General features: G+C 41.4%; 44 protein-coding genes across 54 annotated transcripts; 30 read left to right on the top strand and 14 right to left on the bottom strand.

The window, feature by feature from the left end:
* Positions 1-2,931: 2,931 nt before the first annotated feature.
* On the bottom strand, positions 2,932-4,654 carry LOC132263923 (WD repeat-containing protein 20-like; the record flags this gene model as incomplete). The annotated part of the gene is made up of 2 exons (XM_059763942.1): positions 4,261-4,654; positions 2,932-3,117 (listed from the first exon to the last, which is right to left on the bottom strand). Coding segments are annotated over exons 1-2 (507 nt in total), but the record flags the coding sequence as incomplete, so codon positions are not given.
* A 394-nt stretch (positions 4,655-5,048) lies between these two features.
* Positions 5,049-6,306, bottom strand: LOC132263916 (RNA-binding protein 34-like). Its single transcript, XM_059763931.1, has 3 exons — positions 6,038-6,306; positions 5,217-5,980; positions 5,049-5,156 (listed from the first exon to the last, which is right to left on the bottom strand). Exons 1-3 carry the CDS (start codon positions 6,234-6,236, stop codon positions 5,067-5,069), a joined length of 1,053 nt encoding a protein of 350 aa, XP_059619914.1. The 5' UTR covers positions 6,237-6,306; the 3' UTR covers positions 5,049-5,066.
* Positions 6,307-6,424: 118 nt separating this feature from the next.
* LOC132263958 (isocitrate dehydrogenase [NADP], mitochondrial-like) lies at positions 6,425-11,949 on the bottom strand. Its single transcript, XM_059763980.1, has 3 exons — positions 11,712-11,949; positions 6,912-7,816; positions 6,425-6,844 (listed from the first exon to the last, which is right to left on the bottom strand). The coding sequence occupies exons 1-3, from the start codon at positions 11,803-11,805 to the stop codon at positions 6,512-6,514; spliced, it is 1,332 nt and encodes a 443-aa protein (XP_059619963.1). The 5' UTR covers positions 11,806-11,949; the 3' UTR covers positions 6,425-6,511.
* A 4,060-nt stretch (positions 11,950-16,009) lies between these two features.
* Positions 16,010-21,360, top strand: LOC132263912 (NAD(P) transhydrogenase, mitochondrial-like). The gene is made up of 7 exons (XM_059763926.1): positions 16,010-16,139; positions 17,274-17,387; positions 17,705-17,961; positions 18,023-18,318; positions 18,381-19,669; positions 19,730-20,998; positions 21,066-21,360. Exons 3-7 carry the CDS (start codon positions 17,759-17,761, stop codon positions 21,207-21,209), a joined length of 3,201 nt encoding a protein of 1,066 aa, XP_059619909.1. The 5' UTR covers positions 16,010-16,139; positions 17,274-17,387; positions 17,705-17,758; the 3' UTR covers positions 21,210-21,360.
* Positions 21,295-23,972, bottom strand: LOC132263913 (arginyl-tRNA--protein transferase 1-like). 2 transcript variants are annotated; one of them, XM_059763928.1, is made up of 7 exons: positions 23,768-23,972; positions 23,567-23,693; positions 23,014-23,500; positions 22,791-22,934; positions 22,257-22,602; positions 22,048-22,196; positions 21,295-21,707 (listed from the first exon to the last, which is right to left on the bottom strand). In XM_059763928.1, the coding sequence occupies exons 1-7, from the start codon at positions 23,859-23,861 to the stop codon at positions 21,612-21,614; spliced, it is 1,443 nt and encodes a 480-aa protein (XP_059619911.1). In that variant the 5' UTR covers positions 23,862-23,972; the 3' UTR covers positions 21,295-21,611. The 2 variants fall into 2 exon arrangements, with proteins under 2 accessions (XP_059619911.1, XP_059619910.1); XM_059763927.1 differs by lacking the exon at positions 22,791-22,934 and having other exon boundaries at positions 22,257-22,752; positions 23,768-23,971.
* A 60-nt stretch (positions 23,973-24,032) lies between these two features.
* Positions 24,033-24,916, top strand: LOC132263914 (small ribosomal subunit protein uS13). The gene is made up of 3 exons (XM_059763929.1): positions 24,033-24,077; positions 24,296-24,481; positions 24,551-24,916. Exons 1-3 carry the CDS (start codon positions 24,075-24,077, stop codon positions 24,818-24,820), a joined length of 459 nt encoding a protein of 152 aa, XP_059619912.1. The 5' UTR covers positions 24,033-24,074; the 3' UTR covers positions 24,821-24,916.
* A 1,894-nt stretch (positions 24,917-26,810) lies between these two features.
* Positions 26,811-30,364, bottom strand: LOC132263918 (endophilin-B1-like). 3 transcript variants are annotated; one of them, XM_059763932.1, is made up of 8 exons: positions 30,177-30,364; positions 29,835-30,071; positions 29,559-29,755; positions 29,431-29,494; positions 29,255-29,290; positions 28,925-29,115; positions 27,151-27,313; positions 26,811-27,086 (listed from the first exon to the last, which is right to left on the bottom strand). In XM_059763932.1, the coding sequence occupies exons 1-8, from the start codon at positions 30,252-30,254 to the stop codon at positions 26,976-26,978; spliced, it is 1,077 nt and encodes a 358-aa protein (XP_059619915.1). In that variant the 5' UTR covers positions 30,255-30,364; the 3' UTR covers positions 26,811-26,975. The 3 variants fall into 3 exon arrangements, with proteins under 3 accessions (XP_059619915.1, XP_059619917.1, XP_059619916.1); XM_059763934.1 differs by lacking the exon at positions 29,255-29,290; XM_059763933.1 differs by lacking the exons at positions 26,811-27,086; positions 27,151-27,313 and adding an exon at positions 27,998-28,624.
* Positions 30,365-30,701: 337 nt separating this feature from the next.
* On the top strand, positions 30,702-37,627 carry LOC132263938 (cilia- and flagella-associated protein 43-like). Its single transcript, XM_059763959.1, has 8 exons — positions 30,702-30,733; positions 30,793-31,058; positions 31,115-34,466; positions 34,530-34,896; positions 34,972-35,259; positions 35,322-35,449; positions 35,516-35,833; positions 37,516-37,627. The coding sequence occupies exons 1-8, from the start codon at positions 30,702-30,704 to the stop codon at positions 37,625-37,627; spliced, it is 4,863 nt and encodes a 1,620-aa protein (XP_059619942.1).
* A 4,546-nt stretch (positions 37,628-42,173) lies between these two features.
* LOC132263910 (protein unc-13 homolog 4B) lies at positions 42,174-53,757 on the top strand. Of its 4 annotated transcripts, none has more exons than XM_059763921.1 (10): positions 43,720-43,810; positions 44,715-44,954; positions 48,136-48,397; positions 50,239-50,346; positions 50,440-50,669; positions 50,728-52,783; positions 52,839-53,102; positions 53,170-53,339; positions 53,404-53,582; positions 53,649-53,757. In XM_059763921.1, exons 2-10 carry the CDS (start codon positions 44,872-44,874, stop codon positions 53,744-53,746), a joined length of 3,450 nt encoding a protein of 1,149 aa, XP_059619904.1. In that variant the 5' UTR covers positions 43,720-43,810; positions 44,715-44,871; the 3' UTR covers positions 53,747-53,757. The 4 variants fall into 4 exon arrangements, with proteins under 4 accessions (XP_059619905.1, XP_059619904.1, XP_059619903.1 ...); XM_059763920.1 differs by lacking the exon at positions 43,720-43,810 and adding an exon at positions 43,863-43,957; XM_059763922.1 differs by lacking the exons at positions 43,720-43,810; positions 44,715-44,954 and adding an exon at positions 42,174-42,295.
* On the top strand, positions 45,765-48,038 carry LOC132263911 (succinate-semialdehyde dehydrogenase, mitochondrial). Its single transcript, XM_059763925.1, has 3 exons — positions 45,765-46,427; positions 46,643-46,931; positions 46,999-48,038. The coding sequence occupies exons 1-3, from the start codon at positions 46,131-46,133 to the stop codon at positions 47,943-47,945; spliced, it is 1,533 nt and encodes a 510-aa protein (XP_059619908.1). The 5' UTR covers positions 45,765-46,130; the 3' UTR covers positions 47,946-48,038.
* Positions 53,758-58,760: 5,003 nt separating the features above from the next.
* LOC132263928 (zinc finger protein 155-like) lies at positions 58,761-61,039 on the top strand. Its single transcript, XM_059763948.1, has 3 exons — positions 58,761-59,002; positions 59,065-59,139; positions 59,199-61,039. The coding sequence occupies exons 1-3, from the start codon at positions 58,847-58,849 to the stop codon at positions 60,930-60,932; spliced, it is 1,965 nt and encodes a 654-aa protein (XP_059619931.1). The 5' UTR covers positions 58,761-58,846; the 3' UTR covers positions 60,933-61,039.
* A 138-nt stretch (positions 61,040-61,177) lies between these two features.
* On the bottom strand, positions 61,178-62,371 carry LOC132263939 (4-hydroxybenzoate polyprenyltransferase, mitochondrial). Its single transcript, XM_059763961.1, has 2 exons — positions 62,110-62,371; positions 61,178-62,055 (listed from the first exon to the last, which is right to left on the bottom strand). The coding sequence occupies exons 1-2, from the start codon at positions 62,369-62,371 to the stop codon at positions 61,178-61,180; spliced, it is 1,140 nt and encodes a 379-aa protein (XP_059619944.1).
* On the bottom strand, positions 62,368-97,371 carry LOC132263931 (coiled-coil domain-containing protein 174). The gene is made up of 5 exons (XM_059763952.1): positions 97,223-97,371; positions 96,646-97,161; positions 96,364-96,574; positions 62,612-63,714; positions 62,368-62,529 (listed from the first exon to the last, which is right to left on the bottom strand). Exons 1-4 carry the CDS (start codon positions 97,262-97,264, stop codon positions 62,840-62,842), a joined length of 1,644 nt encoding a protein of 547 aa, XP_059619935.1. The 5' UTR covers positions 97,265-97,371; the 3' UTR covers positions 62,368-62,529; positions 62,612-62,839.
* On the top strand, positions 67,854-94,849 carry LOC132263936 (uncharacterized). Its single transcript, XM_059763957.1, has 3 exons — positions 67,854-68,987; positions 91,475-91,678; positions 92,604-94,849. Exons 1-3 carry the CDS (start codon positions 68,951-68,953, stop codon positions 93,017-93,019), a joined length of 657 nt encoding a protein of 218 aa, XP_059619940.1. The 5' UTR covers positions 67,854-68,950; the 3' UTR covers positions 93,020-94,849.
* A 127-nt stretch (positions 97,372-97,498) lies between the features above and the next one.
* LOC132263924 (uncharacterized) lies at positions 97,499-102,349 on the top strand. Its single transcript, XM_059763943.1, has 5 exons — positions 97,499-97,686; positions 97,758-100,442; positions 100,507-100,659; positions 100,941-101,996; positions 102,062-102,349. Exons 2-5 carry the CDS (start codon positions 97,797-97,799, stop codon positions 102,305-102,307), a joined length of 4,101 nt encoding a protein of 1,366 aa, XP_059619926.1. The 5' UTR covers positions 97,499-97,686; positions 97,758-97,796; the 3' UTR covers positions 102,308-102,349.
* Positions 102,350-103,085: 736 nt separating this feature from the next.
* On the bottom strand, positions 103,086-104,022 carry LOC132263937 (uncharacterized). Its single transcript, XM_059763958.1, has 2 exons — positions 103,836-104,022; positions 103,086-103,777 (listed from the first exon to the last, which is right to left on the bottom strand). Exons 1-2 carry the CDS (start codon positions 103,864-103,866, stop codon positions 103,200-103,202), a joined length of 609 nt encoding a protein of 202 aa, XP_059619941.1. The 5' UTR covers positions 103,867-104,022; the 3' UTR covers positions 103,086-103,199.
* An 83-nt stretch (positions 104,023-104,105) lies between these two features.
* On the top strand, positions 104,106-106,060 carry LOC132263930 (RNA polymerase II-associated factor 1 homolog). Its single transcript, XM_059763951.1, has 3 exons — positions 104,106-104,254; positions 104,317-105,279; positions 105,348-106,060. The coding sequence occupies exons 1-3, from the start codon at positions 104,187-104,189 to the stop codon at positions 105,982-105,984; spliced, it is 1,668 nt and encodes a 555-aa protein (XP_059619934.1). The 5' UTR covers positions 104,106-104,186; the 3' UTR covers positions 105,985-106,060.
* Positions 106,061-106,078: 18 nt separating this feature from the next.
* Positions 106,079-107,224, top strand: LOC132263934 (small ribosomal subunit protein uS3A). The gene is made up of 3 exons (XM_059763956.1): positions 106,079-106,184; positions 106,392-106,588; positions 106,656-107,224. Exons 1-3 carry the CDS (start codon positions 106,155-106,157, stop codon positions 107,158-107,160), a joined length of 732 nt encoding a protein of 243 aa, XP_059619939.1. The 5' UTR covers positions 106,079-106,154; the 3' UTR covers positions 107,161-107,224.
* An 8-nt stretch (positions 107,225-107,232) lies between these two features.
* On the bottom strand, positions 107,233-110,854 carry LOC132263927 (dihydroxyacetone phosphate acyltransferase). Of its 3 annotated transcripts, none has more exons than XM_059763945.1 (5): positions 110,634-110,854; positions 109,636-109,960; positions 109,010-109,316; positions 107,523-108,948; positions 107,233-107,457 (listed from the first exon to the last, which is right to left on the bottom strand). In XM_059763945.1, the coding sequence occupies exons 2-5, from the start codon at positions 109,831-109,833 to the stop codon at positions 107,328-107,330; spliced, it is 2,061 nt and encodes a 686-aa protein (XP_059619928.1). In that variant the 5' UTR covers positions 109,834-109,960; positions 110,634-110,854; the 3' UTR covers positions 107,233-107,327. The 3 variants fall into 3 exon arrangements, with proteins under 3 accessions (XP_059619928.1, XP_059619930.1, XP_059619929.1); XM_059763947.1 differs by lacking the exon at positions 110,634-110,854 and adding an exon at positions 110,031-110,200; XM_059763946.1 differs by lacking the exon at positions 110,634-110,854 and having other exon boundaries at positions 109,636-110,200.
* Positions 110,855-111,072: 218 nt separating this feature from the next.
* LOC132263925 (ribosomal protein S6 kinase delta-1-like) lies at positions 111,073-113,598 on the top strand. The gene is made up of 3 exons (XM_059763944.1): positions 111,073-111,309; positions 111,378-113,276; positions 113,486-113,598. The coding sequence occupies exons 1-3, from the start codon at positions 111,214-111,216 to the stop codon at positions 113,594-113,596; spliced, it is 2,106 nt and encodes a 701-aa protein (XP_059619927.1). The 5' UTR covers positions 111,073-111,213; the 3' UTR covers positions 113,597-113,598.
* A 99-nt stretch (positions 113,599-113,697) lies between these two features.
* Positions 113,698-115,704, bottom strand: LOC132263929 (zinc finger protein 883-like). Its single transcript, XM_059763950.1, has 2 exons — positions 114,775-115,704; positions 113,698-114,709 (listed from the first exon to the last, which is right to left on the bottom strand). Exons 1-2 carry the CDS (start codon positions 115,699-115,701, stop codon positions 113,741-113,743), a joined length of 1,896 nt encoding a protein of 631 aa, XP_059619933.1. The 5' UTR covers positions 115,702-115,704; the 3' UTR covers positions 113,698-113,740.
* Positions 115,705-116,079: 375 nt separating this feature from the next.
* LOC132263933 (large ribosomal subunit protein eL6-like) lies at positions 116,080-116,976 on the top strand. The gene has a single exon (XM_059763955.1). The coding sequence runs from the start codon at positions 116,138-116,140 to the stop codon at positions 116,921-116,923; it is 786 nt and encodes a 261-aa protein (XP_059619938.1). The 5' UTR covers positions 116,080-116,137; the 3' UTR covers positions 116,924-116,976.
* An 8-nt stretch (positions 116,977-116,984) lies between these two features.
* Positions 116,985-119,248, bottom strand: LOC132263940 (glycine receptor subunit alpha-4-like). The gene is made up of 8 exons (XM_059763962.1): positions 119,178-119,248; positions 118,971-119,115; positions 118,608-118,917; positions 118,404-118,538; positions 117,974-118,074; positions 117,710-117,870; positions 117,508-117,652; positions 116,985-117,443 (listed from the first exon to the last, which is right to left on the bottom strand). The coding sequence occupies exons 1-8, from the start codon at positions 119,246-119,248 to the stop codon at positions 117,177-117,179; spliced, it is 1,335 nt and encodes a 444-aa protein (XP_059619945.1). The 3' UTR covers positions 116,985-117,176.
* An 895-nt stretch (positions 119,249-120,143) lies between these two features.
* LOC132263941 (odorant receptor 85c-like) lies at positions 120,144-121,554 on the bottom strand. Its single transcript, XM_059763963.1, has 3 exons — positions 120,505-121,554; positions 120,282-120,437; positions 120,144-120,215 (listed from the first exon to the last, which is right to left on the bottom strand). Exons 1-3 carry the CDS (start codon positions 121,552-121,554, stop codon positions 120,144-120,146), a joined length of 1,278 nt encoding a protein of 425 aa, XP_059619946.1.
* A 266-nt stretch (positions 121,555-121,820) lies between these two features.
* LOC132263932 (flotillin-2-like) lies at positions 121,821-130,736 on the bottom strand. Of its 2 annotated transcripts, XM_059763953.1 has the most exons (7): positions 130,551-130,736; positions 128,631-128,769; positions 126,238-126,454; positions 126,027-126,162; positions 125,641-125,855; positions 125,374-125,557; positions 121,821-125,303 (listed from the first exon to the last, which is right to left on the bottom strand). In XM_059763953.1, exons 1-7 carry the CDS (start codon positions 130,638-130,640, stop codon positions 125,124-125,126), a joined length of 1,161 nt encoding a protein of 386 aa, XP_059619936.1. In that variant the 5' UTR covers positions 130,641-130,736; the 3' UTR covers positions 121,821-125,123. The 2 variants fall into 2 exon arrangements, with proteins under 2 accessions (XP_059619936.1, XP_059619937.1); XM_059763954.1 differs by lacking the exons at positions 128,631-128,769; positions 130,551-130,736 and adding an exon at positions 127,355-127,834.
* Positions 130,737-134,817: 4,081 nt separating this feature from the next.
* Positions 134,818-137,038, top strand: LOC132263915 (glucose dehydrogenase [FAD, quinone]-like). The gene is made up of 3 exons (XM_059763930.1): positions 134,818-135,028; positions 135,091-135,261; positions 135,321-137,038. The coding sequence occupies exons 1-3, from the start codon at positions 134,818-134,820 to the stop codon at positions 136,820-136,822; spliced, it is 1,884 nt and encodes a 627-aa protein (XP_059619913.1). The 3' UTR covers positions 136,823-137,038.
* Positions 137,039-137,176: 138 nt separating this feature from the next.
* On the bottom strand, positions 137,177-139,183 carry LOC132263942 (glucose dehydrogenase [FAD, quinone]-like). The gene is made up of 3 exons (XM_059763964.1): positions 138,450-139,183; positions 137,609-138,386; positions 137,177-137,551 (listed from the first exon to the last, which is right to left on the bottom strand). Exons 1-3 carry the CDS (start codon positions 139,181-139,183, stop codon positions 137,177-137,179), a joined length of 1,887 nt encoding a protein of 628 aa, XP_059619947.1.
* An 809-nt stretch (positions 139,184-139,992) lies between these two features.
* LOC132263943 (glucose dehydrogenase [FAD, quinone]-like) lies at positions 139,993-141,848 on the top strand. Its single transcript, XM_059763965.1, has 3 exons — positions 139,993-140,032; positions 140,092-140,228; positions 140,289-141,848. The coding sequence occupies exons 1-3, from the start codon at positions 139,993-139,995 to the stop codon at positions 141,846-141,848; spliced, it is 1,737 nt and encodes a 578-aa protein (XP_059619948.1).
* Positions 141,849-142,563: 715 nt separating this feature from the next.
* On the top strand, positions 142,564-144,539 carry LOC132263944 (glucose dehydrogenase [FAD, quinone]-like). Its single transcript, XM_059763966.1, has 3 exons — positions 142,564-142,717; positions 142,775-142,908; positions 142,965-144,539. The coding sequence occupies exons 1-3, from the start codon at positions 142,564-142,566 to the stop codon at positions 144,537-144,539; spliced, it is 1,863 nt and encodes a 620-aa protein (XP_059619949.1).
* A 6,269-nt stretch (positions 144,540-150,808) lies between these two features.
* LOC132263945 (glucose dehydrogenase [FAD, quinone]-like) lies at positions 150,809-152,790 on the top strand. Its single transcript, XM_059763967.1, has 4 exons — positions 150,809-150,956; positions 151,025-151,158; positions 151,225-151,990; positions 152,600-152,790. Exons 1-4 carry the CDS (start codon positions 150,809-150,811, stop codon positions 152,788-152,790), a joined length of 1,239 nt encoding a protein of 412 aa, XP_059619950.1.
* A 343-nt stretch (positions 152,791-153,133) lies between these two features.
* Positions 153,134-155,096, top strand: LOC132263947 (glucose dehydrogenase [FAD, quinone]-like). Its single transcript, XM_059763968.1, has 4 exons — positions 153,134-153,278; positions 153,336-153,486; positions 153,545-154,734; positions 154,810-155,096. The coding sequence occupies exons 1-4, from the start codon at positions 153,134-153,136 to the stop codon at positions 155,094-155,096; spliced, it is 1,773 nt and encodes a 590-aa protein (XP_059619951.1).
* Positions 155,097-155,532: 436 nt separating this feature from the next.
* Positions 155,533-157,505, top strand: LOC132263948 (glucose dehydrogenase [FAD, quinone]-like). Its single transcript, XM_059763969.1, has 4 exons — positions 155,533-155,686; positions 155,741-155,874; positions 155,937-156,918; positions 156,961-157,505. The coding sequence occupies exons 1-4, from the start codon at positions 155,533-155,535 to the stop codon at positions 157,503-157,505; spliced, it is 1,815 nt and encodes a 604-aa protein (XP_059619952.1).
* A 441-nt stretch (positions 157,506-157,946) lies between these two features.
* LOC132263949 (glucose dehydrogenase [FAD, quinone]-like) lies at positions 157,947-159,894 on the top strand. The gene is made up of 4 exons (XM_059763970.1): positions 157,947-158,076; positions 158,131-158,264; positions 158,326-159,266; positions 159,588-159,894. Exons 1-4 carry the CDS (start codon positions 157,947-157,949, stop codon positions 159,892-159,894), a joined length of 1,512 nt encoding a protein of 503 aa, XP_059619953.1.
* Positions 159,895-160,587: 693 nt separating this feature from the next.
* LOC132263919 (glucose dehydrogenase [FAD, quinone]-like) lies at positions 160,588-167,550 on the top strand. 2 transcript variants are annotated; one of them, XM_059763935.1, is made up of 4 exons: positions 160,588-160,674; positions 161,415-161,606; positions 161,671-161,804; positions 165,830-167,550. In XM_059763935.1, exons 2-4 carry the CDS (start codon positions 161,453-161,455, stop codon positions 167,459-167,461), a joined length of 1,920 nt encoding a protein of 639 aa, XP_059619918.1. In that variant the 5' UTR covers positions 160,588-160,674; positions 161,415-161,452; the 3' UTR covers positions 167,462-167,550. The 2 variants fall into 2 exon arrangements, with proteins under 2 accessions (XP_059619918.1, XP_059619920.1); XM_059763937.1 differs by lacking the exon at positions 165,830-167,550 and adding an exon at positions 164,036-165,679.
* Positions 161,872-164,053, top strand: LOC132263920 (glucose dehydrogenase [FAD, quinone]-like). The gene has a single exon (XM_059763938.1). It carries the CDS (start codon positions 161,997-161,999, stop codon positions 163,686-163,688), a length of 1,692 nt encoding a protein of 563 aa, XP_059619921.1. The 5' UTR covers positions 161,872-161,996; the 3' UTR covers positions 163,689-164,053.
* Positions 167,551-168,556: 1,006 nt separating the features above from the next.
* Positions 168,557-170,912, top strand: LOC132263950 (glucose dehydrogenase [FAD, quinone]-like). The gene is made up of 4 exons (XM_059763972.1): positions 168,557-168,628; positions 168,816-168,983; positions 169,047-169,180; positions 169,244-170,912. The coding sequence occupies exons 2-4, from the start codon at positions 168,830-168,832 to the stop codon at positions 170,828-170,830; spliced, it is 1,875 nt and encodes a 624-aa protein (XP_059619955.1). The 5' UTR covers positions 168,557-168,628; positions 168,816-168,829; the 3' UTR covers positions 170,831-170,912.
* Positions 170,913-172,280: 1,368 nt separating this feature from the next.
* On the top strand, positions 172,281-174,493 carry LOC132263922 (glucose dehydrogenase [FAD, quinone]-like). Its single transcript, XM_059763940.1, has 3 exons — positions 172,281-172,550; positions 172,612-172,745; positions 172,808-174,493. The coding sequence occupies exons 1-3, from the start codon at positions 172,397-172,399 to the stop codon at positions 174,392-174,394; spliced, it is 1,875 nt and encodes a 624-aa protein (XP_059619923.1). The 5' UTR covers positions 172,281-172,396; the 3' UTR covers positions 174,395-174,493.
* A 248-nt stretch (positions 174,494-174,741) lies between these two features.
* LOC132263921 (glucose dehydrogenase [FAD, quinone]-like) lies at positions 174,742-176,774 on the top strand. The gene is made up of 3 exons (XM_059763939.1): positions 174,742-174,898; positions 174,958-175,094; positions 175,170-176,774. Exons 1-3 carry the CDS (start codon positions 174,745-174,747, stop codon positions 176,772-176,774), a joined length of 1,896 nt encoding a protein of 631 aa, XP_059619922.1. The 5' UTR covers positions 174,742-174,744.
* Positions 176,775-180,069: 3,295 nt separating this feature from the next.
* LOC132263951 (glucose dehydrogenase [FAD, quinone]-like) lies at positions 180,070-185,130 on the top strand. Its single transcript, XM_059763973.1, has 3 exons — positions 180,070-180,563; positions 183,287-183,537; positions 183,606-185,130. The coding sequence occupies exons 1-3, from the start codon at positions 180,070-180,072 to the stop codon at positions 184,955-184,957; spliced, it is 2,097 nt and encodes a 698-aa protein (XP_059619956.1). The 3' UTR covers positions 184,958-185,130.
* Positions 185,131-192,168: 7,038 nt separating this feature from the next.
* Positions 192,169-194,183, top strand: LOC132263952 (glucose dehydrogenase [FAD, quinone]-like). Its single transcript, XM_059763974.1, has 2 exons — positions 192,169-192,315; positions 192,402-194,183. The coding sequence occupies exons 1-2, from the start codon at positions 192,169-192,171 to the stop codon at positions 194,118-194,120; spliced, it is 1,866 nt and encodes a 621-aa protein (XP_059619957.1). The 3' UTR covers positions 194,121-194,183.
* A 10,152-nt stretch (positions 194,184-204,335) lies between these two features.
* LOC132263953 (glucose dehydrogenase [FAD, quinone]-like) lies at positions 204,336-206,234 on the top strand. The gene has a single exon (XM_059763975.1). It carries the CDS (start codon positions 204,336-204,338, stop codon positions 206,232-206,234), a length of 1,899 nt encoding a protein of 632 aa, XP_059619958.1.
* A 2,757-nt stretch (positions 206,235-208,991) lies between these two features.
* Positions 208,992-211,712, top strand: LOC132263954 (glucose dehydrogenase [FAD, quinone]-like). The gene has a single exon (XM_059763976.1). It carries the CDS (start codon positions 209,394-209,396, stop codon positions 211,263-211,265), a length of 1,872 nt encoding a protein of 623 aa, XP_059619959.1. The 5' UTR covers positions 208,992-209,393; the 3' UTR covers positions 211,266-211,712.
* A 4,132-nt stretch (positions 211,713-215,844) lies between these two features.
* LOC132263955 (glucose dehydrogenase [FAD, quinone]-like) lies at positions 215,845-218,910 on the top strand. The gene is made up of 3 exons (XM_059763977.1): positions 215,845-215,899; positions 216,835-217,047; positions 217,382-218,910. Exons 1-3 carry the CDS (start codon positions 215,845-215,847, stop codon positions 218,908-218,910), a joined length of 1,797 nt encoding a protein of 598 aa, XP_059619960.1.
* Positions 218,911-220,092: 1,182 nt separating this feature from the next.
* Positions 220,093-220,753, top strand: LOC132263956 (glucose dehydrogenase [FAD, quinone]-like; the record flags this gene model as incomplete). Its single annotated transcript, XM_059763978.1, has 2 exons — positions 220,093-220,462; positions 220,532-220,753. Coding segments are annotated over exons 1-2 (592 nt in total), but the record flags the coding sequence as incomplete, so codon positions are not given.
* Positions 220,754-220,765: the final 12 nt, after the last annotated feature.

Genomic DNA, 220,765 nt, shown 5'->3' on the forward strand with positions numbered 1-220,765 from the left:
ACACGATATATTTTTAAATTACAATTTCAATTTTCATTTTGAAATTCTAATCCCTCAATAAAACGTTTTTCTGCATTTTGCAATATCTCTGCCTCAAATCTGATCTGTTTTGGACTATAAGTTAAGATCTTACTTAATAAAATAAATTGATTTATTGTTTTTTCAGGCAAAATCTTAATCATAGACACTCAATCATTACTGTAATTTTGTATTAGTAGAAATTTGATTAGCAGAATTCTCGCATGCGATGAGAAAGTGCAGCAAAATTGAAAGATCCATGATTGAACTTGAAAAGTTGTGAATTAATAATTCAATTTGATGAATGAAAAGTGGAAACTCTCAATTCACCATCGCAAATTTTGTAGTGGAAGAGAGAAAAGTCGGGATTTAATGTATATAAATTCTCTGCATTGAGCTTAAGAAGAGTCTAGAATAGAATTGTGGCGGCACTCAATCAATTAATAGGCACAAATTCTAATTGCTTTTAATTAAAAACAAACAACACACTTCCTCTCTTTCTCCCTCACTCTCTGAACATTGTGATGAAGAATGGAAAATGCGAAACTGTCGCGTGATGATGAGTCAAATTTTCCATTCATCGTGATGCACTTCGAGAGTCGGCTTTGATGAATGTGCATTGCGAATAATGAAAAAAAAACGGAGGGATGAAAATATTCTCTGGTAATTTTGATCTATTTTTTCTCTTTTCTTTGCACTTCTCAATTTTTGTGCAAAGAGATTGGAAAACACAGAACATGTTTCTGTCTCAATATCTTCAGCAGGAATTAAAATAATTGTGATTAGAGAATATCTTCTATCATTTTTCTCTCTTTCATTCTTTGTACTCAAATTTTTGCTGATTCTTCGCTATCATAATTGTTCAGAGGAGGAATTTTTTCCTTTGATGTTTGGTGAAATTGATTAATTTGCCATTCGCAACAAGCGAGAATTTTAATTAATATTCATATGATAATTTATGAAATAAATTTCTTTACATTAATTTTTACGACAATCAATTGTGTTTCTGTGTGCGTGAATAAAAGAGAATAAAAGTGTTTGACAAACGGGAGGAGAAGGAGAAAGAGAGGAAAAGGAATTTACTATTTGGATTGTGTTTTAAATTATTCTCGCGGGAGTTGAATGGCTGTAATGTTATATAACGAAATCCTGTGGGGAAACATTAATGCGTAATAGGAAAATTTACATGAAATTTTTAATACAATCCCCAATATGGAAAATGTCTTTTGTGTGTCAGCGCCAAAATTGCTGCTCTATTTTTCCCTCATCTCAATTTTTGGAAGAGTGATAAATGAATTCATGTTCAAAGTCATTATCAGTTGAAAATATACAACAAAAGCCAATAGATTTTACCAGTGAAACTTCAAACTTTAATGCTGATAAAACTGTTGGAATGTAAAATGTCACTGTTTAGAGAGAGAGAGAGAGAGAGTGATTGTTCAAATGAATTTCGATTCATTAAACTCACCACGAATTTATTAAAAGCCACTCATGTTATTTACACTAAACAGTAACATGTGAACGATTCTGGATAAATAGAATCAAATTAACGCGTTAGATTGTAAGCAATATAATTGAATGATACTCCCAATTAATTACGGATCATTTGTAAACTAATTGCAGTGCAGAGAAATTGATAGTTTTGCGCTGATATGATGAAAATTAAACTATTTCTCTATATGTGTGTGTATTTGTGGTTTATCAGGTGATAATTTTGCCTGTGGTGGAATTGAAATTAGCTATGAAGTCGTTGCAACTTTATATTCATGACATTTTAAATATGCTGTCAAAGTTATGAATTCATAACATTTACGAAAGCATGAAATTTATTTTCTGTGAAACATGAAGTCAAATCATATATTTCAGATGTTTTTCGGTTATTAAATCTGGCCATTCATGTATTTTCGGAAATCCTTCGATAAATACTGAAAAATACGATTCACTGACATTAAAGAACATTTCCATACGTCAACGTGGAGGAAAATGGACAGAAATTGGACGGAAGTTGAAATATTCTGCCTTAAAAAACTCTGAAATTATTTTTTGACAACTGAAATTCATTCAGCGCCGCCTAGCGGTCGCCAATATAAGATATTGAAAGTGTAAAGTTGCAACGCAAAATTGTAGCTTTTATGAACTAAAATACGAAATCTGTAAAGTTGCAACGACTCCTTATTGGGATTTAAGTATGATTAACAGTGCAGAGCTTGAAATTCTATAGACAGACTTTAGAACCACATTCTCCAGACGGTGTTCATGTTGTGTTATGCATTGAAAGGTGAACGAAAAATGGACAGACTAGATAAAAAGTGTAGAGTTACAAAAATTGAAAGACTTTTTAGAGCTTCTGGGCACCATGAATGAAATGGCAAATAATATTTTTATATCACCGTCTTTTCTCTCTCTTTTCCCTTGAAAGAAACTCGTGTGTGTTTGTGTGTAAAATGACACGAAGAGAGATCAGCGTGCGGAGCAAGTGTCTTCCAAACGCCACTCGATTATTTTATAGAGAAGCTCCGAGAAGAGGTGATAAAATATAAAATTTGAAATGGTTTTCCATGTCACTTCTCTCTCTTTCTCTCTCCGCACTATAGATTAATTGATCACTAACTATAAAGTCATCCCATAGTTTCGTTACGAGTGAAAATTGGCACCTCTTCATCGAAAACCGCAATGAAAAATCCCCCGAATGAAGAGACGAAAAACCAATGATTCATCCCAAACAATAAACCAAAAGCATTATTATAGAGAGAAAGTTTCTCCACACTCTTGTAATAAGACAGAAAAGACGAAGGAATACATTTTCCATCCCGCATTCCCGTGGTTAGAATGGCAAAAGAAAATCAATACAAACGGATAAAACGCAGAAATAAAAGTGCAAGCATTCTAATGGGATTTTTCTCTCTTTTTTACCTCCTCGTTGTACAATTTTCCCGGCTCTCGGCGGCCCGGCTGAACCAACTGAATCTGTCCGGTGGTGAAGCCCACAAGAAGTGGAGCGCCTTCGCCCATTGCGTTGGTCGAATTGAAATCATGGCAACTCGGATTGGTTCCCTTGTACAGTTTCTTATCAATGGGCTTGCTCAGATCCGCCGTTTGCTGCAAGAAACAGAGGCAAAATATCAAGACACTGGATTAGAATCTCAGTTCAATAAATATTGTGTCAATTGACGGGTGTAAAAACCTGAAATTGTACAATTTGTCCTCCACAAAAAAACGATAAAATAATATTATTGCAATAAATTGTAATAGAAAATATATTTATGACCAAGAAAATATGATCAGCACGTGATAATTGTGTGTAAAATGCTTCTTATTCTCTGTCTCATGAATAATTTCACTTCTCAAATGCATTTCCCTTTTGACAAGGAAAAACCTTTTTCCCACGAAACACGTAAGAATTCTTAATGAGACGAAAATATCCCCTCAATTGTCTTCTGTCCTCTAATCATGAATTTTCAATGTCAACCCCCCATTTGTGGCGGTTTTGTTATTAAGAGAGAGAGAGAGCGGAGAGATGACAAACTATCCAACTTCCGACGGTTTATTTTCGTCTTGTGTAACAATTAAAAAAGAGTTGGACATGAAAATGCACTTTTTGCAAAACCCATCAAAAATATTTCCATTGATATTATCACGTGTAGATTAAATATTTGTGATTAGAGAACTTGTAATCTCTTAAAAGAAAAAAAGATTGCTTTCTTCCATTTCCACAGATAACAATCCTTCTAACACACACTAAAAATATCATTCTATCCACCTGTGTTTGCCTCTTTGTCACTCCATGGAAATCTTATCTCTCTGTACCAAAATACAAAAATACTAAAAGAGGTCTTCAATATATTATTTTTAGAGGAAAACAGGGCCCAATTGGACTGTCTTTAGCCACAGATTCTTGCTTAAAGTCTTTAAAATGCTCAAAAATCAGCGTGTGTAAATCAAAGTGTGCTGATAAGGAGGAAAACGGTGGCAAATCTGGCCAATTGACGCGTTCCCGGACAGCGAAACCACCCTGAGGGCCACGTGACCGTCCTGGGAAACCCCGAGAGCGCCCCCAAACCGACCAACGCGGCGTATGTGGCGGAAGCGGCGACCCTCAGTGCACGCATTAGCGCTGCATTGTGTGTCAATTGGCCGATCCGGATGTGCCAATAAACACATGACAAATCTCGCTGCGGCGGCGAGACGGTGGCAAGAGGCGGTGGTTCTGGATTATGTAATGGCTCGCGACGCTCTGAGTACCTTCTTCACGCCGCGGTAGGCGTACACGAAGAGCTCCTTGCCGAAGTTGTAGCATATCCGGTCGCCTCCGGCCGCCGCCAGGGCGTACCCGGACGCCTCCTGGCCGTTGGTGGTGGCGGGCGGCGGGGGTGGCGCCGTCGCCTGGTGGCTGGGCAGCGACACGATGGAGACGCGCACCTGCGGGGAGCTCTGGTTGCTGGTGTAGCCGACGCGATTGGGCCGCGAGTACTCCGAGAGCGTCATGAGACGATAGGTGCCCTCCCGCGTGACGAACTGCGTCTTCAGGTCATCCTTGCCGTTCTGGTCCAGTTGCACAGCCATTCCGACACACTGCTGACCACTTCACACCACAAGCTCATCCACGATGCCCGCGGCCACACCACTTTTTCCTCCTGCTGAGAGGGGGGCGCCCGAGATGCTCCGCGCGGACGAATGGCGAAAAATCACTGTCTTTGCACGTCCCTGCACACTGCCTCAGGGCATTCCTGCTGCTCCTGCACGAGGCATACTGCCCAATTGACCCGATCACGCACTGCACAGTGCTGAAAATCCCGTGAAAATCTACAAAATCCCAAAATTTGCCATCAAAAAACTCCTGCTCACACTGTCACTGTCAGACTCTCGCCCAATCAGGAGCGCGCAGCGAAATCCCACGGACCACCCATGGAAGAGCGCCGGACAATTCTCACCATCGTCCAACTAGCCGACACTCAATCTCTCCTCACTTCACTGTGGTCAATTTCAAATCGCAATGGTGTGAATCTCGGGAAAAATTGATAATTTCCTTAAAAAATCATTAGAATCCTTTATTTCTTCTCCTTCTTGGGCTTCTTCAGCTTCGGATTGAGCCTCTTGGCCAATCCCATGTTCACGGAACTGCGATGTTTCTTGTTTTTCTGTAAAACACGTGAATTATTAGTCAATATTAGACCTTAAGAAAGGATTTTAATTCTCACCTTAGCTTTTGCCTTTACTTCAGCACCTTTTGTCGTTTTTCCTTCTGGTTTTTGCTTCTGAACACCCTTTGGACCCTTCTCAAGGCGCTTCACATTCTTTTTCGCTTGGAATTCCGTCTTCGCCTTTCCACCGCTCTTCTTCTGCGGCAGTTTCTTTCCTCCAGGCTTCGCTTTTTGTCCCTTTTGTTTCTCCGGAGCGCCTTTCACAGCCTTCGGCTTGGATTTGTATCGCTCCACACGAATTGGCCGATCATTCATCATTGTCTGATTCAGTTCTAGTGCCAAACCCACGGATTCTGGGTTCTTGAAGCACACATAAGCCGTTCCCTTGCATCCCAAGGGACTCCTCAGCGTCCTCACGTACTTAATTTCCCCGCACGACTGGAAGATTTCGTACAGATCATCATCAGTCACAGCATAGGTCAGATTTCCCACGAAAATCGTCCTCTTTCCATCGAAGTACTTCTTCTTCCCGTCAGCCATCATCACGCGAATGTGAGCCTTCCGGAAGACCTTCCCGCTGGCCTCCTGAGCCCCAATTGCCGCCTCATCCTTGTCGAACACCAAGTAAGCAGTGATGCACGGATGATTCTTGATTTGCCGACAATTCTGGATCTTTTGGCCATGAAATGTCCGCAGACGAATTGTTTTGACAGTTCCAAAACTCGCGAAGAACGCCTTCACCTGGCTTTTCTTCGTGTTTGTAGGCAGATTCCCGACAAAAATAGTCCTGCTGGCTTCAGAAGGATCATAAGCCGGTGTGTCTGTGGGGAAATGATTCATCAGTGCCAGGAAATTGGGAAAATCACCTCAAACACTACCTTTCTTCCGTGGCGTGGAATCCTCATCTGACTCGTCAGACAGTATTCCATCGTTTTCTTCCAGGATTTTCTCATCTATGTCTTGTTCCACTGATTCCACGACTCTTTCAACTTCATCCGACTCAGATTTCTTCACTTTCTTCGCCTTCTTCACCACATTTTTCTGCTCTTTTGCCTCCTTTCCCGATGTTTTCGCCATGCTGCTTTTTCAGGTTATGTCTTGTGTGTTTACATCTTCATTTCGTCACCCAGTCACCAACGGCGCTGCAGGCGCTTGAGGTCATCTCGCAAAACCCCACAGGAGGCGCTGAACTCGCAAAGTGTTCTACAATCTCCCGCCAAAAAACCCAAAGAAAGAAAAACCACGAAAACCACTCAAATATGGGGGAAATTAAAAATGTATTCAATTAATTTACATTAATCTCGGTGTGTGTGTGTGTGAACTGTGTAAAATTCAGTTACGGATGAAGTGCTTTACTTCCTCATTGTCTTCTCCAGCTGCTCCGCAATAGCGGCCAGGAAGTCCTCAGTGTTGAGGTACATGCCCTCCTTCACATTGGGCAGTCCGTGAATGCAGCCGGCTAAGTCTTTGGTCATCTTGCCCGACTCCACGCAGTCCACGCACGATTGCTCCAGCGCCAGGGCGAACTTGGCCAAATCCGGCGTGCCGTCCAGCTTGGCGCGGTGCTCCAGGCCGCGCGTCCACGCGAAGATCGACGCCACGGGATTCGTGGAGGTGGGCTGGCCCTTCTGGTGCTGGCGATAGTGACGTGTCACGGTGCCGTGAGCGGCCTCGGATTCGATTGTCTGCGAGAAGAAAAGGAAATTGCGTTATGAGCGCGTTTTAGGGCAGGAGAACGAAGGAATTGCTCACCTTTCCGTCGGGACACATGAGGACAGAGGTCATCATGCCGAGCGAACCATATCCCTGAGCCACGACGTCCGACTGCACGTCGCCGTCGTAATTCTTGCACGCCCACACGAAGCCTCCGGAAGACTTAAGTCCCTGCGCCACCATGTCGTCGATGAGGCGATGCTCATACCAGATCTTCGCGTCGTCGAACTGCTTCTTGTACTCGCTGTCGAAGATCTCCTGGAAGATGTCCTTGAAGCGGCCGTCGTAGCGCTTCAGGATGGTGTTCTTCGTGCTCATGTACAGCGGCCACTTCTTCTGCAGCGCCACCTGGAAGGAGGAGTGCGCGAAGGCGCGGATGCTCTCGTCCGTGTTGTACATGCCCATGGCCACGCCGCCGGCCTTGAAGTTGAACACTTCCTCCTTCGTCACCTTGCCGCTGCTGGACGTGAAGACCAGCTCCAGACGTCCAGGCTCCGTCAGCACCAGATCCTTGGCCTTGTACTGATCACCGTGCGCATGGCGACCGATCACGATGGGCTTCGTCCAGCCCGGCACCAGGCGCGGAATGTTCTTGCAGAGGATCGGCTCGCGGAACACCGTGCCGCCCAGGATGTTCCTGATCGTGCCGTTGGGACTCAGCCACATCTTCTTCAGCTTGAACTCCTCCACGCGCTGCTCATCTGGCGTGATTGTGGCACACTTGATGCCCACATTGTGCTTCTGGATCGCATGGGCGGCATCGATGGTCACCTGATCGTCCGTCTGGTCGCGATAGGGAAGCCCCAGATCGTAGTACAGACACTCAATCTTCACGTACGGGAAGATGAGCTTCTCCTTGATGAAATGCCAAATGATCCTGGTCATCTCATCGCCGTCCATCTCCACCACAGGCTTCACCGCCTGAATTCTCGCTCCCGAAGCATCTGCGAACACAACCAATGAAGGGTTAATTTCCACACAGGTTTCCGCGTCTCTCTGTGTTGATCCATTTCATAAGATTTGACCGTGAAAATGTTTTATCTTCGCGTGTGACGCGATCTCGCGAGTCTCCCAAAAAATGTGCGTGTGCGAAGAGAGAAACTTGTTCCTCAATTTCAACCTAAAATATTCTAATTTTACTTCTCTGGACTCTCGCGGCGCTTGATCAACTTCGGCAAATTTACACAGCATAAGTGCCTGACGTCAGCCAAGATCGCATTTATCTTCCTTTTACATTGACTTGGAGATTGATGAAAAGCGAAAGAGTGTTCAGAAACTGTGCGATTTTTCAACATTTGTGAGTTTATCAATGAGTTTTCTCCTGCGTAGAGAATTTAATTTGGGGCAATGCCATCACACGTCATCGAGCATGTGGCAAATTCAAGTGTTCTGAAGCACAATTCAAAACTCAGAATCGTTAAACAAGATTGATTGAGTAAGAAAACCCACAAAGAGACAATTTGGAGGTTATGATTATAACTTTTCACGCGATTTGCAGGAAAAATATCACGCCAAGAGTGAGGAAAATACTCTGAATAACACATTTATGGCAAATTTGCGTGAAGAAATGCCGTGAAAAGTGTGCAGAGTGCGAAAACTGTCAACACGAGCTGTCATTTGCTTCATTTTTGTGAAAAAAAACTCGCCTAATTTCCACAAAAATCACAGTAAAATGCACTTTAATAGCCACAATAAACTTAAATTCTAATTAAGACGTACGCAATATTTTGCATTATTTGACGATAAAAATTTAATATGAATACAGAGTCGATTAACGATCTTCTAAAACGATACCGAAAAAATAGGGTAATTTTAGCATAATCTCATTGCAGAAAATCAAATTAATTTTCTTCCCACTGAATATTTCAATTCTTTAACAAAAAATGCATCAAATTTATTAAATTCCAAGAACTAGGATGATGGAAAATAGCATTTCAATGCCACAAAAATAAATAATTCAGCTCTTATGTGCAATTTTATAGGACACTAATTGCACTTCATTTCAATATTAAACTCACTATTAATTGTGGTTTTTCAGACTGAATAAAATTGATTTTATTTGCAAAAGTAATGAGGAATTTGCCATGCAGACTTTTAATGAAATTCCAAATGAAACTTGTAATATAATTTGTATGATAAATAGACAAAACATTGCCGTGAAAATTGCGAACTTGAACTCCTCATCATTCGTCTTAGAGTGAGAAGAAAAGTCATAAAGGCATTGAAATGACATCTCACATTGACTTGTGTTCTTTCTCACTTGGAAAAATGTTAATTATCACTCACAAGTGGTTTGGCGACTTGTTTTTTCTCTATTCAACTCAACTCTCGCGATCAGTGATATTTGCAAAGAAGTGTTGGCAATTTTCAACTGAATGAACATCACAGCCCTATCAATTTGTCAATTGCACGAATACAACCATGATAAAAATTGCTACAATTTCAAATTTACGACACTCTCACGCGGGGTCATGATAATTGATCGTGACGCGCTTTTTTCCTTTAGTCGCACACAATTTTATATCAGCAACCAAAGAAAAAGTGTCTCTGTTTTTTTCATTCGCACAATTATTATTATTTTTCCGCATTGAATTTTGGGGAATTTCCAGAAGAAACTCTTTTTTGTTTTTCAAGTGGAAAGAAATCCTTCGAAATCTCTTCTTCTAAATCATTAGGACAACTTTCAACTCTCTTTCTCAAATGGTATTTAATCGACAAAATTTATGAAACCACGACACCGAATCGGATCACATGCTCTCGACTGAGATCACTTAATAATACGTGATCATGACGTATTTTTGCGAGTGTTCGCATTTTGCCCACAGAATTTCAGACAGGCAATTTTCATCGTATCAACTGGCACACTGTGTAATTATAAAAGCCAGCTAAGCAAGCGTTTTTGATAAAAGAAATCAAACTATATACATTAATTTGCCAGCACTACAATTCGCAGGTGACCTTCGTTGGATATTCACTCGAAAATATGTGAACAACTGACATAATCCAGATAAAAACTAAATATTCAGCAGACACATTTCTGCTCTGCCACTCTTTTATTTCTTCAATGCCCTCAGATGTTTGCTCATTCAACCGCAACCACGACAGCTCGAAAATAATTCTGTCTGAGGGAAAAGAGCCCAATTTACCAAGCGAAAACTGTGATGTTCTAATTTTCACATCAGCATCTCTCTCTCCTCGCCAATCAATATCAAGTCACGGCATATTTTCAGGCAATTCAATGTCACAGGCAAGAGTTGAGATTTGGTCACTCTTATGATGATGAACAGTGATAATGATGAGAATCCAGGCAGAAAAACCCATTCATGAGGCGACAGAGTTGTAGACAAAATTAATTATATTTCTTCATACGTGAAGGAACAATTAAAGAATTCAATTTCGAGGCAGAGACGCGATGAAGAAGCCAGACAAAAATTTGATTTGGAGGACGAAAAAATTAAAAGGAAATCCTACTTACTCTATTATGGGTTTATCAGAGTTGAGGCATAAGAATTCACATAGAATTTAGATAGAAAGTCAACTTATCTAAGAAATTACTGAGCTTCAATTGCATGATTTCCTGGAAGGTTTCTTAAGGTAGTTCAACCATTCTTGCATGGGTAATTTGCCAAAGGTGCCAAGAGTTAATCGTTTTCTCTCACCCTTCTTAATCTAGGAAAATTTCCAACTCTAAGCGTCTCTTCAGAGACAAAACCCATCGCAGAAATTCGTGATGATGATCGTGATGAAAGTTGACACCATGTGGGCGTCTTAATTAAACTTATACACAAATTGTTAGCCGGCACAGTGTTTTAGTACTCAACATCCATCAAGCCTTTTGCTCTGTCACACACATTCCGCCGATGGAGGAATTCTCGAGCGAAGCCAGAGAGAACAAAGAGTGTGTGTCTCAACACGCGGAAGAAGGAGGGACAATAAAGGGCTCCCGCGAGGCTCTGGCGATTGGATGGAATCATCTGGGGCTGAGGGCATTTTTCAGCACACCGTGATTCTCAGTCTGAAGAGGTGAACAACCCCAAAAACAGCGAAACACGTGAAGCCAATTCGTGAGATGCATTTTTGACCAAAGAGACGTCTTTTCAGGGCATTTTTAATGTCCGAAAAAGAACTCGTTTTCCGGGCGAAAAAAAAGCCATTCAGGCCAACATTTTCTTCCTCGTGCGCGCATCGTCAATGCGAGTTGATCATGATGAGAATTCAAGTCAAGAAATGGGCACATATCGTGTTCTTGACATCCAAATGCAACTGCGAAGGACAGACATTAATATTTTGCATCTCTCAATTCCAACATCTGTGCGTTGTTGCGAAAGATATGAAGAGAATAATAATTAATCTTCTCACAATGACTCGATCAATGCGACAGAGACTCTTTCCCGCCACTACGCATTTCCTCTCTCGCTCTCTCCGGATGCACTTGGTAGGTTTCTGGAGAATGAGTTCAAGGATGCAAATGTTGCGGCATTTGGCATTAGAAATTAAATAGAGACACAATATTATGATGAGCTGTCTGTGGACCGTGAGTGCAGCTGATAAGCAATGTATATCAATACTGGGTATGTTTGAGAAGGAGAGCACAAAGGCAAAAATAGCACAACAAGGGAAATAATATAGTGCAAAAAAACGTGATTGCTTTAATTGCTGTTGAATGGTTGTGAAATTTGACAAACACCCCAAATGCGTCGCATTACTTCCCCTCCCAAGATGCTTCCGCACCGGAGGACATTAAACTCCCCTTCGAAAAAGCCACTCTTTGGCGCGAGAAAGCCCAAAAATCTTATCGCATTTCCCCGTGATGACGTGCAAAATGCCCAAGATACTTACAGTTCCGCCTCGTGGATGCCGATGAGGCTCCACAGGGAAGAGCAGCCGCGTTGGGCGTGAGGAACTTGGAGAATTTCGTGAGAGCTCGAGCCATTGTTACCACAAATCGCCACGGAAATGCAAAGGGCACACGATGAACGGTAGTAAATGCAGTAGTAACGGAAATCCCGTCGTGAGATGCTTGACAGATCGTGAAACACCACAATATATCACACACAGAACACAGTCACTTCGCCGGTCGGAAAGAGACTAACGAGAAATGGCCAAAAAGATAGCTCCCCACCCGGAGAGCGTCTCTCTCACGCACACTCAAGCGCACTTGCGAGCGAGATAGTGAAGAGAGAGGCACGATGGATTTTGAGCAGAGCAAGAAGGGGGCATTCAGCAGGGATGTTGAGACCTAAAGGTGCAGATATTCGAGATTTGGCACCACTTTTGTCTAACTTATGTCCATGTAAACTCGCTAAATATTGGAGTTCTGCGATTAAATCATAATTATTAGCTATAAACTATTTTCATTACAATATAAAGTGGGAAAACTCCCTCAATTTCGCAAATTATGTATAAATGAACTCGATAAAGGACTTGAAAAGAATCTTTTTAGGGAAGCAAAACTGGAATTTCTCAAAATATTCGCTACAATCTGACGCAAAACAGCCGAAAAGTAGAAGATTGTGCTAGAGTCTCTCAACAGATTACCCCCTTATCTAAACCATTCTCCAATAAATTCGAGTCCCGTGTTCTCACAAATACCAGAAAAGCCACCTCTAGTGCGTCTCAATGGCGCAAAAATCATGTGGTTTGGGAAGCCGTCTTCAATCCCCCCAAAAAATCCACCAAAAATTCTCCCATAAAATATGTAACAACGCGCGTGAAGCTCTGGTTGAGTCCACTTTCAATTTCTCCCTCAAAAGGTGGAAAAAGTAGGTATAATTCAGCTTTTGCGCACAATGAAAGTGAAAAGAGTCGCGCTCTCTCTTCCTGTTTTTCATCAATGGGAAATATCGACATAATTTCACTAGATGTTTAGCATTCTGTTTAGCAATTCCTATGCACGGTTTTTGTGCTGAAGAGAAACGCCTTTCTTCAGAACTCTGGGGAATGACATTGATTGTTTGTTCTGAGAAATCGCGAGATGAGCAAACATTTGTAAGAAGTTCATCGTCCTGATTAAGTGGATAATATCCAGTCTCTTCTGCTGGCTTACCTTGAAAGCGAACACTAAAATCGCGCAGAAAATGATCGCAAAACAAGATGAGAATTTTGCACGAAAATCTGTTGAGAGATTCTTTTTGTCCTCATTCGTCACTGCTGTCGATTATATAAGCACAAGAGGAGGAAAAATATTAAATAATCTATTTATCAGCCAGAGAATATTGTTACATAACCACCCAAGAACCTGACGCAGTTCCGACGCCACGCAAAAAAGTATACAGATTTTTCCTAGAGTAAGTCAAACATTCTTCCCAGAGCAATATTGCTAGCTGATAAGCCATCATATATGTATAAAGAAACTAATTCAACGAATCTCTCTCTCGCGCGCTCTATATGGCACTTTTTGCCGCGAAAATCGCCTGATTAGCGTGTGTCTGGTAATTTATTTTCAACAATTTTTCCTCATCTGAAAATATTTATACATCTTCCGCGCTGATCCATGAAATTTCGCGGGCGGACAACGGCTAGTGTCGGACAAAAAAGTGTAATTTTGGCAGTTTAGTGAAAAATTCGACCTTGCGTCAATTTCTTCTACACGCACAAAGTCTGTTCTGGTCCACCCGCAAATAATAATCATCTCTTGCATAATGTTTGTTGGCAAAACAACCACTCTTGGTAAATATTTACTACGGCAATTCGCAATGAAAACTCCTTCCATGAGCAATTTCTTCCCAGAGTTGTGCGGGAATGTTTTTTATGCACCACCATTAAGAATTAAGATCATAAAGCTGACGCGCGGGGAATTATTGCACATTTGCTGGAGACAGTTTAGGAAAACATATTGAATTTCCAGTGATAAGACACACTTTATGGCTCTATTTTTAACCCAAAGCAAAGCAAAGCATTACAAAAACGCAAAGATCCTCAATGACTTTCTCGGAAAAATTATGTAGCATTTTGCAACACAGCTAATCGTTCAGTTTGAGCTCTGAAAATTTTTAGAGAATATTTGTCAGAAATACGGCAGTTTTTTATATGGAAATGTTGATGAATACACAAGCAAAAGAGACCTTGAATCTCTCTCGCTCTTCTAGGGTTAAAATGTGGCAAAGCAAGACTCAGATTCCCAAGAAAACATTCAAACATTCAAAATCAGTGGACAACAAAAAAAATGTTCGCTCCTCAAACTCAAAAACTCCTCGCAGGTTTTCTCATGGTGGAGTTCTTTTGCGATGTCTTTTCGGGCAAAAAGACGTGAATTTCTGACAAAAATAAATTGCCATTGGTTTTTTTCTCCTGTCTCTGTCTCTCTGTCTCACTGTTCATCACAAATACAAACTCGCCACGAAGCTTTTTGTCCACCGTTCCTGTTCCCACTCAGAAAAAAATCCACTTCGTAAATCATTACTTGTGTCAATAAATCAGTGAATTGGCTCCAAAATGTACTTTGCGATGAGATATGCATCGAGAGGCAAAGAGAGATGGTGAAAATTTATTCAATTCCACACCATATTTGAGGATGATTGATCAGGTGGAAAAATTGGGAGGGAATTCACTGATAACGGCAGGTAAACTCGTGAGAAAAGTGATAATTCATGTGACTCTTTTGAGGGGCTTTCCCACAACGTGGCTGGCGTTTATCTGCGCCACACTGGAGAGGATCTGTTCACCCCTTGGCGAGTGTGCAGAGTTATTAGATATATCCACTCCAGGCAGAATCGCGATAAGCTGCCACAAGAGGCCCAAAATTGCTTCAATTGCGCTCTGTCAGTTCAAGTATAAGTTTGTTTAATCAAATGAATTGCGCAACTGATAACACAGTCGATATGGAATCAGATGGCATCAATATTTTTTTTCTTATGCCTACAATTGGCCACGCAAAGCACAATTTGCCATTGAAGGAGAACTGTTGAATTTTGTGTGATATGAAAAGCCCTTGAGCATGATAAGGTTTGTCAACCTAAAAATATATGTTGGACAGCGTGAAACTGCTTAAAAATAGTATACTATATCTTTGTCATGCTGAAAAATATTTATACAACGCACTCTCACAACTCCTCCAAAAGCCATCGGCAAATATTTCCCCAAAGATCCTGTTGTTGAAGAGTTGAAGAAGAAAAAAAATGTGAATGAAACATGAACAGCGTTGTTGAAGTTAAGCCGAATGCAAATTTTAGCAGAGATCAGCGAGAATTTATAATTCTACACTGATAAGCGAACCAAAACGAAGGCTTTGGCTACGATTTGTAGAATGTGGTTCTCATAGTTATTCAAATATAAATGTAATTTAGAGGTCAATGGCTATGGAAATGCTCGAAATACTAGAGAGTGATGCTATTTTATATACCTACCAAATACTGCAGAATTCTTGTTCAATCTCATGCATCTTTTGCGCTTTATTAGTCCTAAACTCAACTTAAAAATGCATTGAAGGCAGGTGGACAGAAAGCAGCGAAACCTTCCTCAACAAATCCCCATTTGTTCCACGTCAAATGGTTCTGCAAGGAATCTCAAGGGGGAAATAATACAGTGAGAAGTGGTGTACAGCTCAGCGGGAGGATTATGAAATGCACTGCAAACTCTGCTAAGATCGTACATAAACGCAAAAAGAGTAATTTGGACACTTTGGATTTGATTTTGACTCGGAATCGGCGATTTTAAATTCATTGGCAAATCATAACACATGATTTTATGATCTTATAAGCTTCCAAACGGAGTCCTTAAGGATTTTTCAGTGAAATTTTTAGGTTATGGTTGAAAAAGATGTTTGAAAAATAGGTTTAAGTGGATTTTTAGTGAAATATCGAATGGAAACTTAAGAAATGCACAAACAGTCTAAAAATTTCAAGTATTGGAAGTGGTGTACAGCATTAAGGTCTATTATCTCCCCCTTGAGAAATCTGAGAAATTCCTCAGGTAGATTTTCTCCGTAAAATCCTCCCTTGTGCATCTGAAGGACCCTTTTTATTTTGCTTTCTTGGGCCAAAGGGGGAAAAAAGTAGTCTTGTCTCTGTCAGCTGAGCCGCGAGAGAGACTGCATGTCATATGACGCGCGCGCGTGTGTTGGTGAGAGAGAGAATCGGCCGGCTTCCCCATCGACAGAGAGAGAGAGAGAGTCTCTGGGCTCTTCTCCTGAGCGGGCTCGTCAGTCGTGAACGGTGACTCGAAGAGGTCGCTCGACGGCACTTTATTTCCATGTTCTTTCGTGTGTGAAGTGACTATCGCTCAGTTCTTCTGCAGTCCCACCTGCCAGGATTCGCCGTGACCACCGAGGTGAGTGTCTTTCATCCCCAAAATCCTCACAATGTGGTGAGCAATTGCCCCAAAACCCGCCCCTAAAGCCACGCTGTCGTGCACGAAGGAGAGAAAAAAAGAGCGAGAAACTTCCGCTGCGGATGGCGTATAGAATACACATTCCCAGCCACGCCAGTGAGAGAAAGAAGCCATTCTCAGACCACTGAAGTCCCGAGAGTTTGTGGAGAAGGAGAGGGGAGAGAAGGAGAAAATTCCACTGAAACTGCGAAGGGCTCGTCTTTTTTTGTTGCTTCCATTTTAGTACTGAAAATCTCGTCTTTTTCGCCTCAAACACTCTCGCGAACGAGGGAACATTCGATGGCTTCTCGAGCCTGAATCGCGCGCTCTCAATTCTTCACTCCGGACGCAAGCGCCGTTCTCACCGTCCCTTTCGATGGGCCCCCGCTTTGCCGGCGCGCGAGAGAGCCGGAGGGGAAATGCTCTCCGGCAATCTCTCGCGAGAGCGCAGCGCGAGAGAGAATTGACGGGGAACTGGCAAAAAGTGACCGAACAACTCTCACGATCCAGGATGACTCGAGATATGAAATTTTTACAGTTTCTCAAAACGTTACTGATTATTTGAATAACTGATTATCAAATTTGATGTGGAGAAATGCTTTATTGTTAGCATAATATTTAACTGATTCTTTTCTGCATTTCTTAACTAAACTCAGACTTTTAAAAAATGTTATGTTTTAGGGCAAGAATTCCCAAGGAATTTATGTATTATTTACCTGAAGAATACCTTTGCCGGAAACACGTGGAGAAATTGAGGCATGAGTTTAAACTTGAAAGAAACAAATCCAAAGTGGCACTTGAAAGAGAAGAGACGATAATAGAGTCAAGTTTCTCTTTCTGCGTCTGTATTCTAGCATAATTTTGTTAATGTTCTGTCATGTTTTTGTTTATTTTTTAAAAAGCGATAAAGGAGCGAGATCGGCCATTTTGGAAATGTCAATTCTAACCTTACTTTTACCATAACGTATTGCCAAGTCCTCTTACTGTACCTTTATTTTTCGTTTTTCATCCTTATCTTACTTGTAATTCAATCATACGCTAAATTTGCATTCGAAATGTGTTTATGTTTTGTAAAACTCCACAACTTTCTCGCAGGTCTGCATATAGAATCATTCTGTGATTAGGATCATATTCTTCAGCAAAGATAACACTGAAGAAGTTCTATGCAATTCAAGGTCACGCTCAAGAATTGGTTGTAACGGCATTTGGGTAAGTATAACACACGTCATCATTCAGAATTAAAAAGAAAAAAATGTCCTTTTTCCTCCTTCCGTCTGGTCACACTTTGCATGCGCGAATTGCGATGATAAAGCTTTTCAATTGGAACCTTTTCATCAATTCATCTCACACTTTTGCCTTTATCGTTGAGAGTGCGAGATGCTGACATGTCTCAGTGACCCAGAAGATGGTTCTCGGTCGGGGGACAATATTCCTTATCTTGTATATGAGAAAATGGGTCAGAAATTGATTGGCCAAAGTTGGTGCTCAATCTGACTCTTTCTCTCTCTCTCTCTCTTGCTCTGCAGATATAATATTGCGAACGCTCTTTTCGCGGTGCAGAAAGTGATTTCCAGAGAAAAATGACACGAGGCGTTCTTCGACTTTGCACGCTCAGCGGTGAGCATTTGCTGCGCATCCCGCGACCAATCCATCCGCTGAGACTCTTTTCGGGATCTGTGAAGCTTCTGCAGAAGGATGGGAAGCCCGTGGAGGCTGTGAAGGGGATTGCCTACAAAAATCTCACAATTGGCTGTCCCAAAGAGCGATGGAATAATGAGAGACGGTGAGAAGACTCAAAATTACTCCGTAATTGCTGAATTTCATGGACTCTTTGTCTTCCTCAGTGTGGCCATGACGCCTGCCGTGGCGGCGACGCTGGTCAAGAAGGGATTCAATGTGAATGTGGAATCCGGAGCGGGATTCGAGGCGAAGTTTCGCGATGATGAATATGTTCAAGCTGGCGCTAAGATTGTGGACTCCAAATCCATCTACAATTCGGACATTTTGCTGAAAGTTCGTCAGCCAACGAATGAAGAAGTGCCACTGCTGAAGCCCGATTCCACCCTCATTTCCTTCCTCTATCCGGCACAAAATAAGGATCTTATGAATGAACTTGGCAAAAGGAAAATCAATGCATTTGGTGAGGACAATTGATTAATGCAATTTTTCCGCAATTCCTGATGATTTTCATCCTTTTTTCAGCCATGGATTGCATTCCACGAATTTCTCGAGCACAAGTCTTCGACGCACTGAGTTCAATGGCCAACATTGCTGGCTATCGAGCTGTCATTGAGGCCGCCAATCACTTCCCGCGCTTCTTCACGGGACAAATCACGGCGGCCGGCAAGGTTCCGCCGGCTAAGATCCTCGTGATCGGCGGTGGAGTGGCTGGATTGGCGGCAATTGGTCAGGCTCGTGGCATGGGTGCCATTGTGAGGGCTTTCGACACGCGTTCCGTGGTGAAGGAGCAGGTGGAGAGCATGGGCGCTGAGTTTCTCACCATTGACATTCAGGAGGAGGGCGGCACCGCCGGTGGCTACAGCAAGGAGATGAGTCAGGCCTTCATCGACGCCGAACACGCACTGTTCGCCAAGCAGTGCAAAGAAGTGGATGTCATCATCACCACCGCCCTGATTCCCGGCAAGAAGGCACCCGTGCTGATCCTGGAGGAGCACGTGAAGTCCATGAAGCCCGGCAGTGTGATTGTGGACTTGGCGGCCGAGGCGGGCGGCAATGTGGCCACAACGGTGCCTGGGCAGGTGAAGGTGGTGCACGATGTGGTTCACGTGGGCATTACAGATCTGGCCAGTCGTCTGCCCACGCAGAGTTCCACTTTGTATGCCAACAACATCAGCAAATTCCTCCTGTCCATCGGCGAACAAAACCACTTCGACATTCGCCTGGAGGACGAAGTTGTCCGTGGCTCAATTATCCTGAAGAATGGCGAACTCATGTGGCCACCGCCAGTCATTCCCGTCTCCGCTCAGCCCGCCGCGGCTCCTGCGGACACCAAAGCGCCCGCCAAGGCGGAACCCGTGCCAGAGGATCCCTTCCAGAAGCAACTCAAGTCCAGTCTCACGTACACAGCGGGTCTGGGGACATTGCTGGCTCTCGGCGTGGCTTCTCCGAATCCCGCCTTCACGACCATGATGACCACTTTCGGTCTGTCCGGCATCGTGGGCTATCACACCGTGTGGGGCGTGACGCCGGCTCTCCACTCGCCCTTGATGTCCGTGACGAACGCCATCTCGGGCATCACTGCCGTGGGAGGATTGCTGCTGATGGGCGGCGGCGTGACTCCCTCGAACACGATCGAATCGCTGGCAGCTGGAGCTGCTCTCATCTCGTTCATCAACATCTTCGGCGGCTTCCTGGTCACACAGCGGATGCTGGACATGTTCAAGAGGCCCACAGATCCACCAGAGCACAACATGCTCTTCGGCATTCCAGCCGCCGTCTTCCTGGGCGGCTACGGATACGCCGCCATGACCGTGAGTGTCTCTAATCCCTGACAAATCTCTGAATGAATTCATGCTTGTTTTCCTCCGTAGGGCTTTCCGGAGATCCACCAAATGGCTTATCTGGCGTCCAGTTTGTGCTGCGTCGGCGCCTTGGCTGGACTCTCGTCGCAGAAGACATCGCGTCTGGGCAACACTCTGGGCATGATTGGCGTCACTGGCGGAATTGCCGCCACTCTGGGCTACATGGCGCCTTCCACGGATGTGCTGATGCAGATGGGCGGCGTGGCGGCTTTGGGCGGCGCCCTGGGCAGCATCATCGCCAAGAGGATCCAAATCACAGATCTGCCTCAGCTTGTGGCTGGTTTCCACAGTCTGGTGGGTCTGGCGGCGGTGCTGACGTGCGTCGCCACGTACATGCACGACTTCCCCACTCTGGCCACAGATCCGGCGGCCAATGTGCTGAAGACGGCGCTCTTCCTCGGCACCTACATCGGTGGCGTGACCTTCAGTGGCTCGCTGGTGGCCTACGGGAAGCTGCAGGGTATTCTCAGCTCAAATCCTCTGCTCTTGCCCGGCAGACATTTGATCAACGGCGGTCTGCTGGCCGGAAACGCCCTCGCCATGGGCATGTTCTTCATGGAGCCCACGATGGCCGGCGGCCTGGGTCTGCTGGGCGCCACATCGCTCATGTCCACCGCCATGGGAGTCACTCTGACGGCGGCCATTGGCGGCGCCGACATGCCCGTGGTCATCACCGTGCTCAACTCCTACTCCGGCTGGGCGCTCTGCGCCGAAGGCTTCATGCTCAACAACAACCTGATGACAATCGTGGGTGCGCTGATCGGATCGTCCGGAGCCATTCTGTCTTACATTATGTGCAAGGCCATGAATCGCTCACTGCCCAATGTCATCCTGGGCGGCTACGGCACGCTGTCCACGGGCGGCGGCAAGGCCATGGAGATCACGGGCACGCACACGGAAGTGAATGTGGACGGATGCGTGGACATGATCAAGAATGCGAAGAACATCATCATCACGCCCGGTTACGGGCTGTGCGTGGCAAAGGCGCAATATCCCATCGCCGAAATGGTGTCCATCCTCAAGGGCAAGGGCAAGAAGGTGCGCTTCGGCATTCATCCCGTGGCGGGCAGAATGCCCGGACAGCTGAATGTGCTGTTGGCCGAGGCGGGCGTACCCTATGACGATGTGCTCGAGATGGAGGAGATCAACGATGACTTCACGGACACAGATCTCGTGCTGGTGATTGGCGCCAATGACACCGTCAACAGTGCCGCTGAAGATGATCCCAACTCCATCATTGCCGGAATGCCGGTGTTGAGAGTGTGGAAGGCCGATCAGGTGAAATTCTTGTCCTGAAATTGAATTAATGCAGATTTTCTTAACTTCTTTCCTCTTTTTTGCGCAGGTTGTCGTGATGAAACGATCGCTGGGCGTTGGCTATGCTGCCGTGGACAATCCCATTTTCTACAAGCCAAACACATCAATGCTGTTGGGCGACGCCAAGAAGACTTGTGATGCACTCCTGACGAAGATCAAGGAGGATCACTAGGAGATTTGTGTACAAAAGAACTCCCAATTTTACACCCTTTTTCCTCCCCATAAAAGTTCTTCCTCAACACAAGAAAATTCAATCGTCTACTGTAGATTTTCATATTAGAGAGATTGGATGTAAATTATAAATATATTTTATACACAACTTTACAGGCGGAACAAGAATTCACTGTATTTCTGCAGAAAACACACAAAAATCAGAGCTACAAAAGAGTTCATCAAAAGAGTTTTTAGAGACAATTTTTGTGTGTGTAAATTAGACGAAAGATGAAAAAAACAACAGATTTTTAAAGCAATTGTCGCGCATAAACAGCATTTAAACTCTAAATGAGATGTTAATTTAACGAATAAACTTTAATTTATTTTAACTAAACTCCAACTCTTTTCTTTGCCTCTTGCATCAATTTTTATAGAGCAGAATCCTTCGTGAACAAGGACTTCCCACCAAACGACCATACTCGAGGGTCAATCGCCGCTCCTCGTCGCCGGCGTGCAGCTGAAAAGCAGAAAAAGTTGATAAATAAATCACATGATCGCTCAATAACAGCGCAATTTATCAACCACTAATTGCTCTGAATAAATCTGAGAAAATCCCACGCATTAAATCACGAGTTCTACACGAAATCAGTCGTTTAAGAGGCGAAATTCGGAATGATTGATGTGTTTTATCGATCAAAATATGGTAATATTTTCAATCTAATGTTTGTTTGCAAGCTCTGATGTGATTAGGAACAAGCGATGAATGTCGGTTATCAGCTTATTTTGCAATTCGGGGGAGTTGAATGTGATCAGAAACACTTAATCTCAAATGGGATTATTTTAAAAGACTCTCTCACATGTATGTAATCCTCAAAGTACATAATAGTGTTGTCGTACAAGCAAACAACACTCTCGAGATGCCTCAGCTGGAATTCATCCTTATCTCTCGCCTGCTCATCTTCATTGAATCTTGAATACTTTGATCGATCGAGCTTCTTCAGAAGATCTGCCAAAGACAAGAGTGTTCAATTACAAGGAGCGCAGGATGGAAAGGATTTCAGCACACCTTCCGTTATTAAATGCCACGTGTAGACCTCTGGGCAGAGGAGATAGGACGGCTGAAGCTTCCCTTTGTAGCGCATCTTCGGGCATGAGTGGATGTAGAAGCCCATGTAGTAGTACTTGAGCTCCGGACAGGACTTCTGCAGCTCGCGCATGAAGGCGATCTCACGCAGCGAGCTGTACGTGCCGAGAGAGAGGAAGCTGAACTCCGGATCGTAGAAGAGATAGACAGAACTGACGCAATTGCGCAGCACATCAATCACACCCACGGCAATGAGACGATCGTCCAGCCAGTACTGCTGATGGAAGGATCCGTAGCCCTTCGGCGGCGATGTGCTGTTCAGCTTGAGCTGCAATGGGGAGTGTTGCAAGAAACTCTGAAATTCATCCACATCTTCCGGTGGCTCCCTGTGAATCACTGTCTGGTATTTCTGATACAATTCATACTCCCTTTCCACACTGGACAGAAATTCACGCGAAGTGGCGCACACCAGTTTAATCTACAAGAGAGAGAGACAACAAGAAAGGGAATAGAAACCTGAAGTGGTGATCGACAGAGGAATCGTGTAAAGGATTCTCCGGTGTTCTTGGCCGGCGGATCACGATGGATCACAGTTTGGTACTTTCGATACAGTGCTAGTGCTTCACCTGTGGCCCCTTTCGCGGATGGAATGAGTTTCACCTGGAATTTGGGGCATACAGAAGAGTTCTAGGATTATTGCCGGGGCCACAGAGAACCCGCCGCATCTTCTCTCTCTCACCTTCAGCTTGTGCTTCCCATCGACTGGCTGCTCGCCCAGGAAGTCCTCCAGGCTCTTCTCCACATTCTTCGGCGCCTTGGCAAGAGGCTGCACAGAGATTCCCTCCGCCTCTCGCTGTGCCATCTTCGCCTGCTTCCGCTCCAGACGCAGAACCTTCGCCTTCTTGCACGGCGGCTTTGACATGTTCTGACCAGCACTCCTCGGCAGACTATCGCCACTCTCCATCGCCTGCGAAGGCTCAACCTTGTGTGCTGATTCACTAGGCGGCCTGTCGCTGCCTTTGGGCAACTTATTCACTATTTTACTGATATCTATCTTAGTGGCGGAAGCCGGTGGAATCATCTGAGGCTCACTGGCCACGTCAGATTCCCCATCATGGGCAGATTCCTTCTCTCCACACTCCTTTATCCCATCTCGCAGGAACTTGTTCATTCGCTTGAGGATTTTCTTGTGTGATTTGGACAATTTGAAGTTCAACGCGTCACATCTGCAAAGTTAGAAGTCTTAAGAATCTCTTTCCTTGAGACTTTTTCTTGCCTCTGATCTCTCTAACCTTATTGTGTAGGAGGGACAGCAAGTTGTGGCATTTGTGGGTTTATAGCAGAATGTACCAGAACGCCTCCAGCCTCGATCAATGAGATCCTGATAGTCATTTACGGCCATTACGTGTGCCGTCATCCCTGCAAGAAATGCCCCAAAAAGGACTCGCTCAGCATTGATTTGCATGACAAAGAACTCTACGCGACATTCTCACCGTGAGAATTGCACGTGTTCTCCTTTTTGCAGTATCCACAGCGACTCTTGTTGAATTCACCATGATACATCACAATCGAATATTCATCAGACATGGAGTTTTCGTGGATTTTCCGTTTTCTTACCCCGAGAAAGCACAAATTTTCCTAGCATACAAGCACTTTGTTTTGACATGCGAAACCTGTTGACGGCAACTTATCGATAGATACCGTTTATGGGTTTCTTGGTATAACAGTTTGTATGACAGTTGAGCTTCCGCTCGGCCATGTCTCTTTTCCTCCCGAAGCAGTCACTGTGAAGACGGAAACATGGTTTGTGGCGCAGTTTTTGCACTTTTCCTCGTGATTTTTCACCATTTCCTCACTGGAAATATATCACACTCGTAAATGAATAGTTTATCTATGAGTTTGTGATGAGATTTTGTGGAGCAATGAGTGAAAAATGCGTGAAAATCACGAAGAAAAATTTCACATGATATTGAGGTTATGTGAGCCGTCGTGGAAATAAATGATTTTCTTTTTCTCTGCAGTCGCTGATAATTCCGGAGAAATTCCAGCATATTCTGCGTTTCATGAATACAAATATCGATGGCAAGCGCAAGGTGCCCATCGCTATGACTGCCATCAAGGGCGTGGGGCGTCGTTACGCCAACATTGCCCTGAAGAAGGCCGACGTGGACCTCTCAAAGCGTGCCGGAGAGTGCACGGACGAGGAGGTGAGTTCAGCAAATGCCCCCCTGGGGAATGAAGGGATTGTAATTTGTGTGCGTGTGAATTGTTTGCAGGTCGAGCGAGTGGTGGCCGTGATCCAGAATCCACGCATCTACAAGATCCCGGACTGGTTCCTCAACAGGCAGAAGGACGTCACTGACGGCAAGTACTATCAGCTCACCTCGGCCGTGCTGGAGTCCAAGCTCCGTGACGATCTCGAGCGACTGAAGAAGATCTGCGCCCACCGCGGTCTGCGCCACCACTGGGGCCTCCGCGTGAGGGGTCAGCACACCAAGACGACCGGTCGTCGCGGAAGGACTGTCGGTGTGTCCAAGAAGAAGTAAAAATGCCCTCAATCTGGATTTATTCCTGGGTCCGGAATCATCGCTCTGGAGCGTGTGCTTGTGAGGCTCTTGGAATAAATTTTGCTATGCGAGAAATTGTCTTTTTCTCTCCTTTTAAACACATCACAAATTTATTGTTTTTTTTTCTCTTCTGGTAAATAAAACAAAAAATTTCTGCAAGATTCGTTAACATCCTTCACAAGTCACTCAGGCAGGGTCTCTAAAAACAGCTTTTTTTTATAATTGAGTTTCTTCTCTAATTTTCCTTCCTTCTTATAATCAATGAAAAATCTCTAGAAATCCAACGTGTGATGGTAAATAGATTCAAGAACTGTGATGCCTATTTTTTGCTTATTGCCACACAACACCCAACAAAACAACACCCCACCCCACTGTACGAGAGGCACTCTCAACAATTGAACGAAGCGATCCTTTTCTTTTGCACTGTCCTTGATAACGCTAAATAGTTTGTTTTTTGTTTTGTTTCATTATCTTCAGGAGAATATAATTGACAAACAACATACATGGCGACAAAAGCTAAAAAGTAATTTCTTCTCTTTGCCTTTAAATATTCCACTATAATTCGATAATATAAGTAATTTTTATAGTGAGTTTCTTAATGTGTCGCTTTTACGAAGATAAAGTGTTTTTTTTTCTTCTCTTTAAATATATAGATTCACTTTAATAACAATTACAATGGAAGAATGTTCATTAAAAGTTAATTAGATTTAGAGAGTTTTATTAAATTTAATGACATTAAAGAGTTCATCCCGAGTTTTTTTTCTCTCTCATCTTCTCAGTGAAATATAATTGAGACAAGGATTAATATAATTGAATAAATTTTGATACATTATTATTATTTTCTCTCGTTCTCCTCATTTAACTCTTCTCGAAAAAAGAAAAAAAGCACATCAAGGAATTGATAAAAGCCTTAATAGATGATTTTCAATACAATAATTTGACTTTAAAAGTGTCTTTTTTTCACAATATTCATATTAGTTTTTTTTTTAAACAAAAATAAAAAATTAGATCAGAATAAAACACGATAAACAAATATACCACAGCTTTTCCAAAGGAATTATGCAATTTTTAATAGCATTTCATGCGACACTTTTCAGAAATTTGGACATTTTTTAGCTTCTCTTCTTTATAAACTCTTTCACAGAGAATTGAAGTTGTAATGAATGAATGAATCTTTTTTTTCAATGAGAATATACAAAAAAATATTGAGATCCAAATTTGGTCGGCAGTGTGATTGCATTAGTAATGCAGAATTGAATTAAATCAATGAGATAAAATCTGTGGAAACACATTTCTTTTGAAGAATTGATAAAGAAAGGAAATATTAACTTCAGGAGGGCAGCATTTTCATTTGATGACGTTTTTTTTTAATTGAGGCTTAGAAATGATCTTTTTCGGTAATTTGAGGAAAAAATCACCGAGCATTTTGGACTGAATAATTCAGTTTGAAGAATAAATGTTGCGTCAATTAAGCCAATTAAGCTCATTATATCTTCTAATTTCAGTGATAATTTCTCGTGATTATTCAATTTGTCACTGAAAGTGTTTAACAAACTAACTAAAGTCACTGCTCAACATGATTTCTCATCATCAGAGATTCTAAACAAGTCTATTTTTCGCTACACTTTCAACTCTGCATTTTGAGGTGAAGGTGAAAGAAATGATGTGTTAAATAAATTCTAAAGTCTCTCCTCAATTGTGTGTTTCCAATGTGATTTCTTGGTTAATTGCATAAGAATGACACTGAATATTTGTATGGAAAATGTTTTGTGAGTCTATTCCAGGGAGTATTGCGTTGCATTAAGTAATATTGTTCTCTTCCTTACTGTTAATCCTTTTTTTTCTTGTTAAATTATTCGCTAAATCATCTCACAACTACACCGACTGCGTGTCTCACATGCTTTCGCCAACATCTTCTTCTCCATCTTCTTCTTCTAAATATAAGTAAATATTTTTTATATCGTTAATATTCTTTTTCTTTTTGTATAGTGAATAAATTATTTGTCCTCCACAATAAATGTGTCTTTTTTTGTCCTCTCTGCATCCTATGAATTTTCTCTCCTTTCACTCACTCACGCGCACACATTTCCTCCGCCAGCAGAGCCTGGAGAAACACACCCGCTGCTGTTGCTTCTCAATCGTCGAGCATCTCGAGGAAAGCGCGTGGCACGAGTCCCTTGAGCAAACCTTGCTTCCCATGCATATAGTCGGGATTCGGTGGATTACATTCTGAGACAAATATCACCTGAAAAACCCGAGAGCAGAGCAGAGTGAAATTGTGCAATAAAACACACACGCAATTTACACACCTCATTTGCCGTCAAATTGAGCTCTGTACTTCCGCTGGCGTCATAAGAACACAGGACACGAGCCCGCCTCATGTTTCCTCCACCCACTTCGCTACCATTCGCATCGCTGTTGGCCTTTTCATCGGGCAGTCCAACGGGAACATACGGATTGGGGCCTCCCAAACTAATAAATTCACGTTCATAGGAAAATTATATACAAAAATCATCCTCATTTGCACTTTTTTTTGGGAAACTCAAGAAAAGGAAAAAAAAATCATTGGCTAAATTCCAGGAGGGAAATTCAATTTTGACACGACGCTGCTAAAATCCTACAGAATTTCTTCAATCTCAACGATAAAATTCTATTCTTGCAAAGAGCAAAATAAGGAAAAAATAAAGAGAAAGCATTGAAACTAAAATAAAAGATTGTGTGACTATTTGAAGCTCGAAATAAATTCCAATTTTACGTTCATTGAATATCAACGAGGCGTGTTTTTGATTTATAGCAATTTAATACACATCAATTGCAGAACTTTTAAATTAAATAAAATCATCTATCAATTTTATTTTAATAACTACGATACGAAACAAATCGGTATGAAATCACCTCTAATTTTGATGTATTTTCAGTGTTTATTGGAAATCAATCCTTGAAGATTAAATGACTGCTTTTAGGAAAACAATTCAATGCCAATCAACGAAGAACGAACAGTCTTAAATTGCTTTAAAAACAAACAAGAATCAACTTTACGCCCCATTAATATCCAATGAAACATTTATATTCTACTGTAAATTCATCCAATTGCATATAGATTCAATGTAATTGAAGGCAATTAAATGTGAAGAGAGAGAAGTTTATATTGAGATTAGAAAGATGTAAAAAGAAGAAGTTTCAGAATTCAAGTAATTTCTCAATGAGCAAAAGAGTCTCTTCTGTCAAGAAATTGTACAAATATTTACAACAACTTTTAAGGCATGATTTCATGATATGATAATTTCACAATAAGTCATCATATATTTTATAGCGGAAATTTACCGAAACATCTTATTTTTTTCTCTTCTCTTTTCTTTCCAAACATGCCAATATGAATATGTGTCTCACAAAAACCATATGGCGAAAATCAATAACTTCTTCTTATGCAATCAAACTGTTGTCTAATCGCCACCCACATCACAAAAGGAAAAACCAGACTCTTTTGCACCCCAACGACTTTCTTCTCTCTCTCTCTCTCTTTCTCGCCAATTCTAGACACTAGAAATATTCTCAGTGTGGCCAATTGAAGCAAAAGCATTGATAATCTCGTCATTATCGCCCTGCAAGTTCCTCATCGTGGGTGTTTCAGCAATGAAAGCATTCAATTGTGGCGACTGACTGTGGATGGCGGACAAGGAGGAAGTGGCATTGTGGGTGGTTAGCATAAAGGGAGGCCCGGACGCGTCACAATCTACGAGATCTTCACTATTGACACGCAAGCGAGGCGTTGGAGGACGCATGCTGTACGTGGAAGGATTTCGGAAGAGTTGTTTTAAGATTGTTTTTCAACGTTTGTTTGTTCACGAACAAAAACACGGAACAACATCGAGACATAAGTTGGATCACAACGATTATTTCGGGGTTGGTTTTTGTTCAGAAGAAGAAGAAGACAGGAAGAGAAAAAGAAAGAAAGTTGAAGAGAAAAAAAAACAGGGAATTAACGACAAATTAATAGAAAATATAAACATTTTTCGGGGTTATTCTTACGGGGGAAAAAGTACTGAACATTTTAGGGGCAGGAGACTTCTGGGATGAACTCACCTGGCCAATTCGCGCTGCAGTCCATTCATGATTTCCACGCATTGATTGAAGTAGCGCACTTGAACCTCCACGAAGGAGTGAAGGTGGCGCAAATGACTAGACTGTGATGTGCTGATGCCTTCCAACAGGAGTTTCGTGATCTCTCCTTGGCGATCAAACTCAGACTGCGCTATTCGAAGATCACGTTCGGCCTGAAAAACACAACAAAACACATTAGTTTTGAGAGAGTAAAGTCAGGGGAAAAAGTCCAATTGTTAGTTGGAGTAAAATTGCAGGAATAATTGTGAACAAATCAGCAATTGGAGGAAGGAATGTTAGCGAGATTAGTACCTGCTCCAGAGTCACCTCTGGCGGAATTCCATCTTTCTATAAAACGCATTTTTTTGTTAATTTGCCAGCAGCATTTGAGAGCAATGTTTACCAAGACAGAAAGCGCTAGATTAGTAAATTACATTGAGGGGAGAGACACAGTTTCAGTGACTGCAGTCTTGGCAGGAATGACTCACCGTTTGCTGTCCCAGCATGCTTCTGGCCTTCCTCACGCGATTCTTGCACGCATCGAGATCCAATCTGCAAAGGGGAAAAAGGACACTTTACAATTGCACTCTCACGACAAAGCACTTGCAGCTCTCACCTCTTTGTCTCCAGGATGCCCTTCTCCTTGATGATGGTCTTCATTTCGCCCTCGAGGAACTTCTTCAGCGGCTGCGTGTAACACATCCCGGCCGATCCGATAAAGTCCCTCTCGCACTGACCCAGCTTTTGCTCCGCCTGTCCCACCTTGATCAGCGTGCTCCCGTATGCGCCGTCCTGGCCAAACTCCCCGCCCGCCTACGGAGGACACAAGAGAGATGCGGATTTTGCGTCGTATTTCCCTTCTCCCCGGCTCAGTGGAAAATTTCACACTCACTTCAATCATGTCAAGGCCGAGGTACTCCAAGTTGCTGAGGCGGTTGGGCTTCTTCTTCTCGATCTTCTCGAAGATGAAGTCCTCCACGCGATTGCCCGGATTTGGGATCAGCACCGCCTCTGTGTTCCGCACCAATTTCTCCGTCCATAGCTTTGTGCACTCGGCGCGCTCGCTGAGATTCTCAAAGTGTGAGTCCAATTCCGTCTTCTCTGACGTGCCCAGCTTCTCTTCCGTCAACTGTGTTTTGCCATAGCGCGAGAAGAGGAAAACACAAACAAACCGATCAAGCTCGAGTGCTCGCATGACGAAGTCATCACCCAGGAAGCCCCCACTCAGACTCACCTGCACCACCCGCGACAGGGTGCTGCCCGCCTCCTTCACCAGCTTCTTCACGTTGAAATCCGGCATTTTCACGTTCATCTCGACCACAATGAGCTCTCTATGTACACGGATTACGCCTTTTTCCTGCTCTCTTCACATTTATCAAACAATTTCGATTTTTCTCTGCCTAATTTCTTGACGTCTCCCCCGCACAGTCACCAAATTTGCCGCAGTGGCGCTGCGGACGCTGATCGACACGATGACTGTGTGTCGAAAAGCGCGCAAACTGAGCCAAAAGTGAGGTTACACTTGAATTAGGAAACCGGCTCTGGTTTTCTCTATAAAATATCACTTTAAATCCCACAATAAAATTCTCTGCTGTGCAACAAAGCGCAGAATAAATACAGTAGTTCTCAGAATGAAGAGAATTCGAGATTCATTGAGATGAGCGAGTAAAATTGCGTTTCCAAGACATTTATTTACTTGTTTGTTCGATGATCTTTCCTGTTGTTCCTGTTTTCTCTTCTCTATAAAAGAGTGTGAATAATGCCCTCAATATCCTCGCTGATTGAAGTCTCGTAAGTGTTTATCTCTTCACCTGTTATCACTTTACTGATCACTTTCTGAATATCCGCAGTTGGGTGAAACACAAACATGTTGAATCATCGTGCTTCCTGGGAAAAGGAATTCTCTTTTCCGGACACAGCAACTCCATCGTCTTCACCGACACATCCACCGGAAATGAGAAGACTTACCGAGCGGACTCCTTTGAGAGAGGTGACGGCATATCCTGCATTGCAGGGCACAAATCCCTGCAGATCTTCGCTCTCGCTGAGCTTTCGCAATCACCCTCAATTCTCGTGCAATCTTATCCGTCTTTCGAGACAATTTACCGGCTGCAGAGTAAGTTTCCCACTTCTTAGGCGTGCTAGAAGTTTTCAGATAATTTTCCTGCACAGGTTCTGGCGTGACCAACTACCTTTCCTTGGCATTCTCTGAGACAGAATATCTAATTGCTCTCACTGGAATTCCGGACTTTGTTCTGGAGATCTGGTGTTGGAGATCTGGACAGCTTTTGGCCACCCGCAAGAGTGGAATATTTGCCAGCGATCAGATTATCCTCTGTTCACCATCTCAGCCTCTGAGTCTCTGCCAATTGGCAACGAGAGTTGGAAAACTGACCATTTGGGACATTCACGTGTGCGTCGATACGATGAAATTGATCGAGAAGAAGATCAAACTGAGCTTCGATAGAGAATCCAGTCCCTTCACAGCCACTTATCTCTTCAGTGGTGCTCTTCTTGTGGCCACCAGGAAGGGGAGCGTTCATCAGATCTATCCTGGAAGCAATCAATCGCTTTGCATCGTTCAGGAGACCAAACAGGAAGTTTCTGCAGACTCCACGAGCCTGATCGCTCCGCATCAGGGTGGATTTCTTCTCTCAGTGAATCACACTATTCGCCTCTTTCAGCAGAATGGCACAGCGTTCACGGAAATGTGTTCTGTGTCTCCGGAGAATCTCCATTTGCGTTTCTTGGGCACGCATTCAAGTGATTTAATTGCTGGAGTGGATGAAACAGGATCTGTGTGGAAAATCCTCCTCACCGAGGGCAAGATTGACACCAAAGAGGTGAAGAAGCGCGAGAGAATCTTCCACATGATGAGCTTGATTAATCCTGGTGGAACTTTCTTAGCCACAATGGACAAAAGTCGAGGAGTTTCAATTTTCGAAGTGAGTTCCGGCAAATTGATATCGCAGTATTTGAAAGTTGGAGTTTCTGCTCATGATTCTCATCCACTCTTGCCAGTAATTTGTCTGGGATATTCTTCAGGACATGTAGAGTTGTTGTCTTTGTACACGGCGGAAAATCCTCAACCTTTGGTTGGCTTTCACGTCTGTAATTCCCCAATAAGAATGATCAAGTTCTCCGCAAATGCATCACAAATTGTTGTCTTTGATGCTGAAAAGGAGATGTTTGTGATAACAGGACAAATTGGTGGAATTGTAGAGATCAAGAGACACTTTTCCCTCCCAAAGGACCTTCTGGATTTTGTCATTGCGGAAAATGGTGGGAATTTCTGGAAGATTTTCGCATTACTCAAAGCTGATGGCTCAAAAGTTGCCTCTGATAAGACACTTTTGACCACAATTACTGAAGAAGACATAACATTTCGTCCTGTTTCGCATTGTGATAAGAAATTGACAGCAATTACTGAAATGCGAAATGAACAGGACATTTTCGTGGCAACTTTCTATCTAGATTCCAATTTGAAGATCCTCAAATTGGCCGAAAATGCTGATCAATTGGAATTTGTGGTGCTGCAAGATGTGAAAACCGATCATCTCTTGGAGTACGTGAGAGTGAAGACATGTGGAGATTTCATCCTCTCATGGGGACTCGATGGCCAAGTGTGTCTCTTTGATTCTCGCACAATGACTTGCATCACAAGCTTCATTTCTCACCACCGCAGGACTCACGGTGTTCAGAGGGCTGTCGTGAGTCACTCTCTGGAGTATGTTGTCTGCTTGGGATTCACCGGGAATCTCATTTGCTTCCGGCCGAATCTCAAAATCATGCCTCTGAGCCACGCAGGTGGGAAGTTCGAGCTGAGTCGCCTGGAGATCCGCGAGAAGTGTCTCTGTCCGACAATAGGACACACGCCAGCGGCCACATTCGGCGACGCCTCGTGGCTGGAAGTGCAGCGAATGGAGCAGAAGAGTCGTGAGAGGCAAAAGTATCAGGAGAAGCGTGATTCCATTCTCAGGGATTTGGACAATCTCAGGCGAGAGATTGGCAAACTGCTGGACAACAATGAAGTGTGTCCTGACGAGGAGAAACTGCCCATTCACGAGTTCAATTTGGACTCAAATCATGTGGAGAATATGATAAAGAGAGCCGAACGCGATCGACAGGAGGAAATTGGGAAGATGCAGGAGTTCATAGCGGCTCAGAATGAGATAACAGAATGGATCAGAAAGTCGTGCTGGGATCAGATGTCTGTGAAGAGCACAAAAGTGCGAGGGATTTTCTCCAGTCTGTTCATTGAAAACTATCCAGTGCTGCAGATTGATGAGATCTGGGAAAAGCGACTCAGTCAAATAATGATGTGGATTCGTCTGGAGAATCTCACAAATTCTGACAAATTTCTCCCGTGGAAACCCATTCCCACCAGTCAACTGGAGTATGTTCTGGCCCAGGAGCCGAGAATTTTGTCACTGGAGAAAGTCAAAGTGGACGATGGCAAGGCAACAAGAACTCCATTGGCTTCTGGAACGTCTGCACGTGAATTTATCACCTCTCAGTTGCCACGGTACAATCAATTGGAAGTTGTGACCTTTGAGCAGATGCACGTGGAGAAGATCTTTGGATATTTCGATGCACTGGCGCTGAGAGAGTTCTTCAACGAGCAATTTAACGATTTGCAGGAGCGCAAGGAGCGAGAAATGGAGATTGTGAAGGAGAGAAACAATCGTTTGCGAGACATTCAGAGTGAATTGAACATTCTCTCTGAACTCCTTGAGACGAATATCGTGTATGAGGATGAAATCATCGATCCTGAGTACACTCCAGAAGAGAAGCCGCACACAATTGTCCAGGTGACCGATGAGGAAGTGCCCGTTGAGCCGTACATATCGCCCAGCATGCGGGAATTGATGGAGAAGGAGGCTTTTGAGGCCGAACAGAAGCGCCTGGCGTTGATGGCGGATGACTTCCGTGAGAGGGCTTTGCAGCAAATGATGGATGGTGTTCTTGAGATTCGCTGGGAGGATGAGATCAAGAAGATGCCCGTCATCCCGGCGGCTGTGCAGACAAAGAAGGATCTGCGGGAGTACGATGAGCATGATTGGAGAGCAGTGAGAGAGTATGAGGAGAAATTGAATTTCCTCGATGCTGAGCGGGAAAAATATCGAGATCAGTTGCTGTGCGAGAAGCACAAGCTGCAGGAGACTCTGGATCGGCAGATTTACGTGTTCAACAGGAAGTTGGCAGAAGTGGCGAAGATCAAAGTGAAGGTGCAGATGGCAATCAATCAGGAAGATCTGAAGATTCTCCGCAATGCCATGTACAATTACAAGAGGATTCAATTCACGAGGCAAGAGCATGAGATTCGCCAGGAGATCATCAGCATCAAGAGGCAGATTAATGCCCTCACCGCCACGATGCATGATGCCGAGAAGAGAGCGATGGACTGTAAAGTGAATTATGACGCTCTTGAGTCGAAAGATCGCCTCCTGGACAAGCAGTTCAAGAATAACTTCGGCGAATTTGCATCCATATCGATAGTAGATCAAGCTTATAAGCTGTTCAAGTGAGTTTATCACTGAGTATTACTTTTTAAGACGGAGAAAACTTGTAGCTTTTGCTCTTTTAGGCGTCGGCCGAGGTGGACAATGAGAGCCTGGGCGACTTCTGTGATCCTCATGGATCTCGCGAGGAGAGTCATAAGTCGGAATGTGTCAAAATCCGGTCCTCCACTGCCGCAGGAGTGCTTCGACTACCTGAACCTCATCGAGCAGATTGATCAGCCGGCGAATTGTCCCACCATGGATGAGAAACTGTGGGATCTTCTGTGTCGAATGCGTCGCATTAAGATTGAGAGTGAATTCAAGGTGCGCAGCTGTGGCGTTCAGCTGGCTGAAGCGGACGCTTGTGTGGATGCTTTGGCGCGGGAAATTGGCGCACGCAGAACCACTTTGGCAGCCCTTGATAAGAAGCTGGAGGATCTGAAAGAGAATCGAGTATAATTAGATTTAGAAAGGGTGTATTTTAATGTATGTCTCCTCAATTAATGATGCAATTTTCTTCATGCACAGCAAAAGAATTCCGTCAATCGCACCATTCAACTTGTGATGAAGCGTGGAAATGTTGAAATTCCACTGACTGGCAAAATTTCTGACTTTGACGACGCAATTTTACTCTCTGTGATTGATGTCGATGACATCAATCGGGTGATTAAGAAATCTGGCCAGAAGAAATTGGTGGCCATGTCCAATGCGGCCGTCTTCCGGCGAAAGCTCATTCACAAGGAGTGGGAGCACAGAGTCCTCAAGATGACCATCAGAGACATGAAGGACTTCGTCAGGGTGATTGAGAAGTGCAAGGTATGAAAGGAATGTGGGCCAATTTTCCGTGTCTAAATGAAGTGCCACTCTTTCACGGCTAGATTACAAAAGAGGTGCAAACGTGGTTGAAGCGGAAACAGAAGGGCTGGACAGAGGATGTCAGCCAGGCGGCGCTGAATCGTGAAATAGAGGCGATGATTGCTTCCTGTGAGAAGTCATTTGGTGACATGTGAGTTCATCAATGGGGGCAGTTTTCCCCCAAGTTCCACTTAATATTCCAAAAACCCATTTTCAGGAGGAAACAAGTGACAGAGATGGAGGAGAAGATTGAGCAGAAGAAGCGTGAGAATGATAATTTGGATAGGAAGATTCAAGAACTGAATTTCGATGTTTCTCAGCAACATGCTCAGCGTGATTCTACGCTGGAGGAGCAGGAAATTGAAGCACAAAATCTCAGGCTTGAGATTATCGCCGAGCGAACGAGATTAGTGCGAAAGGTTCAGCGTCAGCACACACAAATTCTAGAGTTGAGCACATTGCTGGAGTTGCAGCGTCTTCGAACTTATCCGACACTCTCAATGCCCCAATCGTCGGCGCATCTGAGGAATGCACAGTAAGCGCGTGAGTACAAAGAATTTCCTTCATTTGCTGCTTAATTGACCGACGGAGATGACTGATGAGATGCAGACGTTTCGTCAATGATGCTCTTGATAGATTAACAGACAAACTCAATTAAGAAAAATCAATTGAGGTAAACAATTCACAAGTTTTACTGGGAATCATTTTGGTAAGCATGCTCTCAATTGATACCAATTGATGGACAAAATTCCCGGGAAACTCATTTATGTTGCTGGTTTATCCACTCTAAATGCGATGGGAAATGATCTATTTCTGCCGTATTTCGATTCTCAGAAGAGTTAATAATTCTAGTTGATCTTAACATGATGATAATTAGGAAAAATGTTAGAATTTTAGAGTCTCCGTGAAGATGAGAGAAAAGCCTTGACCACGAGTTGAGACAAAAGGAGGGAAATTTATAAATTGTGCCGCTGTTTAGAGGTCAAAGACCGTGACGTCTATTGTGTGTCATGTTCACGATGGGAAGTGCTGCACGTGTTCCAGAACAACTAAAGACTCTCTCAGAATTTTCTCCACCAGCATAAATTCATCATCTGCAAAATTTCTCAAGCACTTGATATCAACATGAGTCATAAGCTGATAAAAGTGTCTTCAGAGAATGTTTAATTCGTGGTAGTAAAACGGAGTTGTAAATATCACGACATTGCTCCACTTTTCACTTCTTTTGCACTTCTTTATCAGTCGAAGCACTCGCTAATCGATCAAATCTAATACTCAATATCGGTGAGCACTTGAAGAGTCACTCACTGGGGGTGTTTATCAATGAAAATAACTCTTTAATGACAAGTCAAATATTATGATTTTCTTGGCCAAAAAGGAAGCCTCGAAAGACGGTCAAATTTTGTGTCTTTTTTGCCTTGCTTTGAACTCTTTATCAATTCCGACTCTTTCACCAATTTCTTTACTGTCTTGGCCTTTGTGCTTGATTGTATAACAAAGCAATCGTGCACATTTAAACGATGAATTAATTACATTTCTTGGGCGTTTTCCTCAGCAGAATTTGTCACATTTTGTCGTGTGACAATTTTTACAGTTCATCACGAAGAAAATATTCTTATAATAGATTATTTTAGTGGCGGTTTATGAGTCTGAAAATTTGAGGATTAGAATGTATAAGATTTCGTGGGCGAGTAATTATTATGATATTTTTACGAAAATAAAGCTCTAATTACGAAATTTTTCCGCACATAATTTAACCATAAAAGAACTAATGACCTTTGCGTTTAGAAATGTGTAGTGAAAAATATGAATTTTATGGTTATTATCCAAATACTTCAAATTTACAACAACAAAAGAAATCCAAGAAATCATTGGGAGGAATTTGAGGGGCAAAAGAAAGATCTCTCAATTAATTCCACTTTAATCCTGACGTCAATTTGATCAAGTGCGACAGAGTTTGCACTTTTGTGTTATCCATTATTCTGTCTTATTCACTTGAATTCTTTCTGCCACCGCATTTGACTGCAAATGATCTCTTTTTTCCAGGCAAATTGCGCCCGGGAGGCAAGAGAGGTAAATCAAAACACCGATCGTTGTTTATGCTCCGATGATCGGGTAGAAATTGAATGAAAAGAGGCGAATTTGTAGTGTGGGTGATGGTTTTTAAGGGGATCCCGGTGAATTGACCAATTCACCTGCTAAATGTGTGTGGTGGAGGTGCATTGAAACGGTGGAAGAATGGGCCCCCAGCCTAGACGAACAGCACTTGTGGGGAGGAGGAACAGCGAATGCCACTTCCACTGGAGAGTCACCAGCAACAGAAGCGTGACCAGAGAGTATTGTACAATTGTCGATCCACGGAGTGATTCAGTTTTCATTTCGCGATCACTCAGTGTGTACACGCACTGCGAACCAGTGACAGACGCACACTTTTCTCCACACTTTCCTCCGGGGATGTTAAGAGTAAATGTCTGCAGCAAGTGCGGAAAACCGCGGTGGTGAATTGCTCAAGAGAACGCGAGATCATTGTACAGTGATCGTGAAGTGAATGACCAAAAGTGTGTGGCGAAATAGACGAATATCTTTCCAAATGAGTGATTCTTGGCGTATAATCTCAGTTTTCCATCGAGAAATTATGCAAATATCGCTGAAGAGTAAAATTCCATAGCAGGAAAAGAATGCAGATGAAATTGCTGAAGCATTGTTCATTGACAATTTAGGAGAAAACCAGTGAAATTCCTGAGAATTGCAGTGATAATTCCAAGACAGTGACTATTTGCTACTTAACGTGTGAACTGTTTTTATTTGGTGGTGAATTAATTATAAATAATCACTGAATCACCTGTCGGATCACCTGTTTTGCCATACAACTCGCACACCAGCCGCTCCAAAAGCGGCACATAAACACTTAATCCGCGCGACGAGATAATGAGAGTGTTATATTTGCATTATTATCACCTTCTCTCTTATAATTTCTACAAGATTGTGAAGTGAGATTTTTTTCTCAATATTTTTGCCGTGTTCTAGATAGATAAGCAAACTAAAGTGATTTCTTATGTGTGATTCTTGAGGATTTATATTCAAAAAAAAATTGCGAAGTAAATCGCCAGAAAGCAGGCAAAACTGTACGATTTGAAAAGAACTCCAAAGAAACTGAAGTGAAATGGATGATCGCAAAGAAATGACGGAAAATACTATGAAATCCTACAAGAAGTGGAGAATCTACAAGAGGCCAAAGATCAAGAAGACTTTTATTAGCAGAGGACAGCAATATGAGCAATTGGACGCGGAGAATGATAAGCCAGTTAGAAGGTGATGATCTCAAGTGAAATTGCCCCATAAATTATCCTCAAGATCTCTAATTGAGATTTTTTCTGCACACTTTCTCCTTGAACAGATCTTCGACATCGCTAATTGAGAGCTCCTCGGCGACTGGATGTGTGGCAAAAATTGTGGGAACTCTTGAGAATTTGCAATCAAATAAATCAACATCGTGCGAGTCTATTTTCGCGGATCAGGCGCAATCCTCCAGTGAGAGTGAGGCCAATAAAATCCGTGTCCATGCCGATGCTGGCCATCAGTTCGACCAGCCATTTCGACGACGAAGAGTCGTGGTGCAGAGGAGGTACAGAGAGAGTGCCATTGATGTTCCGCAGGACTTCGAAGAGGCCGCCTATGCCAAGAGAGATTCACTGCCAGCGCCAAAGAAGCGGAACAGATTCAGTCGACAATGTAAATCGCAGGTAATTCTCCCTGACGCTATATTGTAAAATCTAATTCTTGGGCTCGGCTCGCGGGTGGTGTTTACTTACGCCGCCACCCCCTTTTCGCCATGGAAACATTGTGAGGTGCGCCGAAGGATTCGAATGCCGGGAAAGCAGGTGCTTGTTGAGTCACTCTGTCGTTAGCTTGTGTATTAATCGATAACCAATGTGGCACTCAGGATGGTTTTTCACTGTGGAAAGAGTGTCGACTTTCGCGTGTCCGTGAAAACGCTATTTTTGGCAAAGCGAGCAGAGAGTGTTGGCCAATTTTTCCATCAGTAGTGTTACTCTTGCCTCATCGATAAGACACAACGACGACCTTCTCTCAGAATCAGGAAATTCTAATGAGTTTCTCCCTTCCTTGGGCTTCTCACAGTTGGTTTTCATTAAACTCTGCGTGTGTGTGTTGACAAATTGGTGGATTTTGCAAGAACTAACATTGATCTTCCGCTGTTGTGTACTTTCAGGAAGATTGGCCGAAAATAGATGAGGAAGCGACTGAGTGTGAGATACACCAGACTCCGGCTGAAGTTCACACCAGCACTGCTCGAGAGTCTTCCATCCGTCCATTTCAGGGCAGTTCTAATGCACCATTCAACCGTTTAGCGTCTTCGGTGGAGAATCTCTGTGCAATGGGGAACGTTAAGGCGAAGCAGAGCACAGTCTTTGGCCGGACTGACACTGTGGCTCCTGCCATTAGTGTTCCAGAACTGAGAGAATCCCCAGAGGACACGCACTTCATCCGCGTGAAGTCCTGCGATGAACCACGCGAGATGCTGCCACTGCGTGACGATGAGAAGAGTGCCACGGCGCTGAGGAACAACCAAAGAAACTCTCTCTCGTCAGCTCTCTACAGTAGCACTGAACACTCCAGCACCATTGATCTCAACTCCATTCTCCATCGCAACAGTGAGTTCTTCATCACGAAGAGCAGCAGCTCGAAGAACTTCCTCTACTCCAGTGTCGATAAGTTGGACAAGATCGAGAGTGTGAATGATAATCTCGCCACAGCTGCTGCGCACAATATCAACAAACTCAACTTCAACAAGAACATCTTCTTCCTCAAGAAATTGAACAACAGCACAGTCGCTCCGGTTGAGGATTCTGGCACAAAGACTTTCAGCAAAGTGAACTTAAGGCCAAAGAATGTTGCCACTGAGCGCAATTGTGAATCCCTCAAGTCGCGATTCAGTGGCAGTTTTCAGAATCTCTTCCGCTTCAGTGACTTTAAAGTGCGCAAGAGATGCTCTAGTGAAGTGAATTTATCAGCAAAGCCCATGAACAACGATGAATCTGCACCGAGATTCATCTTCTGTCCATCTATGATTTTCCCTCGTGACGACGACAGTGTTGAAAACAAAGCGACGGACAAGAGCAGCGGCCCGAAATCGTGGAGAAAGTTCCTCACGTTGGGGATTCTGAGGAAGAAATCCAGAGGATCACAGTGAGTAAAGTCATAAAGCATGAATAATTTGTAAAATATACATTTCCCCATATTGGGCGGACATTCATCTGCCCATGATTCATTCTTTCCGTGGCCTGAGAGACACAAATCTACGTCAGAGTGCCACTTTAAATCACCCGAGAAACTCTGCAAATATTTGTCCACACAATTATGTTGAGGAATTTCGCTGTTTCGCCGTGGCAAATTCCCACAAATTTTGTGTATCACCTTTCCCGCTGAGGGCTTTTATTTGGGAAAGCCACTCATAAATGCAAGATTCTCTCATAACCCGAAAGTGAGGAAGTGAAGCCCCAAAAAAGCGTGGTTTATAGCCAGTCGAGGGAAAAGTGAAGAAATGTTGATTGATAGTAAATAAATGATGAAACTGAAACTGAAAGTGAAATAACAATCGTGTAAGTAATTAATTAGGCACATTGTTGAAGATATCGATTGTTGAAAACATTGCGATAAAATGCCCGAAGAGAGGAAGTGTTTAGTTGAAGTTATTTTGATATTAAAATTCTATAAAATTTGTACAGTTAATTGGAGAAATTTATCAATTTTATACAGACCATTGCCTTCTGCAAATGAGGAAATTCTATATAAAATCTTTATTGTGCACATTTTCTAACCAGTCTAATTAATTATGTAAATATGAGTTATCAATATGACATTAATGAAAAAAAATCAACATTTAATGGTTATTTAATTTGTCAATTATCACACTCTCAATTACAATACAATGCAGAATTTTCCCTCCGTTCGCTCGTGTGGCAATTCCACGCTTTTCACTTCACTTCTGATTCACATCCTAAAAGTTGTTTTTGTGATTGTAACATGTAATAAAACAAAGATTGTTTGGGAGAAATGAATGAATGGGAAGAAAATCCCAACGCAACATAACAAGTCAATTTTCAAATTGAATTCTATGTCAATTTTCCGGGATTCTCACGGTAAAACTGGATTTTTCACTGTCGCATTTGGTGGGTATTTTTAGAAAACCGCAAGGAAAAAAGTTCAGAGCAAATTCAACATGTTGACAAATCCAATAAAAATTATCTGATGTCTTAAATCCACCAGAATGATTTGATTGAATATGTAGAAACACTCATAAAGAAGTGACACAGGCAAAAGAAAAAAATCGATGATCTTTTTGTCGCGTATCTTGAACTAATTAAATAAACTAACATATCAACCACACTTCGGAACAACATGTTGCGCAATCGAGCAATTGTAAAATGTCTTTATTGAGGAAAATCTAATGGAGTTTTCCCAACATACTGTCTCACTTTGTGGTTGAGGCAAACTTGCACACGCGGAGCGATCGGGGGAGAAGTTCTGCTGGCGTGCGACTCTCATGATCAGCAATGCTTCTCCAACTCAGTTGCTCCGAAGCCCGTGAACCATGTAAACACACCCGAGGAGCGAATTTCCGTGTGTGTTTGCCACAAGTTGAAGTTGGAATTTTGGAGACAAAAGCCAAAGTTTAACCTGCGCAACAGTGGTTGAAGTACAAATTATCTCGCGTGCTCGGAAACAAGATCATTCTAATCCACTTGCTCGTGGTGCAAAGACGTCGTGTGTCGACTGTGTGACTTTTTGTGCAGTTGGATTAATTGAGAAGATCACAATTTGTCAAGACAAATAGCATTTGTTTAGCGCTGCATTTGTAGTTACCAAGTGGAGTTTGTAAAGTTTTTCTCCTAATTGTGGAAAGTATCTTTAAGTGATAGAGTTTTAGTGATTCTTCGCCGCTGAAAATGTTCTCCAGAAAGATGGATAGGAAGAGGTGCGTTTTAAGAATTGTATTTCATAGAAAAAATCCCTAAATTATTTATAAGTAAGTGGTGTTCATGATGTTCCAAATGGATGAAACTTCGGAAGGTCAAGTCTTTGCCACGGTTTTGTGTTTGATAGTGAACGGAAATGATTATGAAATTAGAAGATCTTGAGCGCGTGTCGCATTAATCATCAAGGAAAATCTCCAGTGATTGCCTGGAAAATCACTGGAAAATGTATGTTTAACCAATCCATTCACACTGACTATTCATTTCTTAATAAAATACACTGATTTTATAATTAATTCATGTGTGAAAAAAAACTATTTATCAGGAAATAAGAAATGTGTAATAATTTCTTGACTTTATTTATCACTAATAACAACAGAAGTAGGAAAAATAACGACAATTTAATTGATCTCTCTGTACAACTGGTAATGGAAATGCAGGAGAATTGCTTTGTCTTCGAGCTTCTTGTGAAAGAAAAGATGATCGCGTGCGATTACACCGACACGTGGTGAAATGTTGAATAAGATCAAAAAAATCCCCGGTTAATTAACTCTTTCTCGTGGAATTTCCAGCATTTAGGCGAAAGACTTTGACTAATGCAGCGGAAAAACACATTGCCAAACATGCAAACTGTTGAATGATAAGGAGAATATTCACTGATAAATGTTCTTCAGTGTCTGTCTATTGCGTGAAATCCCCGAAAAGGCATGCAAATGACAATTTTTCTCACAAAACGCTATTATGAGTGAACTAATAATGTGTGCTTATGTATGAAACTGCGGGATTTTCAAGGTTGATCCCCAAGTATTTGTGCGAAGTTTATATATTTTTCCATAGTCAACAATGAACGCAATTCAGAGACGGCGTGCTTCTTAGAAGACCACAAGATCAGATGCGAAAGGGAGCTCGCACGGTTGTGATGTCTTAGTCATGTGTAAATAACGCATAATTCTATGTAATTATATTGCATAAAAGATTTGATTAAAGAGGTTAAGCGCTGCCATGTGACGTCGAAGGGAAAATCCAAAAGTGCGTTCATGTTTGACTGCTCTTGAACTGACTAATATGCAAACGATTCACGAATATCAAGTTGCATGAGTGAATTTCCTTTCATTTAGCCCACAAGTCAATCTATTAATAGGCTGAGAAGTCGGTAAATATTCAACAAATGTCTCTTGTAGCTCCAGAAACAATTCCACAGTTATAAATCAAAGACTCTACCTTTCCATCTACCTTCATGTTTCATCAATTACCGCGGAGAAGAAAGAACGCTTTTCTCAAAATTGTTCGTCATGAAATCCGCGAGATGTTAATTCGCTTCATTACTCACCGAAAACTTCCCTCACTCTGAGAGTTTGAAGAGTTTGAAGCTCTGCGCGAAAGCAAAGCTGAGCTCTGCGGCCTGAGAGACGCCTCAGTTGTGATTTTGCCGGCTGAGTCGAAGTGTGACAGTGGGTTTGACTTAATCCCTGGCACGAGATTTTGCAGAAAAAATCATCCCAAGTGTCATTTGACGTGTTTGTGACTCAACTAATCAGCTTAATTATAATTCACTATAATTTTCTGCATTGTTTTCAAGTGACGTTGGGGGAGTTTTTTTTGTGCGCTTGAGATTATTGCCTATAAATAGTTCCAGAGATTATCAAATAGCAGAACATTTGAGAGTAGGGCAATTGATTTTCTCTGCTCGGTGAAATGCAATGTTTTCCCACTGTCTCTCGCCATGAAGTCGCGTTGGAGAAGTTAAAATGATGAGATTTCTGGGCGCAATCCGTGCGTCTTACCATAAAATTCACCGGTGCGAAATATACTACCGGATGTCAGAATGGTGTTTTTGTCCAATGAGCATTTTTTCTTATATAAGTTCTTCTCAAATCTTGAGCTCGTGAATCTGTCGAGTGCTTGGAAATTTCTTAACTCTAAATTGAACATTGTATTGCGAGGATTGCTCGTGAGAGTAATTTTTCTTTATTTGTATGCTAAACACAATGCCAAACACCCTTGGCTAATTTGCAAGAGAATATTTTTTTTCTCAAGAACTAAAGAGCTCAGTAATTTGCAAAAAGAACAGCGGTTTTTTTTATTGCAAAATTGCTGTGCCATAAAGAGAGGGAGAAAGAGTAAAAATGCAATTAAGCGATTTGTTAAGTGAGTCAAAATAATGTCTCAGAAGAACGATGATTAATTCGGGAAGAATTTGTCATCCTCCAAAAATATGTTGTGGAATTGAATAAGGAGATAATATAATCTTCATTATTCGTTGTATGAATTGCAAATACATTCTTATCCAATTTAGTATATTTGCACAATTAATGATGAACTGTCCATGGCAGATGCAGAGAGAGATTGAGGGAAAATGTGGCTCGTTTGCCGGCTTCATAGAGTTGTGAATAAGTTATATTGTTGTGATCTGTTTGTCAGCGAAGCAACGTGTTAAAAATACTCGTGATATCACTTTGGTGCAAATTTCTTCATTACTTCCACACTATCTCAAGTAAAGCGAGGCAAGAGAAGAAAGATTCGGTGGATTGCATATTAAAGATTTTGAGGAGGTTTATAATAAGCACAGCACCCAAAAATGGATGAAGAGTTGATGTGGAAAGGAATCTACGAGAAACTCCAAGAGATCAAAAAGAATCCACCCACTGAACATGAGTCCAAGTAGGTTTCTTCTCTCAATTCACACAATGGTTTCTTTTAGCAAAAAATCCCCGCTCTCATGTTGTTCTGCGTCCAGACAACATGCCGAGAATTAATCTCTAAATTCTCTATGATGAGACTGAAAAGTGCCAAAAATTATGCCGATCCACGACATACACGTGACTAATCATATTCGCCATGTGTCTAAATTATGCTTTTTTTTGGAAAGCTTTGACCTTCACACGAAGATATGAACTACGACAAAGAGAGATTCTTGCATGTTTTTTGCGGAATCCAACATCTGAACATTATTGAGCATGACTGTGACGCAATTGATTTTCTTTCCTCATTCTAAGCGGTGATTAGTAATGCGATCACACCTTTCCGGGCGCGGAGAGATCATCAGGGCGTTTTGTCATCCAAACTGCGATTCAATTGGATTGTGACGGAACACGCGGCGTTCCTCGAGCTCTTAACTGTTTAATATTTTGTCGCAATTGACAAATTGCACGCACATCAATTTCTTTGTGAATTGAAGAATCGACGCTGTTGAATTTGAAGAATTATTCTGACTTTCATGCACGAATTTGGCCTAAAAAGACTTCCAGCATGAAGATTAAGTCCCAATTGTTCAAACTTGAAACTTTCCTCTTGACAGTAAATATTTACCTCGCTATTTATAAATCAAACATCACAAGCTGAGACAGAAGCAGAGTCAATTAAGAAAGCCCACAATGATTCACCACTCGCGAATGGGATGCGCGGCGATGGCAAAATCGTGCTTTTGGTGAATTAGAGAGAGTCAGAGGTGTTTTGCACAGCAATGCCAAAGCAGAAGAGTGACGAAGACGAGTTGTGTGGCCTCTTGGTGTCTCTCTTCCTCACTCAGCTGTGTTTATTGATTCAATTTAAATGACCTTGCGCCAAGAGTGTCGTCACAGATCCAAGTGAAAAAATGTAGCATTTTCAATTGATCCGTCAGTGAAATGCTCTCGGTGGACTCGGAGAGTTGCTTCGCCGGGAGTTTATCACCTTATCTCTCAGTGTCAACAGCCCACTTTCTTGTGAGCCCAGAGATTCAGACTCGGCGATTAGAGGGAAGCAAATAAAGCGACCGGTTGTTCGGTGACTGAGCAAGAAAAAGTGTGTGTGCGTGAGGGAAGTGAGAGAGATAAATAACAAAAGTGGTGAGGAAAAATGCTGAGTGTCAGTAGAATTGTGCGGTTCGTGGTGAAACCAGGTACAATTCCTGCGCTGCAACACTCGCGAACGATGAGCCTCTTGCTGAACAAAGGATTGATCAATGGGGAGTGGGTGGAGGCGCTGAACAAGAAGAAGTTCGACGTCTTCAATCCCGCCAGTGGCGAAAAGGTGGGATCCGTGCCCGATATGGGCGTGGAGGACACCAATTCGGCCATCCAAGCGGCCTACGATCGCTTCCAGTCCGCCGAGTGGCAGAATCTGACCGCCAAGGAGCGTTCAGGACTGCTGAAGGTGAGTTTTTGAGAAGAATTCGTGACTGAACGAATTCAATGCTAAAGACATTAAGATTTCTAAATTGCTGTGCAGAAAAATTAAGTCAGCCCATGAAAACTCGCTTGTCCTACCCAATACAAATTGCTCAACACTCTTTAATGGTCAAATAACTTCTCGTTCAGTCACTTTTCTTATCAAATTGAATATAGATATATTTCTTCCTTTTATTTTAGAAATGGTATCAATTGCTCAACGAGAATGCCGAGAAAATCGCCCAGATTATGACCTCAGAATCCGGGAAGCCTCTCATTGAAGCTCGCGGCGAGAGTGTCTATGGAAACTCCTTTGTGGAGTGGTTTGCCGAGGAAACGCGTCGCATCTACGGAGAGATTATTCCTCCGCCCTTTCCCAATCGCCAGATGATGCTGACCAAGCAACCAATCGGCGTGGCAGCTCTTATAACGCCCTGGAACTTCCCTCATGCCATGATCACGCGCAAAGCCGCGGCGGCTCTGGCGGCTGGTGAGTGTAATTTAGACCGTCTGTGAGATGTGGCAATTTTAATGGGAGTCAATTGGTGTCATTGCAGGGTGTACTGTGGTGATTAAGCCAGCCGAAGACACGCCGTTGACGGCTCTGGCCATTGCCAAGCTGGCTGAGGACGCAGGATTCCCGAAGGGAGCGATCAATGTGGTCACGTGCAGTCGACAGAATGCCGCTGCCGTTGGCGAAGTGCTCTGCAAGAGCCAAAACGTCGCTGGAGTGTCCTTTACGGGCTCCACGGCCGTCGGGAAGATCCTGTACAGTCACTGTGCGCAGGGAATCAAGCGCCTGGGCCTGGAATTGGGCGGAAATGCGCCCTTCATTGTCTTCAACTCGGCGAGTGTGGACAAAGCTGTGGCCGGAGCGATGGGCTGCAAGTTCAGGAACTGCGGACAGACGTGCATCTCGGCCAACAGATTCCTCATTCAGGAGGACATTTATCCAGCCTTTGTGGACAAGCTACGCGCGGTGGTGGAGAAACTCGTCGTTGGAGATGGCAAGAAGGATGGCGTTAACTTGGGACCGCTCATCAATGAGGCGCAATTCAAGAAGGTGTCAGAAATTGTGGAGGACGCGAAGAGCAAGGGAGCCACAATTCTGGTTGGTGGCAGAGCCAAGAGTGACCTGGGAAAGCTCTTCTACGAGCCGACAATAGTCAGCGACGTGACGCCCAACATGAGAATGTACAATGAGGAGATCTTCGGGCCAGTTGTCTCGCTGATCAAGTTCAAGACGGAGGAAGAGGCTCTGACTGTGGCCAATAACACAAACAGTGGCTTGGCTGGATACTTCTTCAGTGAGGATGTGAGCCAGATTTTCCGCGTGGCCAGGAAAATCGAGACTGGAATGGTGGGCATCAATGAGAGCGCGATTTCCTGCACCGAAGCGGCATTTGGCGGCGTGAAGGAGTCTGGCCTGGGACGCGAGGGCTCACGGCATGGCATTGATGAGTTTGTCTACACGAAGTATCTGTGCCTGGGCGGTCTGAATTAATTCAGCAGCAACACTTTGCCTGATTAAGTCTTCCAAACATGGTTATATCAGCACTGTTCTTAGAGGCACAATAAATTACTCTCCAAGATATTACACCATATTGGCTTTCAACACTTCGCCCTATCGCCCGATTGTCTCGAATTCTTATCGCGCAACAGTGTTTTCATGATGGTTTTTATTCCCTCTGCAGAATTCAAGACTTGGACGGTGGATTCTTCGAGAAGTTCGGCTCTCTGCTGCGCCAGAAGTCAATTCACGATGAGGAGCGGATGGCGACGCCTCTGGCGCCTCTGCCAGAAGTGGCCGAGGAGGCGGTGGCCGTCGAGGCCAGATTCCTCGGCGAAGAGGCTGAGAGTGACAGTGGCAACGAGACACTTCACGATACAGACAGCGAGCCGGAGGACGCCGAAGTGAAGTCACTGGAGTTTGTGGAGGATGCCATTGGATGGAATGTGAGTGTATTTTTAGATGTTCGTGACTTTCAAGATCAAGATCAAGGACGCATTTCACTTTCTCGATAGCATATCACGAAAATTTACTGGGCCAAAGGTTTGCTGATTAAATTCAGACACTTTTTATCTATAATAATGCAGAGAATTCTAGTAAGAAACAGTTTAGATATTCAGTCAGACTGTAGACAATAATTTCATGGTTGATTCTTGCCAATCCTTTGCTCCGCCGCACGCGATTCCTCACTAACGACAACGACCCATTAATTTGTGTTGACGAGAATCTGGCACAGAGAGCAACGTCGGCGGCGATTCACGTAAATTTCCCTTTCAGCGCTCAAAGTGGGCCAACGAAGAGGGTCAAGGGCGTTTTTCTGGGCCTCTCCTGACGAATGCACTCCTGCCAGGAGTTTCTCAGCGGCGAATTGACGATTGTGAACGAAGTGAGGGAAGAATTGTGCAAGTCTGTATGGGAATTTTTCTCTGGCCACTCGTTGGCTTCTTCTCTGGTGTGATTTTATTCTTAGAATAGATTTTTGGCAAATCCGCGCATTTCGCTCCCAGCGCGATCATCAATCGTTTTCACAGTCAGTTGTCTCACGATAACAGATCGCGCGGCGCTCCTCTCGGGGGCTTGAATTAATAAAAATTGATCCGCGAGGGTGATCGCAGGGTGATCTTCAGTCCATTCGTCTCTGGAGGAAGATCGTTGACCGTGTGTTTGTGTGTTTTTATTGTTGTTTCGGTCATTCTCTCTGTGAATTTAATTTTTCTATAAATAATCCTATCTTTCTTTCTGTCACATAAATCTGTGAAAGAGCTAAAAGGTGTTGAGACTATTTTTAAATATAACATCTGAGAAATCATCCTGAAAAATCAGTGATTCTTCAATTCACTCATTTTCGTCAGATTTCTTCGAGTTCTTCTTGAATGAAGTTATGCAACTTGTGATGATTCTATAGAATCAACATTCTATAGTGTTTTGTGATCTTTTTTCTTCTTCCTTTTGAACATAAATTCGTGAAAGGATGAACACTTATTCTCTGCCGAGAGTTATGAATGGTGCCAATGGCGTGAGTAAGAAGTTCAAATACGCCACCTTGAGTAGAAATGCAAAACTATCGCCAGAGTCTAATAATGAGTATGTGAAGAAGGTGAGAAGCAATCTCCTGAGGAGCAGCAGTCTTGGCAAGAATCAATTCAGGGGCATCAGAAGAGATGCCCTCGAGCACCAGAACACCCTCATTGCTCACTCCATGACGGTATTTCGATCGTGATTTTCTGTTTGAAAGCTTTTTTTCTTTGATTCTCTCGCATCTGGGATGGAAAATAAGACGAATAATCAGTCGAGAGAGTGTGAAAAATATGTTTTTAAGCAACTGATGGTGCAGAAATAACAGTGATGTTCAGTATTTTTCGCCATGTGAATTTCTTCGGGGAAATTGTCGTTCCCCTTTTGACCCACTGCATGATTCACAACGACAGTTTAAGATCGCAAGTCTATTTTGAAAGAGTTATTTTAAAGTTTAAATGAGGTGAAAGATCATTCAATGTCCCTTGAAGAAGTTCTCCTTTTATTTGTTTTTCCTAGAATCGCACTAAATAAACAGACTCTCGCTGATGAAATTCTTTGCATCACGCATGCAAATTTTCCTCGTTAATTTCCCATAAATTCCAATCAATCAACTGAACTCTTGAGAAACAACTTTTCGGCTCTCAAGTGTGCATCAAAAACTCTGGTCAAAAGTGATATGCAAGTCGAGAGAGAGAGAGAGAATCCTTGAAAATCTCAATTGTGTGATAAAACATGAAGATTCCATCAATCAAACCGTGCTTTGTTGCAGTTGGAGGAGCTTTACGAAGAGTCTCTGTACGTGATTCTCCACAATATTGGCGCAGAAATTGAAACTAGTCAAATATCGCTATTTTCCTACATTCAAGATGCCTTCAAGGTGAGTTTACGTTTATTTCCTCTGCAAATGCCCAATTAAAATTCCACCATTTTTAATGGTTCCGGTAAATTATATTTTTGGTGCGATATTTAGATTTCAGATTCCCGTCATGAGGAACTTCTGGAAGCGGCCAAGACGAAAGAAGCTCCGGAAATCCGACTCAATGTTGAGGTGATTGAAGCCAAAGATTTAGTTCCCAAGGATCCCAACGGACTGTCAGATCCCTTTGTCACCATGTACTTGGCCGCAGTGCCCACGCATCGATACAACACATCTGTGAAGCCAGAAACGCTGAATCCTCACTGGGAGGAGCATTTTTCATTGTAAGTCCATCCAATTAAGCGACATCTAGCCAACATCTTCACTTTCATACCTTCACAGGCCAATCTCTGACGATGCCAATGAGAACATCCTCGTGGTGGAAGTGTGGGACTTCGATCCAGCTGAGACGGTGCGTGAGAAGATGAATAAGATCTTCGACGTGAAGGGCGTTCGAGGACTCAGGAAGCTCATGAAGGAGATTGCCGTGACGGCTTCCAGTGGGAAGCACGATAATGAGTTGATTGGCAAGGCAAATATCCCACTGAAGAGTATTCCAGCATCTGGTTTGGTGCTGTGGTACAATTTGGACAAGAAGAATCGCCTGAAGAGTCGTGGTCTCATCAAGGTTCGACTGAGTTTCAGCTCGGAGAAGAACAACAAAGTCGCTGCCCAGGAGCATCGTCATCTGTTGAGGATTTTGCTGCTGCACGAGCTGGAGACATCCAAAGTGGCGCCGTACTGGTGGTCAGGGAAGTTCACAGACAAGGGCGAGTCCATCCTCACGCAGCACACCGCGCAGAGTGGACTCACGCAGACGGACGTGTCGCTGGTGGAGTGGTCAGTGTACGCTGGCATCCACACGGAACACCCTCTGGCATTTAGTCTCTTCGACAAGCTCCTGGACAAGGTGATCCGTCCCATTCAGACTGAATCCGTCTCATCGGATGAGATCAAACTTTTCTGGGATGCCACAAAGAAACTCCTGCCTTCGTGCTTTGCCATCATCAGGAAGTTGCGCAAGAAAACCGCCGGCGATAAGAATTGTGTGAAGACACTCATCGATGTGTTGAACATCCTGGCCAAGATTGCGATGCTGGAACCTCCGGAAGGAACAGATCTCTTTCCTGTGCAGCAGTACGGATGGATGAAGGACAATAGCGAGAAGCCCAATTGGGATATCAGAGGAGCTCTGAGGGATGCTGTTATAGCTGGAGCTTATGATTGGTTCAACACGATCAACGATGACACGGAGTGCCAGAAGGGAACGGATGAGGCGAAGTTGCAGCACATCATCAAGCTGATTCAGCTCATCAGGTCGGATCTGCAGAGAGCTATTGAGTACTATGACAAGATCTTCCAGGAGACGATGATGTTCCACTACGCCAGGACACTTTATGGCTTCTACGAGAGCCAATTGGCAGAATATGTGGAGCCAATTGTGGAGGAGATCTCGAAGAATCTCAAGAGAATCGACATCCCGACGCAAGACAGTGTGCAATTGGAGACGCATCAGGAGATAAACATGGGTACGACGCTCTTCGAGCTGTACTTGGTGCTGAAGAGATTCGCCGTCCTCGGCACGGCGCTGGATCCGGGCGAGACGAGCTACAAGATCAATGACTACCACAAGTGGTTCACCGCTGGTGTCACGCATTGGCTGGATATTTCCGTGCTGAAGGCGCTGATCAGGATTGAGAAGGCAATTGAGCTGGACTCACTGGTGCCTGTGGATGAGAGTGTGAAGTACAGCTCATCGGCTGTGGACACGCTGGCCATCTTCTATCAGATCAAGATCTTCTGGCAGCAACTCGCGTGGCCAGATGTGGAGGGATCGTACATGTTTGTGGGCAAGATTGTGGACGACATCTGTCGCTGCTGCGTCTTCTATGCGGACAAGATGAGTGAACGTGTGGAGGGATTGGGTGAGATTCAGAGTGTGTACGAGAAGAAGTTCGAGGTCACGAGGGAGTGGTGCCTGGCCATCAACAATATCGACTACATTCGTCAGAGTTTGCCGCCTTTCGTGAAGGAACTGGGCGTGGATGACATCGTGGCGAAGCTGAGCGATTGCCGGAGCGCCTTGGAGGCGCAAAGATGCGCCGAAACGCTGAAGAATGTCATCGACAATGCTGTGGACACGGAGAAGAACAAGATTCTGGAACTGGTGGAGACTGTGGCCAAGAAGATGTCACCCATGATGAGACGTTTCCTCGCCGAAGGGGCAGAACTTCTCCATCAGGACTCCAATTCACTGGATCGCCTCATGATGTACTTGGAGGAGTCGCTGAAGACGCTCAACATGGAGCTGAATGATGTGAACTTCGAGAGGATTCTCGATGCCATCTGGACGGAGCTCTCAAATGTCCTCTACGATCTTGTCCAGAGCAATCTCGATGTGAGTCTCAAGGATCTTTTTCTGAAATGTTGTCTAACTTGCGATTCTATTCCAGAAGCGACGACCGCCTTCATTCTTCTCCAACCTCAGAGATGCGTTGCAGATTATGATCCAGAGCTTCAAGGGCACCAAGAAGTGCGAATCCTCAGATCGCGCTGTGCTGAACAACATCGAACAGCTGCTGGAGTTGCATGGCTTCGAGACGGCAGATCTCATTCATCAGTATTATCTTGAGCGACTGAAGGAGTGTCAGGTGATCAGGGAGACTCCCTATGGACAACTCACGGTGCGCTGTTGCTTCAAGGATCTCGTCCTCGAGGTGAGTTGAGCCTACGACTTCCAAAGGATTGAATTGTTGGGGATAAAACTGCCATTTATCCTTTCAGATTGAGGTGATGAACGCTCGAAATTTGCGTCCAATGGACAGCAATGGTTCATGTGATCCCTTCGTGCGCATTCATTTTCTGCCCGAAGAGAGGTTCGTCGGGATTGTAAAGCCGCGCACGAATGCCCAGAACAAGACGCTTTTCCCGCTGTTCGATGAGAAGTTTGTCATGTAAGAGAGAAATATGAATTTCCCTGCAAAATGTAGAATCTACAAATCTTCACAATCATTCCAGATCACTGTCGCCTGAGCAGAAAGCCATGAAAAATGCTATCATCCTGTTCAGTGTGAAGGACAAGGATCTCTTTGGGATGTCCAATCAATACATCGCCGAGTCGTACTTGAGTTTCGGCGAGATTGCCGAAATGGGCGAAGAGCAAATTCATCTTCCACTCTCGAGACCCATCAATTTAGGTGAGTGATTTTTACGAGTGACTTTCTTCTGCCACATTTCTCACACTCCGGCTGTTGCTTTTGCAGACACAGATTGTATTCGTGCCTTGGAATATCGGATTGGAGATAAGCAGGCGAAGGAGTTCTTGAAGAAACTCAGGCAGAAGATCAACAATCAAGCCTAAAACGGTCATTTATCACTTATCATCTCAACCATCCTCAACCATTAAACGAAGCGCCTTTTATTAGTCAGTGATCTGAGGAGATATAATGTTAATATTTAGCGATCTTCAGCAATTTATTTTATAAATAATCAAGAGAATTTACAAAAAAAAACTAGCAATCCTAGAAAGTAATAAAGAGGAAATTTGATGTCTATCATAAGGATTTCTTGGTGCCAGCGTCAGATACCTTTCGGTAGTTGTTGAAAACCTTATTCAATGGATACTTCTTGGCGACTGTCTTGAACATGTTCCTCAGGCGACACTGGAATTCTTCCTTTTCTTCTGTACATTCCTTCGAGCTCTGGAATGATTCGATGGATGTCAAGACGAACGCAGCGAGATCATTTATGCTCTCATTTTCTGACTCTGCAAAGAACATTTTTTACTCTTAGATTCTGCATATAAACACTGCATTGTTTTTTTTGCATACTTTCATAGTTGAACCTCCTGAAGAGTCCGTGATTTCCCGGACCGTAGCCGCCGTGGAAGGAGAACAGTGAAAAGATCGTTGGCACAAAGATCAGCAGGAAAGTGAGAATGACAAATATAACTATTTTCTTCACAATTATGACTTTGAAGAGGATTTTTGCCAATGACCAGATCCACACTTTCCACTTGAGAAATCTCAAACCGTGTAAATAGTGTAAGCCTGGTTTTCTGTACTTAATCGACTCTCCCATATCTCCGTAGTAAGACGATGGATAATCTCCGTAGGAATCATGATCTTCAGCTGGATAATACTTCGATAGAACATCATTATCCTCCAGATCAGCATCTCTGTTTATGAGATGAGATTCTCTATCAACTGCAAAAATGATTAACATTTAAACAGAGGGAAAATTATCACTGCATTTCCTTCATCACTCACTCAATCTCGCTTCACTTCCGACTCTTTCGCTATTCTCACTTAATTTCACAACTTGTCTTCCACTAATTTCTCTAAGACATTGACTTAGAACTAAAAGCTTTATGAATACACAATATTGCTGTGGAATCTTCATGATTATGTCCAAAGTCTTTGGTCTTTGATCGAAGAACCGAACGCGATAAACTGATGAATTCGCGGCGATTGCGGATGATTTAAAACATTTTGGAGTGATGAGAAAAGTGGGGTAATTTCTCACCCATCACTGATTTAATTACTTATTCAGTAAATTATTTATCGCCTTTTCACTCATTTTATTCGTCACTATTCCCACTGATAACTAACTTAGAAATCAATCTATGGTTTTCATGTAAATTCAAACCTGAGAACAACATTTTCCAGCTAAATTCTGATCCAAATCAAGTCAAATTGCCACCTCAATTGCTTTCAAATCGCTGAAAGAGACACAATAGATGGAGAAATATCAAATTTCATGATATTTTCTTTCATAAAATCCACTTGGATGATATCGAAAAGACAGTGAACTCAACTACTTCTTTCTGGGACAGAGAAATTATGATACAAAACGTTATGAGTTGTTAATAAGTCATTAAATATAGGGAAAGGTCAGTAATTTTCGCAAAATTTTCATTAAAAATCCTCAAATCTGAAAATCATGAAAATTTTCTTCTTAATCTCTATGAATTCTAAGGCGAAATGTTTGATCTAGAAAGTTGTAGTTAAACTAAAGAAGTTTCTGTATATATTTTTCAGTCTCAGAAATTTCTATCACACTTTCCAATCGCGTTTCTTCATTCAATTCTGATTTTATGGTCAAATTTCTGTTGGTTCATCTGCCATTAATTTGCCTCCCACTCGGAGACAATTTCGGTGTCAATGATTAACTATATTAGGAGTACTTTGTCCAAAATTGGCTTCAGTGTTAATCGAATTAATGCGCTTGGCAGTTGAAAAATCATCCCTCAAATTGCTATATTGAAAACAGCACAGAATGTCCTGGCGCACAGTGATTATCCTCGGATTATTTGCCTTCTCTGGATTACCACAAGTTTCTGCATACAAATATGGTAAGGCGATATCGGATGCACAACATAAAGAAGCATTTTTCAGCAAATATTGCAATTTCTTCCAAAGTAACCGCATACGACGCTGACCACAAGAGTTCTCACCACAAAGCCCATCACAAAGCTCATCACCAAGTGCATCAGCAAGCGAGCCACGGCGATTATGAGGAGTCAAACAGCAATCACTACCCCTTAACGGGTCTCAAGCACCAAAGTTTGCCGCCTGACAACGAGGAGGAAAACACGCTGACGTACGAGTACAAAGAGTTCGAGTATCCTCATCACGAGGAGCCCCAAAAGCAACTCGTTCCCGTTGAAGCCGTTGAGTCTCAATCAAAATTCGGCTGGCTGTTCAAACTGGGGCTCATTCTGCTCGGGAAATTCATCCTCAAAGTGATTCTCATCAAGAAAATCATCAAATTCTTCACAATAATGTTCTTCCTGTTCTTCGTGCCAGCATTTTTCGCCACAATTGCCAAGCATTTGACAATTGGGCGAGGATTTGGAAGGAAATTCAATGACGACAGTGAGTTTAGAGATGCATTTAAGTGGGAAATCATTTGATTATCTATTGAATGTTCTGCACAGAATTGAAGACTGAAGAAATGGAGAACTTGGCAACATTTGTCTACACAGCAATTGAGGGTTTCCAGAAAGCTAAGAAATGCCAAAGCAACACTGAAGAGTGGAGTTGTCGATTAAATGCAATGTTCAGCAAAGTGGACACGAAATATCCTCTTAAAGGGTAAAATAATTATTACAATAACATTAGATAAACAACTAAAATTTTGATTTCTTCTTAAGCAGGATTAAAAAGTACTTCATGAAGAATTTCGCACAAGACTTGAGAAAGTTCGATCCATCCTTTACGCCCACAAAAGTTGAATCCAGTTGATTTGGAGCTCAGCTAACTTGTTATTTGTAGTAAATTAAATTAAATCTTTAACAAATATGATATATTTATATTTAAATAAAACTATTTTATAAAAGAAGGCGCTTTAAATTTTTCAAGGATTTCTTCAAGGAAGTTTTCGTGATTCACTTCACTTCAATTTTGAATGATAATCGGTGAAATTGAAGACACAGAAAACTTGCAGTGCACGAATTCTTGTTTATCGGCAAGAGTGAATCTCATGTGTTTTTATAGCGCGACCTTTTCATTTTCTTGTCTCTTCACCGACAATGCTATGGAAATGCGACTGACATACTGATGAAATTTTTACTCTCATTTTCCATCCGCGGCACTTGAACAATGGTGGAAATCAAGAATATAAGAAAAACTCACCGGTGGACTTTCTTTATCAATTTCGCGTGAGATTTTCTGGAGCAAAAGTTCCATCATCCAATATTACTCCATTGTTTGCCCGGCAAAAGAATTATTGCCCCAAAAAATTTCGTCTTCCATCGACTTTTTGGCGCGTGTCAAAGAAGAATTCTTTTCATTTTCATTTCTTGTTACATACACAAACATTTTTCGCGCCACTTTTCTACCCTCGCGCAGCCCAGAAAGACAACAATTCCATTTGAGATTTTGCGGTCGCTGGACTCTTTCAATGGCACTTTGAGCCCCACTCTTCACTTCCTCGTGCACCTGACGCACCGAATCACTCCCGGATCACCGTGTCCGATTGTGTGCATCCGATGGCACGCACAAAAAGCCTCTGGTCAGTGCCACTGGTCTTCACTTCGCCGCTGACTCTTGAACTGCGCCTCCGAAGAAGAGTTCTTGTGCTCACGATGACGAGTGGTAAAATTGTGATTCTCCTGTGCTGCCTGACAATTGTCGCGTGTGATCAATCTGTGCAGGAGCAGCAGCCAACGGATTCCTACCTGACCGCCTTGCACGAATCCCACGCCACAGGAGCAGGTGAGGATCACAGGACGATCATGTGAATTTTCAGTGAAACATATTGTTTTTGAAGGTGTTCGATCGCCAAGAGACGACTTGAGTCCTGGATATGAAGCAGCAAAGCCAATCTACGGCCCACCGACATCCTACGGTCCTTCTGCCCCAGTCTACGGCCCACCAAGCGCTTACGGACCTCCCACGGGATTCTTCCGCGCCGGACCGCCCAAATACTACGCCGTGCCGCATCATCGCACGCCCAGAGATTGGCTACTGGACAAGCTCCACTTCAAGCTGGATCTCGTGACAATCGGGAAGATCATTCTGAAATTGATCATCTTCAAGAAGATCGTCAAATTCATTGCCATCCTGTGCCTCCTGCTCTTCCTGCCCAAGCTGAATATGATGAGCACATCGTCCTCGACACACCACGAAAGCAACCACAGTCCTGACTACGACTTCAGTGTCTTCCGAAAGTTCAACGTTAATGGTGAGGATGGAATATTATCACATTAAATTGTAATTATCACAATTCCTCTGTTCAATTGCAGAGTCGAGAAATGCAAGGATTAACGAGCTGACATCCTTCGTTCTCACCTCAATTGACGCCTTCACGCGGAAGGAAGTGAACTGCCCGCGAGGAGATGGAGAAATGTCCTGTCGCCTCAATAAAATGCTCTCAACCATCGACTCGAAGTACCCACTGAAGAGAATCTTCAGGTATTACAAGCCAGCAGGTCAAGAGACAGATGAACTTCCGCTCTCGAACGCCATCGAGAGTGCCACAGAAGGCAGTGGCACGGAGAATCAGTGAATTGTGCATGAAGAATAGCAATTTTATTGGATCATCGCGCGTCGATCTGACACACAACACTTGCTTGTACATTATTAGCATTCTAATCGTGATTTCGGTCACACCGCCAATTGACGCGCCGAGCCTAGAATGCCCAATTGGTCGTGGTAGAAAGCTGACATTCCATACTCACACATCGCTCACCTATTTATTTATTTATTTAAATTAAAATAAATTATTTCCCCAAAGAAATTCTGAGTGTGAATTGGAAAAATCCTTCAAACGTTCACTCATGTTTGAATATTTTGCTGACGGCGAAACTTTTGGATAAAATCTCGCCGCCGTTTTTTCCCGGCACTTGACAGCAAATTATCCAGGGACAAAAAATTGTTTATTTTTTACAATGTGACCACATTTCTTACGCTTAGAAAATGCATTAAATAATCTGCTAAAAGCAAGCCAAACATCTGCAATGGACGTGTTAGGCGGCACTTCAGGTGCTGATGCATCCTTCTGCCGGTTGTGCTTGTCCAAGGAAGGCGCTTTTAGGAAAATAGAAAGCATTGCCGACGAGGTGATTTCCAATAGAATAATTCCGTATTTAATGGAAAAACATCTGCACATAAAGGTAAAATTCAGTAGAAAGTGAATTTAATAGAATAACACACTGAATTACTTGGTTTTCCGCAGATCTTGGAGGTTAGTTACGCGATTTGTGAGGATTGTTGCTGCATACTTTTCAGCTTTGAAGACTTCTACGCAAAAGTAAGGAAAATTCTTAGTGATTTTGCCTTCATAAACTTACCATTCTTATTGAATTACAGGTGCGTTTGCACATTGAGAAATTCTACGGCGTAACAGAACAGATTGAACACAATATCAAGTCGGAAGCGACAGAAGGAATAGTCTTCAATAATCCCTTTGACTCCTTCACTGCATTTCCGAAGAGTCTCGAAAAAGTGGAGGAAAATGCCGAGGAAACTCTCATGGTGATAAAAGAAGAGACCAGAGTCAAAACTCCTCCGCAGGAATCAGTGGCAGAGCCTCAAGCGCCTCAAAAGAGAGTCACAAGATCAGCTGCATTGAAGAGAAACGCCACAAAGACGGATGTATTGAAACCGCAGTCAAAGGAGAAGCGAGAGAAGCCTAAAGGGACGAAGAGAAGAAAACCTGCTCAAGAAAAGACACCAAAAGTGAAAGAAGAACCTGAATTTTCCATCCAAGAAATTCCTGAAATCAATGCTTCTGTGGAAGAGACAAAACAGCGATTTCCCGACTCGCTTGCAGAATTTGATTTCAGAGAGGATGACAGCGACTCAGACGCAGCCTCGGACCTGTCCGACTGGGATGAGTGGCCAGGAGGAGTGAACTTGGATGACTTCCCCAAGCAAATCATCGAGAATGGACTGCTGAAAGTCAAAGGCAGAGACTTGATGATGCTCATCTGCAAATTCTACAGTCTCGAGTGCTATTTGTGCGACAAGGACAAGGTGAGATTCAAGGATCTGCGGGATCTCTTCCATCACCACACGAAGGTGCACAATGAGAAGGGACATGTGATGTGTTGCTCAACCAAATTCAATCGATATCCAGCAATAATAATGCACATGGTGCGACATATTCAGCCGGACGCGTTCCGGTGTGACATCTGTGGCTACATGGTGACCAGACCGCGCTTCCTGGAGATCCACAAGAAGACACATCTGCCCGAGGAGGAGAAGCCATACGCGTGCGACAAGTGTCCACGGAGATTTTGCTGGAAGAACGCCTTCCAAGTGCACAAACTCTCTCACCAGCCGCGAGACGTGCGGAAGCACTTCATTTGCCACATCTGCGGGAAGGTCTATGACACACCCGGCGGCCTCTGCACGCACCGGAAGCTCGCGCACACAGACTACAAGAGCGAAGCACACGTGTGTCATGTGTGCGCGAAGAAATTCGCCACAAGGACGGGCCTCAATGAGCACATGGCCACAATTCATCAGCCCAGGGAGAAAGATCAGGTGCAGTGCCAGAAGTGCGGCAAGTGGCTGATGAACAATCGCTGCTTGAAGTCCCACATGATCCTGCACAGCTCCAACGTCTTCAGCTGCAAAGTGTGCGACTACACGACAAAAAAGGAGTCTCTCCTGCGACGCCATCAGCTCACCAGACACTCGGATGCGAAGCCCTTCGTGTGTTCGATCTGCAATCGGGCATTTAAGCTTAAGAGAGCTCTCACGGTGCATGTGGCTCAGCATGAGAACAGCAAGCAGTACAAGTGTACCTTTTGCGAGCGCATCTTCAACAGCTCCACCAATTTCTACACCCACCGCAAGACTGTTCATCCCGAGGAGTTGAATGCCCTCAAGAAGGCGAAACTCGATGAGCAGAGACGCAAGCGTATTGAAGCAGGAGTTGAAGCTCCTTCGCAAATGCCAGAGAATCCACGGTTGAATTTGGGAGAAAGCTCAGACATTAATTCAGCAAATTACGCAAATATTAACCAACAAGTTCAAGCTTATCAGTTCATAGACCAGCACGGAGGAGTGACAACAATAATTGCCGAAGGTATTTAGGAACGAATTCAGTCTCAGTATTAAATCTCACTTCCTATGTTAAATCTTTGCTGTTTCATGACGGAATAAACAGAGTGCATTAGAAAATGATTGAATGGTTTTCGTGATTTTAACTCCTCCAAAAATAGAGAACTCTGGACCGGTTCTTCGAGGTCACGCACAATTATATTTCTCTCTTCATTTTTTACTAAGTCATCTTCCTACATTAAAAAAAATCCGAATAAAGCAGAAAAACTCACCGGTGATCACTGAATGCTGAGCTGCTGCTTTTCGTGTATTATTTTAGGCTTTGGTAGGGTTTTCTTCTCGGCATTCTGCAGCAGAGTGCCCAAGAGAATCCCGACGAAGAGCAGAAGCCCCACTTGGTGGTTGGAGATGAACTTCTTGGCGCAATCCTGAGGATTGTGGATGTTCAGCGTGGAGATCTGGTGCACCACATGAGCCGTGACTAGAGCGACAGACGCGTAATATGGCCAGGATTGGTTGCACAGCAGCCCGCAAGTGGTCAGACCCGATGTCATCGCAACAGAGAAGCCCATCAGCCAGAGCTTCGTCTTGTCCCCGAACCGCAGAGCTGTTGACTTGATGCCCAGCAGGGCGTCGTCCACTTTGTCCTGGTGCGCGTAGATGGTGTCGTAGATGATGGTCCAGCAGATGCCGGCGGCATAGAGTGGCAGGCAGGCGGACCAGTTCACCGCTCCTTGGGTGGCACTCCATCCAATCAGTGCGCCCCAGTTGAACGTCATGCCCAGCACCAACTGTGGCCAGTACGTGACTCTCTTCGCCAGAGGGTAGATCACCACCAGACCCAGCGAACTGGCGCCCAGGACAACGGAATACCAGTTGAGGTTCTGCAGGATAATACAGCCAACGCCCAGTTGCACCGCGAGGAGCGCCAGGGCGTCCGTCTGACTCAATTCTCCGCTCACGAGGGGACGACTCTTCGTCCTCTCCACTTTGGCATCAATATCCCGATCCCACATGTCGTTTATCGTGCATCCGGCGCCGCGCATCGTGAACGCTCCAGCGCCAAACAGAGCCAACAGCCACAAGTCTGGCCAACATCCGGGAGCCGTTGCCAGTCCCGTCGCCCAGGCGCACGGCCAGAAGAGCAGCCAGGAGCCTGCAAGGGAAGCTGTCAGACAAATTGACAAGCATAATTCGGTCAATATCTCACCAATTGGGCGATCTATCCTCATTAGCCGGGCGTATGGAGACACTGTCGTCTTGATCTCATACCAAAATCTCTCTGGAAGTGGTCGCTTTGGTTGGGGCACATTTTGACTCTGACAGCTGCACAAGTGCGGTCTGGTGCCCAGCACACGGGACGCTATGTATGTCCAGGAGGTGGATTTCACTGTGAATTTCGTGGATGGACCGAAAAAGACACTCCCGCCACTGCCCAGAAGTTGTCGTCCAGCGATAATACTCCTCAACATTTCACTTCAGTTTGATATATCTAATGACTCCCTTCCTTTGTTCTATGGCAAGATAAATACTCGAGGCCAATCTCTCAGTGCCTCAGACTGGAAAACATTCTCTAAAGAATGATATTTTGTCGGGGGATCAGCAAATCGTCCTCCATGCAACTGATAACCTATAAGGCATGAAAAATACTTGTTAACTTGTCTGATACTTAGTGAACGACTGATATTTTAGAAGAGAAAGGTTACACATACCTTCTTGAAGAATTCTAATGCAGAAAAACTAGCACTTGGGCCAAATCTTTCGAGGAAACAGACTTTTCAGCTTCAGCAGAGCGTTTGCAGATCAAGGTTAAATAAACCTTGGATAAATTTGGATAACGAAATCATAAACAACACAAGCGCCATCTGAAGTGCTTTTCATAGTGGAATTCAAAATGCTGCGCCAACGAACATGGCCACGTGCTCTTAACAAAACTTTATTCAGTAGTCCGAATTGGCTGCCCATTTATTCTTATTCCCACCCTTGCTGCTCTGCTCCCTGAGGAATTTCAGTCCCGCCTCGATGGAGCGCTCGAGATCCATGCCGGACATTGGTTGGCGCTTCTGCTGCTTGCTGGAACTTGGGCCGTAGTAGTCAAAAGTGGCCGGAGGAGCGATTTCTGCTCTCTTCCCGCGACTCTCATCGTCGCTGTCATCGCTGAGCTCATTCCTAATTGGAACAGATTCCGGTGGGGGTTCAGGAACGTAATTCCTCTTCTTAAACTGCTGTTGAGGCTTCTTCTTCGATGTGAAGTACAACTGTTTGCTTTCCTCCTCATATTCCTCAGCCTGGTAATTCGTTTCCGGGACGTTTTGATACTTTGGCAACTCCTCGACAATCGGAGCGAATTCCTGAGGTCTCTCCTGTCTCTTCAATTCCACCCATTGCTCTTGACTCATGGGCTCGCGCTCACTCTTGTACACCCATTCCTTGGGCTCGTCTTCAGGGAGTTTCTCCTTATCCCACGGTCGAACATGCTGCTGCCGTTCCTCATCTCTTCTCTTCTCCAGCTCTTCCTTTCTCTGCTTCGCCTCTTCCTCCTCCTGGCGTCTCTTCAGTGTCTCCTCGTCTTCTTCTGCAGCCTTCTCCTCATCTTCTGCCTCCAAAGGTGGCAATCCCATTCGAGCTCTTTGACGATTCTTTGCCGCCCTCACACGCTCCTTGATGATCTTATCGCGTGCCTTTCGCTGCTCATCGCGCTCTTTCTGGGCATTCAGAGTCGCCAATCGCTGAACTTCCAGTTCCTTCTGCTGCTTGGCTCGCTCCTCCTCGTCCGTGGAGAACTGATAATAACCCACACCGTGTGTTCTCGCCTCTGAAAGCGGCAAAATTTAAATGGTTAAATAAGAGCAATTTGAAGAATTCCTGTTGAGAAATCATTATAAATCATCAACATCTTGAAAATTTACGAGTATTTCCATATCAAAAACTCATCAATGTCCAGATTACAAGTCAACATGCTGGTCTTTTCTTTATTGCTCCATTTACTGCATATTTGAGTGACTATAAAGTCACTCTCTTCTCACCACATGTCCAAAAGTCTTTCATCTTTAATTGTGCGATATATTTTCACGGGACATTTCTTTGATATTTCCCACCAAAGTTAATTAATCACATTGGACTCTTCATTGTCCTAATTTGGTTGTCCGATAAATTGTCTCCTGACAGCGATGGAAACTCTCGTCCTTTTGGGATTCACCGGTGAAAGATTGCACACTGAATTTTCTCATTAAAACTCGTCTAAAGATGTAAAAACTACGCTGTATTTTCGGACTCTTGCGAAAAAAGAAGTGCAAAAGTGGGAGAGTAAATTATGGTGGGAAATAAAAGAGTGGAAATATTAATGGGATGACTGTGAATTTTATTGAGTCTTAAGGAAAATCTCTTGCGAGATAGTGCGATCAGTGTGTGGGTGGATTACGGGGAGAGTTGCCAAGAAGAGGGTGGCGTGAGTGGGTGGTGTTTTCGGACAGGACCCACACACGAGAGACGAAAGTTTTGGAAACTCCTCATCTTTTCCCTTTTTTCCTCCACTCTCATCTCGCGAGCCAAATAGAAGGATATGACTTCTCAAGAGTATTTTTCTTTCATTCTTCGTATAGAACTTCTAAAGAGTGATTCTCCTTCTTCAACAGCCACACATTTTCCCCGTCTTTCCTCCAAGTTTGGAGATGGGAGCGCGAGTAAGTCGTCAAAGAGAAATATATTATAACGTCTTCTTCGGCCACATAATCTCCCAAATGGGAAAACTCTCGGAGAATTTTAAATAAAGACCATCACAGTATAAAATTTGGACATTTCATATAAAAAGTCCTCCAGAATTGGGAAAATGGCACTTTGTCTCACTCGACGTTTTGTGCGGGCGGCAAAAATGGAATGCAGAAGGGGTTTTTCCACAGAGGAGTCTAACTGATGCACTATTTGAGGTTTTGTCAATTTTCAGGCACGGGAAAATTGATTGATTGCCGAGAACAGCCTCCAGAATTGCCCACTGTCACACATCTCACTCATGCTCAATTTCCCCCAACGCAGTCTGGGCGGGAAGAGAGTCTCTCTGTGGCATTGTGTGGGAGTGAAAATTAGATGAGGACCTTCACCCAAATCTCTAATCACCACAGCAACAGCACTCGTCAAATTTCATAAATAAATCTCCATAGTTGTTGGGTGAAAATGAGGAAAGATGCAATTGATGCTAATGACTCTCTGTCTGGCGATCCCATAAACAATAAATTCATCACCCAACAACAGCTTGGAGCATCATTTTTCCACCGTGTGCTGTCCCACAATTCTCAAACTTGTGCTGCGGAAATTTTTCGATGTATTTTTACATCCATTTCAACCACCCTCGCCACTCATTTGGCGCTCGCTGCGATAAAGAAATGTTTCATCCTCGACAAATGGTACTTTTTCCACACTCTTGCACTCATTTGGCACTTAAATAATGTACGAAGAGATAAAATTATTAATGAGGGAGAAAACTTTAGACGGACGAAAAGCGCAAAATATTCAAAAAAGAAAAAAATGAAATATGGAAATGGCAAAGAAGTCAGTTCAAAGAATGAGGAAGCAATTTGTCCCAAAGAAGTTGCGTCAATATTAGCCTGTTTCTAGCTTATTTCAGAGAAGAATACACGGAGGATCTGCTGCAGGATTCACACGAGGAATTGCATTGTCACACGTGTTCTGTGGTGTGAAATAAATCCTTCTAAAATTAATTACATCGAAACAATTCTGAGTGGATGAAAATCCTTCTTCAATATCCACGGAGAATTCTGCATTGTTTAGCGTAATTGTGTGGCAAAAGTGAAATTCCCGTGCAGAAAGGATATTTTCCAACACTCTCTCTCTAAGTGAATAGCCAAGCCGTTACAATGCAGCAAAGGAAAATAGCGTGAAATAGAATAGGATTCCCTTCTTCGGTTGGCAAAATCTATTGAGAATGAATGTTGATTTTGCGTACCTGCAAGGAAAATGCATCCTCTTTGCACACCAAGAGATAGACGAGTATTTTTTGTTTGTTTGTCTTTACACCCGGAAAAAAGAAGGATGTATGGAAACATTGCTTGAATTGGGAGAAATAGACCAAAGTGGAATTTCATTCTCTCTCTCTCTCTCGCTCTATCTCTCCCAAAGGATTTTCCTCGACGGTGCAGAAACATTGTAAATTGTCGCAAAGGATCCCTCAAGGCTCGACAAAAATCCACAATGTTGTCCTGGAAATGCAGGACTTATTTAGGACAAACTCAACAGAATACAAACATTTCGTTATTACTCTGAAGTACGTGTGTGTTTTCTGTGAAAAACCCTCCAGTGTTACAATTATGGAATTATCATGCGCAGACAAATATCAATCATAATCATGTTGAGGTGAAATAGAGATCTCCTGAGCATTAACTGCCCTAAATCCACCACATTTCACAAGACCGCCGCAGAGTAACGCAATAAAAAAAATGTAATTAAGTATTCAAATGAAGCGAAAAGTAGCGAACAAACCTTAATGATTCAAATGGAACACCAGAATTCTTACTATTTGCTTAAAGATCGAGCAAATAAAAGAGTCAATATTTTTAATTTACGCGTCCAACTTCAAGTTTATACGACAAACACTGAAATTATTCAAGCAAATAGTGAATTAATTAATAAATTAGAGGATATATTGCAAATGATTTGCTATCTTTAGTGACTCATGTTAAATAAAGTGATCATTTGCGGTGGTAAAAGTCATGCATTACTCTGTGAAACTGGAAATGTTAGGCTATAATTTCGCAGCGCAGCTCGAGAGGGAATTATATACAGTGTCGGAAATGTAGAGATAAGATAAACGGATTGATTGTGATCACTTTTAAGAAGTTTCTATTGTTAACCACTACTTCAATGAGCCACAAAATATCGAGTAGCGTTCTTGAGTTTTGCTAAAACAATCAAATAAAATCGATTTACAACATTTGCTGTTCCTCCCTTAATAAACCCAATCAAAACATACAATCTTATGTATTTTCGTGCAAATCTCTTGCGTGAACGCCGGTCAGAAAGTTCCCACATAAGTATTAAAAGAAGAATGTTAAGAGAATAAAAAATTCCCATCGCTAATTGTACGCGCTATTTAATCTCGAGATAGATCGAATTCCATAAGTATCAATTACACACAGACTCAAGCCAGCGATTGCACAATATCGGCTTTTATGCGCTCCACATTTACCTGGGAGTCAACTATCAATTCGTGTTGGCCTGTAGGCATTTGTCCAAAAGTTGAGTTAACAGTGCGAAAATCCAACTATTTGTCAGTTCCAAACTGGGATGTGTAATTAAACAGGGAAGAGCAAATATTCCACTATCAGATATTTACTCCAGTCAAATATGCGTTGAGTGTATACGAATGTGTGTGATAAATATGTAAATGGACTGCTATATCAGATCAATATCTCAATAGTTATACGCGATGCATTTTGGTGGAGAAAGCAATAAAGGATCCAGATTTTCTCGTCCACTTAAAATTCCAGTCAGGGAATCTTTGATCCCAAATCCCGGCCAGAAAATTGTGAAGCACAGATTGCCAAGGAATATGAGATGATTTTCACTGGCGTTGGAGTTTTGGTTGAAATTTGTGGCCGTGTGATTGATTTCCTCCTCCTGAAGACATTTTGTGTCTCAGGCAGATCTCCCTCCGTGTGTATCCGCCCGGAATCCCCAATTGTGGCGCAGCCTTGGACCACAGAACTCGGCGTGAGACAGGTAAAAGTGTGCCAGTCGGTTGGGAGCGCATGTAGCACAACCACATGGTCCTCCTCCTCCACCAGCCATAATATCCCGATAAGCATCGGGTGTTTATTTGATGCAGAAATCATCGGATCTGTGTGCACCTCACACCACCTATCCGCAGCCATCCACCTCTTGCACGTCACACAGAGTGTATTAAGCCGTAATCAACCAGTGGAACGCGGCGTCTCTCTGTGGCCCGTTCGAACTGAAAATGAATTGTGGTGTGTCTGGTCGGAGTTCTCCTCCAAGCACAGCACTAGTCGCTGTCTGAACGTACATGAGAACGGACGCGAGGAGTTCCTCGACTCTCACACGCGCGATTATCACACCGTCGCCCGGGCGATTGTACGTGAATTGTGATGTGTTGTGAATTGTACCATTGATTTTCCTAATATTTTGCCACACTATAGCATTATAAAACGAAACACACTCGACAGTCTCCAGTGAGTGAAAGAAGCAAAGAAAAAATAGGGCGGCAATCCCTATTCGCATAAATTTCAGGGAAAGCACGCTCTCCTTCCACTCCACGGCCAGGAGCAATGGAGGCGAAGTAGACGGCATCAAAACATCGGCTATCCCGAGGAAGGAACAAAAAAATAAAAATACACCCATAAAAAGTTCATTCACAGAAGAGTGGCCAAAAAAAAACACAAGCGAAAAGAGAGCTTCTGTTGTGCCCAAGACGTTCGCACACAGTGTGACTTAATTACTTGCCACCAGACAAGAATTATCAACTGAATTCGAGAGCACTGATAGCAGAGAAATTGGTGCGATGGAAATTAACAGTGTGCGATAGTTTAATTGATAAGTCCGGTGGGTGAAGTGCTGTGGGGAGGAAAAGTTACGTGATCTCGGGCAATTTAACCACCACAGAGAGATTTGTGCCACACTTTCCATTTTGAGGCATCCCGCGTGTCTCTTCGTGGAAAAAAAAATCCCCCTTCCGCGCTCAAGAAGAAGAAGAGGCAATAAATTTTCGCCAAAGTGGCTTAGAAGTACAACAAGAGTGAGAAAGTGATTTGTAAATTGATTTTTTTCTCTGGCGATTCACGCGAAAAAATATTCACACGGTGTATTTTGTGAAGTGTTTGGCTGAGGAGTGAGAACATCCAATTTAAATAAAAAAAAAATACTTTTACACATAGTTCCGGAACACGACATCGTGCAGAGGAATACAAGACGGGAGGAGATTTACCTGAGAGGGAATTTCTCCCTAATTATCCATCAACATTCCAGATTGTCTCTGGAACAAGGATTACTTTTGCTGAAGAATCACACACATTGAGTCCACAATGAAGCAAGTGATTGTGATGGTTTTAGTGTTCACCGGTAAAGTTTCAACTCTTACTAACATATTTCTTCATTATTAAATTTATACCTTTTCAATTGAATTTACCACTTTGTGAGTTGTATTTTTATTCACCCGACAATGCAATTGAGATCTTCTCTCTTTCTCTCTGTTCGGGAATGATTTGCAAGTGAGAGGAATTTTTCAGTGACTCAGCCAAGGGGTTAATCCCACATCATTTCCACCTTAAAAGTGTTCAACTTTCATCAGAGAAAACATCTGAAAAACTTTGTGAAGTTGCACAACTTGTCAAATATATTAACTCAGTGTTTGTTTTGATCTCAGAAATATGCGATAATTTGCTCGGGTGAAACTTGGGAAATTAATCTTTCACTCTATACAGATCCCCTCGGTATTTAAAATGTGCGTGATTACGATGTGTGAAAAGCCCCCCGTTGAGAAGGCATCTTCTGGGAAAATTGTGGGTGGCTTTTGATGTTCCTTCGAAAGAGCCACGAAGAAATCACACTCATTGTTCAATTAGAGCGCTGCAGCGGAAATAATTCAAGTGATGGACAGGCGCGACGAAAAATCTTCACGCGATCGTGCATCTGAAAGCCCAGTGATCAGCCAAATTTAGAAGCCATGACAGGCTCGTGATAAAAATTCTCACACCATCAATTGGCTCTATATATTCTGTTTTGTTTCACCGGATTATATTTGTTGATTTGATTAACACAAAAGAAAAACCACCGAAATTCTCTCCATTCTGTCGCCTCACCAATCAACAATAATTGGTTAACAACCTCCAAAATAAATGCATCAAATATTTTGGGAGAAAAGAAAGCAATTATGGTCAAATTCTTATGTCCTTCAACTGTACTGTTAGGTAGTTTATTTTAAAAGGAGAAATATACAAGTCTTTAGTGCGCACAATTAGCAGCATTTCTCTTCCAGAGTGTGTAAGAAGACACAACTGTGTTAGATTGTAAACTAACATTGCCCGAAGATAGAGAACAAATTAGCCTCGAGTTGGGAAACACTCCACGAAAGAGAGAAGAATATTAGAGAGAAAAAAACACTCTCAGATAGAAAAAAAAACCTAAAACGATTCAAAGTGGTTTAACATGATTCCACGGCATTTTTCGCCTCAAGACGTACAGCAATTATTTAAATTATGCGGTATTAATGCAGAATTAGCTACTGAGGGACAATCTAATTGAAATTACAAAAATAATAACACAAAGCTAAATGCTACTGTCGCTCAAATGGGTAAACATTAAAATGACATTAAATTGAATAAACACGAGGTATGAACAACGATCGCCCTTAACGCTCATATGCAGAACCTCCAATTACATAATCTCAGCCTCCGCATCCTTCCACGATTTCTCCCCTCGCGTTAGCAAATTCAATTGACTCATCATCCCTGCTTTTCCCCCCAACTCAGAAAATCATATAATTACGCTTTTTGCGCCAGCAAAAGGAGGGTTGGCAATAAATAAAACGGCAAATTTCAAATAGGAATTCCTCGTGGCGATGAATAAAGTTCATCATTATCGCATAAAACTTTAGTGTCATCATCATCCCTTGTCTGAAAATCACTTTCTCTTCTCTTCTTACTTTGGCCACGGAACACTGCCAAATAGGCGAATTGTTTGTCTGTGATTTTGGCCAAATTTGTACATAAACTTCATCGTGAGTCATCATCAATTCATGCCACTTCGTGCTCTTTTCTCACTGTCTCCCCACGAAATCATCATGGAGAATCCTCACAACAATAGAGAGATTCTTGTTAGTCACTCAAAACCACCCTCTCGCATGGAGATTATTCCTGGGCCACTGAGGAGTTTGAGTGAAAGGGAGGAATAAATCTAGAATATCAAAGTCTCTGTCATGAATGACCTCAGAACACATTTCCCACATAATCACAGAGAAAGGACAAAGTACAGCGATTCATCTGACAAAGTCCTCTCATTGCCTTTGAGAGGATTTTCTACTTATATTCCCATACAAATTAATTGTTTTAGTAGTGAATATTGCTAATGCCCATAACGAGAAATTATCCAAAAACAGACAACCAATTTCGGATGCATCATCAACACTCAAACACCAATTAATGCACATTGTTCCAACTCATGTTCTATATTAGCCACACATTCGAGAACATTGACTGCGGGAATAAATTAATGGCAATGTTGCAATTAATTGCACTGAAGAGCAAAAATTAAATACATCTGCAAAATGCTTGGTAAAATGTGTCATTTGCAGAACAAAAATTTATTTCCACCAATTTATTTATTATGCCTTCTTCTTCCTGAGAAATTGCCATTCGTTCATAGAGTTAAAAGCGTTTTCACATGTGAATTCTCGAGAGAGAGCGAGAAACTCCCCATATTGGCAGAAGAGAAAAGCGAGCAAAAGGAACACAATTTAGTGGGTAAATGATTCGAGAGTGATATCATATGGGAATTCAGATGAACTTCCCTCTTTTTTTCCTCCTATTACGACAATGAAGAAAAACACTCCCAAAAGACTTCCAGAACTTGTCTTAATGGTTGAATCTCGTGAAATATCGATAGAATTTAGAGAGTCTCGAAGGGATAGAGAATATTGGGAGACAATGAAGCTGTAAAAGCGGCATTTTACCATTTTTATTGTATCTCTCATGAGCGCTCACCCCATGCCAAGGTATTTATTTTCTTTATATTCGATAAAGCCATTCGTCAATATTCTCGCTATTCTTTGATTACTATTTACAAGCCATTCACACGATTAATGACTCCGACAGATGGACAATTTTGTACAATATCTGGGCAGAGATTTTAATGTGAATCCCATTTAAAGGGCCTTTTGTCGGGAAAGACATCTTTCATTACACAAAGTTGGAAGTGGGTGAAAATTTAACCATTTTCACTCTTCACCCCATAATTTATTCATATATTCTCTATGTAACTCGTGCGAGTCTCGAGAGTGAAAAACTCAGAGAATGGATTAGCTAAAAAGTCTGTGTAAATTTTCGGTGGCTTTCATCGTTAATTAGTGGCACATTTGCCAGTAAAAAGACCAATGAAGATTCAATGATTTCGGTGTAGGATGGAAAATTATACATCATTAAATGCATTAATTATAACGGTGAGGAGAGATTTGTCGGTGCGTTGACAAACGCAAAAGAGCATCTTCAGAATGTCAACCTGAAGAATTGGAAGAATTCTACCCAAAGACCATCTCACATCACCTCTTCAACCTCTTTAACAGATTATATCATGAGATTATGGCTTAATTCTGTCTCTTCCACTCGCACAGCGATATTGCCAGCTTAGATAAACTCATGATATTCATCGATTTTCCCCGTGAACATTAATGTGTGAGAATCTCTCGTTCACTCTCCCAACCAGAACGTGTATAATTATTGATAAAGAGTGTCAGAATAAAAAAAGCAAGCAGACAGAGAAACTGATATAATGTTACTAATGAACGATTGCACCATTTTCATTTCGGAATTGCGAGCGAAAAAGGAAAATCTTGCGTGCAAATGATTATTGTGTCTCATCTCAAGAGAGAAGAGAAATGAAGCGAGCAGAAATGCGAGATAAAAGTGAATTGAAGTACAAGAGTTCTTCATCACAAATTACAATAAATGCATGTTACATGATAACTCTTATTGCTCGCTCTTGTCACTATTTGAGTCGAATTGTGAGAAAGGTTAGCTTATGGTCGAATCTTCTACATCAGAAAATCCAGCATTCAGCAAAACGCCAATGCTTTGCTTCCAACTCTGGCTTCTTCTGAGAATATATTCTTGAATATTACATGAAATTTCACATCCTTCACATCAGAGATCCTTTCCTTGTACGGAAGAGAAAAAATAGCGCCAAAGCACTGAGAAATTTTCTATACGTTCGTTCAGTCTTACAGATTTTTGGCACTGAACCACCATTTCGACACAGATTACGATTATGTACACATAATATTTAATGGGATCTTTACACTTTGCACACACTTAGGAAAGTCTTCTCTCTTTCAAATACATAGCAATCTGACCATATGATGCATTTGCACAGCAAATGGAGACTTTAAGTAGCAATTTTCACTGGGAAAACTTTATAGAAAACTTTGCCAATTCAATAAGTTTTGCCCACTCTTTCCATTCTCCCCTTTTTCATCTTCACTTGTGAGGTTATCGATTCGAAACTCACTGCACAAAATTTCACGAATGGCCAATCAATCAATTAATAGTGCAACATGAGCAAAGTCTGAAGATTTCCACACTTTCAATTTGTATCATTCAATGTAGATTCTTCGATGAAATCCAATGAATTATAAGTGATATTAATGAATACAGTTTGTCGATTTTCTCTACATTTTCAAGAGAATCTCAATTAGATTGAGAAAGAAATGGGTTTAATTAAGAAGTTTTCAAATTACTCTTTCTCTCTTCCCATAATTTTGCACTGTTTCTCTCTGAGCTAGAAAGGTTATTAAGTATTAAACAATTGCGAAACTGCAAGTGATGAAAGGAAGCTCTTAATCCCTGTGCCAATTATTACGATGGATTATCACGAGGGATTCAGTGTAAGTCTGCAGGTTTAGGAGATGAGTTTGTGAATTAATTCGCAAATCAATAAAAGTGGTTTTCCATGAAATTCAGATATAGAAAACATATCTTTATTGATTCCATGTGTTGATGATTTCAGCGAGAAGCTTAACAAAGGTGAAATTAACTCCGCTCTCGTGAATTGATTGGCAGATCAATTTCGGGGGTACAAAATCCAAAATTGATAAAGCATAAAATGTTTGGCACGCAAAATAAGTCAGAGAAAATAATATAAACACCCAAAACAAACACCATTTCTAGGTTAACGTGAAATGGAACATTTCACTGCAATTCCACTGAAAGTTCACACTTTTCCTGCACAAACATAACATCATTGTAAGCACAACAAAAATAGATATAAATTTTAAGAGCATTTGCCGCATCACAAGAGCTTCCATACTGAGAGATTTTCCTCACAATTTCAGACTTTCCAGGCACTTTATAAGAACTTCATTGTTTAAACTTGTCTAACATGGCTCCCGGACAGTGTCACATTAAGAGCAACAAGCACTTCATGTCCCTGTCAGCTCTGTTTTAAGTAACGCGCCACGAAAATGACAAAAATTGTGATTAATTTTGGCATAATTGTGAATTAAGTGAAAAATTGTCTCTTGACTGGCTTAAGAGACACACAGTGCCGAAAACTTCAAGATTGTGCCCAAAATATACCCTTAAACAGACAAGAGAAAGAAGTGAGAAAGAAATCCCGCACAAAACAAAAAGTGACGGTTGACATGAAACAGTTATTAAGCTCCATTTTATCTTATGTGTCCTTAAATTATCTCTCATGTTATTCCCACTGAAATTTAATTTGATAATTGTACAAAATTGCCAAAGAGTTTTCAGTTTAGCAAAAGACGCGCGATGGTCAGAGAATATCGACCGACGATAGGTGGATTCTCCTCTGCGGAGTATATATAAATAAATTTAATTGATGCAGACTCTCTTCTTCTTCAACATTTTATTTATTGACTGACCCAACTGGTCTCCCCCTAATTAAATTCCATCCGGCACACTTCACAATCCCCCAAACGACTATTTATTCTGGCCATCCACCTTGATCATCACTTTGCTGAATGCCAATCGACCAATTAAAATCACTCACTCATCAATATCTTCTTCGCAAGCACCATTAGACAGTCCGGCAAGGTTTCGCGGACTCAAGAAATTATGCTTAATTTCCCCGCGGGGCTATCTTCATGCGAGAATTGTTGAATCTTTCAATGCACACATTATACCAAAATGGCACGGAGAATTGGGCAAAAATTTATATTATTGACGAACAGAAGGTCACATCATCATAATATTTCATTTACATCAACAACTCTAAAGTTCAAATTTTCGACAATTCTCTGTCGTTTCCCCAGCGCTGTTTGAGAGTCCGATAAAATGCATACGTGTAGCACTTTAGAGTGGACCAGACATTTAAACGTATGAATTGAATGAATAAAATTCAATGGGCATTCGGAATCTTTTTGCCAACTCTCCTTTGCTCGCTCATTAGTTGAACTGGAAATTCTTTCTCATTATTTCGTGCAAACTTCTTCTCCCCTTAACACATTCCCGCCATTCAGAATTCAGAGATCATCTCGCCCCAAGAGGCACTTTCAGCATCAGTGGAGCTGTAATTGTAGAAAATTTATTGACATCCCAGTCAAAATGTATCACTTTTGTGTCATCGTAAATTTCATTTCGTCCGCAGAAGTTTTCTGTTGTGTCTCGATAGGAAATTTTCTTCTCTAAAGTTGTCTCCACCCCTGAACACCGGCGGATAGTCCGCATTGTTCTTGGCCATGCCACCAACATGGGATGTATAGCATATGAATATTTTGCGCTTTTTATCGATGTTCAACTCCTCTTTGGAGAGGAAACTAAAATTTCACAGTTCACAGAACTTGTTTTACAGCATTTTGGCATGTGTTTTATTTCACTGGAACTCCTTTAAACCCCCTCATGAAACGTCTCACACTTGTATCAATTTCAATAATTCACACTCATGAGACTTGACCACATGAGTCCAATTTTTTTTTCTTTTGCCGCTCTCACAGCCAAATCATCACCATAGATCTCCCATCAGACAAGATAAGTGTAGAAAAAACACACTGATTTCATTCATTTATGTATAGCAAGAAGCTGCGAGTTAATTAGCATATTTGTGATCCAGTGTGAGAGATTACAGGTGTGCCTTCGATTTCACATCGAGATCATCTAACTTAATGGCCTGATTAGAGAATCATTCAGTGTGATACAAATTGCAGGTGAACCTCCGGAGATTTATCTCTAAAAATATACGCTTTATGGCTGAGCATATGCAAAAAGTGGCGATATTAAAATATCTCATTTAGATAGAGAAAATAGAACTCCGTGTGGTGCTGTTCTTGGTAATAAAATCCTGTCATTTTCTCTCACCACTGCGACCAACTTGCGTGAAAAGTGTGTTTTGTGTCCATTTTCTTTATTATTTATTAACTCCCACTTGAAATCATCATCTTACAACACACACACACGCACACTTTCCATGCTAAGAAGAGGCTGATCCTCCCGCTCCATCGTTATTTATTGCACTTCATGTTTCACACTGATTGCCTTGGCAATATTGAGATCTTTTCACGTGCATTAACACGATAAGGCGGAAAATCTTTTCTCCTAATCACCCACGGAACCTGGATGTGCGTCTGAGCCAAATATTTTCTTCTCTATAAACTCTTTTTGTGGCCTCTATTCCACCCCCAGACAAGCTTTTCTTTCGCACAGCGGGAAGAACTAGAAACAGACACAACACCTACTATTCTTTCATCTCTCTCTTTCTCTCTCTCCGCAATCACTCTCCCTGAAGTCTTCTGAATGAATTGAAATGAGTATAAACAGCACTGAACCCGTGAATACAGTGAAGACCACATCCGAATTCCACATGGAAATTCCCAAACATTCGAGAGAAATCACCAAGTCGGCACAAAAAAACAACTCTATGAATTTTTACTTCATGCGCCGTTGTTCAATTGCGAATTATCTCTTCCACGGAATTCAATTGGCTCAAATGGTTAAGTCGCAGAAAGAGCGCCAAACCAGAGAAAACCACGCGCACATTAGGGACTCTTTCTGACTCACTCGTGCTGACAAAAATTGACTTTGGACTTCACAGATGAAAGACACAAATAAAGAGGAGAAATCCAAATAGAATTAAAATTACCCTAAATCACAAGAGCGAGACAGAAACACACGACACATTTGCTGGTCAGACGAGAAGAAGAGGAGAGAAAAAAAACAGTCCAACTTCCGTCCCGCCAAAAAGCCACCGTGTTCGAGACTAATGCATTAATTCCCGCGCGAGCGAATTGTCGTGTGTTTTCCGCTGATTTACGACAATTAATCTACGAGTGAGTTGAGTGTTAAGAGACTCAAGGATTGACTCTATTTCAGACACACGCACCTATAATTCATAAACTGAGCGCTTCGGACGAAACCATTAGAGACTTATGACAAACTCATTCATGTTCCAATAGTGTAGGAGAAAAAAAATTTGCCACCAGTCAATAAGAAAGTTCTGAAAATATACATTGCATTGCGAAAGTTAACGAGCCTTTGCGTATGGAAAACTAATTTTCCGGTTTTACAATCTTGTAGTTGCATTTTATATTTTATGTGGTAGCAAAATCTTTACAAATATTATCAGACCATGTTACATTATAAGATTAACCGGTTTCACTAAATTAGAAGTTCGATAAACCCAATGATAGGGACTTAATTCTGAGAATTATGTTTACACATTCACATTGGACGGCAGAAATTTTTAGCAGTGAAATTTTCCACCAATCGAAATTATCAAGTAATCTTATCTCATGTTCACGACAAGGAGACACTTAATGAGATTAGTCACTTTATCTGTCAGACGGTAAAAAGAGGAGACGAGATTTAGAGAAGAATGTGTTGAAGAAAAATTAATTGATGAATTTCATGTGTTTGTCTTTAATCTAAAATTAAGTCTTATTTACATTTGAGGTTTCGCAAAATATTCGCGATCCGTGTGAAACATAATTCTGTCCTATCCAAACCAGACAGCTTGTCATTTTAACATGAATATTTTTAGATGGTTTTTTTCTTTTCTATAATTTACGCGACTCTATCGCTGATGATAAAATGACCCATAACATCTCACGCACTAATTGCTGATTCTAATTTTCACCAAATCAATTAGAAGTGCCGACAAGAGAAGAGATCACAGTGCAATTTGTGGAGTGATTATATTGCAAAGTAGGAAACAATTAGATGTTTCTATTGCGGAAAAAAAACTGTGTCATTGACCCAAAAGGCCACCCACAACGAATTCACATTTTTCAATATGAATTTACAGGCAAAGGTATAGCAAAAAATCATTAGCGAAGAATTCATGAGTAAAATCCATTCCGCACTCTTTGAATTTCATGGAAGGTCAAAACATTTTGCTTACTGTTTGAATTATTGCCTTTTTACGCACTCTTCCAGCTCATTGATTTATTTGCCTCAATGGTAGAAAACAACATTATTGGATTATCGATATCGGGGAGTGTTGAGAATGATCTAATTGTTCAGTCATACAAAATGAAGCGGCAAGGAAACAACATTTTTCAGCCACTTCTTTTGGAAGATGATGTAAGACAGCATAAAGCCACGCGCATATTAGTGAAACACGAGGAATTTCCCACATTCTCCATTAATCACCCAATCACTTCCCAGCCATTATGTCACTTAGTCAAGGCTTCGGCATCTCCTTGTGGATGCGCTCCGGCCGGGCAAATGACCACTCCGTAAACACATGCCATGACGCTACAGTCCCCTCGATGTCTAGCATTGCCATTCCGAATACTCCGTGCGACCATTTGCCTCCCCCTCCCACACACAATTGGCCGATTTTAATTGCTCCTCATCTGCCCAAACAAATCCCCCAAGAGAAAATGTGTACCATAAGCAAATTGGCGGACGGCAAATGAAAGTGGAAATCCGCATTAACGACTTCAGGCCGTCACACATCTAAACAAAGATATCAAATGGTAGCCAAAATGTGAGATTCACAAAATATTTAACACACTCCTTTCGCCCAAAACCCAAAAGAAACAGAAAAAAACTCCGGAGAATCTTCTCACACATATGGCACATGAGGTTTCGCCTTGTTCGCGAGTGGATTTTTTTCTTCTTCTGCCGCTGAAAAATGTCATTGGAAAAAACTCTTTCTTCGCCACATCTCACAATTTTTTGCACACTTCTTCAAGCACTGTCAGAAAAACTGTTGGATTTTTTTTTGTTCTCTCCTTCATTAAAATGACACATCGCGTGGAATATAAGATAGAATTCTTTGTTGTGTACATTTAAAGCCACAGCAATCAAAAATCCCCACAAAAATCATCGTGAAATAATTTATCGTTTGGGGAATATTTTTGTCTGACTCCGTTGAATAAATACAATCAATATGGGAATTTGCTACTGTCTTGCAAATTTATCATTTTTCTCCCTTGTAAATCAATTTGGAAAGAACACAGCAAATTTATTACCTCAATGGAATTCCTTACATGTGGCATTTTGGCAAAAAAAAACTCTTCTTATCTGCCGCCAAATGAGGTAGAGAAATCCAAAATGTCCATAAACTCCAGCTTATGCTCGTCAATAAAGAAATAAACCCAAAATGAACTGGTGACCCGTTATGCATGCGCCGAAAGAAATTCTCTAGAAGAAATAGAAATGTCTCTTCACACAGAGGTGCCCATTCAATAAAACTCAATTACATCATAAATAAATCTCAATTGAATTGTGCTGCAGAGTCACAACATTTAGTGATGAACTTACAATCAAATTGTCAAATCAGATTGATGAAGAAGGCACTAAACAACAAATTACACCATCAAAAGTCCAGGAACACGTTTGATTGTCTCAAATCACTTCATACATGTTTGAAGCAATTGTGAAGAATATTCTTTATATATGCTAAATTGCGAGAAACACATCCATCGGTGAGGCTTATTAATACAAATGGCCAATCAAATTAGACACAACACGTCGACCATTGAATAATTTAGCAATAGGCGAAACATGTGGGCCCTTCGTCAACCGTCTTTCCAGCCCATTTTCTCCGAAGGCCACGTGAACATTTTTAAAATTCAACATTTTCTTCATTTTTGTAACACAAGCCCATAAATTTCGGTGCAGCACGATTAAAAGCAACTCTTTTGGCATGATTATAAATATTGACCTAATCATCGGATTACGGATCATAAATTAAACCGACTTTGCCATGTTTAATGTTGTTGGACGAGAGACTCACAATCCTCACAATGGATTTTTACGCGATAATTCAATTAGCACAAGGGCACAAAACCTCGGCAGTTGGAATTAACCAAAAATAATTATACACCCTCCAAATTTTTCAATCGATAAGGCGTTTTCTCGCCCAACCAAAATATAGGGGCTCTTTGGTTGATTAAGTGGATACTTATATGGTGTTTCCTGACCGAAGAAATTGGATGACCAGCAGGAGAAACTTCCTCACTCACCCAAAGGCATTCTCGATTAATAACAGTTTAAGATAACTCACTTAAGATAAAATGATTTATTAATCACCAATATTTTTATTCGCCCGATATTCCCAAACTTATTCGACCCGTCGATTGAAATTAATGAGCATTCCTAATGCATTTCCCTCTTTAACGCTCAAGATTTATGACCCCTTTGCATTATAATGCTTTTGATAAATCGCATTAAAAGACCTGCGATAACTCCTGTTGAATATTTCCTCCACCCATTTCACTGTATTAATCAAATGAAATAGAGTGACTATTTCTCTTTTCTTTAACTATTAAGATTTGGCTAAATGTGTGATAAATTAATAGAATACTTTGTGGTGTTTAAATTGAGATTAGAAAGAGAGGAATTTCTTAGCAACTACTGTATAAAAGAGTCATTTAATTTCTTATATGCATTTCATAACGGTCAAATAGAGATATTAATATTTTGCCAGCGGGGAAATTGCCATGCAATGAAATAAAAATTTGCATTTCAAATTCGCCATGTTAGCTCATAAATGCTCTAAGAAAGAGATTTCACTATAGCCAAGAGATAAACTCATTTAATTTGTAGCAGAAAAGAGAGAAATGCGAAAAATCTACGGAACATAAAGAGTTTAATAGTCAACGGATGTTCCAAATTATGCCGTGAAAATAGGAGGGAAAAAGCGACTCAGAAATCCTATATCATGTGAAATAGTTGCAGAAAAAAAGCATGTATTTGGATTAGAATCACATTAGGCGTGACGAGAATTCTCAATTACGACTGAATATCATAATCCACACGAAACCAAGTGAATTGCAATTGCAACGCATTGTAAATGGAATGGACATGAAGCAAAGAGTGAGTTTAGATAGAGATTAATCTATTGAGGAGTGTTTTGTGGCCTCAAAGATCATTTCGAGACCTCTCACGGGGCGCATTGAAATTGTAACATTTCAATTTGATATGATACTTTTCGTCTGACACGAAACTATTAGATATATTCCAACGTGATTGATTAGAACAACGAAGAAGAGGACGTTAGAAAAAGAGCAATAAAATACTCCGGGGCTTCTTTACACACAAATCGGGAGCAATTTGGAGTGTAGATTTTCTGAGATGCACCATCACATCCCATTAAGAAACACGGCACACGGAGAAAAAACATTCTTTCACCTTCACTGGGATGAATTAAAATATAAAATTCCCCCCTTTTTATGCGCTGTCCGACATGATATGCTAAAAGAATGGGAAAAGAAAACGACGACAGATGAGGAAGTTTGGAGAAAAATTAAGTGAGGCACATTCACCTGAAGTATGCGATTTGAACGTGAATGGAGAAAAGGTGAAGAAAAAAGGTAATATAAACCTGTTCGCCATCAATACAATTAAACCATTCAGCATTGAGTGAAATATCGAATCAAAAGAATGGCGAAGACGTAATTTATTCCTCACCCTGCTCTTCATCTTCCCATTCAGGCCGATTGTTGTTCGTTAAATGAGTGTTCCAGGGAGTGTTGAAGTTGACGTTGGAAATTGGAATCAAGAACGAATGTAACAATGGAAGTCCAACGCCGTCGTTTAGGAGTTAACTAACAATTATCCTTGTTTGCCCGAGAGGCAGTTGAGAATGGATTCAATACAGATGTAGCTGACAATTTCTCATTCGTTATTCTATGAAAAAAAATTATTTATCTTCAATTTTCCTCACTTACGTACTAATGGGACGACGCACAAGCTCAAGAGCACCCACCCAAACAATCAGATGGTGAAGGAGTTCAAAAATGATGCAGATGTTGGTGATTCAGTGAAAATTGAACACGCGATGCATCTCTAATATTTGCCTGAGACAAACAATTCAACCATTTTTTTTCCACCCTTTCAGATGGGCGCAATAAAGAGAGATTTTTGGGCACGATGTTTATTTAGTTTAGTTCAATTTCATTTGCTTTCACGTTATTTAGATTTTTATATCAATCGCCGTGTTGAGTATTTGTTGTTCTTCCTTTCTCTCCGTGCCACCAAGTGCATGATCACACTTTGGGCATCCAAATATACACGTAACATGCACTTCAAAAGGTTCCCCCCAATTTTTTCACTTGAAAAGAGCAAGAAAAAAATCAAGAGAAATTTAATATTGACATTGCTATTAATATTCTATTAAATCCATACAAAGACCAAATTTATTTTCACCCAAAAAAATCTCATAGCGCCACTAGTTTCACTACACAACATGTGCATACGTCATTTATAAATAGTTTTCTCCTTTCGAAATGAACACTTGATTTCCGTTTGCCCACCCAAGACTCCTTATTACTGTTTTAATTACCCGTACGCAGAGTCAATGTACAGCGCGAAGATGCAACGACAGCGATAAGGCCATGAGACTTAATTAAAAAGTAATCTTTTACCCAGTAGACTACTACACGATGATTCAACACTGATTAAATGACAATTTTGTGGTCAATTTAATTTTTACGATAGCACAGTGTTAAGAAGTGTGCAGACACAGAGCGCTGTGTGATTGAAGACGCCGCGCATTTTCTTCACATTTCACTTGGGCATTCCTTGTTTATATCTCAAATTCCCACGACAGACACATGAATGTGGTGGAAAAAAATATTGAGGAAGCTCATACAGGCAGTGGATGCTATTCCTGAGATGATTTGTCAAACAATCTTGTAATTTATTGGGTGCAATTAACATCACAATTGACTGGCATTGCTCTCACATTACAAGATCTCCAAATGTGATACATTATTTCGACGCGTCTCTTTGAGGCAGTCTCACATGTGTTTATTTAATTTGTGCCTAACCTTTTCTACAGTCTATAAATAATAGGTATTTTTAGTCAACGAATAAATGTGTAAGAATAAATTGTCCTATTGATATGACTGACACGTGGAACAATGGATTGACGATTTCTCAGCATTTTCACTCCTCCTCACGAGCATCAATTCTAGTTACAATGGGGAATGGAATTTCAGGTGAAATATGTTTCCCTCTAATTTGGTGATTGATTCAACCGGAGGAAGAATATTTTATCATTTTCGAACAGATTTGTCCAATTTCTCTGCCAGACAATTAAATCCGTGATGGAAATGCACATTGAAATAAATGGGACTGACTGAAAAATTATTTTTCATTCATTAGAATAATAAATTAAGTCACTTTTCAATTTCGGTCATATTATTTTAATATAATAAATTACTCGTTGATCAGGGATTTTCATTAAAATTCATAAATTCATTTATGACTCTCCTACTAAAATATATTGATGCTAAAGTTTGCACAAACAAACCACACAAAAACATTTCTAATTATCCCAATTTCAGCAAAAGCTCAACATTTCCCATCAGTCGCGGTAATTTTACGAATAAAACAATTAAATGATACAAAAATCCCCTTTTTTAGCACCGCACAAAAAGCCTACAAATGATCATTTTGCAAACTCATCCCACTTCTCAATTGCCAACCAATTTGCTCCTGACCACAGACACTGATTTCGTCATTTATTCCATTCAATCGTGTAAATATTTCAGGATATTTCCAACAATAAGCCCGCGTGGGTGGTATTCTTTCCCCGTAACTGCTGAATAATTCATTGTTGGCTCTGAGATCACCCCATCGATAAGTTCAATTTCATGGAGCAAAAAGAAAATCTCATCCAGAGGAGTGGAAAATTATCGTATGCAGAAAAGTTGATGAACAAACTATGCAGCCTTTGAAATATATATTCCTTTATTAAGAAAAATGAGTGAATTATACAAATGTTTTTCTTGCATTGTTATGAATTTCAAAAGAAGTGAATTTATATTTTAAATTACAATGAAAAACTTCTTTTTCTACCGTTCTTCTTTACATTTTCTTCCTCCCTTTCGCTCAGTCGAATAAAAAAAGTAAGTCCAATTCTCTTCTTCACTTCATACACTGAAGCATAATATCGCATTATGTGCAATTTATGATGTAAAAAGCTCTTCTTTTTCCACTCAAACATACCGCCAAAAGACCTCATTTTCCGCCCCTCTTCCACATACATATACAACAAAAAATAATGGTTTTACTGCTATTTTGTATACTATACTCTCGAATGAACACACGAAGATCACACATATTGTGTGAATTTGTTTCCATATCCTCACTCGTCTTCACGTCCAGGGAGTCATCAAGAAAATCTTAACTTTGTTGATAAAGACACAATGTGCGAACTCCCCAGCGGGAGACGATGCTCCAGAGATGCGCATTGAAAGCAGGTGAAGGATACAGTTTCCGCACATTTGCATACTGTACAATATCCATCCGGCATGAATGGAGAAGTGCTTTAAGCGAAAAAGGTAAAATTCAACCTATCTCGTGAACAACCTTCTCATCATTTCCCTTCCAGAGAGTAAGAGCATTAATGGGGAGTTCTCGCTGTGCTTCACAATGCACTCCAATGTCTCTTGGCTAATGAAAATGCTATATGCAATTTCGTTCTGCATCCACTTTAGCATATGTGCGCACATGCAATAAACAGAACAATAAGGAAAAACTAATAGTGAAAATGTGGGGTACATCGTAAAAATGAATTGTTATAAAACAGAAAAAACCATAGAAGGCAGAAAGGGGTAAAAAAAAGGGACAATAAAAAGTTAAAAAGCATGAAATTACAATTTTGGAATTCGATCCAGAGTTTGGCGAAGGCTTGGAAAAAAGCTTGTGCGCCAAGAGGCGTGAAATTGGCCCGAAAATCACGGAAAATGCTGGAAAAGCCCAAAAGTATTGCGTCAGGAAAATAACCACACACACAGAACTTGGATGATTAATTAATAACTCCTGTGTGTCGCTTTTTCTGCTTCCTCATCGTGTGAACTCTTCTCAAACTCCATAATTTTGCTCAAATACCAAGAAAATGTAGATAAATGAGCTATTTCTTATGGCCAAATATCACACACACGGCAAAAATCCACAATCTTCCACCTCGCATTGCCTCATAATTTCCATCCAAGAGAGTCAAATGTGAGTTGGATGAAAAGGGCCTCGAGGAAGTGGCGTGAAGAATGCAGGGCAAAAAATCCTCAAGTGAGAGTCTTTTGAAATTTCATGCCTTCTCGCGTTGGAATGAGTGGCAAAATATACACACAAATGTTGAGGGGAAAAAAAGGGTAAACAATTTCAATTCATTGGCAACAAGATCACGAGGTCACTTGCTTTGCCATCGATCACTTTGCCATCGCGCCTCGGGGTCAGTCCCTTTTGATGTTGCAGCCCAGAGAAATGCTAATGCAGAACAATAAAGGCTCAATTGACAAATCAATTTATCTCCTTCAAATTAACACCCATTTAGCAGTGCGCGCGGTTTCAAAAGTTGAAACATTGCAGATCAATCATGATCTCAATGGCTTTATAATGTGTGGTGAAATTACATCTGCAGTTTTTCAACTCTGCACTTAGAAATGCGTTCTGCAATATCAATTTTCATCATAGCGTGCACATTTGCAATAGCGGGGAAAGGTTCATCCACCGGCAAATAGAAAAGACATCTTAATTGCTTCAATTTCACATCGTACATCATTTATGTCATCAATCAGCGTGAAGATCGTGTCGCGACAATCACCAATGGACTCAAATGAGAGCTTGTAATTAATAAAAAATGATTTCAAACTGTTTCACCAATTGACACGGTGTCGTCAAGTCTTGCAACGCCTTTTCACTCCTCAACTCAACCATTTTGTACGCGAGAACACAAAGAAAACAAGACAAAGTGGGCGCAGAAAATCGAGTCCCTTAACACCAATAAAAAGTATTAATTTCCCACCTGAACAAGAGTATGATTACAAAAGAAGCATTAATGTGATCAAGTTTCGACACCGCAGTTCGTGCAAGAAACACGACATTTATGATGATGTTTTTTCGGATCTGATCTTGTAGATTGAATTCGATCTCATACATGAATCATGTTGCTGTCAATGAGAAACTCATATCCAATAAACTATTTCCTTTATATGTATATTCAGTGTCTCAATATAAATCACAATGCAGAGAAATCACAGGGTATTTTTTCGAGAGTAGAAGTGTGAATGAGCAAAATCCAAACACACTTCTTCTCCAATTGATTTCATAATTCCATACACACTCCACACACTAAGTTGCGTGAAAAATCGAGGTGATCAACAAAAAAATCTATTAATGCATCTCTAATATAAATTTAATTACTTTATTACATCTCACGAAAGTGTGCTGAAAACCAAGGAGAAACAAAAACAACTATGATCACGGGTTTTTCTGCCACAAATTAAGACTTCTTAAGTGCGTATCAACATATTGACTGGCTGGAGAAAAAAATCCCCCCATCAATTTTATAATGAGAAAATACCCACCAAAAGGGCCTCTCTGAATGAAGCAAAGATCGTGTTAATATCCATTAAAAAATGCTAATCAAGAAAGAGAAGAAAAAAATTAATTGAATGTCACATTTGTGAAGACGATAAAATCTTGATAATCCGGTTATACGCTGAAGATGATTCCTACTTTAAATAACAAATAATGCAATATAATGCTCCATAATCGACATGCGGCGAATACTAAAGAGATGAAAGTCAATCACACGACAAACCACATGCTCGAGAAGTATTTTCAGGTGCATTTTTCAACAATTATTCAGTAAAACAGTAAATAACTTTGATGGAATACTTTTTTAATGAAACAAAGACAAAAATATTTAGAATATTCCGTCAAAGGTGACTTCATAAATTAATTCAACATATGTACAAACGGTATCCAAACAGTATGAGAATTTCGGAAGTCAGAGAAATTCTCTTAAGACACTCTGTGCAATCTGCACTGGAGCATTAAAGCCACCTGCACATTTAAATTTAGTGTCAAAGTGAGATATAAAATTTCCCGCCAGATGCAATTCTCTCTCTCAATAAAGAGAAATTTCAGCAATTTTTCACTCTCACCCCTGCTTTTTATTCTTTCGAAAAAGCACCCTCACTCACATGTAATGAACACATTATCAACACATAAAATTTTCATGATTGGAAAGGTGCAACAACAGGGCGACAGACGAAATTAAGGAGAGAGAAAAAAGTCATTAGCCATGTTAATCGAAACAGAACATCATGCTCAAGCGTTTCAGGTTATTTTTCTCATCACATTTCCTCCCCCCACAGGAGAAAAAAAGGAACGACAACCGAGTGTACGATTAAAATTAGATTACTGTAGCTAATTAAATAAACACTGACACAGTGAAAGTCTCCGTGCACTACCCTGAATTTCATTCTACCAACTGCATTCACAAACTCAATCAAAATCATTTGGAGGAGAAAAGTAACACAGTTTTGAAATGTGCAGCAACAACGCTGAGCGCCGCATTATAAACATGCCCCCAAACATTAATGCATTGCAAACGAATGTAATTCTGAATTAGTGTTTAGGCATGTCTACAAAATAATATAAACAGACGAGATATAGAAGAGAGAATTTAGAATCAGAAACACACCATGCTCACCAAAGTTTCCCCCTAACTAAAATTTCCCAATTACAAAATCCACCAACGTCAGCATGCAATTTTCCTGTAATACATATTATATAGCACTCTAAATGACAGTTACATTAATTTCACCGACTTTATCCAATATTAAGTGCCTAATTCAGTATTTATTGCTGTTAGTTGCAATGAGATGAAATGCCTCAAAGTGCACAAACTCCAACTTTGCCTATTTTCTATGCAAGAGAGCAATTTCACGCAACTTCTTCCACCCAAATGTAATTTACACATTTAAGAAAATGTAAATGCTGCATCACGAATCGCTTCACTCAAAACTCAAATAATGTCACAGGGAGAGACAATATATGCTCTTGAGAATATTGCATGAGAATTTCCACCACAGAGAAAACCCAACTAATAAAGCAAAGGAATGTGGCACTAATGCGAACAAACACACAACGCATTCTCGTGGACAGCAATGCTAAAAGTCAAAGAGGAATACTAATTGCGAGACATACCATAAAAATCAAGGGAATGATCCTGGAAAAGTGAACGGAGAATGTTTGGAAAATTGCATTCTTTGCATTCACTATCACACTGGCTATGCCAACCCACTTTCTAGGCCAATATATACTCGAGATGGGATGGCAAAAGAGGTCCGGAATCGATTGCATGCCACATGAAAGTACACCACACAAAAGTCCTATGGGAATAAGAGTGAAAAAAAAATCCACAATGCAATTAGAAAATTCCACGTCAGTGAATTCGTTTTTGCAAACTCTCTCTCTCTCTCTCGGAAATAACACAGAGAATATTCCCTCTAGGAGGCTATTCCCTTTCATGTCCTCCTCTTCTCCGAATTGCAATCATTAAAGTCAGAGGTCAGATGGGAAGCTGTTAACCCGTGACCGAGAGAAATGACAGTCACGTCCTGAAATCTACATAAATGCTTCAATTAGGGATGTTGGTTCAGCGCACTCTGGGATATTCGCAATTCATCCTCAAAAACCTTCCTTCTCTCAATGGTTGTTATTCGTTGTTAAACAAGAAAACCTCGCGGTGACTGAAAATTTCTCAAATCAACAAATTGTTGGGTATTGAACAACATGGCACAATATGAAATTGCATTTCCTGATGAAAACTGCTGCCGCCAAACAAATTGAATTGTAAAAGACGATAAATTGAATTGAAACATGAATAATGGAAGTGTTTATTTGTTGCCACACCCCCAATGCTAGCCAAATTGCAATCGGAATGCTCACTCGGGGTAGTTCAATTTCCACCCTTTTGCCATCGCATAAATCCACCACAAATCACGGTGAGGAAATGAAGTTGAACTAATGTATCATATCACAGAAATTCATCCCTCGTTTCTCCCATATTTATATTTCTATGTCTATTTATTCTCTCCTCTTGCATACAGAAATTACGCAAGGATAGAAAAAAACATTCACTATGCCAAATTAAATTCTCCTACTTTTGTTTCATTCAGTTCACGCAGGAGAGCAAAAACTTTCTCCTGCGGTTTTACACGAGTGAAGCCTTTTTTCACTGCCTTTCGGAAAAGTTCCAATAGGAAAAACTACACATAACACACAACATTTCTGCATACATATTTATGCAAAAGAGAAAACATACACACGCTGAAGTGGGAAAAAATTGAGGAAATATCCAACTAAGGAGAGTTTATTGCATCCATATATCTCAAGTTATTTTTCCAAGCTGATAGTGGAGAATTTCTGCGATAAACCAACTCTGCATCGTCATATCATAATAGACTTTTCAGCTGTACCAGAGACACGACAGTTGCTTTCTTTGGTGTCTTCATTCCATTAAGAATTTATTTTGTACATCTTTCTTTTTTTCCTGACTCAAAAAAGAAATTCCACCAACCAAACAATCTCTCGCAAGTTTCCTCATGTAGCCAAAGAACTTCTCTCCAGAAGCATCACACAGTCTCGCCGACGTTAAATGGGTCTGCGCTCCGCGAGGAAATGAGAAGGTGGCCAGTGAAAAAAGGCGGCAGCAGACAGATAAAAGCCCAATCTATGTTAGTTTGGAAGATGATGATATTCTCATGCACACCACGACAATTCTTCTCCCCCCATCGGGGGTGGTGAAGTAGTCTGGCGACCCGGGAAAACACGAAGAAGGTGGAAAATAGTGTAAGATGAGAGAGTGTCCTCCTCACAAATGACTTTTTCAAGTAACACACAGCCACCTCGCCGTTAAAGAGAGTCTCATGCGAGAAAGTTGTTGATTGCACAAGCCTCGCCACCCCTCAAGACTATACATATCTCGTGCCCTCGGGGTGAAATTTGAAAACCAAACTAGCAAAAATTACATTAGAACCCTTTTTCCACTTCACACACTATCCAAACTCTCGACTTCTTCATCTTGGCGTCCTTCATGAATGGAGGAGAAATGCTTCTGCAAAGAAATTTCTGCACACTCAGCTCACATTAACTTATCTCTCCCCAAAACTCCCATCCCAGCACTATCTCGCCCCATATTTTGATAGCTTCACGAATATCTCTCACACCCTCCACACAACCCTCACTGAGAGTCATCGAGAGTGTTATTTTGGCGTCTGAATCAGTGGTTCGCAATCAGTGCTCTAGAAGCGTCGATATTTGCCCAAAAGTCTTAAAAAAGAGACCTTCTTTTAAACATTTTGAACACTACAAAAGAAAGACTCCCTACGTTTATCCATTGTAAAGAGATTTCCATAGGAATGAAATAATTTTACAACCCCTTGAACTGAAAGGTTATGAACCTCTGGTAGACACCGAGAAGGAATGAAAGTTACGGAAATTGTGGCGACTTTTGCATGTGGAGCCCGTAAATAGGAGAAGCCATGAATCACAACAACGTTCATTCGCCCTTTTGCACCCTTTCCACCCCGCAATTTCACGCACAAAAACAAGAGGGATGGTGAAACTGGCAGGAAGTCGTGTGAAAAACAAGGAGAACATTTTTCAGGACAGCTTTTGAGAGAGCGCAGAAGCGTTTAGCCAAGATTGAATAGATGTAAAAGAGCAATTGTGTCACTCATGAAATATGATTGATTCATCAGATTTTCATTTCCGCTCTTTATAACTCAACACACATTTGTGTTCTTGTGACATTTTTCAATTGTTCACAAATTCTTGTTGTATGTTTTCACGATGGGAATAAACATTTTTCCTCCTGAAAGCAAGAATCAATTTTTGAGAAATCTTCTTTCACTCCAGCTGTTCTGCTGTCTTTCTGCAATTTATTGCAATCCCAAAGACTGTCCACCTGTTCTGTCCGAATTTATTTCTGTAAATATCCCTAATTGAATATGACATGGTCTCATTAGTCATAGCAGAAAATGATGTGAAAAAATTGAAAAATTTATGTCGAGGCATTATAAATGACTCTCTTTCTGTGATATTTTCAACTTCAGTGAAAAGTTGAAGAATAAAAAACTTCTCACTCCACCTTGGCTAGTTCCCACCCGGGAAATATGAATTTTTCTGACACGCTGAACGTGAAAAACGATTTTCGGAATTAAGTAGAATTGTGTCATTCACATTTGGCGTGTGTTTCGCGAAAAAGTGTGCGTTTGCTTTTCCAATAATACAGTGTGAAAAGGTTTTCAAATAAACAATTGAAATAAATTTGGCAAATTGGATTTAATTGTAACTGAATAAATTCATAATCTATCCTGCAAAAATTACAACAACACACACGTCAATTGAGACAATAAGCCGCATTTAATTTATCACTCTGGCATTTATGAGTATTGAGTGAAAATTTAATTTGCACATAACATAAACATTTCCCAGAATAATGGTCTCATTGCAGAGTCAGAGGAATAATAATAAAAAAATGTTACAACTCTATGAAGTCATTTTTTATTGAGTCTGAATATGGTGAAATAAGAGCAAAATGACTCATTTTTCTTTCGAATCTCTTCCCAGCTTACTCACTGGCATCGGCAAGAAGATGCTACATCTGTGGAAATGGCTCGGAAGAACCATTCCGCACTGGACGTGGCCGAGAAGTACGCGAGGCACGCATCAAATCGTCAGTTTCATGCACCGAATTCGAGAGGAGTTCATCCATGGATCAATTCATAATGGAATGTCCGGATGATTTTGTCGGGTGCATCACACAAATCGATGGTAAGTCATGTGCAATTTCAACGAGAACATGTTGTCTAAATGAAATTTACACCATTTGCACACAAACACATTAATTTCACTGGCGCCAATTCTTATTAAGTAATCTTCCTTCACTCTCTTGAAGTGTGTTTCTAAATTGAGTAAACTTTAAAATATTGAGAGAAATTCAGACCCAATTTAGCACGATCCAATTAATCATCTCATGACTATAGAGATGCAACAAACTTGAAATTCGATAACCACGCAGTAAGTGTACACTTAACGAATGAATTTACATCTTGTAATCACCCTCGAGGGGTGATTGACTTGAACAATTTAATTAATTTTCGAGTGACGTTGTGAAAATCAATTATTTGTCCGTTATTGACTAATAAAAATGGCACATAAATCTTATTTTTTTCGCCAAAGAGAAATTCATCAAAAATTGAAAATGACACTTGCAAGAAAAATCAATTAAGGTGTAGGAAATTATTAATGATTTCAAATGAACTCTTTGTCATTCAACATACGCACCAATGATCATTATCATTATAGAAAAAATGTATAATGAGGAATTCATATGCAAACATTTCCACTCTCAATTGACTTTCTCTCCCTCTTTCGCTCTTTTCAATCTCATTCTCTGTCAAAATCATGCAAAATTTTAGAGGCGTCACGGACAAGTGCTAATTTTGACTGTCTCAAAAGTCAACTTTTCAAATTAATGAACCACACAAATACATAATTTCAAATGCAAATTCAACTCAACGCAATGTTGACTCTGCGCTCAAAAGTCATCACGCAATGAAAGACTTTCAATTGCATTTTTTTTTTGACGAATAATATAAATCAAGTGCAAAGACATCCAGGAAAATTTCTTTCCATGCAATTTAATATACATTAGAGTAGAAAATCATGTTCTCTTCTCTTCCTCTGTTATGCACAGGTAACGAAATAGTGCGCACTTGCGACAGCCTCCCTCTGAATGATTGTCAGACGGCAAATGGGGTGAAGTATTGCTATTGTAACACGGACTTGTGCAATGGGAAATTGGTGACACCACCCACACGGAATGTAAATGAGAATCATCGCAAGAATCATCGCTCTCACGATGAAGACGAAGACATCACGGATGATGAGGACTTCATGGAGGCGTCAGGACTGGGAAGTGACCCGTCATCGAGTGAGGGCGGCGACAGAAATACCCTTGACAGGAGCAACTATGACGATTCGCCGTGGTCCACGCCAAACATCCCACTCACAACGCGCCACCCGAGCCCAAAAGCGTCAAAAACCACACAAATTCTCGTCAATCTACCAATATTGACTCTCACTCTGCTGCTGCTCTTGATGGCGCAATGAAGAGGAAATTCACTTTTCTCACCACTCACAAATAGCGTTTCCTGTGCAGAATGTGAGGCTCGATTGTAGTGGAATTATTTTGCATTTTTTCGCTTTCCTCGCGACGCTATTTGTGACAAAGATTTGGCCAATATTGTTGGAATATGAATTTGTTCGCGCTGTTGGAGCAGCGCGAAACTTTTGAGGATTGCCAAGAAAAGGCTTCTGAATACATTTTTGTGATAGTACAATTAGGAATTTATCAATTTGAGTTTTATTCATATTTTGTTGAAATTATAAATTTCATCAGTAATATTATATAATTTATAGACAACTCTCTAGGCGAACCAAAACCCGATAATAATAATTGTAAACTATATAATAATATATTGTTTAGGAATCCTCTCCGAAATTCTGACTGTGGATAGAATTTCAAGTGAACATTGAGATGATTGTAATAACCTTTTGAAGAGCTCAATTTTATTAGTCAATGTCAAAATTCCTGACAACTTAATGAGGAGATGTTGAATAAATGTTGAGGTTCACAGCGAGAACAAAAACAATACCACACCACGTTGACGACAAGTTGAAGCTGATAAATTTAAAACTACTCGCCGTGAATAATCATTTCCTACCCGCCATCCTTGATTCTGAGTTGATCCATCGAACGCTTCAACAGTGGCCACTCTTCAAATTTGCATTCGGCCAAAAAAGTGGAGCTAAAACATCACCGACTCTCATTTAAGTTTTGCCTAATATGATGAAGAAGAAAAAAAACACTCTTCATTGTAATGCTAATTATGTGTTTGCTAATTACCACTCTTTCATCTTCTGTTGGCCATAATAGAGTTTTTCGAATGCTTCCAGGCAAAGCTCGCTGAAACAGCGGGAAATATTGAAAACATTCGCCTCATTTTTGCCTGTGTGTATATTTTAGTCAAAATATTTAATTATAAATTCTATTTATTTTCGCGCCTTTCTGCATATTCTGTATATATTTAATGAGATTCTGCAATTTTTCATGTGTGTATATATTGGTTGAAAATCAGTGTCTATATAAGGATTTATTAATGTGTATAAACTTGAATTATATTCAATTGCAGTAGGGATTAAGCGTTTAAATTGGTTTATATTTAATTCTATATGCAATTTGCAAAATGCTCTTCTCTGTGTTTTTGCCCAATGAAGAGATTTTTTTCACTGAATATTGCAACGAATTTCAATTCCATACATTTTTAAGTTTGTATTCTCATGTTTGAGAAAGGAATATTTTTTCTGACTCTAAGAAGAATTAAGATTAGCGAATATGTATTACAATATATCACTATAACTAGAGATTATTTAATATAACGAGAAAAGAGAGTGTTTTGAAGGACATATTTGAAGAAGTTTATTGAGCGACGTAGTGGCGTAATGAGTAAAATATTAGTCACCACAAGACATATTTAGGAGGTATAAAAATTCGCACATTTATGACTGATCCCATTTCCTCATGTTCAAGAGAATTTCTTGGGTAAATAACCATCTCCAAATATGTTGACAATTTACAAGGTAGGATTTTCAAAGTCAAACTATATCGTCTTAATGATCCCACAATGTGCAACACATTTCAATGGAAAGCAGGTAGTAATTAAAGACGAGTGAACATTTGTTCTTATAACACATCAATTTGCCAAGAAAAATTGTTCTTAAATACCACAAGTAAATTAACGTAAAGAAAACATGCATTTTACAGCAAAAAGAGAGATGCAATGAAGTCAGAGAAGCATGTGTAATCATTATAATAAAGACTATGGAAGATAATTGTATCCCATTCTTATATTAGATAAGATTAATGAGCCAATCAATAAAATGAGAACTAATCACTTTGAAAAACCCTTCATTGATGGCCCAAAACATTGACACCAACAAAGGGGAGAAACGCTGAGAACTCTCTGCGTCTTATCTCAACACACTTTCCAGTAGTTCTGCTCCTGCCTGTCGAATTATTCCGTCTAATTTGAACAAATTAGTCCCCAAACGATAATCTCTGAAATTGGCCCCACATTTTTTCGCCGCTTTTTCCCACCCATCCAAAGCCGAGGAGTCAGAGCTTCACTCAGCGGATAAATGTCATTAATCAAGATCTGTATCGGAAACCCAATTGATTCATGACTCCTCAAACTCTCTTCTCAGCCGCGTCCGCACTGGAAATTCCCTTTCCGCCCGACGAAGGGCGAACTCGCAAGGTAAGTTTGATGGATACAAAAAAATCATTACAGTCTCTCACTCACACAAGTGGAGCGCAATTAAGGACGGAAGATGAGGCGAGAGAAATTTTATCTCAGAAACGAATCGAGTGAATTTGAGGAGTGTTCTTTTCCATCACATTTTTGTTTAAATATTCCACCATCAGATTGAAGATATCAACTTCTAATTAAATTGTCTCATGGGTAGAACAACACATTTTGTGTAAAGCAAACTCTGCGCGGCGAGTTGACTAAAAGGCAGACTGAAACTCAATAATTGGCAAACTTTCCAGTGTCAGCCAAAAGTATTTCCCAGAGATTAATTCTCGCGGTAGGGAAAAAAACTTGGCAAGTTTCTATGTGAGAAAAAAAGAAGGAAGAATCTTGCAGAATCAATAGACAACTTAATACTGAAAGCTTTTCACAAACAATACTTCATTCAATTACCAAGACTTTTTGTTGTAATCCAGTAAATGATGATGATTTAAAGAAGATTCTTTGCCGTTCAATCAATTTATCACACAAAATAATCCATCATACAAAGCGAGAATGGAAGTGAAGTGATCTTGATTTTTCATACACACGAAAATCAATCGTCCTGAAAGGTTTGACGAACATCGGCAAAAGTTTAACTGCAGAAATTTTCTCATATAAGAATTTAAGGGAAAATGTCATAGTCAATATAATTTCCTTTCAGCGCATCATGAGGACAAAAAGGATGGAAGAATTGCAAGTTTGATCTTCTCAAATTAATCATTTTTTTGCAAGAAATTCCGTAATGAAATTCCATCTCAAACACATTCCAATTGCATGGAATAAGTGTGGAGTGGAGAAAATCGATTAAATTGAAAAGAGAAGCCAGAGGGAGAATGACAGACACTATAATTAAAAGTGTCATCTCATGTATTTAATGAAGAGTATGAATCGAAAGGCTCCTTCTACTTCTCGTGTATTGCCAAACATGCAAATTCAACTCCCTGAAAACTCAGCCTTCGTATTTTGATGAGGTAAAGTTGAAGTGGACAGAAAACATGAACTAGTAATTAACAGACTTTTGCAGAGCGACTCTCTGGCTTGATTGAGTGTGGAAAATGAGAAAACGCTTGTATGGGAAGAATATTAAACTCAGCGACTCACCATCAAAGAGCACATCTTGGTAGTGGACAAACTCCTTCCTCACGTTCTCCGACTCCTTCCTCTCCCACTCTTCGCGCATTTGCTGCAATTTCCGCCCAGTCTTGAGGAGATCGTCCTCTTCTTCATCTTCGTCCTCCTCCTTTTCCGCCTCTTCTTCCAGCAATTTCCCTTCCTGCTCCCCTCTTCTGTCAATTATCCACTTTGGCTCCTCCTGAATACAGAAAAATAGTAATTAGATTCACCAATTATTAATTTATGGCATTCTATCATTCAAATACTCACTCTATTCGCCAATCGATCCTGAAGATTCTCCGCCAGCGACGAGTCTTTCTTCTTGAAGAACTCCAAATCCTTTCGCAGACACTTCCTCGTCCTACCCAGGCAATCTGTGTACTCCACCCAATCTTCCTGAGGATCGTCGCTTCTGAAATCCTCCTCATCGAATTGCTCTCCGTCATCGTCATCAGATGACGAGGAACTTTGACCCTTTTCCACCTTCTCATCCTGCCTCTTCTTATTGAACATCACCAGACAGTTGTCGTCGGAATTCAAGAAGCCTCCAGAAGCACTCATCTTATCATAGAATTTACTCTTGGCCTCAAGAATCCGCTTAGATTTGTTCATCATCTCAGAATCCTCCACTTCAGTTGTCTCCGTTTGCCTCTCGGTTTTGCTGCTTTTTGCGGCTTTTTCGGTTTTGGGGAAGTTCTTAGGCACAAATGTCGCAATTGATTGCTGCTCCTTGGCCACATTAACTTCCTGCTGCTTCCGCAGGAGTTCCGCTTTGAGGCTGAGAAGCTACAATGGAAGCAATGTAATCTAAAAGTGACTCTTCATTTACACCTATTTTTCTACTCACCGACGATATGTTGACATCAATCTTCTTATTAGGGTCATTCATTATGATGTAGAGAATCTATTTCCTTGTCCACTGAATTCTACACTGTGATTTTTATCAATAATTTAGCAAATTAATTTCACTACACTCGAATACGCGGATTAAAAGTTTGGGGAAACTGTCAGGGAACTAAATAAACGTGAAGTTTGGAAAACTTATTGGCAAAAGCGCTCCACGTGGGAAACATCAGCAACTTTAGCATTTCACAGAATTTCCGCATAAGCGCTGTTTGTGTTCCAGAATAAAAACATGGCGAGAATGCCATTGTGTTTTAAATGAGTGTGAAAAATCTCATATAGTGCAATAAACAGTGTGAGAAAGTCTGATTTTCTAATGCTGGACTTGAGAACAAGTGTTCACACACGTGGTGGGATGGAGTTTTAGAGTGATTGAAAGCGTGCAGAGGTGTTTTCGTGGAACAAAAGGCAAGAGGACTTCCGGGATGATGATTGATTTTTCCTTACTTTTGCGTCTCTCTTCCTGTTTTCTATTTTAGCATTGTCCGCTGCGAAGAAGTGGAATATTGCAATAGAGGATGCACAGTGGCGCTGTTGTGAGGGAGAGTGACGGGCGGGACGGCGGGGAGGAGGTGATGGAAGCCTCGGCGGAGGTCAAGATGCTGGAGTGCCTCACGGAAATCACTCAGAACCCGGAAAAGGTGAAGAAGAGTGAGTCCAACACTGCAATGACGAGCAGTGTGGCGAGCATTCTGGACGACACCACGCCCAGTGACTCGGGCGTTCACCTGCTGGACTCGGAGAGCAGCGAGTTGAATGAGTCCATCATGTCCAGCAGTGGCTTCGACTTCGATGGAGCATCGGCTGAGGGGAAGATCACAGCTCAGACCATCTGCGAGGAGCCAGTGGTGTGCGAAGAGGAGAAAGCTGTGACTGGCATGACAAAGAGTGACATTGAGAACTCCAATGTGATGGAACACTTGCCGATGGAAGCGTGCGGAGACGCTGGTCAGCAGATTCCCGACGAGATGGTCTCGAGTACTTGCTCAACCTTCGACACGGAGGCCATTGTGTACCGCCGGCGGGTGAAGAAGGGCAAGTCTGGTGCTCAGAGTGCCCCCAAGAAGCGTGTCTCCTTCCACGAGGACATTCTGAAGAACACAAAGACGGACAACATTCACATTGAGCACGGATTCATCACGTACAAGGGCGCGGCGGCGAAGAAAGCGCCGCACGTGAGTCGGTATTCTTGGTGCTCTGAAGGCGATGGAGATGATATGAATGAGAACAGCCAGTATGTCTATCGGAATGCGTGCTCCGACGTGTTGGATTACGGGAAGACGGACATTTATGAAAATCCCGTGGCAAACTACATTCCGTACGATAACTCGGGCATTTTCGAGTATGGACCGCAGTATCGGGAGAGAGGAGAGCTGTACAGATGCCACTGTTCCGACTCCAACTCCAGCCTCGAGTCCAATGAGGCGGATGAGCGCAATTCCAACCAGAGGAGGAACTATCAGCAGGCAAAGTCCAGCTCGTGTGACTGCATTGGGAGTCATCAGAACAATAATGGGCCGATTATCACAGAGAATTGCTACTTTTCCGAGCCGAGCATGGACACAATGCGTGAGAATGGAACTCAGCAGAAGTCTGTGTGGAATAAGGAGAGGAAGCCGAAGAGTAGTTGCCTGAAGAAGACAACTAAACACACAGATATCATCAATGAGTATAACTTGAATGGCACAGTGAAGAAGTACAACATTCATCAGTTGCCAGAAGTGAATAATTTCATTGATAGCAAGACAATTTTTGGGAGTTTGAAGAACATATTCAGTATTCCGCTGCCGGAAAGGGGTGTTCCTGAGGGATCTGAGGATCTGCAGTCGGTGTGTGAGTGTATTCCGGAGGGAGACAGTCGTCCTGAATCTCCTGTGCGTCCACGACCGTTTCTCTCGAAGAGTCTCGATCAGGGATTGACGAAAAAGTCGCCCGGCAGCAAGAAGTACATTCACAATGTGGACGAACAGCTGCGCCGGAAGAATGATGCCGATCTCTATGCTCCGACGACTGTGGAGAGTCGCAAGAACAGCACAGATCTGCTGTCCAGTGAGATTTCTCAAATTACCGACAGTCAGTCGACTTACAGGAACAAGTTCATTATCAATTGCGAGAGCACAGTGTTTGAGCACACGGGCGTGTCGTATGAGGCGCAGGATGGGGAGAAAGTGGTGCCGTTGGTGAAGGATGTTGAGGCCGAAAGCACATCTTTCCTGGCAGTTCCATTCACACGGAAGCTGAGCAGTATCTTCAGGGGCTTCAAGGAGAGTCCACCGAAGCAAGAGAGCACAAAATCTCCCTCTGAGGAGGCAAAGTTTATCCTTGTGGGCGCAACGGCTGATGATAAGACAGCCAATAAGCCTCCATTGCCGACAGATGCTGGAAAGAGAGGAGGAGAAAAGAAGACACGAAATGTCATGGAATGCAGCATCACATCGAATTCAAGTGATAGGAATTCGACAATCTCAGACATCACAAGTCTCACGTCCAGCACAGCGCCAACCAGTGAGCGTCAACTGGATGGATTTGCCAAGATCTTCGGCGATGGATCGCCACAGCACTCGAGACACTTGGCGTCGCCGGTGAGGAAGAAATCTCTGACAACAAGACCACCAGAGCGTCACAGAATGAGTCCGGATCTCTTCAATTCCGGACGTGATTCGAAGAATACGATGCTCTCTGAGGAATTTGACGATATTCTCACCATAACAACTGATGCCAGTGATAAGCCAGATAGCGATATGGTTATCGTTGACTATCCGGATGTGACAATTCCCGATCGTCCAGAATTGAGTGACTTCTTCAAGCCGGCCACGTCGAAAACATCCCTGATCAATCGCTTCCTGCGCCATGTGACGCAGAAGAAGATCATCGATGCCACAATCAAGAGAAATCAATTCTTCCTCTCGAAGATGAGTGCGGAGAAGAAGGTTTGCGGGAATTTGTATGTGAAGGGCGTGAAGCCGAGGAATCAGGAGTTGATTGAGGATCTCAATGCGGAAATTGCGCTGGAAATTGAGATGTCTGGCTATCGTCAAGGGCGCCGGGAGCGCTGTGAATTGTCACGCTTGCACATTGACATGGGCGTTGGTGAGATTTCTGTTGAGATTTTCAATGGCAATTGCCTTCATATCTTGCGCAATGAGTCGGAGAATCTCATGAAGGTGAGACTTTTCTCAAGGGAGAAAATGCTCTTAATTTAACACATTTTGCTGCTGTCTTTTTCAGGTCTTCAAGCTGTATGCTGGCTACAATCGCGATGGCACAATGACACCAGTTCTGGTTTTCCTCACGGACAAGACTCTCTATGTGACGGATTTGGTGCGGAATCGTCTGTGCAATAAATTTGTGCTTCCCTACTCGGAACTGGATGTTATTTTGGTGAGTAGGCAATGTGAGGAAATCCCTCGGGAGGGAGTTGTGTTGAAGTTTCACCACCCACTCAGTTGGTGGTTGGGTGAATGCGATGGCAGAAGAAGGGTAACATCTGTGTTGTCTCCATTGGGAGTTTTAAACTTTTCCCATGTCTTGTGCATTGTAATAGAAATGTGCTTCTATCTTGGCTTCACTATGATTTAAATTGAATTATGTGAACTTTAAAGAGATGTAAGAGAAGTTTTAAAGTCGGTATTTTTCTTATTATTCTCTCTTTCTCTTTCCAGATGGGACCTTGTGGGAATACAGTGCTGTTGTGCAATGGAGCCAGAGATATGCAGCAAGTCCTTCTCGCTGGTGGTCCTTATCCTGCTGATGCTCTTGTCTCTAGTTTGGAGATCTGTGCTCGCCGTGGAGGCTCAATTTTGCCGGCAGTTGGACAATTGACACTTGATCACTTGGCGCCATTGCAGGCTTTTGTGCGTGACAATTCGTCGATTCCCAAGGGAGATGCCTGGCAATATTATGCAGTGGTGAACATTCCTGCGGTGGGCTTGAGTCTGGAGAAGGAGCCGCTGGGGCCGTACGTCCGAGGGCCGCTGATGCACAGGAATTTGAGTCAGAATGGTGTGGCACAGCCTTGGTATGCCAGCTATTTTCTCCTCAAGGCTGGAGTGCTATATATGTTCTCTGATGCTGGTCAGAAGATCCCTTCGTGGGCCATTGCCCTGACAGAGTGTCAGGGTGCCAGGCGGGCCATCAACACCACTCGTCCGCACTGCTTTGAGTTGATGCTGCGCACTGGAACACTCCAGTTGGCCGCTCCGGATGAGTATGTGGCGTCTGAGTGGCTTCAAGCACTCGTGCAGTCGGCCAGTGGTTTGTTTGAGATGCAAGAGAGACACTCAACACTTGGCTGCACACTCATCATGACGGCCAATCACTTGATAACACTGCGTGAGGACTTTGCAGCGCCACTGAGGCGGGTGAATTCTGTGTGTCCCAAGTCGCCGTCGAAGGAGAATATCGATCTCAATGGACGCACACTGTCGCCATATGACTCTTCCAGTGAATTCAGCTCCACCATGAGCACACCGACGAGGAATGGCGATCGGAGATCCAACTCAAGCTTGAGTACACCTGTGAGGAATGTGGGAAAGGCCGCAGGACTTCAGCAGCTGTTGAGTCCTCAGCGCGATGTGGCGAGCAGTGAGAAGAGTTACTCCAGCATGAGTAGCTTTTACGGGAAGAATTCAGGTGTTGAGATACTCACTTGTGCGGCAATTGACGAGATGGTGACTCTGAAGATTCCTCTGGCGCCCAACAATTGGTGGTGCGTCTTGGTAAGTGGTCTCTGGAAAGGAGGGAATTTTGTGTGGGATATTAAAAATGTCTTTACTTTTAACAGGAATTCTCATGTCAGGAAGTGCGTGAAAATTCAGATGATTTGGTAATTTTCTTCGCCACCAATTCAGAGATGCGTCGCTTCTTGTCGATGTTGGAGAGAATGTGGCAAGCGAAGAAGGATGATCAGTTCCCAGTCACTCTCATCTCCGATGAGGATCTCGTTGGCGAGCATTGTACAAAGTTATTTGGGGAGATCAACAAGTCCTGGGAACCTCTTCTCTCCGCTGCACTCGGATATCCTCAGTAAATATCCTCTGGCGCTGCTTTCTTCGTCCTGTGTTGAGCCAAATTACGCTTTTGTGATTATGTTTGAGTTTTAGAACTTAAGTTTACTGTGATTGTGATATTTTTGCGTCATTTTTTCGTTGCCATCGAGAGGATTTTTTACTTCCTCAGTTAGGTTCCTGCTTTCTCTGGCGCTCTTCTTGCACTTTTTAACCTAGAAGAAGATGAGCAAGAATTTTACCTATTATAAATTACATATATATAGAGAGAAAGAGAAAGAAGGTTATTTCTAGTCCTGACAATATATATTCTCGAAATGTTTCCCATTGAATCTCATTCTAAAGAAGATTTGTGAGTGCAAGATGACATTAGGTAATCGGCGGATATTAATGGAAGGAGAAAAAGGCACAATATTTATTCACCCAGAGAGATGAGAAAAATGTGGTGGTTTTACTGGCATATTTAAATGTTACCCGATCCAAAAAGTAAAATTGATAACAAAGATATTAGAATAATTAGCAGCAATTCTATCAAAAATACTTAAAAACTGAATAATCTCACTTCGTAACTACTCTAAAAAAGGCTTCGTAGCTCTTCTATCCTACAAAAAATAGGCAAAAATATTCATATGAAAACATGAAATTCTTCCCTTTATTTGTGGTATTTTCGCCTCCCCAAAGAACTCTTTTCAATCCAGTCTAGAAGGGTATTTTTGTTACAAGCCAAACTCATTTACAGACAGATTCTCATGGAGGAGAGAATCAGAAACACACCCGAATTCATTGTTGAAGGGATAATAATTTCATTTTACTTAGAAATTTATTGAATCATATAAATCAAATGGTAATTCAAGTATTGATGTTATCTGTATTATGAAACAAGTAATAAATGATATAACGGAAGGCAGTTGGTTTTCAGTTCAGCTCGAGGTGGGACATCTCAAAGTCCAGATCAAAGAGCGGGAGCATCGGCGGTGTCTCGAAGGTGAAGCCTGAATCGTCGACCGGAGACGGCGGAGGCATTCTGAGCTCGTCCATCTCGTAGAGGTGACACTTTGGTGGCTTCTCCTCTTCGGGATCAAAGCTGAGTGTGTTCTGGATGATTTCAGAGATGTCACAGTCTGTCAGACAGTTGTCTGCCCAGATGCTCCTCAGTGATCGCTCATCCTCCTTGTACACACTCTCCGGGAAGTCATTGTAGATCATCTCGGGTGCCATTCGAACGCTCTTCTTTGTGGACCTCTTCGCACTCTTCCTCATGGGAATGCCAGGCGTCACGAAGGAGGACTTCTTGACGACGCTGCCGGTGGGATTGTGCAATTCATTCACAGGAGTCTTGACGATAGACTTCACATGTCCATGATAGGGTGTCTTTGGCGCTGCTCCCATCGGAGTGTGGTGTATTGTGTTCTTGACATCTCCCAGAGCGTTCTTCTTCTTTTTCTCCGACCTCTGAATGCCGCCTTTTCCTGGCAGAAGTCCCGTTGGAACCTCTGAAACAAAAGGCATTTTTTATACGACCTTCATTACTCACTTTAAACCCCATTTTACCTGCATTTTCGTCGTAATTCACACGAAACATGACTCTGCAGTCTCTCTTACTATACTCCAATACAATTCCACTTCGCAATGGTAGGATTTTACGAGAAATTTGATGAAATCTTTCGCCTTTTCAGCGTCGTTCGTTACTCCGACTCAACTGTTTGTCTGAGCAGCTGATGGTCGACTGAGATTCCCCTACTTTTCGAACCACTCTTTCGCCACATTTTGCCGCTGGAGGGCGACGCAATTTCGAAAGCATATTCTTGTAGTTTTGACTGCCGCCATTGATGGTGTTGTTTCGTGTCGCGTGTGTGTTTTTCAAGAGTTTTCCTGAATTCGCAGTGTTTGCAGAGTGAAGAAATGGCTCCAACAATTCAGAATGGAGCCAGTGGGTCTGACAAGCGCCCACAGAGACAACAAGAGAAGAAGTACGGCAGATTTTGTGTGGATTTCGCGAGGAAAAAACTGATTAATTCTGTGTTGATTTCAGATCGGAACTAATTTGCCGCGTGAAATACTCAAACAATCTCCCGGATATTCCTTTTGACTTGAAATTCATCACTTATCCCTTCGAGAATGACCGCTTCATTCAATATAATCCCACATCCTTGGAGCGGAACTACAAATACGACGTCTTGACGGAGCATGACCTCGGTGTCACCATTGACTTGATCAACAGAGATCTCTATCAGGCCGATCCCTATGCCCAGCTCGATCCGGCGGATGAGAAACTGCTGGAGGAGGATGTCCACACGCCGCAGGACTCCATGAGGTCGCGCCAGCATGCGAAAAGTGTCTCCTGGCTGAGGAAGTCTGAGTACATTTCCACCGAGCAGACTCGCTTCCAGCCGCAGAATATTGAGAAGGTCGAGGCGCAGGTGGGCTACAATGTGAAGAAAAGTCTGCGCGAGGAGACGCTGTACATGGACAGGAACACCCAGATTAGGGCCATTGAGAAGACCTTCCAGGACTCAAAGGCACCCATCATGAAGCACTACAGCAAGCCAAATGTCACTGCCGTGGAAGTCTTCCCGCTCTTCCCGGACTTCAAGAACTGGAAGTATCCATGCGCCCAAGTCATCTTTGACTCCGATCCCGCGCCAGTGGGCAAGAATGTGCCTGCTCAACTCGAGGAGATGTCTCAGGCCATGATCAGAGGTGTGATGGACGAGAGTGGCGAGCAGTTTGTGGCTTACTTCCTGCCCACAGAGCCGACGCTGGAGAAGAGGCGGAAGGACTTCGCCAGCGAGGTGCTCTATGAGGATGACGAGGAGTATGAGTACAAGATGGCCAGGGAGTATAATTGGAATGTGAAGAGCAAGGCGTCCAAGGGATACGAGGAGAATTACTTCTTCATCGTGCGCAGCGACGGTGTCTATTACAATGAGCTGGAGACGAGGGTGAGGCTTAGCAAGAGGCGACAGAAGATTGGACAGGCGCCCAACAACACCAAGTAAGTCCTGCTTTGCTTCTGTTACTCAAAAGTGAGGATGCTTCAGCACTTTCTCAACTTCTTTCCAGGCTTGTGGTGAAACATCGGCCGTTGAATGCATCGGAGCATCGAATGCAACGCTATCGCGAGAGACAGCTCGAGCCTCATGCGGAAGAGGATGAGGAGGAGATGGAGGAGCCTGCGCCGGAAGAGATCAAGCCCTCCGAGGAGGATACGAAGCGGAAGTCTCGCTCACGTTCCAGATCACGATCTGGCTCTCGGGCAAAGTCCTCTGAGAGTGAGGGTCACAGGAAGAGTGAGAATAGCAGCCCGGAGAGACGTAGCCGCAAGAATTCCTCGGGCAGCGAGAGATCTGGCTCGAGAGCCTCGTCCAAGGGTTCAGCTTCGTCTCGCAGTCGCAGTCGAAGTGGCACAAGATCGAGATCAAGATCAAGATCAAGTGGATCCGAGAGTGACCGGCAGAGTGTCCACTCGAAGGCCTCTTCCAGGCGCTCTCGCTCCAAGAGTGGCTCCAGATCACGCTCTGCATCGAAGTCCCGATCTCGGAGTGGCAGTCGCAGTGGCTCTGGTGAGCGACATTCTCGCTCCAAATCTCGTTCCAAGTCTGGATCTCGATCGCGCAGCGGATCGTCACGCTCGCGATCAAAGTCAGGCAGCGGAAGTCGCTCACGATCTGCCTCTGCGACTGGCAGTGATTCCGAGTAATTTGTATAATCATGTAGTCCTTAAAAAATGCTGAAAATAAATTTTTCCCCTCCTGAAAGTCGCATGTTCGAAAGTGCTAGAAAAGCCTTGGGCGAGCCGCCATTGCTGTTCGAACTGTCACGGAGGCCCTCTTTTGATCCACGTTTTGTGTATTCGCCAAGCAAAATATCATGAGCTCGACGATTTCTAAGAAACGGAAGGTAAATCCTGCAATTATACCCACAATTTGTAGTGCAATGTGTCCGGGGAGGTTTGATCTACAGAGTTTGATTGTTTTTGGGGTGGTCTTTCGAGTATTTCTCAGGAAAAATTGTCTTGAATCTGCGGGTTGAAAAAGTGGGGTTAGGGCAATAGAGTTGGTCCTTCTGTGGTGAAATTCTTGCCAATAATGCCATTTCCCTTTGCAGTTTGTCTCCGATGGAGTCTTCAAGGCCGAACTGAACGAGTTCCTGACTCGTGAATTGGCCGAGGATGGCTATTCCGGTGTTGAAGTGCGAGTCACTCCAATCCGGACAGAGATCATCATCATGGCCACACGAACCCAGAATGTTTTGGGCGAGAAGGGTCGTCGCATCCGTGAATTGACGGCAGTCGTACAGAAGAGGTAACTTTGCCACTTTGTACGATTCAATGAGTTTCCTTAATAAATTCTCTGAATGGCTGTTTTGCAGGTTCAACTTTGCTCCCGGAACCATTGAGTTGTACGCCGAGAAGGTGGCCACTCGTGGTCTGTGCGCTATTGCCCAGGCTGAGTCTCTTCGGTACAAGCTTATCGGAGGTCTGGCCGTGCGTCGTGCCTGCTATGGTGTGCTCCGCTTCATCATGGAGTCCGGAGCGAAGGGATGCGAGGTCGTGGTGTCCGGAAAGCTGCGCGGACAGCGTGCCAAGTCGATGAAGTTCGTCGATGGCCTCATGATTCATTCCGGTGATCCGTGCAACGACTACGTGGACACGGCGACCCGGCATGTGCTGCTGAGACAGGGAGTGCTGGGCATCAAGGTGAAGATCATGCTGCCGTGGGACGCCAACGGCAAGATGGGCCCCAAGAAGCCTCTGCCCGACAATGTATCCGTGGTGGAGCCCAAGGATGAGCCAACTGTCGTCGTGCCCACCTCGATCCCCGAATACAAGAAACAGATTGAAACCACCACGACGGAAGTCGAGCCGCTGGCTTAAGACGTCCACATGCGCGGGTATTCAATGTAAGGAATAAATTTCCTCGAGGAAATGTGAAGACTAAGCCAGGTATTATTATTTCGCTACAAGTCTCTTTATTTTTTTCCACACAAAGGACACGGCAAAAAAGCACTACAAATAATTTATATAGAAAGCGAAGAAAATTCTTACAATTTTGATGAAACCATGTAGTCCATAAGGTAATTGAATGGCAACAATTGACAATAATCGAACAGAAGACGCCGGATCTCCCTAATACTGTCGGTATTTGCGGTGTAAACTGTGAGATCAGAGTTTCTGCGGAGGAAAGAAAGCCAAGAATTAACAGATGGTCTTAAAATACGCTGAGGAATTGGACTCACTTAGCTTTTGTGACACATCCTAGGCTGTTGAGGGAATTCAGGGCGATGCTGAGACTGTCCAGGGACAAGCAATAGGGATGGGTGAATGGTTTGTGACTCATCAGAGCCTCTTCAATGTGTTCTTGCGTGGTGGCGAAGAGTTCTTTCTCGCTGAAGCCACTGCTTGGAAATTTGGTGTCAATCACTTGGGTGACTTGAAGGTAACAGCAGATAAACGGTGCCACTGGCGTTAGATAGTATCCATCGACGGTCGATGGTTGGTAACTGATTTCTCCTTGAGCATCCTCATCGCTGAAGACATTGTAGTTCTTGAGCAATTGAACGTCTTTGGCAAAGTCTCTCTCATCGTTGACTGTGTAGAAGACAAACTCATTGGCAAAGATGAGCCTCAATTTCTCCACGCTTTGCAGCAATTTGGCCATGGAAGTTCTCTTTCTACCCTTGTCAGTGAGGTGTTGGGCGCAGAGAATGGTGATAGCCACGGAGGAGCACCAGAAGAGGCAGGGATTGATGTAGATTTGCAGGTAGATAATCGGAAGTGTGTTCTTCATGGTGTCTTCAGTGAGCGCGTGAGCCTTGAACTTGAGCCTATTGACATCTCTGAGAGAGATTCGTGGCTTCTCCAGAATCACTCGATCATCTTTGTCAATCTTTAGGATATTGCAGTGAATCCTCAATGATTCCTTCACCACATCTCTGATTTTTGACGCATCCACCGCCACCACGGCTTCCTGACGCCTCAACAACCCTGCGAGGATTAAAACACCCTCGCAGAGCTGATCGAATGTCGTTCCCTCGCCCAAATACATTCTGTAGCTGTAGTAAATGGCGATGAGATTGAAGCAATTGATGACAATTCGTCGTTGTTGGCAATTCACAACATCATGGGCGAGATCATAGATCAGCGCCAGTTCATTTCTGGTCAGATTCTGCACGTGAGCCGGTTCCAGGGCATGTTGGAAGCGATTGAGGCTGTCGCCAAAGTATTCCTTCACGGAAATTGGCGTGCCAAAGTCAAAGAACATGGATCCATAGCGATCCTCAATGGTCAGCACGGACTTTATCAGTCCCATTGTGGACTCCTTGGGCTTGGGCACGCCCAGCAGTTCGTAGACAAAGAGCTGCTCCTCCAGCGGACGCTCGTAGGAGATGCTGACCGGGACGATGGTGATGTCTGGCACTTCGCCCATGAAGAGCGGCTCCAGTGCCATGGACAGAAGGCCAATCTTTGGCGGCAGAGCCTTGCAACTGCGACTCCTCGTGCCCTCGATGAAGAACTCAATGCCCGTGTGATAGGCCGTCACGAGGGCGTGCATGTACTCCTTGAACACGTACCAGTAGAGCTTGTCCGTGGCGAATGTGCGACGCATGAAGAAGGCTCCGGTCTTCCTCAGCATATTTCCCATGCCAACCATTCCGTGGAAGTCTGCAAAATGCGAGGATTCATGGAAATTAATCTGGTGGCGAGTGAAAAAGTCTTTCCTTACCCATTCCTGCAGCAATTCCCGGAATCTCGAGATCATAGGTGAAGCAGAGGTAAGACATGAGGATAAAATCTGCATAGCTTCGATGGCTGGGCAGATACAGAACAGGGTGACTTCCCACTTTCCTCTTCACATTCTCAATACTGCTCTCGTTCACGTAAACGCCCGTGCAGATCTTCTTGATGGTCGATTGGATGCAAATTCCCAGCCATCGGATGACTGGAAGACTCCTGGCCAGTCCAATTTCATCCAGCATCTGTTGCACTGCCACAGTGAGTTGTTTTCTCTTCTTTTTGTCATTTTCACTCATCTGCAAAGTGCAAAATCGCAAAATCTATGTGATTTTCAACTCTGGACAGAGACGACAAAAGATCAACAAAGATTCATTTTGGAGGGAATAAAGCACGAGATAAGAAAATTTATTGTTTCTATCAATTGGAGGGATTAATGCTTTCTTGTCTCTCTCTTTCTTTGAGTGATTTTCCTCATTATTTTTTAGGTCACAGACATTCCATAGAGATGATGTCGTGGAGAAAATCATGCCTTCTATTTGCCTTTCACGCGATGATGAACAGAGAGAGACGAAGAGCAAATAAGGCAAGATTAATTCACTCCAAACACAGACTCACCTCATCGAGAACCTTGAGGATTCTGGGACTCCGCGCGACGAGCTGCTTGAGCTGCTCCGGCGTGAGATATCGATCCTTGCGACATGGTATCAGTGGATCCCACTTCTTTCGCAAATTGGGCAGCCGATTCCCCAGCAGAAGATTCTGATATTGCTGCAGGTAATCCATCGGTGGCTTATCGTTATCGGTCTGTGACATTTTTGCGCGCACTGCTCTGGGAATTTTTCTGACTCTGATTCACGTGGTGCCCTTTTCAAATGCTCTCTCTCACACTCTCTCGAAAAAGTGTGCACCTTCCGCGTGTCCAGCAAAAGTTAACTTTCACCTGTAAAAAATATGAGAAACAGATTTCTTTTACTGCTCACACAACACTGTTTTTTCTACTGGCATCTCACGCCGGAGCTCTTTTGGGGCCTTTTATAAGAAAGGTGTGTTTTCCTGACACATGCAAATGACTCCGCGGAATTGTGCTTCCATGAATTATTCACCACACAAGCGCGGATAGACGAGGAGAGGGCGAGGAGGTTCAGGGAGACAGTCAGGCCACTCGTGGACGCTAAATAGACATTCTAATGATTCTAATACTATGTTAAGAATAGAATTGTGAGAACAGCGCCCGTCCGTGATCACATCACGCTCTATACTGAGCCGCTGATTCCAAGCGCTCCAAGGAAATAATCTTATCAGCTATTTCTTCCAATGCTCGGCGCTCACTGGGGCGCTTCCAGAGGGAGAATTTGAAGCACTTACAACAATTGATCGATAAGGGAATGACTAAAATGACCTCCTGAAATGCACTGCTGACAAAACCCGAAGCACTTCTCACTAAAGCTGTTTTTTTTGCCTATCATCTTTCCACTTTTTTTTGCCATTCATTCATATTTCATTATTGCTTTTCATGCATTTCTATTAACTGTGCGAGCAGTAAAAAAACAGAATTGCCTTGTGTGGTAAACATTTTTTATGACGGAAGGTTTGTTTTGACGAATTAACTTTACCTGCCAATTTACAGTAACTTCTGCATGATTTTCGGCTATGAATTGAAGCGAAGCGTGTAGGAATTTGCCGGTAAGGCGCAATCACAGCTCACGACTGTATTTGATAGTGTACAGAAGTATTATCTCACTTGATAATCAATCGATACACTACATGCAAAAAGCACGCACCGTCCCGGAAGACCGACCATCCATCGGACGACATTACACCTTATGCGTACCACTGATAAGTGTGTCTTCTTCACAACAAATAAACGACAATGAGAGGAAAATTCATTGTCAATCACTCTCGTACAAAAAACGTGTGTTCTTCTAATTTCTGCGAGAAGAAAATACCCAGAAATTGCTTATAAAAATTCTACAAACAGTTTCATTCATGCGTTCAGCTCGGTTCTTCCATATGATTTTCGCCATCAAACGTTCCAACTTCGCCGCCATTCGCCGTATTTTGTCCCGTGAAATTCCGTGTTTTGTTTTGCAAATTGTGCAATAAATTGTGTGTGAAATGTTGTGCAATTTTCCTGGCTAAATCTCACCCATTCGGCAGTGCTGAGGGTGTAAAAAGAACCCCCTGGGGGCGACAATGGCGTCGGCGGAGGAGGGATGGGTGCATAGTTTCTCCATAAATGAGATTTCGCGACACAAGAAAGGCTACACAATCTACAAAATAACATCAATAGTGAGTCAGAGACTGTCTATTTTCCTTTATCACATTGCTCAATCTTGCGCTGAAATTGTGTCATTTAGGTATTCCCGCGATTTGTGCCCGAGGCACTGTCGTGTGTGACAGTGTGGAAGCGCTTCAGTGAGATCAAGACGCTCCACAAGGAGATACACCGTCGCCACCGAGCGCTCAAGTTGTCCGGGAAAGTGCCTAAGCTCGAGGACAGATACTTCTTCCGGCGATTCGACGCGGAAGTCATTGGCGAGAGGCGTCAGTACATCATTGAGCTGCTGGAGTTCGTTGCCATGCATCCGGCACTGTATACGAGTGAGGTGTTTGTGAAGTTCCTGCGCGGCGGTCACACGCCGAACACCTCGCCAAGTCACAAGGGGAACATCGCGGCGATCTGCAAAGATCTCTCCATTCCCTTCCAGTCGGACGTTGCCCTGATCGATCCCACGCGGGATTGCGAGGCGGACAGTGACATTGTGTCCATTGACTGTGTAGATTCCTTGTCGAATGCTTCACTGGAGACACTCACCAACTGTGACTCCCTGTCCAGGCGGGGCTCGATTGTGAGCGAGGAGGGATCTGTGACCAGCGAGGGTAGATATTCACTCCAGCTCAGCATTGCTCAAGACATTGACTACTTCTTCGACGCCGCCGTGGACTTCAGCCGAGCAATGCAGGCGGAAGTGAATGGACAGTACCAAGAGAGCTTCGAGTGCTACAAGAAGGGTATTGACACACTCCTGACGGGTGCTAAGCAGGACAAAGACACTGACAGGCAGCAAATGGCTAAAGACAAGGCCACCAAGTATCTGAAAAGGGCGGAAAGTGTCTGTGAGAATCACATTGTGAAGAAACCGCAGAGTTTTTCGCCATCAGAAACTCAACCGTATTCCCTGGAGCGACCGCTGGGTCACTTGTCGCGCTACAAAGTGGTGAAGATTGTGGACACGGTGATGCAGGTGCAGGATAAGACGGACAAGAAGATCTACATCATGAAGGCAATTGAGAAGCCACAGAGCAGCTACTTATTCCTGGGTGCTTTTCTGCCACACAAAATTCCCTACATGGTGTCCTTGATGGCCTATTTTCAGTCAGAATCTTCCATTTACTTGCTCCTCAATCAGGCGCCCGGGGGAAAACTCTATGACTACATCAGCACTTACAAGCCAGGAGAGTTTCGGCCAGAGGAAGATCCTGAAGAAGTCAAGAGAGTACCTGAAGTGACGGAGGAAAGCAATGAGGAAGAATCTCATGAGGAACACCCACAAGAGGAGATGGAAGACTCTCCTGAAGAGGAAATGCGCATTCCGCCACCATCCTTTGACATTCTCTCGAAGGACATGGATGTTCTGGATTTGGTGTACTGTGCAAAATCTCTCCTCAAATCCGTTTCCAGCACTCTGAAGCAATCCAAAGGCATAGGAAGTGCCATTGAAGCCATTGAGGAACTTGTTCTTCCATCTGGTCTCCAAGACATTCCTGAAGAGGTGGAAAATCCACCAGAAGAACCCAATGCTGAGCCTCTAGAGGAACTTCCCGAGGACGTTTCAGTGGAGGAAGAAGACGAGACACCAAAGAAATATCCCATTCCTGAAGGATGTGTTCGTCAGTGGGCCAGAGAGTTGGTTGTGGCAATTGACTCTCTCCACAGGCACAATGTTATCTGCTGTGATCTCCATCCGGACAATGTGCTGCTCGGGTCATCTGGGCAGCTTCTACTCACCTACTTCTACTGTCGCCCTGATGCCACAGAGAAGTTCCTCAAGGAGGAGTCCGTGGCAGGAGGATATGTGGCGCCCGAGAGACCACTCACAGAGGTGTCAGACTGGTGGACAGTGGGAGTGATTCTCTTTGAGATTCTCACCAGGCACGCCTTCATAGCCCTTCATCCAGGGGAGATTCTCACTTACTATGAGGTTCAGTATCCAGAAGTGGAGATCTCCGATGAGGCCAGGGCTCTTCTGGATGGGGTGAGTGACGCTTGACCTCATTTCTTTAGCGTAACATTCCAATTTGTGCTGTTTTCGCGATAACACACGAATTGTTATGCCTGATTTTTTTGCTAGCTTTTACCACTGGAATATCAATGGAAAACATATTATGAAACCCACATTTTATCGCTGAGTAATTTGAATAAATTTGCTGTAATTGCTAATGACACATTCACGTGTCCTTGCAGCTGCTCCAGGTGAATCCCAGTGAGAGATTTGGCATTGACGAGGTCCAGACGCACGCCTTCTTCCGCGACACAGACTGGGAGAGTGTCAGATCGCTGGGCAGCCACTCGTAGCGTCCACACACTTAATTCTGAGTAATTTGTTCTCGTATTTTATTCTTTAACAACACCGTGATTATTTTAGCGAATAAACTTGTCAAATTATTTTCCTCGTGAAGGAAGTCAATATATTAATCTACTCGTCTTTTTTCCTGGTTATCAGAGATGTGTGATGAGGAGGGTGGAATTGTCAGGAGAAATGTAGTCAAAGGTGGCTTCCTGCGATTGCATGACTCTGACAGACTGATCAGGTGTGAATTCTCCAGACACTTGTCCGCCCATCTCATCAGCAGGTACGGCGAAGGTGAAGTGGAGCGCTTCCGATGGCGTGTCTTTCATATGCTCAGCCTTGCGATGAGTCTTCATGTGACTGGCCAGAGTGTCTGTGCGTCTGAAGAACTTGCCGCAAATGGTGCACTTGTAGGGCTTCTCGCCGGTGTGGATGCGCAGATGCTTGGCCAGATGGGCGTACTGGATGAAGGCCTTAGAGCAGAGTGGACAACTGTGCGGACGCACGCCGGAGTGGATCTTCTTGTGCTTCGAGAATGTGGAGGAATTCGTGAAAGCTTTGCCGCACAAATCACACCTGTACGACTTCTCGCCCGTGTGAATCTTCAGGTGTTCGTTGAGATTGGCCGAACGCGAGAAGGTCTTCTGGCACACGGTGCATTCGAAGGGACGTTCGCCAGTGTGCGAGCGCATGTGGACCTTCAGGTTGCCGGCGAAGGCGAAGGCGCGGCCGCAGACGGAACACTGGAAAGGCTTCTCACCCGAGTGCACAGCCGCATGGTTCCGCAGACTCGTGGGATGCGTGAAGGACTTCTGGCAAATCGAGCACGCGAAAGGCTTCTCACCCGTGTGGATTCGCTGGTGTTTTATCATGTCACACTTCTTCCCGAATCTCTTGTCGCAACTCGAGCACTTGTGCGGGCGACTCTCCCGGTGATGTCGTCGCCTGTGATGCTCCAGATCACGGGCTTGCGTGAAGGGAACGCCGCAGACCTCGCACGGTTCAGCCTCGGGTCCTTCGTGCTTCCTCAGATGAGCCTGCAGACTTGTGTCGATGGTAAATACTTTCTCGCAGTATTTGCACGATCTTGGCTCCTCAGTGTGCGTCTTGGCGTGATTCTGCAATGAAACTCTCATTGTGACCCGATTTTTGGATTCGAGATAAGACATAATCATGAAATTACCTTGAGATTCCGGAGCTGAGTGAAGGCCAATCCGCAGAATTCACATCTGTACGGACGATCTCCTGTGTGCCTCCGCATGTGCTTGGTCAGATCGCTGGATTGGGCGAATTTCCAGCCACATTTCGGACACTCGTGAGGGCGAATTCCCAAGTGCGTGCGCTTCTTGTGCAGCGCCATCGTGCTGGCCAGAGTGAATGATCGATCGCAGAGATTACATGTGAAGGGACGAATTTTGTTGTCTCTCTTTTGCCACTGAAGAGTTCCTTGAGCATCATTCTTCCTCTTCCTCTGGACTTTAGGCATTCGATCATCTTCTCTGCTTTCGGGAGGATTTGCAACTGTTTCCTCATCATTTGATACTCTCAAAGTCCCTGACTTGTCTCGATGATTGTCCATGTGATGAAGAAAAGTCCCAATTTCCACAAAAACTGCCGAACAGTCAGGACACTCGTGGTATTCTTCACTCTCATGGACGAGAACATGACGAAGAAGAGAATCCTTGTCGGCAAACTTTCCTGGACAGAAGAAACACTGATGGAAATTCTGGGAATCTGATGGATGATTCTTCAGAGTGTGTTTATGCAAATCAGAGATTAGTGAGAAGCTGTCTAAGCACTCAAAGCATAGACACTTGTCATCTGATCTTTTTCTTCTTCTCCAGGATTTTTCCTTATCACAAAGCCTCGCTTCAAATACTTGATCACATTCTACTTTTGGAATGTTAGTATTTCCTGGGGTTTCTGCAGTATCACATTTGCTATTGATATTGAGCGGTTCAGAAGTGATTTGAGATTTTCCTGCAATTCCGTCTTCAGCATCTTTCCTGTCCGGAAGAACAGGCACTTGTTGAGTTATCAGAAGAGATGAGACAGGAATAGTCACTGTGATGTTGTTCACTGTGCAAAATTCAACAACAGGAGTGGTCATTTTCTTCAAAGCAACGTCGATTTGTCTCTGTAATTGAAGAATATACAAAAAGAAGTGAAATTATCATCAACATAAACATTGTGTGAGAACTCTTAATATTCTGAGGATTTCTACAAAAAGACACTTACATTTTCTGGTAGTTGTACAAACACAGACACATTAGACACAAAAGAATTAAGTTTGATTTAAAAATCAACCCATTTTTTAGGGTTTTTCAACTAGTTTTAGTTTATTTTTCAATTGTAAACAAAACAATCATCACCATTTCTAGCAAGAGCACTTAGTGCACTGTGCTCACCGCCAGAGCACCGCGGCGAAGTGGTGGAAATGCTAGAAAGCGACAGGCCCTCTGGTGGATGTTCCCGACATACACTTGACACCGTCATAACCTCTCCCTTTTCCATACAAATTTTGCTCGGTGTACACGTGTGTGACAATGGCACCAACAGAAACCGTGAAAAAGTCCGTGAAGAAGGACGCAAAGAAGTCCAATCGCCTGAAGAACTACGACCTGGGATGTGGCATCATGCGTTACTCGCACTCGCGCAACTTCAAGCGCAAGGCGTTGTACCGATTCAAGGGTACAAAAACAAGGAAGGCGACCAAGCCGAAAGTCGCCATTACGGTGACCAAGAAGATCGGCGGAGCCAACAACGGCGGTGAGCGTGTGGTGAAGCTGCAGAAGCCGAAGGCGTACTACCCGACGAAGCCGCGCATCCAGAAGCGCCCCGCCCGCCGCCTGTTCAAGAACCACCAGCGCAAGACACGCAAGTCCATGGTTCCCGGACGCGTGCTCATCCTGCTGGCTGGTCGTCACCAGGCCAAGCGTGTGGTGCTGCTGAAGGTGCTGTCGTCGGGGCTCCTCCTCGTCACCGGACCCTACTTCCTCAACGGTTGCCCCATGCGCCGCATCTCGCAGAGGTACGTGATCGCGACCAAGACGGTGGTGGATCTGGGCAAGTTCAAGCTGCCGGAGCACGTGAACGACAAGTACTTCAAGCGTGCCGCCAAGAAGAAGAGCCGCCGCACCGAGGGTGACATTTTCGCGCAGAAGAAGGAGCAGTACGTGCCGTCGGAGCAGCGCAAGGAGGACCAGAAGGCCGTGGACACGGCCGTGAAGCAGGCGCTGCGCAAGAGGAAGGACAGGAACCTCATCTGCCAGTACCTCAAGGCCCTCTTCCGCCTCAAGTCCTCGCAGTATCCTCATCGCATGAAGTTCTAAGATTGACGCGCATTTCGTGGATGTGGAGGAAATAAAGAGAGGAAGACAAATAAGTTCTCTGGGTTTATCTATTTTTCTTCTTCTTATTCAACACCTGCTTAACTTGAGCTACTGTATTTGCAGAAGACGGATCTCACGGTGGCGCGCGTTGCATTATGTTGTGGGGAAATTGTGCTCTAATATTCCATTTTGCTCTATGACACAGAAATTCTCTAGAATTCGCCTACAATCCGCAAAAGACGGGCGCTCCGCCCTAAAGATACTCGTAGAACATGTACCAGTAAGTGCAGTTGAGGACAGTGAAGAGGAACGGGAAGAAGACGCGCGAGAAGCGATCGATGTTGATGGCTCGGCGGAGGCGAATCTGGGCGGGAGTGAGTTTGGGCGGTTCGGGCTTCTCGCCGGTCATTTCCGGTCCGAGGGGGATTGGCTGGAGGGAGAGCATGGAGTTGTCCTGGCGTGGAACCCACGGCACATCGGTGGAGTTGTCGTTTTCCCGCTTGCCGAACTGCGAAAGCAACTGCGTGTGGAGAAGATTCAATTCTCACATGCTCCAAGATTTGGCAAAAGAGAGGATCACTTACGGATCCCCGGCAGACACTGTTGCGTCCCTTCGGCTCCATCATCTTGTCGCCCTTGTCTGCTGCAGATGAGGAGGTTTTGGTCGGTGGAGTGTCGCCCAGGACGATGTTCACCAGGCAGTACTCCATGAGAGCCATGAAGACGAATCTGGAAGGCAAGGAACACTTCTTTAGCCACTCTCAGAGACACTGGGCGGCCACTGACATTGTGCAGACGGACATGAAGGCGTCCACGGCCTTGAGATAGGACACTGGTGGCAGAGATGCTTGGGATTTAGCGTGTTGCGTCGAGAGGGTCAGCAAACTCGTGACTCCCAGAGTCACCCGGGCAGGAGCTGCTTCGGGTTTTATCCAGAAACTCACCCACTGCAAAAGAAATCAGGACATTTGGGGCCAATTCTGGGAATCCTTTATGAATTCATTGGAAGTGCTGAAGAGCTTTGAAAAGTATTTCTTAATAACTTCTCACCGACATGATGACAATTAAGCATGTTGGAACATAGGTGTGAAAGAGATAATAACCGAGACGACGTTTCAGGACGAAAACCACTTCCAAACAGGTAAAATTCCCTGCAAAAGTAATTAGAAAGTGTTAAAATTAGATCAAAGGCCGACAGATTAATTGGCTGTTGAGTATTTGCCATCCAATTTTGCTCTTTTTCACACCAAGTTGAAGAAAACTCGAAGACTACTGTTAAGTTCTTTAAAAGTCCTTCAGGAGAAGGACTTTTGTGTTTTTTAATACTTTTTATTCCATCAATTCTTCAGGATGATTGCGATGAAGCATATGCTTCATGTTGCAGTCAAATTTCGTATCTTTGAGCGAAACAGATTTGAAACTCGTCCGTTTGCAATATTTTCAACAGTGAATTTCACTATCTTCAAATACGTTTTCCCACCTGTTGAGTAGACTTGTGTGCAATCAGCCGTGTAATTTCGCACCAGCGCCAATTGTGGGAGCTCAATATTCTCATCGACAACCAGAGGCACATCCGGATCCCACTGGAAAATCATGTCGTCCGTCGTGTGAGACACTGAAAAGCACAGAATTCTGCATAGAATCTCAGCTAGAAATAATCAGTTTGAATGATTTTGGGCATTACGGCTCTCCATCTGCAGCTTGCATTCCTGAGTATCGTGAGGATAGATGAGGAAATTCATGGCGCAAGAGAGTCGGAGTGTGAGCTTCACCATGTACAGGATTGTCTTATCCTTGTACAGCCACATGTAGTGATTGGGGATGGTCATGGTCTGGAAGGTGACTGACTTGGCGTTCTTGAAGAAGGAGTCCGGACGCCACATGTGCTTCAGCCACTCCACTTCCAGCAGCCGATACTCCGACGTCATGTTCTCAGGCAGTCGCAGCCGGTGATCCTTCCATGTCTGGGCGAAGAAGATGTCCGCGGCGTACGTCTGAGGGGATAAATTGCGAGTATTTCCTGCATTGGAGTGCGCCATTGGCTTACCATGGACGTCTCGTCGATGGAATCCAGGCCCATAACGGTGACGTGGAAGAAGACCGTCGTTGGCTGGCCTTCTTTCTTCGGCGGTCGCATCTTGTCGTAGCTCTTGTGATCTTCCGGGAGGATGTCGTTGAAGGTGAGGCTCGTCCTTTGGGAGAGAATCCAAGAAATCAGTGGGAATCAGGTGAATCGAATTGGTGAGGAACTCACTGATGCTCGCTGCGGCTGATCCTGCCGCACATCAGAGTCAGGAGGAGACAGAAAACAGTCCACCGGATCATTGCGCAGCGAAGGAGTGAAGTTGAGCTGCTCCGCGGCCACTTGATGCACCGCGTGGGTGGCGAACAATGTCCTAGTTACTGGAGAGGCGAGAGACTCTCTTGAGCGAATCAGCGTCGTCAGCGATTAGCGGTGCGGCTTCTTTAAACAACTTCCTGCTCATCCCACGCGGGCGCACGGACAATGTCATCATCAGCCTCCTCGCGCGGGGATGCCAATTGACACAGTGCGACGAGGGTGGCTGACTCGGCAGACTCGATTCCTCGTGGAGGGACAATTGAGCTTCTTAAATTATATCCAAGGAGGCTTCTTCGCTATTCACTCTGTGCATTAAATCACAAAAGCAGGGGAAGGAGAGTTAAAGATATCCCTCAAATATGTATATTTTGCACTTCATTTATGGAAAATGCAGTAAATTTTCTTTCACAAGCATTTCATCTACTTATTTTAGAACATATTTCTTCATCTTTTTCTCACTCAAAAAGCGTGCCAAGCTTTTGTGCCAAGGATGAAATATTACTACTATTAAATTCAACAATAATTAGGATACTTCAAACACTTCAAACACTGATAAATCCTCAAATAATGCAGCTTTTTTACTTAATACTTCACATTCACTTCTCTTCGGCTTTCCTGAGCTTTTCCATCCGCGATCCGCACTGAGAGACAACTGAAGGATTTTCCTCGCGGGAGAGCGCTTAAATAGCTTCCTGGGCGTCCTTCGCAGACAAAGACACCCCCTCGATGTGAAGCAGGTGGAGAGGGTGTGAGAAATGAGCCTCAAAAGGAGACACTTTGCATGGGGAAAATGCTTTTGAAATGTTAAATATGCAAAATTTTGCATTGATTTTCTGTTTCTCAGTGGGAAAATGCATGTTTCTCGGGTGTTTCGTGGATTTAAAATCCACCGCCGTTGTCATAATACACCGATCGAAGCAGAGTGAAGTAGGAAAATGCGGTACTTAGGATCTGAAAGTGTCCGAAGAGTCCTTTAGAATTGTCTGAAAATTATGCAAAGAGTGTGTGTGGATTTACCGCAGTGAAACTCCTCAGCGAGACGATGGAGAATTTTCCCGCCGTGACATATTGAGGCCTCTGAGCTCGCATGAGAATCATCAGAATGCTCTTCTGATATTCCGCATCTTCTCTGTGCCACTGGGAGCAGAAAGCGCCCCACGACAGTGCCTGACTCTGCAAGGAAATCAAAGCAATTCGCCACAATGTGTCGTGAACGTCGTGAAATGAGAGATCAACTCACGGTTTCGAGGAGAACGTTGCCGTAATAGCAGAGACAGAAGACTTGCCACATAGCACAGATGAGGAACATGACGTACTTGAAGAGGATGTCAAAGTGCACGTCGGGATTCGTGGACTGGAAGCCCACGAGGCAGATCATGAGGGAGCTGAGGACGAAGTTGCAGAGGATGGAGAAGTTGTAGATGTCCTCCATTTCTGCGCACAGATCGATCAGCGTGTGGTGGCGCTCGATGGCGCTCTTCAGGCGGGCATTGCGCGATCCTTTGGCCCTCCTGGGCGTGGTGATGAAGGTGAGATGATGCGTCAAGGCCTTGAATTGCATGGAGAGCTGCGTGATGAAGCACCCGAAGAAGAGATCAGTGCCCAGAATCCCAATCATCGACACGAAAGCACCCCAATTCTGCTGCACGTACATGATCATGAACATCTTGGCCGTCTTGGTGGGATTGAAGGGATACCAGATGAAGTAGGGCAGCTGTCGCTTGTAGATCCCGGTGTCCATGTAGTCCATGATGGAGACAATCAGTGGAAGGAGATTGAAGACCCAAATGAGAATCATGTACGAGACTGAGAAGTAAATTGTGATCATGTAGGATTCTCGGCGTGTCTCTCTGATGTGATACTCCTCCTGATCGTCCTCCGTCTTGGGGAAAATCTCCTCGAGCTTGTTCACAATGCGCGTCAGGCGTTTCTGATTCCACCAAATCATGTTCAGCTTGATGAGCGCGATGGAGGAGAAAATCGTACAGGGAGCAAGAGCTGTGAGCTCCAGGAACAGCACTTCATCCTTTTCGTCATCCTTCCACGCAGCATAGAAGTAAATCATTTCTCCGACGACGCATATGAGATGATTGACGTAGGATGACCACCAGTAGAGGGTTTTCAGCCATGAAATCCTGTAGCCAGGATGAGGATCAAAGGGCACCAGACCAATGGTGGCGAAAAGATAGTAGGGAATCACTACGAAATCCCTAAAAGGAATCACATTCCTCCGCACTGTTTTAATCTCCATCGTCACACGCACTCGACACAAGCAATCCTCCTCCTGCATAACTCCTTTTATACCACGAATCCTTTGGCAAATGCATAATTAATCCATTGGGAGTGCTTTTGTGCTTTATCATTAAACTTTCTCAAATTGATTCCCATTTGACGGGAAAATGGAGGCACAATCGCTTAGTAATTCCACCTACGATTAGTGGTCGTCAATTAAAGCTGAGGTTTTTCCAACTTCAAAGAGAATTGCAATGATTTCAGGGGAATTTTAGGAAATGTTGGATTTGCCGAAGACCAAAAATAAACACAAACACTCAAGGATTCTGTTTTAATATTTTTATTAAAATTTCGATTTTACACATTTTTGTTCACATCAAATTTAATTTTATTCATGTCCTTATTTATGCGAATTCTCAAGAAGCTAAATCTTTAATCGCGCTTTGTTTTCTTTTTTTTTCTGTGGATCTCGCGTCAATACAAAGTTTTTTTTCGAATATGAAAGGAAGGAAAATAAAATAGGTAAAATCTTCATTATTATTTTCATTGTTTGGAGGCGATTTTTTCACATCATGGCTCTTGGAAGATACTGGTTTTTCTTATGTCTGGCTTCTTTTTTTTACTGTGGAAATAAAGAATTGAAGAGGCGAAAGAGATTGAAGATTGTTTAATTAATTACTTGAGCATCGTGGAGGAAAAGTCAATGCAATGCCACAAACAGACAAGGAAATGCATGTAAAATGTAAAATGCTTCCACCTTAAAATATATAATTTAATGGAAAGATCTCAAGTTCTAGTGTTAAGTTGACGTTCTTTCTCATTTTTCTTAGAGTGTGTATATGAAATAGTGTATGGATTGTTTTGTGTATTTTGTGTTCCTTCATCTGTAAATATTAAGAAGAAATAGGTACAAATGTACTTGATTCAATGCCATTCACTCTCAAATTCTATGATTCATTTCCAAATGAAGATTTAGATTGTAAAGTTTAGGATTGTTCATTTTCCACCTAAAGTGTTTTCTTGCTCTTAATTCTTATTCTCTAAAATATAAACTTTTATCTGCATTTTTTATCCTCTCTATTCTTGTTTTTTTTCTCCCGGTAAATATATTTTTACTTCTGCTTCATCAATTCTTACTGTTTACCCATTTATACGTTGACTAAAGTAAGTTTAACCCTTAACTAATTCTCTGCTCTCACAATTACAATCATAAATTGGTATAAAGTTATACTTTTCAAAATGAGGTATCATTTACGAGAAGATACTAGTTTTTTTTCTTTTCTTTTCATGTTATCATTGTATGAAGCAAGACTTTTGCTATTTTTCCTTCTCTCTCTCTGTCTTTCATTGATGCACAAAATGTGTAACAATTCTGATCTTTATCAAAAAGGAAAACATGATAATTTATATGCTGAGAAATTGTGATATTGAGAAACTACACAAGAAAACAAGAGTTAATTGCTTGCTTATAAAGTAATTAATATCAATTTATGGAATTCATACAAATCTACGTTAGTTTTCTCTTCGGTTAAAGGTTTTTTTTCTCTTTCTTTCTCTCAAATTTGAACAATTTTGAACACATTTATTTTTCATGTTACATTTTTTTATTTTCCATTCTCAATAATTTTTATTTTCTCTCTCAATTTTCATTTATCAGTAAATGTTCTTTTAGAAAAAATATTATTTTCACTATCGTATTGTTTTTTTCGCTACAATTTTTCTACACATTTTTCTTCTCCAATGTCCAAAAAAAAATCAAAAACAGAAACTGAGAAAGAGGAGGGAATTAATTTTGGGATGCGCAAATTAGAAAATACCCCTTTCATTTTTCTTTTTTTTTTTTTTGGAAGAATGAAAAAATTACTGAATCTCATGTTGCATTGCCGAAGTTTCTACAAAACTTCTCAAAAGCATTACAAATTACAGGAACAAATTCGTCCAAGAGTGTGAAGAGGAAGTTTTACTCATGAATGAACTCTTGTAAAAAATGGCTGGGGACGGAATTTTCTTAAGTTTTTTCTCTTTCTATCTTCCATTCAAATGTCCTTCTTCAGGGAGGATATTTACAAAATAGTAGTTTCTACCTAAGAGGAGACTACGATCTTCTCTGATGGGAATTCATCTGCCAACTCTACTTGTCGTCAACAATGTACAACTCTTTTCAGCTCTTTCGTGGTTTTTTCTTTCATCTCTCTTTGGCCCCGAATTTTCAGCAATCATCCAGTGAAGCAAGAATATGTTGTGTGTGTGTGTGGTTGGAAAATGGAGAAATCTACATTTGATTTTCCTCGAAGAATTCAGTAACTTTGTCATCCTCATCCTCTAACATTGGCGAATGTGTTGTCAAATTAAATACTTTTGCGTAAGGTGTAAATTTTCTAGAGGGAAAATTCTTGCTTACTTTATAAATTTCATCAATTTCTCTTCTTTACCATTGATTAGCTAACAAGTAAAAATTTCCCGCTAATTTCTACTTCTAGCTCTCTTGCCATCCTTCAGCGCTTCCTTTTTTTCAATTTCTCTCTCTCACTCACTATATTTGGTTAACTGTTGCAATATCAAAAATAATTCTGTAGAGTATTTTCTCAATCTCTCATCGTATTTTGTTGTCCCTCAATAGTTTCAATTTAATTAATCCTCTGTCGATTTTTCTTTTGTCCTTCAATTTAATTGTGTAAGAAAAGACCTTTAAAATTCAAATATATCTGCCTCAAATTCTCACTAGATAATTTTACAGATTCCACCATCTCAAATAGCTTTACTTTTCATTTAATTTTCCATCCCTCATCTCAATAGTTTAGAGCTTTCTCTTTCTCTTTAAACACTTTCTTCTTTACCTAATTCTTATTTTTTTCTCATTTTGTTAAGGCATTAAAAATTTAGAGAATAATTTGCCAATTTATGTCCACTTTACATTCACTATAATCTTACCTACAGTTTTTCTTTTTCATCTTTCTTCTACTTCTCACTATAGCAATTACATTTTAAATCTGTTTTAGTTAGTGTTGATTGTTCTCTCAACATATCCTTAATTTAATTCTTTTTCTCTTTTATAACACAATACATTTACTTCTGAGGGAAATTCTTTCTTTGCTTAACAGCTTTTATAGCTTCACAAGACGAAATGTGGAAATTATTTATGGCAGTTTAAGTGAAATGATTTGTTTAGAAGTTATCATTTCTCTTTCTCTTATATACTGTTTTATCCCATTTTACAGAAAAGCTCTGGTAACAATCACACTGACTTGAATGGGGAGAAAGGATACTGTGTTTTTTTTTCTTTCTTTGAAGAATTGTTACATTTCTACATTGATTAATGTCTTTGAGAACAGATACAGGAAAAAAATAAATCCTCCATTTCCATCTCAGAATGGAGCCAAAAATAGTCACAAACATTCTAACTCAATGGTGCATTTTGCTATGGCAAAAGAAATGCTTTTCTTTCTTTTCACATTTGTACTCGCGTAAACTCAAGAAGAAACATAGAAAAACTCAACAAATCGTATAGATTAAAGAAAGAAACGTGTAAAATACCATCCCAATCGTATTCTAAATGCTTATAGACAACTAAAGGGTAACGCAAATTGTGAAAAATGTGTGTCGATTTGGGAGATAAGTGAATTAGATTCACGCCTTGGCGCCGGGCAGCTTCGAGAGCACTTTGGACACATCCACCCCAGTTAGGGCATTGATGGCCGGCGGCAGTTGTCCCACGAGGCGAGTCACGTCACCCGTTGTGCTGTCATTGCCGCCGATCAGCACGATTTCTTCCGTCTTGGCCAGCGGAGCGGCAACTTCAGCGGCAATCTGCAAAGATCACAGCCTTCTTTAGTCAAAGAACTACACAGAGAGGGAGAGAGGGAGACAGGATACGCACCTTGGGCAAGGCTTCGAGAACGATGTTCATGATGGCAGCATCGCCGTATTGTTTGTACACTGCAGCTTTCATTCTCATCCTCTCAGCTTCGGCTTTTCCCACCAACTCAATTGCCGTGGCTTCCGCCAGACCCAGCTTCTTGATGCGCTCCGCCTCAGCTCGTGCCACTTCAACAGTCTGAGTCCTGAAGAATGTGAGTGAGAGAAATTGCGCATATCAGCAATGCTGCACGACTGAACATCTTACGATGGAAGGTAAAATACTCACCTTTTGCCCTCAGCAATCATCTGCACTTTGTAGCTCTCCGCCTCAGCCGGCAGCCTCACGGTGGCATTCAGCTCGCGCTCCTTCCTCTGAATCTCCTGGGCCTCAATTTCGATCTGCTTGCGTCTCTCCACCACGTCAATTTGGATCTCCTCATTACGGATCCTCTGTCTAATTTTAGCCGCCTGCAACTCGTAGGCTAATTGGGATTCGGCTTTCTGAAATGGAAGCGACGAGAGAAGAGAGGGCGTGCAATTAGTGTCTACGGCGGAAAGGTTTCATCTTCGGACTATATATATTTATATATATTTATATGGAATGTGATCTGAGAAGAAGAGAGATGATGGCCAAGGGAGAGCGTGTGTGAGAGGAAGAAAACCATCAAATACCGCAGTGTTGATTTCTTGATCAAAATTCGCCTTCTGCAATTTGTACATCCTCGCGTTGTCCTCGATCTTCGTGTCGGTGGCGTACTTCACGTCCATGGCGCTCTTCTCGCACTCCGCCTCCCGGATTCCTGCATCCCTGCGCAAGGCGATAAAAAGGAAAGTATTAGCAAATGACTCTAGAAATCTTCTCTGCTCGCGCAAAGCGTCTAACCTGTTAGCTTCAGCCACTCCGGCATCGGCGTCACGCTTGACACTGGCCGTTTGCGCCTTGCCCAGAGATTGCAAATACTGGACATCGTCGTATACATCCTTGATGGTGAACGAGAGAATCTCGATGCCCATACGGCCAACGTCAGGTGCCGCCACTTCGCGCACCAACGCAGCAAATTGGTCGCGATCTTTGTACACCTCTTCGACTGTAAGAGTTCCTGCAGAGCACAAAAGAAGTGCCATTGTATTTATTCTTATTCACCTCCAAAGAAATGTGATATTGTTGGCAATTTAATGAAACCACAGAGACACAAGAAATGTTATTATTGAGCTTGGAAGTAGATTCCTTCTATTTTCTAATTCGTAAGACATTTGATTTGCTCTAAATTAATGCTCAATTACCACTCGATGAAAAATTAATGCGATGGGAAATACAGCAGGGGAAAAACACATTGAAGTAAATTGGCAAGAAATCAAAAGATTAACTGCTCACGATTCTGCTTGAATGAGAACGAGTTGAGAATCAAGGAAAATCTTCTCAGACAGATAAGAGAAATATACGCGCCAATAACAATTCCACGATTTTACGCTAAACTCCACAAGATTTTCGCAAAGACAGACGATTTGGCATGATCATTCCATCATACTGAATTAATGAAGCAATTATAAACACTTCAAATTATTCTCGATTTGACCTCAGCGTTCGACTCGCCAGTATCAAAGCGATTATATCATAACTTCTTCACACTGTCGCATGCATTTCAGTGTTGGAAAAGTATAACCAACGCTGATTGAGCAGCACTGTCCTCAGGGTGTCTTCTCGCACATCAAAATGCATTAAGATATGTTTCATTACATTTTTAAAACTCTCAGTGGCTTAAGAAATTCGCTTGAGGTCAACTGTGTAATCATCATTCCCTCACTAATACTCTTAAGCGTTATTTGCAGTGTTGGAGAAACAGCTAAAATCTCGAAATGCAAACAAGTTCAAGTTGGATCTGAGACCAAAACTTTTGAGGTGAAATAACTTGAAGTCATCGCGAAATTTACACTAGAGCGACGTCAAAGTGTAAGAATTGTTCCGTATTCCATCACATTTTATATGGCAATTTTATTACCTTTTTACAACAATGTAGGTAAATCCGAGAATTAGAGACAATTTGAATGCTCCCATCCAAATCATCCTTCACGCGCACTTCAACTTTAATTTTCTGCACAAGAAATCCCCTTGAAGAGACACACAATTTCACCGCGTCCTCACTCACTGATTCCCCACAACACTCTGAGAGCTTTGTGTGTTTGAAAGTTCTTGGCTTTTAATTGGATTCAATTGAAAATATAAACTCATCGCCTCCATTCGCGCTCGGTGTTTTTGCAGCAAAACACTCTGACGACATTCCCGAATATCATAATCTTACATGAAAGCCCACAAGAATAGCGTAATAAGTTTGTGTCGTAATTATTGCAGATGTATCAATTATCACTGGTAAAGTCTCCTCTGCAATCCTCCGTCTGCAGGTGTGATAAGATAAGACACAGTGCGTGATATCGCGAGATTCCCTGACGGAGTCAATTCTCAAAGTGCCTTTGCGGTGTGTCAACATGAAATTCTCGCGACAAACTGATTTCCAGTTCTACGAACGTCTTTCCCCACACAAGAAAATTCTCAAACACCCCGCACTTCATGTGTCGCCTCTGTATCTATCTTCTCTGTGCACAGCAGCGCGCGACACACATATTTGAGTCATGCAAATAATGAATATTGTCGTTTTCGCACGGCAAAAGGAAAAACCACAATTGTGAGAAACAGAAAAATTTTCATTGTTTTCTCCATTCAGAGAAAATCACTGCGATTTTTTCCGCTGAATCAGATTTAACCTCATCAGCGATAAGGACAAAGAATCTTTCAAGCTCTGTGTTGATGGCTTAATGATCAATAAAGATGACTTTATGATGAATATGATGAAAAATAATAATTGCCAAAGCTGGTCATGATTGGAGACACAATTTAATGACCGACATAAATGACTCTTTTGGCAGACGTTCTTTGAACTCTCTGGAATGGTGGCAATTTTCATTACCCGCGCACTTCAATTACATTCAAACGCAGAGAGAGAGAATCGCGACATAATTTTCACCTTCCCTCGAGAGAGCCATTCACTTGAATTATTACATAAAAGTGCCACTGCAAAACGTGTCAGCAATGCGAAAACTGAAATGCATCGCAAGGACATCATTGAAATAAATTTACGTGGAAAATAGAGCATCTGCAAAACAACATTCCGCCCAAAAATAATATCTCAAAACGTGTGTTAAAGATAACTTTCTATGCGACACTTCAGCAGAGTGTCTGTCTCTCTATGGTTTGGCCAGCCAGTGAGGCTGATTTCTCACCTAGAATGGCTCTCAGGTGTCCCTCCAGGGTCTGCAGGATGGTCTGCTTGATCTCCTTGACGGATTTCCCCAGAAACTGCTCACTGGCAGTCCCGAGCAACTCGTCGGCCTGATGGTGAAAATAATACACGTTCATCATCTATAAATAGAATAAGAAAAAAACGCAGGGGATGAGAATCAGCATCCGTTGGCCCGCCGTCGACTTGCACTAGAAGGGTTGGCTTTTACAATTGCGTAAACCTGTGTTGTGTTCTCACTCTTGGAAACTCTTCTACTTCCTCCAAATTCAATCACGTCAAAAAGGAAGAGAGTCAAATTATTGCCAAATTTTCACCACTACGACACAAAGAAAGTTATAATAATAAAAACAATTTCTCATTTCCGTGCTCAGAAAAATAAAGATAAAAAAACTCAAAGAAACAATGAGGAAGAAATCACTTTTGAGAATTTTATGGATTGTAAGAAAACCGAAAAGATCGTCCCCTCAAAGTGAGAGTTGATCGATAAAGTAAAAGAATGGAAAGGTAAAAAACAGTGCATGAACTCGCGGCACACGTTGAAGATGCTTCATCGTCATCCATCCTGCAGCAACCGATGAAAATCTCTCATAATCAACAGATTTTCATTGAATATCTAAATGAAAAAAAAAAATAAATAAAAAGAATGAGTAAATAAAAAGAAACTAAAATAATCCTTAAAACTAAAATCATAGAAATAAATATGGTGAAAATAATATGAATAAAAAGAAACACTCTTAAAATGTAAAAAACCGTGCATTTTCCTCGGCAAAAATTCTCCTTCAACTTCACCAATAATCAATTTCACGCCAAGAAAACTCGAAATGCGCCTCAAACGAGAGCTGTTGTCACAAATCAAAGACATACTTTTCCTTCAATATATAATCATTTCAAAAGTGTTCAATGAAAATCCAGTGTTAAATACTTACGTTAGAGATTTCAAGATTAGTTATATAATGTCAAATTCAATTAAAAATTGTGTACAGGTTCTTGATTTTATAATTTATGTGCGAAATTGTCCCATTGAAAGCATAACAAAAGAAATTTCAGCAGTGATTATAAAATTTTATCAGAGAAACTCAATAAGTAATGAACTGGAGAGTCCATTTAAATTAGTCGAAGCACAATATATTGCAATCATAAGTTCAAATGGTAGCAGAGATTTAGCAATAAGTTTCTCAATGTGAAAAATAAATTGTCAATCAAATGTAAAGTGCATTTTAGAGTGCATGAGAAATACATTTACGAATAATTTGAATCTATTGCAAAAAGTGCTTTCACAAGTAAAATGCTAATAAGATTAATTTTATTGATAGAAAGAAAAAAAAACTTACGATGCCTGTACGATCTTTAAAAAATTTCTATATAAACATGTGTCTTTGTAAAAGCTATCAAAATTGGGAGAAAGTCAATAACTATTATGGTTGTTAGTGAGGAAATTGTTTTTTTTTTCTTATCCACATTTAAGAATATAAACACTATCATGAGAAAGGAAATAGTGGAGCAATTAAAAATGGAGGGAAAAAAACAGCCTCATAACTCTCGATGATTGTCCCTGAAGCACAATTTACAAGATCATAATCACTATTTGATCACCTATAAAAACAGCAAAATAACATCTACACGCATAAGTTCTAAATGGTCATCAGCTTCAACATCTGGAAAACACTCTGTCAATTCAAATGCATATAAAAATACCTAATGAGGAAAAAAGAATGGTTCATTTCAGTATGTTCAAAAGGAATGAATTGTTGGGCAAATTTGCAGGGCGGACAACATGCTAAAGTCCTGAGTAAAGGAAAAAAGAAATTATATAATACAAAATGTCAGAGAAATTAAGGAAAATTAGGAGATCTTCTGGGAAACGTTGCCTGTGTCAAGAGCCATTAGACAGGCGGCATACCTTCATGATCTTGCACTGTGCAACACCTGTAACTGTGAGTGGGACACCCTGAGCCGTCTCCACGCCCTCGCACATCGGATTCAGCGTCATGACCTCCAGCGACAGGCGCTGCACGTCCGTCACGAGCCACCAGGCCCAGGCCCATCCTCCCACGATCGTCCTCTTGCGCGTTGAGCCGCAACATCCGCCTGCAAGGAGAGGAGAAAAGTCACCGCCATTAGCCAAGTGTGCATTTAAACATTTACGCGCTTTTTGCGTGCCACTCAATAATATACTAAATAATTCAAGTCACTTCCAACAGAGTTTAATGCATTTTTTGAACCGGAATTCAACAAGTAGTTATTATTACTGAGAATTCTCCGCAAATACTGCTATACATAAATCTGATACACAAACACATTTCGGCTGTATACAATCGAATTTCCCGTTTTAAGCTTATAACCAGAGACTTGATGTTATTTCAAAAACTTTCATTAAAACACTCCAAGTCTGATTGCAGCAAAGAAAATCTTTAGGCATTCCTTACTCGATCTCTTTCGTCGGTCTCTCTCAGTGACTACGTGATGAATATCATGTGCAAGAGATTAATCGAGAGTCTCAGGAGTGATCGAGTGGCAATGGAAAGGTGTGTGGGAAAGAAGAGCAGACGGCACATAGTGAAAGATCCACACTTGAGCGACTCAATAAAATTCCCATTGATCGCAAGCGCGCGCGCGCGTTTCCTCCAATCCCGTTTCACAGCTGATCTCCTAAAATGTTGCCCAAGTGAGAGACATCATCATGCGCGTCACTCTTTCCACTCTGATGCTGTTGCGCGCGTTGTGATCGTGAACTTGATCTTCATTTGGTAACCCCATCATTGTCGCTGGTGTGTGATCATCAACAGTGGAGCAAGAAGTCAGGTGAAATGCCGTGTATATTTCATCATCTTTGCCGCCGTCTCTGCGCCCGCACTGCTCCGCCCGTCTTCCCCACAAGACCATCGTCAGATGTAGGTGATCAAGTTGCTGCAACAAGCCTACGTGTGCGTTGGAAGAAAATCTTTCTCTCTCAACACTCTTTTGTGTCTCCCCTTCAAATGCACACCTTCGTGCACACACACACGCGCTCAAATGGAATCCCCACAAGAAACATCGCGTCCAATGACTCGATCCGCGATCGCTGGTGGCTTCTTCAGTTGCTGAAGAACTGTTAGTCGACGAAGACGCAAAGGAAGCACACTCTCAAGAGGTGTTTCGCGAGAAAGTTGCATGGTTTTTTTGGACAGTGCTGACGGGATTACTGTGTCATTTTGCCGAGAGAATACAAATTGAGTAAGCTTTTATTGCAAAGCCACGGTCTTGAGCTTTCCTTTCGGTCGAAGAACCATCAAGTGCTCTAGTGGGTTTTACCAAAGTGTCTCTCATATAGAATTCCACACGCTCTCGTCGTCCAGAGAAACTTTTTCGGAGACGAGATAACATTCACTCCACATCAGGATTATACTTTGCATCTGCACCAATAGTTGGAATTGGCGGTTAAAATGTCTGCTCAGTCAGAGTAACGAAATTGCTACAACATTGCACACAAACTCATCGTACAACTCATCATTGAAGCTTGTAATCGAAATCATCACTGTGAGTGCGAGACTTTCGTCGATATACACAAACTCTTTTCTTCCATGAATGGCCAATTTCATCTGCTCAATTGCCAATCGTTTAGGAAAGAAAAGGACCCTTTTCTAGTTTGTATATATAAAGAAGAAGAAGATGAGATACTTTGCACATTCTTCGGCATTCTATTTGGAAACATCATTCAGTGTTTGTGTGTGTGTTTGGTGGAGAGAAATTTAATTAAATTCATTAAATGATTTACACTTTAACTACACATTGAGAATGTTAAATTATGTGACATCATAGTAGAGTTTCTTGGTGGGTTTTTTGCATGAATGTAAAGTCGATGTGACGACAAGTGATGAAAAGTCATGAATAAAAATTCACTCACTAAAAAGAAATTGCCAATAAAATCCTCTCTCAGAAGCACTGTGACCAAGACTGTGACCTATTCTCTTAAAGTAAATTCACGTGACGTATACTTAAAGATTTAAACATAGAGAACTTGGAGTTCATGAAAAATTCATTGTTTAACACGCTTAACACGGAAAATAATTTAAGCATTTTGTAGCTGCAAATTGCATTAATTCTTCAAATTTGCACTACACTTTTCTGCATTTCCTCGCTGAGAAATTCAGTGCTTATAAGCAATCAATAACTCATTTAAAATGGGAAGAAATTATGTGAAATTTACGAGCTTCTTTTCATACTTAATATTGCAGACCGTGAAAAAATATCAATTTTACCCTCGTTTGAGTTCTACACCAGGAATTATATAATGCCCAACAAATGGCATAAGCTTCCATTCAATGGTGTAAATTGCCCTTTTCTGTGTTTATTGACTGGAAAATATAAACAAAATGAATGAGGAACTGCCGACTAATTTTTTTGCCTTTCGTGTAGGTTTTTTTTTTCTACACGAAAAGAGGTGTCAATGAGCGTAAAGTAGGGACAAACCATCGTTTGTAATAAGTTGAAATATGATTTGATTTTTTTTCCTAACTGGTGATGGAGAATTTCAAAGAAATATTTCTCCTAAGAAAGTGTTACATTCTTATGATTGTTGAGAGTTTTTGTTAGAAAAAAAAGTGAAAAGAGTGATTTATTGACAGAAATTATTCTCAGTTCTTCTTTTATGACTAGAAATATTGATGGTGTGTAATTATTCCGTAAAAGAGATTGAAAAGCTTAAGATATTAATTTGCATACAAGATAGTGATTATTAAGAATTGAGTGCATGATGAACTACTTTACATTTATCGCCTCGATGGATTGAAATAATTTCTCCGGCAACGAAAGTGACAGTTTTCCACTAACTCTTCTCTCTATTAATTTCATACTTTTATACATCAAAACTAGAACATTTGCCACAGTATAATAATAAATTCTAAATGTCTACAATTTATAGGAGGAAAATGTAGACAAAGCGTGCATGCCTTGAATCACTGTAATGAAGTTTATGCTGATGTCACAAAACTAGCAAGAGTCCAACCTCATTGAAATGATGCACGAGAAGAGGAGAAAAGTGGTTCAGAGATACACACACTTTATGCCATGCAAGGCAAAATTGTGTCACACATCATTCCAATGATTGAAGGTGTGGTGGAAAAAGAGAACGGCTGGAAGGAAAATGGCACAGTTCTCCGGCATTTCAAAGCCCGTTATACACTTCTCAAGCACAATCATCAATTCTTTCACGTGCAATTTATTTACTCGCCAACCACTAAACTCACTAAATTTACAACTCATTGAGCCATTTCGCTGCTGGAGAGAAGTATTCTGCGAAATACTGTTATTTTCACTATTCAGCCTGCGAGATTAATCTTGCTTTTGGAGATTTATCGGCACATTGCTCTTGATCTTGAACAGCGAGAAATGTATTTTTTTTTATTTCTTCTTCCTCCCGGCAAACACGATCGATACAAAGTCCGCGGTAATTTGTTTTGAATGTAAAAGTTCGCCCCAACTATAAGCTTAGTGTATATATTGATGGAAATAAGTCACAATTGAAAGTTATTTTATTTTCACTTTGAGCAATTGATCAAGACGCACGCGCGCGCGCATCAGGAGTTTCAAAGAAGTTGCAACGATCATGCGTGCAATCTCAATTAAAATGTGCATTTAGAGAGTCTCATCGGCAGCCAAGATGCAAGTCTGCAGGTGATGATAATTGATGTATTATAGGAGCTCTAAACAGTGCCATTTAGTGCACAGTGTGTAGTAGTTTTCCCGCTCAAAATCACAACTCAGACAAGAGTTGCATTGCGCTGCAAAATCAGCCACATGGCGCGATGAAAGTAAACTTGACAGCGCGAAGGTGCGCGCAAAACCTTCAAAGAGTGAAATTTTGAGGTGTTCTCCTTCACCTTTTTCGCCAACATTTCTCAATAGACACACTTTTTATCTCACTCTCTTTCATATCGACCTTTCTTTTTATTTCTCTCACCGCAATATATGAATTTCACCAAACACACAATTGTGTAAATTTCCTCGTAAAACACACATCGGCGTCGAGCTGTACAATGACAGAATGGGACAGACAAATTCCACATAATTTTCACTTCGGCCAGACCAATTACCACACTTCATCACCCATCAGTCGTATTGATTGATTACTCATTGACGACGACGATCTCTTCAGCAGGAAGATCGCGTGAAGCACTTGCGGAGCGGCGATGAGTGCGATTGTTGGAGCCGCCAATGCAATAGGTGGAGCCGCCGTTTCGGCCGCCAGCAGTGTCGGATGGTTCGTGCCGGTGCTGGTCGCCGCTATTGCCTACTTCCAGTATGAAGATCTCATGGATCCCGAGTCGAGACCCATCGATATCTCGACGTCCAACATGCTGGACGAGTACGATTTCATAGTAATAGGAGCAGGATCGGCGGGTGAGTTGTTCAAACTATTGCCAAAATATTCAATTCTAATCCTTTCTCCGTCGACTTCACAGGAGCTGTAATAGCCAATCGATTGACTGAGGTGGAGAACTGGAATGTGTTGCTTCTTGAAGCTGGAGGAGACGAGACGGAGATCTCTGATGTACCACTCATGGCGGGATATTTGCAGCTGAGTAAATTGGATTGGAAGTACAAGACAGAACCTCAAGGGACTTCCTGCTTAGGTAAGAAAACCAACCACTTCCCATGTGAATCTATGATAAAATCCTTCTCATTTCCACAGCAATGCAGGGCGGAAGATGCAATTGGCCACGCGGGAAAGTCATCGGTGGATCGAGTGTGCTCAATTACATGCTCTACTTGCGTGGCAATAAGAAGGACTACGACGCATGGGAGACATTAGGGAATCCTGGCTGGGGCTACAAGGATGCCCTGTACTATTTCAAGAAGTCCGAAGACAACACAAATCCCTACTTGACAAACACACCTTATCATTCAACTGGCGGCTACTTAACCGTGGGCGAAGCTCCTTATCACACGCCTTTGGCTGCCGCCTTCGTGGAGGCGGGAGTCGAGATGGGATACGACAATAGAGACATAAATGGAGAAAAGCAGACAGGATTTATGATAGCCCAGGGCACAACGAGACGAGGAAGTCGATGCAGCACTGGGAAAGCCTTTTTGAGACCGGCGCGTCTCCGGCCAAATCTCCACGTCGCTATGTATTCTCACGTGACCAGAGTGATGATCGATCCGGTGAGCAAGATCGCCTTTGGGGTGGAATTCATCAGAAACAGGAAAGTTCACTACGTCAGAGCGCTGAAGGAAGTCATCCTTTCAGCAGGAGCTGTGAATTCTCCTCAAGTTCTCATGCTGTCCGGAATTGGACCGAAGGCTGAACTTCAGAAGCATCGAATTCCTGTCATTCAGGACCTTCAAGTGGGCGAGAATCTGCAGGATCACATAGGATTGGGTGGACTGACTTTCCTGGTCAATCAACCTGTGGCTATTATAGAGAATCGTCTCCACTCCATGTCAACAGTTCTGCAATATGCAGTGTTTGGCCAAGGACCACTTACCATCTTGGGAGGCGTTGAAGGACTCGCGTTCGTCAACACCAAACACGCCAATGCAACAGACGATTATCCAGATATTGAATTTCACTTTGTTTCCGGTTCAACAAATTCAGATGGCGGAGTTCAGCTGCGAAAAGCTCACGGCTTGACTGAAGCTTTCTACGATTATGTCTTCGGGCCAATCAATAATAAAGACTCCTGGAGCATTATTCCCATGCTCTTGCGGCCCAAGAGTGTGGGATCCATCAAGCTCAGGAGCAACAATCCCTTCGACTATCCCTACATCTATCCCAACTACTTCAAGGACGATTTCGACATGAAAACCCTCGTGGAGGGTGTGAAAATTGCCGTAGCACTGTCGCGAACGCAATCCATGCAGAGATTTGGCTCTCAATTGGCCGCGTTCAACTTCCCAGGATGTTTGCACATCAAGATGTTCACAGACGCGTACTGGGAGTGCATGATCCGGCACTACTCCGTGACCATCTACCATCCTGTGGGCACTTGCAAGATGGGCCCGTACTGGGACAGGACGGCAGTGGTGGATCCGCAGCTGCGCGTCTACGGCATCCGCGGCTTGAGGGTGATTGACGCCAGCATCATGCCAAAACTTGTGAGTGCCAATACGAATGCCCCAACGATCATGATTGCTGAAAAGGGCGCAGACATGGTGAAGGACTTCTGGATAAAGCGTAGCCAAATGTTGTAGCGCGCGAAGAGCTTCCGTTTGAGACGCTGTGTGAATTGTGATATCAAGCTACAAGAGAAATGCGCCATTCTTGTATAATTCTGTGGCTCGGAACATTTTTTTTTAAATTGAAATATGACTTCAAAGTGAGGAGAAAAAAGGTTATTTTTTCTTGTGTAAAACTTCAATAAAGGCTGACTGAGAAGAGCACTATTTAAGCAGAATGTGGTATTTTTGTCACTGACACTGAAGACAAATGATGAAAAATATTGCCACTGAGGCAATGACAAAACCTATTGTAGACAATAAATATGTAAGGATAATAAACTTGATTATAAAATAGAAGTGTTTTTAATGAGACACTCTACAGATATCTCAGTAATATTCTAAGTGATCCTCCTTTATCATATCACTCGCTTTCTCTCCCACCATTATTGTGGGCGCATTGGTGTTTCCGGTGACAATTGTTGGCATTATGCTCGCATCCACAACTCGAAGTCCCTGAATTCCATACACTCTCAACCTCGCATCCACAACTGCCCACTTATCATATTTGGGGCCCATTTTGCACGTTCCCACCGGATGGTAGATTGTTTGGGTGTAATGACGCGCCATACACTTCCAATAGTCATCACTGAGGTAAGAATAATGCGAACAACCAGGAATGATGAATGAATTCAGCGTAGCATTCAACATTTTCATCATTTTCGTTCGAGAAAAGTGATAATATCCAAACTTTGCACCCTCAATCTGAAAAGAAAGACACTTTTGTGATATAAAACCAAACAAAAAATGTGCTTTTCTCACCAAAACATTGAGATCATGAGGATGATCAAAGTAATTGGGATAAATCAATGGATATTCATGAGGATCTTTGCTCTTCAGCACAATTCTGCCACGGCTTTTCGGCCTCATGAGCAGTGGCACAACCATAAAGGTGTCTTTATAGAGAATATTCTCATATATCTGGGAATAGTAATCGTGTGACATTCCACTGCCTCTCTTGCTGTAAATCCCTCCATCGGAGTTATCTGAATAAGCAGCCATAAACAGCTGAATGTCCGGCCAATCTTCGTGAGGATCCTGATATTTGGAGTTGATGAAGGCCATCACTTCGCACGCCGGCATGGCATAAAGTGGTCCATTGTGGTCATAGACAAACTCCCTGATCGCCTCAACGTTGATCAGTTTGGGGATGACAAAGCTCAGAGTGTCCTTTGAAATGGGATTCTGTATCAAATACGATCCTCCGCCCATCGCCACGTGATCTTGCAGATTCTCCCCAACTCCCGGAGAGTGATAAATCACAGGGATTCCGTGCTTCTGCAGCTCATGCGCGGGCCCAATTCCGGAGAGCATCAGCAATTGAGGACTTTGAATAGCTCCAGCACACAGGATCACTTCCTTCCTTGCATATACAACTCTAGACGGCCAATCGTGCTTCTTAAATACCACTCCATAAGCCACTTTACGGTGCTCATCAATAAGGATTTTCTGAACATGAGAGTGAAGAGAAACATGAAGATTAGGACGATGCGACGCTTGTCTCAGATAAGCTTTAGCGGTGCTGCATCTCAAGCCATCCCTAAAAGCACAAATACCATTAATTTGATGGCAATTGATGGCTGTAAATTCTCATTTATCACACCTCAAAGTCCCTTGAGATCTCGCGAATCCATGTTGTGACTCAGCATTGTAGTCTCCATGCGGATTCAGGAGTCCCAATTCGTCCGCCGCAGCCATGAAGAGCTCCATGAGAGGCGAGACAAATCGGAAGTACTCAACTGTGAGAGGTCCTCGAACTCCGTGAAAATGGCTGTGAGCAAAGTGTGGCTCACGCGTGCCTTCGGACTTCTTGAAGTAGTGCAAAACACTCTTATATCCCCATCCTGGATTGCCCAGACGCTCCCAGTGATCGTAATCCTTGCGATTTCCCCGCACATAGAGCATCGCATTGAGCACACTCGATCCGCCAAGGACCTTTCCACGTGGCCACAGGCACTGACCATTGTCATTCATCAGACAGAAGTGATTTGTTGGCTCCGTAACAAACTTCCAATCCAATTCACTCTGCTGCAGTGTGGGAAACAGCTGAGGAACATCTGATATGAAAGTCTCATCGGGTCCTGCCTCAAGGAGAAGAACACTCCATTCGTGCACTTCACTCAATCTCGCCGCCACAGCAGCTCCCGCCGATCCTCCGCCAATCACAATAAAATCATACGCCGCATCCGCTGATCGATCATGCACTCGATGGTGACGATCGACAATGTCGTGCCGCTCAATCTCAATGGCGCGATTGAGCAGAAACAGCAGAGCAAATCCTGGACCATAGGTAACAATAATTCGAGCAGCGGTGAATAAACCCGACAATGTCACCATTTTTCACTCTTCACTCGTCATTTGCCAACAACACACAAGACACTGACACGGAATTTAATAGAATTCCACCGCGCTTGAACTACATTTTTGATGATGCTTGCGAAAGAAAAAACCCCATATTTTCGCCACCTCCATAAAGTGCAATGAATTATCGAGAGTATTTTGTGCTTGTCACGCAAAGCATGTCAATTCTATGTGCACAACAAAAAAAATCTCTCACGTTTTGGGGACAATTTACAAACATAAAGAATACAATTTTTCACGACAAATTTGTTTTATGAGTTTTTTTCTGTAAATATTTTGGTTATTTGATGAACCTGTTTCAGAAACTCGAATGCAAAAGGAACGATGCAGTTGCCTTTAAGACACTGGACGATCAACATCTTTTGCAAAAGTATATTTGTTCTTAGTGGCTTTGAAATTATTCACCCAGTGATTTATCGTGTAAAAAGTGAGTCAATGGCAAATTTTCCACACTTTTGGTTTTCTACATGCAAAATAGCGTGATAATAAAACACAAATACACAAAATAGTTGCGCGTCAAAATAGACAAACCAGACGGTTATGACGATGTGCAAAAAAAAAATCCACCGAATGACTCGTTTATGTACAAAGAGTGACAAGATGAGATCTAAGAAAATTCTGCTTTGCAATTACAGATAAAATCTCGCGTAAAATATATGCAAAATATCGATATGGAGTGCTTGTCTTCAACGTGTGCAAATTCAAGTGCAGGAGCTGTTAATACATATCTCTCGCTTTTGCTTAATTTCTTGACCATTTCACACTGTTCATTGTCAAGTCCTGAAATGTGGCCCAGAGATTATGGCGATGTTTTGATGAGAAAAGGTTTCGTTCTCGATAAATTCAATTGCTAAACTTTTATGAAACATTAAAACACTTTGCAGGCTTTGATAATGAATATGACTTCATTATTGTGGGCGCCGGATCTGCTGGTTGTGTTCTTGCTAATCGTCTTAGTGAAAATCCACAATGGAAAATTCTCCTTTTGGAAGCAGGAGGAGATCCTCCAATAGAATCAATGGTAACTTAGATCAGTGAATATCGGATTATTGAAGTATTTCACTGTTTTTCACACCAACAGATTCCACGATTGGCGTTTTCATTCTTCAAGACAAAGTATGATTGGCAATATTACGCGGAAATATCGGACACAGTCAGTCAATACAGCCCAAAAGGAAGTTACTGGGCAAGAGGAAAAGTGTTGGGAGGATCGAGTGCAATGAATTCCTTAGTTTATGCCAGGGGAAATGAAGATGATTACAACAATTGGGAAAGTCTCGGAAATCCATCTTGGGGATGGAAAGATATTTTGCCATACTTCAAGAAGTCAGAAGCGAATCGAAATTTTGAAGGATATTACCATTCAAAGGATGGTCTCTTGTCTGTGGAATTTTTCAATAGTTCCAATCCACTTAGCCAAGATATTATAGCAGCTGCTGAAGAGTTGGGATATAAATTTCTTCTAGATATCAATGCAAAAAAACATGTTGGCTTCACATTAGCGCAAGGAACACTCAAATCAGGATTAAGAAACAGTGCAGCTTCTGCTTTCTTAATTTCAGCCATGAATCGTCCCAATTTACACATCGTCAAGCACGCGCACGTCACGAAACTCGAGATTGATAGTCAAGGAACGGTTTCAGGAGTGTCAATGAAGCTTCGAGGACAAACTGAATTTAAGGCTTTTGCGAAGAAGGAAGTGATTTTAAGTGCCGGAGCAATAAATTCTCCACAAATTCTCATGTTATCAGGAATCGGACCTGCTTCTCATCTTCAAGAAATGAAAATTCCAGTCATTCAAAGTCTCCAGGTTGGGAAGAACTTGCAGGATCATCCGTATATTCCATTGTTTCTAAAAATGGACAAATCCACTGCCGTTGCCGTGACTGTTGCCGATTTAGTTCAAAGTTACTATCAATATTTAGCCCAACATGCTGGAATCTTCGCAAACTCGGGAACAGTGGAAGCAATTGGATTCGTCAATAGCCAAGATATGTTTGCCAGATATCCTGACATTCAATACTATCACATTGGTTTTCAGAAAGGACAAGCTTCGGATATAATTGGTCTTCTACAAAATCTAGGATACAATGATGTCGTTATCAATACAGCAGCAAGCGCATCAAATGATGGAAACATTATAATATTGCCTGTGGCACTTCTCAATGAAAATTCTCGCGGTGAAATACTCTTACGAAATGCAGATCCAATGCAAAAACCCAAAATATATCCCAACTATTTGAGAGAAGAGTCAGATATTCAGTCTTTTCTGCGTGCTATTCGATTATATCTTAAATTCCTTGGCACAGAAGCGTACAAAAGGCACGAAACAGAATTATTTTCAATCCCAATTCCAGAATGCGATGCTCAAGGCTTCAATTCAGATGCATATTGGACGTGTTATATTAGATACATGATAAGCACTGTCTTTCATCCTTGTGGAACAAATAAAATGGGTCCTGATTCAGATCCCGGTTCTGTGGTTGATTACAGATTGCGTGTGAAAGGCACTACAGGACTGAGAGTTATTGATGCCAGCATAATGCCGAGGATTCCCAGAGGCAATCTAAATGCCCCAACAATTATGATTGCAGAAAAAGGATCAGACTTTATAAAGAATGATTTGGGATTTCTGATTTAATATATGTACCTAAATCTATAAGATCAAGTTGAGGTGCTGAAAATTTCAAATCACACAAATGTTTCAGAGAAATATTTGAATGTACAGATGAAAAAGATACATAAGAAGAAATATCAATAAATTTGCATACTTGTCGCGGGTTCTTCTTTCTTTTATTTAGGCAATTTTCAAATTCTTCCCAGGAACACAGTTCAATTTGGACTTTCGGAGAAGTAACATCTTTTTGCCAAATCTTCAGTTGGACGTTGTTCTTTTTTAGTGAAAATTCTTTTGTCAATCCGTATTAAAACAGGTGAAAATTTATTGAACTCGTGATTTATATTCTACAATTAATTTCATATCGAATTACAATAAGAACATCCAAGGAAAAAGTGAATATAAATAAGATAAATCATTATTTCTCCCAGTTTCTGTAAATTTTCTAATTATTTGTAAAATTTAATTAAAAAAAATTTTTTTTTTATGCATAGAAATTTCATTGTAAAAAAATCTTTGCAATAACGATAAAATAATGCTAAAACCAGTTTGACAACCTGCGTGAGCCAGACGCTTCGGTCTGTCACCCCATATTCATTTGCATAAACTCGTGCGATATGTAAATCGCCAAAATTGGAACCGGATAGTAATCCATTAATATGAATAGATAAAGAAATATCGAGTCAAATAGAGAATAATTTTGTTCTTGTATATTCAATCAGGTATATAAGCGGAGGAAATGGACTGCTTCACTTCGCCATGTGCAAGTTTAAGCACAGGAGCTGCCAATACGTATTTGTCGCTTCTGATGAATTACTTGAGTATCTCGCAATGTGCTCTCTCACCGCCAGAAATGTGGCCAGCTGATTATGGAGATTATGCTATACGCAAAGGTACTGCAACTACACTAACTGATGAAATCCTCTCTTAAACACATCCATATTTTCCAGGCTTCGACACTTATGACTTCATAATTGTTGGCGCTGGATCAGCAGGATGTGTTCTCGCCAATCGACTCACGGAAGATGGAAGTACGAAAGTTCTCCTCTTGGAAGCAGGCGGAGATCCTCCAATTGAGTCAGCTGTAAGCTTGTGGATTATCCGAAATGGTATTTTCCAGTAACACTCTTAACTTTGCAGATACCCAGACTCTTCTTTTCTCTACAAAGACCCCCGTATGATTGGGATTATCACGTGGAACGCTCGGATTCATACAGTCTGCTGCAGGCAAAAGGAGACTTCTGGCCAAGAGGAAAGATGTTGGGTGGATCGAGTTCACTCAATGCCATGTATTATGTCAGAGGAGTTCCAGATGACTACAATAACTGGGAAGCACTCGGAAATCCAACTTGGGGATTCGCAAACGTCTTGGAATACTTCAAGAAATCTGAACAGAATCACAATCCGGAGATTGCTGATGCCTTTGGTGGATATTATCACTCAACCACCGGACCAATGTCTGTGGAACTCTTCGGTAGCAATGATTCAGTCAGCTATTTAGTTACTCAAGCAGCTCAAGAGCTGGGTTTCGAATTCATCCCAGACTTCAATGCAGACAAGCACATTGGATTCACATTCTCACAAGCAACTGTGAAGTCTGGTGTGCGTGAAAGTGCCGCGACGGCATTTCTTCTTCCAGCCATGAACAGACCAAATTTGCACGTTGTCAAGCACGCTCACGTCAATAGGGTCATAATTGATAGCAATGGCGTGGTTACTGGAGTGCAAATGAATCTGCGAGGACAAGAAATGGAGGCTTTCGCTATTAAAGAAGTCATTTTAAGTGCCGGAGTGATTAATTCACCACAGATTCTCATGCTTTCTGGCATTGGTCCGGCACCACATCTGCAGCAAATGGGACTTCCTGTTATCAGCAATGTACAAGCTGGCCAAAACCTACAAGATCACCCAATTGTGCCAATTGTCATTAAACTCAACAAGTCAACAGCAGTGCCAGTAGCTGCCAGTGATATAATGCAGGCCTTCTTCCAGTACTTGGCCACGCACACGGGATACTTTGCGACTACAGGATCAATGGAAACCCTCGGATACGTCAATGTGAACGATCCTCTGGCTGTTTATCCAGATATTCAATACTATCACATAGCATTCCAAAGGGGACAATCACAGGAAATCCTTGCTTTATACAGAACTGTTGGTTATATTGATGAATTGGCACAAGCTGCCGCTCTGGAGATTGAGACGGCAAACATGCTGATTGTTGCAGTTGCTCACTTAGCCCCTCGATCCATCGGAGAAATTCTCTTACGCAGTGCAGAACCGGCGGAAAAACCACGCATTTTCGCCAACTATTTGTCAAATGAATTGGACACTGTTGATTTTGTCAAAGCCATTCGTCTGTATTTGAGATTCTTGAAGACAGAAATTTTCACAGCAAATGAAGCAGAATTGCTGGTCATTCCTATTCCTCAATGCGATATTTTGGGATTTGATACTGACGAATATTGGGCATGTTACGCACATTTCATGATCACCACAGTTTATCATCCTTGTGGAACATGCAAGATGGGTCCTGATTCAGATCCCGGTTCTGTGGTTGATTACAGATTGCGTGTGAAAGGCACTACAGGACTGAGAGTTATTGATGCCAGCATAATGCCGAGGATTCCCAGAGGCAATCTAAATGCCCCAACAATTATGATTGCAGAAAAAGGATCAGACTTTGTCAAGCAAGATTGGTCATTGCCACAGTGAAAGAAGATGAAAAGAGCTGATTCAGAAATAAATCTATTGCATAATTGACTTTTATATCGATATAACTTAGAAGGTTGAAAAATATCTTGTCTTATTTCCAGGAAAGCCTTGCATTAAAAAAAAAATGTGACGAAAATAAAGTTTCAATTAAAAAAATTATATACAAATTCCGTCGTTTCAATTAATACAACAATATCACGAAATACACATCAAACATTAGATATATATCGTATTTACTATCTTGGTTAATGGATTCCACATTATTTCAGAAAACGATTCAATATGCAGTAGAGCGAAAAATTTATGTGATTTCTCAATTGATTACTCGATAAAAATGAGCAGTATTTCAGGGCAAAATTTAGTCACTTCACGAACGCAGAACACTTAACATCTTCCAGTTACTAATAAACTCAATCAGTGTATGTGAAAGATATTTGAATAAAAAAAGAGTGCAGTTAAGGAACTGTCCACGGACAATGCGACAGAGGAAAGGATAATTCTGTGTAGGGTTTCAAAAGGCACAAAACGTCATTTGGAGAAGGAACAACATATATTTGAAGACACGCGGAGAAAAGGCAGCATAAAAATAGCACAGAATTACTAATTAAATAGTTGTTATCAGTAAAAAGGTGAAGAGTTATCACAGTTGAACCGCATTATCACAGAAGGAAGCTCACAGTCATCGTTGGGAGAGAATCGAAAGTTAATCCTTCGGAGCAACATAACCTAAAAAATTCTCCCCATTTCAGGTAAGCGAAAAAACTCTTAAATTGAAGCAGTTAAATCTAATTCAGTGGATTTCCTATCTTTGACCAGATGTAATTTCACATCATAGTGCAAGAGTGGAATAAAATTGATTTTTGAAAAATCGCGAAAAATGACAAGAATTGATCAATTTCATTCGACGTGTCCGAATCTGAGCACAGGACCTGCGAATCAAATTATTTCGCTTCTCATCAATTACCTCGCATTGTCGCAATGTTCACTCACGGCGCCAGAAACTTGGCCACGAGATTACGGCGAAATTGCTTTGCATAAAGGTGATAATTTATGTGCATAAATGCAGTGATGAAGACAATAATGCTGTGCGAATTATTATCACAGGTTTCGAGCAGTACGACTTTATCATTGTTGGCGCAGGATCTGCAGGATCAGTCGTTGCGAATCGCTTAAGTGAGAACCCAAATTGGAAAATCCTTCTCCTCGAAGCAGGAGGAGATCCGCCAATTGAAGCTGCAGTAAGATTGGAATACGGAATGATGTAAGGAGCAATATTTAAGTAAAATATTTTTATTTTTCAGGTACCTGGATTCCAAGCAACAGTAGCTAATGAATATACCGATTGGGGCTATTATATAGAACCTTCACCAAACTATAGTATATTAGCGGGATGGTGGCCAAGAGGTAAAATGTTGGGAGGAACGAGTTCAATGAATGGAATGAATTACGTAAGAGGAAATGCTGATGATTACGATAATTGGAAGAGGCTTGGAAACCCGACATGGGAATTTGAAAATGTCTTGGAATACTTCAAGAAATCAGAGGAAAATCAAGATCCGGAAATCGCTGACGCTTTCGGAGGTTATTTTCATTCCAAAGACGGATTAATGTCTGTGGAACTCTTCAGGAGCAATCTGACAATCAATAACGCAATCATTGAAGCAGCCAAAGAATTGGGATACAAATTCATCTTAGACATTAACGCAAATGAACACATCGGATTCACATTCTCGCAAGGATTTGTTCGAAAAGGAGTCCGAGAAAGTACTGCCGCGGCTTTCTTGCGTCCTGCCATGAATCGTCCCAACTTACACATCGTAAAATACGCGTACGTCACTAAATTGGAGTTTGATAGTCGAGGAAAAGTTTCAGGAGTTTCAATGAAGCTTCGAGGAAAGAAAAACCTTAAAGCTTATGCGAATAAGGAAGTAATCTTAAGTGCCGGAGCCATAAATTCCCCGCAAATTCTCATGTTATCAGGAATCGGACCTGTTAATCATCTTAACGATATGCGAATTCCAACAATCAGAAATCTTCAAGTCGGAAAGAATTTGCAGGATCATCCTGTATTAATACTTCTTGTTAAAATTAATGAATCCAATGCAACAACAATAAGCTTAGAAGACTTGATGAAGAGCTACTCCTTATATTTAACAGAACGTAGAGGAGAATTTGCAACAACCGGAACTCTCTCAACAATAGGATATGTAAATGTCGATGATCCTCTCTCAAAGTATCCGAATTTTCAATATTATCAAGTATTTTACCGAAAAGGCGATGTAAACGGAATCGCTGGTTTTTTCAGACTCTTAGGATATGTTGACGAAGTTATTGATTTTGGCAGGGAAGAAATTCAAACTTCAAACGTTCTCTTAATAATGATAACACATTTAACACAAGAATCAAGAGGAGAAATTCTGCTGCGAAGTCCCAGTCCAGCATTAAAACCCCGAATAATTCCCAATTATTTAGCCGAATCCTCGGATCTGCAAGCTTTCATAAAAGCTATTCGATTGTATCTCAGATTTTTTTCAACAAAAACATTTCAATTAAATGAAGCGACGTTGAGAACAATTCCTATTCGCGAATGCGATAAACTAGAATTCAACAGCGACGAATATTGGGAATGTTATTGTCGTTATACTGTTACCACTCTTTATCATCCCGTGGGGACAGCAAAAATGGGTCCTGATTCTGATCCTGACGCCGTTGTCGACCACACACTTAGAGTCAAAGGCGTTGAAGGCCTGAGAGTAATTGACGCAAGCGTAATGCCAAGAATTCCGAGAGCAAATACAAATGCGCCAACAATTATGATCGGGGAAAAAGGAGCTGATTTTATCAAGCAAGACTGGAAAATTTTCCACTGAAAGTGAAATTTTGGATTCAGATTTTTTTTTGGTAATTGTTCACTTTTGAATGAATATCTAATGAATTGCTACTAATTAATTGCTTTCTATATTCATTGGATTTCACAGATGCGACAGTGAAATTACTTTTGAAATACATGCATAATTATATCGTCTTTATACACAAATTAATTAAATGAAATATGTGTAATTTTTTTACTGTATAATCTATTGCATAATAAATGCGCAGCAAAACACAAGCATGTTTACGAAGAGTTTGACAAATGTTCTTCAGATGGATTTCAGTATAAGAAATGTTTGCTGAATATGTGGAAATTGAAAGATTTCCGAGACATTTTATTCTAATTTTCATTCCTGAACTATACAGCATAATGTCACATTTAATTACATTTGATTATTCATATTGCTGTGCTAATCATGCCAATAATACTCGTCCGTTCTAATTTCTAATTTCTAATGGACACAATCAAATAAAAGAAATGCAACGATGCGTAGTATTTTCTGACTTCTTTGTACAATAACCATATTCGAGTTCTTTTTTAATAAAAATGTGTAGTTTTGTCGGACTGAAGTCAGTCAACTATCGATTGTGTAAGTGAAAACATCGCTGTGATTTGATAAATTGTTAGTGAATAAATTTGAACAACATTGAAAAGTTATGTTCAAATTTTCCGTGTCTGTTTAGAGAAGAAGAACAAATTGATACACTATGGATCAATTTCCTTTGACGTGTCCGAATCTGAGCACAGGTCCTGCGAATCAAATTATTTCTCTCCTCATCAATTACCTCGCATTGTCGCAATGTTCACTCTCGGCGCCAGATACTTGGCCACGAGATTACGGAGAAATTGCTTTGCATAAAGGTAAAAATTTGTGTTCAGTGAAGACAATATTTTAATTGGAATTGTTATCACAGGTTTCGAGCAGTACGACTTTATCGTTGTTGGCTCAGGATCTGCAGGAGCAGTCGTCGCGAATCGCTTAAGTGAGAACCCAAATTGGAAAATCCTTCTCCTCGAGGCAGGAGGAGATCCGCCTATTGAAGCAGGAGTAAGAATATTTTGTAATAAGCACACAACAAAGTAAACTGATATTAACAACAATTTTTTTCACCAAGGTGCCAGGACTTCAATCAGGAATGGGAAGAACAGAATACGATTGGATATACTATGCAGAACCATTGAAAGATATTAATATTCACACAGGCGCATGGCAAAGGGGAAAAATGCTTGGAGGAACGAGTTCAATGAATGGAATGCTCTATATAAGGGCAAATGCGGACGATTACGACAATTGGAAGAGACTCGGAAATCCGACATGGGAATTTGAAAACGTCTTGGAATATTTCAAGAAATCAGAGGCAAATCAAGATCCGGAAATCGCTGACGCATTCGGAGGATTTTATCATTCTAAAGACGGATTAATGTCTGTGGAACTCTTCAGGAGCAATCTGACAATCAACAACGTAATTATTCAAGCAGCTCAAGAATTGGGATACAAATTTATCTTAGACATTAACGCCAATGAACACATTGGTTTCACAATCTCACAAGGAACTGTTCGATCAGGACAAAGAGAAAGCACAGCCACAGCCTTTTTGCGTCCTGCCATGAATCGTCCCAATTTGCACATCGTTAAATACGCGCATGTCACGAAACTCGAGATTGCTAAGCAAGGAACAGTTTCAGGAGTGTCAATGGTACTCCGAGGAAAGAGAAAACTAAAGGCTTTTGCACGGAAGGAAGTGATCTTAAGTGCCGGAGCCATAGCTTCTCCGCAAATTCTCATGTTATCAGGAATCGGACCTGCTTCTCATCTCAAGGAAATGAGAATTCCAGTGATCAGAAATCATCAGGTGGGAAAGAATCTGGAGGATCATCCCGGGATTGCATTTTTTGTTAGAATCAATGAATCCACAGCAGAAGCTTTAACCCAAACAGATGTCATAAGTAGTTATTCGACGTATTTAACTGAGCAAAGAGGAGATTTCGCTACAATTGGAAGTATTCCAACAATGGGATTTGTCAATGTCGATGATCCCCTCTCAAAGTATCCGAATTTTCAATACCTACATATTTTCTTCCAAAAAGGAGATATCGACACTATGACTAGGGTCATGAGAGTTTTAGGATATGGTGACAGTGTTATAAATTTTGGAAGACAGGAAGTTCAAACGTCAAGTATTCTTTTGCCAATACTAAGTCTCTTAACGCCATTATCAAAGGGCGAAATTCTGTTGCGAAGTCCAAATCCAGCGTTAAAACCTCGAATAATTCCCAATTATTTAGCCGAAAAATCAGACCTTCAAACTTTCATAAAAGGTATTCGATTGTATCTCCGAATTTTATCGACAAAAACATTTCAATCAAATGAAGCGAAGCTGAGAACATTTCCAATTCGCGAATGTGATAAATTACAATTCAACAGCGATGAATATTGGGAATGCTATTGCCGATACACGATTATAACAATTTATCATCCTGTGGGCACAGTAAAAATGGGTCCTGACACTGATCCTGACGCCGTTGTTGATTACAGATTAAGGGTCAAAGGCACTACAGGACTGAGAGTAATTGACGCAAGCGTAATGCCAAGAATTCCGAGAGCAAATACAAATGCGCCAACAATAATGATCGGGGAAAAAGGAGCTGATTTTATCAAGGAAGATTGGAAATTTTGATTAAAGATGGAATTATTTCATGGTTGAATACTATCATTTGAAATTTTCTGTTTTCCTCTTTTGCAACCTATAATTTAATTCTTTATTTGAATAATATTCTAATGAATTTTAATCAAATGAAATAAATTTTGCTAATATTCTTCTTATTTATTATTTTCTCTCTTACTAAGTTTGTGTAGAGCATTAACTCAATAACAACTGGTTTTCTTCACATTTCTTTATTCTATCGCAGCAGAAACTTCATAGCAAACAAAATTCATCATAGACAGAAGGTGCGAATCGTGTTAGTTTTTCATAATACATATATGCCAAAAATGCAGTTTTGTTTAATTTAGCTCCTTTTCCCGCGAACAAGTGTAAAAAGAAAAAAAAAACTATGTTTTCTTAAAACATTCAACCTTAACATATCAACACGCATCATAATACATATACATACAAACTTAGTTACACCTAATTTTTGGTCTTCTTATGTACCATTTCTTATTCAGATTCGGAGCTCGTTTATAAATAAGCAGTCTGCATTAAAAGAACACAGTCACACTGAAATCGTGTCATAGTGAACATCGATATCCAATGCTTTTCGTTTGTGCAAATATTAACGATACTTTTTAAATCGGTAAAGATGAAAAAAGATAACATTGCGTCTAATGTGGTTTTCGTGTATATGTAAAGTGAGAAATTAAAAAAGGATATATTTGAAAAGCAAAAGTACATAGACAATGGTACAATTGACTTCGAGCTGCCCAAACCTGAGCACAGGACCTGCGAATCAATACATCTCTCTCCTCATGAAATATCTCGCATTATCACAATGTTCACTCTCGGCGCCAGAATCTTGGCCACGCGATTACGGAAATATTGCTATGCGTAAAGGTGATAATCTGTTTAAGTTTAAAGTGATTGCAAGTGTATAAATCAGAATTGTAAACACGCAGGTTTCGAGGAGTACGACTTTATCATTGTTGGTGCAGGATCTGCAGGATCAGTTGTTGCGAATCGCTTAAGCGAGAACCCAAATTGGAAAATACTTCTCCTCGAAGCAGGAGGAGATCCGCCAATAGAGTCAATGGTAAATAATTATTAATAAAAATATTAATTGAAAACAAGATAGATAATGTATAAGTTTTTTCATCAGGTACCTGGATTTCAACCAGTACTCGTGAAAACGAAATACGATTGGGAATACTATATAGATCAATCACGAAATTATAGCATTCTCACAGGTTATTGGCCCAGAGGAAAGATGTTGGGAGGATCGAGTTCGATGAACGGAATGCTTTATGTGAGAGGAAACGAAGACGATTACGATAATTGGGAAGCGCTCGGAAATCCAACTTGGGGATTCGCAAACGTCTTGGAATATTTCAAGAAATCAGCGGCAAATCACGATCCGGAAATCGCTGACGCTTTCGGAGGATATTATCACTCAAAGGACGGTTTATTATCCGTCGAGCTATTCAAGAATAACGACACATTTAATCAAGACGTCATACAATCTGCACAAGAAATGGGATTCAAATTCATCTTAGATCCTAACGCAAATGAGCACATTGGATTCACATTCTCGCAAGGAACCCTCAGATCGGGAGTCAGAGACAGCACGGCGAAGGCTTTCTTGGTTCCTGCCATGAATCGTCCCAATTTGCACATCGTCAAGCACGCGCACGTCACGAAACTAGAGATTGATAATAGAGGAGTCGTTTTAGGAGTGTCAATGAAACTTCGAGGTCAAACTGAATTGAAGGCTTCTGCGAAGAAGGAAGTGATCTTAAGTGCCGGAGCAATAAATTCCCCGCAAATTCTCATGTTATCCGGAATCGGACCTGCCGCTCATCTCCAAGAAATGGGAATACCAGTCATTCAAAATCTTCAGGTCGGGAAGAACTTGCAGGATCATCCGTGTATAACATTTTTAGTCAAATTGAATGAATCCAGTGCAAGAACAGTAAGCCAAATTGATCTGATAAAGAGTTATTTCTTGTATGTGACAGAACGTAGAGGAGATTTTGCAACAATTGGAACTCTCTCAGCCATAGGATATTTGAATGTCGATAATCCTCTATCAAAGTACCCAAACTTTCAATTTTATCAAGTATTTTTCCAGAAAGGTGACGTGAACGGAGTCACTGAATTCTTGAGACTTTTAGGATATAGTGAAGATGTTATCAATTATGGAAAAAATGAAATTCTAACTTCAAACATTGTTATACCATTATTATGCTTTTTAACACAAGAATCAAGAGGAGAAATTCTGTTGCGAAGTCCAAATCCAGCGTTAAAACCTCGAATAATTCCCAATTATTTAGCCGAAAAATCAGACCTTCAAACTTTCATAAAAGCTATTCGATTGTATCTCAGATTCTTGTCAACAAAAACATTTCAATCAAATGAAGCGACGCTGAAAACATTTCCGATTCGCGAATGCGATAAATTACAATTCAACAGTGACGAATATTGGGAATGTTATTGCCGATATACGATTACAACGGTTTATCATCCTGTCGGGACAGTAAAAATGGGTCCTGACTCTGATCCTGACGCCGTTGTTGATTACAGACTTAGAGTCAAAGGCGTTAAAGGTTTGAGAGTTATTGATGCCAGCATAATGCCAAGAATTCCGAGAGGAAATACAAATGTGCCAACAATCATGATCGGAGAAAAAGCAGCTGATTTTATCAAGCAAGACTGGAAATTCACATAAGGAACCATAAGTCTCTTTTGGGATATTACAAAAAAAATCAGATGAATAAAAAGTATTTTACTTCTTATGTGCCTGATAAACTTATTGTTGAAATGTATTTTTGTATGGTTTCCTGAATGCGCAATAAAGAGAAAGATAACGTCAAATGTACAGATTGCGTCTGTATTTTTTTTTATATAAATGATGGATATAAACATAAAAGATGCAAAATTAAGTCATAAAGCAGAAATTTTTCATGCTTTATATGACTAGAAAGAATAATATTGAAGTTTCAGTTTAGCTTTGACATTAGAAGGCAAAGCATCGTGATAATTTTTAAGTAAAGTGTCAATATTAGAACATTATGGATTGTGTCTGTTCTCCATACACAAACATTAGTACTGGAGCAGTTAGTCAGTACATTTCACTTTTCTTAAATATTCTCACAACCCCGCGTTTTCCCCCGGAATTATGGCCGAAAGACTATGGAGATATTGCAATTGATGAAGGTGAATTCAAAGAACTTTGGCCGTGAATTACTTTGGAATTATGTGAAATTTTCGCAGGATTTGATGAATATGACTTCATTATCGTTGGCGCCGGATCTGCTGGTTGTGTTCTTGCTAATCGTCTCAGTGAAAATCCTCAATGGAAAATTCTCCTGTTGGAAGCAGGAGGAGATCCTCCTGTAGAATCATTGGTAAGACTGTACTTTCAATAATGGCAAACCCCTAAAAGATGACTTGATTTTACAGATACCAAGACTTACTATAACTTTAGCAGAAAGTGATTATGACTGGAAGTATTATATTGAACCGTCCGAAAAATACAGCAAACTATCGGGTTTATGGCCAAGAGGAAAGATGTTGGGAGGATCGAGTTCGATGAATGCAATGATGTACGTCAGAGGAATTGAGAATGACTATAATCACTGGGAAGAGCTTGGAAATCCATCATGGGGATGGAAGAATGTGCTGCAATACTTCAAGAAGTCTGAACGCAATCAAAATCCGGAGATTGCTGATGCTTTCGGAGGATATTATCACTCCAAAAGTGGATTATTAAACGTTGAACACTTCAACAGTGACGAACCTATCAATTCTTATCTGATCCAAGCGGCAAAAGAACTGGGATATGAATATGTACCAGACATAAATGCAGATAAGCGCATCGGAATAACTACTGGCCAAGGCACTGTAAAGGCAGGTGTGCGCGACAGCACAGCTGCTGCATTCTTACGTCCGGCAAAGAATCGACCAAACCTACACGTTGTTAAACACGCTCAAGTGCTAGGCCTGGAAATTAATCACAAAGCTGAAGTTTCTGGAGTACGCATGAATCTCAGAGGACAAAAAGTGTTAAAGGCTTTTGCGAAGAAGGAAGTGATCTTAAGTGCCGGAGCCATAAATTCCCCGCAAATTCTCATGTTATCCGGAATCGGACCTGCTTCTCATCTTCGACAATTTGAAATTCCAGTAATCCGACACCATCAAGTTGGCAAAAATTTGCAAGATCATCCTTTCGTACCACTTATTATCAAATTTGACCAATCAACAGCAATTCCAGTAACAATGACCCAAACTCTTCAGGGTTTCTTGCAATATTTCACAGAGCACACTGGTCCGTTTTCCAACATTGGATCTATGGAAACATGGGCTTATGTTAATGTTCATGATCCTATTGTAACCCAACCTGACATTCAATACCATCACATGTATTTGCAGAGAGGACAGCTGACCGATATTGCTTCAGCGCTTAACTTCTTGGGATATCAAGATTCTGTTGTCCAAAGTGTGTCACCGGAAATTCTAGATTCAAATATTCTTATTGTAGCTGTTACTCTCTTAACAGAAAAGTCAAGAGGAGAAATTTTGCTTCGCAGCGCTAATGCAACTGAACATCCTCGTATTGTTCCGAATTACTTATCAGAAACTGTTGATATTGTAACATTTATAAAAGCCATTCGTAAATATTTGGAATTTCTCAAAACACCCACATTTAAAAACCACGAGGCCAAATTATTTCCTTTATCAATTCCAGAGTGCGATTATTTTGTATTTGATAGTGATTCTTACTGGGAGTGTTATTGTCGTTACATGACCTCAACCCTTTATCATCCAGTGGGAACTGTTAAGATGGGCCCCGATTCAGATCCAAACGCTGTCGTTGATCACACACTAAGAGTCAAAGGCGTTAAAGGCCTGCGAGTCATTGACGCAAGCATAATGCCAAGAATTCCGAGAGGCAACACCAATGCGCCAACAATCATGATCGGAGAAAAAGGAGCTGACTTTGTGAAACGCTCTTGGGGTTACACCGGTCAATGAGAATCAATAAATATTCAAAAGAAGATAAAAATTGCATAATATATTCAACGAAATAAATATACAAGTTTTCAGCATGTCTAGTTTAACGCATGGAAAATATATTACGTCTCGAGAGTGAAAGATAAATGTCTATAAGTTATACAGAAATTCTTAGAGAGTTCTGTGTCAAAATATGAGTGTAATATATTCTAAAATGCATTCTTATTCAAAAAATAAACGGTGGTGGATAAAAAAAACTAATTTTCTCATTACATGGAGAAATTCGGAAAATATTCGTCTGTGGTTGTGAAGTGTTAAGGAAAAGTAAGACGAAATTCTGGAAACCTGTTCAATTCTCACGAACTGGTTCCTAAATATGCTAAATCAAATTCTTTCTGCACATTCAGAGGAGAGTTTGGAAAAATTTTAGTGCTATTTCAACATTCAGACCATAAACATGGATTGTTTTTCCTCGCCGTGCATGGGTCAAAGTACCGGAGCAGTGAATCAATACATTTCACTTCTCTTCAATTATCTCACCATTTCACAATGTTCTCTTTCGTCTCCGGAAACGTGGCCCAGAGATTATGGAGATATTGCGATTAGAAAAGGTAAGAATTGTCGATGAAAATCAAAAGTGTGGAATTTTTGAAGACTTCAAATAGGTTTTGAGGAATATGACTTCATTATCGTTGGCGCGGGATCTGCTGGTTGTGTTCTTGCCAATCGTCTCAGTGAAAATCCACGATGGAAAATCCTCTTGTTGGAAGCAGGAGGAGATCCTCCGATCGAGTCAGCGGTGGGTTTTTATATAAAACATGATTAAATAGGCAAGTAATCAAAATACTTACACTTTTGCAGATAATTGGACTATCAGTGTCTCTAACAAAGACACAATATGACTGGGAGTATTATACGGAACTACCGCAGAAACCAGGATTTACTAGAGTAAATTTTGGCTATTGGCCAAGAGGAAAGATGTTGGGAGGATCGAGTTCGATGAACGGAATGCTTTATGTGAGGGGAAACGAAAACGATTACGATAACTGGGAAGCACTCGGAAATCCAACGTGGGGATTCGCAAACGTCTTGGAATACTTCAAGAAATCCGAGCAAAATCACAATCCGGAAATCGCTGACGCTTTCGGAGGATATTATCACTCAAAGGATGGTTTATTATCCGTCGAGCTATTCAAGAATAACGACACATTTAATCAAGACTTCATTGAATCAGCACAAGAAATGGGATTCAAATTCATCTTAGACATTAATGCAAATGAACATATTGGATTCACATTCTCGCAAGGAACCATCAGATCAGGAGTTCGAGAAAGCACAGCCGCAGCCTTCTTGCGTCCTGCCATGAATCGTCCCAATTTGCACATCGTCAAACACGCGCACGTCACGAAACTCGAGATTGAAAATAGAGGAAAAGTTTCAGGTGTGTCAATGGTACTCCGAGGAAAGAAAAAACTAAAGGCTTTTGCGAAGAAGGAAGTGATCTTAAGTGCCGGAGCCATTAATTCGCCACAAATTCTAATGCTTTCTGGGATCGGACCTGCTTCTCATCTTCAAGAAATGGGAATTCCAGTCATTCAAAGTCTTCAAGTTGGAAAGAACTTGCAAGATCATACCATAGTGCCGTTAATAGTGAAGCTCGATGAATCCAAGGCAACTTCTCTTAATAGTGCTGAAGCACTGGAAAGTTTTGCTGAGTATTTAATACGTCACACCGGAACTTTGGCCACAACAGGAACGATTCAAACAATTGGATATGTCAATGTTCATGATCCTTTGTCCAGGTTTCCTGATTTTCAATTCTATCAACTGTTATTTCACAAAGGTCAACAAGACATTCTTTTTTCCTTCATTTTTCAATATTTAGGTTTTACTCAAGAAATATCACGAATTATTGCTGATGAAGCAAAGACATCACATGTCCTTATAATGTCTCCATCGATGTTGAAAGAAAAATCACGGGGTGAAATTCTGCTGCGAAGTGCCGAACCGACAGAGAAACCAAGAATTTTTGCTAACTACTTTTCTGAAGACTCTGACGTTAAAGCTTTTGTTAAGGCAATTCGTCTCTATCTCAAATTTCTTAAGACAAACACATTTAAAAACCACGAAGCTGAACTTTTCATCATTCCACTTCCCGAATGTGATTTATTGACTTTTAACAGTGACGAATATTGGGAATGTTATTGTCGTGTCATAGTAACGACAGTCTTTCACCCAGTTGGGACAGTAAAAATGGGTCCTGACTCTGATCCTGACGCCGTTGTTGATCACACACTAAGAGTTAAAGGCACTACAGGACTGAGAGTAATTGATGCCAGCATAATGCCAATAATTCCTAGTGCAAATACAAATGCGCCAACAATTATGATCGGGGAAAAAGGTGCAGATTTCATCAAAGAAGATTGGTAATGTTGAAGTGAAAACAAAATTTACTAAATTTATTTATTCAATAAAGATATTTTAGGCTCTTGAAGGCTCTTATTAAACGTGGTCATTAACATATTCCATACAAGTTTAACATAGTAAGAATGTTGATTCATCACTGCATCTTCTTATACATGTTTTTTGGTTATTTTCTTATGCTTCCAATATATGCGACAATTCGGAAATTATTGATCTGTGGTTGTGGCGTTTTAAAGAAAAGGATAATAAAATTCTGGAAACCTGTTCAACATTCGCGAACTGGTTCCTAAATAAGCAAAATCAAATTCTTTTTGCACATTCAGAGGAGAGTTTGGAAAATTTTTAGTCATATTTCTGCTTTCAGAGCATAAACATCTCTGAAATTACACGTCTGTGTATTTTTTAAATCTGAATTTAATACAAATGGATTGTTTTTCCTCGCCGTGCATGGGTCAAAGTACCGGAGCAGTGAATCAATACATTTCACTTCTCTTCAATTATCTCACCATTTCACAATGTTCTCTTTCGTCTCCGGAAACGTGGCCCAGAGATTATGGAGATATTGCGATTAGAAAAGGTAAGAATTGTCGATGAAAATCAAAAGTGTGGAATTTATGAAGTCTTTAAATAGGTTTTGAGGAATATGACTTCATTATCGTTGGCGCGGGATCTGCTGGTTGTGTTCTTGCCAATCGTCTCAGTGAAAATCCACGATGGAAAATCCTCTTGTTGGAAGCAGGAGGAGATCCTCCGATCGAGTCAGCGGTGGGTTTTTGTATAAAACATGATTTATGGGCCATTAATCAAAATACTTGGACTTTTGCAGATACCCGGACTAATGTTGACTTTGATGAAGACACAATATGACTGGCAATATTATATGGAACTGTCGGAGAAACCGAACTTCAATAGAGTAAATCTTGGCTATTGGCCAAGAGGAAAGATGTTGGGAGGATCGAGTTCGATGAACGGAATGCTTTATGTGAGAGGAAACGAAGACGATTACGATAACTGGGAAGCGCTCGGAAATCCAACTTGGGGATTCGCAAACGTCTTGGAATATTTCAAGAAATCCGAGCAAAATCACAATCCGGAAATCGCTGACGCTTTCGGAGGATTTTATCACTCAAAGGACGGTTTATTGTCCGTCGAACTGTACAAGAATAACGACACATTTAATCAGGACTTCATTGAATCAGCACAAGAAATGGGATTCAAATTCATTTTAGACATTAATGCAAATGAACATATTGGATTCACATTCTCGCAAGGAACCATCAGATCAGGAGTTCGAGAAAGCACGGCGAAGGCTTTTTTGATTCCAGCCATGAATCGTCCTAATTTACACATCGTCAAGCACGCGCATGTTACGAAACTGGAGATTGATAATAGAGGAGTCGTTTCAGGTGTGTCAATGAAACTTCGAGGACAAACTGAATTGAAGGCTTTTGCGAATAAGGAAGTGATCTTAAGTGCTGGAGCCATAAATTCCCCGCAAATTCTCATGTTATCAGGAATCGGACCTGCTTCTCATCTTCAAGAAATGGGAATTCCAATGATCAGAAATCTCCAGGTCGGAAAGAACTTACAGGATCATATGATGATTCCGCTAATAGTGAAGCTTGATCGATCCACGGCAACTCCTGTAAATCCTACAGGAATTCTAGAAAGTTTTGCCGAGTATTTAATGCGTCACACCGGAACTTTGGCCACAACAGGAACGATTCAAACAATTGGATATGTCAATGTTCATGATCCTTTGTCCAGGTTTCCTGATTTTCAATTCTATCAACTGTTATTTCACAAAGGTCAACAAGACACTCTGTTTTTCTTCATTGTTCAACACTTGGGCTATACTCAAGAAATATCACGAATTATTGCTGATGAAGCAAAAACATCACATGTCCTTATAATAGCACCAGTTTTTTTGAAAGAAAAATCACGGGGCGAAATTTTGCTGCGAAGTGCCGAACCGATAGAGAAACCAAGAATATTTGCCAAGTTCTTATCTGAGTATTCTGACGTGGAGGCTTTTATTAAAGCAATTCGTTTGTATCTCAAATTTCTAAAGACAAACACATTTAAAAGCCACGAAGCTGAACTTTTCATCATTCCAATTCCCGAATGTGATTTATTGACTTTTGACAGTGACGAATACTGGGAATGTTATTGTCGTGTCACAATAACGACAGTTTTTCATCCCGTGGGGACGGCCAAAATGGGTCCTGACTCTGATCCTGACGCCGTTGTCGATTACAGATTGCGAGTCAAAGGCGTTAAAGGCTTGCGAGTCATTGACGCAAGTGTAATGCCAATAATTCCTAGTGGAAATACAAATGCGCCAACAATCATGGTTGCGGAAAAAGGTGCAGATTTCATCAAAGAAGATTGGTGAAATGAAATTTGTCCAATAAAGATATTCTTAGTTTTCAAAGGCTCTTATTATACGCGGCAATTAGCATATTCTACACAAGTTTTACATAGTAAGAATGTTGATTCACCACTGCATCTCACACATACTATATATGAGTCTATGATAACCCGATAAACCAGTTTCAATGGTTAATCGACTAACCGGCCGGTGAAATTTCTCCCGTGGTGATATAAAGTGAAAGTCAGTTCTTCTGAGGCATCCAGAAGTGCAAGATAACTCGTGTGGAGCATCAAAGTACAACATAATAGAATTAAAATAATCCCTAGAATAAATATTAGTGGCTTTCAAGTAATCACGGGTGCATCTTCTTTATTGTTGTCTGAATTTTATCTTAACTTTCTGTGTCATTCTGCAAATAATCATTCCACTTTGTGCGCCACATCTCAACTCTATTTGCATTCCAACTTCGCACACTTCACAGCGAGTCGAGTTCTAGGACCGCAAGATTCTCAGGTAAGCGCAATTAAGTAGAACTTTAAGCTACAATGTTTTTTTCCTTCAGGCGCAAAAAAATCCTCTGATAAGGAGATTTTTTTTGAGAATTATTCCAAATATGTACTCTCCTCAAGTGTGTCCCGTGCCAATCGGCTCTCTCCACCACACACTGATAAGATAGTACAATGAGTAGAAATTCACACGATATCCGAGGGAGTCAGTCACTGTTGAAAGTGCTGTCGAGTTATTCGGATTGATTTCTTGGTTTGGTCGCAAATTGAAAAGAAATTCAGTGAACAGTTCTTGGTGAGTGTCTTTTGACATTTTCTCTACGTTTTAGTAAAGAAAGAAAGGAAAAAAACCGCAGTTAATCAGGAGAGAGTTGTGGTATTTGCGTGAGAAAATTAGCGATTCGCAATGAAAAGTAATTTAATACTGGCTTTCAATCCACTGAACAGAGAGTGGATGAAACTCGTATTTGCGACCATAAGTCATTGAGAAAATCATAAGGTCACACACGGAATGATGAGTTAAATAACAATGTTTTTTGCAACAATGCGTTATTAATATTAATTAAATGTTTGACAAGACCTGAAAGATTCAAGAAATGTTTATACATCCGTTTCCACACCTTCGCAAATCAACCAATTGACGCTGAAGATGTTTTGTCCCCGATTCAGCGCCACCCAATTAATTGATGATGGTGTATAAAAACAGATCCAATCAATCAAGATTACACAACCCGGTGGAAAAAGAAATGAGAATATTGGGAAATTTTACAGAAGCAATTTTCCACTCCGACGTGGACCAATAAAAACGCAATGTTTATTTATCTGAGTGAAAAGTCTACGGTATATTTATGGCCCAGACGATAAGACAGCTTACTGAAATCCCATTTGACCTTATCATTTCATATATTTGGGTAGGTTACACATCACAACGCCTGACGTGTACTCAGCGATTCGCGATAACCCGACAATGTTGTCGGGTAAAAAAAAAATATTATAAGGGTGAAATTAAATTGGCATTAACTTCTCAATTAACAGATTAGCCGGCTCGTGGGTTTATCTCATTAGTGGCAGCGATGGAGACTTATACATTGCCATGCGCCGCCCAAAGTGTGGGACCGGCAAACCAACTGATTGGCCTCCTAATCAACACCCTGCTCGCCTCGCAATGCGCCCTGTCACCACCCGAAATGTGGCCAAAGGACTACGGACCGACAGCACTGGAGAAAGGCAAGTAGAAGCCTGAAATGCAGTGTTTGCGGGAAATTAAATTGATTTTCAATTGTCTGCATAGGTTTTGAGGAGTATGACTTCATTGTTGTCGGCGCAGGATCTGCAGGATCAGTTGTTGCTAATCGCCTGAGTGAGAATCCCAACTGGAAAGTCCTTCTCCTCGAGGCAGGAGGAGATCCACCCATAGAATCTGAGGTAAGATCTGATCTAACACACTTTTTTTCCAAATTGCTCATCCCATTAACATTCCTTTGGCTATCAAAATATGCTTTAACCGCTTGTGCTAATATCCTTTTGCAAAATTGGTCTTCACTCCTTTTGCATGTTCTTTTTTCTCTCTTTCTTTTTTCTGGGGGCTTTGCGCAAACATAAAACACACATAAAAAGATGTCTTGCATGCAATTCACACTGCAAAACACGGTGCATGATTGGAACTTTAGGACGACACCGTCCAAGAAGTCCAGCTTGAGCCATCCGAATGGCATTCTGTGGTCACGCGGGAAATTCCTCGGTGGCACAAGTGGGTTGAATCACATGCTTCATCTGCGCGGAAACAGTCGTGATTACGATCGATGGGAATTGGATCGCAATACCGGATGGGGATGGAATTCGGTGTTGCCGTACTTCAAGAAGTCCGAAGACATGATTAATGAACAATTGCCCAATACAATCGCCGCCACAAATCACGGACGCGGAGGTCCACTGAAGATTGGCACTTTCCGCAGCAGTGATCCAATGCGAGATGTCCTTCAGATGGCTGCCATTGAACAGGGACACAGGATAATTCCGGATATTTATGGTGATGAATATCTGGGATTCGGCAGTGCATCTGCGACTTTCGATAATGGCACACGGTGCAGTTCCGCGAGAGGATATCTCGTTCCTGCGCGAGATCGACCAAATCTGCACGTTATCAAAAATGCACACGTGACGAAAGTACGAATTGATCCTCTCACAGTCACGGCAACAGGTGTTTATGTAACATTCAACAAGATGACTGAAATGGCAGTGAACGCTAGGAAAGAGGTTATCCTGTCAGCAGGAGTCATCAATACTCCACAAATCCTTATGCTTTCCGGCATTGGACCTCAAAAATACATGAAGAAACTCAGTATTCCAATGGTGACAGATTTGCCTGTCGGAAGAAATCTCCAAGATCAAGTTGCTGTGCCATTATTCATGAAAATTCCAAAGATGGGCGGAACAGGAGGACCTCCTATTGAAACTCCAATTCCGAATGTTCCTCAACCACCGAAGGAAGTGCCAATATGTCCTCATGGAGTGCAACAAGAAAAGAAAGCAGTCGATTTCACACCCGAAGAAATAGAAGCTTATTATCACTATCTGACTAAAAGAAACATTTCCGACAATTTCGTCCTTGATTTCGTAGGATTCTTCAACACAGTGAACATCACGGATCGCTTTCCAGACATTCAATTCCAATACAATCTCTTTAAGATGGGAGATAAAGCGATATTCCCCAAGTTTTTGGAAATAATGGGCTATGAGGACACAATTAACTCCATCTTGGAGTCTGCCATTGATCAAGGAGACATCCTTATAGCGTGGATCATTCATCTTCAGCCCAAATCAATGGGAAAACTCAAAATGCAAACGGCCAATCCACTTGATCCGCTCATGATCAATCACAAATACCTCGAGAAGCGCGAAGATGTGGACACTTTAGTTCGTGGCATTGAAATGCAGAAGAAATTCCTCCTGACAAATGCATTCTTGCAAAATCAAGTGACGGAGCTGCAAATTCCCATTCTAACGTGCGGAATTAACGATGGCACGAAGAGATACTGGGATTGTTACTGTCGACAAATGGTCACCACGGTGTACAACACCGTTGGAACGGCCAAGATGGGTCCGGACACCGATCGAAATGCCGTCGTTGATCCTCGACTGAATGTCCGAGGTGTTAAGGGTCTCAGAGTGGCTGATGCCAGCATTATGCCGAGCCTCCCAAGCGGCAGCACAAATGCACCAACTGTAATGGTTGCTGAGAAAGCATCGGACCTTATTAAGGAAGACTGGATTGCCCGTGAATCTCTGGCCAATCGCCAAGAACTGTAGAATCTCGCTGGGAAGTGGCACGATCAGATATATTTTACGCAAAATCTCATTTATAATTTACTAACGGATGTGGATAATATTGGGCAATAATAAAACCAAAGTATTATATATTAACGGGATAGTTTGTAGTCCTAAAGAATCTCTAACCAAGCGAGTCATGATGGTACAATTACAGTAATACCTAAAATCAATACTTTAATTGCTAGAAAACCCCAATTGAAAAGCTCTAATTCAATCCCCAAAAGTCCCATTTATGTTGCATGTGATTCTTAACTTCAAGCCTAACTCACTTTTCTAAGATTTAAGAGACTTTTAAATCTACATAATTGCTTCATTGTCTCTTCTAGATCCCCAACCTCTTTTTCTCCATGCAACATTCGCCCTACGATTGGGATTTCCGCGCCGAAAAGTCCGATAAAGCCAGCAAGTCCATTAAGAATGGTAGTTTCTGGCCCCGAGGCAGAATGTTGGGTGGCTCAAGTTCTATCAATGCCATGGTGTACATCCGGGGCAATCGTCGGGATTATGATCAGTGGGAACAGAACGGAAATACTGGCTGGGGATGGAAAAATGTGCTGGAGTATTTTAAGAAATCCGAAGCCAATAAGGATGATCTTATTGCCGAGAGTGAAGAAGGCAAATTCCACGCTAGAGATGGTCCGCTGAAGGTTGAATTGTTCAGCAGTACCGAACCATTAAAGTTCATCATCACAGGAGCAGCAGAAGAATTGGGATATGAATTCCTCAGCGATGTCAATGGCGAAGAACATCTCGGATTTGCCTTCATCCAGGGAACAGTTAACGACGGAAAGCGCTTCAGCACGGCTAAGGCTTTCCTCAATCCCGCCAAGAATCGTCCAAACCTGCACATTGCCAAGTGGTCTCATGTGATTGACTTGCAAATGGATGACAAATTGCAAGTGACCGGAGTGAAGGTGAATGTCAATGGAACGAAAGAACTCATTGCAAAGGCCAAGAAGGAAGTGATTTTGTCTGCAGGAGCAATCAACACACCCCAAATTCTGATGCTCTCGGGAATTGGACCGGAGAAACACTTGCAGCAAATGAAGATTCCAGTGAAGAAGAATCTCGAGGTCGGTAGAAACTTGCAAGATCACCCGATCGTGCCGATGTTCTTCAAATTCCACAAATCTGATGCCCTTCAAATCAGTCGTGAAGAGATAAATGACGCCATGTACATGTTCTTGGTGCACAAAATTGGATTCCTCACCAATCACGGAACAATTGACACAATGGGTTTCGTCAATACGAAGAATGACAGTGTTTTCCCGGATATTCAGTATCATCATTTCTCCTTCAAAAAGCTCGCGCCCGAATTGCTCTTTACGCTGAGCACAATTGGCTTTGAAACACAAATCGTTGAGACAGTGATGAAGGAAAACAAAGATCAGGACATCATCATGGTCATGGTGACTCTTCTTAATCCAGTGTCCAGAGGCAAAATTGATTTGAGAAGCAACGAACCAGAACACAAACCCAAGATTTACTCTGGTTATCTTGAGGAGAAGGAAGATGTTGATACTTTCATCAGAGGCATCAAAATTTACCACGATCAATTTGTTCCCACGGAGGCTTTCAAGGCAAACGAGGGAGATTACGTCAAATTGCCCATTCCCGAGTGTGATAAACTCGAATTCGCCTCTGAGCAATATTGGGAGTGCTACACTAGGAACATGGTCACAACACTCTACCATCCGGCAGGCACAGCCAAGATGGGCCCCGACACAGACAAGGACGCCGTCGTGGATCCCCGACTCAAGGTGAAGGGTGTAAAGGGATTGAGAGTCGTTGACGCCAGCATTATGCCCGAAATCGTGTCCGGCAACACAAATGCTCCCACGATTATGATTGGCGAGAAAGCAGCTGATATGATTAAGGAGGATTGGCAGGATACTAAGCACGAAGAGCTGTAAAATGGAGTTTGTTTTGTAAACTTTCAAATAAATCTTTTTCAACACTTTCTTGATAAATTCACACAACTTTGCAATTGCTTTTCATCTCAAAAAATATTCACCTCATCGTCATAAAGTCAAGTGTTGTTTCTCGTTTTGTTTTTCTTCACGAAGCAAAAAAGGTAATGGATTTCAAAGAAGATAAGAAGTAATATTTCTCCTCCTCAGATCCCAAATATGCCACTAGCTTTGTTCAGAACAAGAGTAGATTGGCAATATTACACGGAGAAATCTAACACTGGATTGGGCTACAAGAATAGTCACTATTGGCCAAGAGGTAAGCTTTTGGGTGGTTCAGGATCCATCAATGCCAACCTGTACATTCGCGGCAACAAAAGGGACTACGACACGTGGGAGGAATTGGGCAATGTTGGGTGGAATTGGCAAGATGTCATTAGATACTTCAAGCGATCTGAAGACAACAAAATCGAGCATCTCTTCGAGTTGACCGGCAGTCAATACCACGCCAAAGGCGGTCCCATGAAGATAGATTATTTCTATTCCGTGGAAATGATGAAAATCGCCGTGGAAGAGGGCGCTTTCGAGTTGGGAGAAGTCGAGCACATGGACATCAATGCTGACCAACACATTGGCTGGGCAAATGTCTTCGGCAATCTGGACAATGGCCGAAGATGCAGTCCAGCGAAGGGTTTCCTCATCCAAGCGGCAAATCGAACAAATTTGCACATCGTGAAAAATGCTCACGTGACGAAAGTCAATGTGAATGAGAAGAATGAAGTGGAAGGAGTGGAATTGAGTCTGAAGGATAAGAAATTCAATGTCAAATCCACGAGGGAAACAATTATGTCAGCAGGAACTGTTAACACTCCTCAATTGTTGATGCTTTCCGGAATCGGTCCGAAGGCGCATCTTGACGAAATGAAAATCCCTGTGAAAAAGGATTTGGCTGTTGGTAAGAATCTTCAAGATCACTTTGCCATTCCCATTTACATTGGCTTCCACAAGAACAGAAATGCCACAACCACGATTCAGGACATGTCTGACATGGTTTATTCCTATGTGATGCACAACAAAGGCTCACTTTCCGGCGTTGGAATGCTCAATCTCGTTGGATTTTACAATACTCTCAACAATTCTTTACCATATCCTGATATTCAATTCCACACACTCTACTTCCGTCGCATCGCACCACAAATGAAAGGATATCTGAAGGCAATGCAGTTTACGCCTGAGGTTGAGAAATATATGGAGAAGGCTCATGAGAAATACGACATTCTCTGCCTCATGGTGACACTGCTGAAGCAAGATGTTCCGGGAAAGATTGAACTCAGAAGCACCGATCCATTCGATCACCCCAAAATCTTCCCCAACTACATGGCCGGCAAGAGTGAGCTGGAGACGGCAATTCGTGGAATTAGACGCATTCAGGAGTACATGAAGACAGAATCTTACAAAATGCACGACCCTGATTTGTTCAAGATCGACCTGAAGAATTGTGAGCTCCTGGATTTTGACAGTGATGAATATTGGGAGTGTTACATTAGACACATGGGAACAACCATTTACCACCCCGTGGGAACGTCCAAGATGGGCCCAAAATCCGATCCAGACGCTGTTGTCAGTGACGAATTGAAGGTGAACGGCGTGAAAGGACTCCGTGTTGTTGATGCCAGCATAATGCCGGTGATCATCAGTGCTAATACTAATGCTGCAGCCGTGATGATTGGCGAAAAGGGCGCAGACATGATTAAGAACGAGTGGAAGAAGTTTGATAAGAAAGATGAAGATGACGTGAGTAAGAAAGACAGCAAAGATGACAAAGTCGGCGAAGAACTATAAAAGGAAAAATTTTGCTTCAAAAATGATCGTGAAATAAATCATAATTCCTTTGAAATAATTATTTTTACATTGACTACTTGAGAATTAAACGTGAATATGTAAGTATTTCAATAAGAAAATAACTCTAATTGGAAACCAAGTCTTTAAGCAGACAAATCAGCTCTGCAACATTATAAAATCCAATGAGTTTATGGAAATAAAGTGATTTATTATGCAGGAATCTATTTTTATCACACTTCTCAAAAAAGCATTTCTATTTATCACCCTTTTCAGAGAGAGAGAATAAAAGAAGGAAAAGAAACACTCGACAGAAAAGCCGGATTTCTGGACAGAAAGTCATGTGTTAGTCTCATAATCTCTGTTTATGTTGCATACAAAAGAGAGAAAACGTGATTTAATGGTTTGTATGTGTTATGATGAGAAGGTTTTCCAATGCTAATCAAAAGTGAAACTCAACACTAAGTATTTTGCAAATAATGAAAGTGTATCAATTTGAGAAATTGAGCGTCTATTGTTGACACTAAATTTGAATATCAGGAATTTTTAGTGCTTCAGACGCTTAAATATGCTTCTATTCTGTGAATTAATAATTTCATTGCGTTCTGTCCAAGTCAAGAATATTGTCTAATTATCTTTAAAAGGCAACTGGTGATTTTCACACCACCGAATTTGCAACATTTCGATAACACAATTCATATCAATCATCAAACCAACACCATAAATTGTAGTGTGTGAAGCACAGCGAGATATTGAATACAAATACTCATAGAAATATCTGCAAGTTTAAAATGATACTTCCTGATAGGGTGCACATAATGTACAAATATGTACTAAAATATATAAGAAGTTTCACATAAATTATCTAATTGATTTTATGAATAATTGCAAGATTCTTCTCAAGCAACTGCCGACATTTCTGAACTAATCAGCAGTATGATTTCCTTAATATCTGGGATTACTTCCATGAAGTACACACGATAAGATTGTAAAAATCATTGTAGTTTTTATTTCTGTATGCGAGAACCACAAATTGACTTCTGACTTTTCTCAGTGTCAGTAGTCAAAGAGATTCAGAGTAGAACGGTTGACTTTTCTCCAAGTCTCTCCATCCAAATTTAATTTCAAGGTTACAAGTGAATAGAGTAGAAAAGAAATAACACTATTCCGGTTGGTTTCCCTGACAAAAAAAACAGCAAAGAAAATTGCAAATATTGACAAACAGTTTCACAGTCAAATAAGCATGTATTGTTCATACAGAAAATAATCATGTTTCGGACTTTCCAGTTCTTGTCTATTTTCGCTGAGTGAAACAAATCACACATACTCGTGTACATTCAACACGTTCAATTCGCAGATTGGCCGTGACGTATGGATCCCCTCGTTGTGCCATGTGCCACCCACAGTGCGGGACCGGCAAATCAACTTATCGCCCTTCTTATCAACACTCTCCTCACTTCTCAATGTGCTCTTTCACCTCCAGAAATGTGGCCTCAAGATTACGGACCGACTATTCTGGAGAAAGGTGAAACTTTGTGAGTGTTTTCTTATCCATAAATTACTCTCTTTCTTTCTTCCTTTCTTCCAGGAATTGAGGAATATGACTTTATAATTATTGGAGCAGGATCAGCTGGTTCTGTCGTGGCAAATCGCTTGAGTGAAAATCCAGAGTGGAAAATTCTGCTTCTAGAAGCAGGAATTGATCCTCCTGTTGAGTCTGAAGTCAGTGATAATTTCAAACTGTCCATTAAAATGTCATTAAAACATTCAAAATTCTCTTCTCAGATTCCTGGGACATTCTTTTTCCTCCAGCAGTCCAATTTCGATTGGAATTATCGAGCAGATCCGAGCAGAAAAGCCAGCAAAGCAATTCCAATGGGTAGTTTCTGGCCTCGTGGAAGAATGTTGGGTGGCTCGAGTGGCATCAATGCCATGATTTACATGCGAGGCAATCGCCGAGACTATGATCAATGGGAGGCACAGGGAAATCCCGGATGGGGATGGAAAAACGTCCTGAAGTACTTCAAGAAATCCGAAGCGAATCAAAATGATGACATCGCCAGTGCCGATGGTGGGAAATTTCACGGAACAGATGGACCGATGAATGTTGAATTATTCCCAGATGGTGATCCACTGAAGCAAATATTTATTGAGGCTGGAGAGGATTTGGGCTACAAACATGTGAAAGATTTCACTGGTGAGGAAAACATTGGCTTCGGTCAGGTGCAAGGAACCATCCAAAGAGGCAGAAGAGTCAGTACAGCCAAGGCATTCTTAATACCTGCCAAGGATCGTCCGAATCTTCACATTGTTAAAAATGCTTATGCTCTGAATTTAGAATTCGACGATAAAGGCGATGTGAGTGGAGTTAGATGGAATTTAGCTGCTCAGGAAATTCTTGTCGCCAAAGCCAAGAAAGAAGTGATCATGTCAGCAGGAGCAATAAATACTCCCCAGATCCTGATGCTGTCGGGAATTGGTCCGAAGTATCATTTGCAAAATAACCAAGTTCCTGTCGTGAAAGACTTGCCCGTTGGCCATAATCTGCAAGATCACGTCATTGTGCCACTCTTCTTTAAGTTCCACAAATCGAGTGCCGCCGAGAAGACAAGAGAAGCTGTCGCTGAGGCCGTTTATATGTATCTTATTCACAACATTGGCGCTCTCTCCAGTCATGGCACAATTGACACTGTTGGCTTTGTCAACACGAAGAACGACAGTGTTTTCCCCGATATTCAATATCACCATTTCTCCTTCAAGAAGAAGGCAGCAGAAGTCAGATTCGCCTTCGATAGCATGGGATATGATCATTCTATCATCGAGACACTGCACAATGCTAGTCAAAAAGCTGAACTCATATCAGTCTTCACAGTCCTTCTCAATCCCAAGTCAAGAGGAAGTGTCGATCTAAGAGGACCCGAACCAGAATACCAACCTAGAATTAATGCCAACTATCTCGATGCTCAAGAAGATGTCGATACACTTGTGCGCGGTGTGAAGACGTACTTGAAAATGCTGGACACGCCAACCTTCAAGAACAATGAGGCAAAGTTGGTCAAAATACCTCTGCGTGAATGCAATAAAGAGAAACGTGGCAGCGATAATTATTGGGAATGTTACGTTCGACACATGAGTACAACTCTCTATCATCCTGTCGGGACGACCAAGATGGGTCCAGACTCTGATCCAGACGCTGTCGTTGATGCCAGATTGAGAGTGAAAGGAGTCAAAGGATTACGGGTAATTGACGCTAGTATTATGCCAAACATTGTTTCTGGCAATACAAACGCTCCGACAATCATGATTGGTGAAAAAGGAGCAGACTTGATTAAGGAAGACTGGTTAAAGGGAGCAAAACATGAAGAATTGTAAAGACAACATTTGATAATTGTCACAAACTTATCAAAATAAATATCTTTTGAGTGCAAAAACCGAGAAGAACATTTCATTTAGCCAAAACAAACACTTTATCTGCAAACGAAATAAAAGAGTCTTACAATATCTCAATAGTCTCAATACCTCTTGAAAAATCTTTCATCTATTTCTGTAGTATTTATTTCCTTTATTTTTGTAGTGTGTAAATTGAACCAATAAATCAACATCACACGAAAATACAAAACAAAGCATAAACTTGTCTACTCATCCTTATTTTGCATGATAATACATTTTATCATATCAACTTCAAGTGAAATCTAAAGTGTCACTCATGCAATGTGCGATATAATTGAAATTTTTCAAAAAGATTGCATTTATAATTTTATTTAAGTAATAAAGCAGAGTACAAACAAATTTTATTTACCTACTTTAAATATTCTGCAGATAATAAATATCATAAATTAGGATCATTACATAAGAAGGAAAGCTCATCAGAAGTTCACCTTCTATCACGGCATTATCTCTCGCAATAGGGAGAGAGCGAGACCAGTTAATGAGCCTAAACGAGTTTAACTATTATACAATATTAAAGAAAGATTGATGTTTAGCGGAATGTATGTACATAGGATTGTAGAATTGCAAAATCATACTTTTGCAGGGACCCAAAATTAGAGCATTTTGCTACCTTATCAGTCATTCTTAATACCCATCGTTTTTATTTTAGCTTCCACAGGTTAATAAAGTAAAATTCAAAGTTTATTCTGTCAATCACTAATTGCAAACTGATAAGATAAAACATTGCCCTTTTCATGACTATGTAAAAAAGTTTTTCACAGTACAATAGCCAAATACAGACAATACAGACCGGAAATATAAAAAAAAAAAATTGAAAATTCTCTAATATTCCTCTCATCGGAAGGCAAAACCGCCTTAATTCCACCCTCGGTTTGTCAAGGGCTCTTATAACACCTCTTGAGATGTCGATCAGCAATATCTGTAGTATTCCACTTCTGCAGCGCGTAAATGAATTGAGCTCGTAAAAGAATATATAAAATAAAGTGCGAAATTGGCTACTCATCTTCATTTCACATGATAAAAGCAATATCATATCAGTTCCAAATGAACTCCAAAATGTTATTCACGAAAATTGCGATGATATAATATTACTCTAAATGATACTGTATTAAAAATACTATTTTCCTGATAAGCAAAGCTCAACAGCAGAGCTTTACTCGACACGCAAAATACGGACATAAATTTTATTTACCTACTGCAAATACATTGCAGATAATGCAGACAATAAATTACACATACCGCAAGTAAAACTGAAAGATCACTGAATTTTGTTCTATCACAGAATTATCTCTTTCGAGTACAAGAGATAAGATTTTCGAGAATTCGCTTATGTGCAGCTTATAAATCATGTTCGCCTATTTATTAAGCGCCAGTCGAGAAGGAGTTTTGTTACGGAAACGTTCTCTAATATCAAATTGACCCCTTCAAAGTCATTTTCAAGGTCGAAGTGTGAAAAGTAAGTGAAGAAAGTAAGGAGAATCGGGAAGAATGGATCCGCTTACGTTGCCTTGCGCTGCCCAAAGCGCCGGGCCTGTAAATCAACTTCTTGGCCTCCTCATCAATACTCTTGTCTCAGCGCAATGCGCAATTTCATCCCCGGAAATGTGGCCAAAGGATTTTGGGCCGTCAGTGCTTGAGAAAGGTACTTTTTAAAGACACTTCAATAAATCCCGTGCCAACTGCGAATATCAATTCTCCAACAGGGTTCGAAGAATACGACTTTATTGTCGTCGGATCAGGATCAGCCGGCGCTGTTGTGGCCAGTCGACTAAGTGAGAATCCTGACTGGAAAGTGTTGCTTCTGGAGGCTGGCGGAGATCCTCCAGTGGAAGTTGAAGTGAGTTTCTCTGTTACATAATATATTTTCCGTCTGACATTAATTGTTGATTCATTTCCTAGATACCAGCGACATTTTACTACCTGCAAGATTCTGATTACGATTGGAGATACAGAACAGAATATGACAGTAAAGCCAGTAAATCAATTGCTGGCGGAAGTTTCTGGCCTCGCGGAAAAATCCTCGGTGGCACAAGTTCCATCAATGCCATGAATTACATCAGAGGCAATCGCAGGGATTATGATCGCTGGGAGAGTTTCGGCAACACTGGCTGGGGATGGAAGGATGTTCTCTATTACTTTAAGAAGTCCGAAGGCAACGAGAATCCTGAAGTGGCTGACGCACATGGTGGCAAATTCCACAACAAAAACGGACCACTGAAAGTCTCCTGGTTCGCAAATACCGAACCACTTAAATTGATATTCCCGGATGCTGCCAAAGACTTGGGCTACAAATACCTGAAAGACTTCAATGGCGAAGAACATCTCGGCTTCGGAATCGCTCAAGGATCGGCCAGTGGAGGCGTGAGAATGAGCACAGCCAGAGCCTTCCTGATTCCTGCCAAGGATCGTCCGAACTTGCACGTGGTTAAGAACGCCCTTGCTTTGAATGTTGAGTTCGATGGCAAAACTGCCACTGGAGTCAAGGTCAACGTGAACGGGAAGAAAACTCTAGTTGTGAAGGCGAGGAAAGAAGTTGTAATTTCTGGTGGTGCTATAAATACTCCTCAAATGCTCATGCTTTCCGGCATCGGACCCAAGAACCACCTTAAAGAACACAACATTCCGCTGGTGAAAGACTTGCCAGTCGGTCAAAACCTACAAGATCACGTCATTGTACCGCTCTTCTTCCAATTCCACAAATCGAGTGCCGTTGAAAGGACTCCTGAAGCCGCCGGTGAAGTGCTGTATAAATATCTCATGCACAGAACTGGACCTCTAGGAAGCATCGGAACATCGGACAGTATGGGCTTTGTGAACACTAAGAATGACAGTGTCTTCCCAGACATCCAATATCATCACTTCTCTTTCAACAAAAAGGCTCCAGAGCTCGTGTACGCTTTCGGTGCTTTCGGTTACGATCACACAATCGCGAGGACCGTCAAGGATTTCAGTCAGGAAGGCGATGTTGGCGCAGTTTTGATCACTCTGCTTAACCAGAAGTCCAAAGGATTCATCGAACTGAAAGACTCGAGACCTGAGATTTACCCGAAGATCTTCGCCAACTATCTGGACGACCAGGACGACGTGGAGACGCTCATTCGGGGCGTGAGGACGTACATGAAGTTCCTCGGCACGGACACGTTCAAGAGGCACGAAGGCCATTACATAAGACTTCCCTTGTCCGACTGCGATCGGCTGGAGTACGATAGTGACGAGTACTGGGAGTGTTACACCAGACACATGGCCACGACTCTCTATCATCCCGTGGGAACGGCCAAGATGGGCCCCGAGTCGGACAAGGAGGCCGTCGTGGATCCGCGTCTGAAGGTGAAGGGCGTCAAAGGACTGAGAGTCGTCGACGCCAGCATCATGCCTGACATCGTGTCGGGAAACACAAATGCGCCAGTGATCATGATTGGGGAGAAAGGCGCGGATCTTATCAAGGAGGATTGGAAGTATGACACCAAGAGGCACGAAGAACTGTGAAAGCCAAAATTAGAGCACTTTGCTACCTTATCAACCTTGGTTAATTCCCCCCATTTATGCTTAGCTTCCACAGGCTAATAAAGTATATAAAAATTTCAATGTTTTGCCTTTCAATCACTCAGGCATAGACGATAAGATAATGCAAAGACGGAGGCAATGTGTTCGGTAGAGTGTGTGTATAGATGTGGTCTTTCTCTCAGTATTGCGGCAAGTGTCTTCAAAGGCAGAAGCATTTCTGCCGCCTGAAACTTCCCGGTATATATTAATTGTAAGTTAACAATTGCGTCGTTACACACTTTAATAGATTTTTCCTACAGATTTCTTGAGAAATTCACTGAGCGAAAAAAAACATGGAGATCGCGCCAGTATCGTGCAATTCAACCCAAATGGGTGCAATGAGTGTTCTCACGAGAATATTGCTCCATCAACTCATTTTATCTCAGTGCAATATTCATCCGCCATCAATGGCAAAGAGAGATGTTGGCGAGACGTTGCTTGAACAAGGTGAGATGTAATGCAGAAAACTCCCAATGTTCAAAAACTAAGATAGTTATCACTTCCAGGATTTCTTGACAATTACGACTTTGTTGTCGTCGGCGCAGGATCAGCTGGTTCCGTGGTCGCCAGTCGCTTGAGTGAGAACCCAAAGTGGAAGGTTCTATTACTGGAAGCCGGCGGAGATCCTCCACTTGAATCAGAGGTAATCCAAAAGTAACCTATCACAAAGTATTTTGCATTGAGCTGATAAATTGCTATCGTAATTATCTTATCACAGATACCGGCAATGGTTTTTGACTTGGTTGGATCTGAATACGATTGGAAATATCGCACTGAGAAGTCCGATAAGGCTGGTTTGGCGTCCGAGGGCATTTCCTGGCCACGTGGGAAAATCCTCGGCGGTTCCAGCAGCATCAATGTGATGCTGTACGTCAGAGGCAATCGCCAGGATTATGATAATTGGGAAGCATTGGGCAACACCGGATGGAAATACAAGGATGTCTTGAGATACTTTAAGAAGTCACAGGACAATGGTAATAGTGATTTATTTGAGATGTCAGGCAGTGATTATCACGCCATTGGAGGCCCACTGAAGACGGGGACTTTCTACAGTGCCACGGACACTATGCGGAATGTAATCCTGAATGGGGCTCAAAGTGTTGGATTCCGCAAGAATGACGACGTCAACGGTGCTGATCAGATGGGTTGGGGCGCAACGCTGGGCACTGTGGCAAGGGGGCGAAGATACAGTGCAGCCAAAGCCTTTCTCCAACCCGCCGAGAATCGCACCAATCTGCATGTCATTCTTAATGCTCAAGCGACCAAAATTGTTCTCAACGACAATGGAGACGCTGAAGGAGTGGAATTTCTGTACAAAGACAAGACATTCACCGTGAAATCGTCGAAGGAAACTATTTTATCAGCAGGTTCTATTAATACTCCACAAATTCTCATGAATTCAGGAATTGGACCCAAGAAACACCTCGAATCCTTGGGAATAGAGGTGAAGAAGGATTTGTCCGTTGGATTGAACTTGCAAGATCACATATTTATCCCGTTCTACCTTAAATTTCACACCTCAGAACGATTTGACGCTGAAGCGGCCAAAAGAGAAATTGCAGACAATATTTTCCTCTACATTCTCCACCAAATTGGACCTCTATCAGGAATTGGAGTGACAGATATTATGGGCTTCATTAACACTCAAAATGACACAAGCACTCTGCCTGATGTTCAAATACTTAACGCCCACTTCCTCAGAGGACTTCCGTCCTTTTCCACCTTCATCACAAGATTTGGCTACAATGAGGAAATTACGAACTCACTTTTGGAAGAGTACAAAAGAGGAGATATTCTTGTTCACGCCATTGTTCTCATGAGACAAAAAGTTCCCGGAAAAATTGAACTGCGCAGCAAAGATCCTCTCGAGTATCCCAAAATTACAGCCAATTATCTCGAGGATCAGAGTGAAATTGAGACTGTTATAAGAGCAATCAGGATTCTGCAGAAAATGTCACAAACGAAGTACTATCAAAAGCACGAAGCTCAACCAGTTCGTGTGAAATTGTCTGCCTGTGACATCTTGGAAGAGGACTCTGACGCCTACTGGGAGTGTTATGTGCGTCACATGACCGCCTCTTGCTTCCATCCAGTTGGAACGGCCAAAATGGGCCCAGAATCAGACACTGAAGCCGTTGTCGATCACGAATTGCACGTGAGAGGCGTGAAGGGACTTCGAGTGGCAGATGCCAGCATAATGCCAGTTATTCCCAGCGGAAATACAAATGCTCCCACAATTATGGTTGGTGAGAAAGCGGCCGATATGATCGCGTCTCATTGGCAGAAGATTGACAAAGAAGCTGTGAAGAAAGACGATTTGTAACACACAGTGTAATTGGATTAATAAAAAATTTCCCATATTCCATCTGTGATTTTCCTTCTAATTGCTGCAGCTTTTACAGCGTCACGACAATCAAGATCAATTCTGTAATGTGTAATTGAGGCTTTCGCTTCTTTAATCCTCTTTGCAATACAAACTCAATTTAGCAATCGTTCATTCACACAATTCCACTGAATTTTCTCTGATGGGCACGCATGGCTGATGAAAAGAAAACTTTCTTTGCGTTACAAATGAAATGCATGCTTTTGCCTCGAATGATATCTCTTAGTGGCCGCAAAGAGCCGTCAAAATGCACATGAAACAACAACCATTCATTGAGTCTCTGTCTAAATTGACCATCACACCCTCAAGCGAACAATTTTTCGTATGCGCACAAGAAAAGAAAACTTTGATAGCATCTTGCGCAAGAGTTCCAGCATTACATTTCACACAATCTTGTCAAAAATTAAGCCTTTTCTCTCTTCTTCTTCATGTTTGACATTTCACAGACGGAAGGAATATCAAATGCAATTTTCAACTCTCTTGGAACACTCCATAACATTTTTGTGCCCTGTCGGGAGACAACAAAAGATCATCAAGATGGGCATCTCTCTTGAAAAACATTGCGCAATGCCACGAAATTTACAGAAAATAGACAATGTTTTTATATGTACGACTTATTCTTCCAAAATTGAAGCTTTCTTTGTACAAAATGCGGGGTAAATCATTCCATACAAGCAAATATGTTAATTTTTTTTTGCATAAACACATCTGATAACGCAATTTTATGACGTGGTTTAAGGAGATTTCTTTTAGTCAATTATACAATGAAATTTCACGATCAATAACTTCATGTGTTGTATCTTTTATACCGCGATAATAAACCCTCTTTTCAGAAGTAATAAGCACACTCAAAAAACCATCGACAAACTCCCACGAAGATTTGCCTCTGAGTTAAGAGAACAATTGATATTTTCTTTTGCACAATTTATATTTATATACAGTCAAATGTCGCGGTTCAAATGGAGAGCAAAAGGAGAAAGATCATGCATTGTGTCAAGGTTGAAAACCCAATTTCTAACGCACAGACATATTCGTGTGTGACAAATGTACACATAACGAGCCGGAAAAGTGTTGTTAGCAAGTTGCAGCTTTTTGCTGCATTTTATCACATTCATTGACAATTAAAACTTCATGGTTGTCAGCAAAGTCAAAGAAACCAGAAGCTTTTGCTCATTAAATATGTTTAATACATATGTTGAAACAATAAATAAAGCGTTACTTTTCCATAGAGGAAAAAATAGTGTACATATCTACTGGATATGTTCAATAATGTGAAGTTTTCTTCATCAATATAATTATCTCATATATGTGAATCAACATTGAAAGTGTGAGAAGAAGTGTGTGCAAATAAAAAATGCTATTTATTACATCGACAGCGCAGAGATATAATGAGATATTGGATTTCTACACACATTCGCTTTTTACTTGCACACATTCAAATTGACTTGAGACGCTGCGCGCGCGCGTCTTCAGATGATGATTGAAACGGTGAAAAAGTGAATAACGGCGGAATAAGGTAGAGTACCAAATGCTGGTCAAGGTTGTACATTACATTTGGCTCTCTTTTCACCACCACGCAGAAAATATTAATCAGCTCATATGATGTTATGCAAAGAGATAATGTGCGGATCGTGTGAGAGAAAATACACTCACCTAACAGTCGAGATTTGTAATTAAAAATGGTAGAGATAAAAAATAAATTCAACTTCCGTTCACACCACAAAGAAATCATAATAATAATGCAAAATTGTTGCATATGATTTTAATGTGACTCGCTTCAAATTTCCCACTTCTTACGCAACATGCGCAATGACAAATTTTCACCACGCACAGAAAGTCAGTGCGTAATAAATAAAACATCAACAGTTGAATATGAATAAATTATATCCAATAAAATCCTAATCATTTCTCGTCTAAGGAATGCAATTTCACATTAATAGAGAGACATTGACAAAAAGTAATAGCGTGGCCCGAAAAACCACGAATGTTGCATAACAATGCGGAGTTTAATTAAAGAAAAATTTGCAATATCTAAATTTTGATCATCGACAATCAATATTGAGTATAGAGATATTTTTTATCGATTTACAATCTTACATAAATGTCTTATGGCTTGGTGGACAATTTCCTTGCAATCAGAAGAAATTGTTCCCTCATACTCACGTAGTCACAATGCTGAAAAATCCTTTCACATCGAGCATTAAATTGAGAAAGATCGAAGTGTGGAAATTTACCTGGTAAAGAGAAGAGAAGAGATTGATCAAATCAGAGATTAGAATTGGCAATCATATCGATTATCTGTGTATAAATTAACCCTTTGGGCGTTTGAATCATGCGGCAATCAAAAACCCTATCGAGCGAACCTACATCAATTTCACGCCACTTGTGTCCTCCCACCCCAATTGCAAGAGCGCGTCATCCGCGGTGGAGAGAAATGCAAGAGAGTGGGAGAGAAAGAGAGAGAGAGAGATTGCGAGGAGGAAAAAAGCGAGTCTTCTCAAATATTCAATTGCATAATTCCATTTCGAACGTGTTTCATGTACTTTGAAGTCGACAGCAGATATTCCTCGTGCACGAGCGGCGAACGAGATCTCCACGGCGGCGGCAAGAGAGATGGCGGGAAGGCCAAAATGCAGTCAATAGAGTCCGAAAGAAATCATCAAGCGAGCCAGTTTATTTCCATCCACTTGGCTGTGCAGACATTTGAGCACAGGCTTCTCGTCTTTGGGTATCCAGAGAAAGTGGTTTTGTGTCTGTGATTTTTGCCCACTCTCGTAAGCTCCGTGTTTAGTGTCAGGTGACGAAATTCACCTGGTGATGACCAGGTGCACGTAGACACTCAGATTTCGTATGAAAAATCCAGCAAAAGCTGCATGATTGAGCGTCAATTTGTGCAGAAAAAAATGACTCTGTGTCTTCACTCGAGTGCATCTCGTTAATGTTTCTAGTAGATAATTGTGATTAATGCACTTCCGCAAAGTGTGCTTCAGGGAGTCCACAATGGCAATGAGCTTCCGTGACTGCCTCACGATATTCATCACAGAGTGTCAGACGCGCCTCCAGTCATCTTATGTGTTGGTGTTGCGAGAAAAGTTTGTCCATTTCACGCGATTTTGATGCTGAGACACAATTCAAAGGACATTCAGAGGATATTCCTCCCTACCAGGACACGAAGACTTCGCACAGAGTCCCAGAGTTCAATTGGTTCATTGGAAAGTAAATTAAGGCAGAAATTATGACTATTCCCGTAGTCTCAGTGGGTGCAACTGTGGTCAAGGCTCTGCCGAAAATAGTACCAGCCCTTGGCGCCGCCAAAGGAGCCGTCGCGGCTATTGGAAGTGCCGCCTCGACTGTGGTGGGCGTTGGGAAGTCCGTGGTTGGCATTGGAGCCGCTGCCAAGGCGTTTGGCGGCGCCATTTCCGCCGCCGCGGGCATCGGAGGTCTTGGCAAACTCGCCGTCCTGCCCATCCTCATCTCATCCCTCATCTTCTACAACTACGACCTCTTCGATCCAGAGAATCGACCCTTCAACGTCAAGCAAGTCGACAATGAATACGATTTCATCGTGGTCGGCGGAGGATCAGCGGGATCCGTCGTGGCGTCGCGCTTATCAGAGATTTACGACTGGAAGGTGCTCCTTCTGGAAGCTGGTGGCCATGAAACAGAAATCTCAGACGTTCCCATACTCTCTCTCTACCTCCACAAGAGCAAATTGGATTGGAAATACAGGTGAGAAGAGATTGTTGTAATTCGTCATGCCCTTTCTTGAGTCCAAAATTCGCAATCGCACCAAGAAATTTACTTCAATGACGCAAGACAAACTCGACGTGGAGTTTAAGGACACAAATTTCGTGCAAAGAAATTGTTGTTTGCTTTGAAATTGTTACAAATAACAACAAAAATTTCTCAGTTGAAACATATTTCTCCTTTGGCATTCACTTTTGTGATTCACGCGAAATCGACCTCCATCAACATTATTAAGTAATCTCTCTGTCCAAAAGTGAATTAAATTAATTCAAATTTTTATAACCGATGCACCCATTTAAGTCATTTTGCTGTCCAAAAACACTCACGAATATATTCTGCGTTATGCCTCGATTGGCATTGACTCACACGCTTTTGATATTTGCAAATTGTGTAATTCAACAGAAACAGAAATGAAATAATGAGAGCATAACTTTCTTTTTCATCTCACGAAAATGCGGATAAAATTCAGAGTCTCTTCTCATCCATTTATTTTATTATAATCTCTATGCGAAAGGAAGTTTTTCCTTTGATTCACTCAATAAAAGTGAAGGCAAAAGTCTGAGTTGAGCCAGTCAAACTGGAAATTGTGAAGAAGAAATTGCTCTTTTTTTCAATTTGAGAATGTCTCTTTAATTATTATGTAAGAAAAAGTAACCAGATAAGCAACAGACACGATTTTATGACAAAGATTATAAATTCCACGTCTTTCTCCTTCTTCCTACACACAATTATTTCTCTTCCTCGCTGCACTCTGTTTGCAAAATAGCTTTTAAAATGCCGTGCGTGATTGAGTTTCATTGTTAATTCATACAAAGTGTCTAAACGAAAAGGAAAGTTCGCCAAGTTCGTTGAATATTGTGGTATTTGGGCGGCACATTAAATTGTTTTACACCACAAAACGCGCTTGAATAAATATGTAGAAGAGAGAATAAACACAAAACGTTACTCTAATTTCAGTTTAAATTCTGCAAATTAATTTAATTTGACCCATGTTAATTCTGCTTGTAATATGCTAAAATTCACCTATAATTGCACGTGTTTCTCCGAAAAGAGAGTGCTTTTGTCACCATTTCTCATTGTCTCAATTTTGTGTATGACAAATAAATAAATGTCAGCACGCGTACTTTTTAAAACAGTGTTCCAAAACACGCACAAATGATGACATTTTTCCTTAAGACGAATGAATTTTTTCTTGCTAATTACGAAAAAAACATATTGTTAATTAAATTATCTCATTAAAATACTTCCATCATTTCACCGTTAAAATAGATTTTTCCGCGATTTCCCCTCATATTTCACCACTGAGAAATCACTTTCTTTTTTTTTCACCATTCCATGCTAATTCACCCAATTTACTCGGCATTTTTTTTTTTACTCTTTGACATTCCGTGATGATCAATGCGTGCCTTTTGTCACAAATGATCAACCTTACGAAATAGTATACTGTAAAGTGCAATAGCATGTTTTTTCTTTGCACCAAAGCAAATTTCTCGTTCTGTAATTAGATTGCGTGAAAGATACATGAACGAACATTACAATATACACTTCTTTTGTTGTTGCATCTTCACTCAAACCACCGCCGAAGTGACCCACAAATTTCCAATTTTTATGCAATCAAAATTGGCAACATGGCTTAATGGACAAAAATTGCCTCCTGCAATTAATTTTATGTCTCGCTTACTTTCAATCATCGTCAACGCATGCTTCACAAGACATCAAAAATCATTTTTTCACACCTCCGGAGATATTCATAAATAATAAAAGCAGAGGGGGAAAAAATAGTATTTGAGTAACAACTTCGTCATTAGCTATTCAGTATTTTGAAACATTGTGTGCTTTGAGAAAGGAAAAATTCGGTCAAATTTCTTAAGTGATTTTTATATACTATATATTGAGAAAATGTTGTGAATTATGGCGTTAAAGAATTTTCCACTTCTTCACTTCCCGTGCAACTGGCTTTTGAATCCAAAATAAAAAGGAGAAACACCGCCATAGCCAATTAATTTCACGTGTGTCTCACTGTGCATACATTAAACTTGAACCGAATGAAAATTTCATAGTTTGTTATTGCGGAAAAATTGCTCTTGGCATTAGATTTTACTTCAACTCTGTTCAGCTTGTTTTTTGGAGTGAAATGTTAATTTCTCAATCACGTTTGAATTGTAGCACATTTAAATAATTGTCCACTCAGAAATCTGAAAGTCTGTTGAGACACTCCTGGAAATGGCATTTTTGGTCAACGCGAGACAAGCAGTAAAAGTGGTTAAGGGGTTAGGTCATATTTAAAAGTACATTAACAATCTTCTCACAGTCAAAATCTTGCCTTTTTTACATGCCGAAAGCCGGTTATAAGCTGTTGAGTCTGTCACTGAATTGATTGTACTTTTCTTACCAATAGCTAATAATTACAAAATCAAACATACACCAACAATCGCATTTATGCTCTTTTTTCTCTCTCTCTCATTCTCTTTATTGTTGATCTTTCTCGATTAAAACTGAAAGTTTACGCCACGTGGTTGAGCCGACGCACAGACAGACGTTTAAAGCTCCAACAAAATTGATACAGCAAGCAAATATGACAAGTTCAAACACTCGTAGTTCCATTGAGAAATGTGACACACGAATAGAAAAACAGTGATTAATCACTGTGCAAATATTTAATGCATTTAGAGTGAATTCAAACTAATCATTTGCATTTAACTCAGGACGCAACCACAGAAATCCGCCTGTCAAGCCATGATTGATCAAAGATGTTGCTGGACGAGAGGAAAAGTCCTCGGAGGCTCGAGTGTCCTGAACACAATGCTGTACATTCGCGGCAACAAGAGAGACTTCGACCAGTGGGAGCAATTGGGAAACCCGGGATGGGGTTATGAGGACATCTTACCCTATTTCAGGAAGTCAGAAGACCAGCGGAATCCCTACTTAGCTGTGAATAAGAGACAACACGGAACTGGTAATTTATGCACTTTAGACATCTTCTAATCAGATTTTAACAGCTATCTTTTGATTGTTCTCTCTCAGGAGGTTATCTGACTATCCAGGACTCTCCGTACAACACTCCCTTGGGCATCGCCTTCCTCCAGGCTGGCGAAGAGATGGGTTATGACATTGTGGATGTGAATGGGGAGCAACAGACGGGATTCGCCCTGTATCAGTTCACAATGCGACGAGGAACGCGATGCAGCACAGCCAAAGCCTTCCTCAGGCCAGTTCGTCTGCGGAAGAATCTTCATGTCGCCCTCTTCAGTCACGTCACTCGTGTCATAATTGATCCAGCCACCAAGAGAGCTCTTGGTGTGGAATTCATAAGGAACGGTCAACATCAGAAGGTCTTTGCCAAGAGAGAAGTTATTCTGTCAGCCGGCGCCATTGGATCACCCCACTTACTGATGCTCTCCGGCGTTGGTCCGCCGGAAAATCTGCGTAAAGTCGGAATTCCAGTCATTCATCCACTGCCAGGAGTCGGTCAGAATCTTCAGGATCACATCGCCGTGGGTGGATTGGCGTTTTTAGTGGACAAACCCATCAGTCTTGTCATGGGACGCCTCGTGAATCTCAACTCAGCCATCAGATATGCCACAACAGAAGATGGACCGCTCACGAGCAGTATTGGACTCGAAGCGGTGGGATTTATTAGCACAAAATACGCTAATCAGACAGATGATTGGCCAGACATTGAATTTATGCTCACGAGTGCCTCGACGAGTTCCGACGGAGGCACTCAAATCAAAAATGCTCACGGCTTAAGTGACGATTTCTACAACGAAGTCTTCAGTGAAATCAACAACAGGGATGTCTTTGGCGTCTTCCCCATGATGCTTCGCCCACGAAGTCGAGGCTACATGATTCTCCACTCGAAGAATCCCCTCAGACATCCTCTACTCTATCACAACTACCTAACACATCAGGATGATGTCAATGTGCTGCGGGAGGGCGTGAAAGCCGCTCTCACCCTTGCCGAAACCGTGGCCATGAAGCAATTTGGCGCCAGATTTCACAGCAAACAGCTGCCCAATTGCAAGCACTTGCCCCACTTCACGGACGAATACTGGGAATGCGCCATTCGGCAGTACACCATGACCATCTATCACATGTCAGGCACGACCAAGATGGGCCCCTCTTGGGACCCGGACGCCGTGGTGGATCCTCAGCTCAGGGTGTACGGCATCAAAGGCCTGAGAGTGATTGACGCCAGCATCATGCCAGTGATCACGAGTGGCAACATCAACGCCCCAGTCATTATGATTGGCGAAAAGGGAGCGGATTTGGTGAAGGATCTCTGGATGCAGGACATGCCAACAACCTACCGAGGACGAAGGCAGTTGAACGAAACCGGTGATGCGGCCGCAAATGCGACAGAGAACGAGAATTAGTCACTCCGTTGAGATTTACTAGGGAATAAATATTTACCAATCAAACCCCTTTCATTAAATTAATTCCAACATATATAAATATTGAGTAAGTGAGGATGAAATTAGACGGAAAACTACGCTCTGATGTAGATAAATGTGTAAATAATTGTTATATGTCAAATTTGTGTGAATAAAGTGTCGAATAAGAGTAATATTTACGCTTTTACAATCAAAACACGCCCATGCGCTGTCGGAATTCCAATACAACATGATGTCATAAACAGATATTTGCTCAAAATGCTATTACAACTTTGATTGGAAAGCCGAAGAGAAAGAGCCTGAAATGTATGCACCAAAATTACATTGCTGAAATGCGCCAACCAGGCGTCTCCATCAACTGCGAAGCCATTCAAAATCCCCCCAACAAAAGCGCTTTCTCCACACACAACTTTGTTTATAATTTCACTGCTGTGAATAGTGAAATGTGTACTAAAACCACCATTGGCACGTTCGGAGCACGTCTGAGCTAAATAGAGCCCCGAAAAAGCGACATTAATCCAATATGTAATGCTATATTATACCAATTTGTATCCATTAGCGAAAGACATTTTTCTTTCACTGGATTGAATGAAGAAAATTACTCCCAAATTTCGTAAGACTTAATGATGATTTCTATTGCAGAGTCGCGAGAAATTTCTTTGATAAACCCATATATTATTGACGGCGGGGGAAAATTGGGGAAAATTGCACGCATTCCCCAAATAAAACCTATGAATTTAGTGTGAAATGACTTTTCACGGCAAAGTATTTTACCTCATCAACTTTAATTCTGCCTCAAAGTGAGGGGAAGTATAGCGATTAGGGGTGAGATTAGGGAGGAAATGAAGGTGTGACTGGCAATTAAATCAAATATCACGAAATGAGTCATTTGCCCACAAAAATATATACGACGTTATTAATTGTATCTCCATAAAATGTCTCTAAAAACTCCCTGAAATTCGTGGAAAATTTCTAATTTTGAAGATCAAATATTTAATTATCTTTATTAATAGGATAAACCTATGATATACTAGACTCCATTTCATTAATCAATTAATTCAGTGAAAGTCACTTAAATCTATTTCCTCGTGAGCATATTTTTTCGATTATATTCTCCCCAAATTGAAGCGAGAGAGAGATGAATCAATAATAAAAAATCAAGTGGATTATTAATCACAGTAAAAATTTTTCCTGCTGTGAATTTTTAAGTGAAAACATACCTAGTCAAGTTCAATGTTACATCTTCGCAACGCACAACGACGCGACGACGAAAAAAGACAACAACAAATCTTCTTTGAAGAAAGTTCCAACAATAAAGGAAGTAACCTTCAATTGTGACTCGTGTTACATGCATTTATCCATGCTTTAGCTGATGATGTTTTCAATAAAGTGTGTTTCTTTTTTGCTGCAAATTTTTCTTTCTTTTCTTTCCTTTTCTCGCACACTCAAAGTCAAGTTCATTTTTGCTACTGATTCATATTTAATGCTAATTGCGATGCCATATGGAAGTCAACCTCGTAAATTCGCAACATCTTGTAGTGAGATTTATTGGCAAATTCGTGATAGTGAAAGTAAAATTGCACTTTTTGCTCTTTCACCTCGTCATGAAGAACAGGTATTCAATCAATGCCAATTTTTGTATCATAAAATATCGACTTCGCTGCACTGAAAACACGCCAGGATCGCGACTGGTAATTTTGACAAAGAAAATTCGACATTGGCTTGTTAATGGAAAATTATACTTTCAATTTCATCTGAAATTGAAAAATATACTCTCTCATAATTATGCCATTTTTAGCATTGAAAGACAACCTGAAAGTGAACCAATATAAGTAGAAATTTTATCCAATAATTAGCATATTTCTGTCGAAACAGAGAGAGTTTCTAAAATGTCAGTTTTGCGTGAAAAAAAAACAGTCCAATAGAATTTATTTGCACTACTAAAAAAGTCCAGACAAAACATTACGAAAGACATATTAACTGAAAGAGGATGAATACAACCGGAACTTCATGAAATATTAAAACAGACTTTTGACAAAATATTGTTGATTATGGTGAAGAGAAGAAATACTTTTATTGAAACTAAAAATTATCCACAGGAGAAGAAGAATCAAACTAGGATAACAGGTCAAGATCATTTTCACAATGTTAATAATAAAAAGCACAGACTGATAGAAGTTAAACACCAAGACAAATTATCATGATCTCTTAATATGTCAGTGAAACTGTGAAAGATCATTGTGAGCATCTTGTGTTACTCTCGCATATAGACAATATCAATCAAAATCAATACATTCAATGGCTTTTACATATAATCTCCCAACATGATTAACACTTCTGTGTGAAATGGTTGTTTTTTTTTCATCATTGTCTCAAAGGAAAGTTTGCATTTGCAGAAAAGTGCAGCTGTTTCTCCATCTGATGATCGCGATCTTCCACATATAATGCACACACGCTGCAAATGCGCTGCAACGACAAGAAATATTGGACAACTTTCCTTTTCTAAAATCTACTTTTGCAGCCTCGACACATTGTGCAGCATTAGAGAGAATTGTACGGTGATTCCTGAGAAAATGTGTATCATGCATATGTGAAAAGCTCTCTTTACATTTTCTTCACTCCATGTCGACCATCACACATATTCAAAACTTGACTTTGAGAAGGAAAAACCAGAGTTTTACCGCACGAGAGTGAGAGAAATTCCACCTGAAGACTTCTTATACAATGTTTAGTGTATATACACACCCAGTCAAGCTCATTTTTACCACACAAACACACAGACACATAAGAAGCCGTGCCATGGAAAAGAGAAAGACTTGTGGAAGTCTCTTCGATGTCTCTCCCTCCCCAATCGACGTGAATTTACCCACCGCGCGATGTCTTTCTCCACTGCTCGTGTCTTTCATCATTTTACCAACATCTCGCAAACTGCTCGGACACAAGAGGAAAAAAGATCTCTTTCTCTTCACCACACCATCGTCGAAGAGTCTCATCAAGTGTGAGAGAAAAAGAAAATTTTCACACCTCTGCGATTCACGCAGAAAAGCTATAAATATCAGTGATCATAAAGTTGGTAGTGAAGTGGCAAAAAGTCAAAGATCACCAATGATCTGCACAAGGAGAGATCAGATCAGCAAATTAAGAAACAATTGACCTCACTGTGTGACTTTTGGTTGAATTTCCTGTGTTGTGCAACAACTAAAGAGTCTCTCTCGCTCTCAGTGATTTCGTGTGCCATCTAAGAAATCTTTACCAGTGCGATCTTCAATCACTGACGAGGGATTTTTGTGCGTGTTTTTTGGAAAGTGGAAGTGAAAATCATCAAAAGAATGCATCCGAATTTTGCCATAGGATTGTTTCAGTGACTAATGTAAGTTCACTTTGTGATAAATGAAAAGCTCACAATTGCATGAAAAATGCAACTTCACAATTGAGGGTCAACGATCTCAAAGTGTCACTTCAATGCTCCACAATATTCTTTCTCTCATTTTATATACACCTCTTTTCCCATCAACATTATCATCCAATTGACGATCGTCGTATGAACTTTAATTGCAGTATTTTTTATTGCCGCTTTGCCTCCCAAATGAATTCATTCATACACATTAACAATCTGTGGCGAGACAGAGTCGTAGAAAAAGAAAAAAAAATCAACAGAGATGTTAAATGCTAGCTTTATTAGTTGTTTGATCTTTCTCTCTCTCAATTTCATGACTCATGATAAAAAGAGTTTCTTCACTGTGAAAGAAAAACTTCAGCACGTCTTATTTGTACCTAATTTTGAAAGCAGTGAAACTGTTTTCTCATTAATAATTTTTCTTTGAAAAAATTTAAATGATATTCTTAAATTATCACCATGTGTCAAGATCACCATGAAAAGATCTTAAAATGCAGAAAACATCGCAGACAGAAAGCGGGAAAAACAACCGCACATAATAATAAAGTCCAAATAGATCCGTCATCTTGGTCAAACGTGTGGCATTTCATCTGATCTCACGCAAGATCACATCCATTGTGGTGCGAGAGATGCGAGAGAAGAAGCATTTCAATTAATTAGGATGTAGAGGCAAGAAAAAATTGGGAAAAAATTAAGGTTAGTGCGTTATGGTGGTGAACAAAAGTGTTGAAAATGTAGATCAACACGCGATCAATTGCTATGCGACCCAATAATATCATTTTTGACCATATTAAATCTGGCAAAGTAGAATTGTGAGAGGCCTGAAGACAAACAGTGTGACTTCCATCAAATTTTCACCACATTATGTTCAAAGAGAGCATTAGAATTCATATCACACTTCACACGCGCAAATACCACACAATTTGTGTGTGAAACACCATGGAAAAATGTGGAGACTCTGCGCGATGTTTTCATGTCCGAAAATGTCTTCACGAGACTCACAACTAATGATAATTACATGGTAAAATATTTGGAGAAATTTGCACAAATACACCCAATTTCTAAGACCATATCATTCATACACACAATGATATTGTGTGTCTCTCCCTCGCCTGACACTCTTTAAGACCCACAATTTCAGTAAACACCCATTCTCTCTCAGCCTCGATGGCGTAATCGCATTTCCTTCCTGTTTTTTCGGCCAAACACTATTAACACAGAATTTTAATTTGGTGAATTTGAACAATTTTCTGGTCTGTGCGCTCTTTTTTCCCTCCAACGGACACCCGCGCGCGCGCGGGTTCGAAAAAACCACTGCAAATAATTGATGTAACAGTCTTCTTTTATTCATTACCCCAGCGTGAAAAGAGATTATTGAGAGAAATAAAAGACACGGGATGAAAGTGAAATGAGATACAAGTACTTTATCTTCCGCTAAAGCACCAAATACACCAACGATCATTGCATTTCAAAACATGCGATCAACACTGTGTTTCCTCGGATCGAAAGATTTCTTCTCCAATAAAACACGTAATACTGTTGTTTTTTTCTTCTTCTCTCTCTGCCAACTCTTCACGTACAGCAAAGAGATCTTTCAACTTGAGGTTTTGTGGAAATCAAACCAAATCTGTGAATCTTATTTTGCCTCTCTTCAAGAGGTCATTGCAAGTGATTTTATATATTCCATCGTGTGTGTGTAAATTTGAATAGATTTTCATTGGCATTACAAAACAATGCCGCGTTGTCGTAAAAGCCAGCAACATTTCGCATTGAGAAAATGGAAAAAAACCTAAAATTAGCGAGTAAAAACTGTACGCAGAATAAAAAGTGAAACTCCAAAGAGTCTCCATGAAGAGGTGAACACAAAAATGCAATATAACCATTTTTATGGTCATTCCTAATTGCAATGCTTCCAACGCTGTTGTGGTTTTGTTATAAATCAGATGAAGAAGTGTATAAATTATACAATAGCTGCACATTAAACTATTTTCTAGAATTATTTTCTTTTCATGCAACCACGCGCTCTTTCGTCTCTATCCAACACATCCAGTCATCACCCAAAACGCTCCTTTTACCCACATCAGTTGTGAGTTAATTTTCTATCGCTTCTTGACTGCATTGTGTGCAATGCACTCTTCAATTCTGCTATGCAACCTGCAATTGGCCACAATTGCAAATGGCACACGTAAATGTAAGACAGTTGATGATGGCGTGAAAGTAAACAATTAGAGATGTACAAAGCGTAGATCATCATCATCACTTCAATTGCACTTTGTTATCTCTCATTGTGCAATATATTCACAATTCATACTTGACTAATAATCACCCAAATAAATCACTATCGCGAAAAACTTCATTTGCATACATTAAGTAAGAAAGAAACGAGTGTTATCATGATATTAATTTGCAAAATTTATCAGAGCAAATTCAAACCAAATGCACTCAAGTGTAGACAAATCCGTTGCATCACAACATCGAAACATCTTCATCCCGGTGAAAAAAAAGCTCCCGGAATTAGATGAAAATCTCAGAAAGTTCAACCATTTATCATCATCAAGTTTAAGAAAAAGCGCAGAGACATTAGAAATTTCACAGTTATGAGAATTTTCAATTTATCTTCCTCACCAAATCAATTTCACTCTCATTTGAGATAAACTCTTCATTTCTCGAAATACACACCATGGAAACGCTTCTTGGAGGCACAAAAAAAAACAGTCAAGCTGAAGCCACTTAAAGACCTTCCCACAAACGAAATCACCAGACGGTGAAGCTTTGAACTCGACTTGCAGAAAGCACAGATGAAAGATTTGAGAGAAATTCATATGAAAATTACTATCTTGAAATTTTCTCACTGGTAAACTAATCAACTTTGACAATATTGCTTGTCATACTTTCGTCACAAACCGCAAAACTTCTTGCAAATATCAAACCAATTGACCATTCTATTATTAAAGTCTATTTTCATGTACACTTGAGACGTTGAGAGTGAAAGATTTAGTGTCAAAAGCACCTCTTTTTGCCCCTCATTCACCTCTCAAGGTGATTGTGTGTCATATAAATGGTAAAAATTGAGATGGAGTGCGCAGAAAAAAAGAAACAAGAGGCGAAACTTTCGAAAGTAAACACTCTGAGTCGCGAGTGTATTATGAAATCGTCGGTATGAAACGCGTGAGATCACAAGAATTGATTGTCACACACTTTAAATTCAAACCTGTCTCTAATCTCATGCCTTCCAGAAGGTGTGCAATTTAATGCAATTGAGAGCATATCATTGTGAATGTCAATGGCAAATTCCTTTCTCATTTATACTATACAAAAAAGAGGAAGAAGAAATTCCCTGACAATTAATTATCTACACAAGCATTTCCCTAATTGTCTCTCTTTTTTCTCTCCTCTTCGGAATCCAATTGCAGATTGAAGCTCATACATAAGATGGGCCAAGAAAAGTCACTCCCAAGTAGATGCAATTCCGTACAAGACTACCATTCGTCGACCAGCAGCAGCAGTGGATCCACAACAACGCGCTCCATCGCGTCAACGGCAACGGCGAGCTCGCGATACTCATGCAAAAGTGTCGAACGCCAAACAAAGTACCTCAAGGAGCAGCTCTATATTAAATCCTACTTGGACATTGAGGAGCAAGATCGCAACGCCAAGAAGAACTTCACGCCGACCCGGGCGAACGGCATCAGGAACTATCGACCGAAGATACTGGGTGAGAAGCCACCAACACCGGCTCAACAGGCGGTAGACGTATGGATTTAAACGGCTAAACCCGCTGCGCGCTTCTTCTGCAATGGCTTTTGCTGTCTTCTCAACTCTCGGAGGAATCACAGCAGCTCCTGTCGCTTTCCTCAGTCTCCTCCCCCTCCTCATGGTTGGCATGAACTACTATCGCTACTACAACTATGATCCCGAAGCCAAAGTCATTGATACTTCCTACGTAAGAAGAAATTCTTCCAGTCGAAAAGCAGACATTTGCCTAATCTCACTCTCTCTCTCTCTCTCTCTTCCTCTCTATCTTTGCAGCTTCGTCGACACTATGACTTTATTGTGGTTGGAGGAGGATCAGCCGGAGCCGTGATGGCATCTCGACTCTCTGAGATAAGCAACTGGACCGTGCTCCTGATCGAGGCCGGTGGAGATGAGAATGAAGTCACTGACACTCCCACCATGGCGGGATATTTGCAATTAACCGAGTTTGACTGGCAATATCAGACTCAACCACCGCCCGATGGCGCCTATTGCCAAGCCATGATAGGCAATCGCTGCAATTGGCCTCGTGGAAAAGTCATGGGCGGCTCCAGTGTCCTCAATGCGATGGTTTACGTGCGCGGAAATCGTCGCGACTACGACTATTGGCAGGCTCAGGGGAATCCTGGCTGGAGTTTCGACGATGTCCTGCCCTATTTCACCAAATCCGAGGACAATCGCAATCCCTATCTCACAAAAACGCCTTATCACAAGCAAGGCGGCTACTTAACAGTCCAAGAGGCTCCCTGGCGAACTCCCTTGTCCGTAGCATTCATCAAGGCCGGCATGGAGATGGGATATGACTATCGAGACTGCAATGGCGAGGAGCAAACGGGATTCATGCTCCTCCAAGCCACCATGAGACGTGCCAGTAGATGTAGTACTTCCAAAGCCTTCATCCGCCCCGTTCGCCTGAGGCGCAATCTTCACGTGGTTCTTCACTCTCAAGCCACAAGAGTTCTATTGGACGACAAGAAACGCGCTTTCGGCGTGGAATTTCGCCGTGCTGGCAAAATGTATCAAGTTCTGGCCAGGAGAGAAGTCATCCTCTCCGCCGGAGCTCTCAACACACCCCAATTGCTGATGCTCAGCGGAATAGGTCCTGCTGAACACTTGGCCGAGCACGATATTCCCGTGGTTCAGGATCTCCCAGTGGGACACAATCTGCAGGATCACGTGGGACTCGGTGGACTGACTTTTGTCATCAACGAACCTGTTTCCGTCACTGTCAATCGCTTCCAAACTGCCCCAGTCTTGCTCGAGTACATCCTCAACGAACGCGGCCCAATGTCCTTCCCAGGCGTCGAGGCTGTGGCCTTCGTCAACACCAAATACGCCGATCCGTCGGGCCTCTGGCCAGACATTCAGTATCACTTCAGTCCCAGCTCAGTTGCCTCCGATCGCGGTGAGAACATCCGGAAGATTCTCAATCTGAGAGATGGCGTCTTCAACACTGTCTACAAGCCATTAATTCATGCAGAAACGTGGTCTCTTCTGCCCCTACTTTTGCGCCCCAGAAGCACAGGATGGGTCAAACTTCGCAGTGCCGATCCCTTCGATCCACCCGTCCTTATTCCCAACTACTTCGCCCATCGCGAGGACGTGGATGTCCTCATTGAAGGCATCAAGATTGCCGTCAACATCTCCGACACACCAGCCTTCCAGCGCTTCGGCTCGCGCCTCCACAACATCCCAATGCCAGCCTGTCGCCACCTGGAGTTCCAGTCTGACGCCTATTGGGAGTGTTGTGTGCGCCAATTCACCTTCACTATCTACCATCCGACCTCCACGTGCAAAATGGGCCCCAGCTGGGATCCACAGGCCGTCGTGGACGCCCGCTTGCGCGTGTACGGCATCCAAGGATTGCGCGTCGTCGATGCCAGCATCATGCCGACGATCATCAGTGGGAATCCCAACGCGCCCACCATCATGATCGCCGAGAAGGCGGCCGACATGGTCAAGGAGGATTGGGGAAGACTTCGGGGAGACGCCTAAGAAAACATTCCCCTGTCATGAACCATATCAATTTTGTGATATCTCGTTTAATGAAGAAGAAGAAAAAAGAGAAAGAGAGAAAAGTTACACAGCGTAGAAATTTCCCTTCTTTTCGAAAGTGATTGCAAAAGAAGTTAGAATGATCTTCGTGGCAGAGAATGCAATAATAATGTTACGTGTGCAGAAGAAAAAAAATTATGTTTTTGAGATCTTGATTGGTGATTATAGAGACATCAAAACTGTTGAAGATCCACAACAAATATCGCGCGCAATTCATGGAAAATGTGACACGATATTCTTTCGTAATTTAATAATGTTAGCTAGTCAAAAAGAAAATGGAACAAAAAGAAGCGTAAGATCACGTTAGACACGAATGCAGAAATTAAATGTTTTTTTGTAAGTTTTTAGAGAGTATTGCTAAATTTGTTAAGACATGAAAAAAGAAATAAAAAAGAATTCTTACTAGTTGAAAACCCAGTCTTTTCACTGCTCTCGCCCAACATCAATTGACAGCCCACCTTGAGACGCATAATCTCTCGTCTGTGTGCATAATATTGGCAATGAAAGTAGAACATACCTGAAAAAGACAGAGAAAAAAGCCATGATAGGATTATTTTACTCAACATCGATTGCGAAAGAGGTGATAAACGTCCCAGCTTGATGATGAAACGCCATAAATGGGGTTAAAATGGTTAAAAGTTATAGGCGTGAGTAAATGAACGTGAAATGCCCGTAATAGACGCATTTTGTCCTACATTTCACTTAGAAATGTTCTGTTACGAAATATGGACGAAACTTTCTACAGAAATGAAAGAATTTTCCAGGCAGAAGAAAGCTTTCCACTCTCGATTCGTGTAACGCAAGAAAGTTGTCTCAACAACTGCGATGTTGAATATACGTGTATCTGATCACGTAGGAAAAATCATCACAAAAGAGATGAAGAGAGAGGAAAATAAATCAATAAACCGTCGAAGAAAACACAGCCACTCTCAAGTGATATTTCGGATACAATTGATGAATGAAAAGAGGTGAGTTAATAAATGATCTTTCTTCTGCATCTATTCATCATCAACAAAGACGAAAATGCTGCGATATTTGAGTCGAAAACAATTAATCTGTTATTCGTGCAACTCAATAATGCCGTATTTTTATTAATTAATCTTTCCTGTCTATAGATTCCACCTATTTTTCTCGCCACTCTTCTCATCTATCTCAAATGTGAATGAGAAAAATCTCATCACTAAATCGGAACAATTGAAGCATTTTGAAAATTAATAAACCGACACCAACACGCGATCTACATCACGAGAGCCCCATTCGAGACGCAAACCCACTCGCGCACTGTTGCATCGGAAAACCGATTGACCTAGAATTTCCTTCGCATGCTTTTGTCCGCAATTCGCGCTCTTTCTCACCATAAACACACACACACACACACACAACACATACTCTCATTCTCACTCTCGTCGGCATGACAGAGTAAATACGAACGAAAGTGCAAGTGGGAGAGAAACCAAATACCGTCGATCGTGTAGGAAAATGCTCGTGTATTTAATGTACACACGTCGGAGCACCGCACAGTGTTACCTAACACTTTCACTTGCCGCAAACAGTGGCCTTTAAAAAATTCTACCCAAACATTGTTGTGGCTGTTGGTAATAATTATACAGAAGATCGCGATCACTTTTACAGCCCGCTAAACTCTTTCTCCTGTCACTCAGCGCCACTCGCAAGGAATTCCATTAGGAAAATGCAAAGAAAAAAAGGGAGAGAAATTAGAGAAAAAGTGCTGCATCTCATTGAAAGCATAATAATGAATTCTTCGCGTATATTCACAGAGGAATTCCGTTACAAATTGTCCAAATAAGTATATTGTTCAATGGCGCGTGGTCGGGATTTCCAAGTTGGCTAAATTGAATCTCTGCGTACATTGCGGGTTTGGCGTGATCATGAGCGCACGAAACACAGCAAAATCCTTATTGCGGGAGGTCTGAAACATACCAAACAATCTTGAACTCGAAAAAGAGATCTTTTCTATACGCAACATGGTAATGAATTCCTCATACCTGTATAAGTATATTGGATTATCGAATCAAATTGAGAGTGAGAAAAAATGATAGTGAACGTGATCTCTACTTGTTGGAGGTTTTAAGATTGATGCAAACTCTCACATTCCGCGTGATCTTACGTGATCGCATTGACAAGATCTCGTGAGATCGCATTTGAACGGGAAGTGCGAGGATGATTTTTTTTCTTCTTTTCCAGCAACACTTTGCACGTAAATACGTGCTAGAGTCAAAACTCATTAAACTATTATGTACAAAGTAAGACCATATTATTATAAGGTGATCAACGAAGAACTGTGACACGTTGAGACAATAGACAAAAACATCAACAGTTGCATTGACATGAAAAATGGCAAGAATTTCATTTTCATTTTGCATCAAGTCGCGCTATTGTGTGCATAATCTTAGATAACACACTCTCAGAGTGGTCACAACAATGGAATATATGTCAAAGAAAGCAAATTGGATCAGAGAATTAACAATGGACAGAGAGTTGCATGTCATGTCATGGGAGAAATTATGGTATTTTGGTCAATGGATCACCCACAACTCAATCTGTAGCAAAATCATCCATCAGTTGAGCTGACATTGCGCAATATTCGCGCATTTATGATCACAACACACTAAAAAAAAATCAGTGATCGAAGCGATCTTGCGCAATCTCAATAGTCTTTCCGTGCCACCCAAAAAAAAAGCCTCCAATTTGTACCCAAAAAAAGAAATTTACATCGGAAGTGGCGACAAAAGTGTGCCGAGAGTCACGTCTGCCACCATTTCCGAGTGAAAGAGTGAGTGAAACTGAGAGAAAAAAAAACTTGGTAGACCGGGTGAAATTGTGACACGATCACCGCGTCTCTTTCACCGTCACACTGTTTATTTGGTGTTAAATAAATTTTATAATAATTTTTGCATCCACCAGCTAAAAGGAGAAAATTACCGCCATCGCCTGTGCACACATACACAACGCCTATAATATCAAATTGTTGCGCAACTATTTTACAATCTAGCGTAATAATGTGAAAATCAAGACGTAAACCTCACGATTTCATCTCCGTCTGGTCACTGATTGTGTGTTGATATGGAAGAGACCCCGTTCAAATACAAATCCATCATCATCATTGCAATGTTTTTCCAAGCCAACGCCATCAAGGTGGCCAGAAGTGGAAAAGACAGCCACATTTCTTCCCCCCAGACTTGACGCGGAGGTGCAAGTAAAAGAAATTCAACAACAACTTTCTTCGATTTTGTAATCAATTTGACCGTTGAATAATGGAAATTTATGGCACAAATTTTTTTCTTTTATTCTGGGGAAGCAACATATATTATCTGCTTTTACTCACTACACTTTTTTTTACCTTAAGAAATCAATTGAATTCTGAAGTGATCTGGCACGATAGAATGCATTCTCAGAGCGATCGCATTAACTCATGAAGCATTTTATTTCAGCAATTAAGAGAGATTTAACGAGTATGATGTATTATAACCGAAAGAAAAACATTCCAAGACATTAACGTAGGGATTTTGTCGATAAAAGAAAGTACAAATTTGTAAGTTTATTAGCGGCTCTCATAAAAAAAAACAACACTGTGTGTGAGTGATGCAAGACTTTTCGTCTTCGCTAAAGTATATTTCGTTGTCATCAAAAACCAGTAGAAGCCACGCACTTTGCATGGATATTGTCTTGTTTATTAAGTGGTTCAGCGGGGAGAAAAAGAGGGGCGTCTTGAGAGACCGAGAGACTCTAAAGAAGGGATATGGAAATTTCTCCAGTTCACCAGCAATCGCTCAAGATCGCCACTGATCGTGTATCAGCTTTGGAAATAATCTCCAGGGCATTGTTTGCCGACATGGAGATCAAATTGCATTATTATTATTAAATTGTTTAATCCGGAAAGCACATTTGTAAATCTGATATAGCCTATAATATACACATAATCACTGTGATCGCGATCAATTGCTGAATCGAAAGGTCAAACACATTTCAGCAGCCACGAAGACGTCATCATTTGGTTCTTATCATCTCTTCTCCTCCATGCCAGCAAGATTGCGCGGCAAACAAGAATCTCACCATCAATTTTCCAGCAACATTCCGCAGTGGATCTCTCACTGGGTAAGTGTGCTTGTTATGTGTGTGTTTGTCTGTGTGTGGAAATGAGGGGAAAGGTGTAGCGAGATATCACGCGGCGCCAGAGAAATGGTATGCGCCCCCACCGCCGATGCAAGAGTGCCTTTTCTTGCACTCACTCCCAATTCATCCATCCCATTCGACAGCAAATTCCACCGTGCAAAACCCCATTTCCGAATTGTCGACGGAGCTGTTTTAGTTTATTCACGGATATCGAACTATTTGGTGGTGCTTTTTCACTCACTTGCACTCTCTTGTTAAAACTCTAGTTCAAATACAAAAGTACAAAACGCAACGGTTTTTCGGGCGCGCAAGTGTCTTGCGCTTACTCAACAATTGGCTCATTGCGTAAACATTTGCGCTGAACATCGCGCGGTGGCTGCTCAGTTGTGGTAAAAGACATCCACAGTCGCTCTCAGTTTTTAGCAGATTGAGCAAAGATTTTCACGTGAGTCGCACAGAGTGAAACACACTTTTTCCGTGAGTGAAATCAAAGAACCAGAAAAACGAACTTCTCCTCAGCAGATCACACAATTGGATATCACAATTACAAGGATCTCTACCAACTGCATGAAAAATGGATTATTCTCGAAATTAAGTGAGCTATCTCTCTCTCATAAGTCAATGTTGTTCCTTTTCTTTAACACCTCCATGCAGAGGCAAAAAAAAAGTGTTGTGAAATGTTGAAGCAGAAAAAAGAGAATTTGCAAGACACTCTTGCTTTACAGCCAATGTGTTTCACTGTGAGAATACATTATTATTTGTGTCAAGAGTTAAATTTTTTTCATATGCACAACCGCAGTAAAGCACTTTCGATATTTTACCATAAATATACAACTATTGATCAAGACAGAGCCGCGCGAGATGTGTCTCTTTATCTGGCGGACTGGAAGAGAGCAATAAAAACAGTGTCTGCAAAATTTCATTTCTTCCTCTTCAGCATGTCGATGTAAAAGCCGCATATTATTACCTAAGAGGTCGAGTGATACTTCATGGCGAATTGAATAATCGTTGAAGATATTTTCCGTGGATGAGAAGAGATGCGTAAAAAATAGGTGTATTTGATCACACTCTGTATAATCCAATTATGAGCATGAAAATGCAAGTGAAATCACGCTAAGCGACTATTACTTTCAAATATACACTTTGCTACATTGCAGTGGCTCTAAATATCACTTCTCAATTGCACATCCTTCAACCTATAATCCCTCTGGATTTAAATAAATTAAGCTAATCATTTAATTGCCATTCGCCAAATCAACCAAACGTTGATAGAGTGAATAAGTAATGAAATGAAGTCGAGTGATTAATTATTCATTGAAGAGTTATGAATAAATCAAAACTACAGTGCAAAATTATGCTGAAGTGAGCACTGAGTATAGAGTACATAGTCAGATATTAATTGATGTCTGATACTTGTGTAAGAGATTTTTATACAAAATTTCAATGCAGCGAGAACACGATTTCACTTCACATCTCAAACAATATGGAACCATTATTCCTCAATCAATTCTTTGTTGTTGTTGTTGTTGTTGAATTAAGACATAAGAGGCGTGCTAATTAGAGAAGAGAGTTGAAACTATGCGGAAAGTGATTTTCTGTTGCCCAAGTCGCGCAAGATCTAATATATCCATATGAAAAGAGACGCGCAACTTGGTGCAATAGAAGGAAGAAAAGTCGAAGGAGAGAGAAGAAAAGAAATGCATTTGCATAGAGGAAATTCTCTTATCATAAATCAACTCCACCCGACGCAATCGCCGTCTGTGACGAAGGCCTCCAATATGTCTGTGGCCAGAGAGCATTATGATGCAGAGAGAGAGAAAGATGGTGATGATGAAATGGAAATTATGCGCTCTCGGAATAGAGTTGGCAAGAATGGAAGTAGTACAAGTCGTGAATCAACTTCATGCTGAATCTCTTTCGATCCACTTTCAGTGTCTCTCAATTGCTGAATATTTTTGCCCTCGCGCTCGATGCGTTGCTCCATCCGCAACAGTGCCACGAGACCATCATGCAACATCATCTCTCTTCCCCCCAAATGAGAGTGTGCAATGAGATCATGGATGATAAATAAGAGGATTTTTCCGGTTTTATGTCTACATTCCGCAACACACAATTTATGGCCGAAGACGTTTTGCTGAAGATGTCGAGTGCGTCCGCCGCACCATATTGTATTGCACCTTTACCCGCGCATTTCATGCGTTTAAACACATTTCTCCTAATCGCCCAGTGTGTTTCATATCTTTATGGAGTTTAACTGTTTACGTAATAACACATAAAAACCGGAATTTATTACCGCAGTTTTGCTGTTCGAATTATGTTCGGAAGTCCTCGAATATCTACTCCGAAAAATGCCAAAACACATATTCAAATTATCCCTGTCACAGAGCGAGAAAGTCTACAACATGTTGATCTATGTGGACCATAATAGAGCTACTGCTCTTTTCACAATTTGCTACAGTGATATATTTTTACAAGCAATTAATCATTCAAAATTGTGTGACTCCAAGAGAGAAACTCCCACCGGGAAGTTTGTGAAAAGAGACCTCAAAATACAATAAGACCACGATCTCTTTGCGCTGATACAGAGCATTGCTAAAATTCCACTTTCCATTTTAGAGAATATACATACTTATATAGATAACAGACCAACGAAGGGAAAACCTCAAAACATCACATCTAATTTTAACAAGAATGCCTCGCATAAATTCATAGCAAATTTCAATGTAAAATCATTGATTGGCATTTTCAATGAAATATTTAGAAGTCTTCAAAAGGCCTTTTGCTTAAACTTCAAGATCATCACAAATATTAGGGAATCATCTCATGTTAATGATTTTTTTTGTTCATGATCTCATGCGACCACAAAAAAAGTAAAAGTTCTTTTGTGATGCACGATAAATGATCACGATTAAAGTGAAGCTCAACAATTGTGAATTCTTAATTAAGTTCAGGTGGCTTTTGAATGATAAAATAAAAACTCTCGTGGAAGTTTTTTTTTTGAAGGAATAAAGATCACGATATTCCCTGATCATTTGATCTCACGGATAAGAAAATAATATATACTTTTGCGTGGGATCACAATCCACGAAAATGGGCAAAAATATCCATTAGTTACGCCTGATTGCATAGCAATATTCCAAAACTATAACCTCCAGATCTGCAAGAAATATATACTTTAGGTGCAATTTTCTGCGTGGAATGGCAAATAAAATCGCAGAATTGCTTCATAAGCGAAAGATCGTATCGAAAATTATTATCAATCTATTAGCAATCATAGTTGGAAATCTCCTCTAATAATTTTTCCCAAAGCCCACAACCACATTTCACCGATTTATACGTGTAATTTTCTACGTCACTTCTCTTCCGCATCGTGAGTTAGTACGAAACAATGACAGATCAACACACATGATTCTCATTTGTGTCTATCTCAGCCCGAAAAAAGCATTTATTATTTTCTCATTAAATCCAAAAAATTTATACTCTCTCTCTCTCTCTTCGCGAGAATTGTGCTTCAGCAGCAACAAGTCTTTGACACCTCCTTTCCCGATGAGAAACTCTTCCGCCATGGACAGAAAGAAGGAGATCGTCTCGGATCGATATGGTGCAGAAGAAACCGTGAAAATGTAATTACATGGTTTTCAATTTCTGCACAATGAACAAAATGATTGCATTTTCATCTCAAAATGTCAGTTATTGCAACTCCTTCAGCGCAATATTTCGCTGAACAGCGGACGCTTCCCGACAAAACTTTGAGAGTGAAAAGAGAGAGGAAGTCCAAGTTAAACAGGCGGAACTGATAATGTCACAACTGCTCAATATATATCGTCATGTGTGCACAAACTTTTATGGGTGTTGTAGAGTTTGATGATGATTTTGCAAGAGAGTCGCTCGCCGCTCTATAGAGGAAAGTGCAGCAATTCTTTGGAAAAGAGCGAAACTAGCACGGGAAAAGCAAGAAGCGTAGAAAATTTGCACATTACACATTTTGATGTTTAAAGTTCAATTTCTGTCCAAACGATCGAAACAAAATCTTAAGCCATGAAGAGACAATTTCATGTTTTATGCGGTATTTTTTACTCTATCTTTACTGTTCATCAGAACTCTTGAAAAAAATCGGAAAATCAGACAAGAAGCTCAGCGTAAAAGTTGCAAGTAATGCAATTATTTCCCTATACAATCGCATTGGTCCATTAATTGAATAAATTAACGTGCCTCGTGCCTCCCACTAAACTCTTCAAAATCACTCTCCGCGTGTTCACTGTTTTCCTCACACAGCACAAGATGCAAATGCTTGGCAATGGAGTGAAAAGAAAAACCAAATATGCAATGAAGCATTTCCTTCCACACTCAAGTATCATCATCAACCATCATGCAGAGCCAAATTGAATGTTTTCCTCTCCGCATGTTGAAGAGGAAAAAAGTGAAATTACATTTTCCCTCGCGCCACAAAACCACCGCCTTCAATCGATAAACTATTCACCAAACACGTGTTGTAGGTTGTAAGAAGCTCAAACACTATATTGATCGCAGTGTATCTCGTCAGAGTGTCTGTGTTGTGCAAGAAAATGTTGCGTTTTAGTCTTTTCCAAGTCGAGGCGCGCAGAAAGAAATAAAGTCAAGAGAGTCTTGTGTAACAATTACCTTGATAATGGACATGACAAGAGACCAAAGAAACATTAAATGCCTCAATTTGGTCAAAAATCATAATTCTCTGGTCTTGGCGTGCAAAATTTCCCAATTAATCATTTAATTTCTTCAATTTGAAATGCTGTGAGTTCAGAGTGAAATGATATATGCATGATAATATGGATTTGTTCAATCGCTAAGTAATATTTTGCATCTCATTCAGGGATCTTGAACTTGAGGGCAACAACACTCCTCGCAAATTGCCAATTGACTGCCAAATGAAGACACGAGTCACGAGAAAATAAACAACAATTCTGTCTATAGCAAAATAAATGAAGAAACCTTCCTCTCGGTCAATGTGCATTGTCACATTTCAACGTGGCATTAAGTTATTGCCAAATAATTCTAACTTCCACTGCACAAATCATGGTTGTAAATCATAACAAAAAGCAGTTAACAAAACAGACAGCCGGAAATTTATTATATCTAACTATAAAATTAATTCTACGGTTTACAATTTATATAAAGTTTGACCTCACGATTGCCAAAGTTGCTGAACATTTTGGAGATTTATGCAAATGTCTGTGATTTTCTGGTTAACCAAAACAGAGAATCATTATTTTAGAGGATATTTGACTTTAATCTCATACAGGAAACACCAATTTATCTTCTTCTCTGATTCACCCTTTATTGCTTTCCACTTTAAATGACAAATTCTTGTGAATTTTATAAGGAAGAACAGACACTATAAATCCAATATGTTTATTGATATAAATTTGAGAAGTAAAAAAAAACACTGAATAGCATTAAATGATAATCACTTTGATATGGAAAATATCCAATTGGCAGACGCTTCCTCATATGACCACAAAGGGGGAAGTTGATTTTGCACGACAATTAAAATGTCAAAAATAGCAGAAATTATTATGCAGAGAAGAAAGGAAAAGTAGCAAGGTCTGATGAACATCAATTTTTCACACCCATTCTCGACCAGACTTGGCAGTCAATAGCAATAACAACTGATGATCTTTCACACCTCATAGGGAATCACCAATTATCAGCCAAGAGAGGGAATTCCTTCATTGTTTTCACCACGCAGAAGATGCGTCTGAGAGTGATTTCCCACAATTTCAACTCATGCCCAAACACACAATGCAAATATTCATTTCAATGAAATTCCTCACAACACCTCTTTTTCTTCACTCTTCCGCAGAAACTCTTATGGCGGAGTGATCATCTCATCCCCCAAATCGACAATGTCCAGTCAAGGAGTGACTGAGGCAGACAAAAGCAAGCATCCTCCTTCGCCGCCAAGCCATTGAGGTTGAAATTCCCCACTTGAGAGACGCGCATTGCACATCGCCGCAGACCGAAGAAGAAGAAGAAGACGAAAAAATGGTGCTCAACATCTTGATAGCCTCATCTGTGATCAATACGACATTCGGTGTGATAACAACTAGTCTCTGGGTGATTCCCTTCCTCCTGGCTGCAATCTCCTTCTATCGCTACGATCGCGTCGATCCCGAGTCCCGACCCTTCGATCGACGCGTCATCCTGCCCGAGTACGACTTCATCGTGATCGGCGCTGGGTCGGCGGGCGCCGTGGTGGCCAACAGACTGACCGAGGTGCCAGACTGGAAGGTGCTCCTCTTGGAAGCGGGTCCCGATGAGAATGAGATCTCAGACACACCATCACTTGCCGCCTATCTGCAGCTCAGCAAACTCGATTGGCGCTACAAAACGCGCTCCTCCAACACATCATGCCTCGGCATGGTGAACAACCGCTGCAATTGGCCACGCGGGAAAGTCCTCGGCGGCTCCAGCGTCCTCAACTACATGCTCTACGTGCGAGGCAATAAGAATGACTACAACTACTGGGAATCACTGGGAAATCCCGGGTGGAATTACGAAAATGTGCTGCATTACTTCAAGAAGTCCGAAGACAACAGAAATCCCTATTTGGCCCAAACCAGTCGCTATCATCGCACTGGCGGATATCTCACAGTGCAAGAATCACCGTGGCATTCACCCCTGGTGGCGGCCTTTGTGGAGGCGGGAACGGAAATTGGCTACCCAAACAGAGACATCAATGGAGCAGATCAGAAGGGTTTCATGATCGCACAGGGAACAATAAGACGCGGCAGCAGATGCAGCACAGCCAAAGCCTTCCTCAGACCCATCAGATTGCGAAAGAACTTTCATCTCAGCATGAACTCTCACGTGACAAAAATCCTAATTGATCCCAACACAAAGAGAACTTATGGCGTGGAGTTTGTGAAGAATGGCAAACGCTATCAAATCAATGCCAAGAAAGAAGTCATTCTGTCAGCCGGAGCCATAAACACGCCACAAATTCTCATGCTCTCGGGCATTGGACCGGCAGAACACTTGGAAGAGAAGGGAATTGATCTCCTGCACGACCTTCCCGTGGGTGACAACCTTCAGGATCACGTGGGAATGGCGGGATTAACATTTTTGGTGGATAAACCCGTGACACTCATTCCGACACGCATGAATGCCGGCGCTTTGGTGATGCATTATGTGGTGAATGAAAGAGGCCCAATGACGAGCTTAGGAGGGGTTGAAGGCCTGGCATTTGTAAACACACCACTGGCCAACAAGTCCGCCAACTGGCCCGACATTCAGTTTCACATGGCGCCGGCCTCTATCAACTCCGACGGCGGCGATCAGGTGAAGAAGATCCTGGGCCTCAAGGAGAGTCTCTACCGCGAAGTGTATCATCCCATTGCCAAGGAGGACGCTTGGACGATAATTCCTCTCCTGCTGCGACCCAGATCGAGAGGATGGGTGCGTCTGTACTCGCGAAATCCCTTCCAGGCGCCCATCATGGAGCCCAACTACTTTAAGGATCCGCACGACATCAAGACACTGGTGGAAGGTGCTAAAATTGCAAAGAGAGTCGCCGATGCCAAAGTCTTCAAGCAATTCGGGTCGAGAATCTACCGAAAGCCACTTCCCAATTGCAAACACTTGAAATTCTGGTCAGACGAATACATTGAGTGTCACATAAGAACAATCTCAATGACGATTTATCATCCTGTGGGAACAGCGAAAATGGGTCCCGCATGGGACAAAGAAGCTGTCGTGGATCCACGCTTGCGTGTCTACGGTGTCTCTGGTCTGAGGGTCATCGATGCCAGTATTATGCCAACAATCTCAAGTGGCAACACAAACGCCCCAGTAATTATGATTGGCGAGAAGGGAGCCGATCTGGTGAAGGAAGATTGGTTGGGCGATGAGTTTGTGTTAAATCCACTCACAGATCATTATTGAGTGGTTTTGTAAGCAAGACAAAAAAGCAAAATTTTGTCAATAAGTTCACACCTTTTGGCACAAAACTGTAAATAATTTACGCGTAATGTGAGTTCTCCCCGTTTAAGATTTTCACACGTGCTCAGGCGAAAATTAATGAAGAATTTGTGAGTGATAAAAGATCACCGTTAAAAATTCTATATGCTTTTTTTTTAGGAATTAAACAAGTAACTGAATTCAAGTGCTTTGCATGGTGAAAAACTCAAGCGTGTGTGCCATTTCTCGAATCAAAGAAATTTATATACAATTAAATTGCAGAGATTGACACAAGAGATGAGAAGTGCTAAACAATGATATGCAAAATTTAGTGCTTTATTATTCTATAGAGAAGAAGATTGTACATAATTCTGTAAATATTGTGTAGAGCGTTATTATTACGTTACAATTTCTTATGTAAATTTTTTGTCTTTATGGTGTATATCGACTGTAGAACAATGTAATTATTGAAAGCACTGGAGATTCTGATTGCAGCTAATCAGCGCTATTAGAACATCCTCAATTATTATCTCATTCGTAGACAGATAATGAGACATTAGGCTAACTAGCATGACTTTAAAGGAAAAATCTATTCCTGGCTGAGAAAATTAATAACAGTCAACGTGGTGAAGATCAATAATAAAGAGGAAATGTATACATAACATATGTTACCAACTCAACAAGACTGACCGTCTGAAGATCATTGGAAAGGTGAATTCAATAAAATGCTAGATTCACAATGATTCCCTTCGATATCACTCATTTTATTGTAAACGTCAATGCATTGCATCACATCGTTCTGGGAAATTCCCTGATGAATTGCAGTTATAATTTTCACCAGAAACGTCACTCAGTCACATGATAATTCATTCAGTGTCTCATATGAACCACAAACATGTAAATCCTGCTCGTAAAGCTCTAACAGCAGTGCATAAATCTCAAAGAACACTTTGCTATCTTGCGTAATGCAAGAACTATAATTGGCCGGAATTTTTTCATCTCTCTCGCATTTTTCTCACTGCCGCTGATTGGTTTTGTATACATATGTACCTCGATGACCCTTAAACGAGCAAACACCTCAATTACTATGAGGTGCAACCTTCAATATTTTGGTCGATGGACGCATAACTTGTCCAAAGAATCTCCATCCGCAAGATTACTTCCTCAAAAAGAATCCCCCCAATAAAACCATATGCATATACGGTACATATGCTTTTTTGCTCACTTCAACCTCATATCACGATAATTCATCGGAAATTGACCGAACAGACATGAAGATGTTGAGAGCGCAAGACTCCACGGTTATTGCGTCAATTAAGTGATTTATGCCACGCTTAATCACTTGCGAAATTGAATCGTCCTTTAAAGTTAAGGCGATAACTTGAGGAAGAAGACTATTTTTATGCTGCCTCACCCAAAATCTAAAGCGCCATCATTAGCGGTGGAATTTGGCATATAAACCAGTGATAAACTTAATGATAAAAGACAGTGAAGAACAACCGCAATGTGTGAGCCTAAAGGCCAAATGCTCGAGTTCATTGCATTCATTTAAATATCTTTTTGTTTGTTTTTTTTTAATGCATAGCCACTTAGAGAATATACATGCATAATTAAATTATTTTACATCGATTACTATCTTCGTCGGAGGTTTAGAAAGGTCCATTGTCCCTGAGACTCAACAATTGAAAACACGCATTATTAACCGTAATGGCAGAATGCGAAATGAATTATATCAGCCGTTAAGGCAAGCTGTTAAACCTATAACCAATTAAAATTCACTTAATAATCTTGCACCAAATAATTTGTAAGCTAATTTATGACAGTGATAGAAGATGCAAATATAGGGCAATGTATCAATTTCTAAAGCACTTTGCAATTTCAAAATGTAAATCGAATTTACAATGCATTAATATTTCCAATATAAACTGCGGGGAAAATGTAAAGCCCTTAAAGATGATGCATTATAATGCAGTATCTCAGTGTATAACGTGATAAATTCTCAAGATAACACACCACATAAACCGTTTTATGGGTTTTTATGCAATACACATATATTGTTCAAATTTGCTGTAAACAAAATATTGTTGTGTTTTTCAATGAATACATAAATAAATGAGAGAAAAAAAACCATTTATCCAGTGTGCATTTTTTCTTCCTCTCATTCCCAATCTCAGCCACAATCAATCTCTCTCCCCGCCAAGTGTGCTCAACCTCAGCACAGATACATATGCATTGCACTGTAGCATTCGCTCTTTCCGCCAAAAACACCGGAAGAAAGTCCCCAACATCGACAAAATGCGTATAGCCACCAAAATGCAATATATTACAGAAGATAAAGTTGCTGCTCGAGGTGAGAAAATGTGTCCATTATGATACATCGCAGTCATGCCGAAAGAAAAACAACCGTCCACGGTTGTGAAATAGAAAAATACACGTAAAAAATTCGGATCAGCTTTTGGGGGGAGGACATAAAAAATATTAAAAAATTCGAAAAACTCGTTTCCTGCACATTTTGTTGACCTCCAAGGACTTGAAGCGAGAGATAAACTGGTGTGCGTTGGTCAGTGTCACACCGAAAAGCACCGTACAAGAGTTGAAGCTTATGGTGGGCTTTATGTGGCGAATTTAATATGCATCACCTTTTTTTTACACCATATTCTCAACACCATGTGCCCGTGAGAATCTTATAAATATAGACGGGGGAAACTCTGCCTCATTCTCAGATCTACATCGACTCACAGACTGACTGGATCGCTTTTTCGCTTGTTACATTCCTTTTGGCGATAGACGCGCACGTTGAAGAAGTAAAATTTATTATTACAAACTCCCTGTCCAGTGAATGGAAGTTTATGCAAAAATATATCATTGAAATTTTTTATTTTTCCATACTACGTCAAATCATTTGATTTGAGAATGTGAATAAAAATGTGTGGCATTTAGTCGTGATCTTTGTGAGCAAGCATCGGAGATGATTTCTCAGCTTCTGCTGCAGAATTCTTCATTCTTGTGAAATCTCAACACACAGTGCATCGCTTCCGGGACTCCGAGAAAAAAAAGAAAGGAACACACGAAGGAAAGAGAAGTGCAATGTGTAAATGTTAACCGCTCTGAGAGAAGAACAAGTGAAGTGGAAGTAATATTAAAATGTGGAAATTCACGGGAATATCATTCATTCTTATTCACGTGCTCTTTGTGCAACACTGCGAATGTCAACATGGCCAAGTCATCATTGATTCCGTCTTCTCCCTCAAGAACTTCCTCGAGGAAGGCGGCCAGCGACTCACATTCGAGCAGAACAACTACTTTATCAATCAGGAGTATGATTTCATTATCGTGGGTGCCGGTTCGGCGGGATGTGTGCTCGCGAATCGCCTCACCGAGAACAAGGAGTGGAAAGTGTTGCTCCTCGAGGCCGGTCCGCGGGAGAATCTCCTGATGGATGTGCCCATGTTTGTGCACTATCTGCAGCAGACAAATGCCGATTGGCACTACAAGACTGAGAGTTCCAATGGCTCGTGCCTGGCCATGAACAACAATCAGTGCAAGTGGCCACGTGGAAAAGTCATGGGAGGCTCCAGTGTGCTCAATTACATGATCTACACTCGCGGTAATCGCCGTGATTACGACCGGTGGGCGGCAATGGGGAATCCCGGCTGGAGTTGGAATGACGTTCATCCGTACTTCCAGAAGCTGGAGAAGAGCTTCATCAGGGACGCCGTGCCAGGATATTTGGGCACAGACGGTCCCATGTCGATCTCCTACCCAAATTGGCACACCAAAATTGCCAAAGCCTTCATCAAGGCGGGCTTGGAAAACGGAGCATCCTATGTGGACTACAATGGTCCGACTCAAGTGGGTTACTCATATTTCCAAACAACCACCGAGAATGGCCTGCGGAAGAGTGCAAATGTGGCCTATATTTACCCCATTCGAGGCACCAGAAGCAACCTGCACATCAAGAAGGAAAGCTTTGTCACGAAAATCCTCATAGATCCGGCAACAAAGAGAGCTTATGGTGTTCAATTTGTCAGCGACAAGAAGCTGTATCAAGTGTTCGCGCGAAAAGAAGTCATCCTGTCGGCTGGCACAATTAACACCCCGCAATTGATGATGCTCTCGGGCATTGGACCCGGAGATCACCTTCGTGAGCACGGAATCACACCTTTGATGGACTTGGCAGTGGGTTACAATCTTATGGATCACACAGCAGTTCCCATCGCCCTCACAGTCAACATTAGTTCGATGTTTATTGAAAATATTGCCACAGTGCCCAATTTGCTGAAGTACGAGAGTACACGAAAAGGTCCCATCTCGTCAATTGGCGCCTGCGAAGCCGTGGCATTTTATGACTTTGACAATCCAACAGATCCTGATGGATGGCCGGACATTGAACTGTTCCAAATTGGCGGCACATTGTACGGCGATTCAATCTACAGAGACAACTTCAACATCCGCACATCAATCTATGCCACAATTTACCATGACATGGAGCGTCGCATGCAGAACGGCTTCCAGATTTGGCCCATGATTCTGCGCCCAAAGAGCCGCGGCAGGATAACACTGCGCGACACTAACCCATTCTCCCACCCCCGAATCCATGCCAACTACTTCTCCGACCCCAGAGACGTGCGGACAGTGCTTCGAGGGGTGAGGAAAGTGCAGGAGCTGGCAAAGATGCCATCGCTGGCACAAATAGACGCCAAATTGATCGACTACGACCACCCTGTGCCCACATGCGCCCACCATGGCGTCGATTCGGACAACTACTGGGACTGTGTCATCCGCCACTTGACACTCACCATCTACCACTACTCGGGCACATGCAAAATGGGCCCCCCTTCAGACCCCACTGCCGTCGTGGATCCCCGTCTGCGCGTGTACGGCATCAGCAATCTCCGAGTCATCGACGCCAGCATCATACCGGAAATTCCGGCAGGACACACCAACGGACCGACACTCATGATAGCCGAGCGTGCGGCTGACTTTATTAAGGAAGACTGGAATTATGCACAGTGAAGAACGCGCACCAGTAAAAAAAACCACCTCTCCCGTGTGACCGTGTTCGCTCGCCGCACGAGGAGGGAAAAGTCAAGGAAAAATGCTACACAAAAAGTGTAAAAATGTAAGATGAAGAAGTCAGGAGAAAAAAACGCACACCTCATGTATAGATTTACTCCACTAACTTATTAGCTATTGTACATTCTATATAAGAAGAAGACGGAAAATATGTGAATTATTATCTTAAGGCTAGTGTTTTAAGTCATAATTTTTACTCAGACTCAGAAATGTGATTGATACGGTGTGAACGAAGAAGAAAAAAAGTCCACGTGTAATTGCCCAATTTGTTCACACCTAATAGTTCATTAGTAACTTTTGTATTGTTTTAAATTAATTTAAAAGATAAACGCTTAAATGTGAAAATTACGTGTAGAATTTTCCGGTGAATAATTGTAATCAACAGATGAGATTTATGGAAGGAACAAATAAAGGATCATTGTATCATAATTAGATAGTACAACTCAATTAAATCTAAACTTGAATCTAAATCAACTATTTTATTACAAAAATCCAATGGCATCAGCAGAATATTCATTAAGTAAGCGCACTTATCAAGAACATCTAGAGAGCAATTAAGAGAATTACACTCGTCAATCATCGCTTTATCGTTCGGACTTAAAATACTAGATCTCAGAGAGCTTTTTGCACAACGGGTTTAATGTTCTCTCTCAAGATCCAATTTCATTTCATATCTCTTGCCAAATCTTTTGCTTCTTATTCACAGTTATTCTGTGGGCTTTTTTTCGCCCAAAACAATTCTTTGCCAGAACTTCTTGTCTAGTGCTTTGACCCAATTCTGTCTGGCTAGATTGATTCGATACTTCAACAAGTTGAATCGCAATTATTCATACCGAAAATAGGTCTTCCTTCGAATATTCTTCATCTTCGCGCGGTTTTTTCTTTTCCAAATTCACCATACATAATAATTCTTGGCATTTCTAATTCAACACAAAAGCATTACCGTGTTAAATCACGCGACGAAACACGAGTAGACAGAAATTCCCGCTCAACAAAAAAAGAAACAACAACTTCAAATATAATTTTCATTCACAACACTTGAAGGTACTTTTCCAGACACTCTTTGGGTATAAATAGAGATATTTTGTGTGTACTTTTCACCTCTAGAGTTGGCAAAAAATTTAAACAATTCAAAGACAACGCCATGTGTTGCGATAAACATCTTATGGCAATAATAATCATATCATTGCCATAAGTAAGCCCAAACATGCATATTCAGCGGGAAATTTTACACTCAAAAAAATCACTAAAAAGCCAACAAATCAAGGTATGAAATTGACTTTACTGACTCGAATGTGCAGAGAGAGAAAAAGAGAAGGCAATTATCCCGTCAATATCGCGTACACTCAATGAATTACAGAAACCATCATTAATTATTTTCTGCACAGAAAACACAACAAGACACTTCCGTTCACCCACACAGCGTTGCATCTGTTTTGGCAATACTGACAATGGCCCCAGTGTGCAGAATTCTGCATAAATTTATGCAGAGACATGTTGCAAGAAGCCGTGATTCATATTTTTAGTGCGCGGCTTTCCCGAAAGACACTTATTGTATTTCACTCTGAGCATTATTTATGGTGTAAACTTGAACTTGTCTTTCATATACTGTTTTGTGCACTCACTTAATTCGTATTCACAAGAAATTCATGCGAGTTGCGATTTCCAATTGGCTTTCAAATAATCATTATAAGTGAGTGGTTTATAATTTCAGGCCTTTAAAAATTGAATTGCAATAAAAATTACCAGATTATTGCTATTTAATGTCAACCTTCAAGTGGAGTGAGAATTTGAAATGCTTAATTGCCACCAGTTTACACGCAGTATCAACTCAAGTACTTTTAACAGATTTGTCGTAAAAATTTTTAATTAAATTCTTATACTGTAATTTTCATTCCACACAAAACATCGCCCTTTTCAGCTAACAAATCATGATAATATATTTGAGAATGACATAATGCATGAAAGACGCTCCAAAAGCTGATTTTCATAAAATGTATAAATTCAGAAGAAATCACTTTATAGCTCTCAATCCCACTCCATTGAATTATCATTCATTATCAAAGAGATTAATGTATGGATTTCTTCACTATCGAAAATCAGGCCTTCAGCTTCTCTGGCTCTGATTTGTTGAATATTGAATTTGACGTCTGAATTTGATGTTGTATTTCACATAAAAATTCTCTAGGTCAATTTTCTCACACACCAAAATGACCATAGAGCTGTTGCTCTACCATCGCGCAAAGAGACAGACAAGAAATATGAATTTTCTTGGCAACATACCGCACGTGACATTGCTGAAAATGTCTAAAATAATAAAGTTTGGAAGTTAATCATGAGTTTTTCAGATAATTCCAACCGTTGAGAGTCCAATGAACTACAGAATACACGATGTCTTTGTCCTTTGCAAACATTGTTCTTTCTCAGAAATATTTTTCTGTCTCTCTCTTGAGATTTATCGTGCAATGATCTTCTCGCATGGCTCACAGGTCAAGTTCACGTGGCACAAAAGGAAGCGAAAACTTGAATTTCCAGACGAAAATTTGCCTGACTTTCATCACAATTTGTTTTTGTCAACATCACAAAATTTATTCATTTGAAAATTTCACATATTGATTTTTCCTGGAAGAAAAAAATCCCACCAATGTTAGCCGACTGCCCTACAAATATACACCAATTCTATGACGTGCGTATATAGTAAGAGAGCAGTTTGGCGCAAGGTTATAACTCCATATGTACTGGTGAAGTAGTGCGAAAGGTATTTACTGAGACGCGCTATATATTATTGCAGCAATCTCCACCACTATCAAGCTTTGCAATCACTATTTATACGTGCTGTTTTTATTTATGTGCTGGTGCAAGAAAGAAATCATGAAAAAGCATCAGGAAATCAAATGCATACGATTGTAAAATTACATAAGGGGAAAAATTTACTGGCGAATATGTTAAACTTTATGTTAACAGCTTTTGTACAGCAATTTTCCGTAATTAAAAGAGAGTGAGAGGAAAAATAGGTTGGTTTTCGTGAATTTCGCAAAAATTTCTGTTACATATTTGCAATTAAGCCAGTGACATTGCGAGAAAGTGAATAAATTTCCTCCACACTTTGTGAAGCTTATGAAATCATCCAGATATTCTAATTAAGCATTGGGATAATGAATTATAGCTCAGCTTATTGGCTGTGTGATTGTCTGTAAATCACGAGGAAATTAATCAATTACTATATTTCATAGTTGGAACAATTCCAAACCATTCATTGACATAACATTCAAGTCCCAATTGTGCCAACAATTACTTCACAATCACTCCAATTATCATGCCAAAGGAGACTTTATGTATTGCCGAAGCCTTATCACTCATTTTATTGATGGTTTAATTCTGCTGGATAAATTAATGGTTTTTGCCTCATCCAAATGATTTATTAAAGAACCTCCTCTGACAGACACTTTTTCAGTTCCACCATTTATGCAAATTGCCAATCAATCAGTAGAGCATTAATTTATGACACTCAAACTCCCAAATAAGGTGCAAAAGGTGAGAGGAAAAGTTCATAAAATTCTGATAAGTTGTTACTTTTCACTATGCGAAATCGCTAAAACGGCAAAGTTGACCATCAAATAGATCCGAAATGATTTATTTTGTTTTGAAAATAAATAGGATTAAAGCTCAATTTATTGCCCCTCAGCCATTTTCTCAGTATCTAATGCAATAAATTCCATCACTCTATTGCCGCACTACAACTTTATGTACCACATATAAATCCACCTGTCGATTTGACCTCACATAGACACGCTATATATAATTCCCATCGAGAAGAGATTACACGAAAAACTTTTGGCACCGCGATATTTGATGACTTTCTTCCAACAGATCCGTGCGAGATATGTTCGCGCAAGCTTAATTTCATGTTAAACCTTTCTTTTTAAGGTGTGTGAGTCGCCATAAGACATGTCGTAACTATTAAAAACGTGTGCCTGTGGGCAAGTCAAACACGTTCTTCTCCTCTTTTTTTTACGGCCAACTGTTGAAATTAAGATAATAAGACTAAATCTTTCCATTATTATGGATAGAGCTTGAAGAATTGTTATATTAAAAAAAAAACCTTTAAATTCGCAAACTCTAATCATTTTCATGTGAAGATCTATTTTCACACTCTTTCTATCTACTCAAAACACTCTAAAGAAGAACGCGATCTACTTTATCTGACGGCATAATCGATTTTAGAACACTTTTTGCCCTCACGTTCTTATTGAAACACAGAAAATAACCGTGTTGCCGATGGAATTTCGCACAAGAATAACGGCGCTTCTCTCTTTGATTCCACCAATTTTCAATTAGTTACACGAATTTTTTATCAACTTTCATAGTAATGCGTTATGTTGTGCAAAAACATAATAAAATGCTTCACTGCAATAATTATCTAGGAAGGAGACGTATTAATATGACAATATATAAGATTAAGAGTAAAATAATAAATCTTATCTATAATTGTCTTGATAATGAGCCGGTAATTTCGTAGATGAACTGGATTTACATTTGTACTGTTGCAGAAAAAACGATACTCAACACTAAAAGTGTCTCTCAATTTTCCTCCTGAACCACCTGAAATTTCCACCACCCAAAAACTCTTCATGTCTGTCTCGCTCTTTTATTATCATGTTAAAGCGTTTTTTTTTTTTTTTGAGGAGAAGAATAACAGAGTCATTCTTGAGTGTATTTGGCTGGAGGAAGCCAAGTTTATTGCCTTGCTTATTCCCACCAGTCTGCGTCTCTCTGCAATTATGTTGCCACCAAAGGAATCGCGAGCTCTTCCACAGAACACCCAACGGGACTCTGGTCACTTCTTCTTGAGACACAAACGAATTCAGACTCAAGTTCTTCATCCACTCCACTTAACACGCTGCTCGCGATCACTCCCCAGAAGCTCTTTGCCTCCACCACGACTGATCTCCAACCGTCCGCACGGTTTTTCGGTGGCCCAGATTGAATATTTTGTCACTCTTGCACCACCCACCACACCAGAAGCAGTCAAAAGTACATGAAGAGTGTGCGTGATAAGTGAACAACTCATATTGCATTTAATCTTTGGTGCATTTACTGACATTCTCGCGAATATGTGGCAAATATTTCGTGATATCCGATGGCTGTGGATGCAATTGTTGTGTCTGCAAGTGCTCTTCGTGAAGTGCGGCATGTCCATTTACTTCTTCAACCCATACATGCCACCCACCTATGGATTCACCCTCGACAACTCCATCGACCACTACACTAATCTCATGCAGAACATCTCGCAGCACATGGGCGGACTCAGTGCCTACCCAAATACACTATTTGGTAAGACACTGCATTAAGCCGAAAGTTACCCGTTTTCCGTTATTATATCACCTTTAATCAATTCACTTTACGACAGCGTCCATTCAGATTGTTATTTTACTTATTTTATGAACAATTCGACTAACCAGTGTAATTTCCTCAGGCTTTCCCTCACCGCCCTCCTCGGCAAACACAGTGAAAGAGTATGATTTCATAATTGTGGGCTCAGGACCGGCTGGCTGTGTGTTGGCGAATCGCCTGTCAGAGAATCCAAATTGGAAAGTGCTCCTCCTCGAAGCCGGCGGCCTGGAAACCATTTTCCACGATATTCCTCTCCTGGCCGCTTATCTGCAGTCAACAGCCTCCAACTGGGGATATTTGACAGAACCCGAGCCCGGAGTTTGTTGGGGTAAGACTTTCTTTCCGGATCTCACATAGAAGTTCAATACTATGTAGAATTCTTTATGAAAACTGCTTCGCAATCAAGTGAACTTTCAAGACTTATTGTCTACAATCGTAGTCATAATTGTGATTGAAGGTTAAGAGCATCATATAATATTTTATTATTTCCCGTTGAAGTGAAATACGATTGACAAACAACTACGAAATCACATAAATCTAAACAACTCAATAATTTCGCGCCATACATAAAAATTCCATATTTTAACGATTTTGCCAAATTTTTGGTACAAAAAAATCATGACAAAATATGTCTAAATCGTAAAATTTTTATTTCCTTCCAGGAATGTATGATCAAAAGTGTGCCTTTCCGAGAGGAAGAGTTCTGGGTGGTTCGAGTTCCATCAACTACATGATCTACAACAGAGGAAATCGTCGCGACTATGATAGATGGTCTCAAGAGGGAAACTACGGATGGTCGTATAACGAAGTCTTGCCGTACTTCTTGAAAACCGAGCGATCCATGCTCAAGGGATTGGAAAGCTCACCTTATCACAATAGATACGGCGAGTTGAATGTCGAATATGTGCCATACAGAACTCCTGCAGCAAGAGCCTTTGTCAAGGGTGCTCAACAGGCGGGATATGCAAAGCTCGACTATAATGGCGAGAGTCAAGTTGGAACATCCTTCGTACAGGCAACAACATATAGAGGAGTTCGTCACAGTGCTTCCAGTGCCTTGCTGAGACCTATCAAGAAACTTCGACCCAATCTGAAGATCCTGATCAATGCTAGAGTGACGAAAATCCTCATTGATCCCGAATCAAAGGCCGCCTATGGCGTGGAGTACATTAGGAATAAGAAAACCAGGACAGTTCACGCCAGCAGAGAGGTCATTGTCTCCTCGGGAACCTTCAACACACCACAACTCCTAATGCTCTCGGGCATTGGCCCTGCAGACCACCTAAATGAACTTGGCATTCCAGTGATTGAAGATCTGCCTGTGGGCAAAGTAATGTACGATCACATGAGTCACATCGGACTCATATTCACTGTCAACACAACAGGAAACACGCCGGCCACGAATCGCATCACTCTCAAGCAAATCACCGATTATCTCCACGGCAAAGGTCCTTTCACCATGATTGGAGGCGTTGAGGCGCTCACATTCTACAAATCTCCCAACAGTCTGGATCCACCAGACTGGCCAGACGCCGAAATCATCACCATCGGCGGAAGTCTGGCGTCAGATGAAGGAACAGGTGTTCTGCGAGGAATGAATATCAGACAGGAAATCTATGACACAATATGGAGACCACTCGAAACCTTACCAACAGATCACTGGTCGGCTTTTGTTATGCAATTCAGACCCAAATCCACTGGTCAAGTGAGATTGCAAGACACTAATCCACTGAGTTGGCCCAAATTGTACCCAAATTTCTTCCAATACGAAGAAGATTTGGAAATCTTACTTGAGGGGACAAAGGAAGTCATCAGGATATCTCAAACACCAGCCATGCAAGCGATAGGAACTCGAATTTGGGATATTCCACTGCCAAATTGCGCTCATCTTCACTTCGGCACTGACGACTACTGGAGATGCTCAATAAGAACTTTATCGTGCACTCTTCATCATCAAGTCAGCACTTGTCGAATGGGACCCACCAATGATCAGACTTCAGTTGTGAATCCCGAATTGAAAGTTCATGGCATTCACAGACTTCGCATAGCCGATAACAGCATATTACCTCATCCAATCACAGGACATACAAACGCTGTGTCCTTCATGATTGGCGAAAAGTGTGCCGATATGATAAAATCCGATGCGGCGCAGGGAAGATTGGAAAAGTTAAAGATTACATTTCTATCGTGAAATTTTAAACGAATTTATAAAGTAATAAAAATAAATGAAACAGTTTAATCTTAAATACATAATTTACTTAATAGTTTTCCTCACTGCTTCTTACTTCTCCCTTCTCAACTCTATGATTTGCTTCAATGAATACTGAACCATTCTTGAGAAAAGTACATTTTATTGAAATAAAATATATCAAGTTTCTGCAGAAGACTTTCTCAATATTGGTCAGTTCGTCTGGAAAACTTATCACATTAATACACATATTCATTAGCCAATTCATCAGTCTTTTCTCACTTAAAACGCGGCTTTGTTGTGGCTGACTTTGCATGCCTTGTCCAAAGCAAACAATGAAAGAGTGCGTGTAAACTTCATGTATTTATTCAATTATTATTTATTACTTCCAATAATATTAGCGAATATCGTTCAATTAATGCATGTGTGTTTTATTACTTTATCTTCTGACATTCTTTCTACAACATTTTCGCGCCTCCTTAAAAAGCTCTCAAAAAATAGAAGGAAAATCTGCATAATTCCTTCTCAATACCATCAAAAAATCATCTAAAAAACCCAATTATCAAGTATAAAACACTTAAATGAACCTGGTTGATGAAACGGAATGATATCAAGTGATGTGAATCGTTTGTGATGTGCGAAATTAGGTGGAATTTAATCTTTGACCAGTTTTTTGCCATTATTTTCCACGTCCACTGAAGGAGAAAATAATAGTTCCGAAAAGTGTGCAAGAAGAAAACAAAGGACTGAAGTAGTTTGATTGAACATTTCCGTCCTTATCTGACATTTTTATTATGTGTCTCCATTTCATTAACACTTTAAAACTTCCTATTCTAATCTAATCTTATCTAAATCTTAAATATGCTTCATTAAATATAGTTACAGGCTAATAACAACAATCCTGTAACTCCCACCATTCTTGGCAAAATATACCAATCAAAGACTATACGAAGAATACTTCGAATATTGGTCAGTTCTATTTGACTTCTAGTGGCAAACGCACACAAGTTGTTCAATTATTTCAGTAGGATTTTTCATTTTCACCTTAAGCAAGAGTGCGTGATTTGTTAAAGACTTACTATTTAGAACGTTAATCAATTAATTGCAGTTATGTGGCAAATATCGTGCAATCAATGGATTTGTGTTTTATTGCTGCATCTTCTGATATTTTTCGTGAAATGCGGAATGTCAATAGACTTCTACAACCCCTTCGTGTCTCCTTCGTATGGATTCACCCTCGACAACTCCATCGATCACTACACAAATATCTTGAGAAATTATTCTCAAAACACTGGAGGAAAATCTGCATATTCCTTCTCAATTCCATCAACATTGCCTTTCGCACAAGAGTTCGACTTTATAATCGTGGGCGCTGGACCAACGGGATGTGTTTTGGCTAATCGCTTGTCAGAAAACCCCAATTGGAAGGTTCTTCTTCTCGAAGCTGGAGGTCAAGAGACGTATTTCCATGGCGTTCCTCTCATAGCAGCTTTTCTGCAGGCAACAGCCTCCAATTGGGGTTATTTGACAGAACCCGAGCCCGGAGTTTGTTTGGGTAAAAGTTTTATAATAAGATAATACATAAAAAGAATATTATAACACGTACAATTCTGCTATTTTTCAGGAATGTATGGGCACCGTTGCGCATTTCCTCGAGGGAAAGTTCTAGGTGGTTCAAGTTCAATCAACTACATGATCTACAATCGAGGAAATCGTCGGGATTTCGACAGATGGGCGCAGGAAGGAAACTATGGATGGTCGTATAATGAAGTCTTGCCGTACTTCATGAAGTCAGAGCGATCAACGCTCAAAGGAGTCGTGGATTCGTCTTATCACAACAAATATGGCGAGTTGAATG

The sequence above is a fragment of the Phlebotomus argentipes genome, unplaced genomic scaffold (assembly GCF_947086385.1).
Source record: "Phlebotomus argentipes unplaced genomic scaffold, Phlebotomus argentipes genome assembly contig_40, whole genome shotgun sequence".
NCBI lineage: Eukaryota > Metazoa > Arthropoda > Insecta > Diptera > Psychodidae > Phlebotomus > Phlebotomus argentipes.

Coding starts and splice junctions, on each gene's coding strand:
- LOC132263916 (XM_059763931.1), bottom strand. CDS start 6,236: ATGGCGAAAACATCGGGAAAGGAGGCAAAAGAGCAGAAAAATGTGGTG. Junction 5,981..6,037: donor TTCCACGCCACGGAAGAAAG/GTAGTGTTTGAG, acceptor ATTTCCCCACAG/ACACACCGGCTTATGATCCT. Junction 5,157..5,216: donor AAGTAAAGGCAAAAGCTAAG/GTGAGAATTAAA, acceptor CGTGTTTTACAG/AAAAACAAGAAACATCGCAG.
- LOC132263958 (XM_059763980.1), bottom strand. CDS start 11,805: ATGGCTCGAGCTCTCACGAAATTCTCCAAGTTCCTCACGCCCAACGCG. Junction 7,817..11,711: donor GGCATCCACGAGGCGGAACT/GTAAGTATCTTG, acceptor TTGTGTTCGCAG/ATGCTTCGGGAGCGAGAATT. Junction 6,845..6,911: donor TCATGTGTCCCGACGGAAAG/GTGAGCAATTCC, acceptor TTCTTCTCGCAG/ACAATCGAATCCGAGGCCGC.
- LOC132263912 (XM_059763926.1), top strand. CDS start 17,759: ATGACACGAGGCGTTCTTCGACTTTGCACGCTCAGCGGTGAGCATTTG. Junction 17,962..18,022: donor CGATGGAATAATGAGAGACG/GTGAGAAGACTC, acceptor TGTCTTCCTCAG/TGTGGCCATGACGCCTGCCG. Junction 18,319..18,380: donor AAGGAAAATCAATGCATTTG/GTGAGGACAATT, acceptor TCCTTTTTTCAG/CCATGGATTGCATTCCACGA.
- LOC132263913 (XM_059763927.1), bottom strand. CDS start 23,861: ATGTCTGATGAATATTCGATTGTGATGTATCATGGTGAATTCAACAAG. Junction 23,501..23,566: donor TGTCCCTCCTACACAATAAG/GTTAGAGAGATC, acceptor CTAACTTTGCAG/ATGTGACGCGTTGAACTTCA. Junction 21,708..22,047: donor ACTTTGAGGATTACATACAT/GTGAGAGAGTCT, acceptor TCTGCTTTTCAG/CTGCACGCCGGCGACGAGGA.
- LOC132263914 (XM_059763929.1), top strand. Junction 24,482..24,550: donor GAGAGTGCACGGACGAGGAG/GTGAGTTCAGCA, acceptor AATTGTTTGCAG/GTCGAGCGAGTGGTGGCCGT.
- LOC132263918 (XM_059763932.1), bottom strand. CDS start 30,254: ATGAACGTGAAAATGCCGGATTTCAACGTGAAGAAGCTGGTGAAGGAG. Junction 29,291..29,430: donor GCATGCTGGGACAGCAAACG/GTGAGTCATTCC, acceptor TGCGTTTTATAG/AAAGATGGAATTCCGCCAGA. Junction 27,314..28,924: donor CTGCAGCGCGAATTGGCCAG/GTGAGTTCATCC, acceptor TGAATTTATTAG/TTTGGGAGGCCCCAATCCGT.
- LOC132263938 (XM_059763959.1), top strand. CDS start 30,702: ATGCCCTCAATATCCTCGCTGATTGAAGTCTC. Junction 30,734..30,792: donor TCCTCGCTGATTGAAGTCTC/GTAAGTGTTTAT, acceptor GAATATCCGCAG/TTGGGTGAAACACAAACATG. Junction 35,834..37,515: donor GCGCATCTGAGGAATGCACA/GTAAGCGCGTGA, acceptor TGTGTGGTGGAG/GTGCATTGAAACGGTGGAAG.
- LOC132263910 (XM_059763921.1), top strand. CDS start 44,872: ATGGATGAAGAGTTGATGTGGAAAGGAATCTACGAGAAACTCCAAGAG. Junction 50,347..50,439: donor ACATTCAAGATGCCTTCAAG/GTGAGTTTACGT, acceptor TGCGATATTTAG/ATTTCAGATTCCCGTCATGA. Junction 52,784..52,838: donor TTGTCCAGAGCAATCTCGAT/GTGAGTCTCAAG, acceptor ATTCTATTCCAG/AAGCGACGACCGCCTTCATT.
- LOC132263911 (XM_059763925.1), top strand. CDS start 46,131: ATGCTGAGTGTCAGTAGAATTGTGCGGTTCGTGGTGAAACCAGGTACA. Junction 46,428..46,642: donor AGCGTTCAGGACTGCTGAAG/GTGAGTTTTTGA, acceptor CTTTTATTTTAG/AAATGGTATCAATTGCTCAA. Junction 46,932..46,998: donor CGCGGCGGCTCTGGCGGCTG/GTGAGTGTAATT, acceptor GTGTCATTGCAG/GGTGTACTGTGGTGATTAAG.
- LOC132263928 (XM_059763948.1), top strand. CDS start 58,847: ATGGACGTGTTAGGCGGCACTTCAGGTGCTGATGCATCCTTCTGCCGG. Junction 59,003..59,064: donor AAAAACATCTGCACATAAAG/GTAAAATTCAGT, acceptor GGTTTTCCGCAG/ATCTTGGAGGTTAGTTACGC. Junction 59,140..59,198: donor TTGAAGACTTCTACGCAAAA/GTAAGGAAAATT, acceptor ATTGAATTACAG/GTGCGTTTGCACATTGAGAA.
- LOC132263939 (XM_059763961.1), bottom strand. CDS start 62,371: ATGTTGAGGAGTATTATCGCTGGACGACAACTTCTGGGCAGTGGCGGG. Junction 62,056..62,109: donor GAGGATAGATCGCCCAATTG/GTGAGATATTGA, acceptor CTTCCCTTGCAG/GCTCCTGGCTGCTCTTCTGG.
- LOC132263936 (XM_059763957.1), top strand. CDS start 68,951: ATGAAGCAAGTGATTGTGATGGTTTTAGTGTTCACCG. Junction 68,988..91,474: donor GATGGTTTTAGTGTTCACCG/GTAAAGTTTCAA, acceptor ATCTCTTCCCAG/CTTACTCACTGGCATCGGCA. Junction 91,679..92,603: donor GTGCATCACACAAATCGATG/GTAAGTCATGTG, acceptor TGTTATGCACAG/GTAACGAAATAGTGCGCACT.
- LOC132263931 (XM_059763952.1), bottom strand. CDS start 97,264: ATGAATGACCCTAATAAGAAGATTGATGTCAACATATCGTCG. Junction 97,162..97,222: donor TTGATGTCAACATATCGTCG/GTGAGTAGAAAA, acceptor CTTCCATTGTAG/CTTCTCAGCCTCAAAGCGGA. Junction 96,575..96,645: donor AGGATCGATTGGCGAATAGA/GTGAGTATTTGA, acceptor TTCTGTATTCAG/GAGGAGCCAAAGTGGATAAT.
- LOC132263924 (XM_059763943.1), top strand. CDS start 97,797: ATGCACAGTGGCGCTGTTGTGAGGGAGAGTGACGGGCGGGACGGCGGG. Junction 100,443..100,506: donor AGTCGGAGAATCTCATGAAG/GTGAGACTTTTC, acceptor TGTCTTTTTCAG/GTCTTCAAGCTGTATGCTGG. Junction 100,660..100,940: donor CGGAACTGGATGTTATTTTG/GTGAGTAGGCAA, acceptor TTCTCTTTCCAG/ATGGGACCTTGTGGGAATAC.
- LOC132263937 (XM_059763958.1), bottom strand. CDS start 103,866: ATGTTTCGTGTGAATTACGACGAAAATGCAG. Junction 103,778..103,835: donor GAATTACGACGAAAATGCAG/GTAAAATGGGGT, acceptor CTTTTGTTTCAG/AGGTTCCAACGGGACTTCTG.
- LOC132263930 (XM_059763951.1), top strand. CDS start 104,187: ATGGCTCCAACAATTCAGAATGGAGCCAGTGGGTCTGACAAGCGCCCA. Junction 104,255..104,316: donor CAGAGACAACAAGAGAAGAA/GTACGGCAGATT, acceptor TGTTGATTTCAG/ATCGGAACTAATTTGCCGCG. Junction 105,280..105,347: donor CAGGCGCCCAACAACACCAA/GTAAGTCCTGCT, acceptor ACTTCTTTCCAG/GCTTGTGGTGAAACATCGGC.
- LOC132263934 (XM_059763956.1), top strand. CDS start 106,155: ATGAGCTCGACGATTTCTAAGAAACGGAAG. Junction 106,185..106,391: donor CGATTTCTAAGAAACGGAAG/GTAAATCCTGCA, acceptor TTCCCTTTGCAG/TTTGTCTCCGATGGAGTCTT. Junction 106,589..106,655: donor ACGGCAGTCGTACAGAAGAG/GTAACTTTGCCA, acceptor GCTGTTTTGCAG/GTTCAACTTTGCTCCCGGAA.
- LOC132263927 (XM_059763945.1), bottom strand. CDS start 109,833: ATGTCACAGACCGATAACGATAAGCCACCGATGGATTACCTGCAGCAA. Junction 109,317..109,635: donor TCCTCAAGGTTCTCGATGAG/GTGAGTCTGTGT, acceptor TGCACTTTGCAG/ATGAGTGAAAATGACAAAAA. Junction 108,949..109,009: donor GGGAATTGCTGCAGGAATGG/GTAAGGAAAGAC, acceptor CGCATTTTGCAG/ACTTCCACGGAATGGTTGGC.
- LOC132263925 (XM_059763944.1), top strand. CDS start 111,214: ATGGCGTCGGCGGAGGAGGGATGGGTGCATAGTTTCTCCATAAATGAG. Junction 111,310..111,377: donor TCTACAAAATAACATCAATA/GTGAGTCAGAGA, acceptor TGTGTCATTTAG/GTATTCCCGCGATTTGTGCC. Junction 113,277..113,485: donor CCAGGGCTCTTCTGGATGGG/GTGAGTGACGCT, acceptor GTGTCCTTGCAG/CTGCTCCAGGTGAATCCCAG.
- LOC132263929 (XM_059763950.1), bottom strand. CDS start 115,701: ATGACCACTCCTGTTGTTGAATTTTGCACAGTGAACAACATCACAGTG. Junction 114,710..114,774: donor CTCAGCTCCGGAATCTCAAG/GTAATTTCATGA, acceptor GTTTCATTGCAG/AATCACGCCAAGACGCACAC.
- LOC132263933 (XM_059763955.1), top strand. CDS start 116,138: ATGGCACCAACAGAAACCGTGAAAAAGTCCGTGAAGAAGGACGCAAAG.
- LOC132263940 (XM_059763962.1), bottom strand. CDS start 119,248: ATGATCCGGTGGACTGTTTTCTGTCTCCTCCTGACTCTGATGTGCGGC. Junction 118,075..118,403: donor CACACAAGTCTACTCAACAG/GTGGGAAAACGT, acceptor TTACTTTTGCAG/GGAATTTTACCTGTTTGGAA. Junction 117,653..117,709: donor TTCATGTCCGTCTGCACAAT/GTCAGTGGCCGC, acceptor CTTGCCTTCCAG/ATTCGTCTTCATGGCTCTCA.
- LOC132263941 (XM_059763963.1), bottom strand. CDS start 121,554: ATGCAGGAGGAGGATTGCTTGTGTCGAGTGCGTGTGACGATGGAGATT. Junction 120,438..120,504: donor GCAACGTTCTCCTCGAAACC/GTGAGTTGATCT, acceptor ATTTCCTTGCAG/AGTCAGGCACTGTCGTGGGG. Junction 120,216..120,281: donor CGCTGAGGAGTTTCACTGCG/GTAAATCCACAC, acceptor GGACACTTTCAG/ATCCTAAGTACCGCATTTTC.
- LOC132263932 (XM_059763953.1), bottom strand. CDS start 130,640: ATGACGCTGAATCCGATGTGCGAGGGCGTGGAGACGGCTCAGGGTGTC. Junction 128,770..130,550: donor CACAGTGCAAGATCATGAAG/GTATGCCGCCTG, acceptor TTCTATTTATAG/ATGATGAACGTGTATTATTT. Junction 126,163..126,237: donor GGAGTGGCTGAAGCTAACAG/GTTAGACGCTTT, acceptor CGCCTTGCGCAG/GGATGCAGGAATCCGGGAGG.
- LOC132263915 (XM_059763930.1), top strand. CDS start 134,818: ATGAGTGCGATTGTTGGAGCCGCCAATGCAATAGGTGGAGCCGCCGTT. Junction 135,029..135,090: donor AATAGGAGCAGGATCGGCGG/GTGAGTTGTTCA, acceptor TCGACTTCACAG/GAGCTGTAATAGCCAATCGA. Junction 135,262..135,320: donor TCAAGGGACTTCCTGCTTAG/GTAAGAAAACCA, acceptor TCATTTCCACAG/CAATGCAGGGCGGAAGATGC.
- LOC132263942 (XM_059763964.1), bottom strand. CDS start 139,183: ATGGTGACATTGTCGGGTTTATTCACCGCTGCTCGAATTATTGTTACC. Junction 138,387..138,449: donor AGATCTCAAGGGACTTTGAG/GTGTGATAAATG, acceptor TTGTGCTTTTAG/GGATGGCTTGAGATGCAGCA. Junction 137,552..137,608: donor CTCATGATCTCAATGTTTTG/GTGAGAAAAGCA, acceptor CTTTCTTTTCAG/ATTGAGGGTGCAAAGTTTGG.
- LOC132263943 (XM_059763965.1), top strand. CDS start 139,993: ATGTGGCCCAGAGATTATGGCGATGTTTTGATGAGAAAAG. Junction 140,033..140,091: donor CGATGTTTTGATGAGAAAAG/GTTTCGTTCTCG, acceptor AACACTTTGCAG/GCTTTGATAATGAATATGAC. Junction 140,229..140,288: donor ATCCTCCAATAGAATCAATG/GTAACTTAGATC, acceptor TCACACCAACAG/ATTCCACGATTGGCGTTTTC.
- LOC132263944 (XM_059763966.1), top strand. CDS start 142,564: ATGGACTGCTTCACTTCGCCATGTGCAAGTTTAAGCACAGGAGCTGCC. Junction 142,718..142,774: donor AGATTATGCTATACGCAAAG/GTACTGCAACTA, acceptor CATATTTTCCAG/GCTTCGACACTTATGACTTC. Junction 142,909..142,964: donor ATCCTCCAATTGAGTCAGCT/GTAAGCTTGTGG, acceptor TTAACTTTGCAG/ATACCCAGACTCTTCTTTTC.
- LOC132263945 (XM_059763967.1), top strand. CDS start 150,809: ATGGTACAATTGACTTCGAGCTGCCCAAACCTGAGCACAGGACCTGCG. Junction 150,957..151,024: donor TTACGGAAATATTGCTATGC/GTAAAGGTGATA, acceptor GTAAACACGCAG/GTTTCGAGGAGTACGACTTT. Junction 151,991..152,599: donor GAACTTGCAGGATCATCCGT/GTATAACATTTT, acceptor CTGTCGGGACAG/TAAAAATGGGTCCTGACTCT.
- LOC132263947 (XM_059763968.1), top strand. CDS start 153,134: ATGGATTGTGTCTGTTCTCCATACACAAACATTAGTACTGGAGCAGTT. Junction 153,487..153,544: donor TTGGTAAGACTGTACTTTCA/ATAATGGCAAAC, acceptor ACTTACTATAAC/TTTAGCAGAAAGTGATTATG. Junction 154,735..154,809: donor AACATTTATAAAAGCCATTC/GTAAATATTTGG, acceptor TATCAATTCCAG/AGTGCGATTATTTTGTATTT.
- LOC132263948 (XM_059763969.1), top strand. CDS start 155,533: ATGGATTGTTTTTCCTCGCCGTGCATGGGTCAAAGTACCGGAGCAGTG. Junction 155,687..155,740: donor AGATATTGCGATTAGAAAAG/GTAAGAATTGTC, acceptor GACTTCAAATAG/GTTTTGAGGAATATGACTTC. Junction 155,875..155,936: donor ATCCTCCGATCGAGTCAGCG/GTGGGTTTTTAT, acceptor ACACTTTTGCAG/ATAATTGGACTATCAGTGTC.
- LOC132263949 (XM_059763970.1), top strand. CDS start 157,947: ATGGGTCAAAGTACCGGAGCAGTGAATCAATACATTTCACTTCTCTTC. Junction 158,077..158,130: donor AGATATTGCGATTAGAAAAG/GTAAGAATTGTC, acceptor GTCTTTAAATAG/GTTTTGAGGAATATGACTTC. Junction 159,267..159,587: donor GTTCATGATCCTTTGTCCAG/GTTTCCTGATTT, acceptor CACATTTAAAAG/CCACGAAGCTGAACTTTTCA.
- LOC132263919 (XM_059763935.1), top strand. CDS start 161,453: ATGGAGACTTATACATTGCCATGCGCCGCCCAAAGTGTGGGACCGGCA. Junction 161,607..161,670: donor ACCGACAGCACTGGAGAAAG/GCAAGTAGAAGC, acceptor TTGTCTGCATAG/GTTTTGAGGAGTATGACTTC. Junction 161,805..165,829: donor ATCCACCCATAGAATCTGAG/GTAAGATCTGAT, acceptor TCTCCTCCTCAG/ATCCCAAATATGCCACTAGC.
- LOC132263920 (XM_059763938.1), top strand. CDS start 161,997: ATGTCTTGCATGCAATTCACACTGCAAAACACGGTGCATGATTGGAAC.
- LOC132263950 (XM_059763972.1), top strand. CDS start 168,830: ATGGATCCCCTCGTTGTGCCATGTGCCACCCACAGTGCGGGACCGGCA. Junction 168,984..169,046: donor ACCGACTATTCTGGAGAAAG/GTGAAACTTTGT, acceptor CCTTTCTTCCAG/GAATTGAGGAATATGACTTT. Junction 169,181..169,243: donor ATCCTCCTGTTGAGTCTGAA/GTCAGTGATAAT, acceptor TTCTCTTCTCAG/ATTCCTGGGACATTCTTTTT.
- LOC132263922 (XM_059763940.1), top strand. CDS start 172,397: ATGGATCCGCTTACGTTGCCTTGCGCTGCCCAAAGCGCCGGGCCTGTA. Junction 172,551..172,611: donor GCCGTCAGTGCTTGAGAAAG/GTACTTTTTAAA, acceptor ATTCTCCAACAG/GGTTCGAAGAATACGACTTT. Junction 172,746..172,807: donor ATCCTCCAGTGGAAGTTGAA/GTGAGTTTCTCT, acceptor TTCATTTCCTAG/ATACCAGCGACATTTTACTA.
- LOC132263921 (XM_059763939.1), top strand. CDS start 174,745: ATGGAGATCGCGCCAGTATCGTGCAATTCAACCCAAATGGGTGCAATG. Junction 174,899..174,957: donor CGAGACGTTGCTTGAACAAG/GTGAGATGTAAT, acceptor TATCACTTCCAG/GATTTCTTGACAATTACGAC. Junction 175,095..175,169: donor ATCCTCCACTTGAATCAGAG/GTAATCCAAAAG, acceptor ATCTTATCACAG/ATACCGGCAATGGTTTTTGA.
- LOC132263951 (XM_059763973.1), top strand. CDS start 180,070: ATGACTATTCCCGTAGTCTCAGTGGGTGCAACTGTGGTCAAGGCTCTG. Junction 180,564..183,286: donor AAATTGGATTGGAAATACAG/GTGAGAAGAGAT, acceptor CATTTAACTCAG/GACGCAACCACAGAAATCCG. Junction 183,538..183,605: donor TAAGAGACAACACGGAACTG/GTAATTTATGCA, acceptor GTTCTCTCTCAG/GAGGTTATCTGACTATCCAG.
- LOC132263952 (XM_059763974.1), top strand. CDS start 192,169: ATGGCTTTTGCTGTCTTCTCAACTCTCGGAGGAATCACAGCAGCTCCT. Junction 192,316..192,401: donor AAGTCATTGATACTTCCTAC/GTAAGAAGAAAT, acceptor CTATCTTTGCAG/CTTCGTCGACACTATGACTT.
- LOC132263953 (XM_059763975.1), top strand. CDS start 204,336: ATGGTGCTCAACATCTTGATAGCCTCATCTGTGATCAATACGACATTC.
- LOC132263954 (XM_059763976.1), top strand. CDS start 209,394: ATGTGGAAATTCACGGGAATATCATTCATTCTTATTCACGTGCTCTTT.
- LOC132263955 (XM_059763977.1), top strand. CDS start 215,845: ATGAACTGGATTTACATTTGTACTGTTGCAGAAAAAACGATACTCAAC. Junction 215,900..216,834: donor AACGATACTCAACACTAAAA/GTGTCTCTCAAT, acceptor CGGCAAACACAG/TGAAAGAGTATGATTTCATA. Junction 217,048..217,381: donor CGAGCCCGGAGTTTGTTGGG/GTAAGACTTTCT, acceptor ATTTCCTTCCAG/GAATGTATGATCAAAAGTGT.